This window comes from Budorcas taxicolor, chromosome 18 (assembly GCF_023091745.1).
Source record: "Budorcas taxicolor isolate Tak-1 chromosome 18, Takin1.1, whole genome shotgun sequence".
Classification (NCBI taxonomy): Eukaryota; Metazoa; Chordata; class Mammalia; order Artiodactyla; family Bovidae; genus Budorcas; species Budorcas taxicolor.
In genome coordinates, this window is record NC_068927.1 from 21,609,116 (window position 1) to 21,897,473 (window position 288,358).

The following is a 288,358-nucleotide window of genomic DNA, read 5'->3' on the forward strand; positions in this document are numbered from 1 at the left end:
GTCCTAGAAACCTTCTGCTTTGGCTTTAAATTCATTCTAAATAAAGCATCATTTCTTACATGTCCTTGGACATCTGTAGCTCAGCTACACCTCTTGGACATAATGGCAATTTAAACTGCAAAGCATTTTCCTTCCTAACTTATTTCCATGTCTCCTGAACAACATGTCTCCTGTTTATATTAACTTATAAACAAAATTATGGGAGGTGTAGGAAATAAGGGGGAGAAGGCAATGGCACCCCACTCCAGTACTCTTGCCTAAAAAATTCCATGGATGGAGGAGCCTGGTAAGCTGTAGTCCATGGGGTTGCTAAGAGTCGGACATGACTGAACGACTTCACTTTCACTTTTCCCTTCCCTGCATTGGAGAAGGAAACGGCAACCCACTCCAGTGTTCTTGCCTGGAGAATCCCAGGGATGGGAGAGCCTGGTGGGCTTACGTCTATGGGGTCGCACAGAGTTGGACACGACTGAAGCGACTTAGCAGCAGCAGCAGCAGGAGGAAATAAGGATGAAGAAAAAGAAAAATACCTAAATTCATATTGCCCAGAGATAAAAGCTTTCTCTCTATATATATCTCTACCTCTATTGAGTTTTATACAAATTTCTCATCATTTTTTAATGCATAAAAGTACACGTAAAAATATAAGCGCACATACTCTGAATGTCTCATTTATTGCTGTGCTCTCAGTTCCTAGCATTGTAAGATATACTGTGGGAAGTGATTGGAGCCAACACAGATTTGAAACCTAACTGCCAGGTTTTAGATCTTGGCTGTGTGATCCTGGACAAGTTATTTGACTTCTTCATGCTTCAGTTTCTTCAGCTGATGCATAAGATGTGTGTGCTCAGTCTCTCACTCACGCTTGTCTCTTTGCAGGTCCTTGACATAACCTACCAGGCTCCTCTTGTCCATGGGATTTTCCAGGCAAGAATACTGGAGTGGGTTGCCACTTTCTTCTCCAGGGGATCTTCCCAATCCAGGGATTGAACCCATGTCTCTTGCATCTCCTGCACTGGCAGGTGGATACTTTACCACTAGCTCCACTTGGGAAGCCTGATGGATAAGATGCAGCATAATAATTGTGCCTACCTCTTGGGGATGGTTGTGAGCAATAAATGAGTTGATACAAGTGCATGCTTGTTAAGTCACTTCAGTTGTGCCCAACCCTTTGTGACCCTATGGACTGCGACGTGCCAAACTCCTCTGTCCATGGGAGTCTCCAGGCAAGAATACTGGAGTGAGTGGCCATGCTCTTCTCCAGGGGATCTTCATGACTCAGGGATCGAACCTACGTCTCTTATATCTCCTGCATTACAGGTGGATTCTTCACCACACAAGCCACCGGGGAAGCCCAAGTTAATACATACAGAGTTTTCAAAATAAATATCCCTCAGTCAGTATTTGTTGAATGAAATATCTATCACTGTGCTCTTAATAATAATGCAAAAACAGGTGGACAGAGTGGATAAGTAGGAAGAATTTTGTCTTCAGAATTTTAAAAAATGAGCAAGCTGAAATTCCTTCCTTCAGTAAACTCCTCTGATTACCTGTATACGTTCTATATTTTCTCTCACTGTGGTAGGTGGTCTGGAGAAGATGAGAAGTGTGTGTGTGTGTTTGTGTGTGTGTGTGTGTGTAAACAAGACCTTAAAATTGATTGCTGAAATACTGAAGGAGATCCTTATGGTTTTAGACAAGATTTGACTTGGGTAATGGCAAAAACCTGGTAATAACCAGTAACTAGCCAGGTTAAAATGAAATGTGCACGTCCTAAGCTCCTTATAAGATGGAGTACTGATGCAGGAGATATCGTTCCTCTTGCATTCGTCTCGCAAGCTTACTTCTTCCTCAGGAGAACCTGATGATGGGCGTGTGCGAATGGCACAGAACACGTTGACTAACCAACCGTGGGGAAAATATCAAGATTTATCATCTTTCGGAGTTAAAGTTGACCCCAATTTAACCTCTATTAGTATTTATTTCTCAGGTCAATAAATCTAGAATTTGTCTTAGTAAAAGTCAATACTAGTTGAATTCTGCCTACTCTTCTTAGAAGGCAAAGAAGAAAAGGGAATGTAATTTAAATATGTTAAACATGCAATAATGAAGCCCGCATAAAGTTCCCCAGGGTAGGGTGGGGAACTACATCTGATTTTAAAACAAATGGATATTCAGCCTCAAATGTAAACTGCAGTGATACCCCAGTTAAGATCTCTTGGAATGATGAACATGATGGAAGAGGCACGGGTCTCATGGTCCATGGTCTGAGTGATCTTGAGTCTCTCATTTCAGTTCTATGAGCCTCTATTACTTAACCTGGAAAGAAAAAGATATATTGGGGGGAGGAGGGGTGGGCGTGGATACATGAGAGTTTGGGATTAACAGATACACACTGCTTTATGTTAAATAAATAAACAATGAGGACCTACTGTATAGCACAGGAAATTATATTCATATCTTGTAGCAATCTATAATGGAAAAGAATCTGAAAAAGAAAAAAATACACACAAACACACATATATCAAACTGAATCACTTTGCTGTACATTTGAAGCTAACACATTTTAAATCAACTACAATTAAAAATGATATATTTCTATCTTCATTGCTTTGTTCATTAAACAAGAGTTTCTGGTAAATGAGGTAGTTATCTTTCCTTTGCACACATCTTATGTGCAAAGAAAACAGAATTGTATTACTACAATATTGTTGCAGGAAAGGGGACCCCTTCCAGGGCCAGAAACTGGGCTCTTTTCTAACACTAGGAAATAAATTGTCTGAGGAGACACATGTGCTGACAAAGCAAGATGTTTTATTGGGAAGGGGTGTCCAGGTGGAGAGCAGTAGGGTAAGGGAACCCAGGAGAACAGCTCTGCCACACAGCTTGCAGTCTTGGGTTGTATGGTGATGGGATTAGTTTCTGGGTTGTCTTTAGCCAATCATTCTGGCCTTGTTCAGCCAAGATGGATGCCAGAGAGAAGGATTCTGGGAGGTGGTCGGATATGTGGTGTCTCCTTTTGACCTTTCCTGAACTCTTCCAGTTGGTGGTGGCCTATTAGTTCTGTGTTCCTTACCAGGACCTCCTGTCGTAAAACAACTCATGAAAATGGTTACTATGGTGCCTGGCCAGGGTGGGCGATTTCAGTCACTTTGCTTCCTCTAACAATATGATTTAAGGAAAACATAAAATTTGATATTAAAAGCTGATATATGAAGCCTGCAAATCTTTCTTCCATCCTTTCTACATATGAGCTTGTACTCTCAGAATCCTTTCAGTGGGAGGGGCAGCTAGATGTCCACAACCATGTGTTTGCGGCAGTATTTTTCAGACCTCTTGCCCCATCTGCAAAAATCCCCTCAACCTTTATCCCTTAAGTCATTCTTACAGGCTTCCTTTTCTCCTGGAGCATATATTTCTGTGTCCTTGGGACAACTTTCACTTCAGTGCATCACAGTGTCCTAGATGACCCATGTTTTGCTATCTAATTCTTATGGAACTTATTGCCAAGAATTGTTGTGAGACTCGAATGATGCAATAGCTGGGATAATACATGGTAAAATGTAAGGCATCAAATAATTCTTTTGCTATTTTAATTCTCTTGGAATCATCAGAATATTTCAGGACTGGCATCCAGTAGAGTGGTGTACAGCAGGCATTGAAGGCTGATTTTCTATCACAAGTGTAAATCGAGCAGATAAATGGAGGAGGATGTGCTTCCTTGACTACTCTTTCTAAATTAGCCTCGCTCTCTCTTCCATTATGCCATCATTCCCTATCAGTGTTCTTCATGTCCTTCACAGTATTTATAACAATATTGCATTGTTTTAATCATTTGCTTGTTGTTACTTCTTTAAAAAATATTTTCAAAATTTACTTAATTTATTTACTTGACTGTGACAAGTCTTGAGGCATGTAGGATCTTTTTTTAAAGTTGGGGCATGTGGGATCTAATTCCCCAACCAGGGATCAAATCTGGGCCCCCTGAATTGGGACGGTGGAGTCTTCTTAGCCACTGGATGACCTGGGGAGTCCCTGCTATTTGTCCTTTTAATGAAAATGCAAGCTCTATGAAGACAGGGATATTCTCCGTGTTAGGCTTTTGGATTCTCTGTGTTCAATACGTGATTTGTGTTCAGTAAATATTTATTCCATGAATGAATGAATGAACAACTAAACATATAAATAAATAAATAAAATAGTATATATGTGGTAGATGGAATTAATAACTCTGATTCTTTGCCTTTCCCTCTTCGCACACTCTTTGCTCTGTGACTTTGAAGTTCTTTCAACAAAAGAGACAGTACTTCCCCAACTTTGGCTCTTGGTTTGGTTATGTGACTTCTTTTCTTAGTTTGGACAATAAAACAAGATAGAAAAGATAGTGTGTGAAGTCCTTTAAGAGTACTCATTGTTTCTATTTTCTTCCTTTCGCCTCTGCTAAAGCCATGAGAATAACGTGCCTGGTGATGCTTTGAGGCAGAACAACTTGCAGTCCCATAGCCTCAATCAGCTGACTTCTAAGCATGAGCAATAATTTCTGATTTCAAGCCACTAAACTTTGGGGTAGTTTATTCTATAGCAATGGGCTTCCCAGGTGGCACTAGTAGTAAAAAACCCTCCTGCCAATGCAAGAAACATAAGAAACATAGGTTCTATCCCTAAGTTGGGAAGATTCCCTGTAGGAGAGTATAGCAACCTACTCCAGTATTCTTGCCTGGAAAATCCCATGGACAGAGGAGCCTGGAAGGCTACAGTCCATAGAGTTGCAAAGAGTCAGACATGACTGAAGCCACTTAACATGGCATGGCACAGATTACATAGCAATACTCCTGAAATAAATAAGACAACCAGCAGTGGCAATCATGCTTATGTTGACTTAGATCACCTGTATCTAGGTAATGAGCTTGGTTGCTGGAGATCAAGTGTTCAGCTTTAGAGTGATTTCTGGATATTGGACCTTCAAGTTCAAGTCATGAGGACATGTATTGGGTTGGCCAAAACCCCAAGTTTCTCCATGAAGTTGTATGGAAAGATCAGAATGAACTTTTTGGCCCACTCAATAGTTAGGCAGTGGCACTGCTAAGTGTAGAGAGTCATCACCACTGCCCTCCTTCCTTTTCTTCTCTCACATCTTCACTACATACATCCAGATGCCTTAGGGATGAACACTGTGCTAGCTGGATCCAGAAACTGAGACCATTGATGGGAGACTGCATGACATATAGCTGAAACCAAAACCTTTCCCATCAAGTGACGGAAAGAAAACAAATCATGCTTTGGTATTTGCATTTGTTGCTGCATTTCCTACCACTTATGAGACTGAGCAAAGTTAACTTGACAGACATTTATTTATCTTCTCTAATGAAATTGTAAAGAATGGTGTGACTTTCTTCCCACAGGCCTTCAAGAACATCATTTTCTAAATGTGTGTTTTTTTAATCACCTAAAATGTTTATCTTCCCCAAGGTTTTAGGACTGAAGGACTTGGCATTCCAAAGCATCATGTAGAAATGATAATAAATTCACTATTAATTGGAGAAGCAGGAAAGTAGAGTATAGAAAAATATTCAAACTTTTTATCCACTTTGCAAATTATATTACTCATATTTCTAATTTCACATCCAACATTTTTTGAACACTAATAATATCAGCACTTTGTTTGCTATTGGGACTTCCTTTTTGGTCTTAGTGAATTTTAAAATCTCTCTGGCTTGCATTTAAAATAGTGACATTTAAACATATTAGGATATGGTGATGTTTCTGAAATGATTTTCTGATGCTTTGAGTTCAAGAGGCAAGACTTAATAGTGCAGTCACTCAATGAAACGGAATTAAAGCAAAACCCAGACAGGTGGGGCCAACTGAAATTTCTCCCAGATAGTGACATTAACATAGATAAAGAGATTGGAAACTGGACACAGCATGACAAAAGAAAGGCTCCTTCTAAGATTGTCTATGATAGATATAACTGTCAAACTTTAGCATGCTATGCACATGTATAAAGAGGTTTTTGTTGCCGTTGTTGTTGTTGTTGTTTTTGATAGCTAGTCGGAAAGTCCTAAGCTTGGCTTTTATTGGCTTGTCTTAGGCCACATGACTATCTCTGAACCAGTCAGAGTAGCCAAGAGGATGAGTTACTCTGATTGGCTAATTCTAGGCCTACTACTTTTTCCTACAGGTAGGAACAGTCCGTTCTGAGTATAGAGAGAGAGGGGAGGGGTAGTAGAGAAATCGCTATTATTAACAGACCTGTGCAAGCAAAAATACCTGCTAATAATGTTTTTTTTTTTTTTTTTTCCTAATATCTGAGTCTGCCGAAAAAGGTATAGAACTCTTTGGGTGATTCAGACCCTCTGTGACAGATTTAATTATCTATCCTATTTCCTTCTTCCTTCTGAATGGAATATTATATCTATAGTCTTGATTTATCCTCATAATGGGCAGATTGTATCTTCCCCTGATCATTTGAATTGATTATGGGATCTATTTTAGCCAGTGGGACATTGGTAGATGGGATGCAACCAAGGTTTGAAATGTGCCAATCTGTTTGGGTTTGCTCTTTTTTCATCCTGCCACAACCAGGACAACATGCTTGAAATCTGCTAGTCCCCGGAGAGTAATTAATATGGAGCGCATATTGATTTGCTACTTGGAGCCAAGCCTAGCTAGGTTTAGACAAAATGAGTTGAACTCTGGTAGAACCACAGATGTAATACATGAGTGAGAAATAAAGCTTATTGTTATGTGCCTTTGAGATTTTGTGGCTGTTTGTTACATAGCCATAGCTGCTACTGCTGCTGCTGCTGCTGCTAAGCCGCTTCAGTCGTGTCCGACTCTGTGCGACCCCATAGACGGCAGCCCACCAGGCTCCCCCGTCCTTGGGATTCTCCAGGCAAGAACACTGGAGTGGGTTGTCATTTCCTTCTCCAATCCATGAAAGTGAAAAGTGAAACTGAAGTCGCTCAGTCGTGTCCGACTCTTAGCGACCCCATGTACTGCAGCCCACCAGGTTCCTCCGTCCATGGGATTTTCCAGGCAAGAGTACTGGAGTGGGGTGCCATTGCCTTCTCTGAGTTATACTAGAGAATGAGAAACTGGAACATGTCTGATTATTTATAGCTACTAATCACATTAAAGCTGAAGCTCCAGTACTTTGGCCACCTCATGCGAAGAGTTGACTCATTGGAAAAGACTCTGATGCTGGGAGGGATTGGGGGCAGGAGGAGAAAGGGACGACCCAGGATGAGAAGGCTGGATGGCATCACGGACTCGATGGATGTGAGTCTGAGTGAACTCCAGGAGACGTTGATGGACAGGGAGGCCTGGCGTGCTGCGATTCATGGGGTCGCAAAGAGTCGGACACGACTGAGCGACTGAACTGAACTGAACTGAACTAATCACATTTACTGGAAAATTATTATTCATCTTCTTTCTCAATTGTCAGTCTGGACACCATCAATGAAAAGAGTAAAAATTGCTTCTGAACTATTTGAGTAAATTCTCACCATATTAGAATTTACCTCTGTTAATATTTATTTCTATAAACTTCTCCCAAACTCTAAGAGCTTAGAATTTGTGTTCTGAATGTTTAACATTGAATATGATGGGAGTTGGTGATGGACTGGGAGGCCTGGTGTGCTACAATTCATGGGGTCGCAAAAAGTTGGACACGACTGAGCGACTGAACTGAATTGAACTGATGACTATAAATAATTCACTGCCCTGAACATGTTCAATAGAAATTTCAGTACTATTATTATGACTACACTTAGGCATTTACAAGTTTGCCTTTAAATGGAGATCTATTGGGGATTTCAGCTGCTCAATGATGGAATGGTTTTAATGTCTTCATAAGGATAAATCAGTTCAGGCAGTCTTTCTATATGCTTGGAGACTCGGGCAGTGTCAGCTTGGACAGCTGGCTTTTCACACACAGTAAGTTCTCTGTTATGTGGAAGGATTGGAGAGATGGGTTGTTTTCATGTTATTATTTTTCCAAATTAGTCAAGGCTTGAGGTTGCAGGGAAAGAACCACTTATATAGGCTTCCTATTTAGTCTGAGGTGCAGACATTCAAAGAAGGCATGAAAGAGGCAGAACTGTGGTCCCAAACGGAATGTGATCTGGCCTCACAGTCCTGACCTGACAAAGTGGGATTTTCTCTGATGAATTCATTAAAGAAGGCAGCACAGAGGTTAAGAGAGTAGACTTTGGAGTCAAACTCATGTGGGTTTGAATGCCAGCCCCTAGCTGTAAGGGCTTAGGCACTTAAAATGTTTATTTACACATTCATTTTAATCACTGGTTCATTTATTGTTTAAGTCAAGTTCTACAGAAGCAGAGCCTGACACAGGAATAAAGTTGCCCTTGATCTACTGAGGAAGTCGTCTTAGGTGAAAATTGCAAAGCACAGAGGACAGGATAGGGAGGAGAATGCTAGCCAAGGATGTAGTCCTAGGTAAGGTCTAAAGTTGGCCTGATCTGTGGTAGATTCTAAAGCACACCTCATGCCACAGAGGCATCCTTATACCTTCTCTTTATATGGTAGTAAAATACCTATAACATAAAATGTACCATATTAACTGTTTTAAAGTGGACAGTTGAGTAGCACTAAGTACATTCACAGTGTTATGCAACCTTGGCCATCTTCTAACTCCAGAACTTGCCCTTCACCATAAAAGGAAATCCTGTCCCCATTAGTAATCACTTTCGCTCCTCCCTCCTCACAGTCCCTGGAAACCAGGAATATGATTCCTATCTCTATAGATTTGTTATTCTGGATATTTCATACAAATGGAATCATACCACATGTAACCCTTTGTGTCTGGCTTCTTTCATTTTAATAATTACACTTTTGAGGTTCATCCACACAGTTCAATTCAGTTGCTCAGTCGTGTCCGACTCTTTGCCACCCCATGAATCGCAGCACACCAGGCCTCCCTGTCCATCACCAACTCCCAGAATTTACCAAACCCATGTCCATTGAGTCGGTGATGCCATCCAACCATCTCATCCTCTGTCGTACCCTTCTCCTCCTGCCCTCTATCTTTCCCAGCATCAGGGCTTTTTCAAATGAGTCAGCTGTTTGCATAAAGTGGCCAAAGTATTGGAGTTTCAGCTTCAACATCAGTCCTACCAATGAACACCCAGGACTGATCTCCTTTCGGATAGACTGGTTGGATCTCCTTGCAGTGTTACTCTTTCTGACTTACTAAAAAAAAAGTTGCTGGATACAAGATAAATAGCAATTAAAATGTAGGATACTTCAGTTCAGTTCAGTTCAGTCGCTCAGTCATGTCCGACTCTTTGCGACCCCATGAATTGCAGCATGCCAGGCCTCCCTGTCCATCACTAACTCCCAGAGTTCACTCAGACTCACGTCCATCGAGTCAGTGATGCCATCCAGCCATCTCATCCTCTGTCGTCCCATTCTCCTCCTGCCCCCAATCCCTCCCAGCATCAGAGTCTTTTCCAATGAGTCAATTCCTTGCATGAGGTGGCCGAAGTATTGGAGTTTCAGCTTCAGCATCATTCCTTCCAAAGAAAACCCAGGACTGATCTCCTTTAGAATGGACTGGTTGGATCTCCTTGCAGTCCAAGGAATTCTCAAGAATCTTCTCCAACACCACAGTTCAAAAGCATCAGTTCTTTGGTGCTCGGCTTTCTTCACAGTCCACCTCTCACATCCATACATGACCACTGGAAAAACCATAGCCTTGACTAGATGGACCTTTGTGGGTAAGGTAATGTTTCTGCTTTTTAATATGCTATCTAGGTTGGTCATAAGCTTCCTTCCAAGGAGTAAGCATCTTTTAATTTCATGGCTGCAATCACCATAGGCAGTGATTTTGGAGCCCAGAAAAATAAAGTCAGCCACTGTTTCCCCATCTATTTGCCATGAAGTGATGGGACCAGATGCCATGATCTTCGTTTTCTGAATGTTGAGCTTTAAGCCAAATTTTTCACTCTCCTCTTTCACTTTCCTCAAGAGGCTCTTTAGTTCTTCTTCACTTTTGGCCATAAGGGTGGTGTCATCTGCATATCTGAGGTTATTGATATTTCTCCTGGCAATCTTGATTCCAGCTTGTGCTTCTTCCAGCCCAGCGTTTCTCATGATGTACTCTGCATATAAGTTAAATAAGCAAGGTGACGATATACAGCCTTGACTCACTCCTTTTCCTATTTGGAACCAGTCTGTTGTTCCATGTCCAGTTCTAACTGTTGCTTCCTGACCTGCATACAGATCTCTCAAGAGGTAGGTCAGGTGGTCTGGTATGCTCATCTCTCTCAGAATTTTCCACAGTTTATTGTGATCCATACAGTCAAAGGCTTTGGCATAGTCCATAAAGCAGAAATAGATGTTTTTCTGGAACTCTCTTGCTTTTTTGATGATCCAGCAGATGTTGGCAATTTGATCTCTGGTTTCTCTGCCTTTTCTAAAACCAGCTTGAATATCTGGAAGTTCATGGTTCACATATTGCTGAAGCCTGGCTTGGAGAATTTTAAGCATTACTTTACTAGTGTGTGAGATGAGTGCAGTTGTGCGGTAGTTTGAGCATTCTTTGGCGTTGCCTTTCTTTGGGATTGGAATGAAAACTAACCTTTTCCAGTCCTGTGGCCACTGCTGAGTTTCCCAAATGTGCTGGCATATTGAGTGCAGCATTTTCACAGCATCATCTTTCAGGATTTGAAATAGCTTAACTGGAATTCCATCACCTCCACTAGCTTGGTTCGTAGTGATGCTTTCTAAGGCCTACTTGACTTCACATTCCAGGAGGTCTGGCTCTAGGTAAGTGATCACACCATCGTGATTATCTGGGTCGTGAAGATCTTTTTTCCACACAGTAGCATGGATCAGTATCTCATTCTTTTTTAAGGCTGAATAATATTCCATTGTATGGATATATTGCATTTTATTTATCCATTTATCAATTGATGGACATTTGGGTTTTTCCTACCTTTTGACTTTTGTGAAATGTATATAGACTTTTCTATAAATGTATATATATAAGTTCCTGTTTGAATTGTTTTCTCTTGGGTGTATCATAGGAACGGAATTGGTGAATCATTTGGTATGGCTATGGCTAACTTTTTGAGAAACTGCCAAACTCTTTTCCACAGTGGCTACAACATTTTATAATCCCACCAGCAAAGTATGAGAGTTCCAATTCCTCCCCATCTGTGCCAACACTTGTTACTATTTATCTTTTTCATCATAACCATCCCAGAAGACATGAAGTGGTATTTCATTGTAGGGCACCAGACTTATTCACCCTCAAGTCATTCAGTCATTTTCTGCAGGTTTCCCTTGGGGGGTTAATCTCCTAACTGATGTGGTTTGTATCATTCAAAGGCAATTTTCCAGTGAAGAAAGTCAACTGTGAGCTGTTAACAGACCACACTCACAACAGCCAAAAAAAAATGTGTCCAGTACACTTATTTGCTCAACAGACTATATTGACAACCTACACTATGTCAGGCATTAGATGTGCAAAGGACGTAAAGCAAGGCTCTGACCTAATGGAGTTAACCTTTGCTGGAGAATTCCAACATTAATCAAATTAACACAGCAAAGTAAAACTGACAAATGCAGAGAAGAGGGATATGATGCTACAATCTATAGTAAGATTTTACTTAGGCAGGATGGTCAGAGAAGTCTTCCATGAGGAGTTAATGATCGAGATGCGTTCTAAAGAGTAAGTAGGAAGGAACTTGGTAACTAGAAGGACCAGAACAGCATTCCAGGCTGAAGTAACGGTGGTCAGAGGCCCTGAGGGGGAGGAATATGATGTGTTCTAAAATCTGAAGGGCATGTGGGTGTGGTTGGGAAATGCAGGCGCCAAGTGCACTGAAGAAGTCTGGTGAGGTAGGTAGCAGCTACACCTACAGGATGTCTCAAGGTATGTACTTTTATTCCAAGAGCAGTTGCAAGCAATTACAGGGAATTAAACAGAGGTAGCGCATCTGAAATTTTTTTCTTTTGCTTCTTTTAAAAAAAGATTTGTTTACTTTATTTTTGGCTGGGTGGGTCTTCGTCGCAGCATGTGGCCTTTTTCTAATGAGAGAGCAGGGGCTACTCTCTAGCTGTGGTGCATGGGCTTATCACTGCAGTGACTTTTCCTGTTGCATGGGCTCGAGGCGCGTGGGCTTCAGTAGTTGTGGCGCACAGATTTAGTTGCTGTGTGGCATGTGAGACCCTTTAGGACCACAGATCAAATGGTAGCTCAGTTGGTAAAGAATCTGTCTGCAATGCAGGAGACCCCAGTTCGATTCTTTGGTTAGGAAGATTCACTGGAGAAGGGATAGGCTACCCACTCCAATATTCTTGGGCTTCTCTGGAAATTCAGCTGGTAAAGAATCTGCCTGCAATGTGGGAGACCAGGGTTTGATCCCTGGGTTGGGAAGATCCCCTGGAGAAGGGAATAGCTACCCACTCCAGTATTCTCGCCTGGAGAAATCCATAGACTGTAGAGGCCATGGGGCCTCAAAGAGCTGGACATGACTGAGTGACTTTCACTTTGTTTTTTACATTCCAAAGCAGATTCTTATCCACTGGACCATCAGGGAAACCCCTGATTTGTGTTTTTGATATCAATCTGCTTATGGTTTGGAGAACAGACTGGCATTATAGGAAATGTGAGTCTTCAGATGAAAGGAGTATACATGCCTTGCTGAGATTTTTCCGTTGTCTTTGGTATCAGGGGAATGGATTCTTCCATTTGCAGGCCATGCTGACTTTCCCTCATGGTGGTTTGTTTCCTGATTGGTTTGTAGTTTTTTAAGGTGAAGTGAGCTTCAGCAGAGCTTATTACCTATGAGAGCCCTGACTGCCTTGGACTATGAAAGTATTCCCACCAGATCTGATGTGGGACCTAGGGTCTCTGCATCGTATGGCTTGGAATTTGAGAGGGCACCATAAATAACAACCCTGTGTCCTATCTGGCTCAGAATCAGTTGGCATAAGCAGAGATTTCCCTACAATAGTACTGGTTTATAGATGGGGATATGGTTGAGATCGGACAGCAATGGCTCAGATGCATGGAAACAAGAGGCCACTTAAAACTGCACCTGAAAATTAGGCTTACCCACCTAGTCACAGATAACAATAGAAAACTGCTGACTTCATTTGCAGGTGCTGTCCAGACCATTAACTGATAAATAGACTGCAAGGTCAAAACAAACAGAGTGTGCTCTTAGCAAGAAGAGATGAAGCACATAAGAGCTCCCTCCTACCAAAACTCCTAGTTTATCCCTCCCCACCTTTTCCCCTTTGGTAACCATAGGTTTGTTATCTACATTTGAGAGTCCTTTTCTGTTTCGTGAGTAAGTCACTTGTATCACGTTTTAGATTCCACATATAATTGGTATCATATATTTGTCTTTATCTGTTGGACTTACTTCACTTCGTATGATAATGTCTAGGTCCATTCATGTTGCTGCAAATGGCATTTATTCATTCTTTTTTATGATTGAGTAGTATTCCATTGTGTGTGTGTGTATGTGTGTGTGTGTGTGTGTGTGTGTGTGTGTGTGTACCACATCATCTTTATCCATTCATCTGTTAATGGACATTTAGGTTGCTTTCATGTCTTGGCTATTGTAAATAGTGTTACCATGAACAGTGGGGTGTATGTATCTTTCCAAATTATAGTTTACTCTGGATATATGTCCAGGGGTGGATTGAGAGCTTTAGCTGAAGTGTAAAATGTCCTCAGACCTAGGGGGAGATTAGAGAGTATTTCTTGAATGAAGGGAGTCTTGAACTGGGCCTTGGCTGGTATGTCACTTTTTATTTTAAAAATATTGAGTAGCTACTACATGGTGGGCCACACTAGCGATGATGATAGGAATTGACAGAGGAAGATGATGGCATTCCATTCTGAGGTTATAGATTAAGCAAGAGCCATTTCTGATGTGGATACTAAAAGAAGTAGTAGTGAATTATTTAATACACTTGCTTGTAGCAGATACACTTGGTGCCCTGACATATCACCTTGACACCCACCATTCCTGTTGAAGAGTTTTGCTAGTAGCATCTGAGCATCTTTACCAAAGACTTCTCTGGCTATGAGGGTAGGTGGGGCAGATATTAGTGCCTATAGGAGCAGCCCCAACCAATGATGAATAGGAGTTGATGGATATCCCAGTGTTCTGGCCCCTTAGGTGGGTCAATTCTGAGATGTATTTTCCCATGTTAGGCACCAACTCCAGTTGCCCATAATGGAAATGACTCATTAATGCCCCTGGATTAACTTCTTTGACTGTCTTACTCCCCTATTGTCTACTGGCACTTCTTGAGATCAAACTCTTGAATCAAATACTTAAACTTACTTTCTTGAGACCTTCTTCTAGACAAGTTAAAAACATTTATCCTTCTATAAAGTAAAAGTCCATATTGTTATTATCTAGATAACAATAAGAGGTTATTCCTGATGTAAAAACACAATTAAATATCATGTTAAAAAGATAATTGCAAATTCATATTTGTTATATCATTTATCCATCAAATTTATTGAGCATTTTTGTTGAACAACGTTAAGCAAAAATGAATAGTATCATACTCTGCTCATTGAATATTACTTTCATGTGAATAGGATTCATGCCATTAAGTTGACTAGAATAAGCTTGGGATTTTTGTTTAAATAGGTTTATCTTTCTTCCATTGGAATCATTCTAATAAGTTTGTAACAGCATGATTCAGTGTTGACTCAGCTGCCCTTTATTATTTTTTTTTGTGATAGGATTAGGAATATTTAAAAGTTTATTGTTGTTTTCTACCATTTTGTATCTTTCAAATTTTCCTACAGTGAAAATATTTAATCAAATAAATATTCTCTTTGCAAACATTTTTATTTTATTCTTCTAAAAGTAAAATTATGGCCCAAATTACATCTTATGGACTATATTAATAAATAACCAAAAGTTCATTTCCTTATCATATTTTATGAGAGACAGATTGTGTTTCCCTCATCTTGATATCCACCTCACTCCCAACTTTTCCACAGGATTTATCTAGAGACTTACACATAGCAGATGCTTGATCAATAGATACTGATTTAATTTGTTTTACTGAAAATCATCACTTTAGGTAAGCTTTATAAAATAGTTATTTTTAAAGATCTGGTCAGAGGTCACTCTTTCTAAAATACAATTTCCCAAAATTTAACAATTGTAGGAGGGATGGTTAGTTAACCTTTCACCAAAAAGGTTTTCACTGCCCTTCCATGGGGTACAGTTGTTGGAAAGAGGCCACCCTGGCAGGGGTCACCCCGCCCCCCCCCCCCCCCCAACTTCCTGCATCAGCTACCCTTTAAATGTCAAATACACATGCCATCTAAGGACACTTTGAGCCTAAACTGCTATTCTGAGCCAACTGTGGAACTGTATTGTCTTGGGGTCACCCATCATGCTTATTGTGAAGTTAGGACTTGGGCGATCATCAAGACAATTTAATCAGGGATCAACCTACTTTTGAAAAACAGGCTGGGATTATTTGACAGTGTAGTGCAAAGTTCCCTTTGATGGTGGTACAATCTTTTCATATCCTATTATTCTCAATACGCATACACACAAATAATAATAATGATAACCACTAGTAGGTATTTCATTAGAGTCCAAATTCCAATACTTTAAATAATAAGCCATTTTAATTTTTTCATATTCTATTCTAGACTTTGGCCACAGATAAATATCTTTTTTATGTGATTATAAGTTTCCTATATTTTGTTCATTTCTTTTAATATATTTTGGCAGCATTTTTTCCCCACAAGGGTTTACACAATGCTTTTTAGAAAAATGTTAAAGATGGAATCCTTCTAGCTGGAATGAGTTTGGATCCTCTGTGCTGAAACCATATTTGGGGATTCAAAAGAAGAGCTACTTTTAACTTCTGTTTTCTACTCAAAGTAATGGCCTCTTGGCTCCAACTTCTTTCAGGGATTAATACATTTGGACGATTGTCTCAAGTGGGAGGGTGCCATAGGAAACCAGGTGTAGGGCCTCGGCACTTGGCAATGTTCGTTTATTTGCCATTTATTCACTCATGCATTCATTCAACAAACATTCACTATCTGTTGCCCCCCAGACAGTGGTTGTGATGCTATCTGCAGGTCAGTATTGGAGGCCCGAGATCATGAGGGATCAGGGGCAGGAAGGTGCAAGAGGTGAATGAATACTAGAGCTGAGGATGAGTAATCAACTATTCTCAGAAAGCAGAGGCACCAGGGGAGCAGAAGCGAACAGACGACCCCAAGTACCGGAGACTGGGGCATAAGGAAAGGTTTGTAATCTAATCCAGCAGATAGGCAAGAACTGGAAAGACAAGCCATAAATGCTCAGCAGACAATCCAGGTCAAAGGATCAGGCATGAGGGCCACAGATCTGAAGCAATGTCAGGGACAAATCTTGAAAAGGACAGCAAAGACCTGCCTTGGTACAACTTCTTTGTTTTTCTTGGTTTTGTATTTTTGTTAATTTTATTTTATTTTTTATTTTATTTAAATTTTTATTTTTACTTTATTTTACTTTACAATACTGTATTGGTTTTTGCATACATTGACATGTATCTTTTTAAATTTTATTTTATTTTTAATTGGAGGATAACTACAACTTTGTGATGGTTTCTGCCTTGGTTCATCTTGAATGTCACCCTTATGAAGGCAGGAAGCCCAAGCATGGGACTTCCCTGGTGGTCCAGTGGTTGAGAATTTGCCTTCCAATGTAGGGTATGCAGGTTCAATCCCTGGTCAAGGAACTAAGAGCCCACATGCCTCAGAGCAACTAAGCCTTCATGACACAACTCCTGAGTCTGCACGCTCTTGAGCCTGCATTTTGCAACTGGTGAGAAGTCCACACACCTCAATGAAGAATCTGCGTGATGCAGCTAGAACCAATACAGCCAAATAGTCAATATTTTTTTAAAAAAGAAGCCCAAACATGGTGTATCTATGACCCGCTGCTGGGATCTAGGAGAGTTTTATGGACTTGAGCCAGACCCTCTGGCTTTGAGTCCCATGTGGAAGCTAAGTGACCTCAAGTAAGTTATTTACCCTCCTTAGAGGGCCACGGTTTCTAGATCCATAAAATGATGATGATCTATAAGTGCTTAGCTCATAGGGTTGAAATGAGGCCTAAGTAATTAATCCTTGTCCTTAAAAGAGTGCCTGACACAAAGGCAGTACTTATATAAAAGTTATTAAATAAAAGTAATACATAGTGAAAGAATGCATTTCTTGATAATTCTTGATTCTTTTTGGTGTCCATAACCACCATCATTTTTAGAAGTTTAAACATCTGAACGAACTCACAGTCTTTCTTTCTGCTCATCAGCACGTGGTTCTAACCATGGCTTCCGTCCCTCACCATGGTAACCACCATCTCCTACCTATTTTCCCCAGCACTGGGTGCCTACACTGTTGTGTCCTCCTCGTTAGTGGGCCAGTTTGAAGCATCTTTTCTTTAAATTTTATTTGATTGAAGTCTAGTTGATTTTCAGTGTTGTGTTCATTTCTGTCATACAACAAAATAATACAATTCTACATATATATACACTCCTTTCCATGCTCCTTTCCTTTATGGTTTATCACAGGATACTGAATATAGTTCCCCGTGCTATACAATGGGACCTTGTTTATCCATTCTGTGTAGAATAGTTTGCATCTGCTACTGAAGCATCTTTAGTTGCTGGGCCAGGCACTCAGTTGTCACATATCAGAGCCTTACATTTTTTGCCTGTCTTGTGTCTTTGAGCATTGATACTGAATGATACTCCTTGGTTTCTCTAAAACCTCCAGATCTGCTAGCTGGTTCTGTACCAGCATGGTGCCTCCGGTGATACCTTCCATTCAGAAAGTCCTATCTTACTCCAGTCTGGTCGGGTGTGGAGACTTTGATGCACAGTCTGGGCTCCTCACGGCCAGACTTTACGACTCAGTAAGAGGACCAAAGCCACCCCTGCCTTAAGTTGGTGCATTTTTGAGTCAGGCAGGAGGCATTTCTTTGAAAATTCCATCAGGATGCTCTCGCTCCCGGGCCTTTCCCCAGATCCCAAGCCTGCGAAGCATTGCCAAGGAGGTCCCAGCTGCCTGATGGACGGCCTCGCTCCACAACGGTGTCATCATTACAGTGGGTAACAACTAACAATAGTAAGAGAGACTACAGGTATTGTACACTGCTGCCTGCCGAGGCCCCTGAAGCGAGAATTGTGTGATGGCTAAGGAAGAGGGCACAAAATCCACTTTCTTTCCTCTTCTATTTCTTTTACAGAAAGACTCTTTGTTTTTGTCATTCTATGCACGAGCTAAGCAGATTACAGTAAAGAGAAATGGGGCAGGCCCAGGTATCTAGGAGATGGGAGAGAATTTGCATTCCAATTGTGGAACACATCAAAAGGCTATTCTTCCTGCCTCCACTGCAAGGTACAGTTCAGTTTGGAGACGGTTTAAACAAGACAGTACTCCTTCCTTCAAATTCCAGCTGGGGAAGGCTCTCACGATGACCCAGGGAACCCTGGAAGGAAAAGGCAACAGCCGTGGGCACCCAGCTGGATTTGACAGTTGAAAACTGTTTATGTTATTTCCGTATTTTAGGCTGTCCCTGTTTTCAAAAAAGAAGAAATGCTGTAAGTTGATTAGCTAACTTGGCTATGTCAAATGGTGACTTTTGGTAAAATAATGCACTTAACACACCCAACATGCACACACACATCATACAGTGATTGTCTGACTTCTCTTGTGGAAAATATTGTTAAGTTTACTTTTGAGGAACAGGGTGGAAAATGGGGCTAGATAGTTCCCATGCCCTCCACCTCCACCCCCCAGATAGTTCTGTCCAAGATGTTTTAGGGTGAGAGTGCCTCCTTAAACACCCCAAATCTCATGGAGGGCCTCACCCCTCATCTTCCCACCCCCCAAGAAGCACTCTGAGGACTTCCCTTGTGATCCAGTGGTTGGGACTTTGTGGGTTCGGTCTGTGGTTGGGGAGCTGGGACCCTGCATTCATGGCCTTCAGCCAGGAAATGAAGGCATGGAGCTGAAGCAATATTGCAACAAATTCAATACAGAATTTTTTTTTTTTTAAAGAATCTTTCTGCATGCTTTAATTCCAGCTCTTTCTTTTTTTTTTTTTTTTCTTTTCCTTTTAAAAACCATAGACTTCCGACAGAGACTTCCACTGAGAGCAAAGCATTCTCTGTTGGCTTGGAATAAACCTGAAAACCCTCTCCTGTCTCAGCTCCCCTTCACCGCACACACACATACACACACTGAAACCCAGCTCCAGTGCTCTGCCTGCACTGTCCCATTTCTGCCCCTTCCAGCAGACTTATTTCATAAAAACGTCAGCTATTAAGTTAACATTATTTAAGGGGCTTTGGGTTTTAGTTCCTGAATGCAACCTAAGCTGGAAGGGGAAAGGCCAGCCATGAAGGCCCGGCTGTATAAAACCTGATCCACAGAAGTACTAAATCAATAACCTGGCTGTGGGCTCCCTGCGCTTCTCTATTTATCACTGCAGCACCGATAAGGATCTGATTTAGAGTGAACCCTACTGAGGGTCCAAGTCCGACGCAAGCTGTAATGTGATCTGCGGGGGAGGGCTGATAACCTGAAACAATGTGAAGAAATCCTGTCAGATAAATAAAACAAACTGTTTGTCCATTAAATAGCGCTGTCAGAAAGAGGCCAGGGAAGCGAAAGAGAGCTAAGTTCAATTCTTTTATGGACACACAAAGCCAGGAACACCTGAAGCAAGCTAAGGAAATTATCTCACTCAGAAATAAATGGAGAGTGTTGGGGAATGGAGGCAGTGATCGGATTTAGTGAGGTCGCTATAATCTTTGATCTCGGGCAAATCCTGTACCCTCCCTGGAGCCTGGCCACAGTCATCTGTGAAACGGGACCCATCCGGCCTGATGTTGCCCACCTCACTGGGTGGTGGATGTGATTCTATGGACGAATTACATAAAATGCATTCTGAAGAAGAAGGAAGTGACTCCAGGAAGCTCAGAAATGCAGATGCCTACAGAGGATGAACTGGTTACAGAAATGCTTGAACCAGAGAAGGGAGATGGAAGCCTTCCTTGACTCCAGGGGCAACAGAGACTCAGCGCCATCAACATGGTGGCACCGAAACAGCCCACTGCCACCGAGTCTTCCAGTTTTCTTCCAAAAAAGTTCAAGATATGGATTTTAATGGGAAATAAGAATTTGAAGTGTTCACAGTGACAGTTAAGAACTTTTTAGAATTCTAAGTGCTTAGTTTAAAAGTCCTTTGTATGTAGTTGAAAAGCTATGGGCTAGATGCGGCTGTGGTCTGTGACCTCTGGACTAAGGCAAGGTGGGGTTTTTCATGATTCCCAACATGGCTCCTGTACTTCATGCCAGACGGAACTTGGGGACATGAAGGAAGCAGAAACAGCAGTGTCTGTCTTCAAATCCACTGACAGACCTCACCTGTGTGTCAGTGCCTTCAGCTTTGAGATGTCATTCCGCTGGATCTATATACCACCCCTCATTGAGTACTGCACAGATTCTTCAGATATCAGAGATTCTCTCCTACTGGATATATTACGGTTTAACTATCTCCTGAGCTTTTCATTCCTAGAGAAATTTGGCCCTGTGTCCTGTCAGTATTTTTCAACGGAAGCATTGATGGCATTTTGTGCAGACACTAAATGTCAATGGCTCCCTGGCCACCAACCACAAGGCTTAGGACAACCGAAAAAAAAAATACTCCTTTACTTTAAAAACAAGATGCAAAACAACCCTCTGCTCTTTCGCAGTTGCGGAAACCAGAGTCCCCTTCTGGTTCTGGAAGAAGACCACAGATGGTCAATGTAACCAGGTCTCTGAGGTGGGCTTCTCAAAGAAGCCCAGAGAGTCTTTACTCTGTGAGTCCTAACCTTCTTAGAATAATACAGAGCAAGCCAGCAGACAGGAAACAAGGGTTTTCTGGAGAAAAGTCTGTGGCTTTGATTTCAACTCCAGGTTCTGAGTCACCAGTGTTATTTCTTAAACAAGTAGGATCCCGGGCATCATTCTGGCAGGCCTGAGGCTATAGCCCAGGGACATTTATTTTTATAGACAGCTTCACTGGTGAATCACTGGGCTTCCCTGATGGCTCAGATGGTAAAGAATCCACCTGCAATTTGGGAGACCTTAGTTCAATACCTGGGTTGGGAAGATCCCCTGGAGGAGGGAATGGCAGCCCACTCCAGTATTCTTGCCTGGAGAATTCCATGGACAGAGGACTGGAATTCTCTGTATCCTGGTGGGCTATACAGTCCATGTGGTCGCAAAGAGTCAGACATGACTGAGCGACTTTCACTTCACTCACTCACTGGTGAATCTAGACCATTTTGAGAGCTACTGCTTTAATCAAAGCATTAATACTTCCTTGTCTTTCTCAGACTTACTTGTTTTACAAAATCACCTGAAAAGCTTTACAAAATATGGCTCTTTAGGAACCAGTCTGGGAGACTTATTTGATTTGGCTATTGGATCAAATTTTTACATAACACTTGTGAGTACGGAGCTCTTATATCTTTGCTATGTTTTTGGAGATGTTGATATGTTTATCCCACATTACAGATAGCAAAACTGACACCCAGAAATGGAAAATGACCATTTGTGCCCAAGGTTAGAATAAGATTCAAATGTCTTTGTCTTTCCCCCAGGGTGTTATCATCACCTTTTCCTGCAGAATCTAAGGCCAACTCACTGCATTCAAGCTGTTCTTTGTTGGATAAAATTAATTTTCTGAAACAGTGATCATGGGGTATCTCTTTGTACTGAACTATATTTTCTCTTGAACTTTGTGTTTGTTATTTAGTAATTCTCTTTCCCCATCAGGAAGGAAGTAGTTTCTGTGCTTCCTTGGCTTTGAGGTGATTTCTGGCAGAGCCAAGAAATCCAAAATCTCGGCTCATTGAGTAGCCAACGGTATGAAGATTAAGGGATTCCTCAAATCAGGGAGGTAGTTCTTAGAGACTAAGGAAGGAGGAGATGGAGGTTCAGCATCAAAATTAAAATGATGAAAAATACAGATAATGTGAAATATTTTGCTTACCTAAGTATTTAGACCCAGAGTCAGATAGGCAGTCTTTAATTGTGATATAAATGAGGTATTGGCATCTTCAATTTGAACTATTTCAGAAGAAGTTAGTCTTGTACTAAGGAGATAAAATTCAATACATGGAGAAAGTAATTTTTTATTTTCAGCGATTCCTTAAGTGAAAAAAAAATTATGTTCTATTCAAGTGAATATGCACAAGATCTAAAGAAGGTTAAGAAAAAATAAAAAAGGAATATATTGGTCCATAGGAATGGGAAATCCAGGGATACAAATGATTTTAGGCACAACCTAATCCAGAGCATCAGATAGTGTTATCAGGGGTCTCCTTGTCTCTCTCTGTCTCCATCTCTGCCTTGGCTTCACTCCTCTGGTGTCCCTCTGTCTCCTGGACCTAGCAGGAGCTAGCAATTCTAATGCAACCAGCACTTATTCTCGTTGGTTTCCCTTGAAATGTAGGCCAGGTCCATCATAAGGAACAAGGTACCGAGAGAACATGTTATTTGGCCAGCCTTGGGTCATATGTATATCCTGGATCCAGGAAGGTGGGGGTCTGTCTATTTAATCTACATAGACAGACAATGGAGATACGCTGACTCCCAAAAGAAAAAGAGAGAGAGAGAGGAAAAAAAAAACAACCCAGGACTGTTAAAGAAAAGAGGGGAATTGATCCTGGTCAAGAATGAACAACAGATGTTTCCTACAAAGGGAGACAAGATGGATGTAGGGAAAGGAACCAAGTCCATTTTCTTCTTTTCTGTCTCACATTAGCATTCATTAAATAAAAGCAAGAAGTCAAAACAGTGAAACAAACACCCATTGAGAATAAAACCAAAGAAAGGGCTCTTCTCTAGTAATAAAAAAATGCCAACTTGATATGTTTTTGAGAAGGCTTTTTTTTTTCTCTGTTAAGAAACCACAGTAACTCAGCTTGGCTAATAAAGTGTTTGTCTAGTACATTATGGAAGTCTTTCGGGAGACTATTGAATCAATTAGAATGATTTGTAATTAGCACACAAACGTAATGACAGGGTGTCTCTAAATTGCTTGAAAAGAGTTTGCTCCCTTAAAGGAATTGTATGTCCCCTTTATGAACTTATTTACACTAGTAATATGCTTATTAGCCTCTTAAAATATTTCCAGAAAATAATTTATGTTCAGATTCTGTGTGAAATATCAAAAACTCTGAATTAAGTGATTTTGAACAACTGGAAAGTTACCATATTAATTAGATTGATTCCCCACCCTGCCCTAGAAAATTATTCACAAATGCCTATGGAACAGACAATCACGAACCGGCACTTTTTGAAAATTCTGATCGATATGAAGAAGCCACGTCTGATCCCAAAGCTTAAGAATGTTCACAAACATAAAACAGTGTTAAAAGGGCCGCATACTTTTTTCAAAAGTTTTACAAGTAAGATTGGGAATGAGCCGAACTGTTTTATAAGTTCCCCAGACTTGAATGGGCAAACACTCATTCATGTGGCGCAATTTTAGTTTTTCAAATTTCTAGAACTCAATTTGAGAGCAGGGCCAACCCACAGACATATGGCATTTTGGTCAACTGCAGAGGTTCTGAAATCAGGCAAAATCTGGATTCATATCCCAACTCCTTCCTTACTACAGCTGTGGAATCTTAGGCAATTTATTTCCTCTTTCTCAGCTTCTACTTTGTCAGGAAAATGGAGATGATGGTCACAATAGCTTTGGTGGGGTTAAACAAAATAAATAGATCTTGCATATAGTAACCCCATATTGGTTGCATTAATAGAAAGACACCCAGGTCAATAGTATTTCAATCCTGGGGGAATCAATCTATTTTCATCTTATTCTAGTGAATAACCTGGATGGTATAGAAGGATCTCCATAATAGGCTAGAGCAAAGATTGGACAACATAGAATGTTTAATAGTAGAAGTGCAATTTCAGGCAAATCATGTTTGCAGCACCTCTTCAGAGAAAGCAGTGTTCATGCATTTGCTCATTCATTCTCTTATCCCATAAATATTAATGCCTACAGATATTAATTTGAGCCTATACTGTATGTTGGGCATTGGGCTAAATATTGGCAATACGGTGGAGGATAAAACCCATAAAGTAGCCATAAACTCTCAGAAATTTAACAACTTTGGTTAATTTCAACTTGTCATCACTTTTCTTGAGCCATAAAACCTGTGATATTTTGTCATATCCACCCAGCCCAGAATAGAGTATAAAACGGCTTCCCACCTTGTGATCATTGTTGGAAAACTTGTACATGCAATGTGCTTAATGTAGGCCTTGCTCACAATGCAAGAAATAGCTCAATATGTGTAATGGTTTCAACTGCTACTACAACGATCAGTTTCTGAGTTTTAAACATTTTTTAAGCACTGTGATGTTGCTGGAAACGTTGAACAGAGTTGGGCTCAGATCTAGGTCTATTTTATAACAGCTGATGATCTTATGATGACATACCCTGAGCTTCACTTTCCTCATCTATAAAATGAGTCATTTTCAGGGCCTTCTCATACAGCGAATGAGATATTGCATAGTACAGGGAATGTTGTAAGTGCTCAGTAGTGGCCATAACCGTCAGAGTAAGTAAAACTGATGTTATCATTTTAAGTTGATACAGGATTTTCAGTTAGACATTTTCATTTAATGTTCAGAACAGGCTATGAGGGAAGGTCATTAACATTATTGTCATCAGTATCGTCATCAGGACTATTTATAAAATAAGGAGGGGTTCCATGATTTGCACAAGACCACAGGGCACATAAGTGGGAAGGTCAGTCCTTTGACCTAGAAAACATCACTGGATTTACCAGCAATTTTCAAAGCTGATCTTCTTCACCTGGAGAGTACACTTTTTAGTTGCACCAGGAATTCAACAATGACCAAGACAGGTCTGAACTGGCCCTTCTGGATGTATATTTTGGTGGGGAGAATAAAATTGAAGAACTGGGGACTGTGAAGAACCCATGCCTCTCTCCATGGACTGTGCCTCTTCTCAGCCAGCTGCTTCCTTTGCCATTTGACTGATCCCCTAAGATTCTTTCATTTAAACCATAGCCATGCTAAGATAGGAGCTCCCCAGGTGGTAATAGTGGTAAAGAACCCGCCTAACAATGCAGGGAACATAAGAGATGAGGGTTTGACCCCTGGGTCAGGAAGATCTTACTTGGAGAATTCCATGGACAGAGGAGCCTAGCAGTCCATGGGGTCCATGGGGTCCAGTGATTGAACACACCCTTATTTTAAAATATTGACTCAAAATGAAACCAAAACATGACTATTGACTGGATGAGGTTTGAGGATTTCTATTTGTAATCTCAGCTGTAACCAGGATTTTGATTCATTTTAGAGGTTAGGGAACTGGCTTTTAGAAGAATGGGTTTACCAGAAGAAGGCCAGGGGGACAGTTTCCTACGGCTGGGCTCTAGACTCTAGATAGTAGACTGGGTGTTGGGAAGAGTGCAAAGTGGTGAGGCTGGTGAGGCAGGCAGGGTCTAGATCATGGTTTCTGTGAAGAGCAGTGGGGTGCGGCTGACCCAGTGAGTATGTTAAAAACATGGTGTGGTGATGGGAATTGACTGGAAGGGGCAAAAATGTAGTTGAGAGGCCTCATAAGAAGCTATCGCCGTCATTCCTGCACATGCTTCTCTGATTCTCATCCTGACAGTGCCAACTTTGTACCAAGCCGAGGTAATTTTCTCTTGCATTTCACTGGGTTAAAGATGACTATCCTTCCACTAAGGACATAAAGGAAGTTTCTAGCTGCTTTCCCAGCCTCTGACACCTCTCACCTACTCTGGTCCCCTTTGGGTTCTAATTTACTTTTCTCTCTAATTCTTTTCCCCTTGTCTTTTCTTTTTACACCTAAATGCCAAATTTTCAACTGTCATGGAATAAGAATTAGGAACATGCTACATTAAAAAAAGAGCTTATCCATAAATCAAACCTTCTGGCAAATACGAGGGTGTAGGTACGGAGTGTCATTTTCTTTTATATCTACCTAAGGAAACATTTTTTCCCCCTTTCTTACTGCTGACATATTTTTTGAGAAATGCAGCCCTCGGGTTGTTGTTCTACACTCTTTGAAGTCACTGTGAATTGAATAAATTTGACATTTGATGGCAAACTGCCATGAGAATGTAAATAACTTGTGAGAGAGGATACTATTATTTTTTACCTGTCATTTTGAATTCCTCAAGGCCACCCCATGGGATGGTGGGGACATGTATTGGTTAACAGGGACCGTCCCTCAATGGAGACTCTCACACTTCCGAGTCTCACATAAAATCCATGGGGTCTCAGACAATTCTCATCCTAGAGTCAAAACTTCAAGGTCATCATGTTGACGTGATGTCTTTGAAAGTAAGGGAATTGGGACACATTAAGGAAAGTGTCAAGAATTCACTGGAAACAAATCATTGGAGCAAACACAATGTTAAAGGAAAACTACACAGACGTGACTGAGTTTATCCTCCTGGGACTGACAGATGGCCCTAAGTTGCAGCCTGTCCTTTTTGTGGTCTTCCTAGGTTCGATCCCTGGGTCGGGAAGATACCCTGGAGAAGGAAAAGGCAACCCACTCCAGTACTCTTGCCTGGAAAATCCCGTGGACAGAGGAGCCTGATAGTCCATGGGGTCGCAAAGAGTCAGACACGACTGAGCGACTTCACTCACTCACTCCCTCAAGGAAAGTGATGAAGAAACTGTCTTTAACTGATTCCTGTAAAGCAATGCTTTATTATAATTGCAAAATATGCCCTATTTAGAGGGGTTATTCAGAGGGCAGTTGAGTCTTTGTTGACTATATGGTGAAGTTATTATTTTTTTCTTTTTAAAGTGCCCTCCATTTTCTTTCCCCCTTCTTTGCCCTTACTTCCTGCTTTGGAAAACTGAACAGACCTTGACCTTAAACAAGGCTAAAGGCTAAAACGTGTGTGTACCGTTGTGGGGTGGGGAGACTCAACTTCGGATCAGCCATTTCATGTGGTGCTGGTGATGCCTGTCTGCTTGGGGCATGACACCTTTTTCTGGTGAATCAGGACTTGCAACTGGTCCCTTTGCCACGCACTGACTTTTTTGCGTTTGTTTGTTTGTTTTTTTTCCCTAAGATGGTAAATAAATCATTTCTTTCAGATTGGATAAAATATGGGCCGTGCTTTCACAGCCAAAGTCTTCCAGCTAATTCTGCGTTTGCACTATAAACTATACCAGTCAATTGTACATTCACGTTTAGATCTGGGCCAGATTTATGCCCCTGAGAAAATCCTATTTTTGCATGATTTAGACAAAAAAATGTGTCTGAACAGCGTTATCCAGCCTAATTTATATGAAACTGGGATTCTGCCACCTGGGGTTTCGGGTCTGCTCTGTGAGACATGTCTGGTATGTGACTAAAAGACCAAGCAAGGAGGAGGCGGCAGAGGGGGACGAGAGCCCACTTGAAAGGGAGACGGCCATCCCCGCCAACTGAATGGGGCGTGCCCAACCAGCTGGGGAGAGAGGCCTCTTCATTGTGCTTTTATTATGGGCCCTTGTGTACAACCAGAAAGGCAGCCCCCTCCCCAAGGCATGCTTGGTTGCTACGATCTGTTCCTGGGGGGTTGTGTGCATCCCAAATGGCTGCCCCTTCCTCGCCAGACAGGCATGGGTTGCTCAATTACCAACGCATCCAGCATCCTGATACTCCATCCTTCAGGGTCCCACCTGCATCCAAGTGAGTGTGAGAAAGAGGACAAGGCTGAGGAACTGTCTGTCGCCAAAACTTAGGGACTCTCTGTAGGAGAGATTCACTGCCCACTGGAGGGATATCGCTGGTCTCTTGCTTAGCAGGAGATGCCTGTAGAATTTTGGTTTTGTCTTGTTTCTGTCAAAGTCCTCTTCTAAGGTTCTGGGAGTCTTTAATAGCTGTTCTCAGGAGCCAGGGTTCTGAATCTTTATGACATGGAGGCTGAAACCTTGCTCAACCCACACATCTTATAGCCTTTGGGGGCCCCGCCAAAGCGTCTGCTTTATGCCAAGCACTGTTGTGTGGATACACTGCTGGGGATCAGCTATAGGGTAATCAAAACAGATATGATTCTGATTCCAAAGGGGCTTATAGTCTAGTGGGAAAGGGAAATATGAATCTAATTATGGCAAAAGAAATATGTAACTCAAGGGCAAAGCAAGTCTATAATGGGGATGATTCAATGGGTGGTCACACAGGGGGCCATGGAGGGGATTTTTAAAGAGGGGTATTTTGATCAGGGCACTGAGGGCTGAACAGAAGCCTGGAACACCACTCCTAGGAGGAATCAGGGATGTTTCCTGGCTCAAGAGGGCTACCTTATGATAGACAGAGTCAGTGACTTGCCCAAGGACATTCAGCAAATTAGGAGCAGGGGCACAGCCAGACCCTCTGAGCACTTGAGGACGTGCTTAACCGTGGGGCTCTGCAGGCAAGTCACTGATCCCATTACCCAACTTTTCCCACTTAATAGCTCACAACTTGATCTTTTTGAATCTTCATTTCATCATCTATGGATTGACAGTGATAAGAGCTGCTTCCATAGAAGGATGTTTTTAGACATAATTAAAAGAAGTATGTAATGAGTTTGATCATAATTTTTGTTGTTTAGACACTAAGTTGTGTCCGACTCTTATGCAACCCCGTGGACTGTAGCATGCCAGGCTCCTCTGTCCATGGGATTTCCCAGCAAGAATACTGGAGTGGGTTGAAATTTCCTTCTCCAGGGGATCTTCCTGACCCAGGGATCGAACCCACGTCTCCTGCTTGGCAGGCGGAGTCTTTACCACCTGGATCATAATACATGTTAGCTATTATTGTTCTTTATCCTATTTGGTCTTTCAGAGCAACCTTATTAGATTGAAAGATAAAGTACCTCCTCACACCCATCCCCAAATCTTTTATTTTTAACAAAGAGCCACAAAAGTTGCCCAATCAGGGAGACATACATTCATTCAAAATGTTAACTTATATAGTTCTTTTTAAGGGGAAGGCAAGAAAAGACATGGGGAAATACGGTCCCTGAATTCAAGGATGGATTACCTGATTGAGGTGTCCCCAGGTTTCAGAGAATCAGATGTGAGGGCTGGTAGCATCCTGACATGCCACACTGGATGCCTCCCTATTTCACAGCTGGGGAAGCCAAAGCCTGGGGCGGGTGGCTGACATCAGCACTGTGGTCCTGGGTCAGGTTTCCAGCTTGGCCTCCCAAGGATACCAACCGGAGTCCTTTTGGACTATGAATCTGCTTCATGTCAGTCTCCGCTGAACTGCCCTAGCAGAGCAGCCAAGAGATACTGGCTCTTTCAGGATCAGGTAAAATTGCATTAGTTCATATAAGACAGCAGTATAGGGGAGCTGGCCAGTGGGCTCTGGTTTTCTTTTTGAACATTTCTAAGTGAAGTGAAGTGAAGTTGCTCAGTGGTGTCCAGCTCTTTGCAACCCCATGGACGGTAGCCTACCCGGCTCCTCTCTCCATGGGGTTCTCCAGGCAAGAGTACTGGAGTGGGTTGCCATTTCCTTCTCCAGCCCTTCCCAATCCCCTCGTAATTCCGTGGTGCCCCAGCCTGGGTGCAAGCCTCCCCAGAATATGGTGGGTTTCTGGACTTACCAATCACAAGTTGGACTTCCGTTATATAAGATGATGCCTGCCTTAATCCCCTAATGGGGCATGAGGCAAAGGCAGGCTGCTTAGGGACATCCTAGAAAACTCACTTCTTTAACAAAACAAACAAACATTTAGAGATACCAATTCTGGTTCTCCACAGCCAGGCTGGACTTTTAGCTGATGGCTTAGGGGTATTTCCCGCCTTTCCTTGGGCTAAGGTTGTTCATTTCCTAACGGCATAGTAAACAACAATTTCTTCCTATTTCTTTTACAAATGGATTTTCAGAGATTGGCCTGAGGAGGAGCCACCCTGGACTGAGGTGGTGAGGGGACAGGTTCAGCTGACAAGGGGACAGGGTCCCAGTCTGAAGTTCCTCTCAAGTCCCCATTTGGGTATGGCCCAGAGGCAGGGACAGTGTTTGGGGAACTGGCTCAAATCACAGAAAGCTGACTTCCCAGCCTGGATGCCCAGTTCTGTTCGTAGCCTTGTTTATCGGCAATTACCCTGAAAGTCCTTCCTGTAATTAACCCCAGTTTCGTGGACGTTGCTATTTGCACATCACTTCCCTCCCAAACACCGCCTCTTTGCCATTATTCCCTAGAAAGATGAGTCACTGAAGAAGATGGCTTATCTCTACTCAGTTTTTAACTAGTTTTGTCTCCCAGAGTCATTTGTTGATGATACACTTCCACCCAGGCACTCCCATCTCCCTTTTCCAACTTCTTTTTTAAACTAACATTTTCCTCCTTTCTGCTCTTACATTTCTTCCTCTCCCTCCCATAGCCTTTCATGCATTCAGGATGTAAGAGAGCCAGCATCAAAGCCCAGAGCCCTGCTGAATCCTCCTCCCCTATGGTAAGCATGCCCTTTCCCTGTCTGATCATTGACTCATAACCACAGAACGTCCCAGGCGCAGGATGGAGGGGAGGGAGGGCTGAATAAGCAAGGACCACGGTCTGCAGCCCCAGAGGAGACAAAAGCAGAGGATTTGTTCAACAGGCTTTTTTTTTTTCCTCCTTTGGGGATAATTGTTTAGGACAATCTGAACTGACCTAGTCAAGGAGGGGAGGTGGGGAAAGCCAGCCATCCCCTCATCCCCACCCCTACCCCCACCACCATCAAATGGTAACTCCAACCAAGTGAGACTCATCTGGTCAGCCTCCAAATCCCAAGGCCAGACCAGTCCTGGGCAAGAGTTTTGATCGCATTATTTAATTTTAATTCAATTGAACATACAAGGATCGATCGCTTACCATGTGCTGGGCACTGAGCTGACAGGTGACAGCCACAGGCTTAGACACTATGGAAGTTAAGTCCCCGTCCTTCAAAACAGAATGTGCAGGCCAAAGACTGCCCTGAGCAAGCCCTCCCCACCTCTCCCCCACCACCCGGTTCCTCCCTCCCCTTCTGTCTCCATTAAGCATGAATGGGCATCACATCTGTTTCTTTTCTCGCTGGAAAGCAAGAGGCAAAGACCCTAAAATGGGGACAGACCAGCACACACCTGGGTGGTCTTTAAATTAGAAAAAGTTTTGGCCAGAGTTCTTCATTTGGGTCTGCAATCTCATACTTTTGATGGCTCTCTGCCTCTGTATGTTGGGAGAAATGGGGTCAGGGTTGGGGGAACTCGGGTTGAGTATCACTGGGGTCCTTCCTTCTCCTGTTTTCTCAAGCTCACACATATTCCTCCCCACTCTGTGTTCAGCCCGATTCCTCACTGAGCAGACCCAGCATGGTCTGGGGCCCCAACAATGCCAGGGCAGTGGGGTTTGGGGGGAAGTGAAGAGTAGCCATTTTTAATTTTTGGGTTCGTGTATAGTGGCTGTCTTCTTTAGAATCAAAGTGTTTATGTTAGGGTTTGGTATCATGTTATTTTAAGCAGAAGATCTGGGACCAGACTGTCTGGATTGCAGTCTGTTCCATAACTGTGTGGTCCTGGAAACTGTGCCTCAGTTTCCTCATCTGTAAAATGGGCCTGAGAAGAATCCTGGCTTCTTTGGGTTATTGTGAGGAACAGTGAATTACTGCTCAGCACTGAAGAATCTGCCAGTGGTAAAGAATGCAGGAGCCACAGGAGATGCGGTCTCAATCCCTGGGTCAGGAAGATGCCCTGGAGGAGGAAATGACAACTCATTCAAGTATTCTTGCCTGCAGAATCCCATGGACAGAGAAGACTGGTGGGCTATAGTCCATGGGGTCACAAAGAACTGGACATGATTGAAGCAACTTAGCATGCACACAAGAAGTAAGATTTCCGGGGTCAGTCATTCTCCCAGAGTCACTAGGTTCCAAGATGCTTATAAGGTCTAGATCTTTCATCTCCACAGAAACACATCTGATATCAGGCTTTCTTGGAGTAGTGTTGATGGATGAGTATCTCAAAAGGGGACAGATATATGATGAAATTTTTTAATGGATCATCTAAAATTTAAACTGATTTAACTGGATATCCTGTATTTTTTATTTACTAAATCTGAAAGCCCTACCTGGAGATTTTCCTCATTGATGACCAAGAGGTTAGCTAGCTGTTCTGCATCTTGATCGTGGACAGAGGTCTCCTGGGTTTCTGGAACTGGTTTTTCTCAGGAATAATCCAAAGCTCCAGAGCAGAAAACTTAGAACGCAAGTCTCCTTGTTGTCTCTAACACAGAGAGTGGGAGTCATTTCAAAGTAATTGTCCACAAAGTAATTGTCTTCTTAGATGGCTTCCATCTAAGAGGATTGAAGAATATGCCTTCTGAAAGTTATTTTTTTTCTGTGTGTGTGTGTGTGTGTGTGTGTGTGTGTGTGTGTGTTAGGAAAGCAAGGCCCATGGAATTGACACAATTGCTATAATAGCTCTGTACATCTGGGGTGTGTTGATGTCCTACGAACCATGTGATGTGTAACATATATATGTCTTTCATTTTTGTACAATCATATAGAATGTTGAACTGTTTGGTACAGTTTCCTGAAGCGTTCCCAGTTTTTTTGGCATTGTTAACTTTTTCTGAGTTACTGAAGGTTCTATTTCATTCATATTTGGTGAGATTAAGTAGAGCAAGAATCGTATATGAGCATAGTAGTGTGTTTGCATATTCAGATTTGCTAAGGGAACCATCAAGTGAGACTGGCTAGGCTTTTGTGATTATTATAAGAGGTTTGGCTGATTAAAAACTATTGGGATTGCTTACAATCATGAATAAAAAGTAACAGTACTTTCTTAAAGACAGTTTATTAAGAGTGTCCATTTTATAGCAAATGCTTGTCACTAAGTCAAGTCATTATTCATGTGTAATGTCAAGGAGCGAAGCCTGAGTAAGGAAGCTGTTTAGAAGATGTGTGTGAGGGTGTGTGTGTGTCTTTTTTTCTTTCTTTTTTCCTCCAAAGAGAGTGATAAGAAAAGTTATTTAGTACCAGCATACTAATGTGACAGTGGCGGGGGTGGGGCACGGGGTGGGGGCAGCGATGTTTCTCTAGGTGTTGCTTACTCAAGGAGGGATCCTCAGGACAGAGCAGCCCCTTGGTTACTAATTTGAGGAAGAAATTTCTTTAGGTTCTTAGTGTTCTCTGAAAGTTTTATTTATTTATTTATCTCTTTCATTTGCAAAGCTGTGAAGAAATCTAATTTTCAATTTGCTACATCAGTAAATTCTAATCCAAGTCCCCCCAGTAAATAAGTAAATACATAAATAAACACATGAAGTCATCATTTCTTAATTAGATCCTGAAGCTATTTTACCAAAATTAAAATTCCAATTTCTGTTTAGAGTTGCTAGATGCTCTTCCAGCCATGGAGAGCTGGATTCTTTCTGAAGAAGAATGAGCTGTTGGCCGGTGAATTCTCCAGGCTCTTTGAAGAGAGCAAGTGACTAAGTCACAGGCATAGTTTGTGGAATGGCAGGAAATCAGTGACAAACTCTAGGAGATTAAAGAAGCTGGGGTTTAAGAGTTAAAAAGGAAGCCACTTTTGGGTAGAAACTGTTTCCAACATATGTGCAGCAATCCTGGGCCAACAATAATACAATTTACATTCACCCTTATACCTGCAAGAAAAGTTACTCTGTTTTCCTGCATTAATGGGATTGAGAATGTACCCTATTACAAATTATAAATAGTTTGACTTTAAAATATCATCTTTCCTTCCATCTACCTTTATCTAGTACTTTGGGTCAAACTCTTGGGAGTAAGTCACTCTGGTTCAGCTTCTAGGTGTCGCATGAATCACCTGCTGCACAGGTTGCCTCCATCCCATTTTAAGATGTTTTGCTTAATTACTAGGACGATGAGATGAGATCTCCCTCGGTCCACAAGACGTGGTTACCTGCTAGCTTGTCCTTTTCTCTCCTACCCAGGAGGGCCCATCCTTTTTCTTCTCAAATCCTACTTAATTTTTGCATTTCCTGATTTTTATCTTGGGAAAACAAAAGCCAGCTGCAATCAGTTAAGGCAACAGCTGAAGGATCCTTGGCAGGTAGAAACCTTGCAGGTTTCAGCCTCCGATTGTGAGAAATGAAATGCGGCATGTCGGGTTGCAGTGACTTAGGCACCTCCCGGCTCTTTCTCTTCTGCCTGCACACACACACACACACACACACACACACACACACGCACGCACGCACGCACGTCCCTTTTCTCGCCTCTTGCCCAGCATCCCCCTCACTTCCTACAGCTGTATTTCTAATCAGCAGAAGATACATCTTGCTTGGAGCCAACCCTCCTTTTCTCTGCGCATTCTTAACCTCCTATCTTATGCATGGATCACTGGTTAGCTTAGAAATGCGCAGACACAAAGGAGAAGCTGACATTCGAGGTCTGACGGCCATAATGGCTGTTTATAAGCCTAATCCATCACGTTTAGTGGACACCTCCATTTTTGTCCCTCTGAAAAGGTATAAATAATAAAATGGGATAGCTCCAGCTCGGAGGTGCCTTGGTAAATATTTTAACTATTTACAAGATTGCGCCAATAACAAAAGAGGCATCTGTACCATCCACTGAGGGGGCCCCAGTCATTAAAAGAGACCCAGATGGTTCCTACCATTCAACCAACAATAACATTTCTTGATGGCAGAGCTTTTGTGACATGGTTTACATTTTTTTTTTTTTCCATATCACATTGGGATATTCTGAACCGGTCCCTTTTTCTTCACTGCCCCCAGCAACCCTTCTAAAGAAAATCTCCCTAAATAGGCTTTCCCTCCGAAAAGAATGAGGCTGCGGAGAAACATGGCAAATGGATGGTTCAAAGCCCAATTCAGAGACAAGTCTGAACAATTATAAACCAAGCCTTCTCCACGTCCAAATATTGACATGGGCCCACTCATTCTGTGGGTAAACACCCCCGTGGAGCCCCGGATGCGCTGTGCCATCCTGGTCTCTGTCTTATTTCATCTGAATTTACCCTTTCCTGCCAGGCCTAAGAGAGTGCAAGGTGGGGGAGGACAGGGAAACTTAAGGATAACTTTGAAAGTTAAAGGTATTTCTTCTTTGCAGACCATATGCCTGACTATGAGGGAGGGGTGACAGAGGAACTGTGAGGACAGTGCTAAGCTCTTGAAATCATTCAGCAACTAAGAATCCATTTTTGCTTTGAGCCTGAACAGAGTGGGTTGAATCTGCAGTATAGAGCTGCTTAGTAACTGTTGGAAACTTTGGTTCTAAGTCAACTTTTTAGTTACATAAAGATGGCAAAGAGAGATCAGAAGAGCAGGGTGACTGAGGCTCCAGGTTCTGGAGTCAGAGTAAACCTGCTGATTTTTTTTTTTTTAGTTGAAGTATAGTTGGTTTATAATATCATGTTAGTTTTGGGTATATAACTTAGTGATTCAGTTTTATGTATATATATATGTATATATATATATATATATATATATATATATATATATATATAGTCTTCAGATTCTCTTCCCTTGTAGGTTATTACAAAATACTGAGTAGAATTCCCTGTGCTATACGGTAGGTCCTTGTAGGTTATATATTATATAATGTGTATATGTTAATCCTAACCTCCTAATTCGTGTCTCAGTTCTGAGATGACTGTGTGAATTACAGGAGATAATATATTTGGAGCAGGAGCCCAGCACTCAATAAAGGTGACTATAATTAATACTGATGAACCTATCTCAGAAAGATCAAAGAAACTAGGAGATGAGGCAAACTGCAATTTCTGTTTATGCTCCCTGAAAACAGCATTTGACATTCGAAGTTTCTTTGTTGGGGGTTAGGGAGGGGGACAAAAAAATAAAACCATGTGACCCCTCTCCAGGTCTTTGAGAAGCCTAAATTTTCATTTCTTTTCCGAAGGCTCCATTTAATTTTGGAGCTCCCGCTTTCCAAATTTGGTCAATAAAATTAACAGCCTCCTTTTGAGTGGAACATCACACCTCCAAATGAGCTCAAGCTGGTGCTGGGATTGTCCTGCGGAATGTGAGATTTACATTTCACAGCTCCTGGCCAAGGAATGAATGAATCAGAGCTCGTAAACAAACGATCCTCGCTCCCCTTGTTCTGCGGCCCCCAACGTGGGGTGTGTGCTGCAAAGAAAAATATTTATCCTGTTTGTGTGGCGCTGGGTTCCCCGAATGGCCCACCAATAAAACAACATCATAAAGGGCATTTCACAGCTGAGCTTGAGATTTAATAAACAGATGCAAACAGAAGGCCTAGGAGGTCAACAATTAAAAATAAACCAGCCCAAGGTTCTCCTTGGAATTCCCCTTCTCTATAAAGTCAAGAGGACCAGGCCCCCACAGCTGCACCAGGGGCAACTAAGGGGTGGGAAAGGTTTCCCAACCCCAGGGAGTGCAGGGAGATTATACCTGTTCTCAGTGATCATTCCAACAAGTCCCTTTCTAGCAAGAGAGGATGGCTTTGATAGCTGATGAAACACAACTCATGGACCCAAAGTAGCTGGAAAATGGTACAGTAACCGTGACTGACAACAAATGCTGCATGCCAGTCTCTCTATGTTCTGTGATGAAGACATTAAATATTAGAGCCAATGATTTGAAACAGTAGTGAATCAAAGCAGTTGGTTTTGAAATGGGTTTTATACTTTAATTTGAAAGTGTGTGTGTGTGACGTTTGCAAAAATAAATGAAGTCACTGAATAAAGGCTGGACAGTTGACCAGAATTACCATCCAGTACCGCTTTCCCCCTGGCCCACTGATCATTGCTCTGATCCAGACTACTCACCAGCGCGGGCATCCCTGTCAGGGGTATCTTATTCCACTTTCCCGGTGCCACCTCTAGCTCCTCCACCATCTCTCCTTGCCTCACTTTTCTCTGAAGTTGCAAAGGTGGTAGTACCTGGTTGTTGGCTGAAAGCGTTGATTGAGGATTCAGTTAGGTTATCCACCCAAAGCTCTTAAGACAGTTTTTCTAAACAGCAAGGACTCAAAACTGCTAGTTCTTTTGAATAGTATCTGTATAGTCTTTGAGGCTCACCCTTTCTCCGGGAAGGGAGAATTCCACTGTGGCAGGTCACACTCACCTATTTTGAGAAGGTGCTGAAGGCTGGTAAGCCCCCCCATACTGACACCCTCATCCTCAGAAAATCCCAAATGCCTTCACAGCTAATGCCTCCTTGCTCCTCCCCACATTCCTCTGCTGATAAGAGGGGAAATGAAGGATGGGTTTAAAGATAACCATTTGTTATAGAGGCAGACCTCCCATGAGGACCCATCTACATCTGGCAGGCAGCAGGGAGTCCTGTATCAAGTAGCCAACCACACAGAACTCTTCTCCAGAGCTATTCTGAGCATCCTCCTTGTGAATGGTCACCCTGATGAGTCTGATTTATGCATGTAGAAGCTTCCTGGACTAATTTCCCTCACATCACGGGGATAGGGAAATGAATTTAAGTACTTGGTATTCGGGTGGGTTTCCCAAATGTACCAGGGGCCTCCCATACTGTCTTGTGGCTCATCTTTGGGAATTTGGGTGTTTTCTGGTTATTGGGACTCTCTTCCCTTCAAATTAGTTACCTTGCAATTAAATAGACTTGAGTACAAGTCCCTCCCCTGCTTCTGCCCCTCACCTTTTAAAGAAACAGCATCCTTTCAAAGAAAAAGGATCCCCTCTTAAAGAGATGGGAATACCAGACCACCTCACATGCCTCCTGAGAAATCTGTTTGTGGGTCAAGAAGCAACAGTTAGAACTGGACATGGAACAACAGGCTGGTTCCAAATTGGGAAAGGACTAGGTTAAGGCTGTATATTGTCACCCTGCTTATTTAACTTCTATGCAGAGTACATCATGCAGAATGCAGGGCTGGATGAAGCACAAGCTGGAATCAAGATTGCCGGGAGAAATATCAATAACCTCAGATATGCAGATGACACCACCCTTATGGCAGAAAGTGAAGAGGAACTAAAGAGCCTCTTGATGAAAGTGAAAGAGAAGAGTGAAAAAGTTGGCTTAAAACTCAACATTCAGGAAACTAAGATCATGGCATCTGGTCCCATCACTTCATGGCAAATAGTGGGGAAACAATGGAACAGTAACAGACTTTATTTTCCTGGGCTGCAAAATCACTGCAGCGGGTGACTGCAGCCATGAAATTAAAAGAACCTTGCTCCTTGGAAGAAAAGCTATGACCAACCTAAACAGCATATTAAAAATCAGAGATATTACTTTGCCGACAAAGTTTCATCTAGTCTAAGCTATGGTTTTTCCAGTAGTCATGTATGGATGTGAGAGCTGGACCATAAAGAAAGCTGAGCACCAAATAATTGATGCTTTTGAACTGTAGTGTTGGAGAAGACTCTTGAGAGTCCCTTGGACTGCAAGGAGATCAAACCGGTCCACCCTAAAGGAAATCAGTCCTGAATATTCATTGGAAGGACTGAAGCTGAAGCTGAAGCTCCAATACTTTGACCACCTGATGCAAAGAGCTGACTCATTGGAAAAAACCCTGATGCTGGGAAAGACTGAAGGTTGGAGGTGAAGGGGACAACAGAGGATGAGATGGTTAGATGGCATCACCAACTCAATGGACATGAGTTTGAGCAAGCTCTGGGAGTTGGTGATGGGCAGGGAAGCCTGGAGTGCTGCAGTCCATGGGGTCACAAAGAGGAGGACATTACTGAGCAACTGAACTGAAAGAAATAAGAAAGTATGAGAAATGTTGTTAGTGAACACAATTCAGAATTACTTTCTTTCTTTTCTTGATATCAAAGGCATATTTTCCTCTTCTGCAATTATGTGTTAATCTTTTTAAAGAAGATCCTCTCTTAGGCACTTTCTCATCCACTTCTTAATACAAGCCTGGTGGAGGGCTACTATCAACTTGCTGTCACCAAAAAAAAAAAAAAAAAAGAAAAGTGGGTCTTCAGAGTTGATATAGCCCCCCTCCCAGTCACATCATTTTTAAGTAACAAAACTGGATATTTTTAATGCATATTTTTTATTTTTTCATTTTTATCTAGAACTGAACTTAGGAAAAAAAAACTATAGTGAAATATAGCATTCATACAAGAAAATGTTTAAGCTATCAATGCATAGTTTAACAAGTAATCACAAGATAGCTGCCAGAGTGACTACAATCCAGGTCAGGATTGAGAACTTCCAGCTCTTCTTTTGTCCCTTTCTGATCAGGATACTCAGAACAGATAGAGCCACTATTTCAGCCTTTCTGCTAATCATTTTCTTCCTTTATCTTATGGTTTTATAACCTATATGAGTATTGATAAGCAATATGATTTTCTTGAGGAAGACCCTGATGCTGGGAAAGATTGAAGGCAGGAGGAGAAGCGGACAACAGAAGATGAGATGGTTGGATGGCATCACCAACTTGATGGACATGAGTTTGAGCAAGCTCCAGGAGTTGGTGATGGGCAGGGAAGTCTGATGTGCTGCAGTCCATGGGGTCACAAAGAGTTGGACACGACTGAGCGGCTGAACTGAACTGAGCTGAAGTAATACAAGCTGCTAGAGATAATACTTATAAACTTATGTATGTTCCTGCCAAAAATAATCATTTTAACTCAGATTTCTCAAATACCAAAATCTGAGTTCTTTTGATTGTACTGGGTCTTAAGCTTTTTTTTTATTTTTTAAAGTAACATCAGTGGAAGATGTCATGTAGAGTTAGAAACCAGACTTTTAGATTATGGGTCTAAATGTGAAAATCCACCTATGGTTGCTATGAGCTTTCTCTGTATCATTTTTTTTAATCTTTATTTTACATTTGAAAACTTCAGCTCTTTTTTTCTGTTTACTGAGAATACTTCCAGTGCATGACATTCTCTTTATTTGTTTTACTTTCTGAGTCCTTAGCAAAAATTATGGAATGGCCATACAGGAAAGATATCCAGATATGCAGATCAGTACTTATTCTAGATCAACTTGTTTCCAGGGCTGTCAAACTGATGACCTTTAGGACAAAATTAATCCATAGATATGTTTTATTTAGCCTACAGACTTAAATTTTTTTTTCAGTCAACATGAAAAAGAAAACAGGGATTTCATCCCAACAAATAGATTTGAAAGCTATCTAGAACCATCAGAATATTTGCCCAGGCTGGGCCTGTCCTGCTGCATGTTGAACATTTAATAAAGCAGAGAAGTGGTTGTCCTCTTTTGAGGGACACGCAGCCTGTAACTTGCCAGAGTCCCCACTCTTCCCTGCTGCTCTCCCAAACTGAGACTGAGTATAACAGCCCTTGTGATACTGTTTTCTAGTCATAGAGAAATATTTCTCTGCATCCATGCCTAACAAAGATGGAAAAATAGTTGAGACTGAGAGATCTAATTTATTTTTCGAGCACATTCAATGACAAATGTGCAATAGGATCTTGTTACTCAGTCCTTTCTCCCAAACCTTCAGTGACTCCATGTTATCTATTAAATAAAGCCCAAATGCCTTAGCTCGGTATTCAATTAATTCACAGTCTCAATTCAAACCTCCTTAATAGTGACATCTCCTATGTGTGTGTGTGTGTGTGTGTGTGTGTGTCTTAGTTTCTAGAAACCCTATTTAAACCTAAACTTCTGATTTGATTTCCACTGCTCATTTCCCATGGTCTTATTTTGACCCATGTTGTTCTCTCCTTCTGAATTGTTTTTGTCCATCTTTCTTAAATGCCATTTATCTCCAGTCCCTTCTGTTAAAATCCTGTTCAACTGTTAACTTTAAACTAAATGATTCTTCTTCTGTGATGCTTTCTCCGGGCCCCCCTGTCAGTATTAATCATCTGTGATCTTTTGGATCTTCATCTAGGCATTGTCATTTCAAAACAGCCTTTTTCTGCCTTGACTTGTTTTATATGATCATGCATAAAACAATAGCTAAGTTGATTGGCTACTTACTCCATGTGAGGCCCTATACTGTATGTTTCATACGTGGCTCATGAAATCTCATAGCTGTTCCATGAGATTGCTGTGCTTGCTATCCCCATTTTATGGATGGGCAGACTGAGACCAGAGAATTCTGAGGTCACAGCCTTGTTAGTGATGCAGTTGGGATATTCAGCCTGGCATTGTTTTCCTTTAGACCCCTTGTACCTAACCATAGGCCAAATTGTCTCTCTAAACCTCTACTAACAGATAATCAGATAGGAATTGCATGTCATTTCTTTCTTTTCCCCAGATCATCCTAGCACAATGCTTTAAGCACAATAAGCATACAAAGAATGTTGAATGAATGACAGAATCAGTGGCACAATAAATGATGCCTATTTGCCTACCATCACCCTTTCCTCCTCAGAAACTGCATGACTTTACCCCTCCAATGTTTCTTGGCTGTTTGAAGGTGGGCCTCTGAAACAACAAAGCCAGTCATGGTTCTCTAATCTCCTGGTAACACTGGGAAGCCCCAGGATCGGAAAAGTGGTGAGGGACAAGCCAGTTAGCACCCTTCTCTGGGACTTTTCAGTCCATAACCAAGAAACACCAGCAGTCTGTCATCAGTGGTGAAAGCTGTGGGGGATCTTGTGACCATGCTTCCTTCCATGCCGAAGAAGTCAAGCTCTGACAGTGGAAGAGCAGGCTAAGAAAATCTGGAATGTGAAACCCTGAGAGATTCTGAATAGCATTCAAAACACTATCTGTTATCATCATTATTGTTGTTCCTAAAATAAGGCTCCATCCTTAACTTTCACCAAGTTTGGAAGGTCAACCTTTCCCGGAATCCATGAGCTGTTGTATTTTATTTTGTGACTAACCTAGGTTGAATCGCGTTTCTGTCATTTCCAAAACAGCACTGATGTTTCTAGACCGAGGTAGAATATGGACACAGACATAAAGGGGACACATTGTATGTTTGTACGCCTACAACGGCATAATGCTCATGAGTTGAAACCTGAAACACTTGCTGTCAATGAACTTGCAAATAAGAGTCATTTCTTATTCACTTCTGTTTACTTAGCACATGGCCTTATGACTGGCACAGAGGAAGATTTCGTAAAAGTTTGTTGGACAAATAAATGGAATACTCAGAGTTATGGAATGTTAGCAAAGTGCAATGATGGCATAGAAAGGGAAACTAAAAATTCTGCTAGGATGAGGAACTGTAGACGGTTTGGGAAACCAGGGGTGGGGGTTGGATGGGAGGATGTATTTGAGCTGTCTTGAAGGATGTGTAAGTGTTAAGTGGGTAGAAAGAGAAGGCAGGACGGGAGTGCCGAGGCAAACGCATATGTAAATGTGGGAGGCATAAAAGAGCATGGTGAGTTCTGGAAACCAGAGTAGTTCTATAAGGTTGGATGAGGGTATTAGAGAAGGCTGGGAGACGAGGCTGGTGAGATAGACTGGGCTGAGTAATGCAAATAGAGAAGATTAAATATTTACATAAGCTCATTAGTGATACTGTGCGCATCTGACAAGTATGATTTAGTTTAAACCTCCAAGGTTTAAATACTCTAAGTGCAACTGTGTCTTTTTGAAATTGATTACATGACATTAATAGGCTCTTTCTCAGCTTCAGTGGTGATCATATTCATGATTTACTCCCATCTCTCATCCCTGGGGTCAGGAACAGTCCATCCTGACCTCCATCCTTCCTTTTACACCTTCCTTAGGAACTAAACATTAACTGCTAGAAACCTCCTGGTTTTTGTCCTCTAAAAAGGTAAGCAATTTTGCTTCCAAAGTTTTAACAGGCAAATTCCTCTTATTATGAGGAATAGTAAATAAAAGGATTCTGTGTCACAAAGTTGTATTCTTGATCTTTTGCATCATCCATTAAATACAATTCAACAAGAATTATTTAAGAACCTGTAAGGTACCCTATGGGCTTCCCAGGTGGCTCAGTGATAAAGAATCAGCCTGCCAAGCAGGAGACATGAGGTTGATCCCTGGATCGGGAAGATGCCCTGGAGAAGGAAATGGCAACCCACTCCAGTATTCTTTCCAGAGAAATTCCATGGACATAGGAGCCTGGTGGGCTGTAGTCTATGGGGTTGCAAGCAGTTGTTCGTCTCTCTCCCTTGACCTTGGACAGAATCACCTGACCTGTTTCAGCCAATGAGATCGAATCAGACAGGAGGTAGTAGAAAGAGAATGGGTCTATGTGGTTGAGAATATGCACTTGCACATCCACCATCACTCTAAGTAGGTCATGCCCAGGCAAGCACCTTCGGGCCAGGAGGAGAATGAGGTTGGCCAACCCACAGGCACTTGAGCTGAATAAGTGCTCACTGCTCTATGCCACCAAGAGTCTGTGGTTTGGGTTACACAGATCAACAAGTAGGACAGCTAAGGGATGCGGTGGTGCGTGCCAAGACTATGCCAAGGGTTGGAGAAGCCCACCAGAATCAGGCCAAACGCTCTTTCCTATTTTGTTCCGAGGTAGCCTAGAGATTGGCCATGGGCCATAATGTTCTCTTAAGAATGAAAAAAAAGACCAGAAAAATAAAAACCAAGGGAATGAACACCTCCCTAGAACCATAATCTTGTATTCTGACAATTTCTTGAGCACTGTGCCAGGCTCTATGATACGTGCTTTGGATGGATGATCTGATGGAACCTAAGTTCCTCTCTCAACCAGTCTCGTGTCCCTGGGCTCTGTTTGGAATAATTGTGAGGCTCAGAGGGGGACCAGGATGCAGACTGTGCATTTTTTGGGTTCCTGTCTAGACCATTCAACCCCAAACTGAAATAGCTGAACTGAACAAGGAGCTGGGCTGTAGGGGGTTGAAGTCGGGGAAAGGGAAGACTGGGAGGGGGAAGGGGACAGAAAGCTTAAAAATAGTGGGAAAACTATTGCATAAGGGCTTGGACGTAAACAATGCAATAGTTTCAGTGTCTCTTCCCATGACTCACATCACGGGTCTTAGGAGTGTGTGTTGGTTGTTTCTGAGTCAGGAAAAGGTATTCACTTTCCAGCAAAAGCAAGGGTCCCACGCCATGCAGTCTCTGGCTGTCTTATTCAGAGGCCAAGATGGGGTCAGCGTGGAACTCTATTAGTATTAGGAAAAGAATGTGATGGTGGATGACGTGCTCTGAGCTTTAATGCTGGGCAAGTCAGGGGAATAAGTGCTTTGCATGAATTGCCGCCCTTTACTTCTGAGGCAAGCGCCACAAATGTTCCCACTGCACTAGGAACCTGGAGCTGGGGGAGACTAAATTCAGTCAGATGGCTCAAAGGACTAGAGTGAGGGTTCAGGGTTAGAATCTATGCTTGTCTAAAGACTGAAGAAAGTCAGACACAGAAGGAAAATATCACTTATATGTGGAAGCTAAAAAAAGCGGGGGAGGGTACAAATGAACTTATTTATAAGGCTGGAGTCACGGATGTAGAAAACAGATTTATGGTTAGCAGGGGGTGGGGGCAATAAACTGGTAGATTGGAACTTATATGTGCACTCTGCTGCTGCTGCTGCTGCTGCTGCTAAGTCTCTGCAGTCATGTCCGACTCTGTGCAACCCCATATGTGAAATCAATGGCTAACAAGATCCTACTGTATAGCATAGGGAACTCTACTCAGTTCTCTGTAATGACCTATATGGGAACAGAATTTTTAAAAAGAGTGGATACATGTATATGTGTAACTGATTCACTTAGCTGTGCATCTGAAACAAATACAATGTTGTAAATCAATGATACTCCCATAAATTTTTTTTGAAATAAAAAATAAATTTAAAGCTATCATTAGCAATTACACCTTGAAAATTGTTTCTTTTAATGACAAAGCGAGCACACCACACAGAAACCTGTCAGGAGCTACCACTGTACCAGTTAACACCCAGAGGCCCTGAGTGAGCGTCTCATGTTCACAGGGAAGTCAGTGGAGGTTAAGGACACAAACACTCAGCGTCTCTGAGGACAGGAGGAGGCGAGAGACAGCGATGACTCAGGACGTGCTAGTTATCTAGAATATGGACTCCTCTGTAGGCAGTTTTTTTTTTGTTTGCTTGTTTCTTCCTTCCTCATTGGATGATAGGGGCTGGTGAGTGTTAGTTGCTCAGTTGTGTCGGGATGGTAGCCCACCAGACTCCTCTGTCCATGGGATTCTCCAAGCAAGAATACTGGAGAGGGTTGCCATTTCCTTCTCCAGGGCATCTTCCCAACCCAGGGACCAAACCCAGGTCTCCCACGTTTCAGGAAAATTCTTTACTGTTTGAGCCACCAGGGAAGCCAATAGAGGCTGGGCGTTGGGGAGGAGGTTTGCAAAAGACCAAGTGGAAGCGATGCCTCGTGTATCAGCATCACGGAAAAGCCTATATTATAGCCAGCTGTGGCTAAAGTGCTCCATGGGTCACACCCATGAAAAGGACGTGACATCAGTTCTCTGAACAATGGCTCAGGGCGCTAGTACAACATTGGAAGAGCTGCAACTTTAGACTCTGGGTCTATGCACAAGTTCCCAAAGGCAGGCTAGGAAATCATTTTATCAACAAAACTTTCCATCCCAAAGGGTATGAGTCATTCTCCTAGTTTTTACCGCATGTTATCTAGAGAATCATGATACTTGAAAATCCTGAAAAATTCCATTGCGATTGTCTGTCTCTCAGGAAGAAGGCAGGGGAAATGGTAGAATCTCAGCAGAAACTAAGGCTACTGTCATCCTATTACGCTGCACCCAAAGGATTTTGTCGGATTTTGTCTCACTTCCCCTCCTGTTGCAAATCTCCCAGGCATTGGACCTGAGAGGTGTCTTCTCTGAGCTTCCTGTTCTGGCAAGAAGTTGGAGAAGACTTTAGAAATCAGGTGAGTCTACCAGTTCTACACGCCATTCATTACAACTGATCCCAATGATCCCAGGCGGATTGTAGGCTTTGATGGGGAACTGAGGCACTGGGCACTTGCCAGCTGCTCATTTTAGTGGTGAAGACACGGAGTCAGAGAGAAGTGATTGGCTCCGTATTTATATGGGGAGATAGTGGAGAACACTTCACGGAAGCTAGGTGACCCCTCAGCCAGAGCTGTGCTCTTTCCGCTGGGTCATGTTGTCCCCTCCCTAGTCATTTCTGGGGTGTGACTCATGGTGAGAGCAAATCCTTGGACTCTGCCCTCCCAGGGCTTCTTTCCAGCAAATGTCAGTTTCCGGTTTTGAGGAATGAAGGGAGAATTCCAAGAAATCAAATGTTTGTAAACTAGAGGACTTTGTGTTGTTTCTAGCTTAACCCCTCACTCACCAGTTCCATTTAAACAGATAGCAGAGCGAGACCTAATGGAACATTTTGAAGTGAGTCAGCTAGAGTGAGCGAGAAAAAAATCCTTATAGTCATAATATTGGGGGTGGAAAAAGTTCTCAACAGGTCTAGCACATGGGAGTTTTGCCTTATTCTACCTGTGTGGCTGCCGTAACACCTTAGAGGGATTTAAGAGATGACATTCTATCTTACCCAGCACATTCGTGTGAAAACTGCTATTAGTACATCAAGACTCTCTGCTTACAAGGAATAGCAATTAACTGAGACCAGCTCAAGCAGAATGGAGACAATATTGAACAGATACAAGGGTCTCTTCCAGAACAAGAAATACAAAAGAATCAGGATATTGCAAATCGGAGACAGAAGTGCTTCCATCTTTTCTTCCAGGGTGCCATGATGTCTTACTTTTGTTTCTCTTTATGTCCCTTCTTTATTCTTTCCTGTTTTGATCAGGCGGTACTCTCAGTCACAAAGAAGAGAAATTTTAGCTGTTATCAGGAGGGCAATATGACCTTACCACTTTTTCTTTCCTTTTTTCTTTTATCAAAATATAGTTGATTTACAATGTTGTGCTAGTTTCAGGCATATGGCACTGTGATTCAGTTTTATATGTGTGTGTGTGTATACATATATGTATACACACACACACATACTCAGTCATGTTCGACACATTGCGGCCCTTTGGACTGTAGCCTGCCAGGCTCCTCTGTCCATAGGATTTCCCAGGTGAGAATACTGGAGTGGATTGCCAGTTTCTTCTCCAAGGTATCTTTCTGACCCAGGAATCAAACCCACGTCTCCTGCATCTCCCTCACTGCAGGGGGATTCTTTACCCCCTGAGCCATCAGGGAAGCCTACACATATATATGAATCCCTTTTCAGATTCTTTTCCCTTATAGAATATTGAGTATAGTTTTTGGTGCTACACAAGTTGGTCCTTGTTGTTCACCTGCTTTCTATATAGGAGTGTGTATATGTTAACCCCAAACTCCTAATTTATCTCTCCCCACCTACAAATAAGATCAATTTTAGCTGTACTGGGAGGGCACTCTGGTCTTACCATTTTCATCCAGTCCAGGCTGTGGTTATACTTTGGTCACTCTGGCTTTAAAGCCGTGAGGGTTCGAAACCTGTAGCTCCTACCCTGATGTTCCCCAGGGTTTCATTCTGTACCTCCTCCTCCCATTCTTTCTGGATGCCCAGAGGAGCTGCCCTTGTAGAAGGGGGAAAAACTGGGGTGATTGGAACGATACGTGTTTCATTTCAAAAGAAAAGTTAATTTTATTATGAGCAGATTATTTTGAAAGTGACAACTTTGCAGCTGGGAACTTCTTTTTTACTCCTTTAATCTTAATAGCTAACACTTTTTGGATTGTGTATTATGTAGCAGGCATGGCTCTAAGCATTTCCCATATGTTGGGTCATTTAATCCTCATGAAAATCCAATATGGAAAGGCATCTGTGGGCCTCCCTTTGCAGTTCGGGAAACTGAGGCACAGGGAACTTTTGTCCAAGGTGGAGCTGGGATTTGAACCCTGGTAGCCTAGCTCCAGAGCCTGTGCATTCAACTACTATGCTAAGTAAGCATGCACTTTGCGGATGTCGTCTATTAAATCACACAAAAGCCATGAGTGGTCTTCAGAACCATCCTGCAGATGAGGAGACCGAGAATCGGCAAGGTTAAATGGTTGGTCTCAAGTCACACTGCTAGCAATACAAGAGCTAGCGTTGGCTTTCAAGTCCAGCTGAGCACAGAGTCTGAATTCTTAGACCTTGGACTTCAGCTTCTCATTTAGCACTGATACATAGAAGCTGCAGTCTTGGCAGAAGATGTGTGAGAGAATGAAAAAGAAAAGGGGGAAAAAAGCTGTTTTGAGGGCTTAAAAAAATCAGAGCAAAAATAATAACCTGAAGCAATACTCTGGAAAGAGAGAAGGATTTTTTTTTTTAAACCCTGAAAACCTCCAACTCCGTTTCGACGTATCTGAAACGGATGCATCAGAGAGAGAAAATCTGGTAGATATTGAGCCTGCTACAAGTTCCCAACAGCTGAAAAGAGTTCAGCTTCAAACCAATCATTGCCAGAAAAGCAAATACAAATTTGTCCTGGAGCAAAATAACTTTCAGAAAATCAGGAAGAGGCGAGATGGACAGTCAGTTATGAACATAAAACTCTTTGTACCCGACCCAATTAACCCTCACCCAAGGCAACCCTGTGCCTCTAAGCTATTCATTTAAGGGGTTTACGATTTATAGGCAGTCTTTCTCAGGGGAGGTCCCGCCTGGCTCTGATTTCACGTTTCACAGCAGCACATGTGTAATTCTGCTGCATCCAACTATGCTATTAAGCCAAGAACAGAAAAGGCATGTTTCGTAGGATGGAAAGAGACCGGGGAGTCTGAAGTCAGCTCTGCTTCCCTGCAAGTGGCTGGGGAGAGCGCTGTGAGATCTGCCTGTTTCTAATCCCGGGAGTGGGTCCAGGTGCTGGGGTGCTCCACCTTCTGCTCTCAAATTTTAGTCTTCACATTCAGCAGGTGGTATCTTGTGACCTCCAGGTGCAGAAATAAACTCAGGAATGCTACCTTCGAGGAGTCGGGAAGACAAGAGCATCCAGGACTGTTCTTGGAGCTGTTTAGTCGTTCAGTCGTGTCTGACTCTTTTTGACTCCATAGACTGTAGCCCACTAGGCTCCTCTGTCCATGGAATTCTCCAGGCAAGAATCATGGAGTGGGTTGCCATTTCCTCTTCCAGGGGATCTTCTCGACCCAGGGATTGAACTCGGATCTCCCACATTGCTGGCAGATTCTTTACCACTGAGCCACCAGGGAAGCCCCACCCGAGACTGTTAGGTAGAAACAGAGGGCAGAAGACAGAGGCATTAGCATCTCCTGTTAGTTCTTCAGTCAAAACGTCACTGTGGGTGAAGAGAACTGAGCTAAGTGAAGGAACAGAGGGAAGACATTCCTAAAGGGTTGGTGAGCAAAGGCCTGGAAGTAAAGCAGCCCGAGGAGCTCAGTCTACAGTAGACATACCTTTAGCATGACTGTAAGAAATAAATCTGTGAGGGGCACCCCAGCACCTTGAAGACCTCTGTGGTCATTCTTCTCTGTAAGCCAGTCCTTTACAGTAGAGACTCTGGTCATTGAATTGAGAAGCCTAAGTGTACTGGGAATAACTAGATTGTCCAGGGAAAGGCCCGTGTGGTGACACTCAGTGATGAAAAGCAAGGTGGGGATGGTTTCCATGATGGACAGTGGAGTCAAAGCCACAAGCAGAGTAGTCAAACTCCCACAGGACAATAGTGTTGGTTAGTTGATCATGGCATTTCTAGAAGTGAAATAGGAGGTCTGCTAAATTCTTACTTGATCAGAAGAAGACCAGCAGAAAAGTTCTATGTCAAGTGAACAAATCTAATCTGAATCATAGAAACAGGGAGTCATGGTCCTTCCTCGAGACTTAAGCCAGTTTATAGACCCAGAACCCCTTAAATAAAGGGGAGGCTGAGCTCCTGGAGGGAGGACCCCAGTATACTGAACAAAATTATTCTGTTAATTGTTCTCACACCCTTCTCCAAAGGGAGCTATGGTGTCTTACCAGGCTGAGTGTGTACTGGGGAAAAGAAAATATTCAGGGCTTTTAGAGATTACTGGATACTGGCTCTGAACTAACGCTAATTCCCAGAGACCCCAAACTTCACTGTGGTCCATCACTAGAGTAAGGGCTAATGGAAGTCAGGTGACTGATAAAGTTTCAGCTCAGGTCCATCTCAAAGTGAGCCCACTGGGCTCCTGAATGTATCCTGTGGTCATTTCCCAGCTCTAGAATCCATAATTGAAAAAGATACACTCAGCAGGAAGCAAAATCCCCATACTGGTGCCCTGACCTATGGAGTGAGTTCTATTATGATGAAAAAGGCCAAGTGGAAGGCTAATATGTATACCTATGGCTGATTCATGTTGCTGTTCGACAGAAAACAACAAAATTCTGTAAAGCAATTATCCTTCAATTACAAAATAAATTTTGAAGAAGAACTGCTTCCACCTAGGGAAATAGGAAAGCAAAAGCCATAGCACATTCCTGGAGGGACTGCAGAGATTAGTGACACCATCAGTCTTGCAAGATGGCCCTGTTTTGTGGTGATTCCCCACATCCCCATTCAACCTGTCTGTTTGTCCTGTGCAGAAGACGAATGGATCTTGGAGAAAACCAGGGGGTGACTTCAATTGCCAGGGCTATACTAGATGTAGTTTAATTGCTTGAGCAAGTTAACACATAACTGGGTACCTGATATGTAGCTATTAATCTGGCAAATCCCTTTTTCTCTATCCCTGGCTCGAAGACCTACCCACTGAAGCACTTTGCTTTCAGTTGGCAAGACCAGAAATACACTTTCACTGTCTTATCTTGGGGGTGTATCAACTTTTCAGCCCTGTGTCATAATTCAGTTTGCAGAGATCCTGATGGCCCCTCCCATCACTCTTGTCCATCATATGGATGACATTATGCTGAATGGAGGGAATGCTTCCCTCATAGCTCAGTTGGTAAAGAATCTGCCTGCAATGCAGGAGATTTGAGTTCGATCCCTGGGTCAGTAGGATCCCCTGAAGAAGGAATTGGCAACCTACTCCAGTATTCTTGCCCGGAGTATCCCATGAACAGAGGAGCCTGGCAGGCCACAGTCCATAGGATCACAAGATTTTGACACAGCTTAGGGACTAAACCACAACCACCATGCTGAATGGATCTATGGAGCAAGAGGTAGCAACTACTATTCAAGACTTAGTGATAAGATATTTACATGCTAGTGGATGGAAAATATATCTGAATAAAATTCAGGGGCCTTTTACCCCGGTGTGATGAAATGCCTGCACGTACACATATGGATATGTGTATTTTTTTCTTTTCCATATTCTTTTTCATTATGGTTTATCACAGGATATTGAATACATTTCCCTGTGCTGTATAGTAGGACCTTGTTGTTTATTCATCTGATATATAATAGTTTGCACAGAATGATGCTAGTTTTCAGTGGGGCCCAGAGCAAGACAAGGCTCTGCAAAGGTCCAGGCTGATGTGCAGGCTGCCTTTTGGATCATATGATCCAGTAGACCCAGTGGTACTTGGAGTGGTAGCGGTAGGTGAGGATGCTGTCTGGAGTGGCAAGCCCCATAGGTGAATCACAGAACAACTCTTCAGGATTTTTGGAGCAAAGCCCAGTTACGCTGCATGGATAACTACTCCCCTTCTGAGAAAAGCTCTAGGCCTGTCACTGGGCCTTAGTAGAGAGTAAACCCACAACTCTTGAGTTGCTAGATTGCCACATGACCTGAGCTGCCACCAGGAACTGACCATCTAACCCACCAAGCCATAAAATTGGGTGTGCACAGCAGGCCTCCACTGTCAAATGGAAATGGTTTATAGAGATTGGACCTCAGCAGGTACTGAAGGCACAAGTGAGTTACATGAATGGGCAGCCCAAATACCATGGGCTCTGCTCCTGCTACGTTGCCTCTCTCTTCCAGGCTCCACTGATGTCCTCAAGGGGACCATGAGTGATCAGTTGACAGAGGAAGAGAAACTTAGGTTTGGTTGACAGATGGTTCTGTGAAAGGAAACAGCTAAAGCATCACAGCCTGTTTCTCATACATGCCTGAAGGAAAATCCTCCCAGTGATCAGAACTTTGGGCAGTGTACCTGGTTGTTCACTTTGCTTGGAAGAATAGCCAGAGGTACAATTATATACTGAGGCATGGCCATCGTGTGGCCAATGGTTTGGCTGGATGGTGAGGGACTTAGGAGGAGAATGATTGGAAAATCGATGACAAGGAAATTCAGGGGAGAGGTATGTGAATAAACCTCTCTGAATGGGCAAAACCATGAAGACATTTGGGTCATACGTGAATGTTCACCAAAGGGTGACCTCAGCAGAGGAGGATTTTAATAATTGAATGGATAGGAGGGTGACCTATCCACTGGAGTGGGCAACCCATTCCAGTGTTCTTGCCTGTAGAAACCCAGGGATGGGGCAGCCTGGTGGGCTGCCATCTATGGGGTCGCAGAGTCATACATGACTAAAGTGACTTAGCAGCAGCAGGAGGGTGACCTATCCTGAAGATACCAGTTATCATTTCCCCCAGCCACCCCTGTCATCACCCAGTGGGCTCACAAACAAAGTGGATGTGGTGCTGGGGATGGAGGTTACCCATGGGATCAGCGACATGGGCTTCAGCTCACCAGAGCTGACCTGGCTACAGCCACTGCTGGGTGCAGTGGAGACCAACACTGAGCCCTGATATGAACCCATTCTCCAAGCTGACCAGCAGCTACCTGGTGGCAAGACGGAAATGCAAAAACCCAGCCCAGGTTTCCAGCCTGCTGCCTCATGGCATCCAAACTTATGACACCAATGTCAACTCTTACCTGAGTTTCCAGCCTGCCAGACTGCCACACACATTTCAGACTTGCCAGCCTCACAACTGCAGGAGTCAATCCCTGAAAATCATTCTCTCTCTCTCTCTCTCTCTCTATATATATATATAAAGGCTTAGCATGCATGCATATGTATGTATGTACATATTTATATATACATATATCTGTATATGTATATATGTATTTATATGCTGCATGCTTGCTAAGTTGCTTCAGTTATGTCCGACTCTTTGTGACCCCTATGGACCGTAGCCCACCACCCTTCTCTATCCATGGGATTCTCCAGGCAAGAATACTGGAGTGGGTAGCCGTGCCCTCCTCCAGGGGATCTTCCCAACCCCAGGGATCAAACCTGCATTGCTTATGTTTCCTGCATTGGCAGGGGGGTTCTTTACCACTATTGCCACATATGTATGTGCGTGTGTATGTGTGTGTGTGTGTATCCTTCACATATATGCTTCGATAAATCTATCAGTTCTCTTTCTTTGGGGAACCCTGACTAAAACAGTCTGGAGTTTGGGCACTTGGGGAGAGTGCCTTGTGAAAATTGAAGTTATGCTGCCAAAGTCAGGGAAATACCAAAATCCGGCAGAGGGGCCTGGACCAAACTCTTCTCTAGAAGACTCAGAGGGAGCCTGGTGCTACTGGCTGCCTCTGTGATTCTGGACCGCTGGCTTCTAGAACTGAGAGACGATACACTTCTGTTGTTCTCAGCCACTCAACCTGTGGTGCTTGTTAAGGTAGGACCAGGAAGCCATGTGGATCTTGCTGCATTTCTTAGATGGTAGCTTGAACCAGAGGGTTCACAGAGGATACGAAAAGCCATGGATGGATTTCAGGGTGTGTAACAAGTCAGAGCTGAAGGATTCTGGGAAGGCTTGGATGTGGGTAGAAGGAGGGGCATGAGTCTGGGAGAATTATCAGGATTCTGGCTCCTCCTCATCTGCCACTTCTGAAACTCTGCCCCTTCCAACTCTGTTGTATGCTAAGGATACTGTCTGTCTTCAGCAATATATTTGATCTTTCTCTGCTCAAAGAACTAGAGTCGTATATGGACTGCATGCAGTTATTTTAAAATATAGGATACTTTGTCCTAATGTGGTGATGGCCAGGGGGGACCTGGGTGAGTGCCCTGGAATTTCCACGTGCTGATAGTCAAGTCCCCTTAAAAGCTCTTGGATGTAGCTTCTCCAGCTACCACACTAGGCCTACTGCTCCTATTTGGCTGCTGAGCTGGCCAGAAAATTACTTTTCACATACACTGTTAAGAACTACAACAAAACACTTGGACATTTTTTTGGATGTGATTATGAAATTGAAAGTCATTCAGTTGTGTCCGACTCTTTGCGACCCCATGGACTATACAGTGCATGGAATTCTCCAGGCCAGAATACTGGAGTGGGTAGCCTTTCCCTTCTTCAGGGGATCTTCCCAACCCAGGGATCAAACACAGGTCTCCTGCTTTTCAGGTGGATTCTTTACCAACTGAGCCACAAGGGAAGCCCAGGAATACTGGAGTGGGTAGCCTATCCCTTCTCCAGTGGATCTTCCCAACCCAGGAATGGAACCAGGGTTTCCTGTATTGCAGGCAGATTCTTTACCAATTGAGATATAAGGGAAGCCCTTATGTGATCATATAATAGTTTAAATATAAAATGTAAAACTATACAACTTCTTGAAGACAGCATAGGAGAAATTCGTGCACTCTTGGGTTAAAGAGTTTCTTAATCTATGACCCTGAACACATGAAGAATGAGAGAAATAACCCATTGAGCTTCAACTATTGAATGGATAAGCAAAATGTTTGATAAATCTACTTGATGGAACATTACTGAGCAATGAAAAAGGAACAAACTCTGGATTGACACAAAAACATAGTTGCAGCTTAAATGCATTTTGCTCAGAGAAAGATGCTCAACCCCAAAGGCTACAATACTATTCCATTTAAGGACAGTCTGGCAAGAGCAAAACTTCTATAGAAACTCAAAACTGATCACCGATGGTCAGGAACAAGAAGATGGGTTGAATACAAAGGCACAGCATGAGAGAATTTTAGAGTGATGGAATTATTCTGTAAGTGCTGGACACACAATTCCATGCATTTGTCAAATCTGGAGAACTGTATTCCACAAAGGGAACACTATTTGCTATAAATTTAAGAAGAAAATACAACGTGGTTGTGGAGAGAACCTGAGAGGGAATAGAGCCTGTGACAAATGAATTAAACTTGGTTGCTGATAAATAATAACCACACTGAGGAGAGTGGGAAACAAAGGAACTAACCTAAGTAACTTTGGAAAAAATAGTGTTCTGACTGGATGCCATAAGGCTAGTGGCAAAAAAACTGCATCTTTGGACACTGTTCTCTAATTAGTACATTAGTTTTTCCCAGGGGCAGAGTTAGCAATTCTGAAACTACTTTCTATGTATAACAGGGATGGAGAAATAAGAAAATCCATGGTAGATAGTGAGACACGGGTTTCTCACTGTCAGACGAAGAAGTTACATATGAGGAAGTGAAGAAGGCTAGAATAAACCCCACAGTGTTGGTTTAGAGTCAGCAGTATTAGTATAAAAAAAAAACCCCTGGTTTTTAAAATTTGTATGCAGATAGATATAGAAATTAATGTAGATAAGTGTGTGCACATGGGTTAGTGTACATACACAGATGCCCATATCTTAGCTCTATCTTTTGAGAAGGTATAAAAAATAGTAACATCCCATATCAGTGAGGATTCCTAGTATCTAAAAATCATTCTCCAAGTAAATGAACAAAAGCTCTTTGGAAAAGAGGCTCATGGCAGGGTTTGGGTAAGGAACATGTCAGATGAACCTGGAGCATAACTGTGGTGCCAGAAACAGCGGATTCAGGAAAAAAAGGAAGAGGTGCATGTTAAAAGGTCGCAAGAGCCAACTGGAAAAATTCCCAATGATCAAGGCATTAGGAAAAATGTAAGCTACAAATAACTAATGATTTGATTCTTGTTCTTGTTGTTGTTTAGTTGCTAAGTCATGTCCAACTCTTTGTAAGCCCATGGACTGTAGCCCACCAGGCCCTTTTGTCCATGGGATTTCCCAGACAAGAATACTGGAAGGGGCTGCCATTTCCTGTTCCAGGGCACCTTCCCAACCCAAAGAATCAAACCCAAGTCTCCTGAATTGGCAGGTGGATTCTTTACTGCTGAGATACCAGGGAAGCCCTAATGATATGATTGCGGTAACCTAAACAGTAGTAAAGAACCTCCTGCCAATGCGGGAGGCATAAGAGACACGGGTTTGATACCTAGGTTGGGAAGATCCCCTGGAGGAGAGCACGGCTACCCACTCCAGTATTCTTGCCTGGGGAATTCCCATGGACAGAGGAGCCTGGTTGGCTACAGTCCATGGGCTTGCATAGAGTTGGACACGACTGAGTGACTAACGTGGACATGGAGCAAATAAAGATATGGGGTATAAAGCACAACTCTTCTTTACAGAAGAATTCCAATCAATAAGTAGGAAGAAGAAAGAAAATAGACCATCCCCATCAGCACCACAGTGAAAACTGCTGTAGTTAAGGTATTCTTCCAAATCAAGTATAACTCTAAGCTCATCATGGAAAATCATTACACATTCCCAAACTAGGAAGCATTATAGAAAGTAACTGCCTGGGACTCTTCATAAAGGTTCCAGGTCATAAAAGACAAGGCCAGGCTAAGTAGCTGTCACAAATTGGAGGAGATTAAGAAGATGTAAAAACTAAATGTGATGTGGGATCCTGGACTGAATTGTGGAACAAAAAAGACATTAGCGGGAAAACTTGGAAAACCCAAAAGATGTCTGCAGATGAGTTGAGTACTGTACCAATATTAATTTCTTACATTGACAAATGTATTATGGTTATGTAAGATGTTAATAGAGCATGTTCAGTGAAGGGCATATGGGAACTTTGTACAATCCTTGCAATTCTGCTCTAACTCTAAACTTAGCTCATAAAAGAGTTTTATTTTCTGAAGCAACTGCTAGTCAATGTACGTTGCTCAAAAAATCGTTCTGAATTCGTACAAATATCGAATTGCATGTGGTAGTGGTGACAAATATACCCAAATCACACTGTTGCAAATTAAGGGTACAATTAAGAAAAGGGAACTTTTGGGAAATCCTGTAGGTGCAGTCAGCTAAAACTCCCCATAGTGAGAACTCAAATATTGTATTCAGAGTGAAAGAGTGAAATAGGTCTTTTGTATACTTTTTCCCATCTGCAAGGTTATATGAGTCATTTGTTGTAGTTTCAAGTAGAATTCACTTGTTTTGCAGCCAACACCTACCACTATTTTTTTTTTAATGGATTGAAATCTATTCTAAGGCAGGGGGTAGGGGGGACGGCGAATGGTAAACAGTGCAATATAAAATGCAAACCAATTTATGGTTTCCAAAAGGCCTACAGAGGCTGCCAAAAATAAAGTTGGTGGAAAACAGTTTACTAAATCACTAAAGAATAAAAAAAGAGGTTATATTACAAATCCTATAAATATTCTGAGAGTGGTAGGTAAAGCATGTTTAATACTGATGAACAAAGTTTTAGCATGTATTGGAAAAACAGTTTCTAATATAAAATTACCGACGACTGGAAGTTATCTGCAAAATTTTATACCTAAGTGCTTGCAGATGTAATTTATTTTTCTGACAGCACCGCCTGTGTAATGAAAGTTGCTTTTAATAAAACATGAATGCAGTTAGGTTTTGCCAATTAGGTTCAGAGGAGTTGTAATCAGTCTGATTCAAGTTGATATGTGGCTCCTTAAATTCAGTGCTGACCCATAGAATGGCTTCAGTATTTCTAACGTGTTTGTGAAAGATGAACTCCCAAAGAGCTCTGACTGCTGGGGCAGAAGGGAGGCGGTTCTGGCTAAGTCAGTACAAAACCCTCCCAATGTGACTGTGGAGCTGGTGGCTGTAGCAGATTATGTGCTCTGGGTTGAGTGTTAGCACTTTAATTGACATGAACACAAGCTCATTCTCCATTTCATTTGTTTATGAAAACATGGGCAAACATCTAATGTAAGCAAACCTCTAACATCCATATATTGCTGATCATTTATAAATCAGTCAGTCAAAAAAATTAATCCCAGTTATTATGTTTACCTACTTCTTGATACTGCAGGGGATTCAAAGATACATAAAGAGGTATCGGGAGTTTGGGATTAACAGACGCAGCTATTATAAATAGGATGGATATGCAACAAGGTCCTACTGTATAACATAGGGATCTATATTCAATATCTTGTGGTGAAACATAATGGAAAAGAATATGAAAAAAATACATATATATACCTGTATAACAATCACTTTGCTATACAGCAGAAATTAACACTGTTGAAAACATTGTTGTTGTTGTTGTTTTTAAAAGATATATAAAAACAAATCCTTTCATCTTGAGCAACTTAATAACTTGTCATGAGGAAAAACCTCAACACTGCACTTTTCTGGTGGAGGATGACGGCATCTGTATTTTGGACTTTTCATACAGTTCACCGAAATTGTATAGTCAACAAACATGTATTGTGTTCCTATTATTTGCAGAAGAGAAAGTTCAGAGTGGTAGAAACTAGATTGGAGTAAAAGCCAGAAGACTTGTCTTCTACCAGTTGTTCTAATTTTTCCATTTTAAAATAGAATAATTCTTGCCTTGCCTAACTTCCTATAATGTTTGGAGGACACAATAGAATGGTTTTAAGGGAAAGTGCGTTGGAGTTTCAGATCTACTAGGGAAATGTAAATTAATTGCTAAAAGTCAGAAACAGAGAATCTCTGCCTTTGAAATTTTAGGGTTGGTTGGGAAGTTTGGTTGGGAAGGATGCTTGTTGCCCCCTCTTAGGTTATGAGTTCCATGCTAGGTCACATATTAAAGAATTTAATAGTTGTGATCTCATGTTAGGCCTCTCGGATAGCGCTAGTCATAAAGAACCCACCTGCCAAAGCAGGAGACACAAGAGAGTTCTGGATTTGATCCCTGGATCAGAAAGATCCCTGGAGGAGGAAGTGGCAACCCATTCCAATATTCTTGTCTGGGGAATCCTATAGACAAGGAGCCTGGCAGGCTACAGTCCAGAGGATTGCAAATAGTCAAACACACTGAAACGACTTAGCATGCATAGAACAATCTCATATTAATACTTGTCCTGCAAGGGTGAGGAAGCTAAGGCTTGGGATGGTGCAGACACTCAGATAAGATCACTAGTTAAATGCTAGTGCTAGCTTAGTAACAGCTGGGATACACTCTGGTACCACATCCAAAGCCCATCTGGTTCATCCTGCATCTCACCTACTTACTCATAAAGCCAGCTAACTACGGAAGAACCCAGAAGACACTCTACATGAATGGCGCAGACCCCAATGCCATGGGAAAATTGACCAATTCCCTCCCCAGAGCTGTGGTTCAGGGTGCAATTGGTCAGTTTTTCCTCCCAAGTTCCAGCCTACATAAGCTCTGTAAGAAAAGCTAGTATTGTCTTGCTTTCTGCAGCTTCTACTCCCCAGACAGGAACTGAAACACGCCTAGCGGTCACTCATTCATTCCTACCTCAAGTTTCATCTTTTCTGGACCCCTGGGGCACTTCCAGGTTCTGGCCCTGAAACGGAAATCGACGTGTGAAATAGACACACAAAGGCAGCTTCACAGCTATTTTTGTTTCTGCCAGCTTGCCACAGTCCCATTGCCAGCCTATCTCCTCTTCTCAAGTTACTGGACTTCCAAAGCAGAAGAATAAAACTGTTTTAATCCTTAATAAAGTGGCTTCAGCTCCCAGTTTGGCACTCAGATAATGCGGGCAAGAAATGGAGGCTAGCTGGCTCCTGGCTAAGCCAGAGAAAGTGTTACTTGCTTAGTCGCATCCCACTCTTTGCAACCCCATGGACTGTAGCCCCGCCAGCCTCCTCTCTCCATAGAATTTTCCAGACAAGAATACTGGAGCCAGTATCCATTCCCTTCTCCAGGGCTCTTCCCAACCCAGGGACTGAACCCAAGTCTCCCACATCGTGGGCAGATTCTTCAACTGAGCCACCTGGGAAGCCAGAGGTGATACAGGTAAATACAGCCTGTTAGGCTGAAGCATCTTAGACTCTCTGGGAGTTAGAATGAAGCATTTTTCTAACTGGAACAGCATTTTGTATTAAATTTATTTTTATATAGGTTTTGAAATTGTATGTCTTATTCAGTGCCTTTTAAGAGACAAGTCTGAATAATGGGAAATAATAGGTTATAGAGATATTCAAAATGGCATAAACAGAAGTGGAGCTGGAATTATGTGTAGACAAGATGAAAATTGTGATGCTGTTATTCAATGTGGAGTTTGATATTAATTTTGATTTTAAAAATATTTCATCTATTTTATAAGATTAATAACCAACACAATGCAACAAATGATTCTTTTATTAATAAGTAATTAATATTACAATAATGCACGAAAGGGCTTTTGTATTATTATTTCCATTGCAGAGTGTTCTGGTGTCCCTATTTTGCACCTGAGGCAAGTGTCTCTGGCCTCCACCTAGTTTGTGTGTGAGACACGCAAACCAACCCACAGGGAACATGTGGACTTTGGAAGACATCTCCTGTCCTTCTTCTGGAGTCAGCTCAAAGAGGACCCGGGTGCAGTGGGAGGCTGCCTTGCCTCTCTTGTCTCCAAAAAACAACCCATGCTCTGCTTTGGTAACCAAAACATGTTCTTCCACAAGTCTACTCTGGATGTAGGAGGAGCATTTCTGTAATTTAATCTCTATGCCTGAGACTATGGAAGACAGTGCCTTTTTTTTTTTTTTTTTTTTAAGGTATAGTTGATTTACAATATTGTGTTAATTTGTGCTATACTTTGTGACCCCCATGGACTATAGCCCACCAGGCTCCTCTGTCCATGGATTTTCCAGGTAAGAATACTAGAGTGGGTTGCCATTTCCTTCTCCAGCAGATCTTCCCAACCTAGGAATCGAACCTGCATCTCCTGCTCGCCAGGCAGATCCTTTACCACTGAGCCACCTGGGAAACCAAAGACTTAGTGACTAAATGACAGCAGCAATACAATGAAGTGATTCAGTTATTTGTGTTTATATATATACATGTATATATATATATACCCTTTCTAATATTCTTTTCCATTATGATTTAGTCCCAGGATATTGAATATGGTTCCCTGTGTTATACAGTGCAACTTTTTTTTATCCATCCTATATATAATAGTTTGCATCTGCTAAGCCCAAATTCCTACTCCCTCCCTCCTCCAGCCCTCTTCTTCTCCAAGTCTCTTCTCTACATCTGAGTCTGTTTCATAGATAAGTTCATTTGAGTTATATTTTAGATGGAAGCCAGTCTTCTCATGCTTGAACGTGGATACCAATCATCAACAATTTATTTGTATATGTGACAAAACTATACATGTGTATAGAGCCCAGAACAGAGCTTGAGATTCTGCATTTCTAGCAAGCTCCCAGAAGATGCTGATGTTGCTGGTCCCTGGACCACACTTTGATTAGCAAGAGTCTACAATCTGATGGGTCATGGGCTAAATGTGTGTGTCAGATGTGGTTTGGCTGCAGAGTTTTAAAAGTATTAGCCAAGTTTTTTCCTAGCATTGGAAAAACCCAGAATATCTGGTAACCTGGGACCAGCATTTTCGCAGGATAACGAAAGGGGTGGGAGCTGCCTCCATCACAGATCAACATGCTCATACCTAAGTCTCTCCACTTTGCTATTCACCTGAACCATGCAGTCATTTGAATTCACAACTCTGATCCACTGTTTAGTTTGTCAATATCACTGGCTGATATTTACCCAAATCAGAAACTAGTATATTGTTCCTTTGTTGAGTCGTTTATCCTCAAGCAATTAATCTATGTTTTCTGTGGCATTATTACCAACTTACAGTCCATCAGAAGGCCTTGTTTAAAATTAGCCTTGTGAATCAGAGGAAACAGCAGTAAAATTAACTCTAAAAAGTTGAGACCTTAGCGACTCTTGGATTTTGAAACTATTGGGAAGTTTTATGTGTGATTACGTCAAGAACTTAATCTGATGTGAACACCTGACTCCCTGGAAAAGTCCCTAATGTTGGGAAAGATTGAGGGCAGAAGGAGAAGAGGGCATCAGAAGATGAGCTACCTGGATGGCATCACCGATGTAATGGACATGAACTTGGGCAAGCTCCGGGAGCTGGCGAGGGACAGAGAGGCCTGGCGTGCTGCAGTCCATGGGATCCCAAAGAGGTGGACGCGACTGGGCGACCAAACAACAACGAAGTTGAGAACTAGAAAATTAATAGGAGCACCAACTACTAATTTATGTTTAAATTTGGCCAAGGTATTTTGTAGCATTTGGAGCTAAAATCAAGGGATTATTAGTTGGATTTGCAGTCTAAATATAAAAATGATACTCCAGCTAGAAAGATAATTATCAAGCAAGTGGCTTTTTGGACAGATGTTTCAGCTGCCTAGTTTGTGTTCATCGCTGGCCGTATTCAGCTGCTCCTCAGACCCTGTTGATTCTATTCCCTAAATGTACCTCCCTCTGTCCCCTTATCGTCCCCCTCTGGCCATTACTCTATTTTTCATCTGGATCATTGCAAGAGCCTCTTAAACATTTTCTTGGCTTTCAGTGTTATCCTTCTATAGGCAAACTTACACCTTCTCGTAGAAGTAAAAAACAAAAATAGACTATTTCTCTCTTCTTAAACCTTCTCAGTGACTCCAGCACCCATGAGACAAAATATAAAACCTTCAGGTATCATGCAACACTGTAACCTCCCCATCAGGCCACCAAGCTATCCACCTCCCAACCCACCCAACCCCCATGAGGCAGCTAAACCAAAATCCCTATAGTTCTAGGAATTTCCCACAAGGCCTCAAACCTCTTTGTTTTGTCCTTGCTGGTTCCCATGTATATCTGTCATCCCATGAAGGTGTTTACTCACATTTCTTATTATATATAGTGGGGTTCCGTATTATGTGGACATTAGGTTCTAATATCAGAGTGTAGGGCATCAAGCATTTTTTGAAAGAATTATCCTGAAAAATTCTTCATTTCACCTATAATATAGATGATACATGGTTTGGGGTATGAACAAAGCTGGTAGCTCTCCATGTGGAACAAGGACCTTTTTCTTCTATTGACCATTGGTCAAAGTAGTTGAGTTATATTTAGAAATTCTAGAGACATTTAATTTGTGAGGGGGCTTAGCTTCCTTAGCAATGAAAAGAGAAAAGTAAAAATGAAAGTGTTAGTCACTCAGTCATGTCCAACTCTTTGCAACCCCATGGACTGTAACCCTCAAATCTTCTCATACCCTGGAATTCTCCAGGCAAGAATATTGGAATGGGTAGTAGCCATTCCCTTCTCCAGGGGATCTTCCCAAACTCGAACACAAGTGTTCTGCATTACAGGCAGATTCTTTACTGTCTGAGCCACCCGGGAAAATTTCACTTTCACGAAATGAGAGAATTAAATTAAATCATCACGAGAAATTGCATTCAGTTTAATATTCTACACTAAGAATCAAATACAAATGCCCGGCGGAGAAAATACAGAGATGCTATGTCCAGGGTTCTAGGCACTTTGGAAGGCTTATTAAAAAAGATTTAAGTGTAACAGGATAGAGAGATTTTTACTCACTAGAACTTGAGGGACTTGGGAATTCTAAGTAGGTCAGCTTGTAGAGTCTGTTCCTCCCCAAAAAAGCAGCTGAAGGAGGGGAAGTCAAAGTTATTCTTCTTAGATGTGTGCCAGGGAGAGGCATGGGTTGGTAATGTGGCCTTTTGGAAGGTGCTGAAGCCAGAAAGGAGTGGAGGGGTGGGGTGGGGCAGCAAGATGGCGACAGACGTCATGATACAACATGGAGCCCCTCTATACTTCCTTGGTCTCCAGGAAGGTTACCAAACTCATTAACTATCAGACGACTGGATTTTTAAGGAAAATGACACAGAAGCTACAGTGTGGCGTAGGTCTAAACCAAGCTGGCAAGTGGATTCAAGCAAAAATTCAGGAAAAACCCTCTTAAAACAACTATGCCTAGAAAATTGCAAGAAATTACAGAGGGAGTAGAAGCTTAGCTAAATTCTGGGTGATTCAGATCAGTCTCCAACACCCCCTGCCCTTTCTGAAACACGCCTCTGAAACAAAGTGGGGCCAGGAGAGTGGGAATGAGGTTTCAGAAAGCTGTGACTCTCTCTCACCCTGATGAATTGATTTTCCAGAGTAGTGAGTTTCAATTCCCTCCAGACTACGTCCAAAGGGCGCTTTCTGTTCATGAGAAACTGTAGTGCTGGAGGAAATGCAGTTTTAACTCTTTTTTTCCCCCAGAACTGTTACGACATTTTCCATTTGTGAGCTGTGGTTATGTTTCTTTCCCGCTGTGTGCAGCTCCTGCTACCTGTAATGTTTCTCTGTCTTCTTGCTTTCTTCTTTCTCCTTAGACCAAGTCTGCAGTCTGGAGTAGGTTCTCCTTGTGGACAGGGTCTCACTTGGAGCTCTGGAGTCCATCAGCCCATCAATACGTGTATCGTATTGATTGAAGGGAGTCCTTCAATCCATCAATGTGTGTACCACACTTATCTTCCATTTTACATTGTGAGAGATACAAAGAAATAGCAGACATAATTCATGCCCTCATATGTCTATTACTCAGGCAAACTCAATCATATAAAACAATAAGCAGACAGATCATAGATTTTAGGGTTTTACAACTGACAGAACCTTTGAGATTATCCAACGCATCACTTGTTTTACAAAAGGGTTGGGAAGGTTCTGGGACTTGTCCATAGGACCACATCACAGCAGAAGAAGAATCAGATCCCTCCTCTTCCCTCATCCCCCTCTCCATGCACTCCAGATCTGAGGCTGATTCTGTTAGACTATGGACAACACCTGACTCATAGTGCGATTCCCTGATCTTGTTCATAGGCCAAACTTTTTTTTTTTAATGGAGGTATGTTGATTTACAATGTTGTGTTAATTTCTGCTGTACAGCAAAGTGACGGAGTTATATGTATATGGGTTTCCCAGGTGGCTCAGTGGTAAAAAATCTGCCTGCCAATGCGGGAGATGCGGGTTCGATCTCTAGGTTGGGAAGGTCCCCTGGAGCAGGAAATGGCTACACAGTCCAGTGTAGCATGAAGAATTGCCTAGAGAATCCCATGGACAGAGGAGCCTGGTGGACTACAGTCCATAGGGTCATAAAGAGTCAGGCATGACTGAGGGACTGGGCCACACACGCACACATATGAATATAGATACATATATTCATTCTTTTTTAAATATTCTTTTCCCTTATGGTTTATCATATAATACTGAATATAGTTCTCTGTGCTATACAGTAGGATCCTCTGTTTATCCACTCCATATATAATAGCTTTCATCTGCTAAGCCCACCTTCCCACTCCTTAATGTCCTCCATCCCCCTTCTCCTTGGCAACCAGTCAATGCTCTATGTCCACAATTCTGTTTCTGTTTCATGCATATGCTCATTTGTATCATTTTTTAGATTCTACATATAAGTGATATTATATAGTATTTGTTTTTCTCTTGCTAACTTACTTCACTTACTATGAAGTCAATCCGGGTTGCTGCAAATGGTATTATTCCATTCCTTTTTATGGCTGAGTAGTATTCAGTTGCGTATATATACCATATATGGTACATATCCTTCAGTATCCTTCATCTGTTGCTAGACATTTGGACTGGTTGACTTGGCTATTGTGAAGAGTGCTGCCGTTCGGCAGAGCCGTGGACCAAACTTTAATTTCTATAGATGCCGGGAAGATCGTGCGCTGACCGACATAAGACATATAACTGTGACTCACCCATCCTGCTTACACATCATTGTTGTTGTGCAGTCACCAAGTCGTGTCAGACTTTTTGCGACCCCATGGCCTGTAGTACGCCAGGCTTCGCTGTCTTTCACTATCTCCCAGAGTTTGCTCAGATTCATGTCCATTGAGTTGATGATGAGCTTCCCGCTCATTCCCTTTCCCCTAAAGCTTTTTCCTATTCTTTTCCTTTAAATATATAATCTTCTAGGCCTATCTTTAATTTTCCTATTTTTTGGTTGAGCCACACAGAGAGACCTCTTTCTCCATGAAAAAAAATAAAAATAGACTTAGCAACTCGATTGATGGCATTGTCCCCAAACCCCGTGTCAGGGATTGCTTGGGGTGGTGCAGATAGCAACAAATTACAGTGTCCACAGGGCCACCACGCCACTACGCAGCTGCAGGCACTGTGCTCATGTGACCAAGTAACCACGTAGTACAGCCTGCTACTCTGGTTTTTCACGAGAAGCTGGTAATCTGTATTTTGGGGTCAAATCTTCTAATCAAAAAAATACTGACCCATCATTTTAAAGGACAACACAGGACAAACAAAACACATCTATGTGCTGGGTCTATGTGATTACTCATGCTCCCTGAGGCCACACTTCCCCACTTTCCTCTGGTGAAAGGTAAGCATCTTGGTGCTTGGAGAGAGAGACTGAGAAAAAGTTTCTGCCCCTCTGAGAAGGGAAAGACGGATGGTCTTTCGATGGAAACAGGAACAGCAGAGAGAAAGGAACACAGTCTTTGAAACAGAGTCATGTTGAAATCTCAGATCTTCCTCCTTGCTCGTGATTTTGAGCACAAGCAGTCTTCCTTGTTGAGTTGGATTCCCGAGGAAATTGGCCCTGAAACTGATTTGTGTGCAGGAGGTGTGAGAGGGAGTGCTCTGAGGAGCTCTGGGGGTGGGGGTGGGGGCAGCAGGCAGGCTGGGCAGAGGATGTGGTGACACCAGTGGCCTGAGTTGACCCCACAGGGAGCTCTGGACAGGGGATGGTCCTAGAGAAATGTCCCCAATTAAGTCAAGGGGTCCAGGCCTTTATACTCTTATACTAAGTAGTCATAGGTGGGGGGCTGCCCCCAGAGAAAGGAAAAGTAGTCCCCTTCCAATTGCTGCAAGGGGTAAAAACTCTGTGAGAACCTGCAGAAATGGGATGGGGAGGGAGGTGGGGGGACGTTCAAGAGGGAAGGGACATATGTATATCTAATGCTCGTTCGTGCTGATGAATGGCAAAACCCATCACAATATTGTAAAGTAATTATCCCAGGTGAGCAGTCAGCACCCTGGGCAGCAAGGAGAATGAATTACCTTGATCTTGACAAGAGAGGCAGTAGTACTTGGTGAGACATCTCAGCATCTGCTTTGATCTCCAAGCCTCAGTTTCCTGTTTGATATGACAGGAATAAATATCCACACTTTCTTTGGACATTATACAGGTAAGATAATGTACCATAGGCAAAGTGACCAGCAGAGGACTGGGCACATAGCCAGCACTTTATAAAATATTAGCAATAACTATGAACACAAAGTCATTTAAATTCAAGGATCAGGAACAGTATGAACAAAGGCTTGGAGCAGAGACAAGAATGACAAGTTTAGGATATTAAGAGAAGCAGAGAGTTAGAGGTGGTGGGTCTAACATGATTGACCAGTGGGAATACAGTGTGGATTAAATGGTTTGAGGCAAGGTGAGAGAGATTTCAAATTTAACCGAAAGAATCAGGACTTGTGCAGTAGGCATTGAGTGTCAGATATGACTATACCTGTGTGCTCAATTTGAGACTGTCTTTCTCATGTGGCAGAAGATGACCAATGGACAACCGGCTGTCCTGTCTCTATACTTAATGAGGCAAGTGGCTTGGGGTGGACAGAAAGAAAGACTTATTTCAAACGGAAAATAGAAAGATGGTGCTGCTTCCTAGGATGAGACATTGGTTACCCTAGACCTATGAATTGACTTGGAATCTGCTTTTTTATTCAGCGAGGTGAAAAAGTAACTTGAAACTTTGATGATTTGGTTGGGATATACCTGGCTGCTTGGAGGAGATTGCTCTACTCTGTCATATCTCCAGAAGGGCATGCATGTCCAGGACACAGAGTTGTTGTCTGCAGCAGAATATATGGAGTTCTAGGGAGAAGCTCAGAGCAGCCTGTTCTGTGAAAAGTTCTGGGAGCATCACATATTGGGAGGAAGTCAGCTCAGAGTGAGACTGGGCATCCATATCCATCTTGCAGCCAGCAAATAAAGGTGTGTTTTACTGGTCCCACCCTAGGCTGTTCAGAGCCAACGAGATGGACCATATTCCATTTAACAGTGGCCACAGGTATTTCCTGGCAGAGAGCTCAGGTCCTAGTTACACACGAGCAGGAGATTACACACAGAACTCATTTATATACAGTTGATGAGACCTTGGAATTGCTCAACTGCAGCAATTTCTTCTTTTTCTTTATGTACCTCTTTTAAAATGTCACTTTTGATCTTGGATCGGAAAATGATTGGCGTGGAAGAGCTGATCTGCTTGATTCCCAAAGTACATTTTTAAAATATTAAGGGTATATAACTGTTGAAAATGTTCCTTCTGCAAAACCCAAGTAGCACTCTTTTGCCAATCTCCACTCCCTTAGAGCAGCCCCTTCCTCTCATAATGAAGAAACCATTTTTTACAATGTTCATTATGAAATAAGGAATGGCTTGAATTATCTTACTCTGCAGGGACTTCCATTTCTCTGGAATATTCTACCTAATTAGCTGCCTCTACTGGTCAAGACTCAAGAAGATCGCCAGGGGCAATCTTGATACATTAAAAAAGTGCTTATAGCTCTTCTAACGAAATCCTGAGTGAATATTTGGAATACGTCATATGTTTGCTGTTTAGTTGCTCGGTTGTGTCTGATTCTTTGTCACCCATGGACTGTAGCCCGCCACACTCCTCTGTCCATGAGATTTCCCAGGCAAGAATATTGGAATGGGTTGCCATTTCCTTCTCCAGATCTTCCTGACCCAGGGATCGAACCCGCATCTCCTGCATTGGCAGGCGGATTCTTTACCACTGAGCAACCACTTCATAGGGCTTCCTACATGGCACTTCACAGAACCTGCCTGCCAGTGCAGGAAATGTAAGAGATGTGGGATCGATCCCTGCATGGGGTAGATCCCCTGGAGTAGGAAATGACAACTCACTCCAGTACACTTGCCTGGACGAATCCCATGGACAGAGGAGCGTGGTGGGCTACAGTCCATGGCGTCTCAAAGAGTCGGACACGACTGAAAAGACTTAGTGCACTGCACACCACTTTGTATATTTGCTTCAGCAAATAAAATGTGGATGAATAGATTTACTTGAACAAATAAAGAAAATGTTGAAGAGGAACTTTCCAAACTTACTACCTACAAATTGCTAGGAATTATATTTCAAATTAATACAGATGCACCTGGAAATTTAACCAAGGTGTTTCAGTATGAAATATTTCCTATTAGCTGTCTGATTTGTATGCGTGTGTGTGTGTCTGAAGTGGACACACTGATGTTTGTGCTGTCTTATAGTCCAGTAAACACAAACGTGAGTATTCTCTGGTTATCCCAAGTGTGCAGATTCAAATGTGGGACAGGAAATTGAGCCTCAGGGAACAGAGCTCTTGCTTTGACAAGCATTAGCCAGCTTGCCAGGGACACAGGAGCAAATGTTCCCACCCTCTTCCCCGGATAGCCTGGAAAGATAACGTGTGCGTCAATAGTTACTTAAGTGGAACAGTTGGTGTAGGGTTACTGGCGTCTTTTCCTTTTAGTGCCCAAGGGCAAAGAGCATTGTTAATGATGCTTACACCGGAAAACAGGTTAAGAGGGTTGACACCAAACTCTTGGCGGTATTACAGTTTAACACTCAGTGTCCTCTGACTCAATGCGGAGATGCCACTTCACGCTTTGTAGCTTCTCAGAAAACTGAAATTTAGACGTCTGTAGGCGGGAGGAGTGGAATTGATGAATCATCTTTAGGGGAAAAAAAAAAAGATGAAATACATCTTTGTTTCTTTGAACTCAATAATACCCAGTGCCTGAAATGTGAATGTCTTAATTACAGAGATTTCAAAGCAAAACCATAGCCTGCAGAAAGCAAGTGTGTTTTTACTGAGCGTATTAACAATACCTTGAGAGTAGGTGCTACCATAGTCTGAACACAAAGGATGTTTATGGAATTCAGTGACAGCAATTCTTGAAAACCCGAATTGTAACAGGCTGTAAAAAGTCTCACAGGACGTGACTCCTATGATCACATATAACAGATCATTCTTTGTTTATCCACCCTTTATCTAGAAAATGCTATTTCCCCATGGGAGCTAAAACACAGCCTCCAAAAAATACAAAACACATTTACTGAAATGCATGTTTAATTTTAGACAGAAATAAAGAGAACCTTGAGTCTTGTTTTTTTCTACAATGAAGGTCATGCATGCATGCACCTCCAGGCAAGGACACTGGAGTGTGTTGCCATTTCCTCCTCCGGGGAATCTTCCCGACCCAGGGATTGAACCCATGTCTCTGACATCTTCTGCATTGGCAGGCAGGTTCTTTACCACTAGTGCCATCTGGGAAGCCCAATTGAGCTCATATGTTATTTCAAATGTGGTGTGATGGGTAAGATAATGGGTTTTGGAATAAAAGTTCTCTCCTTTCATTTATGTGATCCTGGTGTAGTCATGATGCCCCTTAAGACCTGTCTCCTTGGCAAAATGGGAGTGATAATGCTTCGTTATCTTAAGGAATAAATAATACACAAAAAGCTGTTCGCAATCTAGTTCCTGGCATATAGTAAATTCTCAGAAAATTTTGACATTTCAAATATTAGTATTTTTCAAGTCTACAGGGCATCTTCTAACAAAAGGAGAGTAAAAAAAATTTTTTTTCCATTTTCCTACATTCTTCTGCAGAAGAATCTGAAAGCAGTCTGGAACCTTTAAGAGCATCTGGGCCAATTCATCGTTTTACACCACACACAAAAGACCCCAAAAAACTAAGGGCCAGAGAATTAGGTTCCAAGTCCTGATATCCAAGGCAATAATCTTTCCCCACATTCCTGACAGGTTTAAGTATGGGATACATAAATGTTGTCAGAAAGTGGGGAAGCTGAGCCTTGGTCATTTCAGCTGATCACAGGGGTAAGTGTCAATACTGACTGTTTTACTAAAATCTTTAGATGGGTCATTGCTTTAAAAGTTGTTTGTTTAGTTTTCTCTGGTGATCCAGTGGTTAAGAATCTGCCGATCCCTGGTCCAGAAAGATCCCACATAGCACAGGGCAGCTAAGCCCGTGCACCATGACTGCTGAGCTGTCGCTCTAGAGGCCTCGAACCTCAGCTACTGAAGCCCCTGCACCGAGATCCTGTGCTCCCCAACAAGAGAAGCCAGCAAATGAGAAGCCCGTACGCCGCAATGAGAAGGCAGCCCTTGAGTGCAGCACCGAAGACCTGGCGCAGCCAAAAGAAAGAAAAGAAAAAGTTGTTTATGCACTGAGTTCAGATTACGTATGAGTTTTTAGGTATGCGTGTCTGTACCTCAATGGGTGTGATTCAAGCAGGGTATAAACACTGACAGAGCGGCAGTCTTTGTCTGGATATCAGACAGTTTTCTTGTTTTAAAAGTAGTAGCAGTAGCGTTAGTTACTCAGTTGTGCCCGACTCTTAGTGACCATACGGACTCTAGCCCGCTAGGCTCCTCTGTCCATCGGATTCTCCAGACAAAAATACTGCAGTGGATTGCCATGTCCTCCTCCAGAGGATCTTCCTGACTCAGGGATCAAACCCAGGTCTCCTGAATTGCAGGGAGATTCTTTTACCATCTGAGCCTGGCCCCAGATTCTTTTAGACTGATGCTTATGGGTGAAGATAGACTCTCACTAAAAGGCTCATGACAAGATAGCAAGAGATATATTTTAAATAAGAATATATTTTCCATGGAGTTTGTTTATCAAATCTGCTAGCTCTGACCATACAAACCAAGGAATTAAAAATATATATATTTGTAAGCAGAATGGGTAGATGTTTCTAAATATGACATTTTTCCCAAAGAGTAGATAGAACAGAACTGAAACATTGGACACCAGACAAGTTAACTAAAGATAGTAAACACTAAGACAAGAGGAATAATGAGGTATGAAGCATTCTTGAATTTGAAAGATTTAACTGAGGCAGGGCTGATCGAACTGTTGGCATGAACTCATTCACCTCTATGTTAGTTTGCAAGAACACAAAGCATGTTTGTTTTTGTTTTAGTCACTAAGTTGTGTCTAATCTTTTGTGACCCCTTTGACTATAGCCCATCAGGATCCTTTGTCCATGGAATTTTCCAAGCAGGTATACAGTGGGTTGCCATTTTCTTCTTCAGGGGATCTTCCCAACCCAAGGATCAAACCCAGATCTCCTCTGTTTCCTGCAGTGGCAGGAGGATTCTTTACCACCGAGTCATTTGGGGAAGCCCCAGACATGTTTAGAGAGCCTCATGAGAGTTGTCACAAATAGCCACATCCCATATTTGGGAATCCAGAAACAACATCATGAGCAAATCAAGGCCACCTCTAAAGTCTCATTATATCTATTTAAGACACATAATCCAAAAGTTCACATGTATCCCAGCGTTTATTGCAGCACTATTTACAACAGCTAGGATATGGAAACAGCTCAAGTGTCCATCGACAGATGAATGGATAATGAAGATGTGGTGCATATATACAATGGAATATTCCTCAGTCATAAAAAGGAATGAAATTGGGTCATTTGTAGCGATGTAGACAGACTTAGAGTCTGTCATACAGAGCGAAGTAAGTCAGAAAGAGAAAAACAAATATTGCACATTAATGCATGTATGTGGAATCTAGAAAAATGGTACAGAAGAAAAATGGTCCAGTTCCAGAACAGGAATAGAGATGCAGACGTAGAGAATGAATGTGAGGACATGGGCCAGGGGGAGTGAGAGGGTGGTGGTGGGATGATTGGAAGATTAGATCTGACATAAATACAGTGTGCGTGTGTGCACTTTCAGTTACTTCCATCATGTCTGACTCTGCGACCCCATGGAGCATAGCCCGCCAGACTCCTCTGTCCATGGGATTCTCCAGGCAAGAATGCTGGAGTGGGTTGCCATGCCTTCTTTCAGGGGATCTTCTTGGCCCAGGGATCTCTTGCATTGCCTGCATTGCAGGCAGAGTCTGCCCACTGAGTCTCCTGGGAAGCCCCATAAATACACTACCATGTGTAAAATAGATAGCTAGTGCCAAGTGGTGGTATAACACAGGGAGCTCAGCTTGGTGCTCTGTGATGCCCTAGATGGGTGGAATGGGGTGCTGGGGATGTCCAAGAGGGAGGTGATATATGTATACATAGACCTGACTCACTTTGTGGTACAGGAGAAACCAATACAATATTGTAAAGTAATTATACTACAAAAAAGAGAAGCAATTAGCTGCAAATAAAAATCCTTAGCCATCAAACACTTAATAGCTCAAGAAATTTGTAGATAGACTCTCCAGAGCTGGTTCAGCAGCCAAACCATGTCAGAGCATTGGGTAGGCCTCTATGGAATTCTCTTGAACTTTCTCTTATGGTCTTAAGATGGCTACCAGTCATCATGGTTGAGTAAGGCAGACTCAAAAGGCTGTTTCCTTATAAGCCCCTGTCTTTTTATCTTAGAAGAAATGTTTTCCTCTGAAAAGCTAGGCTTCTTATGTGAGTCCACTTCCAGCTTCAAGGAAGGCTGGGAAAGAGTTATTTGCCAAGCAGAAATGGGATGGCCATAAGGAGATGGAGCAGTCATGTTTCATTCCATAGAACTGGACTCCAGACAAAATCAGGGTGATGTCAAGACAGTGAAAATGGGCTCTTGGGTAGAAGCTGCTATATCTGTCTTCTTAGTTTTCTCTTGCAGCCTCAGGTCAAGGTGTCAGAGAAGCTTAAAGGCAGAGGCAGGAAAAGATATTCTTGCAAGTTAACTGCCCATGATGATGGGTGATTCCTAAGTAACTAAAATGACAAATTTTCTCCTGTAAGACAAACACTATCCAGCTAGTTTTTCAGTTCTCCTTCACCTATAGAGTTTCAGAGGGTGTGTTGAGTTTCAGGACCTCCTTGCTGTAAATCACACTGGTGAACAGTCCTAGTAATGACCACTTTGGAAGTTAATCTGTGACTTACAATCCAATATGCTTTCTTCTGCACAGCACTGCATAATGGACATGATTTGAGGGAGAGAACTGAGCTACTAATGATTCTATGAGTTTGGCAAAAGCTGAATTTCTCCCAAAGGCTTGAGGATTGGCTTCAGAGTAGGATAACTTCCAGTGACTGTACTTAATTAACTACTTTTCTATTTATTTTACTGACATCAATTTTAATCATTACCTTATTATTTAATATTAATTATTTTAAATTGGATAATGGTGGGAAAGAAAACTAAAATAAAAGTCACTCAGACATAACTACTCTTACTATGTTAACATTTTTATCCATTTTCACATCATTGTTATCTAAGTCACTTCAGTCAAGTTTGATTCTTTGTGATCCTATGAACTGTAACCCACCAAACTCCTCTGTGCATGGAATTCTCCAGGCAAGAATACTGGAGTGGGCTGCCAAGCTCTCCTCCAGGGGATCTTCCTAGCTCAGGGATCGAACATGTGTCTCATGTCTCCTGCATGGGCAGGCAGGCTTTTTATCACTAGCGCCACCTGGGAAGCTTTCACATCGAAGCACTTATATGAATGTATTTAAAATTGAGACCAAGTTGGTAGCTCAGCTGGTAAAGAATCCACCTGCAATGCAAGAGACCCTTGTTTGATTCCTGGGTCAGGAAGATCCCCTAGAGAAGGGATTGCCTACCCACTCCAGTATTCTTGCCTGGAGAATCCTCCTGGACAGAGGAGCCTGGCAAGCTACAGTCCAGGGGATCACAAAGAGTCAGGCAAGACTGAGCACAGCACATACATCTTATATTTTTATTTCTGAATTACTGTTGGATATCCTATTATGATAATTATCTCAGTTTAATAAAATGGCCCTAGACAGCTTGATATTTAATGGGTGCTTAAAATTCTATTTCAAAAATATTACTGAATTAAACATTTTCCTTTCTTATTTTACAGTGTGTTGGTGCTTTTCTAAGTTTCACTTTTATAATAAGTTACACTATAAGAATATCTTTACACACAAATTTTTAATTATAAATTTTATTATTTCTTTAGGATAATCCATTGCAGTAGAATTACTAGGTTAAAAGATATAATATTTTTTATTTGAAGCAGAATATAAATATCACAAATTTCCTTCTTTTCAATTGACATTATGATTTGTATATATGATTATATATATATATGTCAGATATAGAACACTGTCATAAACACTTTAGCATCTCAGTATTGATTACATATTACAAATCACTTTCCAGGAAGTTTGCTCCAATTCACACTTTTTCCATCACAATATGCCATCATCATTCTCATTAAATGCTTGCCAGCACTGACTCCTGAGGTAATAGCTTAAGATTACCTTTCAATTTAGTGAGCAAAATATTATTTTACATTGCTTGCCACTGTCTCTCTTAGCTATTTGTACGTCTAGTGTGAATTGTCTTTTCTTACCCTTTGCCATTAAAACTTGGCATGTTGGTGGCATCACAATTTTGTGAGAGTTCTTTAAATTGAGATTGTTAACTCTTTGCCTCATGTTTATTTAAATAACCATTTTCAGTTTGTCATTTGACTGTTAATTTTGTTTGCATTGCCTACTGACGAAAAGTTTAATATATTCTCAGATGTATTTAGTCTCTTCTTTCATGTCTTTCATTTCTTCTATTGCTTTTATGCTCAGGAAGTCCTTGCTCATCTTGAAATAATTTAAGTAATCACCTACGTTTTTCTTTCAGAGGAGAAAATTATTTAAATGATCTGAAGATCATTTTTTTGAAATAAGTGTTTTGTTTCCCATTCAACCCTTTCATCCATGTGTAAATTATTTTAGTAATGGTGTAAAGAGTGGTACTAATGCCCCATGTGGCTGCCTTTATATAAACCAAAGTCTGTTTCAGGGTTTTCTCTTTTGTTCTTCTGAAACTGGCCTTTGTAATTATTTTAGGTTTGTAATATATTTCAGTATTTGGTAGGGCAAGTTTTTCTCGTTGGTGTTGTTTTCCATATTTTCCTCCACAGGTCTTGCCTGTTTATTCTTCTAGATGGAACGATGAAAACTATTATCATTTTTCTCCCCAAAACCCTGGTTGGCAATGAGCCTATACAAATATTATCTTCTTAGTGAAAAGCAGCATTCATCTAGTTTCATATGCCAAAACACAGTTTGGCCAAGACAGCGCTCACAAAATGCTCCATGGCATCCTCCGATCCAGCCTCTTATGCAATAGGCTGAGCACTAGGTGACTTCTTCTAGCCAAAGGACTGTAAGCAAAAATGACTGAAGGTATTTCTAAGACAAGAAAGTTATATCTTGGAGCCCCTCTCTCTTTCCACTTTGATGAGTCTTGGATGCCATATGTTGACATGGCAGCATGATGCCTTAGAGAAACCCTGAATCCTAGGGTCAGTCTTAACCCACAGCAGGGCTTTCCTGAATAAGAAATACACAAAGTTTGCTGTTGTGTATCAGTTCAGTTCAGTTCAGTTGCTCAGTCGTGTCCAACTCTTTGCGACCCCATGAATCGCAGGATGCCAGGCCTCCCTGTCCATCACCAACTCCCGGAGTTCACTCAGACTCACGTCCATCGAGTCCGTGATGCCATCCAGCCATCTTATCCTCGGTCGTCCCCTTCTCCTCGTGCCCCCAATCCCTCCCAGCATCAGAGTCTTTTCCAATGAGTCAATTCTTCGCGTGAGGTGGCCAAATTACTGGAGTTTCAGCTTTAGCATCATTCCTTCCAAAGAAATCCCAGGGTTGATCTCCCTCAGAATGGACTGGTTGGATCTCCTTGCAGTCCAAGGGACCCTCAAGAGTCTTCTCCAACATCACAGTTCAAAAGCATCAACTCTTCGGCGCTCAGCCTTCTTCCCAGTCCAACTCTCACATCCATACACGACCACAAGAAAAACCAGAGCCTTGACTAGATGGACCTTAGTCAGCAAAGTACTGTCTCTGCTTTTGAATATACTATCTAGGTTGGTCATAACTTTTCTTCCAAGGAGTAAGCGTCTTATAATTTCATGGCTGCAGTCACCATCTGCAGTGATTCTGGAGCCCAAAAAAATAAAGTCTGACACTGTTTCCACTGTTTCCCCATCTATTTCACATAAAGTGATGGGACTAGATGCCATGATCTTAGTTTTCTGAATGTTGAGCTTTAGGCCAACTTTTTCACTTTCCTCTTTCACTTTCATCAAGAAGCTTTTTAGCTCCTCTTCACTTTCTGCCATAAGGGTGGTGTCATCTGCATATCTGAGGTTATTGATATTTCTCCCGGCAATCTTGATTCCAGCTTGTGTTTCTTCCAGTCCAGCGTTTCTCTTGATGCACTCTGCATATGAGTTAAATAAGCAGGGTGACAACATACAGCCTTGACGCACTCCTTTTCCTATTTGGAACCAGTCTGTTGTTCCATGTCCAGTTCTAACTGTTGCTTCCTGACCTGCATACAGATTTCTCAAGAGGCAGGTCAGGTGGTCTGGTATTCGCATCTCCCTCAGAATCTTCCACAATTTATTGTGATCCACACAGTCAAAGGCTTTGGCATAGTCAATAAAGCAGAAATAGATGTTTTTCTGGAACTCTCTTGCTTTTTCCATGATCCAGCAGATGTTGGCAATTTGATCTCTGGTTCCTCTGTCTTTTCTAAAACCAGCGTGAACATCAGGGAGTTCACGGTTCAGGTATTGCTGAAGCCTGGCTTGGAGAATTTTGAGCATTACTTTACTAGCTTGTGAGATGAGTGCAATTGTGTGGTAGTTTGAACATTCTTTGGCATTGCCTTTCTTTGGAATTGGAATGAAAACTGACCTTTTCCAGTCCTGTGGATACATGACCACAGGAAAAACCATAGCCTTGACTAGACGGACCTTAGTCGGTAATGTCTCTGCTTTTGAATATGCTAATCTAGGTTGGTCATAGCTTTTCTTCCAAGGAGTAAGCATCTTTTAATTTCATGGCTGCAATCACCATCTGCAGTTATTTGGGAGCCCCCAAAAATAAAGTCTGACACTACTTCCACTGTTTCCCCATCTATTTCCCATGAAGTGATGGGACCAGATGCCATGATCTTTGTTTTGTGAACCCCCTCATTTCCATCCCTCTTCCAATTACACTGAAGTATCATCTTGGATTCTCTCTCTCATTCAGACCCTGTATCTACTCCATCATCACGTCCTGAGCATCAACCTTTGATATTTACTTTAACTGCAGTAATTCTCACCACTTTCATTGCCAAAACCAAGACGAGTAGGCTTGAAAGCAAAGGATTTTTCACTGTGGGATTACATGAAAGTTTTCCCAGGTATACATAAAAGGAGGAGTCCAAAGCAATTGATTTCCCTGTTCTCTTTCTCCGAATGGATCTGCTTGACAAGGATGCTGAGATTATTTACAGTCTTGCTACCCCTGCTCTCACATCTTTCCATCCATAGTGAAAAGCTTACTCGGCATCCATTTCTGAGCTCCTCACCTCCCCTTGGGAGTGGAAAATCCTTTAGGTTTTTTGGTGAAAGGAACAAAAGGAATGCATCCAAGGACTGGGAACCATCCTTGATGAAATCAGATTGTCTCCAATTCTTCAGTTCAGCTCAGTTCAGTCTCTCAGTTGTGTCCGACTCTTTGAGACCCCATGAGTCGCAGCACGCCAGGCCTTCCTGTTCATCACCATCTCCCGGAGTTCACTCAGACTCACGTCCATCGAGTCCGTGATGCCATCCAGCCATCTCATCCTTGGTCATCCCCTTCTCCTCCTGCCCCCAATCTCTCCCAGCATCAGAGTCTTTTCTAATGAGTCAACTCTTCGTGTGAGGTGGCCAAATTACTGGAGTTTCAGCTTTAGCATCATTCCTTCCAAAGAAATCCCAGGGTTGATCTCCTTCAGAATGGACTGGTTGGATCTCCTTGCAGTCCAATGGACTCTCAAGAGTCTTCTCCAACACCACAGTTCAAAAGCATCAACTCTTCGGCGCTCAGCCTTCTGCACAGTCCAACTCTCACATCCATACATGACCACAAGAAAAACCATAGCCTTGACTAGACGGACCTTAGTCGGCAAAGTACTGTCTCTGCTTTTGAATATGCTATCTAGGTTGGTCATAACTTTTCTTCCAAGGAGTAAGTGTCTTTTAATTTCATGGCTGCAATCACCATCTGCAGTGATTCTGGAGCCCCAAAAAATAAAGTCTGACACTGTTTCCACTGTTTCCCCATTTATTTCCCATGAAGTGATGGGACCGGATGCCATAATCTTCGTTTTCTGAATGTTGAGCTTTAAGCCAACTTTTTCACTTTTCTCTTTCACTTTCATCACGAGGCTTTTTAGCTCCCCTTCACTTTCTGCCATAACAGTGGTGTCATCTGCATATCTGAGGTTATTGATATTTCTCCCGGCAATCTTGATTCCAGCTTGTGTTTCTTCCAGTCCAGCGTTTCTCTTGATGCACTCTGCATATGAGTTAAATAAGCAGGGTGACAACATACAGCCTTGATGCACTCCTTTTCCTATTTGGAACCAGTCTGTTGTTCCATGTCCAGTTCTAACTGTTGCTTCCTGACCTGCATACAGATTTCTCAAGAGGCAGGTCAGGTGGTTTGGTATTCCCATCTGTTTTAGAATTTTCCACAGTTTATTGTGATCCACACAGTCAAAGGCTTTGGCATAGTCAATAAAGCAGAAATAGATGTTTTTCTGGAACTCTCTTGCTTTTTCCATGATCCAGCAGATGTTGGCAATTTGATCTCTGGTTCCTCTGTCTTTTCTAAAACCAGCGTGAACATCAGGGAGTTCACGGTTCAGGTATTGCTGAAGCCTGGCTTGGAGAATTTTGAGCATTACTTTTCTAGCATGTGAGATGAGTGCAATTGTGTGGTAGTTTGAACATTCTTTGGCATTGCCTTTCTTTGGAATTGGAATGAAAACTGACCTTTTCCAGTCCTGTGGCCACTGCTGAGTTTTCCAAATTTGCTGGCATATTGAGTGCAGCACTTTCACAGCATCATCTTTTGGGATCTGAAACAGCTTTATTGGAATTCCATCACCTCCACTAGCTTTGTTTGTAGTGATGCTTTCTAAGGCCCACTTGACTTCACATTCCAAGATGTCTGGTTCTAGATTAGTGATCATATCATCATGACTATCTGGGTCGTGAAGATCTTTTTTGTACAGTTGTTCCGTGTATTCTTGCCACCTCTTCTTAATATCTGCTGCTTCTGTTAGGTCCATACCATTTCTGTCCTTTATCGAGCCCATCTTTGCATGAAATGTTCCCTTGGTATCTCTAATTTTCTTGAAGAGATCTCTAGTCTTTCCCATTCTGCTGTTTTCCTCTATTTCTTTGCATTGATCACTGAAAAAGGCTTTCTTATCTTTTCTTGCTATTCTTTGGAACTCTGCATTTAGATGCCTATATTTTTCCTTTTCTCCTTTGCTTTTTGCCTCTCTTCTCTTCACAGCTATTTGTAAGGCCTCCCCAGACAGCCATTTTGCTTTGTTGCATTTCTTTTCCATGGGGATGGTCGTGATCCCTTTCTCCTGCACAATGTCAGGAACTTCATTCCATAATTCATCAGGCACTCTCTCTATCAGATCTAGGCCCTTAAATCTATTTCTCACTTCCACTGTATAATCATAAGGTATTTGATTTAGGTCATACCTGAATGGTTTACCCTGAGGAGCCACCCTGAGCCAGAGGCTAGGGACTGAAGCTGGAAGGAGCCACCCACGCCCCAAGCAGTAATGCTGAAGAAGCTGAAGTTTTATGAGACCTACAAGACTTTTTAGAACTAACACCCAAAAGAGATGTCCTTTTCATTCTAGGGGACTGGAATGCAAAAGTAGGAAGTCAAGAAACACCTGGAGTAACAGGCAAATTTGGCCTTGGAATGTGGAATGAAGCAGGGCAAAGACTAACAGAGTTTTGCCAAGAAAATGCACTGGTCATAGCAAACACCCTCTTCCAACAACATAAGAGAAAACTCTACACATGGACATCACCAGACGGTCAACACCGAAATCAGATTGATTATATTCTTTGCAGCCAAAGATGGAGAAGCTCTATACAGTCAACAAAAACAAGACCAGGAGCTGACTGTGGCTCAGATCATGAACTCCAATTCTTGGTGCTCAACAAAGTGAAGAAAAAACTAACTGAGCTGATAGATCACTGAAGCATGTTTTGAAGACCGATCAGCTTGTCATATTTTGGTATGTAACTCAGAAGGAGTTCAAACCAGTGACAGATTTGCTACAATAAAACTCTTTTCATTTCTATTTACATATTTTTGTGAATACATTTCTTAGCACTCATATCAATAAAAATAAGAATTGAGATAGAATTGATGTTGAACTCTGTCTCATTCTAGCAGCAAGTAAAAACCATTCAAGGGGGGAAAAAACCCATTAACTACCTGAAGAGATGCATTTTTTTTTTTTTTAAATTTCCAGTATTCTGGGAGCTGGGTCATAGAGGATCCTGCTGTGATTTATGTCAGAGAGTGTTTTGCCTATGTTCTCCTCTAGGAGTTTTATAGTTTCTGGTCTTACATTTAGATCTTTAATCCATTTTGAGTTTATTTTTGTGTATGGTGTTAGAAAGTGATCTAGTTTCATTCTTTTACAAGTGGTTGACCAGTTTTTAATAAAGTTTAGTTTTTTATATCTAATCATTATTCAGTAGCATTTGAAGTGTGTTTATATTGTTCTAATCAATTGTGTGTTAGTAATTAATAGTTGATGATATTATAATCAATTGTGTAATATATTTGTGTTATTGTAATCAGTTGTGTGTTATTATAATTAATTGTGCATTAGAATTTCTAATAATTCAATCAGAAAAACCACTAGTTAGAGGTTTTATGGCCATAGGAATTGAAAAAAAAAAATCCCAATTTTCACATGCATTTTTGATGTAGAGAATATGCTAGAATAATCAATAGAAGAATTTCAAATATTAAAATATATTACATCAGGGTAAAATAAAATATATTACATCAGGATAAAAATTGCAGGGAAATGTAATGGAAATCAGAATAAAAATATGAGTTAAAAGATAAAGATAGAATAAAATATTTGTCAAAGAAAAGCTTGTTAATGTGCTTTTAAAATGAATGCACACAGTAAATGGTGTTTAAGTTTTGGAATTTATTTTCAACTGAATATCTTGAAAAGAGTAATATATTTAAAGCTTTACTTTAAATGGTCAACATTTATAATGAGCAGAAATTACCTTTTTGGTAACTATTTAATAAGGTTGAAAAATTTGAGATGTCAACTTAAAAATGTGGGGCTGTATTCATAATTTTTCAAAATCTTATTAGAGTGAACAAGAGAAAAATGTTTGAAGACTATCGCCCTATAAGAAACAGATGAACCTATTTCTGTGGCAGGAATAGAGACACAGATGTACAGAACAGACTTGTGGACACAGTGGGGGAAGGAGACGGTGGGGCTAATTGAAAAAGTAGCCTTGACATACATCCACCACCATTTGTAAGACAGAGAGCTAGTGGGAAGCTGCTGTACAGCACAGGGAGCCCAGCTCAGTGCTCTGTGATGACCCAGAGGGGTGAGATGGGAGGTGGAGGAGAGCGGGCCTCAAGAGGGAGGAATATATGTACACGTATAGCTGATTCACTTCACTGTGCAGCAGAAACTAGCACTTTATAAAGCAATCATGCCCCAACAGGAAAAAAAAGAAACAACTCTTCTCTGTTACATGTGCTTCTACAATCGCCTCTCATGGTTCCCTCTGCTTATGTGCTCACCCTTCCCATTCCCAGTTTTTCAACTTTCAACTCTCTGCTCAGCTCCCAGAGTGTTTTTTTTTTCCCCTTAAAGCTGAATCAGATGATGTTACTCTTCCACTTGCAAACTCTCCAATGTCTTCCCATCAAATACCAACTTCTCACGGACTACAAAGCCGTTGGTAGGTTGGCATCTCTTATCTTTGAGTCCCTTCTCCTTATTCACTGGGTTCCAGTCATTTTGGACTATCTGGTCCTGGTACAGGCCAAGCTCTTTTTGGTTTCTGCCTATGAACTTGCTCTCCCATCAGTTATAAGGCCTGTTCCTTTCCATCACTTGGCTGACACTCAGAAAGATTGTCTCTAATGATTTTATTACTTCTAATACAGTCATAACTGTAGCAACCTGCTTTTCAGGAGTGAAATCTGACAGCATCTGCCCCAGAGCCCTGGGCCCAGGCCACACTGTGTATCTTTCACTTTCTGCTTCAGGCCTGACAGCAGGAACCCACTTGGCAAGCACATGAGTGCAACACTTATTCCTTGGCATGCTCTTTGACCTGTGGAGGTTAGGGGCACAGATCCCCTCCTCAGTCCCTCACCAGATAAGGCTGAGGAAGATTCTAGAAGCTCCTCAGAGGCTCCTAGGTGATCCAATCCATATCCTCATATCAGCATTCCTTCTTTTTCTGTGTTGTTCTTTCCAATCCCTTGCCGAGTTTCTCTGAACTCAAGTCCCACAATAAATTAGTTGCGCACAAGACCTGTCTCAGGCTCCTCTTTCTTGGATGAGCCTAAGGCACTCAACAAATGTTGACTAATTGATAGATCCGTATATGGAAACGAGGGCTTGCCATTTGCCAGTTGCCCCCTAATTCTGGCGTGTGATGGTGTCATGATTAAACACTTCAGGAAAATGTGTGGATTATAGTTCCAAATTACAGACAGAAAAACAGGCCTTCTGGAATAGTTCCACAGGATGGATTCTCAGCTTTCTCAGCAGAATGGCCTTCTCCTGTCATTTAGCTCCATCAATTCCAGGCATTGATTTCTCACTTTCCTAACCAATTAAATCCTCCCATTCCTCCAAAACATCCCTTACTGGTGGAAAATCCATGAGGCCAGCAATAGAAACTAAGTGTCACCTCTAGCATCAGTTTCAATAGGTTGCTCATGGCAGCCTGAAGACCCGGATGGAGGGACGGGGGCTGTGTGTGGACTCAGGGAAAAGCGGCCTGACTGCTTAGCCATGTCAGCTCAACAAGGACCTGGGCGAGGGGGTGGTGACAGTCCTGCCCCATGATTGCCCTCCATACACAAGGCTGTCTGCTGAAATCCTTAACTGTCTTTCATCCTTCTTATAAACACTCTCCTTGAAAGCAGAGTTTAAGATTATTTTTATCAAATCATATATTTTGAGTTGACTAAGGACAACTTTAGACCTACTCTGTCCTAGCATTTTGCCTGTTACCACTATCATTTCAACATCTCCCTGTCCCCCAGCTCTCTCTTGCCATCTGAACCAGGTTTTTTTTTTTTGGTCATCCTCCAAAACAGCCTTCTGAGCTTAAAGAATTACAGTATTTGGTCCAAATAACCCAGGAAGACGCCACATGCATTTATATGTTATAAAAACAGAGGCTCCTAGAATAGCATGTTTAGAAATTAGAGATGGCAGACATCTACAGGTCATTGGTGGTCCTGTACAGTTTGGTTCAATACCTGGTACTTTTACAGAATTTCTTTTAATATTTCCTATTTTACTATTTCAGTCACACCTATTAGAAAACTCCATTCACATCTTCTGTGCAGACATATTTGGAAGGTCATGGCCTCATTTGAGCTTATGTCAGTTACTTGTCTTGACTTTAGTTCTCAGAACATTTTTAAGAGCATTGCCAAGTTACTCCTTTTGAACAACAATGAAAATAACACTTTAATGTGTTATGTAAAGTATTTAATGTGAATACTTACCCAGAAGGTGGTTCACCGAAGCAGTACACCAAAAGTTGGAAACCATCTGAATGTTTAAAAACAAAGGAGTGATTAAATAAGCTTTTGTACATCCTTGACATTCAATACTAAGCTGCCATTAAGAATGAAGTAGATGCAAATTTATCAATTGTAAGTAATGACAATAAAGACTCAAAAGTGACAAAAGGATATTACGAAATAGTATGTCTTCTCAGCCCTGATTTTTGTAAGAAATGGTTGCTGAATGCTGAGACTATGAATGTCTTTGACTTTTATTTTTCTATTATCTACACTTTCTAATTTGTCTATATTGAACATGTAGTGTCTTGTTATAAACAGAAAAAATATCATTTTAAAAAGAATTAAAAAAAACACCTTAGTCATTCTTTTTTTCTTTAATTTTAATGCCTGGTTAAGAGTGATCAAGCTCCTTGAGTTCATTCAAAGACAGTCACCGAGATAGGAACTTTACAAATCAATATTTACCTTCCTGCTCACCACAGCGTGTGCTAATTGATAACCCCACTGAAAAATGTTTTGGAGTTGAATTGCCAAAGCCCCAGTAGGGATCTTGCCTGCTTCAGTAAAAGTGCCTTCTAGTTTTGTTAATTCTAGTTACATATTCTGTGTTCTGGCTGTTTCAAGCTCTGGCAGGTTTGTGCCCCATTTAAGCAACTAATATCCAGGTGCAGGCCAGGTAAATACCTGTCTCCAAAGCTCTGCAAAGGCAGGGCTGCCGTCCTCTGGCTATTGGCAAACCCAATCCCTTACTTCGTGGACAGAGGAGAAAGCTTCCCCTCTGAGGTTACCCCATGGGATTGAAGGATCTCTCTCTAAGCTTTTGTTTATATCCCTTCAAACAGAGGCTCAGATAGCCACCCTGGCAGAAAGGTGTGTCCAGCCGTGAGCATTTCTCCAGGACTGCTGTGCTGTGTGTAATGTAATTCTTTCCCCTGGCCCTCACACCCTCTTTCTAAAAACCCCACTGATTACAAGTGTTGTTAAAAGTTCCTGAACTAGAAAAACAAACCACACTGTGGCTGTTGTGTCACTAATTACAGATGGTACTGTGTTGGGAACAATTGTTCTGGTACCTCCATGTTTCTCTGACGCGCCATCAAAAAGTGGGCTGTTTCTCTTTGGCCGTTCATAAGAAAGGATTACTGACAATCTAGAAACTTCTTTCAGCTTTCTTTTCTATCCCAAACTAATATGAAACCATTTCTCAAGTATCAGCTTTTCAACAAAAGTCTTCAGTGGATGACCTTGTGTCATGAAAACCAATGCAGAAGATTGGATCCTGAGGTATGTGCTCTCTCCTGATCATATTCCAGGGAAGGATATTGTCTGGGGATGGTTTGAGGGGAGGATGGAAGAGGCCAGTATTGTTCAGAATGTTCCTGTTTGGAGCAGGAGCCCATAAATTAACACCATCGATTCTTCTCTTTGTCATTTTCCTGTGTGTGTTTCATGGTTAAGCAGCTTAGCAGGCTCTACCCTCTGGGTCTGCTGCCATCCTCAGAGAATCAGAATGAATTGGCTGGAGAAAACAAGCTGGATTGACATAATTCATGGTATGACTCTCCTGAGATGAGTCAGAAGGTTTTTTTATTTTGTAGCCACTCGAAAGAACCTGCATTATCAACAGCACAAAAATGCCACTCACGTGCTCCATGTAGACCAACCTTATTTGACATGTTCACCAACCTCCAAGCCTTTCAGATGCCAGGCCACCCTTTTTGTGGCAGTCATCAACCTCAGGTGATCACTAAAAGAAGACAGAGAGAGAGGAAGGAAAAGCCCTGTAATCCTCCCACTAAGGCTGGAAGAGATGTGGAAAATGGGAGAACACCTGGTCTTGCGCTTGCTCTGTGTTTGTTGTGGAAACAATCTGTTCATATTTCATAAGAAATGACATAAAAAAGCATTTGTGGTTATCACTCTAGCCACTTGATCTCAAGAGTTGGACTTTCTCAGGTCTGAATGTAACTTCAGGATTTAAGAAAGAAATGTACTGTATAAAAGAAAATTGAGCTTACTGAGATAAAGATTGCCCACAAAACTGGGCCTGTGACCATCGTACCAGGGACATCTTGTCACTGTGCCAAGCCTCCATCTTTTCAGAACACTCCATTCTTGCCAAAGGGCCAACATCTTATAAAATGCTTTAAAAACATTGTATTTTAACAATGCCGAGCAGCAAAACGGTTTGCTTTTAATGGCCATCTGTACAAAGTCTCTTTTTATTTAGGAAAATCTATTTTAAATTAAATATCATAAGCCCACGAGCCATAGCAAACAATATTTTTGACCATATGCTCCGAATTAATATGCCAAACATTGCAACCTCTATTTTCTTCATAGAAAGGGGCCCCACCCTGATGTGGGGATGGGGAGCCTGGAGGGTAGGAATTTTCAATAAGGGCCCGAGGATAGGATGATGGCAAGCAACCAGCACCAGCCTTCCCAGGTTTATCCTTCTTCTGAATTATCTCAACACAGACCCACTTCCCTTTTAAGAAAGAAATTCCCTTCGGTCCATTTTTCTCCCTTGTCTGGAAACCTCATACCCAGGAATCCTAGCAATGCTGGCCACAGTTTAGATGACTTGGTAAAGTTGCTATAATTCCTTTCATCTGTTGCTTGCTTTATTCCTGGGTGATAGGGTTTGAAAACCAGTTCCTTTCATCAGGTGTTGGGCAGAAATGGAAACTCGGGGCTGAGGTCCTAGTGTGGGCTACTTTGCCCACGGCCCCCCCAGGGGACATCCCTCCTTGCCCTCCTCCAATTCCTTCTATAACTCTTCCATGCATGATGGTCAAAGAGTAACAAGGCTTCCTTGGGAGCCTGAGCCCCATGGCCACCAAGAATGTGATGAGCTGTTTGGTCCTTGACAAGGTAGGGAAATTAAGAGGATTCATGTAGAAGGAGGCTAGCTGCCTTTTGTCTTTGCAAAGGGAGCATCTGATTGTTTGGGAACTGGTTTCCTGGGAGCTATGGTGCCCTAAACCAGAGCATGAAAATCTAATCCTTTATAAGATCCTAGGGCTGGGCTGCACGTGGCTGGTACCTCTTCTGCAGGGGTGGTCACACCAGGAGTTGCTTCAGGCACTGGAATCTTTTTTTGTGTGGAGACTTAAAAATCCTCCAGCATGCCAGCATGAGATTTGACTTTTTTATTCCTGCTGCCCATGTTCCCGCCTTCCAGTAACTCCTTCCTCCTGTTTCCCTTTCTCCCATCTTACCCTGTTTCCTCTGTTTTTTACCTGCTTTTCTTTCCCCTCACTTTTTTGAGTCTCTGTCTATGCAACCTTGGGTGTTACTATAATTATTCTCAATATCAAGGATTATTGGTGACATTTTGATACCCACCAGGCACCGTCCAATTTATAAGCATCATTGTCAAACCTTATCAGGGGAACTTGGGGGTCCTCACCCCCTTGTTAGAGAAAATGGATTCTGAGTGAGGTCAGGTGAAATGCCTGAGATTACACATACCATAGTAGGAAATTCTGTGGAGTTCCAAAGTCCATATTCTTTCTTCCACCCTTGAATGATAGTCACATTCCATGTTTGATCTCTTTCTTTGTAAAATGAGTTTTATGGCTCCATAACATTATTGGGTCTTTCCAAGTGGGCTGTGTATTCATCCATGCATATCCCCCTTAGCTCTCTCCCTGTACTCTCTCTTCTAAGTTATATATCGTCTCCAGGGCCACACAGCAGATGTGTTAGGAGGACAAGCTTTGGAGGAAGACAGAGCTGGGTCGAGTTCCGGGTCAGCAGTAAATAGTGGTTGCTGAGTTTTGATTTCATTTTCCCTTAAATGGGGTATTGTGTGTGTGGAGGTGGGGAGTTGCTTAAAAATAGGACTTCCGTCTTATTGTTGGTATGCAGATGACTGAGACGTTAGGAGCTACATACCTTGCCAAGGCATGGTACACGATTAGTACTAATTTACTCCCTCTCAACCTCATCTTGAGACCTGCACCCCTTCACACTCCAGCCTCACCAACTGTTCTCCTTCCTTTCAAGGTCCCAGGCTCTTCCTTGAACAAGAGTCTTTAGGCCCATTGTTACCTCTCACTTGATGTTTGCCCTTCTATCATTTTCCACGGTTATCTGCAAGTAGTTACAGGCAAAAGGAACAAATTTTGGTTAATTTAGGTAAGAATAAATTCCTCAAAAGGATCTTCCTCAAAAGTCTGCATAATTAAAAAGAACCCAACATCCAGGCCATGGAAAAAAGGAAAATCAGGACAGCTGTTTCAGTCTTTGTTGTTGTTGTTTAATCACTAAGTTGTGTCCAACTCTTTTGTGACCCCATAAAGTATAGCCCACCAGGCTCCTCTTCCATGGGATTCTCCAGGCAAGAATACTGGAGTGGGTTGCCATTTCCTCCTACAGAGGATCGTCACAACCCAAGGATCGAACCTACGGCCCCTGCATTGGCAGGAGGATTCTTTACCACTGAGCCACCAGGGAAGCTTCATTGCCAGGTAATAAAGTGCCCAAAGTCAATGGCATGAAACCAGAACAGTCCTTTATTTCACTTATGAATCTTCAACCTGGACAGGGAAACCCCTCCATCCTGTGGGATATCAGCTGGCATGGCCCAGATGGGAGCCGGAGGTCCCACTTTAAATACGGCTCAGTCACATGACTGGTAGCTGAGAGCGTACCTGAACTGGGGAGCTGGGAGCCTTGGTTCCTTCCCACAGGCTCTTGAGCTTCTTTACAGTATGCCTAGGCTTTAGGTACTAGCTTCATTGCGATGAGCCTGGAACATAGAAGATTCTGGAAGACAAGTAGCTAGGTTTCATGGTAGCTAGGTTCCATGGTAGCTAGGTTCCAAGGATCCCAAGAGTGCCAGCTGAATGTTATATTGCCTTTTGGGATGTAGCCTCAGAAATCACAGAGTATCACTTCCACTCGTCATTAGGCCACTTACTCAGATTAAGGGAGGGAGAACGGCCCTACATCTCAAATGGAGTAGGATCAAAGTCACTGCAGTAGTTTCTGGAAAACAAAATGTGTCTCAGCGTCTCTGGGGAAGTTTCACAGTTCTATGTACTGTCATCAGTGAGCTCAGCATCTATTGCTAGTGTTCTTTTGTGTTTGATTTAAACTCAGCTTGTAAGAGGGAGAGTCTGATTGGCTTGAGTTGTGTCGTGTGACTTCCCATGGTCTCTAGATTGGAAGATGTGATGGGGATGCCCTCTGGGATCACAGGACATGAGCGAGGTCAGTTCTGCAAAGGAAGAAGTACTGAGTAGGTCAAAACAACACCCCCTACCTAATGCTCAGTTTAAAGGTGACTTCTGAAGGAAGCTGCCCCTGAATCTCTTCTTATTCCAGAATGCATCTCTGCTTTGAGCTATCTCATAGTATAAAATCTTCATTAGTTTGCTAGAGCTACTGTAACAAAGTACCACAAACTAGTGGCTTCAACTACAGAAATGTATTATCCCACAGTTCTGGGGACTCGAAGTCTAAGACCAAGGCCATTCAGGTTGGTTTCTATGAGGAAGAATCTGCACCATGCCTCTCCTCCAGCTTCTGGAGGTTGGGTAGCAAACTTTGAAGTTTTATGCTTGTAGGTGCATCATTCTGATCTCCACCTTCATGTTCACCTGGCATTATCCCACCTCTCATGTCTGTGTTAAAATTCCTCTTTTAAAATAAAAATACCCACCATATTGGATAAGAGGGACATTCTACTTCAGTATGATCTCATCCTAACTAATTATAACTTCAGTGCTTCAATGACTTTAAAAGGTCACATTCTTGGGGCTTAAGAATGAAGCTAGGACTTCAACATGTGAATTTTGGAGGGATGTAATCCAACCCATAGCACATTTATATAGAAAGAAACAAAGCAAATAATTTTTCAAACACACATATTATAAACGTATATTTATCCGTACATAACCTGGTCAGGTTTAAACCTTTTCCCATATTTGTTTCCTATTTTTTGTGAGGAAACAAAATGTTATAGAGTTGAAGTCCCTGTGTATCCCTCCCCAGTTCCATCCTCCTCTCTCCCTCCCCAGAAGTCACCATCATGAGGAATTTGCATGCATCATTTCTATGCATGTTTTGACATCTGAAAAGGACCTAATATGCAGTATGAGAGAATCCAATATGCAATATTGTGAAATTTTTAAAAACTTTAAATGATTTCAGTTTCTTTGTGCCCTGTTAAGATTTATTGATGTGAATATATATAGCCTTCATTCATTTTTATCTACTGTATAACATTCTATTCTATGAATGTAAAATAATATATTCATACATAAAGGCCATTTAGGTTGTTTCCACAAATTACACTGAAACAAACCCTCTTGGACCTGTCTCCATGAGCATCCAAGTGGGAGTTTCTCTAGGGTGCCTGTACATCTTCAACTTTTCTAAATTTTGCCAAGTTGCACTTCAAAATGGTGATCCCAATTTATATCCCTACTGGTGATATCTGAGAGTTGCCAGGCTCTATCTCTCCACTGACACTTGATATTGTCAGAGATTAGAACATTTGTCAAATGTATAACGGTTTCAATTTGATTTGTCTTTCCCTGATACTTCTGGAGGTTGAACATCTTTTCATGTATTTTCTGAACGTCTATATTTCAACCTGTTTATCGTTAATTTTATCCAGTCAACATTCTTTGCTCTTTAGACTTTCTGGATAGGAAAGGTGCACTGACAATATCATCGCATTCTCTTTTATGTCCATTCTCTCTTCTAGTGTCCACAATTCTTCCCCTTTTTTCCTCACATCTCACCTCAGAGTCTTACCTAGTATTTCCCAAAGTATATTTCTCAGGATTTAAATCCTTGAAATAGCTCACAACAAAAGGGATCTGTGATCAATTAAGTTTGGGGGGAAATTGCATGCTATACACTGTACATTTGGCATGTTAAAGGCCCTGAAAGGTCCTGCTGAGAGAAACCTGTTAAACTTTCTCACACCCAATGCTTCTCGTTTAAGTACAGAGTCTTCTTTTGAGTAAAACTTACGATCATCTTGTAAAACTAGTATTTTCTTGAATAAATACCCTTGGATTATTGCAAAATTTTGATTAATTTCCAGAGCTCTAAAAAAGCTGATTTAGACAATTTTCTCTATGGTACTTTTTTGCCCCATTGCTTCTATAGAAGAGTAGATTTCTAGATTCCTACCTTTCTGGAAGTCTCGTCTTTGAGAAAAAAATATGTTCAGACACACTTGGACTAATGCTGACTTCTCCTTTCTGTGATACCATCCATCAAAACTACATTTCTTTGCTCTTCTCTTCTCAAATCTCTTTCCATTCAGGGTCTCTCTTCAATCATTTTGGGCCTCCAGGTAGCTTCCTAGTGTCCACACAAAACAACTGTAATTATGCAGAAAAGTAGTACATGGTTTTCTCTTTTCTAATTATATTATAAAGTTCAACACTTTACATTTTTTTAAATTAAGTTTATTTACTTTTTTTAAAGTTCAATACTTTTTAACACACTGGTTGTATATTCCCAGTGTTTGTTAATAAGTGAGCTATTGGACTTTGGGAAACATTTTCTTGTAGAAACAACTTTTTACAACAGAGTTGATCAAACTTTTATGTGCATGTAGAATCACCTGGGGGCCTGGTTAAATAGCAGATTCTGATTCAGTATGCCTGGGAGGGAGGGGGCCTGTGGTTCTGCATTTCTAAGTGGAATACCTCTGGATCACAATTTGGGTAGCCAAATACTATAAGACTGTTCACCATGCAAGTATTTTCTCTATGGGAAAATGCACTAGGTTCTTTTTTTTTTTTTTTTTTTGATTTATATACTTGGCTATGCTAGGTCTTTGTTGCTACAAGAGATTTCTCTAGTTGTGGTGATTAGGGGCTACTTTCTGGTAGTGGTTCATGGGCTTCTCACTGCAGTGGCTTCTCTTCTTGTGACGCACTGGCTCTAGGGCACACGGGCACAGTGAGTGGCACAGGTGCTTAGGGCACTGGCTCTAGGGCAAACGTGCAGCAGGTGGGACCTTCCCAGACCAGGAATCAAACCTATGTTTCCTGCACTGGTAGGTGGATTCTTTACCTCTGAGCCACCAGGGAAGTCCTGCACGAAGTTCTCATGTGGGGACAATGTGTTCCTGAAATACCAGTTATAGGGACAATACATGGAGGAAAAAAGCTTCAGATATCCATCAAAACTACAGGTCATCCGTGACAGAGGTTAAGAAGGCTTGTATGGGTTGCTGTGTGAACCAATATTCAGGTAGTCTTAATGCAAGAATTGCCAGTATTTCTAGCTGATTTTCAAGCTTCCTGGGAGTCATTCCATCCAGCAAGGCCCAGCTCTGTGGTGAAATAAGCAGTACATTGTGCACATCAAGGTTCTCAGAGCCTCTGGCATGGTGCTAAGAGGGGCTGAAAGTGGGCTGAAGGTTTGATTTCCTAGATTGGGATATCTGATGCTCTGGTGGTCCAGTGGTTAAGACCTCACCTGCTAATATAGGACACACAGGTTTGATCCCCGGTCCAGGGGGATCCCACATACCGCAGAGCAACTAAGTCTGTGCGCTGCAACTACCAAGACAGCATGCTTGCAACTACTGAAATTCCGATCCTCTAGAGCCCGTGCTCCACAACAAGAGAAGCCACCACAATGAGAAGCCCTCACACTGCAACTAGAGAGTACCCCCACTCGCAACTACTAGAGAAAAACCCTCACAGCAATTAAGACCCAGCACAGTCAAAAAAATGAAATAGGGTAGTAGGCTCTCCACTGACCTTAGAATAAACCCCAAGCCCTGCTCATGGGCTGCCACATCCTCTCTGACCCCTGCCTGTGTCTTTGACCTTCTCTTCTACCAGCCCCTCATTTGCTCATGGCATTTGGACCCCCTAGGCTTTCTCTGTGCTCCTCAAATATCTTAAACTTTCACCCTTAAAAAGATCCCACTGGTTATTTGTCCTTTCTGTTTCAAGTCCCTAGGGAGATAATGTCCCAGATCTTCACCATGCTGGCTCTCAGCTCAGATGTCCTCTCTCCAGGGATGTATTTCATGACCTGTCCATCTGCCATTGATTGACTATCCTCATTCTATTCATTGCACTACTACTAACATAAAAGATCATACATATGCATAGAGTGGAAGCTATGTCCCCTTACCAGATTCCTGTGCCTGGCTGGGTTGCCTACTCCCTAACTGCTGAGAGTTTTGACTGCTATTGGCCCACTCTGCACCCTTCTCTCAAGGCTCACTCTTGGTCAACAGGAGTCACTCAGCCCAAGGATTCAGAGGACACTATGACAGTGGACATTGGCCATACATGACAGCTTGCAATCAGTGACTGACTCATTGTCTTTTAGTTGCTAAGTCGTGTCTGATTCTTTGCAACCCCGCGGACTGTAGACCTCCAGTCTCCTCTGTCAAAGGGATTTGCCAAGCAAGAATATTGGAGTGGGTTGCCATTTCCATTTCCAAGGGATCGTCTTAACTCAGGGATCAAATCTATGTCTCTTGTGTTAGCAGGTGATTCTTTACCACTGAGCCACCAGGGAAGTCCACATCCAAAAGCCCAGGTCTGGTGCATGCTGCAGAGGTTGGTCCCTCTTGGGGCTATGCAAGCCCTAAGCTTTCCCAAGACCATGTCGAGGCTGGATTCAGCTTTGCTCACCTTCATCTCCTTGCTCTTCTGCCCTCTATACTTCCTTATTAAGTTCCTGTAAGTCTCCTCTCAGTTCAGTTCAGTCACTCAGTCGTGTCCAACTCTTTGTGACACGACTCTAAGTGAAGAGGAACTAAAAAGCCTCTGGATGAAAGTGAAAGAGGAGAGTGAAAAAGTTGGCTTAAAGCTCAACATTCAGAAAACGGAGATCATGGCATTTGTCCCATCAGTTCAGTTCAGTCACTCAGTCTTGTCCGACTCTTTGCGACCCCATGAATCTCAGCACATCAGGCCTCCCTGTCCATCACCAACTCCTGGAGTTCACTCAGACTCACGTCCATCGAGTCCATGATGCCATCCAACCATCTCATCCTCTGTCATCCCCTTTTCCTCCTGCCCCTAATCCCTCCCAGAATCAGAGTCTTTTTCAATGTGTCAACTCTTTGCATGAGGTGGCCAAAGTACTGGGGTTTCAGCTTTAGCATCACTCTTTCCAAAGAACACCCAGGACTGATCTCTTTTTGAATGCACCGGTTGGATCTCCTTGCAGTCCAAGGGACTCTCAAGAGTCTTCTCCAACACCACAGTTCAAAAGCATCAATTCTTCAACGCTCAGCTTTCTTTACAGTCCAACTCTCACATCCATATATGACCACCAGAAAAAAAGCATAGCCTTGACTAGACAGACCTTTGTTGGCAAAGTAACGTCTCTTCTTTTGAATATACTATCTAGGTTGGTCATAACTTTTCTTCCAAGGAATCTTTTAATTTCATGGCTGCAGTCACCATCTGCAGTGAATTTGGAGCACAAAAAAATAAAGTCTGTTTCCACATCTATTTCCCATGAAGTGATGGGACCAGATGCCATGATCTTAGTTTTCTGACTGTTGAGCTTTAAGCCAACTTTTTCACTCTCCTCTTTCACTTTCATCCAGAGGCTTTTTAGTTCCTCTTCACTTTCTGCCACAAGGGTGGTGTCATCTGCATATCTGAGGTTATTGATATTTCCCCCAGCAATCTTGATTCCAGCTTGTGCTTCTTCCAGTCCAGCATTTCTTATGATGTACTCTGCATATAAGTTAAACAAGCAGGGTGACAATATACAGCCTTGACGTACTCCTTTTCCTATTTGGAACCAGTCTGTTAACAGTTCCATGTCCAGTTCTAACTATTGCTTCCTGACCTGCATACCGGTTTCTCAAGAGGCAAGTTAGGTGGTCTGGTATTCCCATCTCTTTCAGAATTTTTCACAGTTTATTGTGATCCACACAGTCAAAGGCTTTGGCATAGTCAATAAAGCAGAAATAGATGATTTTATGGAACTCTCTGGCTTTTTCAATGATCCAGCAGATGTTGGCAATTTGATCTCTGGTTCCTCTGCCTTTTCTAAAACCAGTGTGAACATCGGGAAGTTCACAGTTCACATGTTGCTGAAGCCTGGCTTGGAGAATTTTGAGCATCACTTTACTAGCATGTGAGATGAGTGCAACTGTGCAGTAGTTTGAGCATTCTCTGGCATTGCCTTTCTTTGGGATTGGAATGAAAACTGACCTTTTCCAGTCTTGTGGCCACTGCTGAGCATTCCAAATTTGCTGGCATATTGAGTGCAGCACTTTCACAGCATCATCTTACAGGATTTGAAACAGCTCAACTGGAATTCCATCACCTCCACTACCTTTGTTCGTAGTGATGTTTTCTAAGGTCCACTTGACTTCACATTCCAGGATGGCTGGCTTGAGGTGAGTGATCACACCGTCGTGATTATCTTGGTCATGAAGATCTTTTTTGTATAGTTCTTCTGTGTATTCTTGCCACCTCTTGTTAATATTTTCTGCTTCTGTTAGGTCCATACCATTTCTGTTCTTTATCGAGCCCATCTTTGCATGAAATATTCCCCTGGTATCTCTAATTTTCTTGAAGAGATCTCTAGTCTTTCCCATTCTGTTGTTTTCCTCTATTTCTTTGCACTGATGTCTAAGGAAGGCTTTCTTATCTCTTCTTGCTATTCTTTGGAACTCTGCATTCAGATGCTTATATCTTTCCTTTTCTACTTTGCTTTTCGCTTCTCTTCTTTTCACAGCTATTTGTAAGGCCTCCCCAGACAGCCATTTTGCCTTGTTGCATTTCTTTTCCATGGGGATGGTCTTGATCCCTGTCCCTTGTACAATGTCACGAACCTCTGTGCATAGTTCATCAGGCACTCTATCTATCAGATCTAGTCCCTTAAATCTATTTCTCACTTCCACCATATCATCATAGGGATTTGTTTTAGGTCATACCTGAATGGTCTAGTGGTTTTCCCTACTTTCTTCAATTTAAGTCTGAATGTGGCAATAAGGAGTTCATGATCTGAGCCACAGTCAGGTCCCAGTCTTGTTTTTGCTGACTGTATAGAGCTTCTCCATCTTTGGCTGCAAAGAATATAATCAATCTGATTTCGGTGTTGACCATCTGGTGATGGCCATGTGTAGAGTCCTCTCTTGTGTTGTTAGAAGCAGGTGTTTGCTATGACCAGTGCATTCTCTAGGCAAAATTCTATTAGCCTTTGCCCTGCTTCATTCCATATTCCAAGGCTAAATTTACCTGTTACCTCAGGTGTTTCTTGACTTCCTACTTTTGCATTCCAGTCCCCTATAATGAAAAGGACATCTTTTTTGGGTGTTAGTTCTAAAAGGTCCTGTAGGTCTTCAGAGAACCGTTCAACTTCAGCTTCTTCAGCATTACTGGTTGGGCATAGACTTGGATTACTGTGATATTGGATGGTTTGCCTTGGAAATGAACAGAGATCATTCTGTCATTTTTGAGATTGCATCCAAGTACTGCATTTTGGACTCTTTTGTTGACCGTGATGGCTACTCCATTTCTTCTAAGGAATTCCTGCCCGCAGTAGTAGATACAATGGTCATCTAAGTTAAATTCACCCATTCCAGTCCACTTTAGTTCACTGATTCCTAGAATGCCAATGTTCACTCTTGCCATCCCCTGTTTGACCACTTCCAATTTGCCTTGATTCATGGATGTAACATTCCAGGTTTCTATGCAATATTGCTCTTTACAGCATCAGACATTGCTTCTATCACCGGTCACAACCACAACTGGGTATTGTTTTTGCTTTGGATCCATCCCTTCACTGGTCCCATCACTTCAGGGGAAATAGATGAAGAAACAGTGGAAACACTGTCAGACTTTATTTTTTTGGGCTCCAAAATCACTGCAGATGGTGATTGCAGCCATGAAATTAAGAGCCACTTACTCCTTGGAAGGAAAATTATGACCCACCTAGATAGCATATTTTTAAAAGCGGACATATTACTTTGTCAACAAAGGTCCATCTAGTCAAGGCTTGGTTTTTCCAGTGGTCATGTATGGATGTGAGAGTTGGACTGTGAAGAAAGCTGAGCACTGAAGAATTGATGCCTTTGAACTGTGGTGTTGGAGAAGACTCTTGAGAGTCCGTTGAACTGCAAGGAGATCCAACCAGTCCATTCAAAAGGAGATCAGTCCTGGGTGTTCATTGGAAGGACTGATGCTAAAGCTGAAATTCCAATACTTTGGCCACCTCATGTGAAGAGTTGACTCATTGGTAAAGACTCTGATGCTGGGAGAGATTCGGGGCAGGAGGAGAAGGGGATGACAGAGGATGAGATGGCTGGATGGCATCACTGACTCGATGGACATAAATTTGAGTAAACTCCTAGAGTTGGTGATGGACAGGGAGGCCTGGCATGCTGTGATTCTTGGGGTTGTAAAGAGTCGGACACGACTGAGCAACTGGAGTATACTGAACTGAAGAATCCTTGTCTTAGACCTTATTGTTAGAGAACTCAACTTGGACAATCTGTTTTCCCCACCAGAGTCTAAACTCTAACCCTCCTCCCTCCATGGGAGCAGAAACTCAGTTTATTTTATTCACCCACATTCTCAGCACAATGCCTATTTCATAATAGATGCTCAATAAAGAAGCACTGAATAAATGCTGAATGAATAAATCTGGTTTTCCATAATCAGCTTCAGAGTAACCCTAACATTAGGGTTATATTCCACCCATCCACCCAACTCCACATAAGGATATAGTGGGCCGTATTAGAAACACGTGAATATGCCTTCCCATGAAGTGCACTGCAAATTTGCTTCTCTTATTTTTATCCTTATGAAATATGAACCCATAAAAAGCTGGGGGTGGGGTGGAGATGTCAAATCCCACCCCACAATACACCTCCTTCAAGTATCTGATTACACAAAGTCCTCAAAGAATATGATTAATGTAACTAAGCCATATTCACACTCTGACATTCTTCCCAGCCGAACACATATTTTAACCTCACCCAGTCCCTTTCAACAAATAAGCTGTTTTGAAAATGATTTCCAGGGCGATGTCTGTTGCCATAGGAATGACATTAAATGAAAAGGACAGAAAATATAGAGGGTGATAAACTGCTTGCTTGGATGACACACTTGACTTGGAAGCCTGTGTTCAAATGAGGCATACATGCCAAGATTTTTATGAAAGACAAAATTAAAATGTATCACTATCAAGCTGTAACTGACAAGGTATTGTGTGGTGGGCTGTTAACATACTGCTCCATATATTCATTGTTTGTCATTTTACTGGCCCTGACAAAGGTCTCTCGGTGCTGTAAATCACACCATTAAATCTGCCATGAGCAACAGAGGCTGTTGGAAAGAAGAGAAAGAAAACGTGGTGATGAATCTCAGTTTCTGATACACGCCGGGTGAGCGATCCTGTCTTCCAAGGAGACTTCTCCCTTTGGGCTGACACTTTTATAAGTGTCAGATTGTTGGCTTTTGACCCCTTGAAAAGAGAGAGAGAGAAAAAAAAAAAAAGAACAGTGAAAGCTTGGTCCCTCCCCCTACTCTGTTTCCAATTGCTTCTAATTCTGCTGTTTAAGAAAGATGCTCAGAAATTACTCCCCAACCCAGCCCTATGTATGCTCTTTTGGGGTGCAAGATCTCAGATTCTGGGGTGTCCTGTGGGTGGTGCTCTGCTAGAGCTGGCTTTTGTTGGTTGCCTGGGGGTGTGCTTGGCTTGTTGCTGTTTAGTCGATAAATCATGTCCGACTCTTTTGCGACCCCATGGACTGTAGCCCACCACGTTTCTTTGTCCATGGGATTTCCCAGGCAAGAAAACTGGAATGGATTGCCATTTCCTTCTCCAGGGGAATCTTCCTGAACCAGGGATCGAACCTATATCTCCTGCATTGGCAGGCGGATTCTTTACCACCGAAGACCATGCTTGGGTTACCATGAGACTTTTCTGTACACTGGTTAAGACGTGTTTGCCCTGGAACTGGTAAATTTATAGTTTCTTCACACCTGCAGCTGCAGACCAAATGTGATGTGTGACACCAGTGACTGCAGAACAAGATATCAGCAACTCAGTACTGTCTCTCGGCTTCACTGAGCCTCAGAAGACCTGACTTCTTGACCTGCCCCTTTCTCTTCTTTCCAGATGCTGATGACACAGAAACATTGCCTGGAATCTGGCCAGTCTGAGTGCTACGGTTGGGGGAAAGTTGAAAAGTAAATCAAGATCTAAGTTGGAATCGTAGTTTCAAGGCAATGAGATGTGTGATTTGGGCAAGTTATTAAATCTCTATGGACCATAGTTTTCTTCATCTGTTTAGGAAAAGGGGGTGTTGGATTTCAATTACTTCTAAATTGTGTTCCAGGTCCAGTTTAGAATAAATTAAGGGACCAAGAGAGGCTGTTTGGGCCATTTGACTGCCTCTGGCAAAGGCTTGCCTGTATTATCCAGACTACATCTCAATCAGAGGAGAGTCTAAATGAAGGACAGTCAGGCAGTGTGGTGTTCTCGAAGGGGAAAAAAGGAAAAGAAAAAATACTACCTCCAGCATCTAAACTTGGGAGTGGGAAGATGAGAATTCAATCACTGGTTTGGAGTGGGAACAGTGTTTTCAAGATTCATTAAATATGACTGAGCTCGCTGCCAGTATTTCTCTGTAATATCTGCATTTATTTTTATAACACAAATGGATATTTTAGGCAATAGAGTTTAAAAGATCAGACAGCTTTCATCCACACACTTTGGTGAAGAATATTTTTTCCCAAAATCTTCTCTTAATTTTTGTACAAGGTGATTCTCAAACAGTGTAAAATTAAGAGGGTTTTTAACACTTTTGAGACATATAATTTTTCTTTTGTTCAGAATTCTGTACATGCAGGCTTCAGATTGAGCAACCTATATATTGAGTTTGTAATAATCCTATAATTATAGATTTGAGAGACTGTTAAAATTGCTTATAATTGGGAAAAGTCTGACCGGTGAACCATGCCATTCTTTCATCGACTCCATGTTATAAGCAAGCCCCACCCTGGCCTTCAAACTGCTTGGAGAAGCTCTTTTAAGATGCTCTTGTGATAAGAACAGACAAATAACAAAGTGTAAAGTTTATATTTGGAGTTTATCTCTAGGCCTTAGTTCTGTTTCTGTAGTTAATACTGATTTGCCACTTTTCAATGGGGTTAATCAGTGCTCGCTACATAAGAGACCAGGTTCTAGAATCTGCCATAGTTAAAGTCACAGCTCGATCATTCACTTGCTGTGTGACTTTGGGGGAGTCATTTCACCTCTCTGAGGTTTATTTTTCTCATCTCTAAGACATGGTTATTATGATTCAATGAGATAAAGCATGCTATACTTGATTTGCTACATAACAGGGGCATAATGAATTTAAATACCATTAGTTATTATTATTATTCACTGTAATTCTAGAAAATTCATGCAATGTTTCAAAACTTTGATCTGTTCCACCTATAAAAAAGTAATGATACATATGCTGTCAGTTTTACAAGACTGATATTAAATCAGCTGTAAAAACAGGACTCAAAGCAATTTTACATTTACGAAGTATAGATTAAAATAAAGAAGTGATCATTATTTTGATTTTATCTGGTCTTGTGTTCCAGACCAAGAAATCTTTAAGTGAGATAGAATGACAGCTTTAGCTATCACCAGATTCCTTGAAATTTTTTGAACATCATATAAAAGTACTAACAGAAAAAAAAAATAAGTTACATCTAATATCCACAGCATTGGTCAATTAACAAAAGCTTGAATCTATGATCTTTTTCCTTGTCAGTTGTGGACAACTTTGTACTGAAAAGTTAAAAGAGATCTTGTATGTTAGTAGGAAAAGATCCAGATGTGTGACATTTCTAATCCTTATGCAAATTAAAACTATTAATATTTTCCCAAGCTTAAGAAATCTCCATCAAGAAAGATTATCTAAACCTATTTCACAGCGTTGAAATATTCAAATATATTTAGGAAATTAGAGTATTCAAATTTATTTTCTATTTTAAAAAGTTAAATTCATATCTATTTAGAGCTTTTTAAAAAACCAATAAGAGATGAACATGTCAAAAGAAAAAAAAGTGTGCAAAAGGGTATATATTGGGTTAGCAAAAAAATTTGAATGAACTCTTTAGCCAACTCAATAAAAAGCCAAAGGGAATACACATAACTGATAAACTCACAGATAGTCAAAGAAATAAAAGTGAACATGAGGATGCAATTTTTTTCTCTTGCCATTTTGGCAGAGTAGAGTGAGTGATGAGGCTGTCCAGGTCAGTGAGAGTTGATGGGAATAAGAATGTCATATGGTCTATTACTAGTGCAGTTACCTCTGGGTGGTGACATTAAAGATGATCTTGATATCATTTTTTGAACTTGGGTATTCTCCAAAGATTTTTAAAAGATGAATTTATTTTATGGCAAGAAAAAAAACCATAAAATTATTTTAATTTTTACAAAGCATCCTAAAATGTATTTGATAATATTATGTAAGTAAAATATTGATTCATAATTTTGTTCTCTAGCTTTTCAGTGGCCTACTTCCTGTGCGGAGTTTTAGTTGAGTTAGAGATGTTTGGATGAATGTAGAGTCCTCATTCATCTCATACTGTCCCATTTCTCACTGTGGTTGGTTCTTTAATATCCTAAAATTTATAAGCCCCCATAGAGTTACTTTCATATTAATTTACTTAGAATTTCCTTGGAGATGAAGTTACGTCCATCAACAGAATTATAATTAAGTACCAAGAATAATTTTACCTTATTTACATTTTAAGGAAAAATAGAGTCAAAATGTAAAATGTTCCTATTGGGAAAAGGCTGGGTCACATACTTTATTTCAGGGGCAGAAAAGACTAAAGAAAAATTCAGTTATGAATTGGAGGCTGATTCAGTTACGATAATCTCTCCATTTGGTGGTTTAACTTCATGCACATTAATTTTCTATTTACATATAGTCCAGTTGACATAGATGCAGGAGTAAAATAGAAGGAGGCTGTTCCATGTGGTCATTCAAGGGCCCAGGCTGATGGAGGAAGCCAAGCATGTCCACAACCAGGCATGAGGAAAGGGCAGAGGACCACACAGGCAGTTTCATGGGCCAAGCCTAGCAATGGCGATTCTGCCTGTACTCCCCCAGTTAGCAGAGTATTTGTCTCCTGACCACACCCCACTACAAGAGAGGGGTACTGTTCATTGTAGTCTTTCCATGTGCCAGGAAGAAAGGGAGTTAAGTTTGATGGACAGCAAACCACTCTGCCCCATCTCTAATATCTGGTATGTTTCATCAGGCTATTCAAGGCATTTGTGTCGGTCTGAGGACTCAAATCAGTTTTCCTTCCCACTAAGGGTTCCAGACATTGTCTCCCAAAGTTTTTGATCACTCCCACTCTCCTCCTCCCTAATTGGCCCTGATCTGGTGTCACTGTTCACAGACATTTATTTTGTGAATGCATGCCCTAAACCTTTTCTCCCAGCTTGCCCTGTCATTTTGGATACCTTCTATCCGAATAGCAATGTCACAACAGTAGCTCCTCTTTGTAAAATACTTTCATGTGCTACCTTTGGACACATGATGTGCTGTTCCTTGAGGACATCAGGACAAACCTAAAGAACAAGTAATAATACCTTCATGAATGAGAACCTAGGCATAGAGGTATATGATACATCAGTGACTGATTCCATAAAATTCATCAAGGGCAGAACTGGTAAATGAACTTCAACCTTTCTAATTCCAAAGAATTTCTACTCTGTTACACTGCCTCCCAGACCCTCCTCTCAATTCTAGTTTCTGGAGATTACCTCTTTTCTCCACGATTTTCCTTGTTCTGCTCAGCTGTCTTTACATCTGCCTTGACTCTAATACCTACCTGTAACTTTTCAGGTGAAAAATCTCTAAAGGTCAAATGTCTTAGTGCTTCACAAGATGCCTTGTTCAGTCATTTTTGTAACCTCTGGCTTCTCTCCTGTCAGTCTGCGTGACTCAATTCTACAAAGGTTTATAGTGATCCTGCTATCATAGTTAACAGCGTTGCAGATGGTGATTGCAGCCATGAAATTAAAAGATGCTTGCTCCTTGGAAGGAAAGTTACAACCAACCTAGATGACATGTTCAAAAGCAGAAACATTCCTTTGCCAACAAAGGTCTATCTAGTAAAGGCTATGGTTTTTCCAGTGGTCATGTATGGATGTGAGAGTTGGACTGTGAAGAAAGCTGAGCACTGAAGAATTGATGCCTTTGAACTGTGGTGTTGGAGAAGACTCTTGAGAGTCCCTTGGACTGCAAGGAGATGCAATCAGTCCATTCTAAAGGAGATCAGACCTGGGTGTTCTTTGGAAGGAATGATGTTGCAGCTGAAACTCCAGTACTTTGGCCACCTCATGAGAAGAGTTGACTCATTGGAAAAGACTCTGATGCTGGGAGGGATTCGGGGCAGGAGGAGAAGGGGTTGACAAAGGATGAGATGGCTGGATGGCATCACCGACTCAATGGACATGAGTTTGTGTGAACTCCGGGAGTTGGCGACGGACAGGGAGGCCTGGAGTGCTGCAGTTCATGGGGTCGCAAAGAGTCAGACACGACTGAGTGACTGAACTGAACTGAACTGAACTGAGTGCATACTGTGTGCCAGGACTCTGCTTCATGTTTCACACGAATTGTCTGAAATGATCCTTCAAATCACCTGGTGAGGGTGGGGGATTGAGAACGTGGGTAGGCAGCCACTATTCTCAACTCCATTTTACAGGTGGAAAAACTGAGATTCATGGGAGTTTCTTGCCCAAGTTTGTCCATCACAAGCCAATTTTAGAATCCAGGCCTTTCATCTTCAAAGCCATTGATTCTGGTGGTTTTCCATCTTCTTTGGGGGCATGGCTAATGTTAGGGTAGGAGAATTATCCACCTGGATCAGAAGTGCACACTGGTCTTAGCAATTCATAAAACACATTTATACTTGTACAGAAATACTTGTCCCCTCCCCTCCCCCCCCCCCCCCCCCCCCCCCCCCGACCAGGACATCAAGCAAAGCCTGCTTAGGAGGGATTCAGATGCAGCATCACATGGCTTCTTGTTTTCATATGTAGTCAGATACTCAAATCAGTTCAAACTTCTTTTCATGGAAAACTATTTTCTGTATAGTATAATTTTCCATAGTTCTCAATGCAGTGGTGAAATTGGATCTGTCCATCACCTGCATTTATTTTCTTTTCCCAGGCAATTTTGAAAGAGGTGTAAAAGATCTTTTTTTTTTTTTTTCTTTTAATGTTAATCTTCAAAATTCTTCTGGGGTATATAATCCTGAAGTCAGCTTAACTGCAACCAGTACTGAGTGTTCATTTTTTTCACAAGCAAACAAAAACAACCAGCAGAAAGCTAATTGACCAGTGTAAATTCCTTTCTGCTGATCCCTTTTATATAAAAACATATTTTTTTGATCTTTTGCTTTTAGCATATGAAATATTGAGAGCTACATTTTGAAGAGAAGTATGTTTTCTATACAACATAAGAAAATTATATAGAATGGGGTTTGGGAGTGCCATTCTATTTTTACTCATCTGTAATACATTTGCTGTATTTTTTTGGTATGTGCTTAAAGAAGGCAGCACACAAGGCCATTCTAAGGAAGTACATCTAAATATAAGAGCAAACTTAATTGCTTAATTTCTTTAAAAAAGGAAGCTGTCAAATGAACACATTACTAAAGCAACTTCCGAATTATCACATTTTAAAGGTGTCTTGATAGCTTGGGTAACTTCTGGCATAAATATTACATAGATATTTCTCATTAATTTAAATCAGCCAGTTTGATAGGATGCAAAATCCCATGAGCTTTCATTTTTGTCTTCCTATTGACTGAAAAAATGAAATATAATTAGAAGCTCTGAAATCATGCACCTCTCTTATCTATATTCTTTATAAAATTTCATTTAAAAGCACAAAAGCTTTGAAAGCATCTTCTTACAATTATCAATGGCCATTTGTTGCAAGACAAGCAGAATCTTGACCCAAATGTCAAGATTTTTATCCCTTTATTTTTTAGTGTTCTTATTGAACAAAGATCAGTGGAGAGTTGTTAAGAAACATGCTAAAGGAAATAAATGCTAAGCAGGCATTTTTGCCAGAAAAATTATCTCCTATTAGAAAAGTCCTTCCAGTCAGAGGAACTTCATGTGAAACATCCCTCTGCTCACAGATTCTAACAGAAGCTTTCTTTGTCACAGGTGATTTCTCTCCCAGCTCCAAATGAGAGACCTTCCTGTGTCTGCCAAGAGGGTGCCCTGTCATCTGGGAAGTTTGCTGCCTAGATCTACAAGAAAATCAGAGAGTGTTGATCTGATCAACAAACATGTCGTGTTTCTTACCTGGTAGATAGGCTTTGGGGCTTAAACATTTTGTAGGTAAGGTTTCAAGGAATAGACCAAAACATAGCAGTGAATCCAAAAAGCCAGGAGGATCAAGATGGTACTGAAAATAAAAATGTAAGAAAGTAAACCTCATGAGTGTGTAGTTGTTAATCCTATATGGTTGCTGATAATCACTTGTGACAAGGTCACCTTAACTACCTATGCTTCTTTCCCACTCTAGACACTCCTCAAGGGTCTCTTTTAACAGTGGGACTTGCCAAAGGAAATCTGAATGGGCTGACACTTGCTCTGTAGAAGTCACCAGATAGAAATAAGAATCAGGGAAAAAGGCAAGATGGTTGATGGTCTGCCAACATGTTTCTTGGTGACAGTATATCCTGAAACTAGTAATTTTAGTATGTGAAAGGAATTCAGCCAAGCTCCAACCTGGAAGACAGCCGTGAATGTTCTCAGCAAGCATCTCAGCAGGGCTACAGTTCCTTGTGTTTTAGACCCAGGAATGATCCCCCTGAAATCTTGCCTTCTTTGTCGTCTAATTGGCTGCATCAGTAAATTGCTGGTGGCGAACTTTAAAGGTTATAGAGCAAGAATAGGCTGCAGCTTTACAGGAAGGCAGGTGTGAGGCCATTAAACATGCACTGAATCCCAGTGCTTTTAATCCCACTGACCAATTACTTGAACTTTAACTTGGAGCAAGTAACAGAAAACTGGGTTCCTACTGCGTCCATGTGTATGTTTTAAATACATATGTGTTGCATATACCATAATTGATCATGAAACATTATTCATATATTTTCCTTTCTCTTTTTCACTTTTTCATTTGACTTGCTTAAAATTGTTGATATGATTCTACCTTGACATATTGGAAAATGCTTTTTAAATAACTTCTTAGGGACGGTTAGTCAGAACTCAAGATTGGATGGAGATTTATACCAGATGAGGCATTTTCAATTCTAATAATTCAATGTCTTTATATCAAGGATTCATGTGATCCTTTTACTTGAATTAGTTGCTCTAGAAGTATCTGCTTTTCTTTCTACCTCCCTTTAGTTTTAATGCTTCCATGAAAATATGTAGAATTTATAAAAACATTCACAACAGAAATCCAATAATCAGTATTCATTATCTAGTACATATTTAGCATTGTTTAGAGGATAAGGATTCCCTGTGAATAACAGAAGGAACTTTGCTTTCAGTTTGGAGGATATATATATATATATAATTAGAAATAAGTACAATACAGTGTATTATCAGTTACCAAGATGAATAAAATACATGTTCAGTACTCTGTGATGTGCAGACTAGAGAATTCTGGTAAGTATTTTTGGGGTGAAGAGATTCAAAAGAAACCTAGAATGATGATTTTTGAACAGAAAGCATGAGGTGAGCAGGAATGCCCTTCCTGAAAGGGTAAATAACTCAAGAAATGGAATCTCCTGAAATTTCCTTTTCATCAGCAAAGGGAGAAGTTTTCTTTTTAAAGTCAATTTTAGGAACAAATGAGGCACTGTGACTTTTTCATCATGGAAAGAAAAAATAAAGGCAATTGGTTCATTTCTCTCATCAGTAGGGCTGTCTTGTGTTGTAAATCTTGGTTAAAATTTTAGGGTAGGGAAATATGTGATTTGGAGACCTGTGAATTTCCTGTAAAATAACTATTGAAAAGACAGAGAAGGAAATCTATAGAAACCTGAAGTTGGCTGGAATTCCCTAAAGAATGTCTTGTTTGCCCCTTGGGTCTAAACTGGAGGCCAAAATAAGACTGGATAGTACACCCATTAGAAATGAAGGGGACCCAGCTGAACTCATTCCAGTAGATAAAAATATGTCTTCTACAAGAAGGACTGAGGTGTCTAATTAATGCACCGTTTCTTCCTCAGCAGTTCAGTTAAAAGAAAGGCCAACAAGAGAGAAAATGCTAGTAGAATATTGTAAGCCTTCCTGGCCTTTAAAAGGAAACCACAGAGGTAGCTGGATTGTAACAGCACGCCTGGAAATTGTGGGAAAGCTTTGTTGGTTAGTCACTAAGTTGTACCCAACTCTTGGGACCCATGGATGGAAGCCCACCAGGCTCCTCTGTCCATGGGATTTCCCCAGGCAAGAATACTGGAATGGAACATGAGTCAGTTGGTCCTGAGAGATGGGTGAGCACCATTCCAAAGGGATGGGCAATGTCCTCTGTTGCTCTCAGCCAATTAAAAGGGAGTCGGGTTCAGATTCCTGAATCCAGAATGGCAGAGATTGGTGCCCCAAGGCATCCAGTGCAGTAATGCAACTGATCCCAGAGAAGCTGGTGGGAACCTGGAGTTTTCTTTTCTTTGTGAAGGGCAGGGGACCCTGGAATAAAATACTTAGGAATAGATCTACCTAAAGAAACAAAAGACCTATATATAGAAAACTATAAAATACTGATGAAAGAAATCAAAGATGACAAAAATAGATGGAGAAATATACCATGTTCATGGATTGGAAGAATCAATATAGTGAAAAGGAGTACACTACTCAAAGCAATCTATAGATTCAATGCAATCCCTATCAAGCTACCAACGGTATTTTTCACAGAACTAGAACGAATAATTTCACAATTTGTATGGAAATACAAAAAACTTCGAATAGCCAAAGCAACCTTGAGAAAGAAGAATGTAACTGGAGGAATCAACCTGCCTGACTTCAGATTATACTACAAAGCTACAGTCATCAAGACAGTATGGTACTGGCACAAAGACAGAAATATAGATCAATGGAACAAAATAGAAAGCCCATAGATAAATCCACACACATATGGACAACTTATCTTTGACAAAGGAGGAAAGAATATACAATGGAGAAAAGACAATCTCTTCCACAAGTGGTGCTGGGAAAACTGGTCAGCCACTTGTAAAAGAATGAAACTAGAACACTTTATAACACCATACACAAACATAAACTCAAAATGGATTAAAAATCTAAATGAAAGACCAGAAACTATAAAATTCCTAGAAGAAAACAGGCAAAACACTTTCTGACAAAAAACACAGCAGGATCCTCTGTGACCCACCTCCCAGAGTAACAGAAATAAAAGCAAAAATAAACAAATGGGACCTGATTAAATTTAAAAGCTTTTGCACAATGATGGAAACTATAAACAATGTGAAAAAACAGCCTTCAGAATGGGAGAAAATAATAGCAAATAAAGCAACTGACAAATAATTAATCTCAAAAATATACAAACAACTCATGCAGCTCAATACCAGAAAAATAAAAAACCCAACCAAAAAAAATGGGCCCAAGAACTGAACAAACATTTCTCCAAAGAAGACATACAGATGGCTAACAAACACATGCTCGACATCACTCATTATCAGAGAAATGCAAATCAAAACCTCTATGAGGTACCATCTCATGCTGGTCAGAATGGCTGCTATCAAAGTCTACAAACAATAAATGCTGGAGAGGGTGCGAAGAAAAGGGAAATCTCTTACGCTGTTGGTGGGAATGCAAGCTAGTACAGCCACTATGGAGAACAGTGTGGAGATTCCTTAAAAAACTGGAAATAGAACTGCCACACAACCCAGCAATCCTACTGCTGGGCATACAATCCGAGGAAACCAGAATTGAAAGAGACACGTGTATCCCATTGTTCATCGCAGCACTGTTTACAATGGTTAGGACATGGAAGCAACCTAGACGTCCATCAGCAGATGAATGGATAAGAAAGCTGTGCTACATATACACAATGGAATATTACTCAGCTATTAAAAAGAACACATGTGAATCAGTTTTAATGAGGTGGATGAAACTGGAGCCTATTATACAGAGTGAAGTAATTCAGAAAGAAAAACACCAATACAGTACGTTAATCCGTATATATGGAATTTAGAAAGATGGTAATGATGACCCTATATGCAAGACAGCAAAAGAGACACAGGTACAAAGAACAGAAGTTTGGACTCCGTGGGAGAATGCGAGGGTTGGATGATTTGAGAGGATAGCATTGAAACATGTGTATTATCATATGTGAAATAGATTGCCTGTCCAGGTTCAATGCATGAGACAGGGTGCTCAGGGCCAGTGCACTGGGATGACCCTGAGGGATGGGATAGGAAGGGAGGTGGGAGGGGAGCTCAGGACGGGGCACACATGTGCACCCAGGGTTGATTCATGTCAATGTATGGCAAAAATCACTACATTGTAACTAGCCTCCAATTAAAATGAATTAGTTAATTTAAAAAAATTAAAAAAAATACTGGAATGGGTTGCCATTTCCTTCTCCAGGGAATTTTCCTGACCCAGGGTTTGAATCCACATCTCTGAAAGCTTACAACCAATTTTATGATGACCTTTTCTCTAAAAAAATAAACCTCTATCTACAAATACAGTATTTGGGGATAAGAGTTTCTGTTCTGCCGTGGAATAACATCCAAAGTTTGGGCTTCCGTGCAGCACCACCCCCCCGCCCCAGCCCGACCCCATCTTCTGGAGTTTCTGTGTGGCTGGATCATTAAAGGGCAACAATGAGAATGTTTCATCAATCACTGGGTCAGAAGGCATGGATTTTGGACTTTTTGAACATGACTCTGAATGGAAGAGATTTATTGAATTTTTTGGTTTAATTTGTTTGCGTGGTGGGTTATTGAATCTGATATCAAAAAGACAAGAGTAGGAGGAATCAATCTAAAACAAAAATAACAAACAGGAACTGAGAGTTATCTAGCCAATGCTCACTAAACTTTGAACCAAAATTACTTAGAGCAAATTCAATTAAGATAGAAACTCCCCTACCTGGGAGAGAAGAAACCTCTGTTGTAGAATTCCATCATGAAACAACTGTGGGATAACCAACAAATTATTTTCAGTCAAAAATAAAGATCACCATTTAAACACCACTTTAATTTCATGTACCCTACAAAATCTTGTCATGAGAAGAACCCCAGAGGTGACCTAGAATTTAAGATGAATTTATTTTAAGTTAAAAAAAAAATAGCTGTTTATTTGGCTGTGTCTGGTCTTAGTTGCGGCATGTGGGATCTTAGTTATGTCATGCAGAATCTTTTGTTGCAGTGCACAGACTCACTAGTAGTGGTGCACAGGTTTAGTTGCTCTGTGGCATGTGGGATCTTAGTTCTTCAGCCAGAGATCAAACTTGTGTTCCCTGTATTGCAAGGTGGACACTGAACCTCTGGACCACCAGGGAAGTCCCTTACGGTAAGTTTAGAAGCTAATATTTTAACCAGAGGCTTAGAGCCTGGGCTTTATTTATAACTCAAAGTACAACAACCAAAAAATTTTTAAAATATAATCCCTATACAACTTTGACAAATATATTTTGTTTTTAGTTCAGTAATTATTGTTTTCAATTCTTGAGTGTTTACTGTGTGTCATTATAAGAATTGAAGGCAGCATTATATAATTTCCTACTCATTTCCTCCTACCTTGGGGAAAAAACTATAATCCTTTTTATAGAGGGATGCTGAGAAAGAACAGGTAAACCAGGTAGCCAGATCTCTCAGCAAATAACCCTGGAGAAGGAGGACAACCCACGTCTACTTGAATCTTGATTAAGTACTGTTAATCATAACCATATCCTGCCCAGATTTTTGACTTAGAATTTTTTCTGGTTTAGAATTGAAAAAAATAAAATACTCCTTCTAAAGGAGTAAGGAATAAGGAAGATGCATAAAAATTCCAGAGAATATGTATGTAGTCAGATAAGATATACAGTTTGTGATAAAATGAAACAAAAACAAACACACAAAGAAACTTTCAAGAAATACTTGATTTTTCCAAATGATAGTGAAATGCTGATAACATCTGCACATTTAAATAGTTGGAGTGATCAATTTGTCATCAGTTTCATTGCAAGATTTGTTTGAATGGAAATGTATTCATAATTAAAGGTAATGATTCCCCATGATTGGGAATGAGCTGGTCTAGAAAAATAAATTTTCTACGTGGTTGACACTGACCCATCTAAATATTAAACCTAATCACTTATGAAAGAAATACCTCTAAAACATACTCTATATTATCCTTGACTCCTGAATAATGTTATACTAAGTATTACTTTAGTTTTCTGATGATCTGTGGTCTTAATTAAGAACATCAATTCTTATCCTGGCTATAATTTAACTGAGATGCACTCTGAGGCAACTGAGGTATATTTGCCCCTGTAGAATCTGGCCCTTTATCACTATGATATCTATTTCTCATGTTTGCTTCTTGGTAATTTTCTTGTTTTCCTTTCTACCTTTCCCTTTTGTTCATTTTCCAATTCTACTCTTGCTTTTTCTACTTTTCTTTCTTTCTCCTTCCCGTTCTTTTTTGTGTGTTTGTTTGTTTTAATCTATTAAAAAAAACGTGTACTAGGAATATAAATTGGTGTATCCACTATGGGTGAGTTTCCCTGATAACTCATTGGTAAAGAATCTGCCTGCTAATTCAGGGGATGTGGGTTCAATCCCCACAGGAAGATCCCCTGGAATAGGAAATGGCAACCCACTCCAGTATTCTTGCCTGGGAAATCCCATGAACAGAAGGGCCAGGTGGACTACAGTCCACCGGGTTGCATGCAGTCACAAAATGCTGGGCTGGATGAATCACAACTTAGAATCAAGATTGCCAGGAGAAATAACAACCTTGGGTATGTAGATGATACCATTCTAATGGCAGAAAGTAAACAGGAACTAAAGAACATCTTGATGAGGGTAAAAGAGGAGAGTAAAAAAGCTGGGTTAAAATTCAGCATTCAAAAAATTAAGTTCATGGCACACAGTCCCATCACTTCCTGGCAAATAGAAGGGAGAAAAATGGAAGCAGAAACAGATCTTATTTTCTTGGACTCTGAAATCACTTCAGCCATGAAATTAAGAGTCTTGCTCCTTGGAAGGAAAACTATGACAAACCTAGACAACATATTAAAAAGCAGAGACGTCATGTTGTCGACAAAGGTCCATATAGTCAAAGTTATGGTTTTTCCAGTAGTCACGTACAGTTGTGAGAGTTGGATCATAAAGAAAGCTGAGTGCTGAAGATTTGATGCTTTTGAATTGTGGTGCTGTCGAAGACTCTTGAGAGACCCTTGGATGGACTGCAAGGAGATCAAACCAGTTAATCCTAAAGGAAATCAACTGTGAATACTTCTTGGAAAGATTGATGCTGAAGATGAAGCTCCAATACTTTGGCCACCTGATGTGCAGAGCTGACTCAATGGAAAAGACCCTGATGATTGGAAAGATTGAAGGCAAAAGGAGAAGGGGTGGCAGGGGATGAGATGGTTGGATGGCATCATTGACTCAATGGAAATGAGTCTGAACAAACTCCGAGAGTTAATGAAGGACAAGGAAGCATGGCATGATGTAATCCATGAAGTCACAAAGAGGACACAGCTGAGCAACTAAACAACAAGTCTTAAGCTGTCACTTGTCACTTGTTCTAGGTGCCCATGTGCCTCCAGAGTTAGTGCCTTCGCATTCTGATGTACTGTTTTCACAATGCTTCATGTAATGTTGCCTAAAATGAGAATAAATAGCCTCTGGGTGAAAGCCTGAGAGACCAATGGATCTATGAATTTTATGAGGCTTTATAGGATTTTATGAGACTCAGTAATTTAAGATGACTTTTAGCACTGGGCACAATACTGAAACCAGCACCACAGGGTGAAAAGATGGTAAAATTTTTCTCTCTTGTTTATCACCCATATGACCTTGGCTAAGTCACTTTGTTTTCCCAGGCTTTGATATTATCATCTGCAAACTGGGAATGTGGGGAGGATTCAGTGATAAACATCAATTCCCTAGTCTAATGCCTGGCATTTAAGTATTAAGCAATTTTACTATTTTGAGAGGGAAGAATATTTTGTTTTCTTTTTATACAATTAGATTTTCAAAACTTACCTTGTTTTAATCTTTGGAATGATGAGACAAAACAAGACATGGCTTATTGTGGAAAATTTGAAAACTACAGGCTGGTATAAAGAGAATGTGAGAAATTTTCTTGTGACATTTTTCTACACATATATACTTTTGTCACATACAAAATATATTGTTCATTCAACTTCATTTTATAGATTTTTTTCAAAAGCAAATTTTAAATATAACTGAGGTGAAATGCATAAATATTTCCAATCATTAATGGTGTGCTGGTAAACTAAGTCTCAATAAATAAATAGATAAATAAATAAAAGCTCTGGTTTATAGCATTTGCCAATTAATATGGTTTAACTACTCTTATTATGGATATTAAGATGCCACCAGTTTAATGACTAGGTATTAAATTTCTCAATATTTACCAAATTCTGTATGAGCATAATGCTACTGATTGTCTCTATATATTCAATTTAAAGTAAGGTCTTAGAGTCTTTTCCTTATAGCTATTTATTGTTTTAGTACCTTGCATGGAAAATCCTTTAATAATGACTTTATATGCCTTTGATATGGACTGCCACTTTTAGAGTCTGTTCCATGCTTATGGTGCAGAGGTTAAAGCGTCTGCCTGCAATGTGGGAGACCTGGGTTCAATCCCTGGGTCAGGAAGATCCTCTGGAGAAGGAAATGGCAACCCACTCCAGTATTCTTGCCTGGAGAATCCCATGGATGGAGGAGCTTGGTGGGCTAGAGTCCATGGGTCACAAAGAGTCGGACACGACTGAGTGACTTCACTTTATTGGAGAAGGAAATGGCAACCCACTCCAGTGTTCTTGCCTGGAGAATCCCAGGGACGGGGGAGCCTGGTGGGCTGCCGTCTATGGGGTCGCATAGAGTCGGACGTGACTGAAGCGACTTAGCAGCAGCATGCTTATACTTAACTAGAATCTGTTTCTAGATTTTCTATTCTGATTTTTTCATGTGTCTGTTTCTCTTGCAGTTCTAGACCATTTAAATTATTTTGGCCTTATAATCTACTGAGCTCTTTGAGGATAATGATTATGTGTTTTATCACCATAACCGCTGGCTCAAGAAAGATTTCTTATATATGGTATTTTCTCAGAAAATATGTGTTCCTGTTGGTATATTTTACTTCCTGAAAAGATAAGTCCTTCAAGGAAGCCCTAATTTTCTAAGGTATGAATTAAGAGCTTATTGGATCCAGATACTTAGTAACAGTTCTCTAGAATTTTGTACTAAAAAGAAGTCTTCGGACACATGTATTGTATATATTGCTGTGCAATAAGCTACTGTAAAACATGGAGCCTTGATCTATTAATTCCCATGATTCCATGGATGATTCCTCTACTTGTTTGCCTGGACTCACTCATAAGCTACATGAAGCTGAAAGATCAGTGTGGGGCTGGGCTCACCTAAGAAAGTTATGAGAGTTGAACCACTCTCTCCATGTGGTTTTTTATTTTCAGTAAAGCTGGACCAGACTGTCTCACATGGTGGGAACAACATTTCAAGAGGGCAAGCCTTGATTGCAATACCTGTAATTGCTTATCAATCCTCTGCTTGCAACATTTTTGCTGATGTCCCATGGGCCAGAAGGAGAAGGAAATGGCTACCCACTCCAGTATTCTTGCCTAGAGAATTCCTTGGACAGAGGAGCCTGGTGGGCTGCTGTCCATAGGGTCGCACAGAGTTGGACACAACTCGCATGCTAGTAAAGTAATGCTCAAAATTCTCCAAGCCAGGCTTCAGCAATATGTGAACTGTGATTTTCCAGATGTTCAAGCTGGTTTTAGAAAAGGCAGAGGAACCAGAGATCAAATTGCCAACATCCGCTGGATCATTGAAAAAGCAAGACAGTTTCAGTAAACATCTATTTCTGCTTTATTGACTATGCCAAAGCCTTTGACTGTGTGGATCACAATAAACTGTGGAAAATTCTGGAAGAGATGGGAATACCAGACCACCTGACTGGCCTCTTGAGAAACCTGTATGCAGGTCAGGAAGCAACAGTTAGAACTGGACATGGAACTGTTAACAGACTGGTTCCAAATAGGAAAAGGAGTATGTCAAGGCTGTATATTGTCACCCTGCTTATTTAACTTATATGCAGAGTACATCATGAGAAATGCTGGGCTGGAAGAAGCACAAGCTGGAATCAAGATTGCTGGGAGAAATATCAATAACCTCAGATATGCAGATGACACCACCCTTGTGGCCGAAAGTGAAGAGAAACTAAAAAGCCTCTTGATGAAAGTGAAAGAGGAGAGTGAAAAAGTTGGCTTAAAGCTCAACATTCAGAAAACAAAGATCATGGCATCTGGTCCCATTACTTCTTGGGAAATAGATTGGGAAAAAATGGGGAAACAGGGGAAACAGTGTCAGACTTTATTTTTGGGGGCTCCAAAATCACTGCAGATGGTGATTGCAGCCACGAAATTAAAAGACGCTTACTCCTTGGAAGGAAAGTTATGACCAACCTAAATAGCATATTGAAAAGCAGAGACATTCCTTTGCCAACAAAGGTCCGTCTAGTCAAGGCTATGGTTTTTCCTGGTAGTCATGTATGGATGTGAGAGTTGGACTGTGAAGAAAGCTGAGCGTTGAAGAATTGATGCTTTTGAACTGTGGTGTTGGAGAAGACTCTGGAGAGTCTCTTGGACTGCAGCAAGGAGATCCAACCAGTCCATCCTAAAGGAGATCAGACCTGGGTGTTCATTGGAAGGAATGATGCTAAAGCTGAAACTCCAGTACTTTGGCCACCTCATGTGAAGAGTTGACTCATTGGAAAAGACTCTGATGCTGGGAGGGATTCGGGGCAGGAGGAGAAGGGGATGACAGAGGATGAGATGGTTGGATGGCATCATGGACTTGATGGACGTGAGTTTGAGTGAACTCTGGGTGTTGGTGATGGACAGGGAGGCCTGGTGCAATTTATGCTGCATTTCATGGGGTCGCAAAGAGTTGGACACGACTGAACTGAACTGAACTGAACTGAACTGAAGTGACTTAGCATGTATGCATGTATTAGAGAAGGAAATGGCAATCCTCTCCAGTATTCTTGCCTGGAGAATCCCAGGGACAGAGGAGACTGATGGGTTGCCATCTACGGGGTTACACAGTCAGACACAACTGAAGTGACTTAGCTGCAGCAGCAGCAGCAGCATTGGCCAAAGCAGGTCACTGGCCAAACTCAGTGTTCATGTGAGAGGAAGCTACTCAAGGATGTTGGTGCTGGGAGATGTAAACCATTGATTGCTTCACGCATGGGGGCATTAGACTATCAATCTACAACAACATTTCTCCTTTTCCCATCTGGTCCGGTCATATGGTTGGCCTCCATGTAGTATAAATGGAATAAGTATCCAAAGAGCTGGTTATAGGTATTATTTTTTTAGATGAATCAATATTTATTATATTCTTGGCATATATTATTTTATGTACATGTGCTATTTACATACCATTTCCCAAAGGGATAAAGGATGCTTGCAATAAAAAACAGATACAATTTTAAGCATTAGAGATGTTCAAAATCCTTGAAAGCTAAGTTTGTTGTTTTAAGCGAATATTCAATTTAACATGGAGCTTCCTGGGAATCAAGGCAAAAGTGTAGAAACGCAATAGGTCAATTGCTCTTGATTACTTACCAAAAGAAAGCACATTGTTTTTATGAGTGATCATCTTTTTCTTATCTCTAAATACACAGAGTATCATAGAGCATAGCTGAGATTGAAGAAGCATTATTTTGGTAACAAAAACCAAAAATTATTTTTTAAAAATTCTTTTTAAAAAAGAATTTATATTAGAGTGTAATTGATAACAATGTTGTGTTAGTTTCAAGTGTACAGCAGAGTGATTCACCTATACAAAAAATGCATAAAAGTTTCCAATTATAAAAAGAAGAACAAAACAAAGCAACAAAGGTCTATCATTAAAATGAGCTTCAGTGAAGATGTTTCTGACATGGGATTAACCTTTAGGAGAAAGGAAGGTTTCTGGTATGTTTACATAGGACAAATTTAGAGCTCTGAACACTCAAAGTTATCAATGCAACCTTTGACCATGGGGACACCATCAGAGACACCTGGGCTGTTATGCATCCACTGTGGGACCCCAATCCTTACTGTCCACTCATTCTAGAATGATCTGCCAAAACCTTTCACAGTTTTCTCTTCTTCCTTCATTCAGGTCTCTACTCAAATGCCCCCTCATCAGAATTCTTCCCTGACCACACAATTGACCACTCAGTGTCTCCTCCAGCCCCCTCCCTGCAGATATCACTGGTCATTCATTGACCCTGCTTTGTTTTTCCTCATCTTTGGTTGTTTCCTCGGCAGCCAGCCCTGCAACTGGATACTGCACTATTGCAAACACTATGGCACATCGACCCACAGTGATTTTTCTCTGGATGGAGACTTAACAGGAGTTGTGCTGGACTCTGGTCAATGACTTTTATGAAGACACTGGATACATGAAATTCAAAACAAGAAGAAAGTGAGTCCACATCTCTTTTGCACAGAGTAGCTACTGCCTGTATTGACTGGGTCTGTTTGAGCCTAGGCACAAGGAATAAGTTGGTAAAACAGGGGCTCTGTTTCCAGGAGCCATGGATCCCTTCCAAACTCTGTCACTCATCAACTGTGGGATTTGGGGTTACTTCAGCCCTACGCTTTCTCAGAGGTGAAACAGGGATGATGACCTTATTCTTTCACAACCCAGTTGTGATGATTCAGTAATGTAACTTCGAAAGTGCTTAGCACAAGGACTGGCTCACATTGTGGATTTTCTCTTTCTTGCTGCATATAATATGAAAGAGGCTGGAGCTGACAAAGGAGAGACCTAGCTGTTTTTCTTTCTGAAGGTAATTTATTGGACTATCCCAGGGATGTTTATTTTCTTAATTAGAGGTCACGAGACTCAAAGACCACTAATGAAGGAGTTGGTGGCTGGGGAGCCAAGGGCTTTCCCCACTTCTTCCAAGTTTCTTCTTAGACTTAAAAAAAATGTCCCCTGTAAATTTTATGACTGCAGTGTCAAAAGTCTTCTATCCAAAACGCAGTAAATATTCTAATGAAGTCTGGAAAGAAAGCCATTTGTAATGGCTTGAGGCAGAGTATTAAGATAGCCTGTTTCTCGTTAGTCAGTCATTAGAGAGATCTAACATGCATGGGAAATGGTTTCCTGTTGTAAGTGCTTTAAAACCAAGTTTTAGGAAACCCCGTTTCCTGCCGGCTCATTTGGAGACAGCAATGTGCCAACTGGTCAGACTTTTCAGATGGCCAAATGGTTGTCTCCTTAGCTGCAATTGAGTTCAGCTGAAGCAGCCTCTGAGAGTGGGCTTCTTGTCTTGGGGGTCCTAGCAAGAAGTAGGAAGGTTCGCAGGGGAAAGACATCTGGACCAGGCACCACTGGGAGCATTTTGCCTCCAGTTTTAAGTGCTTTAGAACTGAGTGATTCCCAGCATGAATCAAAAACAGGAAGAGAATCTTCCAGCCTGGAGCCTTGGTGCATGGGTCTAGATCTGACAGATGGAGCTCATAGGAAAATGGTGGATAAACTCCCTTGTTTGGGAGGGGTAGGATGGCTGATGGGAGAGGGAATTCTTTTGACTACCTGATGTGTTGTGCATTAAAATGGGATTTTCTTAAACAAGGAAGTTCCAGAGACTTCAATTAGGATGTAGATGAAAGTATTTGCTAATCAAATCCATTTGCTTCTTTTGTGTGTGAGATGAGGGTCAATACTGTAAGTGGAAGCAGGAAATGGATGGATTGAGGAAGACCACACATTTCCTCACCTCTAGGCGACAACCTCTGTAACAACTGCCCAGATCTCAAATCAAAAAGGGAAATCCTTAGCCTCTAACCATTGCTCCTTTACCCAGGAGAGGACTCCAAATATACATCTAGGCATACCCTGCCATTCTCTGAGAAGGCACAGCCAGACCTAAGCCTAATATATATACTTTCTTAACTAACTGTCAGAACAATGCAGTGAGAAAGTACTTTTAATATCCTCTATGGGCCTCCCTGGTGACTCAGTGTTAAAGAGTCCACCTGCCAATGCAGCACACGTGGGTTCTATCCCTGGGTCAGGAAGACCCTCTGGAGAAGGAAATGGCAACTCACTCCAGTATTCTTGCCTGGGAAATCCCATGAACAGAAGGGCCTGGTGAGCTACAGTATATGGAGGTTGCAAAGAGTCAGACACAACTGAGGAATGTACTCTTATAATTTACTATGTAAATTTACTAATTTACTATGATAATTACGTACTATAATTTACAAAATTTACTATGATAAATTTTGCAGAGGAGTGGATTTTTCACTCCTTGCTTCCTCCATACTCTTGCCATAGCCTCATTTGGGGTAGAATTTATCCCTTGACTTTGGGCTTGGCCACATCCTTCTGCAGTGGTAAAGAATCCACCTGTCAATGCAAGAGATACAAGAGTTGAGAGTTGGATCCTTGGTTCAGAAAGATCTCCTGGAGAAGGAAATGACAACCACTCCAGTATTCTTGATTGGGAAATCCCATAGGCAGAGGAGCCTGGCAGGCTACAGTCCATGGGGTCACAAGGAGTTGGACATGACTGAGATACTGAGAACACACACATCCTTGCTTTGGTCAAGTATAGACAAATGGAAGTACCAGCCTGATCCTAGGTCTTTAGAGGCCACCCAGGTTTCCTCCTGCTTTCTTGCATTTCTGCCATTGCCTTCAGAAGAATCAACTAGTCTGCTGGTTCCAGAAAGATGTTGAAAGACACATACAAAGAGCAGAGCCACCCGTACTAACCCACAGACCACAGTGAGACACAGAGTCACTATAGTGGACCCTCAGACACATGAAAATAAATAACTACTGTTTTAAGTCCTGCATTTGGGGCTGTTTGTTACAACACAAGAGCTAACTGATACTTCTCCATTTTACAAATAAAGTATGACTCAGAGATCTTAGTGGTAATTTTTCCAAGGCACAGATTTTACAGCTGGTTGAGTCAAGAATCAAACCTAGAAATAGTCAATTCTTAACCATTAGGCTAAACTTCCCAAAGACCCCCACACCCCCTCAGCCTATGGATAGGCTAGCAATTTCCAGTGTCTTATGGTTTGTTTTATGACTGGAAAAACTGAGGGCTAGAACTGATTTGCCAACCCGGTTCTTACAGGCAGGGAGAGGCAGAGATACATAGGGAATCCATCTTATCCACTGTCTTGAGACCTAATGACCTAAGGCTCCGCTTATCAGCCTCTTTCTCCTAGACCCTGGCCTCTTTCCCGCCTTTCCATGTAAGCTGATTCTCAAGTGATGAGTACTTTCATTTTAACAAGGGAAACATGATTTTTTATCTGTATGCATAATCCAAAGTAACCAAATGTTAATGGTTGAATCTCAGGTTAGTTGTTTAAGCAGTTGGGATGAAAGGTTCGGTCTGCCTAGAAACACCTTACACCAAAATCTCCAAGTAGCCACTGGGAAGGCAAGCCCTTGGCAGGAAGATGGCTTCAAGAGAGCATCACAGATGGAGGGAGCCTTGGCCAGGGATCAGGAGATGTTCACTGAGGTATGTGCTGCTCATTCACTCTGTGAACTTGAAAAGCTCACTCTCTCTGAACTTGAACTTCCCAATAGTCAGAGGAAAGGTTGTCAGGAAGGCACAAACTTGTCAACCCCATTTAGCTTTCTCGTGTTCCGATACTCCATCACAAACCATGATGCCCTAGAGGATTCAGGCAGAGCGGTACATACAGAGCTCTAATTTCCCTGCTTTTAGAACACCAGATCTGAACCTGTTATTTTCCTGATAGGCTCTGAACAATCCAAGATTTCGTGTCACTAGATAGAGCATAGATATAATTTGGAAAAGAGATTTACAGGAAGTACAATAACAGTCCCCATTATTTATTTTTTAAAAAATCTTATTTAAATAAAGATGGGGCATTTAAAGTTGCATTTGATTGAACAACTGTCCTTTAAAAAAAAATTTTCCCTGACAGAAGCTATGAATTATTAATTTCTGTCATTGTATTCACTGAACAAATGAAATTGCAAGTAAATGTCTGAAGTTAATGAAAAAATTAAGAAAAAAAATTTCTTTATAAGAATTAATGCAACACTTCCACAAACCTCTTTGAAATCATGATTATAAAGCCTTGCGACATCTCCTCGGAGCTGCATATCCAGAACAAAGGGGGCTGAGCTCCTCTTTCTTTGGCAGGAAGGATGAAAACATTTTATTAGTATTGTACTAGCTGTGGAAATTAACACACACAAGGATTCTAATCTTAACCCTCTCAAATATTTCTGCACTCATTTAAGTGTTTTTTTTTTTTGTCCATTCTGCATCATTGCAGGAGGTCACAACAGCTTTCCATCTGCTGTCCTGGCCAATGTCATCACCACTTGTTATATTTTAAAAAAGAAACATATATATATATGTATATATATTTGACTGCACCAGGTCTTAGTTGCAGCATCATGTGAGATCTAGTTCCCTGACCAGGGATCAAATCTCAGGCCTCCTGTGTTGGGAGTATGGAGTCTTAGCCACTGAACCACCAGGGAAGTCCCAGTAGTCATGTTAATATGACACAATGAAAAGTTCTGCTTTAATTTCTTAAAGAGAAAGAAAAGATAGACTAGGGTGAACAGGGACTGGATTTCTGAATTAGGCTGGCATTTACCCTAAAAGCAGAGACTGAAATAATTTCACTCTCTACTCCTCAAATACCTCATAAGTAAGTCATTACCGACACTTAGATGGAATTAGAAATTGTCTCTCAGTTCCATTTAATTTCCAGCTTTCTTGAGATAAACCCCACCTCCTACTCTCTAGTACCATTTATATTTACAATTTCAGTACAGTAGCAACAACTGCGAATACAACACTGGGATATCCGGGTCCTGATTCAAAATCTGTCCTTAATTACTTTTATGACCCGGGACACAGGCAAGTCCCTACCTCACTTAGAGCCATACCTATCTATCCATCTGTCTATCTAGGACTTCTTTGGTGGCTCAGTGGTAAAGAATTCACCTGCCAATGCAGGAGAGGCAGGTTCGATCCCTGGGTCAGGAAGATCTCCTGGAGAAAGAAATGGCAAACCACTCCAGTATTCTTGCCTGGGAAATCCCATGGATAGAGGAGCCTGGTGCACTACAGCCCATGGGGTTGTAAAATAGTTGAATCTATTTATGTATTAAAAAATATTTTCTTTTTATTTATTTATTTTCTTTTTCTTCTGGCTGAGCTGCAAAGCATGTGGAATCTTAGTTCCCCAACCAGGGATCAAACCCGTGCCCCTGCAGTGTGGAAAAGCAGAGTCTTTCTACTGGACCACCAAAGAAGTCCATAGAGCCCCATTTAAGAGTACTTGTCCTGCCTCCCTCCCAGGACTAGTGTGAAAGCTAAGTGAGATTAAGCATGTGGTCAACAGTGAAATACAAATATAAAAAAGCTACTTTTGTTTTTGTTATTTGTTTCATCTTTTTGTCTCTGAGGAAACCCCAGCAGCCATTCACCAGTGCAGTCCTGTGACTTCTGCACCAAAATAGAGGTTGGAAACCAGTTGTCTGCATTTCCCAGCATCCTTTGCAGTTAAGGGAGCTGTGTGACCCAGTCTGCCCAGCAATCCATTAAACTTCCTATGTAGTTCTCCAGACTTCTCTCTCTGTGTCTTTCTTATTTCCTAGATGAATGCAGGGTATCTAGTAGACTCCAAGTGTTTGCAGATGGCAAAGACACATGATGGAAAGACACTACTTGAGTCACCATATAGAAGTCCACTCTGTAAGCACTCCATAGCACTACAGTATAAGCAACAAAGAAACCTTGATGGTGTTAAGCCACTGAGACATGGGGCATTCTGCTGTATCAGTTAGTGTGACTTATTCTTACTCATTCACCAGGGTGAGCAGAGCTATAGGGAAGCTTGGATTAAATCTACAGACAATACATGTCAAAACTGAAGTGAGTCATTTTCACTGGGACTCCTTCAAAATCATTTTTTCTAGGCTAACTGACCACCAATGTATGATATAAAGAGAGGTTTATGTCTGGAAAGTTCAGTCCCTGTGGGGTAACTGCTGGAATTGTGCTGATTAAATAGGCATTGATAAGGGGCTTCCCTGATAGCTCAGTTGGTAAAGAATCTGCCTGCGATGCAGGAGACCCTGGTTCGAACTCTGGGTTGGGAAGATCCACTGGAGAAGGGATAGGTTACCCACCCCAGTATTCTTGGGCTTCCCTTGTGGCTCAGTTGGTGAAGAATCCTCCTGCAATGCAGGAGACCTGGGTTCGATCCCAGGGTTGGGAAGATCCCCTGGAGAAGGGAAAGGCTACCCACTCCAGTATTCTGGCCTAGAGAATTCCATGAACTCTATAGTCCATGGGGTGCAAAGAGTTAGACATGACTGAGTGACTTTTGCTTTCACTTTCAATAGGCATTGATAGGGAATCATGAGGGTGCTGAATCTTCAGTTATACCCTGGAGCCAACACAATCAATTCTGCCACCAAGCCAGGCATGGAAGAGGAGAGGGTCTGTGTATGGTTTATGATTCTGAGATTTGCAATGCAGGATCTTTCCTTTTCTCTCTAGTATTGCCAGAGCAACATCAGTGACCAAATAGGGGCAAAGGAGAACCACATTTTTACTTTCTCTCTCTCCCCCTCTCTCTCTCTTCTCACACACTCATCCCCCAGATCTGAAGACTTTTTAAGCATGAAAAACAGATGAACTGAAAAGGCATATTCCTATAATTTGCCCAAATGTGCATATTTCAATCTCTGGATAACAGAGGCTGCAAATTGCCCCCAGACTAACACACTATACTTATTTAAGAAATCCTCTTACCTCTTTACCCTGAAGTCTCCATAAATCTGCCTGATATATAGATGTCAGGCATTTTCTGGCTGTTGAAACATGAAACATGACATCAGCTGGGGATTAAGTTACAACTCATAAAGACCATGTTTATTTGCTGGTTCTGTTTAAAAATTTTTTCCAACTATCATTTTACTCAAACGGCCTCCTATTTTATGGGAAATAAAGTTAGAACTAATGAAGGAAACCTTTCTGAGCTCAAAGAGATGTGCAGGCTGTGGCCATCTTCATTGTAACCAAATATTTAAATTATTTAGAGCTCAGTGTGAGCTATTATTGTTCATTGTTTTGACAAAATGGTACCATGAGTTGATGCAGACATGGGAGGAGAAATCTAAGAATCAAGGAGAGAGAGATGGTAAGAATTAGAGGAAGAAGGCAAAATGCAGGGAAGGAGCCCAGGGTGACAGCTTCCAATGTGTCTCCCCTGAGCATCATTCACCTTTCAGGGTGCTCTGAGCCCTTGGAGGCCAAGTTATAGGCATGTACGCAGAAAAGGTTGCCTGTACACATCTGTCCATTGCCCAGCAACTGATCAGAGACCTCATTTCCAAACAGCTATAGCTTGTATGAGGGCTTCCCAGGAGACACAGTGGTAAAGAATTCACCTGCGAATGAAGGCGATGCAAGAGATGCAAGTTTGATTCCTGGATGGAGAAGATCCCCTGAGAAAGAAATGGCAAACCGCTCCAGCATTCTTGCCTAGGAAATCCCATGGACAGATAAGCCCGGCAGGCCACAGTCCATGGGGTTGCAAAGAGTCAGACATGCCTGAAGCGACTTAGCATGTACATACACACATATATGGGCTTTCCAGGTGGTGCTAGTGATAAAGAACTTGCCTGCTAATGCAGGAGACATTAGAGACCAGGCGATCCCTGAGTGAGCAAGATCCCCTGGTGGAGGGCATAGCAACCCACTCCAGTATTCTTGTCTAGAGAAACCTGTGGACAGAGGAGCCTGGCAGACTACAGTCCATTAGGTCTTAAAGAGTCGAGTATGACTGAAGCGACTTAGCATGCAAGGATGCACACACATACATGTAGGTATATCATTTTAGTTTAGCAGTGCCGCAAAGCCTCCTGTCCTCTCCCTTTATAAAAAAGCTTTTATAAATTCTACAACTACTGGAGGAGGGGTTGTTTGTTTGCTTATGCTTACTAATTTGCTTGAATCTCTAATATTTCAGTGGAAATGATTTTCCTGCAGGAGCTGTTAAAAAGCATTATTTATATCCTGTAGTGAATCAAATGGATTTTCTCATTGCCTGGATGAACAGGGCACTGGGCTGGCCTTTGAGACCTGACTGGGTAATGGGACAAAATTGCAGAAAGTAGAAATGGGGGCCAACTCTAGGTTTAACTCATTCACGGAATGCCTCATTCTGGCTGAGCCATACACTAACACATTTTTCAAGGGTGGCATTTCCTACCCACCATGGAACACCATCCCTAATGTTTGGAGAGATTCCATATACTATGTTAGTATGGGATTTACTCATTATTGATTTGAGGTTCTAGCTCAGGGGTCAGCAAACTTCCAGCTTAGGGGCCAAGTCTCGCCCTCTGTCTAGTAAGACCCCAAACCTAAGAGTGGTTGGACAAAAGGTCTAAAGAAGAGCAATATTTTATGGTATGTGATAATCATATGACATTTAAAATCAGTCCCATTGATAAAGGTTTGCTGGAAATCAGTCAGGCTCATCTGATTACCTATTGCCTATAGCTACTTTCACAATTCAAGCGCGAAGTTGAATAGTTGCAACAGAGATTTTAGATCTGTAAAGACTAAAATATTTACTATTTGGCTTTTTACAGAGAAAGTTTGCCAACCCCTGTTCTGACTGGGTATTTCATGCCTTAAGAGACAAGATGTCTATGGGGCTTTTGCACTTCTAATCTTTATTTATTACTGTCATCTTTTAAAGCAAACCACATGCATTTTCCAAGCTGGATATTTGTGAGTGTGTGTGTGAAAATAGGCTCAACAGAAAATTTACAATTTTAACCATTTTTTAAGTGTACAATTCAGTGACAATAAGCATATTTACAAAGTTGCATAACCATCACCATTATCCATTTCCAGAACATTTTTATCATCCCAAACAGAAACTCTGTACTCATTAAACAATAACTCTCCATTCCCCTCTCCTATCATCTCCTGGTAACCATGATTCTACTTTCGATCTCTATGAATTTGCTTGTTCTAGATCCTTCATATAAATGGAATCATATCATGCATGACCTTTTCTGCCTGGCCTCTTCCCCTTAGCATAATAGTCTCAGGGTTCATTTGTGTTGATTCAGAGCTGCGTTCCTTTTAGAAGACCGAATGCTGCTCTGTTGTGTAGATATGCCACTGGGCATTGATGTTCAGCCAATGCTACATTTTGTGGGATGTGGTTCTCCAGATTCTTAAATGTATGGCATCAGTGGGCCTTACAGGAGTGGGCCATCATGCTCAGGTCGAGGTTAAGGGCAGGGGAAGTGAAAGTATTTCTCACTCAGTTATGTCCGACTCTTTGCGACCCCATGGGGGTCACTGCCAGTCTCCTCTGTCCACAGGATTCTCCAGGCAAGAATAACTAGAGTGGGTAGTCATTCTCTTCTCCAGGGGATCTTCCCAACCCAGGGATCGAACCCAGGTCTCCCATATTGCAGGCAAACTTTTTAACCATCTGAACCACCAGGGAAGCCCCCCACATTTCTCAGACACCTTGCAAACTGTCAATACTTAGCTTGAGGTCCTTCACAGTTTCAACACGAGATCACGCTGTATTTCTTTCAATGACATACTATCTCTTGGAAGCTGAATTTTCCACAGTTGCTGTGATAAAGAGCAAGACCCGAAGAAACCTCAGTGTGGAACAGGAAATGACAGTGGCAGGGGCCAATTGGATTCCAAGACTTTAGAAGTTGTGCAGAGCCTAACAGGCACAGACATCCCATTAGAAGTAATTGTGGGTGTTAGAAAATAAAATAAACAGATTATGTTTTTCTTTCAATTTTTGTTTTATTTTTCAATTTCTATTTTTTTTAATATGCCTACTAAGTTGTTAGGACATAAATGCTTATTAAGTTGTTTGGACCTGACTAATACATGGAACTATTAAGCATTTCTTTTGAACTAGGAGCACCCTGAAAAAATTACTGAGACGTGAAGAGCATATGAAATACGAAAGTGGATGAACTCCTGATCTTGTGAGTCACGTATGTTACTCGTTATGAATATGAACACTTTTAAAATTACACAAAGACTCTGCAGCACATAAACAATTTGAGCAATGAGCAACGTCACTGCTGTTATAATTTAAGGATAATCAATGTGACACCACTGACATCCATAACACAGCATTGATGTGCACAAACTTCTAATATAAGCCTAATTATGAGTGTCCCTTTGCATGAAACTAAAAATATTGAAAACGCTGACATTGGGGAGGTGCCCTTGGATCAAAACTCCTAAAGCAGTCAATAATCTATTATGATTTTCATTTTGCAGAAGTAGTGCTATTATTTTAAAAGGTCTCAGAAATCAATTTGGCCTTCAGTATATCTGTGTAATAATGACATCCTAATTAAAAATACCAATCTGAGTAGTACAAAGGATGATGTTTAATCTCTAATCAATGAGCACCAAGTCCAGAAGTTATAGATGCAATAACCCTTTCTTTTTTTTTTAATGAACTTTACTACTTTTCTCACACTTGGTCTGCTTTTCTCCCCGCAGTTTTGGGAGTCTTTTCTGTCTAGAAACATAGCTGAGGAGGCTGAAACAATTTGGTACACCAAGCACATAAATTAAAGAAAGAAACATCAAAGAACCATAGCGTCAGGATGGTGTGGGTTTCTTTTTAATTGGAATTTATAATTGCTCCTAATTGTAGGACATGCTGTAAATGTTACTTTGAGAGGCTGAAGGAGGAGGTGGAACCCTGTCCACTCCAGCCACATGAGCTATAACCTTGACATTTTAATTAGATATTATTTTGAAATATGTAAAAGGCATTTACATACTCAGCAAAACATATCCTAGATTGTATAATTTGCCCAAGAAGACAAGATGATACACAATATAAAAAATAATCAACTTCTTGAAGGAACTGCAGAAATTCTTAAGAGGGGTGGAAGCAACAAAAACATGTTACCGTTGTGAACACATTAAGGTTTTCTAATGTTTTCTCTAAGCAGAGTCTAGCCATCAAGTGTCAGTTGGCAGCATCAGACTAGACAGAAAGAGGTGGGTTCTGTTGATTTATTGGCCCCACACACCCATCCTGCAGATAAAAAGAGAGGTCAGAGGAAGGTCAAGAATCTTCGCCTTGGAAGGAATTTCTGGTGCCATATTACTCAGCTTCAGGAAGATGATTAAAACGATCCCTTAAATTGTCTTCTCATGAGATTCCTTGCGCTTTGATGCTTCAATAAATTAACAATTTAGGACAGAAATTACAGGACACCTGGGACAACCCCCCTTCTAAGCTTTGCTGTCATAGATTAGCTGGGGGGCTGGATGCGATGGAATTTACTGCTGATATCCAGGAATTGGTGAAATGTACTTAATGGAACTTTTCTGGGAGGGATGGAGTGCCCCATCATTCTCCCCAGATTTAAACATAGCTGTAATCTTGCTGAATCCAAGATCCTACTTGAGACTGATAATTGAGAGGAGCAATGAGCTCTGTAAAATAAAATCTCCATGAGATTTGAAAAAGAAGACAGGGTGGTGAGAGGGGAACGTTGCCATTTGTGAGGCCCTGGACTCCAGACTCTGTCTCAGCCATTGTGGGCATCATGCCCTGGAGAGCCTGTGAAAGAGGATGTCTGTTTGGAGTGTGGATGCTCCAGCCAGATTTGGAGGCAATCCTCTGGTCTTCAGGCTCCATGGCCCACTGAAGGACTTACTGCCGAAATGTGGATCTGAACTAGAGGATGTGGTCAGCACTGAAGTAAGAGACTGGCTGAGCCCCTTGCTGAGTCCTACAGGCACCAGATGACACATGACTGCACTGGTGGAAGGAAGATTTCTTCCTCCCGCATGAAGTTTGGGGCCCCAGCTTTGCTCTGGGAGGTTGGTTGTCTGCTAGGCAATCCACTTCCAGGGACACCTGTGTCACTGGCTTCCTCCAGCCCCAAGAGGGTGCCCCTGAATGATGTTACTGTACAGGGCACGGCCAGGGCAGGGAATTCTTGGTGTGTTCATGGGCGGGGTGATGGCAAGGAAGAGAAGAATAAGAGAGAAATGTGATACAGATGTTTCAGTGGACTCCTAAGGAGATGTGACCACATTCTCACAGCTCCACATCAGTAAAGTGGGTAAGTCACATTGGTCTAAAATCCCAGACCTGAAGCTTTGAGAAGCTGGGGCACTGGGTGAGTGGAGAAAGGGTGAAGACTCCCTTTTGCATGCCATCTTATTGTCTACACTTGGCTTGCCACTCACAACCCTTGGAGAGGAAGGAGTTCCCTGAGTTAAAGAGGGTGGGTCCCTACTCTCTAGGACTGTTAAGGCCGACCCTTGTGATGACAACAACCAGAACTCTGTTCCCCACTTCTTGCTTTTAACTGATTATCACAGGTAACCCCAGACATTCACTAATAACCACCGTGAGCTAGCTGCCTCTATAGGATGACTGCGTGCCCTCCAGTACTGGGTACCAGATCTTCAGCGCACACTACATCCTGAACTTGCCCTAAAAAGCATGGCAATGTTCCCTGTGGAGGCAAGAGAGCACAAAGTGACTTCTCTCTGGTCCCCTCCCTGTCTCAAACAGAAGTTCTCTCCATTGAGGATAGAGGTATTGGACAAACAGTCCCTGTGAGACTTCAGGGAGGAGGCATATCTTTCTTATGGACAGCTTATAAAAAGACCCCCTTGTGTCTAGGACACAACTATGCTCCTCTGCGCACCTCAATCTAATTTCCTGTGGATTTCAGATCATCTTTTATTTCCAATTATGCTGCTGTTCACATTATCGATTTGGAGGATACAAATGTTGAATGACAAGAGAGAGAGAGGAAGGGGGGTGTGGAGGGAGAAGAATTCCATTTTGCCTGAAGGATAAGATACTCGAAATGCCACCCCGCACGGCATCTCCGAAGCGTTCATCAACGTGGCAGAGGCTGGCTCAATTATCTCTGTGTCAGATGATTATCTGAGAGCTTAATTTAATCTCCATTATCCTCCCCCGTCATATTTCAATTAAATCTGCTATCAGAGTGTTAACACATCTTTGAACCTGCTATTTCTTCAGTTAATTTTCCACTAAGAGGTGCTGGAGAGTAACAGATGTCATAATTATGCAATTATTAAGTGTATTTGACACTCGTTCTCTCAGGATTCTGCGGTTGGGGTAGGAGCGTTGGAAAATTAATCTGATGACAATATGCTTCCGTTGTGATCCGTAACACCACTGCAGGCTGGGGCACTGTCCTCCGGCTGTTTCAGATGCTGCCGCCAAGAAGATGCAGGATTAACTGTGCATCAGATTTGTTTCACTTTCATACATCTGGTAAATCAGATGAGTTCATTAGGCGAGCAGAAGTTCAGAAACAAGTTTTTGGTTTTTTTCCCTCTTCAAGGCCTCAGAAAGCACAGCAAGTACATCTTAGGATAGAGTGTAAAGCTAACAACTGTAGTGTGAAAAGTGGTTAATTTTGGCTTTAAAATCTTGAGATTTAGCTGGGGGTTGGATGTCAACTAACTGTATGACTTTGGTTACTATGTATCTTCTTTCTGAGTGTCAGTTTCATGAGGAATGAACAGACTTGACTCTATGGTTTACTATCACTTCCAGTCCTACCATCCAATGAAAACGGATGAAAACTGTCTATCCTCCTGACAGATAGATAAATAGATAGATAGATATGGATATAGATAGACACATAGATATAAGTAGATAATCTCTCAATTCGGTCAGTTCAGTCACTCAGTCATGCCCGACTCTTTGCAAGCCCATGGACTGTGGCACGCCAGGCTTCCCTGTCCTTCACCAACTCCCGGAGCTTGCTCAAACTCAAGTCCATCAAGTCGGTGATGCCATCCAACCACCTCATTCTCTGTCATCCCCTTTCTCCTCCTGCCTTCAATCTTTTCCAGCATCAGGGTCTTTTCCAACAAGTCAGTTCTTCGCATCAGGTGGCCAAAGTATTGGAGTTTCAGCTTCAGTATCGGTCCTTCCAATGAATATTTAGGACTGATTTCCTTCAGGATGGACTAACTGGATCTCCTTGCAGTCCATGGGACTCTCAAGTGTCTTCTCCAGCATCACATTTCAAAAGCATCAGTTCTTCCGTGCTCAGATTTCTTTATAGTCCAACGTTCACTTCCATATATGACTACTGGAAAAACCAAAGCTTTGACTAGATGGACCTTTGTTGGCAAAGTAATGTCTCTGCTTTGCTGTTTAGGTTGGTCATAACTTTTCTTCCAAGGAACAAGCCAAAAATAAAGTCTCTCACCATTTCCATTGTTTCCCCATCCATTTGCCAAGAAGTGATGGGACCAGATACCATGATCTTCGTTTTCTGAATGTTGAGTTTTAAGCCAACTTTTTCACTCTCCTCTTTCACTTTCATCAAGAGGCTCTTTAGTTCTTCTTCACTTTCTGCCATAAGGGTGTTGTCATCTGCATATCTGAGGTTATTGATATTTCCCCCGGCAATCTTGATTCCAACTTGTGCCTCATTCAACCCAGCATTTTGCATGATGTACTCTGCATATAAGTTAAATAAGCAGGGTGACAATATATAGCCTTGACATACTCCTTTCCCGATTTGGAACCAGTCTGTTGTTCCATGTCCAGTTCTAACTGTTGCTTCTTGACCTGCATACAGATTCCTCAGGAGGCAGGTCAGGTGTCCTGGTATTCCCAGTTCTTTCAGAATTTTCCACAGTTTGTTGTGATCCACACAGTCAAAGACTTTGTCATAGTTAATAAAGCAGAAGTAGATGTTTTTCTGGAACTCTCTTGCTTTTTCAGTGATCCAGCAGATGTTGGCAATTTGATCTCTGGTTCCTCTGCCATTTCTAAAACCAACTTGAACAATAAATCTCTCAAAATCTTTATATATAGATGATATGGAGATAGATACAGATATAGAGAGATACAAACATATATGGAGATTAAACACAATGTTGTATCTGTCAGAAACTATTTCTATCCATATATCTGCTTCATGTGTAGGAAAAGAGCTGAAAATACATGAGGAAAGTTGAAGTTAGAAATGAATATGCAACTGGATGTAATGATACTTGGGGAAATTTCTTTTTGACATCACCTAAGGTTCTGTATGGGCTTCCCTGGTGGCTCAGATGGTAAAGCGTCTGCCTGCAATGCGGGAGACCCGGGTTCGTTTCCTGGGTCAGGAAGATCCCTTGGAGAAGGAAATGTATTAAAGAACATTGGAATGTTCATAAAGACATGAGATCATCCAGCTGGAGCTCTTGACCTTTAAGGATAAGGAAACCGCAGCCCAAAGGGGACCTACTCAAGCATATTACCTCCTGGTGACAGGATGGGACCAGCTCACCCTGCTCCCAGTCTAGGTTCTTTCCTCTCTGCACTTGGTCTCATCATCCACGTGGATCAGTTTTACATGAACTCTGAGTCATCTGAGCTCTGAGTCAGTTTTACATGAACTTCTGTTTTATTGAAGAAGACTCTTGAGAGTCCCTTGGACTACAAGGAGATCTAACAAGTCAATCCTAAAGGAAGTCAGTCCTGAATATTCATTGAAAGGACTGATGTTGAAGCTAAAGCGCCAATACTTTGGCCACCTGATGTGAAGAGCTGACTCACTGGAAAAGACCCTGATGCTGGGAAAGATTGATGGCAGGACGAGAAGGGGACGACTGAGGATGAGATGGTTGGATATTACCAACTCGATGGACATGAGTTTGAGCAAGCTCCGGCAGTTGGTGAGGGACCGGGGAGCCTGGTGTGCCACAGTCCATGGAGTCGCAAAGAGCTGGACACGACTGAGTCACTGAACTGACTGGTTGAGTCATCAGTCTGCCACAGGCATTCTCGGATCTTCTGCTCCTCATCAAACCTGAACTCTTCACCCTATTACTCCCCCAGTGCCAATCCATGTGCATAAAAGGTAAACAATGCATGTTTTCAACCGAATGAGTGTTGCCTGGAACTCTTCATTGGAAGGAAATCCTGTCTGGAGGCCAAATGGATAAATATAGGTCAAAATAAAATTCTCTTGTTAAATCAGTCTTATGATATCCATAGTTTCATGTGTTTACTCACACCCTTTCATCCATGAGGGGTTTTGAGAAAAATCCTGGGATCCTAAGGAGGACATTTAGAAAACCATCATTTATGTCATAATTTTTGCCTAAATAGAATTTCACTGGATGGATGCAGAATATTCATTTGACTCATCCCCTGATTTTGAACATCTAGGCTGGTTCTGAATTTTCATTAAAAAAAAAAAAAAAAAGATCTGCAGGAAACTATGCATTTGATTTTATAAAAAGTTTCTTTTTATATGGACTGGGTCCTAAAAAGTTTCCTGCCTGGAAGGAAAACTTTCTTTCCCTCAGTCGCTGGGGATTCAGTGACTAAGATTCTCAGCTCCCAAAGCAGGGGGCCCAGGTTCAATCCCTAGTCGGGGAACTAGATCTGCCATACCACAACTAAGAGCTTGCATGCTGCAACTAAAGATCTTTCGTGTCACAATAAAGATGGAAGACCCCAAGTGCAGAGCAGCCAAATAAGCACATGTTGTTTTTAAAAAATAGAAGGACTTGATGTGGATGCTTACATTTATCAGACTCATAAGACCATTCTCTCACATCTAGGTCTTTGGAAAGAGTAGATCAGGTCACAAAGGAGAGAGGATCAAGAGCTTAAATTAAGCCATCACACACTGTCTCTCTGTCAATGTCCTGTCCCCTCTGTGTGCTGGCCGCAGGCTCACATATTGCAGGCAGGTTTCTTTCAAGCAGCCAGGGAAGGAGCCAGCAGCAGAGGGTATGGTAGCACTTGCAAAAGGAAACTGTTTTCTGTTTTTTTCTTTTAACCTAGAAGCTTTCTATCAGGTATTTTGATAGCCCCTCTCTGTTATACACTCACTGTTTGTTCCTCCAGACTCATTCTCTATTTTTTCCACCTTCTTATTAAGTGGTTCCTTTGTTCTCTGCCTTCCCTTTGGAGACTATATCCCTTTCTTAGTACCATGAACTGAGTGGCTAAAAACAAGACAAATTTATTGGGGCACAGTTCTGGAGTCTGGAAGTCCAAAATCAAGGTGGCTGCAGGGCTTTTCTTATTGTTTATTTGCTAAGTTGTGTCCGACACCTTTGTGACCCCATGAACTATAGCCCACGAGGCTCCTCTGTCCATGGGATTTTCCAGGCAAGAAAACTGGACTGAGTTGCCATTTCTTTCTCCAGGGGATATTCCCAACCCAGGGACTGAACCTGAGTCTCCTGCATTTCCTGCACGGAGGGTGGATTCTTTACTATTGGACCACATGGCCTCTGAAACCTCCAGCGAAGAATTCTTCCCTGCCTCTTCCAGTGCCTGGTGCTTGCCAGCAACCTTTGGCTTAAAGATACATTATTGCAATCTCTGCCTCTGTCATCACATGGCCATTTCCTTCCTATGTCTGTCTGTCTCCGCATCCCTTCTGTTTTTATATGGACACCAGTCATATTGGATGAAGGGCCTACCTTGCTCCAGTACGCCTTTATCTTAACTAATTACATCTGCTATGATCTTATTTCCAAATAAGGTCAAGGTCACATTCTGGTGTACTGGAAGTTAAGACATCAACATATCTTTCAGGGAACACAATTCAGCCCTTAATAAAAACACTGACAGCAGAGGGAGGCGGAGAGAAGGGAGATATTGGGGTATTTATTTCCCTAGGGTCAAAAGGATGTTTGTCCCCCTCTTCCTCTACTGAAGGCTTCATAACACACCCTAGCCCTGGGACTCCTCAGGTGGTCCAGTAGTTGGGAATCCACCCTGCTGCAATGCAAGGGACACTGGTTTGATCCCTGGTCCCAGAAGATCCCACATAGTGTAGAGTAACCAAGCTCATGTGTCACAGCTACCGAGCCCAAACTCTAGAACTGGAAACCCACAACAAGAGAAGCCCCCTCAATGAGAAGCCTGCACACTGCAACTGGAGAAAACCCACACAGCGATGAAGACCCAGGGCAGCCAGGAAATAAGTAAATTAATTTGGAAAAATAAAAAATAAACCACCCTAGCCCTTGTCAGGGGCTCTCTCCTACAGCTTCTGGGAGGCTGGGGCTTCTTCTCTTTGTCCCTTCCAGTCTAGGGGTGGTAGTAACTTTATGATTTTCACTAGCCCTTCACTTTACCTTATTGGTTTCCTGTCCTCCAGCTCCCTAAAGTTGTCCTGTCTGTACCACCTCCCTCGTGCAGAAAGTGGAGCTGAATGCATGTCACGTGTCACCATCACGGCTTCCGTGAGCAGCATGTGGGTGGAAACTGCTCAAGGATGCTGTTCACGTGTGGAATCAGGTCAGCTGGGGGCATGGCAGGGCCTGAGATTCTGCATTTCTAAACATCTCACAGGCGATGAGGCGGATGCTGCCAGACCATCAAGGAAATGGCATCAGCCTAACACCTGGAATTAACAGCAGGGAAGAGAGAAGTTGTGTATGGAACAGGCTGGACGTGAGCAGGCGTGTGACGAAGTTAGGAAAATTGCATCTTTTATAACGTCTAGAGGCAGAGGCCTCGCCAGACCCTGACTTCAGAACAGTAAATGTTTTGTGAGGTGGGACTGGCACCATTTTTGGGGTGGAGAAGTCAGAACCTTAAAAAATCACCGTTTTTTGCTTCCTCTGACATCTTTTCACTATTGTCTTAACCACATATGGATATCTTTTTAAAAGGTACACATATTACCTTAAAAAATAGTGCTTTGCCCTCTATAACTACCCTGGCCATGTCTGAAGACCAGCTTCCCCCAAGCTCTCAAGTACTGGAGTGAGGTCTGGTGGGAATTGGCACTCTTTTCAGGCTAAGTGGACCCTCTGTAAACTTAGAGGGTTGGGAGGAGGCTCATCTTCTGGGGACCCAGCTGCTCTTTTTGTATATCTGCTCTTAGAAAGATGGGATAGCCTAACCCCAACGTAAATGAGCACCCCTCTTGGAAGAGGCCATTTTAGCTGCATCTCATCTCCCAGCAGTTTAGATTAGAGCTACTCAAGGGGTGGGCCATGGACTGGTCCTTGCTATCTCTTGCTTACTCATCCACAAAGAGACAGGGCTAGAAAGTAAGAGGAAACATTGAGAAAATTTTCCAGCCATTTGACTTTACTGCAACCTCCAAGTGCTGTGATGGAAAAAAAAAAAGTTTCTGTAATGGGCTAGAAACAAAAGAAAAAGTCATGGTCTTTCACAGAGCCTTTGAGAAGCAGCTTCTAGAAGTCTTATGCCAGGGAAGGGAAGCCAGGGCAGTTCTTGCATCAGAGAGCTTTGCAAGGTACCAAGACCTCCCCTTTCTTGGCCTCTCCAGTTGTGTTGTGTGGGTGACAGTCACTCTGCTTTTCCTGTGCTTAATGGGGAAGGCAGGCTTCCCAGGTAGCACTAGTGGTAAAGAACCCACCTGCCCATGCAGGAGACGCAGTGAGACACAGTTTCAATCCCTGGGTCGGGCAGATTTCCTGGAGAAGGGAATGGCAACCCACTCCAGTATTCTTGCCTGGAGAATCCCATGGACAGAGGAGCCTGGAGGGCTACATTCCATTCGGTCACAAAGAGTCAGACACAACTGAGTGACTTAGCATGCAGGCATGTAGGGTTGTATACATATGACCCTTATGTCAGTCCTCCAATTTCACAGCAAACAGTAAAGGCACATGGTAGAGACACAGGGAGTATTGGCAGTGAAGGTATAGGCCAAAGAAAAGGTGTGTCCCTGGAAAGTCCACCAAAGAAAAGTCCCATTCGTGGTATCAGTACTCACGGAACCCAGACAGCCACCTCCAACTCCATGGCAGAAACCCTTTCCCTTTCCTCTTCTAATCCCTCCCTTCTTTCTTTTTCTCCCTTTCCATTTCTTCAGTCCTTTTTGTAAAGCAAGCTCATGAAAGACCGCCCCTTTGGAAGGTTTCATATACGAGAAATTACTATTTTTATGTTCTCCCCCTTAGGGTACACTTCAGCACAATCCATACTATTGTGGGCATTTTTTTCCCTATAATATGTTTGTAGCCAGAATAGGGAACCAGCTTCGAGAAAATTAAACAGAACAAGAGAAGCCATGTGCCCCACAATTAAAGGAAACACTCCAAGTAGCAATAGGAACCCAACAGGACAGTGTGCCGTGCCAAGAGAAAAATGTGCAGCCGGAAAATTTGCCAAGTGTCTCTGATTTGTAAAGATTTTTTTTTTCCATATTTAGGTAAATTAATGTAATTATTTAATGCCTCCTGCAATGGTAATAGGATTGTGCTTGGACCCTTTTAACATATGGTGCTGGCACCAAAATCCTCTTTGAGCAAGGAAAAAAGGTGGGGAGGGGGCGTATCAAGGCTTGGATCCCATTTGCCAGTTTTAATGTTGGAGGTCTGCCTGGCTCTTGGCCACCCTTGGTACGGGTTGGGTGTGGGATGCGGTGAGAAAACTAGGGCAGTCGATTCGGGACCTTCCACAAGTGGGTGGAGACAGTGGGTCTATGTGTCCCCTTCTGCTATTATCAGCGTTCCCTCCCTAACAGGCCTGCATGCTCAGTTGGGAAGCCTACCCTGTGGATCTGAGTCTCACATGCATGTCATCTCTTCTCTGAGACTCAGATGTAGAGAACAGGCTTGTGGTCACAGTGAGAGTAGAGAGAGTGGGATGAATGGAAAAGCAGCATCGACATATGTATACTACAATGCGTAAAATCGATAGCGGATGGGAAGTTGCTAGATAACCCAGGGAGCCCAGACTGCTGCTCTGTGATGACCTAGAGGGGTGGGATGGGGTGGAGGAAGGGAGGCTCAAGAGGGAGAGGAGGCCTGTATTAATTATGGCTAATCTGCATTGCTGTATGGCATAAATGAACACAATGTTATAAAGCACGTTTTCCTCCAATAAAAAAAAATTAAAAAAAAAAAAAGATTTCCAAAAGTTACTGAGAAGAGAAGGAAGCTAAGTTCCTTGACTTTCTCTTAGGTCACCTCATTTTCAAAGATGTCACCACTGCTAATCCCCAGATCTATGAGCAGGAATCCTCAGGAGGTTGTCCCCATCTCCCAAAGTCTTCCCCATGTGGCCGTCTCATCTACTTAAAACTGTTCATAGCAGATGGCAAATCCACTTAGACCCCAAATATGGATTAGCTCTTTAGAATACAGCTTCTATTATGTGAGATCAAAGTCCTCATCCACTGCTTGAGAAACAATAACAGAAAGAACAACATTTAACTTTTTAAAAACGGAGTATTCAGTGTATATACTAAAGAGTACAAGATCAATGCCTCTTCTGCACATGGCTTATAATCTCAGAGGAAGTGTGGTATCACTATAAATAAAGAGAAACCGTGGGGGCCGTGATGAATGGTGTGGCCTGGGTCTCTCTCTCCAGACCACGGAAAGTTGGGGAGAGAAGAAGGGAGTCTACTGCCAAGTGAGTGACAGGACTTGCTGAAACAGGTAGAAAGGAAAGACGCATTTCAGATCGTTAATGTGACACAATGCAGAGATAAAACTAGTGTGTTTGAGGGTTAGGGAGCAATGGAGTGTAGAACACCTTGTGGGAAGGAGGGGAGAGTGAAGAAGAAGCAGTCTCAGAGAACTGTGAAAGTGAGTTTTCCAAGGACTTAAAAAAAATATCCTTATGTGCTCTGAGATTGCTAATACCTATTCCACTATGACAGTTTTCTCCTTATGACATCAGTATGCTCCATTACCTATCCATCATGTATGGATGAGAGAGTTGGACCATAAAGAAGGCTGAGTGCTGAAGAACTGATGCTTTTGAACTGTGGTGTTGGAGAAGACTCTTGAGAGTCCCTTGGACTGCAAGGAGATCCAACCAGTCCATCCTAAAGGAGATCAGCCCTGGGATTTCTTTGGAGGGAATGATGCTGAAGCTGAAGCTCCAGTACTTTGGCGACCTCATGTGAAGAGTTGAGTCATTGGAAGACTCTGATGCTGGGAGGGATTGGGGGCAGGAGGAGAAGGGGGCGACCGAGGATGAGATGGCTGGATGGCATCACCGACTCCATGGACATGAGTTTGAGCAAGCTCTAGGAGATGGTGAAGGACAGGGGAGCCTGATGTGCCGCAGTCCATGGGGTCACAACGATTCAGACATGACTGAGTGACAAGCTGAACTGAACTAATGCCCCTTCAGGGCTTCACAGGTTGGTTTGATATTGGCTATTAGTTGCTCAGTCATTTCCAGTTCTTTGCAACCCTATGGACTGTAGCTTGCCAGGCTCCTCTGTCCATGGAATTCAAGAATACTGGAGCAAGTTGCCACTCCCTTCTCTAGGGGGTCTTCCCCACCTAGGGGCTGAACCTGGGTCTGCCTCATTGCAAGCCGATTCTTTACCTTCTGAGCCACCAGGAAAGCAGCAGGTAGCACTAGTGGTAGAGAACATACGTGTCAATGGAGGAGATTCAAGAGGCATGGGTTCCATTTCTGGGTTGAGAAGATCCCCTGGAGGAGGGCATAGCAACCCACTCCAGTATCCTTGCCTGGAGAATCCCACAGGTAGAGGAGCCTGGTGGGCTACAGTCCATGGGGTCGCAAACAGTCGGACTCAACTGAAGCAATTTAACACATACAAATGCATGCTCCTTCCAGGGGAATTCTTACTTCCCTCCAAAGATAAGCAATGAATTGATATTTATGCAGGTCTATCAACTGTTGAAGGAATCGGTCTCCACTAAACAGCAACCCACTCCAGTACTCTTGCCTGGAGAATTCCGTGGACAGAGGAGCCTGGTGGCTGCTGTCCATGGGGTCGCACAGAGTCAGATATGACTGAAGTGACTTAGCATGCATGCATGCAGTGATCCCTGGCCCCCACTGTAGGCCTTGGGAAGAGCCCCCTTGCTCTGATGGGAGCACCCTGGGCTGGAAGCTGGCATCTGCAACTGAGTGTCCTGGTGTCTGTGGAAGTGACTGAACAGGTTGCTTCCATGCCCATCTCAGACGCTCTGACGGCTGAGAGCCAGCAAAGCTGAACTGTAGTGTTCATGGACCCAGGTTCTGAGCAGAAAGCTACATTTCTTAGGTTGTAGGTCTGAAGCCCCAGCGAAGGCACCAAAGGAATCCTTTCAAGCCCCTGGGAACCATCAGAGACTCTAGACCATTTCTCCATTACTTCCAGGCAAATTCCAGACTCTGCAAGTTTCCAAGAGAGGGGTCCAATGCTCTCTTGCCATACAACACTCCTCCCGCCACTTTGGCTTTAACAGTCTGATAATGTAGAAGAGAAAGGGCTATACTTTAATAAAATACCAAGAATGAGAAGGACACATGAGTGTGTGCTGTGGAAAAAATGATATGAAGATGTGGTCAGCAAGACTCAGGGGCGGCTCGTGCTTGACAAGTATTCAGTACTTAGTGATTGTCAGCTGAATGACTGCTGTACAAATGGATAGATGAGATGTTGAGTCCTGGATTCTGGACCTGAGCTTGTCTTTAATATTTCTTGATGTTGTCGAGTCATATGCCGTCTAGGCTTCTCTCTTTATCTGTGAAATGGGTAGACCCCTCTGTTTTCTTGGCTTTAAACACTGACCAAATGAAATTATGGACACAGGAGTCCTGCTGCTAGAGCTGGTGCTGCTGAGGAAAGGGACGGCCACACTCACTGCTGCTCACGTTGATTATCGACAGATTCTCTAGGTTAACATCTGTCTGGCTATGATATTCAAAACACCATCTAAACAATAGTGTGAATTTTTCCCTTTTACCTCTCCTGACACTGGATCTCCAAGTAGATCTGAACAATTTGAATTGCTTTTTCTATGCTCTTTCTAGGCTCCCATGGACAGAGGAGCCTGGTAGGCTACAGTCCATGGGGTCGCAAAGAGTTGGACACGGCTGAGCGACTTCACTTACTTACTTACCTCTCCTGACACTGGATCTCCAAGTAGATCTGAACAATTTGAATTGCTTTTTCTATGAAAGCAAGGTAAAATACAGAGGTGAGAGATGATCAGTGAATACTGACTTTCCATCCTAGGATGGCTACTCCAAGTCTACCAGGACCCTTAATACCTGAAATTGAATTCTCCTAATAATTGTCTCTATGGCCTCCCCTTTTGTGGTAGCTCTCTGGCCTAAAGCAGGTTGTAAATATAGAAGAATAGATCTTCTTTGTAGAGCATCTACCTCTTTCCATACATTCAGCAAATATTTTTGAGCTGCTGCTATGTGCTGTCCATGTGATAAGTGAGAGATATTAAATCCTTATTTGAAGAAGGTCATCGTCATGCTGGAATCGCAAATAGATGCTTTTTTCTGAGTGCCAACTTCAATAATCTGGTAGTAACTACAAGGTCAAGAAGGTTTCTGAGACCATGTGAAGACAGATAAAAATGTCACAATCAATGAACAAGTTTTTCCAATGGGCATAGTAGGGATAGCAGCAACATATTTCCTTATATTAATAACCCTAAAAAAATATACTAAACCCAATCCTGGGGTTGAATGTCACTCTACTGGGCTTCTCAGGTGGCAGTAGTGGTGAAGAAGAGACTGGGACTTGATCCCTGGTCAGGAAGATTCCCTGGAGTAGGACATGGCAAACCACTCCAGTATTCTTGCCTGGAGAATTCCATGGACAGAGGAATCTGGTGGGCCCATGGGGTCACAAACAGTTGTACATGACAGAGCACACACACACACATGCATGCACACACACACACTAAATTCAATCTCTAGGGCTGAATGTCACTCTACTTGGATAATAGCTGCTATAAACAATTTCCCAGTGTAACAGCTTCAACAAAATAGAAGTTAATTTCTCACTCGCCTAATGTGCAGAATGGATCTTCCTAACTGGTAGTTAGCTCACCTTCGAGTGGTGACTCAAGGACCCAGGCTCCTTCCACACTGTGGCTCTGCCATCCCTGATGTGGTGTCTAGGTGACTGCCCTCTTCTGCAGAAAACTGGTGGAAGGGAAAAGGGGAATGGTGCTGGCACTCCGGCTTCTCCAGTTTGTCAGTCTGAAAGAGTCACTCAGAGCTTCTGGCCCTATTCTTTCTTTTTGGCAATGAAATCATTTTATTAATTTCTAAAATCATATTAACAGTAATTTAAACAGTGCTTGCCTTCTTTGCATGATAACTCTTTGTATAACTTGATGAATACACATACCTTCTAGGTTAAGATTAACATTTTACACTTTGTACTTTCAACGTCCGAAAAATCTCTCCCAAACTTCCTTGAACACAGAAGCTTTGCCCCATGTCACCTCCCAGAGACATCTTCAGCCTGCCTCCCATCATGTTGTTGAGCTCTCTTGCAGTCAGTCCCTCTGGTGGCACGTGTATAGTCCCAGGCATGGTGGCAGTGTTGTCATATGCTTGATTAGCTCTCTTCTAACTACATGGAGAAGACTCTTGAGAGTCCCTTGGACTGCAAGAAGATCCAACCAGTCCATTCTGAAGGAGATCAGCCCTGGGTTTTCTTTGGAAGGAATGATGCTGAAGCTGAAACTCCAGTACTTTGGCCACTTCATGCAAAGAGTTGACTCATTGGAAAAGACTCTGATGCTGGGAGGGATTGGGGGCAGGAGAAGAAGGGGACAACAGAGGATGAGATGGCTGGATGGCATCACCGACTCGGTGGACATGGGTTTGGGTGGGCTCTGGGAGTTGGTGATGGACAGGGAGGCCTGGCGTGCTGCGATTCATGGGGTCGCAAAGAGTCGGACACGACTGAGCGACTGAACTGAAATGAACTGAACTGAACTACATCCAGCATCGTCATTTTCCGTTTCTTTCCTGTGCTTTCCTCTTTCTCAGGCAATTCTTTTTAGTGTCCTTTTATGGGGGAGACAAGGTAAAAATGCAACTACACCTGCTAGTGTTAGAGGGTCTCCCGTGGAGCATGGGTTGGCAGTGGCTCACCGTGGGGATGGGACACTGGCCGCAGTTGTTCTGGAAGGTGCCCCTTCCTCTGGTCCTATTCTGTTGGTGAAATTTCATGATCACATGTGGATGCAAAGGATGTAGGCAAACACAGCCAGCATTGAGAAGCAGGTTTCTCATGACAAGTCCACATCACTTTCGCTGCACAGGGAATCCTCACTTCAAACAATGTCTCACTTTCTTCCAATCAAGCCTGCTTGAGCCCATTTTCTTCTTCCCTGCAGTGAGCTTGACTCTTCTTATTCAGAAACTGGAGAAAGTCCAATCCGTGTCTCTCTATATAGGAACTATCCTCACCTAGTTTTTAAGAAAAGACAGTCATTTCCAATTCCCTTCCACTTTGCTGCCGAGCAAAAATCCAAAGACGGATCATCCCATTTCTCCTTCGGGGTTCTGCCAGATGTTGTCAGGAGGGGCTATTTAAGGAAAAACACCCAACAGGGTGTCCAGCCATAAAGCTAGCTGAGACTTTGCCCCAGGGGAATGCCAGCCCTTGGAGTTTTCCTAACTAAGCCACTCCAGAGACTCGGCCTTTACAACTGAATGTTTCAGCTCTGGGACTGCTTACATAAACACGCTCTCCTAACAGCGCCTGGCAGCCCAATATAAAATTAATTTTACTGTATCTTGCAAGTCATATAGAGCCTTTATTGTAAAGGGCAGCATTAGATCTTTTCATAAAGACTAGCAGATAATTTTATCTAATTTCCTTGACTGTGGTTAAACAGTGGTTTCTTTTTTTTTTTTCTTTTTAATTTAACCCCTTTTGTTGCTACTTACGAGGCCCCTTCCAATCTCTCTGTGCTTTTTTTTTAAATCCTGTGATTTAACTTCAGAGTCCTAACCATAGTCTGAAATGATACATTTGTGGGAATATTTCAATGATACCTCTTTTCTAGACACTAAACTGTAAGATGTATAAAACGACATTCTTCTATCTTGAGCTCCACGCTGTTACTAGCACCAAATACAGTTCCTAGTATGAGAAATATGTGTTGAGGAGCTATTGCTCCTTCTCTTGGGGCCTCATGTTCTCCTCTGACCCTCAGTGAAACAGCACAGAGGAACAAGAGAGGCCCCCCAGTATGGTTGTCACAATGTGATTAGACATTGATAAGTTCATAGATACAGTGAATTAACCCTCATATGGTAAATACCTCCTTTGATCCTGATCCTGGGATATTTGGGAGTCAGATCAGAAAGGATCCCATAGAGACAACATGGGTATATCTCCTTTCTCTGTCTTAGATGGAAGGACATGATTGTGATGAGCGTTTGACTCAGGACATTATATGCTCTTTAGGGATGGTGTGTATGTGTGTGTGCATGTGTAGGAACGAAACTCACAAATTCTATAAATTCAAAATATGAATCTTTGTGTTGGGGAACTGCATTATACCCAAGGTCTTTAAGAGAAGAATCCAAAGACATTCACAGGGTGGTTAGGTTGCTCTGTTGGTCCTTGAACCTCTCATTGTAAGTGAGTCAGCAGTGGTCATCCTTACAGTATAGCTAAGTGGGGGCAAGAAAGGACAAGGGATTTGCAAAGTCCCACAGCCAGGAAGTATTGAAACAGGACAGGAGTGGGCAAGACTCATTCCCAGGCCTGTGTTTTGCCTGTTGTGTCGTTACATGGTTCTGAGACCCAAGACTCCTATGCAGAAAAAATAACCCTGTGGCCATAGTATGGCCCAAGGTTCCGAGCCTTCCAGCGGTTTGCCAAAGCTTCCAACAACTTCTATCAACATTGACTGCCACACCAATTCAGAACACCCATTCTATAAAACTTCCCAGTAGGGCCAGGCCATTTTGTCGACTAGGTGCTTAACAGCCAGCACATACCTAGGACATAGCAGATGATTTTTAAAACAATTATTTTTGCTTGAAAAGTTGTGTTTTATTACAGAGTTTTGTTTGCTAGTATAGGTGACACCTATATTTTGGGATGTTTAGACTCGTTTCCAGTACTGGGGTGTAAAACAGGCTACAAGGAAGTATTGTAAAATACAGGGACTACGGCCAATATTTTGTAAGAACTGTAATTGGAGTGTCACCTTTAAAACTTGTATAAAAAATGTATACAAAGTATTTTTGAATATATGTGAATGACGCTACTATTTTTTTTCTTTCTACTCCCTTTACTCACTTAGGAGACCCTGTATATGTAGACTATCTCCACACATGAGATTAAATACTTAGAGGTATGATTACAACAGTAATAATAATAATGAATCATATTTATTGAGCACAAGCTACATGCCAAACTTCTGCTAGATAAGTATTTATTGGCTTCTCTACTCCTCCCAGTTGCCTTGGAAGGTAGATAAGTGACAGTGATTTCTCAGGGTCATAGTTAATGAATAGACAAGCTGGGATTTGAAACCTGCTTAGGTTGACCTCCAAGCCTGTTCTACTTTTCACTCCATCCTGCTGCCTCCGTTGGGGCTCTTTAGTTACCCAACAGCCATGGGGCTTCCCCGGTGACGCAACAGTAAAGAATCCTCCTGCCATACCGGAGACGTGGGTTCCATCCCTGTGTCAGGAAGATCCCCTGGAGGAGGATATGGCAATCTCGTCCAGTATTCTTGCCTAGCCAATCCCACAGTCAGAGGATCTTGTCACGCTGCAGTCCGCGGGGTCACAAAGACTCGGACATGACAGCGCGCATGGACCACAAGCCATCACTCAAGCCATGGAATCAAGTGAAATGATCAAGAATGGTGGTCGCCAGCCTGCCTGTGTCTGGTGGGCGCCTTACTTTCTCAGGGCTGTGCTAACTTTCCTTCTCTGTACAGATCAGGATGCAGGGTGGACCTCTCTCCTCCCCCTACTCCGAATCAGCCTATTCCTCCTGGGGCCTTTCAGCTGACAGCTGCGGAAAGGACAGTGAGCCTGCTGAAAACGGGTCCCTAATTTCCCTCTGGCAAGAGACTGCGGTCCAACTTTGGAGAGGACAATTAGCGTGCTCTCAGCTGGAACAATGGGAGCAGCAACAGATGCTTCCCATCCCAGGGATGCTCCAAGCTGCAGCCCTTGCTAATGGGAGGCTTTCTTTCTCCCTGTGGAGGAAACCTGGCAGCCATGCCAGCAGCCTGGGTGGATTTGAGGGAGGCATTATTGGACCAAAGCAGGGGAGCCAGGGACCGCAGAGTCCTTTTACCACCCTCCTCACGTGGTGAGGGAAGATAGCCACCCCTTCTTCCTGGACCAGGAGTGGTGGGGACCAGTTCTGCTCCAAACCAGTGGTTCAAGATACTACAAAAATGACTCCCAAGGGTTAAGAGCAAGGAGTCTAGAGTGGACAGATGCAGGTTTTAGTCCTAGCATTGACTCTTATTGGCCTTGGAAAAATTCTTAAAGGTTTCTAAGCCTCAGTTTTCCCATTAGTAAAACAAGGAAATAATAATCTGTGCATCACAGGCTTTGATGGAGGATGAAATAAAACAATATATGAAAACACTTCACAGAGAATGATCTGAAAAATGTTCTATATAAAAGGAACTGTTTGGGTTATAATTACCTCTGTTTCTGGATCCCTGGGTCCAGAACATCCCCTGGAGAATGTCAGGCAAACCACTCCAGTATTCTTGCCTGGAGAATCCTTGTAGGCTGCAGTCCATAAGGTCACAAAGAGTCGGATGCAACTGAGGCAATTTAGCAAACACAAGACTGGCAAATAATATATGCGCAATAAATACATACTCAGACTTAGAGCCTTTCAGAAAAAGAGGGACCTTTTGAGATCCTCCGGCCTAATGATGTTCAAATTGTTTACCTGGAGGTGTTTCAGAGCATCTGAAACCATTTTTTTTTTTTTTAACATATTGTGGAGAATTTAAACATTTAGCTGCTTATGAGTTAATAAAATGTATCTTAGCCTGCTGGTGACCCCATAGATGTTAAACTGTGTTGCCAGGCTAACTCACTTCTCTGAAGACCTTGGAATAACGCTCAACTTGCCATTTCGATGAAACTGAAGATTCTAAGACTGAAAAGCGAGCATTTACCATTTGCAAGTGCTTGTCTGTGAGAATTTACTCGTTTTGCCATGGAAACAAAAATTAAAAACGAATCAGATGATTAGAGTAGATATAAAGCTGTCTCTTTCTTTCATTACCCCAAATTTTAATAGGTGGTTTATACGAAGCCATATTATTATCTGTATAAGTAAGTGTTGTACGTTTAAACATATAATATGTATATACCAATCACGTTCTACTGCTCTGCTTTTACATATTGGGATTCCTTGTAAGATTTCACAGTTTAAAAATAAAGCTTGAGTGCCACTGATTTTCTTCATCCCCTTCATTTTGAAGATGGGACTCCAGGCATGGAGAGAAAGATTTGCTCGAGAGTCACTGGTGCAGAACTGGGGCCCGTAACCAGGATATCTCCCCTTCCATCTTTTTCTCTGTACACCCCTCCCTTTTCGCCATCACAATCAGTGTCACTGGGTTATCTCTGACCCTGGTGATGAAAACCCAAAAGACCACAGTAACCAGATTCACTGTACACTCACCCGTCTAGTTTAATGTTCAGTTCGTTTTGGATGATTCTAGTCATCTTGTAGCCCTGTGGCAACATTTTGACTCAGTAATAGAGGAAAATCTTCCTGGATGCGGGGACTCAGAGACAGTCTAACACTTTGCCTCTCTGACCTCCTCAGAGCCCAGATTTCAGGGTCCCCTAAACTAGTTCTCTAAGGCTAGCTCAGTGAAGAGTAACTGATTCCTCCCTCCTTCCTTCTCTCTCTCCTTTCTTTCCTTGCCTCATTTTATCCTTCTTCAAATGTCAATAGAGTTCCTGCAGTGGTGAAACACCATTCCAGGTATGACAGAATGTTTACCAAAACAGTCCAGATGCTTCTATTCAAGGTGATCGCAATCTATTGGGGAAGATGCATAGCATCTAAATCAGTGATAATAATGCTAGGATAAAGGTATTGCAAATGAAGATGCTCACACCTGCCTCTGCTGGGCACATTCTTCTCTTGGTTTCCCTGACACTGGGGAGAGGGTCTCCCAAACCAACACAGTGGTTCCCCTGCCACTGTGAAGGGTAGAGAGCTCTCTGGTGACAGGGACTTCTCATTACTCAGTAGTTTATCAGGTGCCCTGGTTTGAAGAGCATCTGCTCTCAGCTCCATTTAAGGAACGGCCCTAGATGCTTTCACTCATCCTCCACATGAACCTGGGTTTATAGCCTGATGTCTTTAAAGGCAGCTTTCAGGATTCCATCCTGGCAGGCTTTCTAAGAAATTCTGATTTTTGTCTTAGAAGCACTTCTTGAGTGAGGTTGAGGAGTCCAAAGCTGGGAGGGCTGAAGAGCATCTCTGCTCACTGAGGGTAGATCAGAACTCACATGGCAGCCAGCTAGGACTACCATGGGATGTTCGGAGACCTGGCACCAAATCTCAGCTTCTTCTGAGTTAGGGATCAGTGGGCAGCTGCTCAGGAACCCTCTGGCAGATGCCACCTTGTGACTACCTTGAGATGTTACCTGGGTTTGTCTGGACCATTTGGAGGAAAATGGCTGCCAAGGCACTTAGGGATACAAGATAGATAAGACTTCTCATGGAAGCTGCTTTCCCAAGGGAGCCCCCAGATGTCATGGCAGAGTCCCCAGTTTCATGTATCAACTTGAACAAATAGGTCACTATCGTTGTTTAGTCGCTAAGTTGTATGTGACTCTTTGTGACCCCAAGAACTGCAGCACACCAGTCTTCCCTGTCCTTCACTATCTCTCGGAGTTTGCTCAAACTCATGTCCATTGAGTCAGTGATTCCATCCAACCAGCTCATCCTCTGTTGTCCCCTTCTCCTCCTGCCTTCCATCTTTCTCAGCATTAGGGTCTTTTCCAATGATTCAGCTCTTTGAATGACATTAATCTAGGTGTTTCTGTGAAGTATTTGGTAGATGTGGTTAAACTGCCTATAATCAGTTGACCTTGACAGTCTGGATGGGCCTCACCTGATCAGTTGAAAGTCCATGATAGAAACACTGAGGTCTCCCTGAGGAAGAAGAATGTGAGGGAAAAGAAAGTGTTAGTTCTAGCCTACAAGTTTCCAGCCTGCTGGCCAACTCTACAGATTGTGGACTTGTCAGACCTCAAAATCACATAAGCTAATTCTTTGAAATAAACCCCTTTGTATCTGCATCTATGTCAGTACATGTAACCTGTGGTTATGTTTCTCTGGAAGAACCTTGATAACATACCAATCAATAACAGCAACAACAGCAAGAATAAGATGTGAATTTGGGCAAACTCCAGGAGATAGTGAAAGACAGGGGAGGGTGGCATGCTGCACTCTATGGGGTTGCAAATAGTCGGACAAGATTTAGTGACTGAACAATAAAATAATTAAAAAGTTCATGGGTGTTACTACACTAAAATAAGGTTGGATCTAGAATAGCAAACCAGTGCTAGTAAGAATCTGTTTTCTTCTTTACCATGTCTTACTCTTTATGTCGTTTCTGGATCCATTTTCAAGCATCCTCTTACAGTAGCAACATAGCCACCAATAGTTTAAACAAGTGGAAGGGAAAGGGATATCCCCTTTTCTCAATAACTCCTAACCATCCCATCTTTTACTTGGGCCAGTTGTCAGTGCATCTGTAATCTGCTGGCAAGATTTCCCATGGGAGGGACTGGAAAATTCCTAGTTCAGTTCAAAGACCTCTGGTCTAGCCAACATCCCCTGTCACTGTTTGCCAGTTTGGCCAGTGTGCCATGCCTGTTTCATCTCAATACTTCAAGAATCCATTGTCGACATAGAGGAACTGAGAAGAATGCTGAAGAGTTATGTGATACAACTTGGAGGTGGTTCAAAGCCAAGAGGTACTGAGGAAGCAGAGATCAATGGGACCACCCTAATTTCTGCACTGTAGTTTGATTTTGCCCCTCTAACAGCATGAAAAGAGAGGTGGGAAGAAGCTTTCATGGTAGTATCTGTTTCCTCTTTCTAAGACTCCTCAGTGCTAGAATCATGATATCAACTCAAGAAAGAGAAATCTCAAAAAAATGTTGAACAAATCTTACTTATACATAGAATAGGTTTAAACTTGAAGTCCATAGAGCTTCTTTGCTTTCTGTTTGTTTATTTTAACTTTATAAACCATATGCATAATATATGTAAAAAATGAAGGATATATGTAGTTAAAACCTTACACATAAAGGTACAGTGCCCCTTTAAAACACTTTTATCTTCAATTCTTGTCCCCTCTTACCTCCACAAAAGCAGTCACTGTTGACCAGTTTGGGATGTCAACTTCCAAATCTTCCTTGCTTTGCATATAGAAAAATAATGCACTCCTGGAAAATAAATCCTATTGCTTAATGAATGATGGATTTAACATACAGAGTGTTCAACTGTGTATATTACTCCTAAGGTAATTTTTATTTGTCCATTCAGCCTTATGTCTTAAAGAAGACCCCATCTTGACAAATGCTGATTCACTTCATAACATTTACCTGTTATTTAACCATTCTTGTATTGATGAACGCTTAAGTCATTACCCGTTTTTTTGCTTTGTTTTGTTTTTTATAATGAATCTCTTGTACATACTTTCGTGTAAATGTCTTTTTCAAGGACAGATATTGAAACGTAAATTCCTGTAATACAGAGTGACCCCAATTTGAATTTTAAAATATGTACTCAAATGAATCACACTTTGACAATGACGATGCAATTTGCCACTCCCACCAGATGATCGATTCTCTAAAGAATCACTGTCTCTATATCTTGGCCTGGGTGGGCTTTCAGACTTGATTTTCCTTATTTGCTCTCCTGTCCGGTTGCTTCCAATCTTGGCATCTGCGTTGATAGGGCTGAAGGCACGTGTTGGGTTTGCTGAACAAACAAACCTAATTGATTAGAGTGGTAACTGACAGCTTGGCTTCCATGGCATAGATCTTCAGTAGGATGCTTTGCCTATTGTCAGTTTTTAGAAAGAGCGAAAGCTGCTGAAAATCAAGTGGCTGTTGGTTCCCACTTGGAAATCTCTTCGATTTCCAAAGATACTTGACTAAAATACATTTCTGCCTATATGTTAGATGGACATTTATCCCTTGTGTAACTTCCTGTTTATTTATTTTTTCTACTTTTGTTTTTAAATAATAACCATTTTCTAAATAAAAAAGTATCAAACTATTCTGTAAATAGTGTAGAAAAAATAAAAATTTGTAGACATTTATTTTCACAAGCAACCATATAGAACGGATCAGCTCTGCAGGTATTTCTTCTCCACGTAAACATCTGGGGGTTGGTCCACCTTCAGCTGTAAAGAAACCACTAATTGTCCAGTTGGATAAGCAGGCACACCAGAGTGATCGAACAGAATCTTATGTTTGATTTCTGGTGCACATTTTCCTGTTAACTTATAACATATGTAGCCTGCAGGCATGCTTCACACAAATCTCCAGTGTTCCAGGGAACCAATGATCAGTCAGAGAAATGTGTAAAGATTTGAGAATACGCGCAATTTTCACTTTCTATGTTGTCAGCGAGTAACTATTCCAAAAGGTACTTTTCTCACCACTTGGCTGTAAAAAAAATCCGTAATGCGGTGGCACTCTGACAAAGTTACACATTTAATGAACACACCACCTTAAGGAATATTTCTTCAAATTTGATAACTGCCTCACTTGAATTCAAAGGTATGCTAACTAGAGGCTTGAAGTTTAGTTGGAAAATCTTTTGCAGCTGATTTAATGACATAGAGAAATTTCTCAACACTGCTTTACCTAAGTTTAGCATTTATAGCTATTCAAGTGTGGGCTGGGTTGGGGTTTAACCTTGATTAGTAGAGAATCTGGTAACCAAGCAATCAGTGTAAACAAACATCCTTTGATAATGTTTACAGTACTATGTTTATTCTTTTTTCTGACCCCTTACATAGTTGTTGTATGTCTTCCTCATGGGTTCAGGTCATTCTACTGTTTATTGTTTATTATAAGTCTTGGGCTTCCCTGGTAGTTCAGCGGTAAAGAATCTGCCTGCTGATGTAGGAGACCCAAGGGAAGCAAGTTTGATCCCTTGGTTAGGAAGATCTGCTGGGGTAGGAAATGGCAACCTGCTCAAGTATTCTTGCCTGCAAAATCCCATGGACAGAGGAGCCTGGTGGGCTACAGTCCAAGGGGTTGTGAAGAGTTGGACACAACTGAATGACTGATCAAACACATTCCCTCATTGAATTTGTTAAAGGAAAAGGTGCCAGCATTACCTTCTTTAATAACCCTCATGGCTCCTATTGTAGAGTTTGGTATTTAACAAATGGTAAATAAGTGTTGGCTAGAATGGAAGTTCCTTCAGAAATTTTCATTTGCCAATCAAAATCATTGTACTAACTTGAACATGTTCTCATCAATTCATTAAGTAATCCCCCTAAAGTATTTGTGAATATTTTAAAAGCTTATTGGGAGTTATTTCATATACTTTGGAAATATCACCATGAGTTATCCTGAAAGTTACACACGTCATCATGAGACAGGCTGGAACCTGGGACCCTTTGCTCCTGCAGTGCTCCAGTTCTTGCACCTGGACATACCTCTCCTTGAGCAACAAAATACAAAGAAACTATATGGGACTAAAAATAGCTATATACATGCGTGGTTGGGGCAAATTAGAACAAAAAGATACAAAAGACAAAACAAAAAACCAACTGCCACATCTGAAGAGCTCACAGCAAAATGCTGGGTATTGGGAGCAAAAGCAGGGTGCTGAGTGTGCCTTCTGCACTCAATACCCCAAAAGGATGTGCAAACCACCTACAACACTCCTCCAAACTGATCCCAGACACACCTCAACTCTCACTCCATATAAGGAACAAACTCATCTGTCCCCCTGCTGCAGGAGGGGCTCCAATATAGCCTTGCCTGAATTTCTTGTCTGGCCTCTAGTCAATTTCTATTGATTGGGGAACGCCAAGAACTCCATTGCTTATCAATGAGAATGATTTTAAAACTAACATGGCATATGGGTCACACCATCACCCTGTCCCAGACATACTATAACGACAGATATATGAGTCAGGATGTCTTTGGCTGCAAGGAGTGAAAAATCTCAACTTTAATCAGCTCAGACAATAAGCAAATTTTTATACCTGATCATGGACTTCAGGTTGACTCTCATGTATATAAGATAGTGGCCTCTATACCTCCCATCACATCAACATGCTTAAATAGAAAATAAAACTATTTGTGCTTTTGATTCTCTTTAGGAGAGATGAAACTTTTCTCAAAGACCTTCTCCAGATCTCTGCTCCCATCTCATTAGCTAGAGTGTGTCACATGATCAACCATAAATTAATCACTGCCCCTGCCCAAATCTGGGACAGGAGGTAGACTTCCCTGAAGAAATTATCCCTGAATAGGAGAGTGGATATATAGCTGGGGTTCAGTTATAGAGCAGGAACAAAAATGGCTTTCGAAAGCAACTGTTTCTTATCTGCTACAGCATGCACAATTAAAAAGGAAAAAATATAACTGTTCCTCTGAACACCATCTCGTGTCCACAGACAGAACCAAAACAGAAGCACAGAGAATGAGCAGGGATAAATGGCCCAGTCTGTGGGTATGAAGTTTGACTTCTATGAAGTTTCTCAAGTGAGGATGAGAACTAAATCAGTTTCACTTTTTAAAATTAAGAACTCAGATAATATGTCTCTTCCTATAAAAGGAGGCTGAAAAAGAAATGCCATGTCTGCTCTGGGGGCTGTGGTTTCCAAACGCTGATTACCAAGAAAAGTAGATGGAAGTACATGCACTCTCCTAGACCATGACATCAGCCAGGTCTGTGATTGGATCTGTGAAATCCTCAAGGTCATTTGGCCAAAAGCCACAAGCCAAAGTGTGGCATGGGACCCTAGTTGATACCCAGTCACTGGTACATGACTTGATAATGATGGTGATGGTCTTTCCAGTAATTTATTTTTTACTAAATTTTACAACACCTTTAGACTTTGAAGGACTGGGGAAATAAATGCTTCATCATCACAGGTCATGTGAGGAACACTGTTCCAAGTCATTTGGGTAAGACCTAGACTGGGAACCTAAGAGCTCTGAAAGGTGATAAGACAAAATATCTGGACAAACAGAGAGAGACTCATAGGCTGAGGTAAACATGAAAAATTAAAATAAGAGATTGTCATTTACAATGAGTCCGCAGACTAAAATCTCAAACGCTTGTGGAAAATCAGTAGAGACAAAAATCAGTATTTGGAAAATGAATTTATTCAAGGTGGAATGAAAAATAGAAATGCCTGAAAATGGCTTAAGTCAGCATAGTTAGAATCATTCACAAGGTAAGTTATTCATATAAAAAATAAAATATAATGATGAAATAAAATAGGCAGAAAGAAATAGAATAAGGATATGTGAAGGAAATACTATAAAATTGGGAAATAACCCAAATCTTTAAAGATAGGAAAATGTTTGACTGGAAATAATCATAAAAACTGATGGCATAGAATGGAAGAATTCAAGCACACAGAAAAAGTAGCAGTTAAACAACGTGACATTGAGAAGCTCCAGAGTTCCAAAAGAAAAAAAATGGAATATAGAGTGAAGTAGCAATTTTAGAAAACATAATGACTGAGGATTTTCTAAATTTGAAGCCCTTAGTTCTCAGAGAGTAATTTACCTAAAGGGCTGAGAGGATTGATAAAAACCAAACTACTGCACTCCTGGGCATTTATCCCAGAGAAATGAAAATTTCTTCACACAAAAACATGAATTCTCTCAGCAGTTTCTACTAGCCTCAAACTCAAAACAGATATCTTTCAATAGGTGAATGGTTAAACCAACTGGGGTTGCGATACCAAGGAAAACTACTCAGCAATAGAAAGGAACTATTGACTCACAAAATAATTTGCCTGAAACTCTGGAAAATTATTGAATGAAAAAGGTCAATCTCAAAAGACTACCTACCATATGACTTTATTTCTATAAGACTCTTATGTGACAAAAGTATAGCAATGGAAAACAGTGGATACAAGGGATTATTGAGGAGGTATAGCAGGAAAGACATCGCTGTTGATATAATGAAACTTGAGGGATACTTAAGGTGATGGAAGTGTTCTGCTTCTTGATGTATATACGTCATTATGCTGGATGTGAAACTGTACTCCAGTTTGTACAAGTTACCACTGGGAGAGCCTGGATAAAGGGTACATGGAATCTCTCTCTATCATTATACTAACTATACATCAATCTCACAATGATTTCACAGTAAAATGTTTAATAAAACCTAGCAAACCAAAACATTATTTCTCATAGAGAAATAATGGAATGATATCTTCAAAGTGCTAGGGAAAATAATGGTCAACCCACAATTCTTACATCTCCCTAAATTGTCTTTAAATGGGAGGGGGGTCATTAAAAAAATTAAAAGTAGTTGATAAATTCCAGAGTCATCTGAGAACATTTTTAAGAAATGAACAAAGATAACAAAATACAACAGAAAATGGTAAAGTAGAAGGGAAAACCAAAGAAACTGTATATATGCTTCTTTATCACTGAACATTTTTCTATGTCACATCACCTACTTTATAATCATGATTAATGTTTATGATTATAACTACTACTTAATTGATATATCATAATCCATTTAACCAGTTTTCTATCATATCAGACACTCAGACATCTTCAAAGTTTTTTCTATTACAAACAATGCAATGAATATCCACGTGCAAATTCTTTCATTTCTCCTACTATAAATACCAAAATAGGCACACATATTACAAAGTCTCTGAGATGTATTACTATGTCGTTAATATAAACTTCTCCTAGAGCTGTACAAGGTGCTAATTTTATTATCCACATATTAATCCTGGGCATTATCTTTCTTCCTTTTTAATGAACATGAAAATAATTTTATTTTCCTGACCTTATTAACAAAATAATCTATTAACTCTAAAAAGAATTTATACAATTTTGAAAGGTCATAAAAGAAAGTAAAGAACACCCATTAACTATCACCATATATAAGAACAGTTAAAATTCTGTGTATATGATTTTTCTAAAATATTTTCCATTCTATAGAACTGAAATTATACTGGTTTTTCCATTTTAAGATTGAAGCAAAATTTACAGCAGAAAAATTCACTGCTTCTCGTGTCAAGTTCCCTAAATTCTGACAGATGTATGTAGTCAGGAAATCACCACCACCATCAGGATACAGAACATTCCCTCCTATTCCTGCGTAGCCACCTCTTCTCCCCACCCTTACCTCCTATATTGTCCCTTTGATTTTGCTTTTTCCAGATTGTCACATAAATAAAATCATGCCGCATGTAACCTTTTGAGCATCTCACACTTAGCATCATCTATTTGAGGTTCATATTTGTTATTGCATGTATCAAGAGTTAGTTTCTTTTTATTGCTGTGCAATATATATTTCTCTTAAATCTTCACTGGTTTTATTGTTAAAAATGCTATTTTTACCATTCTTCTTTTAAAATTTTACATTTGTTTTACTACTAATGAAATAAAACACGTTTTATATATGCTGGTTATTAGAATTATTTCTAGAGAGTCACATTGTCTTCCTTTAAAATATACCATGAGAGAAATAAATACTCTATGATTTCATTTATATGTGGAATCTATTAAAAGGTCAGATTTATAGAGCCAGTGTAGATCAGTGGTTGCCTGGGGTAGAGGATTAGGGGCAATGGGAAGATGTTGGCCAAGGCACAAATGCTCAGGTAGAAGATTAACATTTTGTTGTTCAGTCACTCTGTCATGTCCGACTCTTTCTGATCCCATGGACTGCAGCACACCAGGCTTCCCTGTCCTTCACTATCTCCTGGAGCTTGCTCAAACTCATGTCCATTGGGTCGATGATGCCATCCAACCATCTCATCCTCTGTTGTCCCCTTCTCCTCCTGCCTTCTGTTTTTCCTAGCATCAGGGTCTTTTCTAATGAGTCGGCTCTCATAACTGAACATGTTAAGGAGATCTGATGTACAGCATGATTATTATAGTTAAAAATACTGCAACATATACTTGAAATTTGCTAAGAAAGTAAACCTTAATTGTTTCACCACAACAAAAAAAAGATAACTACATGAGGTGATGGATGTGTTAATTAACTTGATTGTAGCCATCATCTCACAATGTATATGGGTATTAGATCACCACATTGCATGCCTTAAAAAACCACATTGTGCAACCTAAATATATACAGTTTAAAATTTGTCAATCATATCTCAGTGAGACTGGAAACAATATACCAAGACTCATATTTTTCTCACCGTCCTCATTGCTTCCCATTCAGTGATGTGGTTTGACTATTAATATCTAGTATTCGGAGGCTTACTTGACCAAGACATCTCATCTCTACTCTAGTTTATATTGGCACTCCCATTGTCTGTGTGATGTAGGGTCTGCCTCTAGTAGGTAGGCATTAAGCCAGAGTGTTCAACCTCATGTTCACAAAGGTGGAAAGAAGATGGTTCTAGTTCTTTCTGCCTGAACACTAAGATAGGAGGGGTGGGGGCCTGGAAAACTGTAGACTCCATTTCTAAGGCATTCTTGTCCTTTCTGCCTTATTCTCACTGTGAAAACTGCTTCTCCCTAGCCATCTCAGAACCAATACAATGAAAATTAATGAGCTTGTTTCAATAAACGTTTATGAGGCTAGTTTCAGTTTAACAAACCAGGCCCCTCAGGCAAAATCCATCCACCTGTCTAGGCTGGAATAAAAGGGTCATTCCTCCAGAAGTTTCATCCATATTGCTCTAAACCACAGAGCTCTGTGGTTACGGGCAAAATCTTCAAAACCAACTGGTCCTGGGTTTAAATTCTGGTTCTGACAGTAGTCTATGAAACTTCTTTCAAGTTGTTTGAGTTTCTGGAACCTTGATTTCTCAGCTGTCAAAAGCGAGTATTAATAATAGTAGGTACTTCCTGAAGAAGCCAATGAGATTCCATCTATAAAATATCAAGCATGGTATCTGGTACTTGTTGAGGATGATCAACCCAACTAATGGTTGTCATTATTATCGTCACTTATCATTAAGTGACGATAATAATGATAAGAATGGCTATCCCATTAAGTGGATCCAGAGCTCAGGAGTTTTATTTATGCCCTTTCCTCCCGACCAGACCCAAACAGGTAGAGAGCAAGAGAAACCGAACAAGCTCTCATCAGAATTAGACAGTTCAGTGCTGTCTTTGGAATCAGGTCTTGTCTCCATACTTCCTTCCACTAGATTCTGAGTGACGCTGCATAATCACCTAGCCTTGATCCTGTTTGTCCATCAAGTCCCTACTGAAGTGTTAGTCTGAAATGGTTTAACTACTGTTGCCCTTTCCAATAAGGAGCTCTTTTTATAAACCCAGAAACTGGAGCAGAGGATTCAAAGAATGTATTGAATCCAAGGCACAATGGGTCTCCTTGACAGGCATCCATGCTGTGATCTTGTGAGAGGGAGCATGTGCTAGAATTGAAAGAGGGTAGGATTTGGGGTCTAAAGTCTACATACTCTCCCCTGAGCCTCAATTTCTTCACTTCTACTCTTAGAGGATTGTAAAAAGATTCAAACAGGAAAAAAATCAGCCACAGAAAAATCACAGTCCCTTCCATCTCTCTTCTCTAATTCTTTTTCTTTTCAGTTCTGATTCACATCATTGATCTTAGAATCTGGCATCTCTTTTGTGTGTCTCCTCTTATTTCTGTTTCCTATTCTATGGTTGTGGAAAGACTGGGCCATATACACCATCAACATTTCATAATCATTTACTTGTACAATACAACTAAGTGCAGCCTTGCTGCTGGCTTGTGCTTTCCTCCTAGAGATATGGCTCTAGGAGAAAATTCTAGAGAATTTTCTCAAAAATGTAACCCACTTCTAAGTGCTCTTCTACCATGGGTTCCTCTGACACTTATTGGGAGCAGGGTTTCTACACAGAACCAATCAAGTAAATTCCCAAGAACCCACCTAGACAAATAAACTTCCATCAACCCACCTAGCTCAAGGGCTTCCCATGCGGTGCTAGTGTTAAATAACCCACCTGCCAGTACAGGAGACATAAGAAACCAGGGTTTGGTCCCGGCTCAGAAAGATCCCATGGAGGAGGGCATGGCAACCCAATCCAGTATTCTTTCCTGGAGAATCCCACAGACAGAGGACCCTGGTGGGCTACAGTCCATGGTGTCACAAAGGGTCGGACATGACCGAAGCGACTTAGCACCGCACACAGCAGCACTTAGCTCAAATGCTAGAGGCCCCTTTTATTCCTACCAAGACATTGCTCTTTCTTTAGGGGAGAGCAGGCCTTGGTGGTGCAGACTATTTCTCCTGGCTCTCTTGTTGACACTCCAGGCGCCATCTTCAAAAGCAGAATGTTTCTTTGTGTAGTAGAGAACCGGGAGGGGTCCAATTTTGCCATCAATCATATTTAATAGCATATGCTATTAATGTAATTTTGTTACTGAAGATTCTTAAACCTATTCAGTGGCTTGTGCAAGACAATTATGGTTTTTAAAAAGTATATGCATGCAATCAGATATCACTTTTAATTAGAGCTGTAGCAATTAAACATGGTCATTATAAATGGAATATAAAGTTTTCACTCAGTAACAGTTGACATGGCATTTCTTTCACTGAAAGGAAAATGACATCGGAATCAAACAATGAGAATTCTTATCAATTATTTGGTGTCTTAGTAGAGATTGTTTGGACGATGATGTGAAAGAGTGTGTAGAATGAAGCTTCTGGCATTTTGAACAGCTTTCCTTTGCCTCAGAGGCAAGCTCAGTGCTGCACTCACAGGGCTCATAGTTTTAAGATCCATTCATTGCCCGAAGACAGGCTGTTTGAGTTCAGGTTTTGGATTTGATTAACAGCAAGGCCCCCACAGGCCCCTTCTGCAGTGGGGGCTGGAGTCTGAGACACGTTTGGAGCTAATTCTCATTGTGAAATCCATATCTCTTTCATGAAGTGTTTTGGTTTGGGATCATGACAAAATTAATGTGCGCTCAATGCTAAAAAAAACCCTTCCTTGGAGGAAGTATGTGGGAGGTGAGAACGGGTAACGGGAGAAACACCCCAAGTTCAACAGCAGCCTAATCACATTTTAGATGTCAAGAGGCAAACTTACTGAGTATTAATCAAGAATCAGGATGGCTTGATTATTTTTTTCTAGTAATAAAAAATTAAGACAGAAATACATAAAATAGACCAAATAAGTAAAATAGTAATTCTTCTTCTTCCAATCTGCCTTCCTGCTGTTTTGTGTTTTGATGTAATTAAAAAGTGGAGAGATTTTTTCCTTCCTTGGAAAAACTAATGGTCTCAGTTTATGTTCCTTTATTGTATGTTCTCTGGTCATTTTGTGACTTGTCATTTAAGAGCCGGGGAAAAGAGGCTGCTTTGTATCAGGAGAAGGTTTCAACTGGTCCCCCAGCCTCGTTGCTACAAACATATTGGCCAGGGAAGGATATAGAAAGGAACTACAGAAGGTGAATAACGACTCCTCCAACAATTTAGAATGTTTGAAGTTAATTATCCTACTCTGATGACTGGTTGTCTAGACATTTTAAGTATTTATTTTGTGGTGTCCCCTACAGTTCATAATTAAAGACCTAAAGGAAGGCTCCCGGAGGTTTTTACTGGCCAGACCAGAAATTACCCACACAACATACTGTGCTTGGGCAAAACACAGGAAGAAGTTGCATTCCTTTTTTTCATGTAGTCTGATCGGAGGCAGTGGCTAGAGTATTGACTGTCTTTGAACCACAATGGCATTAATGAACCCAACCAAGATCCATTAGGCTCAGCTAGGAAGAGTCTCTGCCTGGGACTCAGTGTGTCAATGGCTCCTAAGAGACAGAATGGAAGTGGGACAATCTGCTAGAGTCATGAGCTTCTTAGTTTTTAGTCCCCGACATTATCTATGCATCAGAGTCAGGAACACGACGGGAGACACTGAACTGATATGTACTCCACAATGTGGAATTGCTCATTCATTCATTCATTCTTTCATTTTGACAAATCTTTTCTCAGTGCCCTGGGTCAAAAGTATTGAGTTAATACTTTTGATAAGAGCACAGTGATTGGGCCTGAATCTTGGCTTTGCTACTGAGATGTGTGACCTTGGGCAAACTGTTTAACCTCTTTCACACTTTGTCAAGTGAGGATAATAATATTCATTCTCATATAATTTTTAGATGCATTAAACAGGAGAAGATATATACCATTCACTCAGCAAAGTGCCTAGTGCATAGTGAAATGTTTAATCGTGGTGGATTTCCAATGTGTGAAAATATTTGCTGATGATACAATGGATACAAAGGCAGTGTAGAAGTTGTGGAGTTCTACACAGTTGTAATGGTGTTTTCAGTTCTGTGAATCTTTCCTAAGTTGGGGGTCCCAAGGATATGCAAAGAAAGAGGTTCACTGAGTGTCTTCTGTGTTAGACCTTTCCTTTTATCAGGAAACTAAATAAATCCCACAAATGGAGTAAAATAACACTCAAGAGAGGACAAGGCATCAGGGATGGTGTAAATCTAGAGGGCTGGCAGGACCCAGCTAGGCTTCAGGGGTGAGGCAGCATTTATAGATGAGGCCTCCTGCTGGCACCCAAGAGGCTCCACTTTGCCCTCTGCCTGGGCCTCTTGGCTTCTTCCCCCACTCTCCCAACTTTGAGAAGAATATGCAAGTTAAATACAGGCACACATACACTCAAACACAGGCAGAACTTAAGTGAGATCACAGTGTACTTAAACCCCAGTGTGTGTGTATGTATGTGCCTGTTTATGTGTGTGTGTGTTTGCATGAAGCTAGAAGTCTTTTTATCTGGTCTCTGAACATTTCATCCCCAACTCTTCTTCGTGAAATTTCTGCCTTCACTTCATCCCGCTTCAGTGCCATACTCAACACTCCAGGGCTGCCCTCTCCTCAGCTGCTTCTCTGTGCTCCAAAAAAATCCCAAATATCATCATGTCAGTGAGCGGTAAAGTTAATTGCAAAGCTCATTCTTCAAAGTCTTCATCACTTCTCGGATCCAATGTCTGCCTTCTAGACCTTTCTGCATTTGGTTGGAAAACTAAGCTGCTTTGAGGAGTGTCTAGAGAGGTAAACAATGGGCATGTCACCCTTAACCACATTCATCTGCCCCGAGGATGGATGCTCACAACAGGTAAACTTGCGGGCTGTGTTCTTCGAATATCAGAAATGAAGAACTAGCTTCAAAAGAAAGATTGGTTGAAGGTGAGAGCTCTGTCTGAGCCCCCCAGCTTTGCATGTGATAGAGAGTGGGATAGAGACTGGTGGAAGGACATGGAGACAGCTGAATGTAGATTCACAGTTCACTTCCAAGACAAAGGACTTAATTCAAGGACTTTGGTCCAAGCTCTGGAATAGAGGAGCCATTTTCCACAGGTGGTGTTGGTTAAAATGAGGATGTAGACCCAGAGGTAATGGAGAGATCCTTGAGTGAAGAGAGGGATTAAGAATGGGAGGGAGAGAGAGAGAAAGAGTAGGAACCAAGTCATGGTGACAATTGTTCAACTACCTCCAGCCAGCCCTGCCTGAGCCCATTATACTACTAGACTTTTCTGCCATATGAAGCAAAAACCCCACGCTGCCTCTTTTCCCCTTAAGTTTTTTTGATCATTTGCAAATGATTGATTTAAGTCTTGATGAATATAATGATTGGGGGAGTTTAATATTATTCTTTTTTTTCTTTTGAAAATACAGGAGAACATGACTAAGAGAAAGATAGAGAAACATGTTTTATGGTATGTTCCACAGTGACTTACATTCTCTGATAACTTTTGAGAGACTGAAGAGAGAATCAGACCAACAATAATCCTGCCTCACAGTAGGATTAGCTTCCTTAAATGAAGTAGCTACCCTTAGCCTGAGCAAAGGTCGTCATCTGGGAGAGAGTGACATTGTTTGGAGAGGGGCAGCACTGGGGTGCAGATAAATTGGATTCTGGTTTTCTTTTATGAGGGGAGGAGGGAGGATGTGTTATAATCTCTGTGATGATGTGTTAAGTCACTTCAGTCATGTCTGCCTCTTTACGACTCTATGGACTATAACCTGCCAGGCCCCTCTGTCCATCGGATTCTCCAGGCAAGAATATTGGAGTGGGTTGCCATGCACTCCTCCAGGGGATCTTCTTGACCCAGTGATCAAACTCAGGTTTCTTATGTCTCCTGCATTAGCAGGCAGGGTCTTTAGACCTAGCACCACATTGGAAACCTGTTATAATCTCTGTTTTGAGCAATAGGCCACTTGGTAATTTTCTTTTTTCAGAAATTAATTATCCACCGTTCCCTCTGATTTAGGTATTGGAAAAATCCTTCTCTGGAAAAAAGTTGACTGAGGTCAACTATTAGGATATCCTCCTGAAATTATGTTCAACATGTTCCTTCAGGTAAGAAAAAAGTGGATTTTAAATAGCTCTGATATTTCCCCTTTGTTTTATCAATACTGCCTCATTTCAGTGTGGGCAGGCCAAATGGTTCTGGCTTCATCCCATGAATTAATGATTCTTCAAATCAATTTAATCTGGAGCCTAATAAATTTTCTTAATGACAAATCAATGTCAAAAATAATGAAAGAAGGAGTGATTCAATGTATTTGCCCCCCCTCACCCCAATCTCTACCTCCCTAAACAGAGATGTATTATCTGAAGGGCAGATTTTTGCATTTTCTCTTTCTACAATGCATGACACTTTTTCCTATGCAGAGTGAATTGTCAGAGGCAAGAATACAGATTCTTTCACCTCCTACAGTCAGACACTAGTATCTACATGTTACCCTTTCTCATGCTTTTTAAAGCTTGACCAGAGTCAGCCTCAGAGAATTAAAGTATCTAGTGTTCCCTGTGTAGACAAAGAAACAAAAATTTTTTAAAAGGTGATGATTGTGTGTGTGTGTGTGTGCATGTGTGTGTAATACATGTGTTTCTGGAAAAAATTTAAACAACAGTGTTGATAGGTGAAGGTAGGTAATGTATTATGTAATGGGGAAAAACGGACAAGAAATGAGTAAGTTTCTTCCTCCTGACTTGACTTCTGTAAATTGAAACAGATATATAGTGACACTATTAAGCTAGCATTGCTTCCATCTCCAGACGCTTGCTTGATAGCCCCAAAGAAGAGTCTACTCTGTGTCCATCATTGTCAGGTACTACAAGTAGTCGACGAGATGAAGTCTTAGCCTTCATGAAGTTTGCAAGGATGCAAATCTAACACACACTCACACAAAACAATTAGAAGAAAAGGTGGCTGCTAACAACGCTGTCAGGGGCTTCTCAACTCTTTTTTAAATTCAGAGTTGGGTGGGAGGCCAGTTGTGAAGGAACATAGAAGAAAAAGTTATGATTAAGAGGTTGAACAGCAGGGTTTAGGCAAAAGGCCAGGGTCGGGGTATCACCCGAGAGTGAGGATAAAACCTGATGGACAAGAAGGTAATAGACTCATCGGTTCTTCCGCATTCTAATGGGCAGGAGATTCCACCTGTACACTCATCTGCTTTTCTAGGAGCCCTCTTTTGTGCTGCCTCCTGAAGGAGTGCTGGGCTGGTGAAGGTATTTTGACTATGTAAGTCATGCTCATGGTAATCCATTTGTAAAGGGCAGTGGGCATATATTCTCCATGCATTTATCTTAGTTCTCTAGACTACCTTTAAGTTGAGCCGAAAGATATGGGAGTAGAAGTGACCAGAGCAGATGACCCCAGGAAGATTTCCAGAGAGAAGTCTCCTAGACGTCTCAGAGGCATTCTCTTCCAGGACCATAAACCTCACCCCTCATATGTCTGCCTTAATGGATGTGTTTAATAATACCCATTGCCCTTTTGGGAACAAGGTTCAAAAAAAGCTCAACCTTTCCCCCACTCAGAACTAAACATCATCAAATATTTAAGACTAAAACTCTCCCTAAACCTTGGCCATTGTTCAAGGGAAGGAGGGCGGAGAAATCCCAGTCTCAATCTTGGTCACCTTGAAATGCTGATTTTTCTCTTAGACATTTAAGTGGAAACCAGGTGGGCTAATGACAAATTAGAACAAGCTCCCAGACCTTGGAAGCTAGACTTGGCAACAAAACCCTCTTTTATTCAGCCAAAGTTTTTGGAAAAGGGAAACTGGTCTGTGTAATACCATCGATGGTTAACTTGCCCTTGGATCAAGATAGTCTGAATATGTTGACAACCCTTGATTTTTCCAAGTGAGAGTGATGGGTTTGTATAGGTTGGAGGCAGGGTTAGGATATAAATGGAAGATGAAAATTAGGAAATATTCACTCAGAAGCTTTACCCTGCATCATCAAGTCTCAGAGTGTCATTTTAAGCATTTTTTTTATTGCTTATTAAATAAAAGCTCAAAATCATGGTTTGAAAAAAGTAGTATCATGTGACTTTCTCATTTATAAATTATATTGAACTAAATATTTTATTAGAGATACTTGGATGTCCCTTGAGAAAAATGTTGCTGGGGTGAAATGAATTGGAAAGAGAGCTTCCTTTGCTGTTCCTCTGGGCGAGGTCAGTGACTCTAACTTAGAAACATCCCCTTGCCCAGGACAACAAGTGAGTAACCCCCTTTTTCACTTGACGATTGCTCTGCTTTGTGGGCTCCATGAGTGGAATGAGAAACGCTTTAGGTTCTTTCAACATCTCCAGTGACATTAGCATATTGTGTGTTTTGAGAAACATGCAATGAGGAATTCTGGTTATCCTGCACATCATGCTTTATATGACAGTGGGACAGATGTGTTCAGGTAACGTCCCTTTACTTGGTTCTCTGTAGAGTATGGTTTGAGAAATGTGCCATCAGCCATACTTTAATTCTTTGACCTTACCCACACACATCCCTGGCAAATTGCACAGTGCACATTGCACAGCATATACTGAGTGCATGTCATATATTTTTCTAAGTGAGAGTGATGGGTTTGCATAGATTGGAGGCAGGGTTAGGATATAAGTGGGAGATGAAAATTAGGAAAGATTCACTCAAAAGTTTTTCCCTACACCATCAAGCCATGAAGTGAAGTTGCTCAGTCGTGTCCAGGCTCCTCTGTGCATGGGATTTTCCAGGCAATAGTACTGGATTGGATTGCCATTTCCTTCTACAGGGGATCTTCCCAACCCAGGGCTTGAACCCGGGTCTCCTGCATTGTAGACAGACGCTTTACCATCTGAACCACCAGGGAAGTCCCTAGACTTCCATAGAGTGTCATTTTCATCATCTTTATTGCTTTCAGGGTGCTTTAACATTTATGACTTTATTTGACCCTTGAAACAAAAACTCTTCATCTCACAGACAAGAAAAATGAGAGGCAGAGGAAGTCCAGTGACCTGACCAGTGGTAGCATAAGAATCTTCATTCTTATGCTCCCTCTGAAGCACGTGTGTCTTCTACCCCACCACTCTAGAAAGCATCTGGGTGAGAAGTGTTAAGTCATCCCAAAGCAGGAAGAATGAGAGCCCCCCACCAAACACATGAAGAGTCTCGATTTATCTCCACATCTCTACTCGCTCTGAAATGTCCAACATGAATGTCTCTGTGCCAGGCTCAGTAGCCTTGTCTTCCTGCCATAATTTTATGATCTAAACAATGGAATGTCAATGGGTCAGCTGAACAGGGTATCTGGTTCCCAGTCTGGTTTTTCTTGCTTTACATTCTTATCGTTCTGAAAATCTTGGCTAACGAATACATCAGAGCCCTAAGAGTAGTCTCGGGCTGTTGTTGAAGCTAGATTATACCTGGCCTAGATGCTATGATGCCAGGATAAATACATGGCAGTGTACCCCAACCAAGGCCAGTGGGGTGTGCAGGAAACGCAGGAAAATGGAGCGTGGTTCCAGGCTCACCAAGGAGCGAAGTCCCTGACTCAAAGCTTCATAGGTTGAGAAAGATGGTCTGAGTCTTGGTGAGGCAGGAATCCCAGAAGATCAGACCCAAGGGCATCATAGTGTTTAGTCTATCTTCATCCTATCCATGTGGTCAGTGCATGGGAGCTTTCTCAAGTACTCGAGTCATCATCTTCTTTGGCACAGTAGCCAATAGCTACAGCCTGTTGTCCTGGGAGGCACACACCTTTACTTGACTTTCAAGACCTCCCAGAATATAGCACACTGTCCTCCATGCCCCATCTGTCCACCATCTCTCTATCCAGGCTACTCAGCTCACTGCTCCTCCACCATCACTGGCCCAGTTCACCCAAGTCATCTGTGTTCTGGAATAGTCCACTGAGGTCCCTCTGCCTCTCCAACTCTTAGCTATCTTTCAAAAACCCCGATCTCGTCCCACTTCTGCTCTGAAGGGTTTCCTAGCAATCGTAGCCCTGACTGATTCTGAGTCTGACTTGAGTAGCCTTCATTTTGGCTGTAGTGGGTACTCAGCCCTGAATTATCACTGCTTAGTTCTATGTGAGCACTTCTGGTCTCACTAGACAGATTTGGAGTTTCTTGGTTATTATCATATATCTTCAAGTTCTTGTGTCTCCACCCTTCCTCGACTCCCCAGTGGCTTGCATGACAGGAGGCCCAAACAAGCCTTCTGATACCTATCCAGTCCTTGTTCTTTGTATGACATTCTCTAGGTAGCCCTGAAGGTATGCTCACTTCTTTAAATGGTCACAGAATAAAGTGTGGCATCTGGAACAGTTTTTTTTTAGATTGGTTATTACTACCTTTTTAAAAATGTTTATCAAGCATCAGCTATTTCTCCTAGGTTCTTTGCATAAATTATCTCATTTAATCTTCCCAAGAATCCCGGGAATGGAGGCTCAGAGAAGTTAAAACAACTCGCCCAAGGTCATACTGGAACTGGCAAAGATGGGATTCAAATCCAGTAAAGAACATTCTCGAAGCCCTTGGGAGGCAACTTCCGCTCAGGTGGGATTTATTCTTTTTCCACTCTGGCCTCTTGATGTGACTGTTGAAATCTGCTTCTTCCTTGTCACTCTCCAACTTGGAAAACGGACGCTGCCTGCCCTTTACCAGTCACAGGGGGTCAGAGGAGCCAGCCTTTGACAAAGGACCCCCCGGAAGAGCCGCTTCCGTCCCTGCCACGCCCCCATCCCTTGCCTGTGGTCTGGAACCTCTGTGGTTGCTGCCCCTACCTCCTGCCTCTTCCATCTCCCTAGTCCCCCTCCTCTGCCCTCAACCCCTATCCCCACCATTAATGAGAATCAGAAGGAGGGAGAGGTGGGGACTTGAAAGAGTAATTCCTTTCTTATTTATAGGTCTCCACCAGAGGACCAGGGGCAAGGAGTGTGGTCTCTACCCTGAAGCGAGGAGCAAAGCTCTCATAGGGGCCAGGGTCCTGGCTGGGCTCGGCCTGTGACCCCTAGTGCCTTAATCTCCCCAGCTGTACAATTAGGTAAAAGTTGGGCTACAATGAAAACCAGATGTTACATCAGGAGCGAAGTCTCCTGGGCAAACAAATTAAATAATAAATAAATGCTTTCGGTTTTACTAGCGACTGGCCATTCTGTCTTTCCTCCCAGGCTCCAATTAGAGTACTCCCATTGTCTTGTGGAGTTTTAAAACCCAAGTGTAAATAAGAATGGGTCCTGCAATGGCAGAAATGCCTGCTAGTTTTGATTTTTATTTTTGCTGATGGTTTGGCTTTGGTTTGGTTTTCTGCAATGTTGTGAACCTGTTTTTGCATATCCTCCTGAGTATGACTTTACATTCAGGTTTAAGTTGGGGGTGGGGGGCAGCAATTAACCAGGTTGTACTTTTTTTGGTCATTTGGGGATCACGGATTTTGGGACAGTCTTATGCATGAAGTGCTCTGAGGATCACAGAGACATAGCATGCATTTCTCTTTTCTGCCAAAAACCCACACCAAAACCCACACCAAACCCAAATCCGCAGAACTCCAGCTCTAGGAAAAGCAATGCAGAGCTTGCTGTTTTAACTACAGCCAGCCGTTCACTTGAGAATCTCTCTACAATGTTTGTATCTGCTTCTCTGCCTTGGTGTTTAGAGAATCATACTTGGCTGAATATAGAACTTAAGAGATCTCAGACGCATTACTCTCATTCATTCTTTGACTTGGGAACTCATTCATTCATTTAGGAAATATTTATTGAGCACCTGTTATGTGCTCAACACTTTTCCTGGAGCTGAGTGTGCAGCTGCAAACCAGCAGACAGGGTCCCTGCCAACAGAAGGACTAAAAGGAAAAGATGCTGATTGTATGACCGACTTCAGCATTAGGGCTCTGGTCATTCCTATTGAACCCTTGGGGAAAACTCAGGAAAATGTGTATTGACAGACAAAAGGTAGTGTAGTTGTCATGGTTATTACGTGTCATGTTTGGCCAAAAGTGATCTGAGCTTCCACTGACACTGTGACGACCAGGATTCTCACTACGTGAGCACCTACATGTGTTGGGCATGGGGTAAGCATTTCACACACATCACCTCATCTTATCCTCATCATTTTAGAGTCGAGGAAACAGAGCCTCCAAGAATCCTGCCCTACCTTATGCAAGTTCTCCCATTCCCGTTGGTTGTTAGGAAGCCTGGTAGGAGAAATTATAACAGCATTTAGATATTAATTCAGAACCTACTCGGTGCCAGCCCCTGAGCTGGCAACTTTTTGCATGTTATCTCATTTCATCCTCAGTCTTTCTGGATGGTCACTATCGTGATCAGTAATTTTACAGCACAAGAAAGGGAGACTCATCAGGGTGAAGTTCCTTGCCCCGTGTCACACAGCTCATAAGTGTCAGAGCATGATTCATATTCAGGTCTTTCTGCTGCCTAAGCCTGCATTTAGTCACCTCCCTTTAAGCTTTGTATTTTATAAGCAAACAAGCAAAGGCTGAAACAAAGGAAACTAGCCTCAATGGGCTTTGCTTAGCTCCCTTGACCTTGTCAGAGCCTGAATTCTCAAGACATGTTCTAAGGAGTCCCCTAGAACATTTACCCCTAGAGGGTGATGACTTTCTCAATGGTCATATGAGGACTCTGAAGCCAAGATTGGTTGTACCTCTTTCTCAAGTCCTTAGGGCGAAGTAAAGGACAGGGATCCCTTGGCTTTGCCCTTGGTTGAGTTTCATTTGAGACACTGAGTAGAAATATACTGTCTCAGAGTATATTTCTCTTGAGTGATGTGGGTTGGAAAGACAGGGAAGCTACACTGGGGCAACCCTTGTCTCTTTCTCTCTGTGTCCTTCAATCCAGCTCCAAACTTGGACACAAGTCTGGGTCCAAGAAAGATTTGCCTGATCAAGATATGGGGTTTTTTTTGTTACTTATATCTTGCCTTATTTTTGTATCAGGAGGAACGTCTTCTAACAAACAGCAATGATTTTTTAAATGGATACACTCATATACCCACTATCTCAATCAAAATAAAGATGGGATATGCCCATCTCCCCAGAAAAGTTCCCCGTTTCCCTCTGCAGCCAAACTACAAACCCCACCCAGGCCAGGTAACTGCCAATATAATTTTGATATTTTCTTCTCTCTCCCCCCTTTATTGTCTCCTTTTCTAGTGACAGTAGCGTTTTCCCCTTGTAGGAATGCTGGTAATTGCAAATCACACACATTCTTGGATCATCATCTTGTCAGTTGGTTTTTCTCCAGTGTTCTTATCTGGCAAAATAAAAAGTTCGCAACCTTAGGTCTGTACCTTTTACTGATCTATGAAAGCTAAAAATCTATCTTTATAAGAGTGAAATGATTTGCTTGACTGGGGACGTAAGAGAAAGAATTATGCAAAGAAAGTGTTGGGAGTAAGGATTCAACATTCTGTGTATAAGAGTCTGTACTTAGCATGTTGATCAGTAAGCTCTGCCCAAGGATGATGCTGGCAGCTGGTTCCGAAATTCACTTTTGAGTGAATTTGACTTAAAAGGTCCATCTTTGAGTTCCCAAGAGGCCTCAGACAGTGGCTGCTCTTTTCTTGTATTTTTTAAATTAATTTTAATTGGAGGATATTTGCTTTACAATATTGTGTTATCATCTACTGTACAGCAAAATGGATCAGCTATATGTAAATCAGTCCTCTTTTTTTGAATTTTCTTCCCATATAGGTCACTGCAGAGCACTAAGAAGAGTTCCCTGAGCCATACAGTAGGTTCTCATTGTTGCTACTCAGTCACTGAGTTGTGTCCGATTCTTTGTGACTCCATGGGCTGTATGTTTGTGACTCCATGGACTGTATGCAACACACCAGGCTTCCCTGTCTTTCACCATCTGGCAGAGTTTGCTCAAACTTATCCTCATAGAGGCGGTTCTCATCAGTTATCTATTTTATACATAGTGTCAATAGTGTTTACAAGTCAATCCCAATCTCCCAGTTCATCCCACCCTTCTTTCCCTCCTTGGTGTCCACACACTTTTCTCTACGTCCGTGTCTCTATTTCTGTTTCACAAATAAGATCATCTATACCATTTTTCTAGATCCGGAGCTCATTCTGCTCCTCTGTAAAGTAGATTGGTTAGATTATTTTGCTTTCTTCTCTGGCCAGGTTTGGATTCACCAGCACTGATTTCCCCAGAGTCACTTGGGGTCTGAACTCCAGGCTAGCATTTCCACCCCAAAGCAAACATGGCTCTAAACATCAGGCTTCAAATGAGTTCTGTCTAAAGTTTCCTTCCACCTCTTTCTGGGAAGCAATCAAGGGGTCCCTTTTCTAGGAGACTGTAATTTGTTGAAAAGCATTTGATTGTTGTATTGAAAGGTGCACTGTATGTGTAAAAAGGTGTTTATGAGGCTTTGTACAGTATAGTTAATAACCAGCCACAACCAGGATCTTTATAACAGGGACCCTGGCTGCAAACATCTACACTGTGCCGTTCTGAGGCCCACTAATGTATAATTACAGTGGCTGGTGGTCTGGAATATAAACCCAGGGTGCTTGCTGCAGGTTTGCAGGTCAGCCTTCTCTTCTATCCATGGCAGCACTCCGTACATTTCTCAGACTCAGCAGAAATACTCCTACTGACCCTCTCAACCCAACTTATTGGACACCTGCAGATTCTAAGGTAGGCTGCATCCGTGCATGCTAAGTCGCTTCAGTTGTGTCTGACTCTTTGTGACTCTATGGACTTTAGCCTGCTAGGCTCCTCTGTCCATGGGGATTCCTCAGGCAAGAATTCTGGAATGGGTTGCCATGCCCTCCTCCAGGGAATCTTCCTGACCCAGGGATCAAATCTACTTCTCCTACATTGGCAGGAGGGTTCTTTACCACTAGTGCCATGTGGGAAGCCCAAAGTAGCTGAGCAAGGTGCATTTTTAAATGCATTGGCAGCAAAGAGCTGGGCAATGACTGGTAATAATATGAGTTCTGGTGTTTGTTTACACAGGCTTCCTCAATGGCTCAGCAGGTAAAGAATCTGCCTGCAAAGCAGATGACACAAGAGATGCAGCTTTGATCCCTGGGTGGGAAAGATTCCCTAGAGGAGGAAAGTGGCAACCCACTTCTGTATTCTTGCCTGGAGAATTCCATGGACAGAAGAGCCTGGTGGGCCATAGTTCAAAGGGTCACAAAGAACAGGACACAACTGAGCGACTAAGTATACAGCAAGATGTGTTTACTTATGAAGGGGAAATTCATGACTGAAGAACCAACTGGCTCAAGCTACAGCCATTTCTTGCCAGGAGAAGGATGACTTCTTGGAAGGCTTCTCATTCCTACTCTGCCCACTCGTCACTCCCACCCCTGCTCCCCACTCCCCCTCTGAGCCATGCCCCACAAGGCAGGTAGCATACTCTTCTAAACACACAAATATGACCAGGTTCCTCTTCTTAAATCCTTCTGATGATCCCCCATTGTTCTCTAGGATCAAGCTCCACCTCTCCATGAGGGCTCTGGGGCCCTGCACCATCTGCCCTGCTGATTCCCTGCGACCTCTGTGGGTCACAGAACCCTTTGCTCCCTGATTCTCTTTCTCACTGACCTCTTTTTGGGTTCCTTCTACCTCTGAATCCCCCTGTGACTTTGGGTCTGTCATCTGGCCTGATCACTCCCCTCTGCCTTCCCTTCTTCAGTGCCAGTGACCCTGCGCCCCAGAAGGATGTTGCAGCTGTTTCTGAAATTCATTCTCTACCTCCAAGTTCCCAGTGATATTTCAGAGTACAGATGAACCATACTCTATCTAACCTGTTTCTCACTGATGGTAAATTTCTGCTCTGTCTTCAGATACCAGCATCAAATGCCACTTCTTCTGGGAAGCCCTCCCTGGTCTCCTAGACCAGACCAAGTTCCCCTACTTGGTTCCTTTATTGTTTTCTTCCCAGAATTACTCTTTTCAGAGTGTGTATTATCTGCATGAAATTGAGGTGAACAAGTTTCCAGGATATAATTCACTTAGGAAACATGTACTGAGAATATCCTCATGTTACAAATGCAGAACCTGAAGCTTAGATGGAATCAGAATGTTGCCCAGCATGTTGGAGAGCTGGTAAGTGACTGAACCAGAATTCAGAAACTCTGAACACAAGCCTTTCACCAAAAACACAGGCTCATCAACATTTTATTGCAGAGTGGGGAGAATGGCACATAGAACACTCACATATGTTAAATATCTATCTCCAAAATATAAGGAAAAAATGTAATAGCAAGACTTCAGTGAAAGACACAACATTTTAATAACAAGTATTGTTTAGTAATGGTTCTGGGAATGAAGTTCTTTTCCCCTACAGTTTTTCTAAAATTTCCTAATTTTCTTCAATGAGTACCTATTCTTTTTCTAAATCCACTTAAGTAAGTGAAGTGTGGATTGCCTGAAACATTATAACAGTCTTAGAATTAAAAAGAAAATTTACCCACAATATCACCACACTAAACAAACCAACTGTTTCCAATTTAGTGTTTGCCTCCCAGGACTGATCTCTAGAAATATTTCATTTCCTTATAGTTGTAGTCATAGAGCACATTCTAGGTTGGCATTCTGTTCTTTTCAGTTAATATTTCACCCTGATGATCTGGTAAATAATGGGGAAATACTCCATCACGGTGAACTTCATCTATGGTTCTGGAGTCATTCATGTGTGATTCTGGCCTCCAAGACCAGCACTATCTTTTGGTTTAACCCAGTTCACCCTGACATTCCTACTTCCATTCAATGGTTTAGTCATTCATTCCACAACTACTATTTTTTTTCTTTTTTTTATTATTTTATTTTATTTTTTTTTCCACAACTACTTTTTAAATGCCTGCTATGCACCGAGCACTTTGCTAGGTATGCTCCAATCTACTTACACTAAGTGACAGTCAGCTACTGCTGAAAGCAAAACAATTTATTTCTTAAGATGTCTTTAATAAACTATCAAAGACTTTGGGGATTAAAAGACATCCTACAGTAAAATGAGGATTCATGCCCTTGAGTGATATTCCCTTTTTAGTCGATAAATTTCAATCGGTGAATTACATAGAACTTTACAGTTTATAGGATTCTTCTATATCCATTGTCCCTTTTAATTTGCTAACATCTGGGAAATGGAAAGATTCTCTCCAGATGAGGAGACTGAGGTCCCAAGAGGTTATTTCATTTGTCCAATTTTTCAGTCCGTGAGAAATATGCCCATACCACACGCATGGTGTTTTGACCTGATTTCCTCACATTTTAATATGTCCTGGGAATACTTCTATGACAGAACAATTATTAAAAAACAAATAGTTGCAGATGATTTTATAGTATGAATGAATCATAATTTATTTAACATGTTTCCCATTTATGGGCTTTTATGTTCCCTCAACTTTTTCATTGGGGCTTCCCTAGTAGCTCAGACAGTAAAGAATCTGCCTGCAATTCAGGAGACCTGGGTTCAATCCCTGGGTTGGGAAGATTCCCTGCAGAAGGGAATGGCAACCCACTGCAGCATTCTTGCCTGGAGAATACTATGGACAGACTAGCCTGGCTGGTTACAGTTCACGGGGTCCCAAAGAGTCAGACATACTAAGTGACTAATACTTTCACTTTCTGGTTTTTCGTTATTTTATTTTTTATTTTTTTTTCTTTTATTTATTTGTTATTATTATTTTACTTTACAATATTGTATTGGTTTTGCCACACATCAACATGAATCCGCCACAGATGTACACGTATTCCCAATCCCGAACCCCCCTCCCACCTCCCCCCCCCCCCTCCCCCCGCCCCCGACACCATCCCTGCAGGTCATCCCAGTGCACCAGCCCCAAGCATCCTGCACCCTGCATCGAACCTAGACTGGCGATTCGTTTCTTATATGATATTACACGTTTCAATGCCATTCTCCCAAATCATCTCACCCTCTCCCTCTCCCACAGAGTCTAAAAGACTGTTCTATACATCTGTGTCTCTTTTGCTGTCTCACATACAGGGTTATTGTTACCATCTTTCTAAATTCCATATACGCCCGTTAATATACTATATTGGTGTTTTTCTTTCTGGCTTACGTCACTCTGCATACCGGCTCCAGTTTCATCGGTTTTTCATTATTTTAATGTTGCAATTAAGAAAACTGTCACGCAAATGTATGTTCCTCGGTTCTCTGTCTCGTCACAACAGACATTGGGAGTGACGGACATTACAGCCCCTCGGCGTGTCACAGCTCTCAGGTCTTGGATAGACCGTGTTATAGCTCTCAGGTCTCGAATGGACCATGTTATAGCTCTTAGACAAATCAGTGTTACAGCTCAGTGTTACAGCTCTATTTTATTTAGAAGATAGCAGGAAAATCCATCTTCGAGACGTGAGGGCACATCGATCTAAAGACACGAGGAGAAGAGCGCCCCAGCGCGCGGGAGAGAGAGAGCGAGCTAGCTTTGGCTCTTCTATTTATATGTTTCTCTCTCCCTGGGCCTGTCCTATGTAAATTGGGCCAGCTAGGAGTGTTGTTTGTTTTACCTGAGGTCCTCACTCCGGTCCTCGGACCTTCTTTTGTTTCATTTTTGTGGGCTTTTCCTTTCCTTGTCTTGCAGCCACCGCCATTTTGGACTCCTTTTCCCTGTTCTACCTACCTAACAAAAACCTTATAATACATCTATTCACACAGTATCAATATATAAAATAGATAACAAAAACCTACTGTATAGCACAGGGAACAAAAAAATAGTCCCTGTAATATGTCTTTGAGCAAATGAGATTATTTCTGTAAAACAGAGTCTTTGAAACATACATAGGTGTGTAGGTAGGCACATTATAAATTTTGACAGCCCAATAAGGGCCTCCGTGGCTCAGACAGTAAAGCATCTGCCTGCAATGCGGGAGACCCGGGTTTGATCCCTAGGTTGGGAAGACCCCTGAAGGAAATAGCAACCCACTCCTGTACTCTTGCCTGGAATATTCCATGGACTGAGGAGCCTGGTAGGCTACACTCCATGGGGTTACAAAGAGTTGGACACGACTGAGCGACTTCACTTTCACTTTCACAACTATGTTGCATGGTGATGCCTATTTGCCAGCAACTGTGTGGATTGTTGAAATGATTGAATTTAGGGTTTTGCCAGTATTATAAGACCAAGATAGTGTCTCACTGTTACTTCAATCTGCATTTTCTTATTTTTAATTTTTTTTTTTTGGCCAAGCTGCGTGGCATGGGGGATCTCATTTCTCCAACCAGGGAATGAACCCACACCCCTGCATTGGAAGGGCAGAGTCTTAACCATTAGACTGCTAGAGAATTCCTTTACTGTGATTTTCAGTCTACATTTTCCTCATTAGCAATGAGTTTGGGTATTTTTTCATATTCTTATAAGCCTTATTAGCATCTTATCTAGAAAGAACTTCCTGAAGTCCCTGGGAGAGGGCTTTACAGGAAGGGCCCCTGGGGCTGGGGCAGGCTTTCTCTAGGAAGCCTGTGGTTTATGCAGTCAAGTCAGGAAGGCAAGGGGAAGCCAAAAGGAAGAATCAGTAATAAGGTCAGAGGCTAGAAGAGGAAAGAAAGAGAAACAGAGAGAGGATGGGACCAGGCTATGTCAGATTCTTGTTGATACAAACTATAAAGGGAAAGAAAACTACAGACCCTCCCTTGTCACAGTTCCCAGGACCTATTACAGAAGTAGCTCCTTCAAGGAGACATGCCCCCTGGCATGAAACTCTGAGGATGGAGTCTGTGCTGGGGGAGCTCAAGGAGGTTTGGGTTTACCATGAAGTTCATGAAGCTTGATTCTTAGCACTGCTCACTAGCACAAGCCCCTTCCACAGCCCAGAGAGGGGCTTAACACTGGGTTTACGTGATCACGTGTTGTATAGCGATTGTGTCCCCTCCAAATCCATACGTGGAAATCCTAACCCCCAAGAGATGGTGTTAGTACATGAGACCTTTGGGAGGTGATTAGGTCATGATGGGATTCGTGTCTTTATAACGGAGGTACGAGAAATCTCCCATCATGTTCACTTCAGTTCAGTCGCTCATTTGTGTCTGACTTCTTGCGACCCCATGAATTACAGCACTTCAGGGCTCCCTGTCCATCACCAACTCCCGGAGTTCACCCAAACTCATGTCCATTGAGTCGGTGATGCCATGCAGCCATCTCATCCTCTGTCAACCCCTTCTTCTCCTGTCCCTAATCCCTCCCAGCATCAGAGTCTTTTCCAATGAGTCAACTCTGCATGAGGTGGCCAAAGTATTGGAGTTTCAGCTTTAGCATCAGTCCTTCCAATGAACACCCAGGACTGATCTCCCTTAGGATGGACTGGTTGGATCTTCTTGCAGTCCAAGGGATTCTCAAGAGTCTTCTCCAACACCACAGTTCAAAAGCATCAATTCTTCGGTGCTCAGCTTTCTTCACAGTCCAACTCTCACATCCATACATGACCACTGAAAAAACCATAGCCTTGACTAGACGGACCTTTGTTGCAGAGTAATATCTCTGCTTTTTAATATGCTGTCTAGGTTGGTCATAACTTTCCTTCCAAGGAGTAAGGGTCTTTTAATTTCATGGCTGCAGTCACCATCTGCAGTGATTTTGGAGCCCCCCAAAACAGAGTCTGACACTGTTTCCACTGTTTCCCCATCTATTTCCTATGAAGTGATGGGACCAGATGCCATGATCTTCATTTTCTGAATGTTGAGCTTTAAGCCAACTTTTTCACTCTCCACTTTCACTTTCATCAAGAGGCTTTTTGGTTCCTCTTCACTTTCTGCCATAAGGGTGGTGTCATCTGCATATCTTAGGTTATTGATATTTCTCCCGGCAATCTTGATTCCAGCTTGTGCTTCTTCCAGCCCAGTGTTTCTCGTGATGTACTCTGCATATAAGTTAAATAAGCAGGGTGACAATATACAGCCTTGATGTACTCCTTTTCCTATTTGGAACCAGTCTGTTGTTCCATGTCCAGTTCTAACTGTTGCTTCTTCACCTGCATATATGTTTCTCAAGAGGCAAGTCAGGTGGTCTGGTATTCCCATCTCTTTCAGAATTTTCCACGGTTTATTGTGATCCACACAGTCAAAGGCTTTGGCATAGTCAATAAAGCAGAAATAGATGTTTTTCTGGAACTCTCTTACTTTTTTGATGATCCAGTGGATGTTGGCAATTTGATCTCTGGTTCCTCTGCCTTTTCTAAAACCAGCTTGAACATCTGGAAGTTCACAGTTCACATATTGCTGAAGCCTGACTTGGAGAATTTCGAGCATTACTTTACTAGTATGTGAGATGAGTGCAATTGTGTGGTAGCTTGAGCATTCTTTGGCATTGTCTTTCTTTGGGATCGGAATGAAAGATGGCTAGAAGATGACTAGATAGAAGACGGCTTTCATGAACTAGGAAGTGGCCCTCACCAGACATCAATCTGCTGGCATCTTGATCTTGAACTTCCCAAACTCCAGAACTCTGAGAAAGAAATATTTGCTGTTTCCAGGCTACCCAGTATATGGCATTTTGTTTCAGTAGCCTGAATAGACTAAGGCAGCATGTTTTTATGAAATTTGCAAAATTATGTATTTTAATTGCCCTTGGGTTGCAATGGCAACCCACTCCAGTACTCTTGCCTGGAAAATCCCATGGATGGAGAAGCCTGGTAGACTGCAGTCCATGGGGTAGCTAAGAGTTGGGCACGACTGAGGGACTTCACTTTCACTTTTCACTTTCATGCATTGGAGAAGGAAATGGCAACCCACTCCAGTGTTCTTGCCTGGAGAATCCCAGGGACAGAGGAGCCTAGTGGGCTGCCATCTATGGGGTCATACAGAGTTGGACACGACTGAAGCAGCTTACCAGCAGCAGGGCTGCTATTTCTTTCTGTTTCAACTTTCCTCGCATTACACTTGTCCATGTGTTGGTTGGTGACATTTTTCAGGAGCTGGTCAAGAGGACACTGAGTTGAGGACACTTTCGCCTGTATTTAGTGAGATAAATTTTTGTGGTACAGAGGGCCCATGGAGAGTAAGCTATTGATGGCTGTCCTAGGGTAAGTGTGGGTTCAGCTCCTGCTCGTGGACCAGCTCACTGCATCATGACAAGATAGTGCAAAGACAGACACTGTATTGAGATAGGAGCATGTCTGTGGTCCCCAGTCCCAGAATTAGGAGGAGAGAAGAGGAGAGAAGAAACATGTTTGAAAACCAGTGAGTCAGAGCAAGGCTATGAAAAATTCTATACTAGTCAAATGTGCAAAATTATAAGCAGAAATTTCTGTTCACATTAATTCCTAGTCAAAATAGAAGCTCTTTCCTGTCAGAATATGCCAAATAGAGCAGCATTTTATTGACAATATAATTATAAACCCCCCCTCATTTATATGAACATCTCATGAAATGTAGTTTATCAGAAATATTGTGTTTGAAGAGTTCAAACCTATATCTTTCAGTGAGGACTTCTCTTGGTGGATTTGCATGTTTCACACAGCCCAAATATCATGTTTTACTATTTTAATCAACCACAGAGGGGAAAGACTGACCTGTCTTTCTAGTCTCTCCATTGAATATATGACAAAGTTATTATCATAAGAGGCAATCCAAGAGTGTGAAGCCAAAATTGTAAGAAAAAGTACTATAGAGGTGTTCCAGGCAGCTAATTAATTTAAAAGTTCTTTCTCTGTCTGGAAGTTTTTATTAAAAAATTGGTCAATCAGCTTCTTAAAATTAGTATCTTGTCATGATTTCTTTTCTTGTTTTAAATAAACATAACTCTCATGCCTAAGTTTATGTTCACGCTTTTGCATTCTTTTACTTGATGTTGTTATTTTAGTCCCTAAGTAATTCACATTTGACTTTTTGTGACCACATGGACTGTAGTCCAGGCTCCTCTACTCATGGGATTCTCCAGGCAGGAACACTGGAGTGGGTTGCCATTTCCATCTCCAGGGGATCTTCCTGACCCAGGGCTCGAAACTGAGTTTCCTGTATTGCAGGTGGATTCTTTACCACTGAGCCATCAAGGGCTCCCAAACTGCACAGGTTTCAAGCTCCAACATTTGTAGGAGACTGGAGAGTTTGAGGTCAGCCTCAGTGACCTGATTAGTCTAGACCTTAAGCACAGGAAAGGTGAGTTCATGGTATCTTCTGTCTAAACCCTTAAATCACTGTTGTACCTGCAGTAACCAGTGTCGAGTAGTCACTCAAAAACCTTTCCCATGACTGAGTATGAATGGACAACACTTCAAGCTCTGTTTTTTGTACTTATGGGAGATTGTTGTTCGAAAATATTCACTTTCTTCCCACCCTCACTGCCAAAGGAGCAATATACTTCCCCACTGACTGCTATTGAACTTGGCCATAAGGCTTGCTTCCCCCTCATCGTGGGAGGAATACACCTGCTGTCCCTTGGTATTGGATGCTGGAAGACATGATGCAGGCAGAAGCTAGATATGAGCTTCATGGTTCACCCCATCCTCTTGTACTTCTGCACTTATCTCACCATGAAAAAGGGCAGGTCATGGTTACTCTGCTGATCCAAAGAGGATGAGATGTCCATTGACAGAGGAATGGATAAAGAAGATGTGGTGCATATATAAAATGGAATACTACTCAGCCATTAAAGAGAATGAAATAATGCCATTTGCAGAAATGTGGATGGAACTAGAGATTGCCATACTGAGTGAAGCAAGTCAGAGAAGGAGGAACATCATATGACATCCTTTATATGTGAAATCTAAAAAGAAATGATACAGATGAAGGTATTTGCAAAACAGAAAGGGACTCACAGACTTAGAGAATGAACTTATGATAGCTGAGGGGAAGTATGTGGGAAGGGCTAGTTAGGGAGTTCAGGATCAGTATGTACACACTTTATATTTAAAATGGATAACCAACATGCATATCTCAGGCAATTCTGCTCAATATCAGCATAAACGGGAGAAAGTCTGGGAGAGAAGGGATACATACACATGTATGGTTGAGTCCTTTTGCTGTTCACCCAAAATTATCACTACATTGTTGATTGGCTATACTCCCTTTAAAAGAAAAAAAAAAAGTGGATGAGAGACACTTGATTTGAACCTGACACACCCAGGAGTCTTTAGCGTCTCTGGGGGCAACCAGGCCCTGACTTTTGGCATGTTTCTTGATTTTTGCCTTCCAGCTAGAAACTAGCCAAGAAGCTATATCCCCATGTAGACAGATACATGAGCAGGGGTAAGATGAACCAGCCAAAGTGAGAGGCAAGAAAAACAGCCTTGCGATGCAACCACTTAGACAAAGTCAAATATAGATTTAACAACTAATTATAGGAGAAAGCTGCAAAGTGCGTTATAAAATCAAGTGTTTGCACAGAAACATTTTTGCTAGAAAGCAAAGTGGTAGCTCATTTGCATGTTTGGTATTGTTAGCATACAAAGGAGCTGAACTGCTAAAATTAAGATAGTGAGTTGTTTGAAAACCTCATTTTAAAATAGAATAAATCACGCCACAGACAGATGTTTAAGAGTGTGCCTGATGTGGGGAGAGCTGGCCTCCAGTGCGAGGCTTGACAGGGTTGAGCCTTCACTTTGGAAAGGCCAACCAAATTTCTCTCTGAACTGCAGGGATAGGGGATATGGGAAACTCAGTATTTGAGGTTTCCTGGGAGAGGGCCTTGGTTGGAGGGGGTTCCAGTCTGGGGCTGGATTGAAAGCGAGTATCCATTCTAGCAGCTGCTAGTGGCAAGTACATGCCAAGTGCTCATGGGCAGTAGAATGTGAAATGTCAGGGGCAAACTCTGTATTTACACACCCTGAGAGCTCACTGTCGTCCCAGCTCTCACATGCAGCATCAATTTTAGCCCTCATCCAATATCATGAGTTAAAGTATTAGTATCATGGTTGCCATCCCATTTCACAGATTGAACATGTGGAGGATGGGAGAGGTTGTAAAACATCTCCTGAATCCAATAGGAGGCAAGTGGGGGTTGCTCTAAATCGACCCAAGTGTAACACTATAGAGATTTCTGATCATCAGACCTTTTTATTGTACATCCCATTATAAAGAAACTGCATGAAGAGACACTTCCATCACCATCTACTTATTAATTTATAAATGATATACAAGCATGACTATATTATTTACTGTATATAACAAAACTCCAGGTAGAAATATGAAAATAATGAGATAGAGAAAAATATGGAAATATTCCTATTTTCTTCACACTAAAATGGACTCTCTCCATTTTTCAGGGTGTGAATTTTTCCCACATTGGTGACAAGCACTTAACCAGTATGCATTTCATTCTGACATGTCCTAGGTTTGGGAGGTATATTAGTCTGAGTTCTTGAGAGAAACAGAATATTGGTATGTGTGTGTGTGTGGATGCTTGTGTGTATAATATATCTCCAATGGGAGATATCTCTGCATCTATCTATCATCCACCTATTTATTGATGGAGAGAGACTGATTTATGATGCATTGACTCACAAGATCATGGAGCCTGAGAAGTTCCACAATTCACCATGTGCAAACTGAAGCCTGGGGAAGAGAATGGGGGACCCAGTGACGCTGGTCCTGTAATTCCATTCAGGTCTTAAAGCCAGAGAATCAGGGGAGCTGATGATGGTGTAAATCCCAGCCCAAAGGCAGAAGACCTATATATTGCTCAGTCAGGCAGGCAAGAAGGAAATGGGTGCTCTCCCTCACACACGGGGGAGGGTAATCTACTTTCCCTAGTCCGCCAATTCAAATGCTAGTTCATAAGGAAACACTCCCAAAGATGACCCCAGAGACAAAGTTTAATCTGGGCAGCCCATGGCTGGTCAAACTGACACATAAAATTAACTTTTGCAGGCATGTGTGTGTGCGAAGTTACTTCAGTCATGTCTGACTTTTTGCAACCCTATTTACTATAGCCTGCCAGGCTCCTCTGTCCATGGGATTCTCCAAGCAACAATACTGGAATGGGTTGCCATGCCCTCCTGAAGGGGATCTTCCTGACCCAAGGATGAAACCCAGTCTCTTAGGTCTCCTGCATTGGCAGGCAAATTCTTTGCCACTGAACCACCTGCTTTTGACATATAAGGTACTATTTGTAGGTTACAGGGGTGAGGTGGAGATATGTGGGGACCATTGTTCAGTTTTCCACAACATCTCTCACAAGGTTTGCCCAACTGTGACTTTTCACAGACTCAAAGCACCACAAGTACAGAGGTCACCACATAGGGAGGCCAGCCATCCAGGGGCTTTCCTGGTGTTTGCATTGAAAATTCCCTATCCCAGGAAACTCTCAGACACAGACACACCAGGACAGTGTGTCCCTTGACTGCTTCCTGTAGGCCCATGGTACCTTATTTACAGTAGCACACAATGAGTGCTAAATTGACCCTTCTTCAAGAGCTGAAATGACCTCTCTTTAAAGTCTCTCTAGACTTTTCTAATCTCTGTAATTTCCCTTTATGATCCAGATTGGCAAGAAGATCCAGCCAGTCCATGCTAAAGGAATCAGCCCTGAATATTCATTGGAAGGACTGAAGCTGAAGTTCCAATACTTTGGCCACCTGATGTGAAGAGCTGACTCATTTGAACAGACCCTGATGCTGGGAAAGATTGAAGGCAGGAGGAGAAGGGGACAACTAAGGATGAGATGGTTGGATGGTATCCCTGACTCGACAGACATGAGTTTGAGCAAGCTCTGGGACTTGGTAATCGACAGGGAAGCCTGGTGTGCTGCAGTTCATGGGGCTTCAAAGAATCAAGTATGACTGAGAGAGCGACTGAAATGAACTGAATTTATAACCCAGATCTCCCCCAAATCTTGAACATTTATCCAACCCCCATGTTCACTGCACAATCTCTTATTCCTATGTGCATATAAATTGTTTCATGAAAATAAATTCTGATGCTTCACTACAACATTACACCCATCAACCTAGACATGAAATCATCTTGTATCTTTCTCCTTCAGGTCCTAAAATAGACCTCAAAACAACAAAATGCTGAGTGGATACTTGCCATCCCGCCTTGCCATCATAAGGCAACTACATAAAATTGTGGCGTAATGAAGTGATAGCGATGGAGAAGAGAGCAGGGGTGGGGGTCTTAAATCATGACAGATTATTGATGGTGATGAATTCAAAGCCATTGCCTAAAACAGTCATTTCCATAATTTTTGAAATATGTGTCACATTTGAATGTTTTCATCTGTAGTAGTTTCTTTTCTTCCTTTTTTTCACTTAAATACATTTGAAAAGAAGATTAAATATTTAGTGGTAGCTCAGTGGTAAAGAATCCACCTGCCAAAGCAGGAGAGGCAGGTTCAATCCCTGGCTCAGGAAGATCCCTGGAGAAGGAAATGGAAGCCCATTCCAGTATTCTTGCCTGGGAAATCCATGGACAGAGGAGCCTAGTGGGCTACAGTCCAGGGGGTCACAAAGATTGGACCTAGCTGAGTACATACAAATACAAATGTTTACTATGCGCAAGTTTTCTCCTACTACACATTATAATAAATTTGAGGTTACTGGAATTATCTATTGCTGTGTAACAAAATAGCCCCAAAACTTACTGACTTAAAACAACATTTACTATCTCATGGTTTCCATGGCTCAGGAATCCAGGTGTAGCTTGGCTGAGTTCTAAGCCTGTGGTCTCTTAGGAGGCTGCAGTTGAGGTGTCTGTTGGGGTTACTGTGGTCTCGAAGCTGGACTAAGGAAGAATTTGCTTCCAAGTTCTCTCCGTGGTTTTTGGCAGGATTCAGTTTCACACAGGGGTTGCACTGAGGACCTCAGCTCCTTGATGTCAGTGGGCCAGAGGCCACCCTCAGTTCCAGGCCATCTGGGCCTCTTCATAGGGCAACTCACAACTTGACAACTGTCTTCACTGAACTGAACAAGTCAGAAAGCAAGAGAAGGCATGCTAATGAGACAGTCACAGATTTTTGTAATCAACCACATCTTGAATGTGACAGCTCAGTACTTTAGAAGCAAGTCACTAGTTCTAGCCCAGACTCCATAGGGAGTGGATTATTCAAGGGCGTGAGTACCTAAAGGTGGAAATTGTGTGAGGCCACGTCCCATGTCTGTTCACATCACTGCATTCTCTGAAATCAATGTTCTTCCTCTTAGGGTTCAGGTTTTGCACGTTGGCAATTTCTCACATTAAGGATGCAGATAAACTTAACTTGGCACAGGTGGCAGTGAACAGAGGGCATGTGGAGATGGGGGAGGTATGAGCCAGCCACAGAGAGACCACAGTAAATGTGTGGATGTCAGGGCAAAAAGGTTGAGTGGGAAGATGCGTGTGAACTGATTAACTGGAGTGGAAAGATCACTGGAGAAAAATGAGGCTGTAGAATTTTCTAATGTAGGAGAAAACTTTACAACCAGTCAGCAACCAGTCACTACCTTCCCCTTGTACATATCAGGCCCAGCTCAGTGAGAAATTAAATAATAGCTTTTTCATTTGCAGAGAAAATTATTTCAGATGGATTTTAACAGATAGCATTTGATAGAGATAGATTTGATGTGAATTCATTCTGTATTTGAACGTAAATTTTCCCAACTATTCTGTCCTCCTCTCTATAGTTGAGCACACCCCCAATTCCATGAGAACTTAGATCTTATCCAGTTCTCTAGAGCAAAGTTCAGCAAAACTATGGGAGCCAAAGCTGGCCAGCTGCCTGTTGGTTTATGATCCAAGAGGTAAGAATTTTTTTTACATTCTGAAATAGTTACATTTTAAATGGTTATACAAGTACCTACATAATAACCTTGATTTTTAACTCCTGACTGGCAAAGCCTAAAATATTTATTCTAAGAAAATGTGTACCAATTCTTGCTCTGCTGCTGCTGCTGCTGCTAAGTCACTTCAGTCGTGTCCGACTCTGTGTGACCCCATAGACGGCAGTCCACTAGGCTCCCCCATCCCTGGGATTCTCCAGGCAAGAATACTGGAGTGGGTTGCCATTTCCTTCTCCAATGCATGAAAGTGAAGTTGCTCAGTAGTGCTGAACTCTTAGCGATCCCATGGACTGCAGCCTACCAGGCTCCTCCGTCCATGGGAGAGTTCCACAAAGCTTCAAACCCAGCACAAAGACGGGTCAAAAAGAGATGCGTTATATTGTTATTTTATAAAGAACAGGAGGAAAGTTCTTGTTTTCAAGAGAAGGGAGGGAAGGAGAAAAGGAAGACTCTTATAGCTCACAGCATCTATAGCCTTCATGCCACCCCAGCTCACCTCCACCTGTGCTGACGCCATTAAGTACCCATGCTGACAAGGGAAACACCATCCAAGACTGACTGGCTTTCAGCCAGCAAAATCTCTTACATCAAAATGTACTGAAATATCCTTAGGTTAAAAAAGAACGATAATTTTAGGGCCTAACCAAAAAGGAAAAACAGAAACATCACTTCAAAAACACTAATGCGAAAAGATACATGTATCCCAGTGTTCATAGCAGAATGATTTACAGCAGCCAAGACATGGAAGCAATCTAAATGTCCATCAACACACGAATGGATAAAGCAGATGTGGCATGTATATAATGGAATACTACTCGATAGAAAAGAATGGAATTTTGCCATTTGCATCAACATGGATGGAACTGGAGGGCATTATGCTAAGTGAAATGAATCAGACAGATAAATACTATATGATGTTGTTTATATGTGGAATCTAAAAAGTACAACAGATTAATGAATATAGCATAAAATAAGCAAACTCAACAGATATAGAGAGCAAACAAAGTGTTATTGGAGGTGGGGAAGGGGCAATATACCAGGGATGAGGGAGTGAGGGGTACAAACTTTTGGATGGATGGTGCCGCTCAAGACAGGATGTATTGAACGGCATGGTGAATGTAGCCAATATTTTGTAATAACTCCAAATGTAGTGTAACTTTAAAAACATATCAAGTAATTTTTAAAAATGTGTCCCCATTATCCGGAAACTGTTGTGGTAGTGGCTTAAAGGGAAAAGAAGAAGTTCTCAATATAAACCCTTACTTAGTCCAAGAAATGTAGAAGAGAGGGATGGGAAAGAAACAGCTTAAAAAAGAAGAACCAAGGGGCCTAGAACTTTATAGAAGGAGATGTAAAAAAGAAGGCTGCAAATATATACATTTTTTTTTTTTTTTTTGGAAAGAGAACCTAACTTATATCTTCAGGAAGCAAGAACAATAAGTAAAAGTTTTCCCAAAAGTGTTGTCTAGAGAGACACTTTAAGTAACATGCTATTGAAACTAGAAAAGAATCAATCTAAACCCCCTTGAGATTTAAAACCTATGGCAAAATTATGAAGCCATTGTCATGAAGGGAGTGAACAGAATCACAAAAACCATATGTTTTTGTCCATAATAATAAATGTCTAACAAGAGTAGAGAAAACTGCAGTGGAAGAAGTGTCTGACTTGGACTGAACTTTCTCAACCTTTGAGGCCAGTGCTTCTAATTGCTGTCATACCACTTCCTCCTTCTGTCAGAGGACAGCTTGAAGATGTCTATTTTTAACATCTCACAATGTTCTCTGGAATTGAGTTGCAACAAATGAATGTATTGATGAGCATGGGATGGCAGTTGCTTAAGAAGGTAAAATTATTCTTATCAGTTGATCCAGTCATTCTACTCCCAGGTATTTACCCAAGAAATATGGAAGCATATGTCCATATGAAGACTTATATACAAGTGTTTACAGCTGCTATTTGGAATAGCTGAAAGCTGGAAACAATCCAATGTTCTTCAACAGATGGATGAATAAACAAATTGTGGTATATCTATACAACTGGATATTACCTAAGGATTAAAAGAAATACTCTATGGACATGTACTATGACATTTATGAATCTCATAATAATTATACTGAGTGAAAGTGATAAATCAGACCAAAAAATATATATGCTGTATTACTCCATTTATATGAAAGTATAGGAAATGTGAAATGAATAATATTGGTTATTTGGAGAGGTAAGAAGGAAGAAATTAAAATGAGACATGAAGAAACTTTGGGGACTGATGAATTTGTTTATTATATTGTGTGCAGTGATGGCTGCAGGAATGCATATATACATCAAAATTTATCAAATTGTGCACATTAAATGAGTAGCTTAGTTTATGTCAATTATGCCCTAGTAAAGCTGGTTAAAAAAAAAAAGAAAACTTGTTCAAAAATCCAATTCTTCCCAACTTTATCTATCAGTTCAGTTCAGTTCAGTTGCTCAGTCATGTCAAACTTTTTTCAGTCTCATGGACTGCAGCATGCCTCCCTGTCCATCACCATTTCCCAGAGTCTACTCAAACTCATGTCCATTGAGTTGGTGATGCCATCAACCATCTCATCCTGTCGTCTCCTTCTCCTCCCACCTTCAATCTTTCCCAGCATCAGGGTCTTTTTCAATGAGTCAGTTCTTTGCATCAGGTGGCCAAAGTATTGGAGTTTCAGCTTCAATATCAGTCCTTCCAATGAATATTCAGGACTGATTTCCTTTAGGATGGAATGGTTGGATCTCTTTGCAGTCCAAGGGACTCTCAAGAGTCCTCCAATACCACAGTTTAAACTCATCAATTTTTTGGCACTCAGCTTTCTTTATAGTCCAACTCTCACATCCACACATGACTACTGGAAAAACCATAGCTTTGACTAGATAGACCTTTGTTGGCAAAGTAGCGTCGCTGTTTTTTAATAAGCTTCTAGTTTGGTCATAGCTTTTCTTCTAAGGAGTAAGTGTCTTTTAATTTCATGGCTGCAGTCACAATTTGCAGTGATTGTGGAGCCCCCTAAAATAAAATCTGTCACTGTGTCCCCATCTATTTACCATGAAGTGATGGGACCAGATGGTAGTATCTTTGTTTTCTGAATGTTGAGTTTTAAGCCAACTTTTTCACTCTCCTCTTTCACTTTCATCAAGAGGCTGTTTAGTTCCTCCTCTTCATTTCCTGCCATAAGTGTGGTATCATCTGCGTATCTGAGGTTATTGATATTTCTCCCAGCAATCTTGATTCCAGCTTGTGCTTCATCCAGTCCAGCATTTCTCTTGATGTACTCTGCATATAAGTTTAATAAGCAGGGTGACAATATATATCCTTGACATACTCCTTTCTCGGTTTGAAACCAGTCTGTTGTTCCATGTCCAGTTCTAACTGTTGCTTCTTGAACTGCATACAGATTTCTCAGGAGGCAGGTCAGTTGGCCTGGCATTCCCATCTCTTGAAGAATTTTCCAAAGTTTGTTGTGATCCACATAGTCAAAGGCTTTGGCATAGTCAATAAAGCAGAAATAGATGTTTTTGATTTTTTGATGATCCAGCAGATGTTGGCAATTTGACCTCTGCCTCTGCCTTTTCTAAATCCAGCTTGAGCATCTGGAAGTTCATGGTTCATGTACTGTTGAAGCCTGTCTTGGAGAATTTTGAGCAATACTTTGCTAATGTGTGAGATGAGTGCATTTTGTGGTAGTTTGAGCATTCTTTGGCATTGCCTTTCTTTGAGATTGGAACGAAAACTGACCTTTTCCAGTCCTGTGGCCACTGCTGAGTTTTCCAAATTTGCTGGCATATTGAGTGCAGCACTTTCAAAGCATCATCTTTTAGGATTTGAAAGAGCTCAACTGGAGCTCCATCACCTTCATGAGCTTTGTTGGTAGTGACACTTCCTGAGGCCCACTTCACTTTGCATTCCAAGACGTCTGCCTCTAGCTGAGTGATCACACCATCGTGGTTATCTGGGTCATGAAGATCTTTTTCGTACAGTTCTTCTGTGTATTCTTGCCACCTCTTCTTAATATCTTCTGCTTCTGTTAGGTCCATACCACTTCTGTACTTTATTGTGCCCATCTTTGCATGAAAATTTCCCTTGGTATCTCTAATTTTCTTAAAGAGATCTCTAGTCTTTCCCATTCTATTGTTTTCCTCAATTTGTTTACATTGATCACTGAGGAAGGCTTTCTTATCTCTCCTTGCTATTCTTTGGAACTCTTCATTCCCATGGGTATAGCTTTCCTTTTTTCCTTTGCCTTTCGCTTCTCTTTTCATAGCTGTTTGTAAGGCCTCCTCAGACAACCATTTTGCCTTTTTGCCTTTCTTTTTCTTGAGAATGGTCTTGGTCACTGCCTTCTGTACAATGTTGTGAACTTTTGTCCATAGTTCTTCAGGCACTCTGTCTATCAGATCTAATCCCTTGAATCTATTTGTCACCTCCACTGCATGGTTGTAAGGGATTTGTTTTAGGTCATGCTTGAATGGTCTAGTGGTTTTCCCTGCTTTCTTCAATTTAAGCCTGAATTTGGCAATAAGGAGTTCATGATCTGAGCCACAGTCAGCTCCCGGTCTTGTTTTTGCTGACTGCATAGAGCTTCTCCATCTTTGGCTGCAAAGAATATAATCAATCTGATTTCAGTACTGACCATCTGCTCAAGTCCATGTGTAGAGTCTTCTCTTGTGTTGTTGAAAGAGGGTGTTTGCTAGATTTAACATAATCCTAGCACATCATTTTATAAATACAGACAAATGGATTCTAAAGTTTATATATAAAAAAAAGCAAAACCATTTTTTTCTAGAATCTGTGTATGTGTGCTAGTTGCTTAGTCGTGTCCAACTCTTTGTGACCCCTTGGACTGTAGTTCACCAGGCTCCTCTGTCCATGGAATTCTCCAGGCATGTATATTGGAGTGGGTTGCCATTCCCTTCTCCAGGGGATCTTCTCAACTCAGGGACTGAATCCAGGTCTCCCACCTTGCAGGCAGAGCCTTTACCATCTGAGACACCAGGAAGCCCAATGTCAGTTCTTCCCAACTTGATATATAGTTTTAACATAATGCCAGCACACTATTTTGTAGATACAGACAAACTGATTCTGGGGTTTATATATGTTAAAAATTTTTTTCCTAGAGTTCATATATATGTGTTAATATACGATATTTGTTTTTCTCTTTCTGACTTACTTCACTCTGTATAACAGGCTCTAGGTTCATCCGCCTCACTAGAACTTACTCAGTTCTGATGAAGCTACTTGCAGGGAAAGAATGGAAGCTCAGCTGTAGAGAACGCACTTGTGGACACAGTGGGGGAAGGAGAGAGTGGGATGAATGGAGAAAGTAGTATCAACATATATATATATATAACCATGTGTAAAATACATAGCTGGTGAGAAGTTGCTATGTAACCAAGGGAGCACATACTGGTACTCTGGGGGGATCTAGAGGGGTGGGCTAGAGGGAGGGGAAAGAGGCTCGAGAGGAAGGGGATATATGTATAATTATGACTGATTCGTGTCATTGTATGGCAGAAATGAATACAACATTGTAAAGCAATTTTCCTCCAACTAAAAAAATAAATAGAAAAAAATTAAAAGTATGTACCCAGAGGAAAAAAAAAAGAAAGCAAAAGACTCAGAATAGCCAACATAATGCTGAAAATAAAAAACAAATTTGGAGGACTGACAGCAGTGAGCTTCAAAACTTACTATAAACCTACAGTAATCAAGGCAGCATGGTATTAGAAAAAGAATAGAGACATAGTTCAGTAGGACAGAAGAGAAAGCCCAGAAATAGACCCACACAACTATAGTCAACTGATCCTTGACAAATGAGCAAAGGCGATTTAATCAGGAGAAGATAGTCTTTTAAACAAATGTGCTTGGAAACATTTTGATTTGCATAAGCAAAAAATGTATTTAAACACAGACTTTACAGTTATCAAAAAACTAACTCAGAATGAATCAGAGATCTAAAAGAAAACTTTGGGAGTATAACATAGGAGAAAATCTTAACTTTGGTTTTAGATACAGCACCAAAAGCACAATTCATAAAAGAAATGATTGATTAGTTGGTCTTTATTAAAGTTAAAACCTTCTGCTTTGAAAAAGAGACTGTTTTGCAAATGAAAAGACAAATCACAGATTGGGAGAAAATCTTTGTAAAACACAGATCTGACAAAAGAACTGGTATCCAAAATATACAAAGAACTCTTAAAACTCAACAACAAAAGAAACACACAGCCCAAGTAAAAATGGGGAAGAGATATGAACAGACACTTTACTAGAAAAGATGTACAGATGGATAATAAGCATATGAAAGATGTGCAACATCATTTGTCATTAGGAAACTGCAAATTAAAACAACAGGATACCATTATACTATCAGAATGGCTAAGATTCAAAACCGAAAACACCAAATGCTAGTGAGGATGTGGGGTAACAGGAACACTCACTCATTGCTGGCTGGAATGCAAAATGACATAGCTATTTTAGAAGACAATTTGGCAGTTTCTTACACAGCTAAGCATATTTTACCATATGACAGAGTAATTGCTCTCCTAGGTATTTACTCAATTGAGTTGAAAATGTTTGTTCATCAAAATATGCACATGAATGCTTATAACAGCTCTATGTTGATTATTCACCCCAAACTGCAAGAAACTGCGTTGTCCTTTCATGGGTGAATAAATAAATTGTGAAGGTGACAGCTGTTCTGTCGTGTCAGACTCTTTGCAACCCGCCAGGCTCCTCTGTCCAGGGGATTTCCCAGGCAAGGATAATGGAGTGGGCAGCCATTCCTTTCTTCAGGGGATCTTCCTCACCCAGGAATCAAACCTGAGCCTCCTGCATTGCAGGCAGATTCCTTACCATCTGAGCCATCAGAGAAGCCAAATAAATCATGGTACATCCAAACAATGGAATATTTTCAGTGATAAAAAGAACTGAGCTTCCAAGCCACATAAAGCTATGGAGGAAACTTAAATGTATATTCTTTGGTGAAAAAAGCCATTCTGAAAAGGCTACCTTCTGTATGATTCCAGTTATATGTCATTCTGGGAAAGGTAAAATAATGAAGATACTAGAAAGGTCAGTGATTGCCAGGAGTTTGGTGGGGAGGTGAGAGGAATGAACAGATGTAGCACAGGGGATCGGTGGTAAAAACATTCAGTATGATTGTGTGATCGTGGATACATGACATTACATCTTTGGAAAAACCCATAGGACTTGATGGCACAAGGAGTCAACCTGAATGTATAAAAATTTGAAGCAGTAATTTAGAATATCAGAGGGTCCCAGGAATGAATACAGACTGCAGTGAGATTCTCACTATATTATGAAACAAGCTTCTGGAAGGGAATAGGGGAAAAGGTGCTGAACTAAGTCATTTTGGAAATGGAATCTGTAAGACTAAAACCAAAGGAGCTTCACATCAGCTCTGTACTCACTGATAAAGTTGTTTCTGACAGGGGTGTGTGCGTGGTAAGTCGTTTCAGTCGTGTCTGACTCTCTGCGACCTCATGGACTGTAGCCCACCAGGCTCCTTGGTCCAGGGGATTCTCCAGGCAAGAATATGGCGTGGGTTGCTGTGCCCTCCTCCAGGGACTCTTCCAGACCCAGGGCGTGAACTCACACCTCCTACATCTCCTGCACTGGCGTGCAGATCCTTTACCGGTAGTGCCCACTGGGAAGCCCTTCTGATGGGGGTCTAGGTTAACAATTCTGACAACGGTATACCTGTACATTGGAACTGGACAATTCATTAAGTGGATGGGGAATTTTGGGAGGCAGGTTTCTTGACACTGTTGTGGGAACTTACATAAACAAGGGGAGAAGAATAGAATGATCCATATGGTAATGGGTCAGAGTCAGAGATACCAGTAAGAGGTCATGTTTATCTTAAAATAGATAGAGATGGTTACATAGAGAAATATTTATAGATATGTGTATATACACAGGTTAATATAAAATACAGATACTCCTTTGCCCTGTCAACTTAGGGGGTTCAGATCCAATGATACCCTCAGTTCAGTTCAGTTCAGTCACTCAGTCATGTCCGACTCTTTGCGCCCCCATGAATCGCAGCATGCCAGGCCTCCCTGTCCATCACCAACTCCCAGAGTTCACTCAGACTCACATCCATCGAGTCAATGATGCCATCCAGCCATCTCATCCTCTGTCGTCCCCTTCTCCTCCTGCCCCGAATCCCTCCCAGCATCAGAGTCTTTTCCAATGAGTCAACTCTTCGCATGAGGTAGCCAAAGTACTGGAGTTTCAGCTTTAGCATCAGTCCTTCCAATGAACACCCAGGACTGATCTCATTTAGGTTGGACTGGTTGGATCTCCTTGCAGTCCAAGGGACTCTCAAGAGTCTTCTCCAACACCACAGTTCAAAAGCATCAATTCTTCAGTGCTCAGCTTTCTTCACAGTCCAACTCTCACATCCATACATGACCACAGGAAAAACCATAGCCTTGACTAGACGGACCTTAGTCGGCAAAGTGAGAATTGGACTATAAAGAAAGCTGAGGTCCGAAGAATTGATGCTTAGGAACTATGGTGTTGGAGAAAACTCTTGAGAGTCCCTTGGACTGCAAGGCGATCAGACCAGTCAATTCTAAAGGAAATCAGTCCTGAATATTCAGTGGAAGGACTGATGCTGAAGCTGAAACTCCAATACTTTGGCCACCTGATGTGAAGAACTGACTCATTAGAAAAGACCCTGATGCTGGGAAAGACTGAAGGTGGGAGGAGAAGGGGACAACAGCGGATGAGATAGTTGGATGGCATCACCGACTGGATGGACATGAGTTTGAGCCAGTTCCTAGAGTTGGTGATGGACAGAGAAACCTGGCCTGCTGTAGTCCATGGGGTCGCAAAGAGTCAGACAAGACTGAGCAACTGAACTAAAACTGAACATGAGATTTTACCTCTGTGATCTTCTTTCTCCAAGTCTATGACCCCAGTCTTACCAGGAGAAAAACATCAGACAAGTTCCAGTCAAGGGACATCCAACAATATACTTTACCAGTATTCCTCAAAAGTGTTAAGGGTTTTAACACTTTAACAAAAACAAGGAAAAGTCTAAAAAAACTGTCAAAGCCAAGAGAAGTCTAAGGAAACATGACAATCACATGTAACATGGAATCCTGAATGGGATTCTGCAATAGAAAAAAGATTGCCAGGTAAAATCAAGGGAAATCTGAGTAAACTGTGGACTTTAGTTAATAATAATAATGTATCACTATTGGCTCATTAATTGTCCAAGTACTCCCAGTGGCTCAGCAGTAAAGAATCTGCCTGCAATGCGGGAGACACAGGTTCCATCCCTTGCTTGGGAGGATCCCCTGGAGAAGAAAATGGCAACCCACACCAGTATTCTTGTCGAGAAAATCCCATGGACAGAGAAGCCTGGTAGACTAGAGTTCATGGCGTCACAAAAGAGTCAGACATGACTTAGGGACTAAATAACAATGGACTTTAGCTAACAATAGTAATGTATCACTATTGGTTCATTAATTGTGGAGACACCCAACACATAATGTGAGATATTACTAATAGGGAAAATTGTGTGTTAATATGGGAAAACCTATACTACATGCTAATTTTTTCCCGTAAATCTAAAACTGTACTAAAAACAAGGCCTATTGATTAAAAAACAGAGTGACATGACTTGTGAAATTCAGGAGATGGCCCAGCCCCCAGGTCCCTCACACTCCTGAGACCAAGGTCCTTCTGTCACATGCCCTTGCCTTTTGCCATTAGTGACTGATATAAACTATTTAAGTTACGGCCGGTGCTATCTAGGATGAGCTGGAAAGCTCATCACATAAGTCACTCTGTATCTTCTTATGAGTTGGGCCAATTCTGTACCTCCTGTCCACATCTCTAAATGGTTAACAACTGCTCATGGGCAGAAGGGGGACAGGGGAGGGGAAGAGATAGTCTTACCCCCAACAGAGTTTATGGAAGCTCAGGAACATATACCATATACAACTTAAGCCTCATGTTTATGTCTGGGAATATATTAAATCCCATCTGCCTAACCATTTGCCATGTTATAAATTAAGGCGACATCAACAATGCTACAATGCCAAGGAGCAGTCTGCTGTCTTCCAGTTTGATATTAAATGGGTTTTGTTACCAAACTCTCCTTACAAACAAGAAAAGAACAGTTGTAAGCCTTCTGGAGGAGCAGATGGTCTCGGAGGCTTCCCAACACTGGCTTGCTGTGAAAGTTACAGGGTTTACATTTTCTTTGCTCTAAACAGTTGACTGAGTTATGGCTGCTATGCGAGAGAGCAAACATTGGGTGGGGTTGTTTAAACCCTGGCCCTGCCACTTTCTTGCTGTGTGAACTTTGGTAGGTTACTTAAAGTCTTGGAGTCTTAGTTTTGTCACCTGTAAAATGGGGGTAACAACATCAACTTCAAGATATAAATGAGAAAACTCAGGGTTCCTCTAACTGCCCTTGAGTTCCAGGGAGGAATATATTTTCCCCTTGACCTAATGCACATACTCACTCACACGCATAATGGAAACAAAGCTTTCATTAGCAAAGCTAATCCTTGCAATGCATGATATACTTTGATATTTTCTATCCTAATACAATCTATTCTAATCTATTCTGTTTTCTCCTCTCTGTTTCACAGGCAACCCAGGAACTCATTTTAGATCCACTAAAGGCTTACAATCTGCAGATGTACACACTGCTATATTCAAAATGGATAACTAACAAGGACCTATTGTATAGCACATGGAACTCTCCTCAATTTATGTGGCAGCCTGGATGGGAGGTGGGTCTGAGGGAGAATGGATACATGTTCACCTGAAATTACTACAACATTGTTAATCAGCTATACACCAATGCAAAATAAAAAGTTTAAAATTTGAAAAAAAAGAAAAAAACACAGATTGTGTATTCATTTATTTGTTTATTTATTTATTTTTGAAACACAAAAACACATACTGCATATGCATTGAAAATAAAGTTAGTAGGGAGAAAAGAAGCCAGACTTTTCTTGCAAAGTCAGTTTGACTTACGTGGTTGCTTTGACCAAGAGGACTGACTTGACTAATTAGATTGCACCATGTACACAGAAGTTAAATGTATCCATAAATTAAATGAGTAAAATCAAGATAGTGTATTTAAATACAGAAAAAAGTGCTGACAGGTGAAAGTTATGCAGTAAATGCTAGCAGACAATATGGTGATCAGTGGCATTATTATTGATTGTGGCAAAGTGATGTGAAGAGGTAGAATATAAAGCCACATCAATCCGTTCCCACAAACCCAGTCAGTAAGCTAGTTCTTTCCTAAACTCGAATTCTGTCTACTAACAAAAGCAGTAGCATTTCAGTCTTTCCCGTGTCCAGCCCAGTGTAGTGATAGAAACTTCAGGGCTTACTCCAGGAGGAGACTCTCCCCTCTTTCAGCTCCCACAAGGAGCTGCCTCCCGCAAGGTCAGCTTCTCTCTCTTCCTCACTTTCCTGCTATTTCAGAGTCCCCAGCAGGACTAACCTCCCGTGTCCATGACAATGACCTGCTCTGCTCATGAATGCACCCTGTATTAGATTGTTTGCTTCCCCATTTCTCTTCCCTTCTCCCCTACCAGTGCTTCTTGGGATCACCTTCAAAAAAAAAACACAAACAAACTACTTACTTCTACTCACACTCTTGTCTCAGGGTCTACTTCTGGGAGAACGCATCTTCAGAGAGTGCCCTGCACATAATCTATCCTTGAAGTTCCTGTGAAGTCAGCCTCAGGACAGGTGGCTCAGTGATAAAGAATCCTTCTGCCAACGCAAGAGACACAGGAGATGCAGGTTTGATCCCTGGGTCACCAAGATCCCCTGGAGGAGGAAATGGCAACCCACTCCAGTATTCTTGCCTGGAGAATCCCATGGACAGAGGAGCCTAGCAGGCTGCAGTTCTTGGGGTCACAAAAAGTTGGACATGACTTAGCACACATCCATGATAATGGCTATGAACATCACTCAATGTGTGGCAAATTATAAATTATTAAAGTAAAAACTAGGAATGTTCAGGCCTGCTCACTGTTCTGTTTGGGACCTATAGACTTATCGAAGCTACTTTCACTCACTCTGGTTCTGGTTCTTGCTGGGAACAAGTAAAGATGGTGCACCAGTCCTCGCCTTGAGCAGAGGCCAACCTTGAGGACTTAGCTGCTTTTCCCGTTTGTCATTTCCTCTTTTCATGGATGAAGCCTCTGACCCTACACAGGTCTGAGTGGTGAAGGGCTTCTTCCAATAATGCATGACGTCTATCTCTCCATCTTTTTTTGTTGTTTCTTTGCCAACTAAATAAAGTGCTCTGATCTCAAACATGGTGAAAAAATTATTTGCCTATTTTTTTTTTAAAACATATCTAATACCCTCCAGGTTTAGAAGTGCTAAACCACCCCTTGTATAACTCACTGGAGTGCCCACAAAACTACATTTTCTTCAGACAAAACATATCTTTTATTGGGCTTGTGTCTGTGATAATGATGCAGGTGAATTTTATCATTCCTTTCACCCTACTGGTAATGAACAAATTCACTGTGTATTACTTTGGACTTGATCTCTGGCAAAACACTACTGGAACAAACAATTTGATTTGTCAACACCTTTACAAGGGCTCCTCAATCAATGTCACAAATCCAAATTTAAACAGCAAAGTACATTTGACTGCAGGACCCTGGACTGATTAGAGCTCCGAGTTCAGAGAATTGCTCCAGACAGGGCAGCAATCAGATTATTAACTCCACTTGAAAATACTCTCTGCTGCCCGGGATTAGCATGCATATTTTGATATAGATCGATAAGCAATCTCCTTTCTATAAGAAATGCCTGCAACATTCATTTGGCTGATCAAAGGCAGATATCAGCTGGCTGTGACAGCTAGCTATTGTTTCCCCGCTTTCTTTACAGAAGAGCCTCTATTAAAAAAATTCTCTGGCTCTTTTTCGGCTAATAGTGGAAGCCAACAGAGAGTCACAAAATCCCATCTCCTTCTCGATACTGAAACACAATTATTGCAGCAGGGACTTGAGTCTTTTCTGTGCTAACTTAACCCATTTCCACTGTGTTCACTGACAAGAAATGGCAAGTTTCTTTTCCCTCCCCTCCGTCCCTCATTCCCTTCCACTCTGACATTGTTCACAGGTGTAGTGGTCCCAATCTGGGACTGTTAGAAGGATGGGCCCCATCCTTTGGTATCTAGTTGCTTCCATGATGAGGTCAAAGTTCATATGTGAAAACTCTGATACCGTTTTAAATAAGTTAGCTCAGCTTTAGATTCTGGTTGTGGACACAGAATTGATTCATTGCTTTAAAAGCTGTTATTCAGTCCCTTAACCTTTATCTCTCTCCCCACTTCTTTTCTAAAGTATCATTTTTGTGTTGGAAATAATTTTATTTGTATTCTCTGCCTGTTTTCTCCACCTCAAACTCTTTTCCCTTCACCTACAGCTTTCTTGTACTACTAGCTCACTAACGAAAACCTAACTTACACATCAGTTGTTCCCTTCTGTCTGAAGATCCCAATAAATAAAAGCAAGATACAGTCTCTCTCAAGACAGATGGCTAAGGGACAAATGTGGATTACAGAATAGTTTGCACCGTATTATTTAGTTTTTATTTAAAAAACAAAAGTATGCTTGTGTTTATATGTGCCTATATACATACATTCACTACACGTATATGTTTGCTATGTATATGCATACACACACAAACACACCTATATAAACACACACGCATGCAAACACATATATACGAGAAATCCTACAGTCGTTGGTTATAGAAGGTTGATTAATGGAGAACTTATGTTCTGCTTCCCTGTTTCTCTTCTCTTAGGATTTTGAAGCTTTTGTGTTATAATTCAGGAAATGAATGACCTTAAGAATGTGAATCAGAAATGTCTCGCATATTCTTACTATGTATATGCTCTGATTTCTTTCTAAGCTTTTTGTCATGAGATGTCAAAATGTTTCTCTTAGATCGTGAAGTCCCTGAAAGTACTTTTTAATGGCTCGCTCTCAGCAACCACATCTCCGGGCTTGTGTCAATAATACGGCAGCTGCTAGGTGTATTTGGAGAAGGGAATGGCAGACCACTTCAGTAATCTTGCCTTGAGAACTCCATGAACAGCATGAAAGGGCAAAAAGATATGACACTGAAAGATGAACTCCCCAGGTCGGTAGTTCCCCAATATGCTCCTGGAGAAGAGTAGAGAATTAACTCCAGAAAGAATGAAGAGATGGAGCCAAAGCAAAAACAATGCCCAATTGTAATGTGAGTGGTAATGGAAGTAAAATCCAGTGCTGTAAAGAACAAAATTGCATAGGAATCTGGAATGTTAGGTCCATGAATCAAGGTAAATTAGAAGTGGTCAAATAGGAGATGGCAAGAGTGAACAACGACATTTTAGGAATCAGTGAACTACAACGGATGAGAATGGGCAAATTTAATTCAGATCACCATTATGTCTACTATCGTGGGCAAGAATTCCTTAGAAGAAATGGAGTAGCCCTCATAGTCAACAAAAGAGACCGAAATGCATTATTTGAGTGCAATCTCAAAAATGACAGAATGATCTCTGTTCATCTCCAAGGCAAACCAATCAATATCACAGTAATCCAAGATTATGCCTCAACCACTAATGCTGAAGAAGCTTAAGTCAAATGGTTCTATGATGACCTACAAGACCTTGTAGAACTAACACCAAAAAAGATATCCTTTTCATCACAGGGGACTGGAATGCAAAAGTAGGAAGTCAAGAGATACTTGGAGCAACAGGTAAGTTTGGCCTTAGAGTACAAAATGAAACAGGGCAAAGGCTAACAGAGTTTTGCCAAGAGAATGCACTGGTCATAGCAATCACCCTTGTCCAACAACACAAGAGATGACTCTACACATGGACATCACCAGATGGTCAATATTGAAATCAGATTAATTATATTCTTCACAGCCAAATATGGAGACGCTCTATACAATCAGCAAAAATAAGACCAAGTGCTGACTATGGCTCAGATCATGAACTCCTTATTGCAAAATTCAGATGTAAATTGAAGAAAGTAGGGAAAACCATTCACGTATGACCTAAATCAAATTCTTATGATTATACAGTGGAAGTGACAAATAGATTCAAGGGATTTGATCTGATAGACAGAGTGCCTGAAGAACTATGGATGGAGGTTCATGACATTGTTCAGGAGGTGGTGATCTAGACCATCCCCAAGAAAGAGAAATGCAAAAAGGCAAAATGGTTGTCTGAGGAGGCCTTACAAACAGCTATGAAAAGAAGAGAAGCAAAAGGCAAAGGAGAAAAGGAAAGATATACCCATCTGAATGCAGAGTTCCAAAGACTAGCAAGGAGAGATTTAAGAAAAAAAAAAAGAAAAAGCCTTCCTCAATGATCAATGCAAAGAAAATAGAATGGGAAAGACTAGAGATCTCTTTAAGAAAACTAGAGATACCAAGGGAACATTTCATGTAAAGATGAGCACAATAAAGAACAGAAATGGTGTGGATCTAATAGAAGAGAAGATATTAAGAAGAGGTGCCCAGAATACACAGAAGAACTATACAAAAAATATCTTAATGACCCAGATAACCACCTAGAGCCAGACATCCCAGAATGAGAAGTCAAGTGGGCGTTAGGAAGCATCACTGTAAGCAAAGCTAGTGGAGCTGATGGAATTCCAGTTCAGCTATTTCAAATCCTAAAAGATGATGCTGTGAAAGTGCTGCACTCAATATGCCAGCAAATTTGGAAAACTCAGCAGTGGCCACAGGACTGAAAAACGTTAGTTTTCATTTCAATCCTAAAGAAAGGCAATGACAAAGAATGTCCAACTAGTGAACAATTGCACTCATCTCACACACTAGCAAAGTAATGCTCAAAATTCTCCAAGCCAGGCTTCAGTACTGAGTAATTCCCAATGTTCAAGTTGAATTTAGAAAAGGCAAAGGAACCCGAGATCAAATTGCCAACATCTGTTGGATCATCGAAAATGCAAGAGAGTTCCAGAAAAATATCTACTTCTGCTTTATTGACTATGCCAAAGCCTTTGACTGTAGATCACAACAAACTGTGGAAAAGTCTTCAAGAGATGGAAATACCAGACCACCTGACCTGTCTCCTGAGAAATCTGTATGCAGATCAAGAAGCAACAGTTAGAACTGGACATGGAACAACAGACTATTTCCAAATTGGGAAAGGATTACGTTAAGGCTGTATATTGCCACCTTGCTTGTTCAACTTATACGCAAAATACATCATGCGAAATACCAGGCTGGATGAAGCACAAGCTAGAATCAAGATTGCTGGGAGAAATATCAATAACCTCAGATATGCAGATGACACCACCCTTATGGCAGAAAACGAAGAGGAACCAAAGAGCCTCTTGATGAAAGCGAAAGAGGAGAGTGAAAAAGCTAGCTTAAAATTCAACATTCAAATAAAGAAGATCATGGCATCCAGTCCCATCACTTCATGGGAAATAGATGGCGATGGAAACAGTGATAGGCTTAATTTTGGGGGCTCCAAAATCATTGCAAATGGTGACTGCAGCCATGAAATTAAAAGACACTTGCTCCTTGGAAGAAAAGTTATGACCAACCTAGAAAGCATATTGAAAAGCAGAGACATTACTTTGCCAACCAAATCCATCTAGTCAAAGCTATGGTTTTGACAGTAGTCATGCATGGATGTGAGAGTTGGACCATGAACTAAGGTGAATGCTGAAGGATTGATGCTGTTGAACTGTGGTTTTGGAGAAGACTCTTGAGAGTCCCTTGGAGTGTAAGGAGATCAAATCAATCAATCCTAAAGGAAATCAGTCCTGAATATTCACTGGAAGGACTGATGCTGAAGCTGAAACTCCAATACTTTGGCCATCTGATGTGAAGAACTGACTCACTGGAGAAGACCCTGATGCTGGGAAAGACTGAAGACAGGAGGAGAAGGGGACAACAGAGGATGAGATGGTTGGGTAGCATCAGCAACTCAATGGACATGATCTTGAGCAATCTCCAGGAACTGGTGATGGACGGGGAAGTATGGCTTGCTGTAGTCCATGGGATTGCAATAAGTCGAATACGACTGAGTGACTTAACTGAACTGAACTGAGGTGTGTGATAAGAGGGTGGTGACGTACTCTGAAGGATTATTTGATTTGTTTTAAAATCTCACAGGATCTGAATGGACAAGGGGGAAGTAGAGCTTCGAGGAGTGAAAATCTACATTTTAGTATGGCTTAAAATAAATGCACTTGAATAGAGTCATCTGAGGTATACCTGAAACCACACAAATAGATAACATCCAGGAGATTGGAAACTGTAATAAAGAAGTAAAAGTATGCAGTAATATATAATTTTAGAAGACTTAAAACTTTGAAGTACTTAAAACACTGAGTATTTCCTGGAAATCTTAAAGTTTTCTCTCTGTCAATATAATAGTTGATATATTAAATATATTAAATACTTAAAATATCTCTGAAAGGTGATGTAATAAGCCTAAACTTTGTCCAAGTAACTTCAAGTGTGCTGAAAGTGGAATTTAGGGACATCCTTTGAGTTTCTTTAAATAGATATCCTTTACAGGTTTACATTATCCTGGGCTTCCCAGGTGGCGTTTGTGGTAAAGAATCTGCCTGCCCATGCAGGAGACACAAGACATGCAGGTTTGATCCCTGGGTCGAGAAGATGCCCTGGAGGAAGGCACAGCAACCCACTCCAGTATTCTTACCTGAATAACCCCAAGGACAGAGGAGCCTGGCAGGCTACAGTCCATGGGATTGCAAAGAGTCAGACGTGACTGAGCACAGCACAGGAACTGCAATCTCCACAGTAATATGCTGGGCTAATTCCCACCTTGCAGATGTTTATTCCCCTCTTATAGAGAAGGAAACTGCGGTTCAAATGGTGGAATCAATTACCCATGACTTTCGATTCAGCTCTGACTATAAGCTGGGAAGAAGAGAGACTTAAACTTCAATGGCATCTGGAAACACCTTATTGTCATATGATGTAACTAATTTTTAGTGCCAAAAAACCAAGTTGTAAAAGTGGCATTCATGAAAATATCTCTTTCTCAGGAAAACAACAGAATTGATTCTTATGATTGATGTAGAATCTTGCTTGGAGAGTCATAATTCTAACATACTCATAGGAACTAGAGGACTCTGCCATTTCTGATGAACTTTAGTTATATTGATTTAGAAAATCTTGGACTTCCCTGGAAGCTCAGATGGTAAAGCATCTGCCTTCAATGCAGGATACCTGGGTTCGATCCCTGGGTCAGGAAGATCCCCTGGAGAAAGAAATGGCAACTCACTCCAGTGTTCTTGCCTGGAAAATTCCATGGATGGAGGATCCTGGTAGGCTACAGTCCATGGGGTCGCAAAGAGTCAGATTTAGGCCCAATAAATGATTATATTTGATAGAAATGTCTTAGTAGGGGCATGCTTCCGTCTCTTTCTGATTAAAACATGCATCTTGGCTGAACCTCTTACTAGTTGGGCAACTTTGGTCAAATTCCCTAACTTCTCTGTGATTTCTTTGCTAAACAGGATGGTAATAATGGTGTCTACCTTGTGTGGTTGCTGTGAGGTTTATGCAAGATGACATGTGTGAAGTACTTGAAATAGCATTGGAACACGCTATTTTTAAAATTGTATTGATAACATTCATTTTGTACTCATTTTTAAACTTATTTCAGTTGCATTTCCAGCTTATATATAATTTAACAGACACATTACAGCTTTATGAGTTATTTGCAAAAACTGAGCTGATGTACATACCTTTTCTTCGAGATAAAAAAGCACATAAGGAATGAACACGAGACGCAGGGCCACCTCTGGTAATTACACAACAATTTAGCTCTGTGGCAGCCACTATAATAGAAGGTTGTTGTTGTTTAGTCACTAAGTCATGTCCAACTCTTTTGTGACCCCATGGACTTTAACTACCAGGCTCCACTGTCCATGGGATTTCTCAGGCAAGAATGCTCGCATCGGTTGCCATTTCTTTTTCCAGGGGATCTTCCCAACCCAGGAATCGAACCCTCATCTCCTGCATTGCAGGCAGATTCTTTACCACTGAGCCACCTGGGAAGCCCATAATAGAAGGGCTTTATTTACTTTACTTATTTATTCAGTAAATACTAGGAGTTATTAGGAACGGCAACAATACATTTCCTCAAGCGTTGGTTTTCTTATCTATCCAGATAATCAGGAGCTAGAAAAAAAAATGGAGTGTTTTCTTTTTTAAATGGATCTTTCTACTTATAACATTTTCTGATTGATTAGGTCGTTTTCCCCTCTTTTGCTGTAAAGACACAGATCTTTAGCTGCAGTTATTGAAAATGGCTATATTTGTTCCCAACATTCTTAAATTTTCAAAATAATTTCATATACTTTATCTCTTATGAAACATCCTGAGATGAGGTGAATGCAGAATCATTTAAGAAACATTTATTAAGCATCTACTGTGTGCCAAGGCATCATGTTAGGTGCTAACATGCCAAAATGCTAATGTGTTTGCCCTCTGGAACCTCATAGTCTAATGAAAAATTATTAGTCTAGTTTGAAATAAACGCATGTAGAAATGAAGTAAATTTCTCTTTAAGCATCAAAACGTGGGGCTTCTTCATTCCCAGTTTTGTTCCATGAAGATAGTGGGCTTGTGGCCTACAAGCCACAAAGGTCTCAGGAAGGAAGGAAAGGAAGGAGGGACGGAAGGACAGTTTTACTCAGGATCAGTTGACAATGGTTAACTGTAGCACAGGGCTGGAGTTCTAGCTGGAATTATAAACGGGAAAACAGTCTAATCATCATCTAATAAACACAGTTTAACTAGCATGGGGGACCTGTCCAAATAGTCTGTCCAAGAAGGAAACTACTAGCTTGACCTTTGTCATTATGGACCTTGATTTGTATGTATTATGCTTGTTTTCATTATACTCCTACCCCTATAACTTTAGGTTTGAAAATTCAGCTTTCCGTGTGCCTGAGCTTGTTCCTGAAACCATCAGATCTAGCCACCTCAAAGGCCATGAACTTACAAAGGAAAGCATTTTTCATAAGGTCTTGCCACATGAGAACCTAACTGAAGTAGGAACTCATTTCCAGCAGCAGGTATTAAGGTTCTCTGGACTTCCATGATGCCAATTTACATGTCAGTCATTTTCTTGGCACTTTAAGTGGCAAACCCTCAAAAGTGTCATCATCAGAAAAGACAACAAATTCCCCTTGCCAGGCCAATTAGGTTTTGCTGTCTTGGTGTTGTGTGGTAACTGCCTGCCTTGGGCATTTTCCTAAGCACCTTCCTGCTATAATCTGTTATATATAATGACTTGGCAAATGTATTTCTTCTTCCCTGACTGAGGAAGAAAAATGGTTTTCATTTCTAGTCCAATAATATAGGACTTCTGCAGCAAGAAAAGTGAATCTAACTTTTTGATCCACCTAGTCAAGCCAAAAAGGACATTAGGATCATGTTACTAACCATCTAGGCCTGTGTCCTATATCAAATCATGGCTTTTTCCTTGTGAGAATGATGCTGTTGACAAGGATTCAGACAATTTAAGGGCATGCCTGATGAAAAATCTAGTTTTTCTCCTTGGCCTGCCACAGATAAATCAAATGCAAAGTTTGTGAGAATCACAATGGGTGTCCCTTTGTGGGGACAATTTCTCCTTCTGAAGTGAAAGATTAAGTGCAAGAGGCAATCCAGATTATTGGATAACTGTAAGAATCAATGAATGAAAAATATTCTTCTCTGTTGAATGGGGTAATTTATTCTCATCAATGGCACAAGAGGTCAGGGAATGGTTCTTGCTTCATTAGCTCCCTCACTGCAAGACAGTTCTGTCTGGGGCCACCCAAGGGACTGTCTATACTAGGACATAGTCAACATCCCTAACTTGTAGTGTATTGGAAGTACAAGTTGCTGAAAGACAGTAAATTTCTATGTTTCCTAATACTCAGATGATTTACTTAGCGTGTGGGGACAAATGCCATCCTTACACTGCCTGGTTTGATTTGGAAAATTATAGTGATTTGTGAGTCTACAAAATAAAGGTCATTTAGCAGAGTCACATCATCTTGCCCATAAGACCTCCTTCCAAATGTATTTTGGAGGACATTTTCTATAAGTATTCCAGGGTCCAACACATAAAAGTTATTTACTAAATGTTTCTTAATATTGCCTTTACATTTAAAAAAATGTATATTTGTGTTTGGCACATAATAGGTATTCATTAAAAAACAGCTATTTTTAATAAGGAAATTATATCATATGCTATTAATTATAATAATGTGGTGTTTGTCCTAAATCTAATCATTATAATCCAGTGGGAGAAGCATTAGAACTATACATATGATTTCACATACTATGATACAAGCAAAGATAAATGTATGCACAAAGTATTACAATCATGCAGAAGAAAAGGGGGTAGTTGAGGAAGGCCTTATAATGGAGGTAATGGCTGAGCAGATTTGAAAGATGAAGAGGAGTTAGGGAGGTGAGGATGGGTAAGCAGGGAAAAGTATTTCATGCCAAAGGAAACTGTGAAAAGACACAAAGGCACAAATACTCAGAGTTTGTGTGCCAAACTGTAACTAAATCAGTTTTGGAAGATTATGGTTTATCTTGCTAAACATTCCATATGCACAATGTGGAAAACAATGTGAATTCTGCTTTTGTTGCATAGTTTTCTATAAATTCAAAATTAGATCTAGTTGGCTAAAGGTACTCTTAAAGTCTTTTATGTTCTTACTGATTTTCTCCCTACTTGCTATATTGATTATTAAGAATTATTGAAATCTCCACATGTTACTGTGGATCTTTTTTTTTTTTTTTTTTTACAGTTTTATCTGTTTTACTTCATCTATTTTGAACATCTACTACTAAATGTATAAACTCTTAACATCACTTAAGTATTCCTGATGAAATTAACCTCTTTATCATTACAAAGTTACTTTCTTGTGTTTAGTAATGCTGTTTGCTCTGAAATCTACTTTGCCTGGCATTCCTATTCTTTTGCTTTTAGCCTGCTTATATCTATTCCGTGGCTCAGCTGGTTAAGACTCTGCCTGCAATGTGGGAGACTTGTGTTTGATCCCTGGGTTGGGAAGATCCTTTGAAGAAGGGAAAGGCTATCCACTCCAGTATTCTAGCCTGGAGAATTCCATGGACTATATAGTCCATGGGGTTGCAAAGAGTTGGATAGGACTGAGAGACTTTCACTTTCACTTTAAAGTACAACTATTGTAGGCAGCATATAGTTGGGTTCTTGTTTGTTCATCCAGCTTGACAACCTCTGCTTTTTAATTAGAGTGTTTAGACCATTTATGTTTATTAAAATTATTTGCATAATTAATATAAATATATTATTTTACTAGTTGCTTTTTACTGATTTCATTTATGCATATTCATTTTTCTAAGAGTTTGGTATTAAGTACTTTTTATTAATCCTTTTTTATCTCCTTTGCTGATTTTTTAACCATAACTATTTTGTTATTTTACTGGCTGCTTTAGAATTTCTGTGTATTTTAAACTTACCACTATCTACCTTCAAGTAATATTATACCAACTCATGTAGCTTAAAAAAACTTTTGAATAATTACCTTCACTTCTCCTTTCTCAGTCATTGTGTTATTGTTACCATATGTTTTATTTCTATATATGCTATAAACTTTATATCACATTATTAACTTTATATCACATTAGTATCAATGCTTATATAAAGAGTTAGTTATACTTTAAAGATACTTATATAACAAAAAAAACTTATTTATTTATCCATGTGGTTACCATTTCTGTAACTCTGAATTTGTGTGTGTGTATAGATCCATATCCCTATCTTGTACCACTTCTATCTGCCGGAAGGACTTACTTTAATGTTTTTTACACTGTGGGTCTCCTCCAAGATTTTGCGTTTCTGAAAAAAAAAAATCTTTTTTTACTTTACATATTAAACTTTATATTTTATATAACAGGTTCAGGTTTACAGAAAAATTGTGAAGATATGTGGGAGGTGAGATAGAAAGAGAGAGAAGCTAGCACTTAGAGGATGCCATTTGAGTTGCACTAGCTATAGTCCAGAAAATACATTTCAGACTCAGTACATGGGAATGATAGTGGAGAGGAAAGGTAGACCTCGAAAATGATTAGGAAGTGCATGTGATAGGAATTGTGGGTTGGCAGCCAAACGACTGTGGTGGTGATGAGCTTATCGGTCTATGTCCTGCCAGGAAAACATGAACCACTTTAGATTTTTAAGCTGAGAGGAGTTTAGCTTAGGGTATTAGTTATAACATTTTGGGGCAAGCTGGGACATTGAAACAGGAAATAGATATTGTCTGGAAACTGCAAACCTACTACTGCCTCTGGAATGGAGCCCCAAAACTCCGATTCAGTGTTCTGTTACTGGAAGCGTAAACTTACGGTGCTTACCAGTGATCTATGCAGTTGACCCCGATACGAGTGGAGCTGCTCCTGAGATGCTGCTGGAAGCCGGATGTTGAAGCTATGTGGGAGTCACCTCTGCTACTGTTTGCAGAAGTGTCACCAGAAGTAGACAAGCTTCTAGATTGTCTCTGCCTCCTACCCTGTTGAGAATGCTGCCTCCTGGAACCAAGTAGGCAAGGGGATTTAAGTAAAAAGAGCTTTCAGACTTTCAGATTAAGAGGCACAGAACAAACAGAAGAATGGATAGGAGATGAGAGGCCACAATATATAATATATATTTGGCACAGAAAGTAAGAGATGGGGGTATGGTTTCTATTTGTGCTGAAGAAGGAGATACTGGAAAGTTATCTCAGGGATCTATCAGTTATATCATGTTCCTTGTTCCATAGGGAGACTAAAGTAATCTCTCGGCTCAAAGAGAGAAAATTTGGTGCCTGGATTCAAGAAGTGCACAGTTCCAAATGGGTCAGGCCACCATCACATGCTTTCCTGTCATAATAGCTATGGTAATTGCAATTAAGGCTTCCCTGGTGGCTCAATGGTAAAGAATCTGCCTGCCAATGCAGGAGACACAGGTTCAGTCTCTGGGTTGGGAAGATCCCCTGAAGAAGGAAATGGCAACCCACTCCAGTATGCTTGCCTGGGAAATCCCATGGACACAGGAACCTGGAAAGCTACAGTCAACAGAGCTGCAAAAGAGTCGGATATGAACTAGGGACTCAACAACAACAATTGTAGTTAATTAATTGAGACTATAAACTCTGTGAGGGTAGAGTGTGTTTGCCTTGCATGCATACATGCTAAGTAGCTTAGCCGTATTTGACTCTTTGTGACCCTATGGATCATAGCCATCCAGGCTCTTCTGTCCATGGAATTCTTTAGGAAAGAATACTGGAGTGGGTTACCATGCCCTCCTCCAGGAGAATCTTCCCAAGCCAGGGATTAGACCCGTGTCACGTTTCCTGCATTGGCAGGTGGGTTCTTTACCCCTAGCGCTATTTTGGGATCTGTGTTTGCCTTGGTTACACCTATACCTCAGCATCTTTAATGGTCTATAGTATAGTATAGAGTTAGTTGCTCAGTCGTGTCTATCTCTTTGCCACCCCATGGACTGTAGCCCACCAGGCTCCTCTGTCCATGGAATTCTCCAGGCAAGAATACTGGAGTAGGTAGCCATTCCTTTCTCCAGGGGGTCTTCCCAATCCAGGGATCAAACCCAGGTCTCCTGCATTAAAGGCAGATTCTTTACCATCTGAGCCACCAGGGTAGCCCCTTTAATGGTCTGCTGCTGCTGCTAAGTCGCTTCAGTTGTGTCCGACTCTTAGTTACCCCATGGACTACAGCCCACCAGGTTCCTCCGTCCACGGGATTTTCCAGGCAAGAGTACTGGAGTGGGTTGCCATTGCCTTCTCTGCTTTAATGGTCTAATATATAGTAAATACTCAACAAATATTTGTTAACCAAATGCATGAGTGATTGTTGAATGAATCCTGTTAGGGAGACTGGACACATAGGTAAAACAAGAAAACATGTAACCCAATAGTTGCAATAGGACAGAAGAGATTACAAAACTTTGGATGGTCAGATGGATCTGAAGGCGAGGGAATGTGGTGAGTGAAGGGGAGCTGGAGAAGCCTTGTATAGAGTGTATCTGTGTGTCTGGAGCTGAACTGAGCAGGAGGGAGAGGCAGGTCTTGGCCTTTCTCTGGAAACTCCTATTAAGGAGAAACTTAGTGAAAAGAGTACCAGGCCGCTTTGTGTACAGGGCATTTTATATTTTTTCTCTTACCATCTAGAAACAGACTCCCTGTTTTCATTGGGAAATATGAAGACTTTTCCTGTGATGAGAGCAGAGGTTTGTGGTGATTAATATTAGCTTGGATTATGGATATGTAATAATAAAGGCCATTTAAAAACTGATTATAGATGTTTATTTTTAAAGCACTAAAATGCTGAAACCCCATGCTCAACTAGAGTAAAAAGCTTAATTAAAAGCAGAACCTTTCTAAAGGGCAATCGGACCTAGTATCCATATAAAACCCCCACACTGGGCATAGGAGACACCAACAACCCAAAGGCCAACAATAAATGCACCCCATAAAACCAGAAATAAAATGAGTTCTGTCTGAGGCATGCAGAAAGGGGAGGGGCAGCCCCACGGCTGTGTAATTGTCCAGCCCTCACCTCATTGAGGCCAATTACCTAGGGGAGGATTAGAAACTGACCTAGAGGTGACCACTTGTGCTTTAAAGTGGAAATCCAAAGTGGAAAGAGCTCACCCAAGGGAAGAGGGCTGGAGGTGTGACAAAACCTGGGGGCATGGGCACCGAGGAGCATTCTGGCTCCTTCTGCCCTCACCTTCCCAGGAGAGGCACCCTGGATTTTCTGACTCACCCGGTGATGAGGTCAGCCATCCCTGTCCACACTGTAGGACCTGCTGGAGTCAAGAGCTGGATTTAAGGAAAATGCCAGGGAACCCTGTGAGCACACAGAAGGCAGTGCCACGAGGTGGGGTAAAGGGGAATGAATGGACATACTCATTCCCCAGTGTGTGGTCCCAGAACGGCAGCCTCGACACTACCTGGGAGCTGGTTGGACACACTCAGGCCCCTCTCCAGAACCACTGAAGCAGAATCTGCATTTGAAGGAGATTCCAAGGTGGACCGAGACTAAATAAAAATGCTCTCTGAATCTGTATCATGGCCATGCTTACCCCAGCATCCCCAGCTCTGAAGAGGGAATATAGAGGAGGAAGAATGAGCTGTGCAGATCAGAAAGTGCCTTCAAAAGGCAGGTATGTCAGACTAATGTTAGGGGAAATGACAAAGATGTTCCTGCTGTGCAGATTAAAAGAGTTGCTTCAAAAGGAAACCCAAGATCCACACACCCCCACCTCCCACAAACTCCAGAAAATAAACAACCGACGCACATAGGTGGAGCTTACAAGGTGTGGCTCAGAGTCAGACTTCCCTGGGATTTACCAGCATGCCACTGCTTGGCTGGTAGTCTAGCAAATTATATCACCTTTTTGTGCCCTAGTTTCCCCATCTGAAACATGGGGATGTTATAGGATATTACTTGAGTCAAGACATAACGTGTAGAGAACAGGGCTTACTCCCAACCAAGGGCTCTGTAAATGATAACCACTCTGCTATTATCTTCTGTAGTGTCCTGGAGATTCACTGAAATAATGCAGCTAAAGGAACGAAAGCATCACTTACCTTGTTGAGTTGCCAAGTAAGTAAGACAAGAGACCTGAAATGGGTCCACAGAGGAGTAAAGGTTTCAGGGCGATTTATGGATGTCATCGTTGCTGCTGCCATTATTGTCATTGTTAGAGGACCATGTCCACAAATCATCCCCCCCCCCCCCCCATTGAATGTCCTTGAGCATCCACAAGGCCCACCTAAAGTTCTGCAGATGGAATTCTCAGCAGAGCTAATATATAAAAGCAAACCCATACCCCTCCACACACGCACACACATGCATACATGCTCTCGCACACACGAACACACCACACAAACACAAACACATCATATTTAACTCCCTGGCAGCTAAGTGCCAGGTGAGAAATGACCTTCGTGGGAAGAGATGGGATGATAAGGAGACAGGTAGAGCATCTGATCACACAGTCAAGGAAAGCTAACTTGGAGCAGCAATTCTACAGCAGGTCCTACAGGAGAATAAGAAACAGCATCCGTTTCTTCCCAGAAGGGGCTCTCCGGACATCCAAGCCTACTTGCTCTCTGAAGGGACACTTGGTTGGAAACTCTGCTTGAAAAATATCCTACAGGAAAGGGCTATGTTCAGAGGGGTCTTCTGAACCCCTGGCCTTCCCAGGATTCTCTTTCCTTCCAAAGCCCTTCCTAGAGACGGAAGCATTCACGCAATCCTGAAAAGCTCAATCAGAGCAAAGAAGGTTGAGGATGACCTTATATAAGAGGAGCTCAGGCTCAGAGGAATGGAGTGACTGGCAAGGGCCACATGGCACCCTGGAGCTCTGGTCACATGTTTTGACCCCTCACTTAGGACGACCCTACCCCGGATAATGTTTATTCAGCCATCTATCCAGTGACTCTCCCCACTGTATGCTCTGGTGAATAAGGATTCTGTTTCCTTCCATTGCTATTGTCCCCAGAATCTAGTGGGCTTCACTGGTGGCTCAGACAGCAAAGAATCCACCTGCAATGAAGGAAACCTGGGTTTAGTCCCTGGGTTGGGAAGATCCCCTGGAGAGAGGAATGGCAACCCACTCCAGTATTCTTTACTGGAGAACTCCATGGACAGAAGAGCCTGGCGGGTTACAGTCCATGGGCGGCAAAGAGTTGGATACCACTGAGTGACTAACACTTTCACTTTCCAGCATCTAGTACAATGTTCTATATACACATACTTCTTCATGTATATTCATTCAATAAATCTTGGATAAACTTTTAAACTGGACTCCATCACCCAGCAGCGTAGAGAATCCTGGCACTGCCCTTAGAAAAAAGCACAAGAGTGAAGGGACACTCAGGGGACTGACAGCTGTCTGTGTCTGCCAAAGTTACTTTGAGTAGATACCTGCCAGTGTGTCCCACCGCAGGATAATATTTACAGTAATAATAATATTAACTGCTCATGACTGAGTCTAAAGCCCTGTGCCATGAAATAGACATGCTTTGTCTCACAGCAGCCATGAATTGGAGATATGGTCCCCATTTTACTTGTGTGACCGCTGGGCTTCTGAGAAGCGAATAACTAGAGGTCATGGAGTTAATGGTAGAGGTGCTAGACCAGGAGGGGTCTACCTTATTCTGAGCTTGTTTTCTCTCCACGCATGAGACTGTCTGGTGAGAGGTGCTATTAAACTTGCTGGGCTTCTAGTAAAGTTCCATCACATCTCCATTAACCATAGGCCATTGCTATGGTTAACGTACAAGAGCAAATTGCTGTTGGAAAATTTTCCTATCAGAGGCTGGCCTCTCTCAGAAACTATCTCCTGATGGATGTAATTGTCAGGGCACAGGGGACCAACCCTCCCACCACCATCCACCCAGCTATCTCTCCATTACACAAAAATTTGTTGACACTTCCTAATGGCTGGTAGTGTGCTTGTGAATGTGTGTGTGTGTTTGGGAATGGGCTGTGGATTAGGGTGGGGAAGCAAGAAAGCTAGTAAAGGCAACATGTTTCCTGCCTCCCAGGATCCTGTAGTCCAGAGTAGAAAGAGATAAACATAATTGTGATAATACCAACAATAACTGTGCTAAGTTGCTTCAGTCATGTCTGACTCTTTATGACTCCATGGACTGTGGGCTGCCAGGCTCCTCTGTTCATGGCATTTTCCAGGCTCTGCTTTGGAAGGTGATGGAGTTTGAAAGCTGCCTCCACCTCCAAAGACCTTAATCTTTATTCAATACTTGGAATCTTTCAAGTAAGCCCCATAGATAGTACAAGAATTTGAGGTTTGATGAGTTCATGGAGAGGAACGGATTTATAAACATTTAAGAAGGAAATGTACAGAGGCTGGTTATGACAATAATGGTCAAAAGACAGGGCAGGCCAGTTTTACCCACTAGAGAAGCAGCCTGAGTTCAGATGGTCCCCAAAGCTCAGATGTACAGAAGGAAGAGTGAGGGAGCCTCAGAAGCAGAAACCCTGCATCCCTGAGGAGTCAGTGGGGTTGGGATAGGGGTGGGCTGGGAGAGGGTGAGCAGAATAATTATAATGGCACAGCAGTAAATGAGCATACTTTTAAGTATCAGCCTGATTTACAGGTTCCACCCACTTAATTGCTTCTTTCATAAACTGCACATTCCATACATCACGGGAAAACATTAAAGAAAGAATCCTCAAGTAAAATATTAAAGGCGAACGGGCTCTTCAAGGGACAGCCACCCACTACTTCCCAGTGTGGCCAGGTGTGGGGTCTGAAGGGGGCAGAGACCTTACGTGGGAGTGACTTCTCTCCCCCACCTCTCTGAAGCTGGCCAAGCCTGTGCCTGAGTCTGAAGGAACAGGGAGGGGACCCGTGGCCCTCAGCTGCAGTCCTGGCTTCTGGCCTTGTTCCCATTTGCCAAGATTAATAAAGCCTCCAAAAGCAGGCAAAGCTTTGCACAGGAGCTTTGCTTCAAGCTCAGCCCTGCAATTATGAGAAAGGACCTCATCATAAATCCCCCAAGGTGATCATAGCTTAGCATAGAGGAAACCTTGTTGGGCTGTTCAAAGACTTGAAAGATGCTGCCTAAAGAGGATTTTGGTTTACTTTTAAAAGCTGTAAAACTGCCCCTCACATCTTTAGGTCTGAGTATCTGTGCATTGTCAACCATAAAAACAAGAGAAGTGGATTTTCTGCCTCACACCGGAGGATGTTATTAAACTGCTTTCTATAATCGATCGATAATGTTTTTCCTGACCACCTACTGTGTGCACTGCTCTCTTAGGCAGTATGGAGAATGAGACATGGTTTCTACTTTTAAGGTGTTTTAAACTTGGGAGGGGGCTTCCCAAGTGTAAAGAACCAGCCTGTCAATGCATGAGACATAAGAGACGCACGTTCGATCCCTCAGTTGGGAAGATCCCCTGAAGCAGGACATGGCAACCCACTCCAGTATTCTTGCCTGGAGAATCCCAGGGACAGAGGAGCCTGGCGGGCTGCAGTCCATAGGGTCTCACGGAGTCAGACACGACTGAGGCAACTTAGTACGCATGTCCGCCAACTTGGGAGAAGAAGTAAAAACTACAGGTAGCATTCAGCAATCATTCATGCAATTACTGGAGACTTCGATGGGTCACTCAGTGTGAGGCACAGGGTAGATAGGCAGATGGAGAGAGGGGACATATTCAGGCTTCTATCATACATTATCATAGACCAGGTGGTTTGTGCACAACATCATTTATGTTTCACACTTTAAAGGCTGGAAGTCAGCATGGGCAGCTTCTGGTGAGAGCATGTTTCTGACATGCAGACTGTTTACTGCTCACTGTGTCCTCATGTGGCAGAGAAGGCACTACACAACACTTTGGGGTCTCTTCATAAGGGCACTAGTCTTGTTCATGAAGGCCCCACTTTCAAGATCTAATCACCTTTAAAACCTGACCTCTTAACACTATCACATTGGGGGTTGGAATTTCAGCATATAAATTATTTTTTGGAGGGGACACAAACATTCAGTCCATTGCAGATAGCTGTGGGGACATATAACTACTCTTATGATGGCAGATGTTTAAAAACCTGCTCACAGGGAAGGAAGAAGCTCACTGGCTTGTAGTCTTGGCTGTGGTATAAATACTCCCCATGCTTTGGCCACCTGATACAAACAGCCAACTCGTTGGTAAAGCCCCTGATGCTGGGGAAGATTGAAGGCAGAAGAAGAGGGTGACAGAGGACCAAATGGTTGGATGGCATCACCAATGCAATGGACACGAACTTGGGCAAACTCCAGGAGATGGTGACGGGCAGGGAAGCCTGGCATGTTGCAGTTCATGGGGTCGTGAAGAGTCGGATACAACTTGGCAACTGAACAATGAAAAACAATTACTTTCAACATGGATACAGCCAATGTCAAGCTACCAAAGTGATGTCACAGAAAGGAGGGGTGGGAAGATATTGCACAGTAGGATCTCTTTTGAGCTCAACATAATGAAAAACTAGATTGCATGGTAAGTGCAGTCAGTATCTTGCAGTTTGGAGGAGGAGGAGAAGGTCAGAGTAGACGTTCATTCAGGAAAGGGTTCTTTGGCCAACACGGATAGGACCTAGACATTCAGGATGACCAAGCTTGGCAGAGGAGGAAGAAAGACTTTCTAGACCAGTAGTTGTTCATTCGCTCAGTTGTGTCCAACTCTTTGAGACCCCATGGACTGCAGCATGCCAGGCTTCCCTGCCCTTCACCATCTCCCGGAATTTGCTCAAACTCATGTCCATTGAGTCAGTGATGCCATCCAGCCATCTCATCCTCTGTTGTCCCCTTCTCCTCCTGCCTTCCATCTTTCCCAGCATCAGGGTCTTTTCCAATGAGTCGGCTCTTCACATCAGGAGGCCAGAGTATTAGAGCTTCAGCATCAATCCCTCCAATGAATATCCAGGGTTGATTCCTTTAGGATTGACGGATTTGATCTCTTTGCTGTCCAAGGGACTCTCAAGAGTCTTCTTCAACACTATGGTTTGAAGGCATCATCAGTTCTTCAGTGCTCAGCCTTTTTTATTGTCCAGTTCTCACATCCATACATGACTACTGGAAAAACCATAGCTTTGATTATTAGATGGACCATTATAGGCAAAGTATCATCTCTCTTTTTTAATATGCTGTCTACGTTTGTCATTGCTTTTCTTCCAAGGAGCAAGGGTCTTTTAATTTCATGGCTGCAGTCACCATCCACAGTTATTTTGGAGCCTAAGAAAATAAAGTTTGTCACTGTTTCCACTGCTTCCCCATCTATTTGCCATGAAGTGATGGGACCAGATGCCATGATCTTAGTTTTTTGAATATTGAGTTTTAAGCCGGCTTTTTCACTCTCCTCTTTCACCTTCATCAAGAGGCTCATTAATTCCTCTTTGCTTTCTGCCATAAGGGTGGTGTCATCTGCATACCAAAGATTATTGATATTTCTCCCTGCAATCTTGATTCCAATCTGTGCTTCACCGAGCCAGGCATTTCACATGATGTACTATGCATATAAGTTAAATAAGCAAGGTGACAGCCTTGAGGTACTCCTTTCCCAATTTGGAACTAGTCCATTGTTCCATGTCTGGTTCTAACTGTTACTTCTTGACGTGCATACAGATTTCTCAGGAGGCACGTCAGGTGGTCTAGTATTCTCATCTCTTTAAGAATTTTCCACAGTTTGCTGTGATCTACACAGTCAAAGGTTTTAGCATAGTCAATGAAGTAGATTTTTTTTTCTGGAATTCTCTAGCTTTTTCTATGATATAATGGGTGTTGACTGTATGAAGACACACAAGCTGGAATCAAGATTGCCAAGGAGAAATATCAATAACCTCAGATATGCAGATGACACCACCATTATGGCAGAAAGTGAAGAGGAGCTAAAAAGCCTCTTGATGAAAGTGAAAGAGGAGAGCGAAAAAGTTGGCTTAAAGCTCAACATTCAGAAAATGAAGATCATGGCATCTGGTCCCGTCACTTCATGGGAAATAGATGGAGAAACAGTGGAAACAGTGTCAGACTTTAATTTTGGGGGCTCCAAAATCACTGCAGATGGTGATTGCAGCCATAAAATTAAAAGACGCTTACTCCTTGGAAGGAAAGTTATGACCAACCTAGACAGCATATTCAAAAGCAGAGACATTACTTTGCCGACTAAGTTCTGTCTAGTCAAGGCTATGGTTTTTCCTGTGGTCATGGATGGATGTGAAAGTTGGACTGTGAAGAAGGCTGAGCACTGAAGAATTGATGCTTTTGAACTGTGGTGTTGGAGAAGACTCTTGAGAGTCCCTTGGACTGCAAGGAGATCCAACCAGTCCATTCTGAAGGAGATCAGCCCTGGGATTTCTTTGGAAGGAATGATGCTAAAGCTGAAACTCCAATACTTTGGCCACCTCATGCGAAGAGCTGACTCATTGGAAAAGACTCTGATGCTGGGAGGGATTGGGGGCAGGAGGAGAAGGGGATGACAGAGGATGAGATGGCTGGATGGCATTACTGACTCGATGGACCTGAGTCTTAGTGAACTCTGGGAGATGGTGATGAACAGGGAGGCCTGGTGTGCTGCAATTCATGGGGTCGCAAGAAGTCGGACACAACTGAGCGACTGAACTGAACTGAATGGATGTTGGCAATTTGATCTCTGGTTCCTCTTCCTTTTCTAAATCCAGCCTGAACATCTGGAAGTTCTCGATTCACATATTGTTGAAGCCTAGCTTGAAGGATTTTGAGCATTACTTTGTTAGCGTGTGAAATGAATGCAATTGTGCAGTAGTTTGAACATTCTTTGGCCTTGCCTTTCTTTGGGATTGGAATGAAAATTGACCTTTTCCAGTTCTGTTGCCACTGCCAAGTTTACCAAATTTGCTAGCATATTGTGTGCAGCACTTTCACAGCATCATCTTTTAGGATTTGAAATAGCTCAGCTGGAATTCCATCACCTCAACTAGCTTTGTTCACTGTGATGCTTCCTAAGGCCCACTTGACTTCATACTCCAGGATGTCTGGCTCTAGGTGATTGAATATACCATCGTGGTTATCCAGGTCATTAAGATCTTTCTTATATAGTTCTGCATATTCTTGCCACCTCTTCTTAATATTTTATGCTTCTGTTAACTTCATGCCATTTATATCCTTTATTGTGTCTATCTTTGCATGAAATGTTCCCTTGGTATCTCTAATTTTCTTGAAGAGATGAGATATCAACAAAAGCAAAGAAACAAAGACAAGAATGGATGAAGGGTTAATGTGTTACTGGAAACGGATTGAATTGGGAAGCCAGAACACCAAAAGCCCAGAGAGCAGGTTTCGAAATTATAGCCTAAATTCTGTGTGCCATCTTGGCTAACGAAGAAGATTTGGTTACCTTGGAGGCCCACAGGGGTCCATTCTGGTTCAGGTAACCAAAGCCTGCCCTGGTACCATGGATGTGCTCCCCATGACGCGATCAGTTCCAGGGTAAATGGCATGTCTAAAGCCATGCCTAATGATGGTGTGTCTAATGATAATTATAATAATAGCAAATACTTACAAACATCTGTTTCATGTCAGAAATGTACAAACTGCTTCCCAGCTTATTTCTTACCTAATGAGTGGGTTTCCCTAGTGGTCCAGTGGTTAAGAATCCACCTTGCAATGCAAGGGCCGCCAGTTTGATCCCTGGTCCAGGAAAATCCCACATGCTGTGGAGCAACTAAGCCCAGGTACCACAGCTGCTGAGCCTTGCACTTAGAGATGGTGCTCTGCACCAAGAGAAGCTGCCGCAGTGAGAATCCCTCACACCACAGCCAGAGAGTGGCCCCCGCCATCTGGAACTAGAGAAAGTCTGCACAGCAATGAAGACTCACCACAGATTTAGATAAATTAAAAAACAACAGCAACCTAAAGAAACGAGTGTTATGATTAAATCCATTTTACAGGTCAGGAATCCAAGGTAGCAGAAGCTTAGGTAATTGTCAGGACCCCCTTGCCTGGGAACACACAACTCATAATGACAAAAATAAGGTTTGACCCCAGGCAGCTTGGCTTTGAGCCTTCCCTCTTAACCACTCTTGTTTTTTTCTTTTATTCTCATTTCTTTTTTCTTTTCTTTCTCTCTAAACTTCTAAAATTTTAAACATTTATTCAACAAGGAGCCCTCATACCAATTACCTATCTTTAGCAATTATTACTTCATGGTCAATCTCATTTTACCCTCATCTTTCTCACTCCTCAGTTATTTTGAAGCAAATCCCAGGCATATGTAATTTGAGCCATAAATATTTTAGCATGTATCTCTAAAATATAAAGACTCATAAAACACACACATAATACCACTTTTGCAGTCAGAATTAACAATCATTTTTAATTACATTCAATAGCCAATCAGTAGTCACATTTCTCCAATTCTCTCATAAATTCTGCATAAAAGTAAATATGTTTTTATTTAAATTTGGATCCATGCAACATTCATGCATTGTATTTGATTGCTCTTTACAACTAGTTTAAGCTATATTTTTGCAATTCATTTGTAGAAGAAACCATATTATTTGTCCTATGTGTTTCCCACAATTTGGATTTTACTGTTTATATTTCCACGGTGTTTTTGAAGATTTCCTCTGCTCCCTACATTTCTAGTATGTTGGTAGCTATTTCTAGAGACCTGATCATATTAAATTTTTTCAGTAGGAATTTATATGCAATAAAATCTAAATTAAGCATAAAACTTGAGCTTCCTGACCACCAAGGCAAAGAAATCTAAAGAAGCTACACAGTGCACGTTACACAATAACAGGAAGCATAGCAAATCACTAGGAAAAGGGGTTTTTCAGAGCTTTGATCTCATAAGCAACTTCGAATACAGAAATTTTAAAGGACATTGAAAGATAAATAGAGTATATTTTTAAAGCCTTTTACTAAAATTTCAGAGACTCTTGCTATTTTTTTTTTTTTTTTTTACCTTCGCTCATTTCCCTCAGTGCTTACCCCTGCCTGTGGAAACCACCATTCTGTTCTCTGTATTTAAGAGGAGTCAATTAAAAAACAAAACAAAACATCCTCAAGGTTACTTCTTCAGAAATGTATTCTTCCAATGGGAGGCACCTAAAATCTGGTGTCTTTCTTTCTAGGGTCTTAGCAGTCATTGATAATTAGTACCTAAACCCATTACTCGATGTTGCTTAGGTGCTAAGTTGTATCCGACTCTTTGGTGACCCTATGAACTATAGCCCACTAGGCCCTTCTGTCCATGGGATTTCCCAGGTAAGAATACTGGAGTGGGTTTGCCATTTCCTTCTCCAATTATCTCATTAGGGACCACAAAACAGTGCTGTTCTAATTCTATCATTCATTTGTTCCAGAAGCTGTGATACTTCTATAAAGAGAAATTGCCATTTACTATTAATAATTAAATGGCAACCCACTCCAGTGTTCTTGCCTGGAGAGTCCCAGGGACGGCGGAGGCTGGTGGGCTGCCGTCTATAGGGTCGCACAGAGTTGGACACGACTGAAGCAACTTAGCAGCATTAATAATTAACTACTTGATTACCTTAGTGAACAATTCATAGATGAAATGCAGGACCAATGCTTAATTATTTTCTTTATTATTTTTCAAAATAATGTGCTTCCTATCAACATCCAAAGATGAACACTAAGACTTGGGTTGTTAGCTATTTATGTGTTTGGGTGGTGGTTTTCATAACAATATGATCTCATGGATTTCAGCATTTATAATATATTCAATCTATTGTACTTGTTATGCATTTAATGCTCCAGTTATCCCATTTTTTGGCTATTCGGAATCTTCTGAGTTCTCTGACTTCTGAGTCCTTTTGACATAAACTCAGTAATCTTTTACATCTTTTTTGCTTTCTTGAATAAAAATATTAGTCTAGGCATACCTTGCTAAGGAAATAGACCTTATTTGCCCATAAGACTTGGAATAAACCATTTCTTCAGTGGAAATGATAGTTAGAGACCATACTCTCAGAGCTAAGGATGTCCTACACAGCTTTCATCAGAAGACAAACAGTGGTATGAAAACATCAAATTGAAGATGAGTCAGAAAAATTTCTATTTGGTCTTAGTTTCTGCCAGTTAAAGCAAAGAAGGAATGCCCAATAGATAAATTTTCAGGTTGACCAAGTTTTCACAATTTGTCTTTCCTTCATTTTATTCTTAAGACTTCACGGAAAAGCAAGACAAACTAACAAAGATAAAATAAAATTTTCCTGGGAAGCACGATCAATATCAAAAGTCAAATGTATGAAATTTTGTTTTGCTATCTCTTGCCTCCTACAAAGGAAGCAGAAACTGACCAAAGCTCTGACTGCATTAGTAGTGACCCTAGAGCTATATCTGTTAATTTGGGATGTATGGAAAGGACTCTGAAAAAATATTCTGTTTTCTCTAAGTTTTTAAAAAATTCTCTAATATTCTCTATAAAGATTTATTCCCTAGAGTTTTAGAGTGTTGATCTTTCAGTGCATACTGCTGGTACTAAAGTGTTTTCCAAAGATACCTCTCAGCACAATTTCTAAAATACAGTATGCCTACAAATTTTCAAAGACTCTGAGAGAATTGGTTGTATAATGTTGGTGTTTCTTAAACATATAGTCTAGGCAAATCTTCCTTACATAAATATCTTCCACTTCAGGAATGATAAGAGATGATGGTGAACTGTCCACTGAAGTCCTTGTTTTCTGTTCTTCCTGGCAAACAGCAAACCTACATTTCTCAGTGTTCATTTAAAGTTGCTGCTGCTGCTAAGTTGCTTCAGTCGTGTCCGACTTCAGTCGTGTCCGAGCCACCAGGCTCTCCAGTCCCTGGGATTCTCCAGGCAAGAACACTGGAGTGGGTTGCCATTTCCTTCCGCAATGCATGAAAGTGAAAAATGAAAGTGAAGTTGTTCAGTCGTGTCCGACTCCTAGCGACCCCATGGACTGCAGCCTACCAGGCTCCTCCGTCCATGGGACTTCATTTAAAGTTGCTGCTGCTGCTGTTAAGTCGCTTCAGTTGTGTCTGACTCTGTGCGACCTGATAGATGGCAGCCCACCAGGCTCCCCCATCCCTGGGATTCTCCGGGCAAGAACACTGGAGTGGGTTGCCATTTGCTTCTCCAATGCATGAAAGTGAAAAGTGAAAATGAGGTCTCTCAGTCGTGTCCGACTCTTCACGACCCCATGGACTGTAGCCTGCGAGGCTTTTCTGTCCATGGGATTTTCCAAGCAAGAGTACTGGAGTGGGATGCCATAGCCTTCTCCGTCATTTAAAGTTAGGCGTGGTCAAATAATAAAATTCACATTATTTTTGTGATATGAGTCACTTCCAGGATTGGTCCATAAAACCTTCATCTGTGGGTTCCTCTATACTCTCTGCTTCTGCTCAGATGAAAGGGCAGTATTCTCACAACATCTTACATAATGGGTTGAAAATGAAAGAGGCTTCATCAGTCTGAATCCCTGAATATTTGTATGGAAGAGAACTGCCCCCTTCACCCAGAATGCCTACCTAAGTCTACATAAGGGAAAACTATACTTCTACGTTTGCGCCATTATATATATAGACTGGGTCTATTACTGACAGCAGTTAGCATCGTCTAACAATACCAAGAGCCTCTATATCAAAAGGAGCAATTCTGTAAAGGCCAGATACTCTGGGCTCATGTGATTCCTGTTCCTACTGCCCACTGGTTCTTTAAAATCCTCTTAAAATTAAAGTTTCAGTCATACTAGTTACGTTTACATTTTTTACTCGTAAGATTAAACTGCTTGAGACAATGAAGTCAGGCTTAAGGAAGTATACCCTCCCCTACAGAGATGCATAGCCAGTATATGATTGCAGTTCAAAAAATAATACCTTATTTATAAAGCCAAAATCAGAAATGAACAAATAAAAACCAAAGCCTAAGTAACTGGTTCATAGGCCAGTTCCAAATTTTACTAGACTCAGGTAAAAAAAAAAATCTTTCTGTTGTGGTTTTCTCGTGTGTAAAATGGTACTAAAGTTTTGAGTTAATTCATAGAAAGTACTTAGATCAGTGCCTGGTATATCATTCATGTTCAGTAGAAGTTAGCTACCCTTTTTGAAACTTCATTAACTATTAATAATTAATTTGTCTAAGAAGGATTACATGCCTCGTGTTTTTGGCACTGGGGTTTCAGAGGAATGAGTATAGGTTAAAGGAGAGATTCAGCAGTCATCATTAGAGCAAGAGGTAGAGGAAGTCTTCAGGTAATATATTTTCATATACGTATCAGATGTAAATTCTGTTAGCCTCTAACAAGAGTCTCATTCACTCACTCACTCCTTCATTCATCAAATCATAGAATACACATAGTGCATGGTATTAGACCTCATGTCTGGGGCTGAGGGAGGGAAAGATGAATAAGTCTGTTTTTGCTTTTTTAATACTTTTTGATGTGAACCATTTTTAAAAAGTCTTTATTGAATTTGTTACAATACAGCTTCTGTTTTATGTTCTGATTTTTTTTGCCATAAGGCATGTGGCATCTTAGCTCCAGGGATTGAACCCACACCCCTGACATTGGAAGCTGAAGTCTTAGCCACTGGACCATCACATAAGTCCTCAAATAAGTTATTTTTAAAGATTACAACTACAAAATATCTCTTAGAAGAGTTAGGCATGCCTGGAAAAGGAGTTCTAAGAAACTTTAAAGGCAACATGAAACAAATTGAAATTCACATGTCTATTGCTTAATCTCAACAACAAACAAACTTCCTTATCTCTAGAACTGGTTATCTCAGATATAGACACCAAATCCAGTGCCTATAAAAGGGCCAGGTGGGTACTTCAATGATTAAAATCAACTATCCTAAATAACGGGGCTGCATTTAAATACCCTTCACCATGCAGGATGAGGTTGGCTGCCATGCAGGAAGGTGGGCCCAGCTTGCTAGTTCTTCTAATTTTTCAAGAGGAAAATTTGGTACAGTGTTTTCCATGGCTTGGGGGGATAAAATCTAACAACTACTCTATAAATCCAGCATTAGACGTGAAAACTTATCATTTTTAAGCATTTACACATTCTTTTAGCAGTATTTTTTAACTGTGCACAACCAGCAAAACCCAGCTGTGAGCCAAACCTGGCACATGGGCCCTCAGCTTCAAACCTCTGGTTTGTGTACCAGAGAGGAGTGAAAGGGATTTTGGCAGATGGAGAGTGAGAATCACTAGTGGCAAATCTTTCATTGAAAAGAAAACCAAACAAAACAACAATGGGGAGGAGCACTGGGCTCTGGGAAAGAGGCCATCCTACACCCTCCTCATGCAAGAAGCAGCCAGTATGCCAGAGGAGCCCAGCTATACAAGAACACCCTTAATCACTGGCATGCCCTGTCAATCAGCAATTTTCTCAGAGGCAAGAACCCTTCAAAGTCATTTTACCAGTATGAATATTGTTCAAGTGATTACTGGGGAGAATACACAAACAGACTGCAATAAAATCCAGAAGAATTTTTGAAGGAAATAGTATTCCTTCTGAAGGATTCATTACAGAAGTCCAAACAAGGTCCCATACGTTTCCCTCTTCTTTATGTTGGATTATGTCGAGCGCCTGTAATAAAATGAGAGCGGTGACTTGCTTGCTGAGGCAAAGGATAAGATCCAAGCAGCTGATAAATAACCAAGATATCTTTATGATTATATAGGTACATGCTTTCTAAACTGGCAGAAGTTTCCTTGCGGATATACATGTGCAATGATGTTGTAATTAACATTGGCTCCTGTGATAAGAGATGACTAGTTTGTCTTTGTGTTCTGTTCATTTCCCACTCCCACCCCCATTTTGTCTTTAAGTAAACTTATGAATTTTGTCCCTGTGGCTATAAGACTCTCTCGAACTTTACTGTTTAGAATCAAAAGTCCCTTGTGATTTCTAGGTTGACTGAAGGTTACATGGCAGTGATACAAGAACTTACCCAGAAATTATGTTTCCTTATAATTTAGGAGAATTACGTTTATTCTCAGAGCCTGTCCTAGGCTGTATACAATGTAAAATTTTATTTTATCTTTAAGATAATAAATTTTCCTATAAATCCCAGAACACATTAACTGCTTTAGACAAAGTTTTGGGGGTCTAAAAGGATGAAGAGAAAAAAAGGAACTTTTTCATACACATACAATTGCCCTCTGATTTAAATTACATCACAGCATATATATTAATGCCTTTTTAATTCATGTTTTGTCCTAAAAGACTTGGTCCATGGGAGATGATGCCAAAGCTTAGAATATACAGTTCAGGCTTTCTGAAGGATAAGGAGAGGCTAAAGTGAGTTGCGTCCTGAAATATTAGAGGATTAATACACTATTATAAAGGAAGAAACCATCCTTCCTTCTTAAGTATACCTTCCAAGAAGTCCTGGATGAATTTAATATGAGATGCTGTTATCATGAAAGGTTTAAGAACTTACATATAATGGAGTGTCCACACTTATAGAGAAGGAAAGAAAGAAACTGTCCACTGCCATCTTAGCTGGCTAAGGAGAAACTTGATGTTGCCGTGATCTTTCTTGAACCACCTTTAAGGTTTTCGTCTCTTTTCTTCCCTTCTCTTTCTGGTTAACCTTAAGTTTAAGCCCTAATAAAATACAAATTTATGGGGATCAAGCTTGTCACCAGCTTTTCATTACTGTCGGTTTCTCTTCAGTTTCATCTAACTCAGTTTGGGGCATTTAAAAATGTTTTATCACACTTGCTAGAGACTTTCTGTGCAGTCACCACCAAGCCCAATAATGACCATTTTGAAATAAACCAAGACTCAAGACTAAGATCAAGGACTAAGATACAGACAGTCCTTTAGAGTAAGAATCTTTGCTGGGCCCCAGTGCCTCATGTTTTAATCAGGAAAAGCGGGTGGCAGGTCACAAAGATTAGGTTTAACCTTTCTGATATACATCAGATCTCTTGCCCTTTCAACCTCCCAGCAGTGTGAGGAGGCATTCTTTCTGAAACCCATAAATTAGAGGCCAAGGTTTCTTTGCAAAGTGTAATGACAAGATGACAGAATCCCCATGAAGCCTAACTCTTTTCCCTAGACATGAGATTTTTATTTATTTTCTTTGGAACATTAAGCCATGATCGGTGGGTCAATGGGAGTCCTACACATATTTTTTTTTTTTTGATGATGAAAAAAAAAAATGCTCTGGTCATGAGTGCATTCTGCTAAGATTTAAGACTCCCAAAATCCCAAATGACTCTTCCTCGTTTACATGCTTGTTTCAAAACCACTAAGTAACTTATTTAGGTTCTGAAAGTTATATACAATATAAATCCATCCAGGCTGATGTAAAAAAACCCAGGAGCTGTAAAGCTGGTTTCTATATTGTTTGGACATAATACTGTTCTCAAGCAAAATCATAAGGGAATAGGGCACTTAAAATAGGGTGTCACATTTCAAGGTAATAAATAGCAGATTGATTCTACCTCCCAATTGATCCTGCAGTTTACTTATACACAAGATGGAAAATAAAGTACCAAAGCCACTGTGATTTACTTTGTAGAAATGAGACACTTGGTATTAGCTTAAGTGAATGCAAAGGCTGGCTCTGACAATTTATTACAGGCTCAGTCCAAATGCAGTTTGGATCAAGTTGCACTATTGGCACACACATTTTGCCTTGCTTTTAGCATCTCTACAATTAAACACATTTTAGATCTCTTGATTTCTTAATATACATTTCGTTGTCCTTTTCAAACTAGCCTTGTCATCCAACAACAGATAAAAAAGAAATTCACTCCTTGCTTTGCTGAACATTGACTATGTTAAATAATGGGGCATCATTTTGTCCCTCTCTATGCAAGAGTGGTCTCTACTATTTAGAAACTGGGATGCAGTCTAGCTGTTTGTTTTTTCAGTTCTCTTCAATAATTTTCTTCCCTTCAACATGATGTCTTATAATGCAGTTATCTTGTGTTATGGACTGGAAACATGTTCATTTCAAGGATAACTGGGGAATTTTCCAACATCTTTTGGAGCACCCCTAATCACTATTCTGGAAATATAAGAGTTAACCTTAGCCCCTGTCCAGTGAGTTCATCGTTGAAGGGGTGGATAGTATCACTCCATCCTGGAAAACAGTCCTGAATCATAATTATCATGAAACACAATTTTTTGAGCTTTCATAATATCATAAACTATGATAAGTGCTTGTCAATTCCTATCAAATACAGTGTTGTCAGTTCTTACAACAGTCACATATATAATTTCTATTAGCATCCCTATTTTCCAAACAGGAAAGGAAGGCTTAGAGAGGTCAAGCAACAGATTAAGGAATTCAAACTGAGGCCTCTATGATTTCCAAGTCCATGATCTTGATCAGGTTGGTATAATTCCCTCAAGCAGGGCACATCAATATTGTCCCTATCCCTAGATTACTAAAGACTACAAATTCCTTGTGGAACCACTGTTCCTAATTCTCTACTAATATGTTTGATTGAATCAAATTACTTGCTTCAAACATCAAACTGGTATGAGGGCTCAAGATACCAGTATAAAATTTCTATTTTCCTGTACCGCCTCCTCTTTTGTTTATTTGCTGCCATAATAGGATACTGAAATTTTATTTCTAATCAACAAAATTTTTAAACTTTGAGAGCTCTTTGGGGCTGCTAATAGACAACAAGTTCTGTTTCAGAACCTAAAAGTTTGCCTGTATCACAACATAGGTTCGTCTTCCCCTAGGCATTAAAGAGTTAAGTTATAGAATGTAAGCATGCTGCTGCTGCTACTGCTGCTAAGTTGCTTCAGTCGTGTCCAACTCTGTGCGACCCCATAGACGACAGTCCACCAGGCTTCCCCATCCCTGGGATTCTCAAGGCGAGAACACTGGAGTGGGTTGCCATTTCCTTCTCCAATGCATGAAAATGAAAAGTGAAAGTGAAGTCACTTAGTCGTGTCCGACTCTTAGCGACCCCATGGACTGCAGCCTACCATGCTCCTCCGTCCATGGGATTTTCCAGGCAAGAGTACTGGAGTGGGATGCCATTGCTAAGCACAGTGTACTTGAAATCTGAAAGTAAAAACTATACATATTATCCAGGAAGTCTGAGAGTTGAATTTTTCTCATTTGTTTGGCAAATGAGAATTCATGAACATGCATCAATGACATAGATACTAGCAGACAATTTAATCTCACACACAGATTATTTTACACTGTAGAGCAAGGGATAATTTCAGAAGACATAGAAAAATCATAGTCTAAAAGACTTCCTGCTCCCAGAAGTATGGTGGAATATCTAATTCACTGTATGCATGTGTGCAGGAATGTGCGTGCGTGCGTGTGCATGCGTGCATACACATCCCTATAATTACACACAAAAGGATGCTCACACTGAAATTTTTAAAAACTATGCTGAAATATATGAGGAGAAAATGCTCATAGTTTTAGTTGAATTACTGAGTTTCCTTCTTTTAAAAGTAAAAGATTCCCAGAGAAAAGGAAACACAAAGGAAAGAGGGATCTAGAAAGGTAGGTAATACTGAATCTGGCTTTTTCCTCATAAATGGCTACGGAAGACACAAGGCATGAAAGAAAAAGGAACTTCAAAACACCTTATCCTTACTGGAAGGATAAAATAGAAGTGTTCTTTGCATACATGTGCTACATCTGGAAACATCAAGGAAACTGAACTGGGTTGCTCTACTTTGAGAACGGATAAAGAGGATTTTTAATCATGAAACTTGTCTCATTGTTGTCCAAAAGTCCCTCAGGGTAAGAACTTGTTTTAAATCGATCCCAATTTTATTGAGCCTCCAGACAACAGGCAGAAGCAAACAGAATATTCTCTGGAAGGGAAGAATTCTAAGAAATATGTGCTCACAGTGGAACATCACAGCAACAAGTGGAATTTGAGCTAGTTAAAATAAAAGCCGTAGAATGACGACAACAAAGCTTTGGTAATAAAATCATAAAATGCAGAACATAAACAAACCATGTGTAGTATAATTAGAAAAATGTAACAGGGAATTAAAATATAAGTTAGGAGCAACAGACAATACAAATAATAAAGGAGATTTGGAAAAGTACCAAACTGAATTTCTAAAACTGAAAAAAGAATTAATATACAGTATTTGAATTTAAAAGCTCAATGGATGTTTTTCATTGAAAATTCTAAATAACTAAAGATATTATGAATTAGATGCTCACTCTGAAGGAATTTTCCAGAATGCATCATGGGGAGTGAAGAAAATAAGAGAAAAAGGAAGAGGTTCAGAGGATAGAAATAGAAGACACAACACATGTTTAATCAAGTTTCCTGAAACACAAGATGAGAAACTGAGGGAGAGGCAATATTGAAGGCTAAGAGTTATCCAAAATTTATGAAAAACACAAATCTTCAATATGAAAGGCATGTGTCCACTGAAAAACTAAACATTCAACTTAGTTTGACAATAACAAATCTAAAAATTGGAGGATGAGAATAATAAAAATAGCATCAGATTTTAATGAGGTGGAAAACAAATTTATATTACATAGTCTCCGTTTCTTTAATGATTAAAAGGTTATTCTAATTTTCTATTTCTTCTGAGTCAAATTATTAGTTATACTTTTTCTAAGAATTTGTCTATAATATCTATTTTCAAATATCTTAGACTAAATCATTACTAATTTTATTATCTTTCTAATCTTGACAGCCCTGTGGTTATTCTCATTGTTATTTCTGATGTATTTATTGGCTTCTTTCCTGCTTTTATTCATTATAAGTCTTGTCAAAAGTTTGTTAATTTTATTAGTCCTTTAAGAAAACCAGTATTTGGTTTTATTGAGACTCTATAGTGTAGAGTTACTTTCCATCTCTTTAAAATCTGCCGTTACTTTTTTCATCCTTCTATCTTGGGGTTTGTTATTGTCAAACCAAGTTGAGTGTTTAGCTTATTCAATATCAGCCAGCCTCTTATTTTTTTATACAACCACTTGTAAAATGTCTGCAACTTTTCATCTAAGGAAGCTTTATCTAATCTCACAAGTTTTTATATAGTATTTTTACTACTTAGGTCTAAATATATTTTAATTTCTATTAAGATTTCATCCTTGATTCATGATTATGCAGAGTATGGTTTCTAACATCCAATCATATGACATTTGTCTAGTTTCTACTTATATAAAAAGCTTTATTGAGATATAACTCTTATGTTGTACAATTTACCTATTAAAGTATACAATGATTTTGACTATATCACAGAGTTTTGCAGCCATCACCAAATCAATTTTATGACATTTCCAATCTTCCAAAAGAAACCTCATACCTACTAGTAGCATTCCCCATTTCCCTGCAACCCTCTTCCCCAGCCCTAGGCAAACAAGAATCTACTATAGATTTGCCTGTTTTGGACATTTCATATAATATGCAGTCTTTTTATCTACAAAAAAGTTACAAAAATTAAAAAGAGTTTTAAAAGTTTCCTGTTACAAAATATAGAGGTGAATAGCCTTTCTAAACACCATTAGCAGCTAGAAAGTATAAAAAATATGATGTTGGTAGCAACGTAAAACATAAAACAAATAGGAGTAAACCAAACAGAATATCTGCCAGATCTTTAAGGAAAAAAGTGGGAAACCATTTTGATAGGTGTTCTTCAACTACATGGCAGGATAAAAACATTAATATCATAAAAATATAATTTATCCCAAGATTTCTCTATAGATCAGTGTAATTCCATTCAAAAATCCCAATGGTAGTTGAATTTGACAGTTAGTTAAAGATGAATGCTCAAGATTGTGAAAAAATAATGGGAGAGAAAACAGATTTCCCTACCAGATATCAGCTTCTTAAAAACTCTAGCAATTATGATAGTGTGATATCAGAACAGGGGTAGGCAAGTAGTTCAGTGGAGCAGAAGAGGAAATTCAGAAACAGACCCACACCTAAATGGAAAGTTTTATGAGAAAAGTGGACTCCAGATTAGTGAGGTTATGCACTTGTAAAAATATGAAATTGGGCCCCTCCTGTACTCTCTACATAAAAATCAACTCCAGGTATGTTAAGGCCTTATGTGAAAGGCACCATCAAAAAAATTTAGATAAGAATTTACCCTTTGTAATACGGTAAGATTTTCTAAAATAAATTTTAGAGCAAAGCATAACTTACAAAGGAAAAGATGAATAAATTCTGCTTATCAAATGACTCTCTAAAGAGAGCTCTTAAACTGGAAGATACTCTCACTACATATAACCATTAAAAATGGGGAACCCAAAATGTTTAATAAACTCTTAGAAACCAATGAGAAAAAAGACAAGAAACTCTAAAGAAAAATAGGCAGAATTCTAGACAAAACTTTTCAAAACAGAAATCGTGAATTGCCAATAAACACAGGAAAAGATACTGATGGTCATTAGAAACCAAGAAATTTCAAAGCCAAGTGATATTATTTTATACCTAATGGATTGACAAAAATTTTAAATGTCTGATTGTATTAAATGTGTTGATTATATTACATTACATATTTCTGATGGACATGTAAATTAGTTCAACCACTTTAGAAAATGGTTTTGCATTTATTATTAAGTTAAAAAACAAGTACCTAAAAATCAAATTTTTCTCCTAGAAGCACAATCTAGAAAACCGCTCACAGTTGATATCAACAAGGTGATTGATAACAGCAAAGTTTATCTTAGCAAAAGCAAAGGAAAACGAGAATCTGAAGAAACACCAATATCTACAGATAGGAGAATGGAGATGGGAGAATGGACTATGACCACAACAAAAGTCAAAATTAAATTTTCAATAGCTGCGTGTCAACACTGACGAAGTTCAAGACAATGCTGAGGGAACAGAGCAACAGATAAATATCTAATGTAGGAATCCCTTTGCTTAAAAACATACAAGACTCAACAGGTTAGAGATATGTATGGAAATCAGAGAATGGTAAAATAACAAGTACATTATGAGAGTGTCAAATGTACTTCCAACCTACTTTTCAAGTTGGATTGAGGAATACACGGATGTATTATATATTTTATTCTTTTTCCTTAATCTAGAGGGCTTCCCTGATAGCTCAGTTGGTAAAGAATCCCCCTGCAATGCAGGAGAACCTGGTTCAATTCCTCAGTGGGAGGATCCCCTGGAGAAGGGATAGGCTACCCACTCCAGTATTCTTGGGCTTCCCTTGTGGCTCAGCTGGTAAAGAGTCCGCCTGCAGTGTGGGAGACCATTGCAGTCACATGTACTTCACCATTTGACCAACTGAGCACACCAGTTGACCATTTTGACCAATTGACCACACCAGTCAAATGCACTCCTGACCTTTCTTTTCAAGTTGGGTTGAGGAATACATGGATGTATTATATATTTTATCGTTTTTCCTTAATCTAAAAAAATTCAATGGAACTACTTTGAATTTTTTAATATAAACCATTTTTAAATGTTAAAAAGATGTAGTTAGAAATAAAAGAGAACCTCAAAGATAATCAGGTAGAGTGATTCTCAGATCATGTGATAACAGTTGAAATGATAATGATGATGATGGTGACAGTAATACTGGCTTACCCTATGACACACTATACTAGGAAGTTAATTATTTCTGATACTGATATACCAAGGTTGTCGAACGGCTTATCTTCAAAAACTGTCAACTAAAGCAGAATCAAATGTCTTTATACTATCACATCACATTCACAGGGTGACTTCAACATCTGCTCTGTTTTTTAGGGAGGGCGGGCTTGCAGAGGTAACCACAGCAGGAATCTCCCACAACACAGAGCCAATTTAGGCATACCTTGCTTCATCTGCTATTTCTGGTAAAACCTGAATAAGTGAGGTGTTTCTATGCACAATTAGATATCTTTTCCTGGAATTCTTTCTGGACTTTTTTTCAGAATCTGGTTGTATCCATGGAAGTATGTGTGTGTGCTAAGTTGCTCTGTGTCCAACAAGCCTGCTCAGTCCGACTCTGCACAGCCTATGGCCTGGAGCCCACCAGGCTCCTCTGTCCATTGGATTTTCCAAGAATACTGGAGTGGGTTGCCATGTCCGTCTCCAGGGGATCTTCCCGACCCAGGGATTAAACCCTAGTCTTTATCCCTTCTGCATAGGCATGTGCTTTCTTAACCACTAGCAGCACCGTGGGAAGCTCATCTTATTCACCGTGACATAACTTTCATTTAGAAAGTGGTTAACATTTGCTGAATTCTCTGTGTTAGGCAGTCACACATTATCTCATTTAATTCTTAAGATAACCTAATAAGGTGGCCATTATTATTCATTTTATTAAGTTAATAAAGAAGCACATGACTTGAAAGGTTAATAGACTTACCAAAGGTTTCAGTGCCCACAGGTGATTGGTCTGGGTCTGAACCAGGTCTGGCTGATTCTAGACTCTGAGGTGCTGGTCCACTATATAGTCCTTTTTTTCCCCTCAAGAATTGAAAATCTCCGATCAAAGACAACCTCATTTTCTTAGAGGCAAGAAAATCAAGGCCTCTCAACAGAGGTAATGATGCAATATGGGTCAATTTAAGACAACAAAATAGATAATATGCATAACATTATGTTAAAAACTGGGAAAAATGGTTTCAGTTGATTTCCACCTGTTTCCGTATTTATAAAAGAGAGGGGGACCATCAGTGATTCTTAAGTTTTTTTAGACCATAGAATCTCTCCCGAGAAGAGTACATGAGAACACATTGATGTAGTGTTTGCATATGATGCCAAGGGTTCCTTCGCCCCTTGAACCTCATTCCCAAGTCTTGTCAAGATGAGTAGGCTTCAGGTCAAGAATCTCTGGACCCCAAAGATCTGTGAAGTCCCTTCCAGCTGAATCATTCAGCTTTTCTAAAATATTTCTTTAAATAGTTACAAAGGGAGCCTTCCTAGCCAGCCGCAGGGAAAAGAAGGCGCCTTTCCTCCGCAAACCTCTACTATCTGCAAACTGAGAAGCTCAGTGGGGCCTCGCCAATATTTTAGTGTCTGCCAAGGAGGGCTTTGTGTCAGGCTTATTGGCAGTAAACCAGGAAATGAGGACGGGGGCATTAATAGCCTTTGTAAACAGCACCTTCAAGGTCTTCAATCACCAATTTGAGGGTGTTCACCACCAGGGTGGAAAAAATAAAAAGGAGGAGGAAAAAGCTAAACAGGAAATGCAATGAAAGGAGATGAAAGTAGATCAATAAAGAGAGAAACATTTGGTTTGAAGTCTTTCCTTTAAAATAATGGGAAACCACCCCCAGCCCCCGGCCACTCCCTCCAGAAAGTAATTTGGGGCATTACCGCAGGTCTGGCCCTTAGGTGTAATTGCCCCAGATTCCAGCCACACAGAGGTTTAGAATTCCAGGGCTTGTGCAAGGAATTCAGTTTGAGGAGATAGATTTATAAAAACCTTTTAAATAGATGGTGTTTTTTTTAAAGGATTTATTTAATGTTAGAAGACAATACTATGGAGTTTATTTTATTTTTCTTCTTCCCAAATTAAGAGGAGGCAAAAGGAGTTATTCTCAGGGTGCATAGTATACTGCACTGGGTGAGGATAGTGCAATGCCACAGTATGGAACTGCGTCTTGAGCTGAATTTCTGGAGTGAACAAGCAATAGGATTTTCCCTTAGAGCCTTGAGGCTTTCCTGATAGCTCTGATGGTAAAGAAGCCATCTGCAATGCCGGAGACATAGGAGACACAGGTTCAATCCCTGGATCAGGAAAATTCCCTGAAGCAGGAAATGGCAACCTGCTCCAGTATTCCTGCCTGGAGAATTCCATGGACAGAGGAACCTGGTAGGCTGTAGTCCATGGGGTCGCAAAGAGTGAGACATGACTGAAAAACTAACACTTAGAGCCTTGCGGGTGAGATACTGGTCCCCATGGTCCCCTAGGTCATTCAGAATCCAACAGCCTCTGCCTTTGGAAACAGGAAGCACTGTCCTTAGAGACGAAGGACAAAAAACCAAGAATTGTGGAGGCTTGAAGGAAAACTGGTCCTCGCAGCAGGCCAGGAGTGAGAAAGAAATGGGAACACATTGCATTTCAAGTCTTTTATTTTTTAGGCATTCATTTTGTTTCTAAGACCTTGAACAGAATGCCAATCTCAGGATCACACTTTTTTCCTTTCTGTTTTGCAGAGATGAGACTGGAGAATTGAAGGGATTCTAGAAGGAAGGTGAGTGGATTGGAGGTTTAGGAGAAGATAAGGAGACAGAAACACGATTCAATTACATGATGGAAGGGGCCATTATTTTGTGGCTTGAAAAGATGGACATTTCCAATCCCATCCCTAAATGGCTTTCGAACTCCCACCATCTAGAGAGCTCATCGTATTTCTTTGACTGGGTGAGTCTCCAGCAAGAGAGTGGTTTTTGATGAAAATCCCCAATGCCTTTCCAAATCCTATTTTGCAAACTGAAAAGGGCAAAAATCATCGTTTCCATTCATTTTATAATGCTAGCTATGTTTAAAAATAAGCATCTATCTTTTCTTACTACTGTCATTCAGTAAAAGGAAGACCATCCATTATTTTAGTTTAAGATTCATTCACTCATTAAATAATATTTTTAAAACATTTGCTTTCATTTAGCCATTCTATGAAGCACTCAACAGATGGACAGCACAGAATAATTTTTTCCCTCGAACCTCTCTTCTTTCCCTTTCTTTTAGGCTTCAGACTTCTAGCACACAGACAGAGAGGCAGAGGGATGGTGGAAGTCTGAACTGCAAACATCTTTATTTTTATTCTCTGGTTTCCTTTGTTGTTGTTCAGGGGTCATTTTACGATGGATGCTTTATGATACCTAAATTACTCACTGATCTCTCCCTTGAAAATCCCAGTGATTTACAGATCTTAATTTTATAGATATTCCCTGCAAGACCCCCTGTCTCCTGGAACCTCATACTTTCTTCACATTCTTTTCCTGGAGTCCCAGTTTCTGTGGTCACCGGGTCACAGAGCACCAACTGTCACCATAAACCATCAAGTTTGTTCCTTCTTTCTGGGGTCTCCTTGGGGGAAACCCACTTGTCTGTGAGCTGTGTGTCACCCCTGAGTGCCTCTCAGACAGTCACTTTAGGAAGCACCCATGACAAACCCACTGAGTACTGTAGGTTCTCATTCTTGGTGGCACACTGAGCTTAGCTGGAGAATTCTGAAAAATAAATTCTATTTATTTATTCAAGTTGCAAAATAAGATTTGGAAAGGCATTGAGGATTTTCATCAAATCCACCCTCTTGCTGGAGACTCTCCTAATTGCAGAGATAAGGTGAGTTCCCTAGATGGTGGGAGTTCGAAGTCCCCTACCCAGAGATTCTGAGATCAATCAGCTGGCATCAGATTGTTTAAAACTTCCTTGTTTGTTTGTTGAGTTGCTAAGTCGTGTCTGACTCTTTGTGATTTGCAACCGAGTGTAAGAACTACTGCTTTTTAGGGTCTGTCCATTCCTTGTTGTTTTTTCCACCCACATTGGGCTTCCCTGATGGCTCAGGCAGTAAAGAATCTGCCTGCAAGGCAGGAGACCCAGGTTCAATCAGTCAGGAAGATCTTCTGAAGAAGGGAATAGCCACCCCCCCCCCCCCCAACCTAGTATTCTTTCCTGGAGAATTCCATGAACAGATGAGCCTGGAGAACTACAGTCCATGGGGTTGCAAAGTTGGACACAAATGAGTGACTAACATTGGCAATGAGAATTCATGATATATCCAGACATGTGAAGGCTTCAGTGTACTTTCTTTTTGAGGTTTCTGAGATTGTGGATGTTAATATCCATCAAAGACCTCCCCTCTCTCCCATTCCCCAAGCCCAGGGAAGCTGTGTGGGGGGATTAATTATGAAAATAGCATAGGTGCTGAGATGGAAATGGCGACCTTACCCTGAAGATCCAGCTCTTCTAACAGAATGTACTCTCTTCTCAGATTCCCTGAAGCCTGGATCAAAACCCAACTCCTCAAACACTGTGATGCGATTTTGAATCAACAGAAGAATCCCTTCCCACCATGGTTCGATGCCTCAGCTCTGTGGTATCTAGTGGCACCGTTGTAAGAAGTCCCAGTCTTTGTCAGCCTGCAATTAAATCAGTGCCGAGGAGTCTTCACATTCAGAACCTAAGCTCTACAGTGTTTTGAGAAATGACTGTTCAAGCTTGATGGGAGTGGGAGAATTCTGAGGTTTAATTGCAGGAAATTTCACAGGAAAGGCATTCAGTGAATTCATCAAGCCCTGCCTTCCTGAAAGTCTCTTCTTAATGCCAGGTGCAAAGTGGCTTTAACACTCAGAGGCTAAGTATCTCTTACACCGTAAAACACCATTCTGGGTAAACATGAAGAGGTTTACTAGAGAGAGTGTAAACTTCCCAGAAAAGATTAGATAATAGTCCTCGGCAGGTGCAATGCAGACATGTATGGCCATGGATGGAACTCTCTGAGCATGTCTTGATTTAAACAGCAATCCCAGAGCCCCCTCCTTGAATCGGGAAGATATGGAAGGAACAAGGGGATTGGATCAAAATGTGGGAGTTCATTTGATCCTAGGATACGCTGCAGATCCTAAGACCCATTTAAACCCTGACAAATCTAAAAGCATGATGGCAGATGAATTTGCAAGTGGAGAGCGCAACTGATACATTTAATAACCATGGAAGAAAATGGTCTCTGTAGGACACTCTTAGGACTTGCAAGTTCTCAAATTCTTGAAGGTTGTAGAATGTGGGGGAAATGGTATTGCTCACTTGCAAATGGTTTGGCCCAACACCAATAAATTACTCACTGAAACTCTGGCAGGTTAAAATGGTGGCTTTTGCTTTGCTTGAGTTTCCATGACCTTTAAGTAAACTTCCTCCAGGACAAATAATGTTACCCTTATCCAATTCCCCACCTCTTTGCCACATACAGAATCTCAACCAGAATCTGTGTATAGATGAGAATGACATCATTATTACAATGAGGGTTTAATCTAATAAAATAGTCCTTCAAATTTGTTGCACTTGGCTTTGATTAGTTCCTTCCAATTTCCTTTGAAATTTCAGGTGGGATAAGTAGCAAGAGTGACTTTTATCCATGTGAAAGATGTAGTTAAGAGTCAGAAGAGGAAAGCAGAGAATGCAAAGATATACAAGAGTCTTCCCTTCCTGGATTCACAGGAAAACACCTGCTCCAACCTAGAAATGGCTGCAGTATGAATTCTTTTATGAACCATGGTGTACACTGAAGCCCCTTCAGGGATTACAGCCTTGTTGTGGTGAAGAGACTTGTATGTGGTTCAAGAAGCAACATTTAGAACTAGACACGGAACAATGGACTGATTCAAAATTGGGAAAGGAGTGCAAGGCTGTATATTGCCACCCTGCATATTTAATTTATAGGCAGAGTGCATCATGTGAAATGCCAGGCTGGATGAATCACAAGCTGGAACCAAGACTGCCAGGAGAAATATTAACAACCTCAGATATGCAGATGATATCACTATAATGGCATTAAGTGAACAGGAACTAAAGAGCCTCTTGATGAAGGTTAAAGAGGAGAGTGAAAAAGCTGGCTTGAAAGTCAGCCTTCAAAAAACTAAGATCATAGCATCTGGTGCCATCATTTCATGGCAATTAGAGGGGGAAAAGAGGAAACAGTGACAGATTTTATTTTCTTGGGCTCCAAAATCATGTGGACGATGACTGCAGCTATGAAATTAAAAGGCGATTGCTCCTTGGAAGAAAAGCTATGACCAACTTGCTGCTGCTGCTGCTAAGTCACTTCAGTCATGTCCGACTCTGTGCGACCCCAGAGACGGCAGCCCACCAGGCTCCCCCATCCCTGGGATTCTCCAGGCAAGAACACTGGAGTGGGTTGCCATTTCCTTCTCCAATGCATGAAAGTGAAAAGTGAAAATGAAGTCGCTCAGTCATGTCCAACTTCTAGCGACCCCATGGATTGCAGCCTACCAGGCTCCTCTGTCCACGGGATTTTCCAGGCAAGAGTACTGAAGTAGGGTGCCATTGCCTTCTCCAGATGACAAACCTAGACAGCATACTGAAAAAACAGAGATATTACTTGGCCTACAATGGTCCCTATAGTCAAAGCTATTGCTTTTCCAGTAGTCGTGTATGGATCTGAAAGTTGGATCATAAAGAAAGCTAAGCACCAAAGAACTGATGCTTTTGAATTGTGGTGCTGGAGAAGACTCTTGAGAGTCCCTTGGACAGCAAGGAGATCCAACCAATCAACCCTAAAGGAAACCAACCCTGACTATTCATTGGAAAGACTGTTGCTGAAGCTGAAGCTGCAATACTTTGGCCACTGATGCAGAGAGCCAATTCTTTGGAAATGACACCTGATGCTGGGAAAAGCCGAAGGCAAAGGGTGAAGGGGGCAGCAGAGTATGAGTTGGTTAGATATTATCACTGACTCAATGGACATGAATTTGAGCAGACTCCAGGAGATAGTAGAGGACAGAGGACCCTAGTGTGCTACAGTCCATGGATTAGCAAAGAGCTGGATACGATTTAGCAACTTTACAACAATATAAACTGACGGCGAGTGATGCTAAACTAATGTACAGAAACACTGTGCGGAAGCTGAAGGTCTTTTTGACACTGAGAAATCAAGGTTCTACAAGATGATGATTTATCCATCTGAGAATTCTGATTAGAATTCTTAATCCTATAGTCTTTGTTTTTTTCTTTTAAATTAAAAAAAAAATGAAGAGCTAATACTTGTGTAGGGAACATTCTAAGTGAAATAAAAGGATGTATGATTGCAAGTAGGCTGCTTTCTATGAGTATTCTCCAGACACCTTCTGAAGGAAGCTGCACCTTCATTTTGCAATCCAACCTTTAGACGTGGGGTTAGCAGCAAAGACCATGCTGGCTGCCTGATGTTATTCTGACAGCTGATGACACGGACAGTTCATGGGTCCACCTTGCAGCCTAAAAACAAGAGGACTACTATTGACTGAGTGCTATGGGTCTGATATCTGTGATCACAATGAACTCCATCAACACCATGTCAGGACCAACTAATTTGTGCAGCTCAGTACAAAGTAAAAATATGGAACCCCTTGTGTCAAAATTAAGAATTTTAAGATGGCACTAGCAGAGCACCAAGCTAAGTATGAGGCCCTTCCTAATTACATAGGCCACACCTCCATGGAGGGGGCCTGTACCACTTACTAGGGGAGTACTATTATCCCCAGTGAACAAATGAGAGGAGGAGGCCCACCGAAGCAGTATGATTTGACAAAGGTTGGACCAGTGAGGGTCACAAACCATATTCAAGCCAGGTGTACTGGACCAAAGACTGCAGTCTGTCTGCAATCTTGGGTGGGTTGGTCCCTGAACCTCAAGGACATCTTCCTGGGCCAGTGGGTCAAATTTCTATGCAGTAATGTTCATATAGTTCACTTAGAAAGGAGTCTGCCTGCCTGGGAAATGTTTAGGGTGATAAACACATTATGATAATTCAAACCGAATTACAATTCTTGTCTTGGATTGTAAAATGCCATTCAGGGTGCAAGTCTGTAGATGAATCAAATTTATTTATTGTAAGTATGTCTAGTCAAAACAGGAGAACTGCTTAACATTATAATTAAAACCGATACATATCTAGTTGAAAAACTATCCAGAACCCAAAACACCTCCACAGGAGATGTCTACATACTTTGGCACAAAATCTCCCTGCCCCTTCCAAAACATTTAATTTTTTATTCTGAATGGGAGATTGTAACTTTTCTCACAATATCATATCAAACAAAAGTGCAGTATTATGCATTCAATAAACCTCAGTACCAGGCAACCCAGGAATCAGTTGCTCTTGTGTTGTAAGCTGAGACTCAAGGAAACATTTATTTATTTAAAATATTTTTGCCCATACGTTAGACAGCAATATTTCATTTCACTGTGTTTTAAGACAGCCCTGTAGACAGAAATCCTGCAGACCAAGGCGATGATCATGCTTACATTTGTAGACAGATTTAATTATTTTTTCTTTGATGTCAGATATTCACTGAGAATTTTACATATGAACCTAGTTCATTTGAACGTGCGCTGTATATTGACTATGTAAAACTATACACCTCTTTTAAAATTGTACTCATTATTTTCTCTATACATTTCACCACAAGCATGGCAACTTTCTGATAGCATATGCAGGAGTGGGGTTGGGGTTAGGGTTAGAAATAGGGTTAGTGAGTAGCAGACAAAGCCTTGCGAGTTGTTTCAAGGAGACACAAGCAGAGAAGACGCAGGAAGATGGACAATGATGTCATTAGACAGGTAGAACTTAGTGTCCTCTCTTAGAGGTGACAAAACTTCAGAGGTGAAGTTTTTACAGTGTCACTGCTGATTGCTTATGTTGATATTTTAGTATCAAAAATTCTTTAGGACCAAGCTAAATCTTTCAGTGTTTTTATCTGACTCTTTTAATTTTGTAAATAAGTGACATCTCCCTTATTGCTATTATCAGTGAGCATGAACGAGACCACTGTTCTTCAAGGTATGGACTCTCCAACCCAGCAGCATCAGCGTTACCTGGGCACCCAGTGAACCAGCAGTTCTGGGGTTGGGACCCGGTCATCAGTGTTTAAAAAGGTCTCCAGTTGATATGGGTCTCTCTGATATGGGGTAAGGTTTGGGAACCACTGAGCTAGAAGTTGAGAACATGTCACAAGGAGAGATCCTGCGTGGTCCCAAAGTGAGAGGCTTTGTCTTGGATAATGAGTAAGGATGCAGATTCACACACATTCTGTAGGTTTTCCATGTACCTTAAAAGCAGGGATATTCTGAAAGTAGTGTGACCTCTTTTTTTTTTTTTTTTTCTTTGATGCAAGCAGTGACTATGTTTTCAAATTTTTAATCTTTTGTATTTTATTTTTTATAACTGGAGGATAACTGCTTTACAATATTATGTTGGTTTCTGCCATACATCAACATGAATCAACCATAGGTATACTTATGTTCCTTCCCTCTTGAACCTCCTTCCCACCCACCCCTTCCCACCCCTCTAGGTTGTCACAGAGCACCAGTTTGAGCTCCCTGCATCAAACAGCAAATTTCCACTGGCCATCCCTTTTACACATGGTAATATATGTAATGGATGTAACATAATGAGTATGTTTCAATGTTACTCTTTCAATTCATCCCTCCCTCTCTTTCCCCTACTGTGTCCTTGAGTCTGTTTTCCATGTCTGCATCTCCATTGCAGCTCTACAGATAGGTTCATCAGTACCATCTTTCTAAATCAAAGGTCTTGTGTTCTAGGACAGGTTGCTGTTGTTGTCATGTCCAATTCTTTTGCGACCACATGGACACTGTAGCCTTCCAGGTTCCTCTGTCCATGGCATCTCCCAGGTAAGAATACTGGAGAGGGCTGCCCTTTCCTTCCTCCAGGGGATGATCCTCCCAACCCCGGGATCAAACCTGCATCTCCTGCACTGGCGGGTGCCTTCTTTACCACTGAGCCACCAGGAAAGCCCTCAAGGATAGGCCCGCATCACAGATCTCAGGTGTACACCCCCACTGCATCAGCATAGCCCGAGGAACATCTGAAAATAGCCCGACATCCTTGACGCCCATAATATTCAGATTTAATTGGTCTGGGGTGATACCACATCTTTTTAAAGTTTTTCAAGATGATCCTATGTGCATTTAGGATTGAGGGCAATCACTATAAACGTATGGTATTCCTGTTACTACTATTAGTCAGTATTTATTAATGTGTTTTAAAGCAGATATCTGAGATTTAAGTCATTCCTTTACTATAAAGGAGATCTGAGTTTAACTATTTGAACATCCAGGGGAAAGTTCTCTTCCCCACCCTGGGTCTCAGTTTCCCCATCTGTCCACTTAGGATCCTGCTAACGATGCTCTCTGGTTTTATATTCTATACGTGTCTCCCCATTGACCCAGAGTATTCACAAATGGCAGCCACACTGGGAAGAGGTGCTGGCCTCCCTGTGGAAGGAGAACCAAGGAGGAGAGATGGCTTAGTCCTTACCTGTCACTGGCTCCAGCTGAGTCCACATGACACCAAACTTGTGGATGAATAGGGAGCAATTTAAACATCGCCAGCCCCCCTCCTTCACCTGGATGTTTGGCAACAAGAATGCTCTAATATTGATGAATTGTTTGCTGAGACCCAGATTGTCTCCGAGATCCCAGAAAAGCAGTTTGGGGGCTCTCAGGCATTAGCATCTCCACTCTGGTCTCTGATCTTTAAAATGACCCCTTGCCTAGACACACCCTACAATCCACTCACTCAAGAACTCGCTGTGAAGCACCCCTCACTCCCAGGGAGGAACCACACCTTGTGTTTTGCCCAAGCCTCTATTAGGCTGAGTTCAATTCCTTGCTTGTAGCACATGTTCAATATATCGTTAATGAGTCAGCAACCAAATGCATGGTAAGTTGTATTTTTAAGAAAAGAGTGGATGAAAATAGCTGATAAATTTGATGATGATGATAGAGAAAACACGTTTGCTAAGGACTCTCGGTGACAATCAGTGTGATATAAATTTACATACCTCATTCACTCATCACGCTTATGAGGTTAGCACTATACACAGACACGTTGTATACAAGGTGGGAGATTGGTGCTCAGGAGATTCTGGAACCTGCCCAAGTTCACCAAATAGTGGTATCAGTGGGGATTCTGAACCATCCTCTCTCTGACTTGAGACATTCACAGATCCGCAGCATGATAGCACGATGCATGTGTGCCCAGTAATGTCCGACTCTTTGCAACCTATGGACTATTGCCTGCCAGGCTCCTCTGTCCATGGGGTTTCTCAGGCAAGAATACTGGAGTGGGTTGCCATTTCCTTCTCCAGGGGATTTCCTGACCCAGGGGTAGAACTTGCATCTCCTACATTCCTACACTGTTAGGCGAATTCTTTACTCTGAGCCATCAGGGACCAGGGAAGTTCAATGATTAAACCCTCTTTAATGGTGTTCAAGAACCTTCCACTTCTCTTGGTACCTTCCAAATGACATTTTAGTAGAATTATATGTCTATAAATGGTTGGGCTTAGACTCTGTGCCAACTCTCCTTTAAATCCTGAAGTCAAAAAGATAGATGACATGCTTCTACCATCAAAAATGTCATAATCTTATGTGGGAGACAGACATGTCAGTCATCAGTATACAACGTATTTACAGTCAGAAGTATTGCAAGGAGGAAGAAGCCTTTAATTTACCTACATTGTGGTCTTCACAAAAAGCTGGTGAGGTAGGGTAACCAATCTTAGACAGATATCCTGTCTTGCAGGGGAGCATGAACATTATGCAAAGAAAGCTAAGAATGTATACATACACAGGCATGTCCAAACATTAACACATTTACTATATTTACATATATGATATTGTATAGGTAGGCACATTTGCAATGTCTCCTAAACTTTCCTAATTGTAAAAGCGTGTTCAGGTCAGTTCACTTCAGTCACTCAGTCGTGTCCGACTCTTTGCAACCCCATGAATCTTAGCATGCCAGGCCTCCCTGTCTATCACCAACTCCCGGAGTTCACTCAGACTCACGTCCATTGAGTCAGTAATGCCATCCAGCCATCTCATCCTCTGTCGTCCACTTCTCCTCCTGTCCCCAATCCCTCCCAGCATCAGAGTCTTTTCCAATGAGTCAGCTCTTCGCATGAGGTGGCCAAAGTACTGGAGTTTCAGCTTTAGCATCATTCCTTCCAAAGAAATCCCAGGGCTGATCTCCTTCAGAATGGACCGGTTGGATCTCCTTGCAGTCCAAGGGACTCTCAAGAGTCTTCTCCAGCACCACAGTTCAGAAGCATAAATTCTTTGGTGCTCTGCCTTCTTCACAGTCCAACTCTCACATCCATACATGACCACAGGAAAAACCATAGCCTTGACTAGACAGACCTTAGTCAGCAAAGTAATGTCTCTGCTTTTGAATATGCTATCTAGGTTGGTCATAACTTTTCTTCCAAGGAGTAAGTGTCTTTTAATTTCATGGCTGCAGTCACCATCTGCAATGATTTGGGAGCCCAAAAATATAAAGTCTGACACTGTTTCCACTGTTTGCACATCTATTTCCCATGAAGTGATGGGACTGGATGCCATGATCTTCGTCTTCTGAATGCTGAGCTTTAAGCCAACTTTTTCACTCTCCTCTTTCACTTTTATCAAGAGGCTTTTTAGTTCCTCTTCACTTTCTGCCATAAGGGTGGTGTCATCTGCATATCTGAGGTTACTGATACTTCTCCCGGCAATCTTGATTCCAGCTTGTGTTTCTTCCAGTCCAGCATTTCTCATGATGTACTCTGCATATAAGTTAAATAAGCAGGGTGACAATATACAGCCTTTACATACTCCTTTTCCTATTTGGAACCAGTCTGTTGTTCCATGTCCAGTTCTAACTGCTGCTTCCTGACCTGCATGCACATTTCTCAAGAGGCAGGTCAGGTGGTCTGGTATTCCCATCTGTTTTAGAATTTTCTACAGTTTATTGTGATCCACACAGTCAAAGGCTTTGGCATAGTCAATAAAGCAGAAGTAGATGTTTTCTGGAACTCTCTTGCTTTTTCCATGATCCAGCAGATGTTGGCAATTTGATCTCTGGTTCCTCTGCCTTTTCTAAAAACCAGCTTGAACATCAGGAAGTTCACAGTTCATGTATTGCTGAAGCCTGGCTTGGAGAATTCTGAGCATTACTTTACTAGCATGTGAGATGAGTGCAATTGTGCGGTAGTTTGAGCATTCTTTGGCATTGCCTTTCTTTGGGATTGGAATGAAAACTGACCTTTTCCAGTCCTGTGGCCACTGCTGAGTTTTCCAAATTTGCTGGCATATTGAGTGTAGCACTTTCACAGCATCATCTTTCAGGATTTGAAATAGCTCAATAAGAATTCCATCACCTCCACTAGCTTTGTTCATAGTGATATTTTCTAAGGCCCACTTGACTTCACATTCCAGGATGTCTGGCTCTAGATTAGTGATCACACCATCATGATTATCTGGGTTGTGAAGATCTTTTTTGTACAGTTCTGTGTATTCTTGCCACCTCTTCTTAATATCTTCTGCTTCTGTTAGGTCCATACCATTTCTGTCCTTTATTGAGCCCATCTTTGCATGAAATAGATATCCCAAAATGCATTTATATTTTATCAAGAATCCTAGGAGATTCTTTCAGCTCTAGCAGGATTGGGGAACATGCATGGATGTATAAGAATTTTCATCTCTCATCTTAAATGTGCTTTATAATTTTCAGGATGTAATTTTTAATTACAATAGAATCCCTTTACTGAATTTGGTATTACTTGGAATTCTACATACCACAGGTCAAAATGTGCTCCTTGAAATATAACTTATATGTAAAATACTGACATAACAATCTTACAAGAGCATCTTTTTTGTTCCTCTACCCCAAGACACACACATGGAATTACACACATGTGTCCCTAAGCTCAAAAGGTCTAAACTTATTTGTCAAATGACTCAATGAATACTGTTATCCCTAAGCTGATCAACAATTCCTTTAGAAGCAAACAATATACAAACTGTTATGCCTTATATTAATATCAGCTGTGCGTATAAAATTATGGGAGACGCTGTCAAATATCATTTCCTTTCTTTTTGCAAATTCACCTAAGTGGGACTCATTTTTCAAAACTCAACGGTCATATTTACTGGTCATAATGTATTTCTGGTAATCCAGACTTCCAAATATACTTTAATATACTGTTGTCCTCCCATGCACCCTGTTTACAATTTCTAAACATTTTTACATGCAACTAAAGAAGGCCTGCATTAATATCGAGTATTTATGACTCCATGATTCTGATTTAGAACTTAGCTTTGGAGTAAAACCCAGGTTAAAACTGCCTTTGTTGAGCAGCTCTCTAAAGGGGCTTGGTCCATGGAGCCAACATGTAACAGACCAAGTTGATATGTGTCCTGTGGCTAGAATGATAGCCATGGGATCTCATGGTTTGACTCAAGAGCCTTCCTTCCATGGCCGGGACTTTGATGAAGTGAGTGTAGTGGAGTGTGGGTGGGATGTTGGCCAGGAAAGCATCTCTGAGTGCATCTCCAAGGGTTGCGGTATGCAGTTACACTCCACTCAACACTCGACTGCAGCTACAAAGAGCTGGCCAGTAGCTGTCAGCCAGGCACGTCAGAATCAGGAGGAGTCAGTTCTGGAATTTTGGTTTGAAGGAGCATAATATTTACTGAAAGAGTAATAATAATATAATAATAGTCTTCTTATTACAATGTCAATTTGAAAACGGACTGACTCCCTTTGGTTCTAAGTAGGCAAACCTTAAATCCCAGAGTAACTTCATAAAAATGCATTCATCAGGACTTTTCCTTTTGCAAATGACAGAAACAAGTTTATCAGTTCAAACACAGTGGTTAGGACTTGGCTGCTTTCTGTCTCTCTCTCTTGTCCCCTCCCTCCTTCCCCGCCCCACCTCGCCCCACACCTCTCTTTTTAATAATAGTCTCCATTTCTCTCCCTGGGTGGCTGTATTTCAGGCAGGGCTTTTCCATGTAGCAACCTGAGAGTCACCAACATTTATAGGCTTATAGACCATTCTTTCAGTAAATCCTGCAAAATAAGTTTATCTTCTCAGCCAAAATTCTAGAAATGAGTTTCACTGTCTCCGATTTGTCTGGCTTGGGTCAAATGATCAACCTTTAGCTAACTGGGGTAGACAGGGTGAATGAGACACTCAGACTGGCCAGGTTTTGGTCTCTGTACACACCTACAAGTGAGAATTTGCCTAGCCCCACGGGAAACACAGGAACGAAACCCTGGGGAGAAGTAGCTTTGCTCTTCTCAGAAGACGGGAAAATGGATCCTGTGTAGATAAAGTTGATCAAAAGAGAAGGGATTTGTCCTCACATAACCTTCGTGGTAGAAATACTCATCCCAGTGTAGACTTCAAACAGAATGATTATAGCTTACTATTTATTGTTAAAAGATGGCTTTTTTTCAAAGATGGGAAAATCATGACTTTCATACAGATATTCAATGAATACATGTCAAAATTTTCGCAGAAGTCAGTAACCAAAATGAGAGAACAATGCAGATGTCCCAACGAGTTCCAAGGAGCATCCAAAGAACAGCCACACTGGCAGGTTGGGGATATTGAAATGAACTTGCAAACTGGATGCAAAATCACTTTTTCCATGGCAAGGAAGAACTGCTCCTCTACCCGCAGAATGGAGTAGCATCACCATTAATTCTCTAGACCTTATAATTCAGTCAGTGAAAGCTAAAATCAAAAAACCTGGACTCTGAACCCTAAATAAGGCATAGTTTTCACCGGATAGTCTCCATCTTTTTTTTGCTGATTTCACATTTCCTGACAGTCTCCCCTCAGAGAAAGACAATTGCTGGTCACAAAATAAGGCTGGTCTTCTTGCTCTGGCCTCATTATTTACATGGTGCAGCAAAAGTGTTAATTTAGCACATCAGTCCGTTTAGTTCAGTTCAGTCGCTCAGTCGTGTCCGACTCTTTGCGACCCCATGAATCACAGCACGCCAGGCCTCCCTGTCCATCACCAACTCCCAGAGTTCACTCAAACTCTTGTCCATCGAGTCGGTGATGTCATCCAGCCATCTCATCCTCTGTCATCCCCTTCTCCTCCTGCCCCCAATCCCTCTCAGCATCAGGGTCTTTTCCAATGAGTCAACTTTGCACATAGGTTTTCTTAAATTTGCTTTGCTGAAAGTTTCCCTATGAAATGTTAGATTGGGAGTTAAAAGCCTCTGTTATTTGCTATCCTGAGGCAAGGAAGACAAGCTCAAAAACTCTACCAGATTTTACCTCCAGTACTTTTAAATTTTTATGAATTCTTCTTTCCAAAATATCTCAAAGTTCCTGGCCTCTAGGAAGTGTCCTTCCTTAGAACTGGGACCCTGTAAGTCCTACCAGGCCAACATTTTTTTCCAGGAGAGTTCTGTAAGCATTGGTTCCAGAGAGTCAATCTTATTTCCTAAAAAGTGATTGGCCATATCAGATTATATGAGCAACATTTCAAATGACATTCCAGGCAAGGGCTTGATTATGTAACTAATGTTTCTAATCATATCCTGATAAAACAATGACAGTCTTATTCACAGTCTATGCAAATTGCTAAATTGCCATGAAAAGTAAGGATACTCAATAAGAATTGATGAATTAGTGTTTCTACAGAAATGGTAAAAACTTTTATTCTAGTTCTGTGGAAAATACAATTGATAATTTGATAGGGATTGCACATAGAAGGGGTATTAGTAAGCAAAATATTATTTAAATGTCTCATTTTCATTTCCAAAAACAGAGCGTCCTAAATTGTCATGGGCTACAGCTTGGGAAAGAAAGGAAAAGGGTTTCCTCTTTTATAGAGAAAAGTAAAACCACAAAATAGAATCTGTAGTATTACAACAAATCACTCCAGTAAAATTTCTTCATTGATTTATCTGGTCCTTTCTTGTTCCATAGGGTCTTGGGTTAGCAATCTCATGAAACCATGTGCTTTTCAAATAAAAAGAGTTCTGGAAATCCTGACTCAGCCCACTGGAATGGTCTGAATGTTGTCTAAGCAATGACAGCAGAACACTCACCAGTTTTTTGTTTTTTTTTTTCTAGTTTCAATAGTAAGTGGTATAGTCCTTTTCCAAGAAGCACTCAGATGGTCCTTGTTTATTTAAGTCCTTTAGTGAACATGAACTCTAGCCTGGGGCTAGTGACAGAGACTTCCGGCAAGTATTAAAGACACACTATGTGTAGATGCTGGTAACTTAAAATGCCTGTAGTTAATTTATCACCAATAATTTCCAAAAATGAAAGATCCAGTTAGAGTTCATGACAAGAATAAGGCAACTGACAAGGAAATTTGCTTGTTTCTGTGCCAAGCAAAACAAGGTGATAAAGTCACTGCAAAATAGAGTCTGCCATGAAAGTGATTCAGCCTATTCTCAAAGAAGTCAGTGACTTACATAATGGCTAAGTATGATTTTTCATAAGGGGAAAAATCTTGAGCTACAACATATATTAATAGACATATGTAACTGTGCCTGAGTAAAAATTAGCAAGAATACACCAGGCATAAAGTAAGAACATACTAAGAGGTTTTTTGTTTTTGTTTTTTTTTCCCATTTTAACAGTTTTTTAAGCTCTATACCAGACTACTTTATTCCTGAATCTTCTCAATTGTTTCTTCCTTAGATGTGCCCTTTTCCTTTCCCACTGAATGAGATTTGTGCTTATGTTCAAGGATCTTTTTGTGATCTTTGTCCAGTTTCAGTCTGTTGATAACCACCTTGCTGGAGTAAAGTCTACTTGAACAGTCCTGCCATTAATCTTCTCCCCCTGTGCTCACTCAATGTAGGCAACATATTTCCTCCCATAAACAACTTCAACAATTTGCTGACTTCTGTTGTGCCTTTTAAAGCTACCTGTAGCAAGAATATCAGTAAGTCTGGAATATGGGCAAGAAAAGTATTTTTATAAAACTTCACAGTGCATCTGCTAGGTTTCAGTTAAAGTGAGGTGATATTTGTTTTTCTCTTTCTGAGTTACTTAAATCTGTATGTGGAATCTAGAAAAAATAGTACAGATGAGCCTATCTGCAAAGCAGAAATAGAGACACAGAAGTAAAAAACAAACATATAGACAGCAAGAATGGTAAAAAGGATGTGAAGAATTGGGGGGCTGGGATTGAATATATATGCACCACTGATAGTTGTGCTATAGTGCTCAGAGGCTCAATAGTGTCTGACTCTTTTCAACCCTATGGACTGTAGCCTGCCAGGCTCCTCTGTCCATGGGATTCTCCCAGCAAGAATGGCATCCTCCAGGGGATCTTCCTGACCCAGGGGTTGAACCCGAGTCTCATGTCTCCTGCATTGGCAGGCAGATTCTTTACCCCTAGTGCCACCTGGGAAGTCCCACACTGCTGATACTATGTATAAAAGAGAATCTACTGTATAGCTCAGGGAACTCTGCTCAGTGCTCCGTGGTGACCTAAATGAGGGTAGGGGATCCAAGGAAGAGGGGATGTATATGTACTTCTAGCTGATTCATTTTGCTATGCAGCAGAAACTAACAGAACATTGTAAAGCAAATATACAATAATTTTTTTTTTAAAGTGAGGTGATAACAAAGCAAAGATTTTAAATAGTAACCCAAATCATGACTGAAATACTGTTGTTGTTGTCTGACATCTTCATGGCTATGATAAATAGAAACATGTCATGGAGAACGAGGGCCCTGACAAATCTCTAGGAAATTCCCAGCATACAGCTTCTGAAATTTGCGTATTTGTAACACTTGATTTACACAAATTGAATGCGGCAGAGGAAAAGCATCTCCTCTGATATGGTGATTCTTCCCAAACAATTTATCAACAATAATGTTTTAAATAAACCTAATCATTTCTAGCATTTTCCTTCTATAACGAGAAACAACAAATCTTTGTGATTTTCCAAGGAGTTTCTGAGAAACTTCAAAAGAGTTTTAGCTTGCAAAAGGTAACTTAAATTTTTTTTTTTTAGTTTGATTTAATGTTTGGGGTATGCTTTTGAGCAGATGATGATTAAAAACAAAACCTGCCAAAGAAGATTTGGACATTTGATTAAGTTAGCATCACTGATGCTTGACACACAATGTTTGGTTGCTCATTTAATCAGAGATGATCAAACATTAAAAAGTAAATGTAGAAGATGATATGATTGTAGATAACCTGTAACTTTTTAATGTGAAGAATCTTTGTTTTCATAACTGAGTAAGAACTTAATAGTTAAAATAAAGCGAAGAAAATAATTTGGTAGGATACAGAACCTTTGTTATCTAGGTAGATTACACATGAAAGAATAAGCCCTAATATAGATAAAGACAGTAAACCAAGGAAACACGCCCATCAAATTGTGCAAACGTTTGCTAAGATTTTAATATATTTCATGCTATTCAGACTCAGGTATTATCTATAAATCAAGATAAGTAAAATTTACTTTGCAAGTTTTGTTTTACATTATGCTTCCCTGATAGTTCAGTTGGTAAAGAATCCGTCAGCAGTGCAGGAGACCCCACTTCAATTCCTGGGTCAGGAAGATCCACTGGAGAAGGGATAGGCTACCCACTCCAGTATTCTTGGGCTTCCCTTGTGGCTCAGCTGGTAAAGAATCCGCCTGCCATGCAGGAGACCTGGGTTCGATCCCTGGGTTGGGAAGATCCCCTGGAGAAGGGAAAGGCTACCCACTCCAGTATTCTGGCCTGGACTATACAGTCCATGGGGTCACAAAGAGTCGGACACAACTGAGTGACTTTCACTTTCACTTTCTTTACTTTAGGTCTGTAAGGTCAGATCTAATTTCATAGTAATATTAAGATGTTATTCACATGCAATACATTCATGATTGCTAATGTCAAATGAATCAGGAAATATCTTAGCATCAGTTTTAATTTTTAATATGGTAAGTATCAGTTGTTATAACTTAAAAATCAAAGCTCTTTGGGAGCCTAAGTTCTAAGAATATAAACAGATCTGAAGGCAAAAACAATTAAAACTGAAAACCACTACTTGACTACAAAACTTTTTTTCTTTGAGAAATAGAAACATGTTCACAGTTATATTTCTTTTTTGCTATTCTTTTTAATATAGGCCCTCCTTTTTTAAAAAAACAAATACTGTCTCTTCCTTGGTCGATCAGATGGTAAAGGATCTCACTGCAATGTGGAAGACCCAGGGATTGAACCTGGGTCAAGAAGATCCCCTGGAAAAGGGCACAGCTACCCACTCCAGTATTCTTGCATGGAGAATTCCATGGACAGAGTAGCCTGGCAGGCTACAGTCCATGGGGTTGCAAAGAGACAGGACTCACTAACACTTTCATTACACTTCCAAATATTTATATTAATTAAAACTTAACTCAAAGTAACTACCTTCATTTCACAGGGAAAACTGTAGGGTGATTAACTGAAAAATGTTACACTAATATTCAGCTGGCACTCGCATCCCCTACACAACTACCCCAAGTAGCAAAAACACATTTATTAACCTAGGCCAAGTTTGCAGCATGTGTGTGCAAATAAAAACAAAATGGAAAATACATAATCTTAAAATTATGCTTAATAACCAATGCTTTATTGGAGAAGGAAATGGCAACCCACTCCAGTGTTCTTCCCTGGAGAATTCCAGGGACGGGGGAGCCTGGTGGGCTGCCGTCTGTGGGGTCACAGAGAGTCGGACACGACTGAAGCGACTTAGCAGCAGCAGCAACCAACGCTTTAGTAATGTGTTAATGAGAAATGATCATATGCCAAATGTTTATTTATTAATTAACTCAGCATCATGCCCAGGTTTTTAGTTACCTTAAGACCTTGGAAATTATGATCAAGCTGATGTACTACAAATAATTACATAATTACTGCTGACATAAATAGTAGATGAGAATGATTCCATTTGTTAAACACCAATGTACATTTATATTTTTTATAGCTTTAAACATTATATAGGGGGCTTCTCAGGTGATTCAGTAATGAAGAATCCACTTGCCAATGCTGGATACAAGAGTTCGATCCCTGGGGCGAGAAGATCTCCTGGAGGAGGAAATGGCAACTCACTCTAGTATTCTTGCCTGGAGTATCCCTATGGACAGAGGAGCCTGGCGGGCTATAGTCCATGAGGTCACACAGGGTCAGACATGACTGAGCACTCACACATGAGACATTATATAGGAGTAACAATATGTTATTTGATCGCTAAAGCTGTATAAGTTTAGGAAAACATACTGCAGCATAATAAAAATGTTTTTATCATAACTGACAGTAGTGAATAAGCACATATAGTGGTTTTCATTAAACAGAAATTATTAAACTAGTTTTGTCTATCAAAGATTTAGCTCAATTATGTGAATTTCAATTATCATAGTGTTTCTGAGTTGGTTTCTGTAACAATATAAATAGGGTGCTTAAAGTGTTGGAATTAAATTTTCTTATATTCTGGGAATATTAAGGATATCTAATTCATACCAAGGCATAATTATCTCCACCAACCAATCAGAACAGAAGTCCTTTAAAACACTTTATAATCTAGTTTATTAATATCTCCTGGAGATGTGAAAATTTTGCATACTCAAACACTGAGAGGTAAAGTCCTTTCTAAACTATAGACATATAGACACATAGAGATCTTGAAGTTTCAATTGTGTATTTTCACCCACAGATTAGGAGAAAATACAGAACACAAAAGCTCAGCAGTCTGGCTATTGAGGAGCTGTTCTCCTTCCCAGTACAAACTTTTTATTTGATTTGATCTCATAATAGATGAACAAACAACAAAGACTGGCAAGCAAGATTCTGTCACCTCTCACCCAGCAAAAACTGAATCTCTATAAACCATTAGTCCATACCCAGAAGTCACCAAATGGTCCAACCACAAAACCAAATTTCCAATCACTGTTATCATTAATGGGAAATAACTTATTGGCCATAGACGAATCAAACACAAACAAACAAACAAAAAACAAAATCAGCAGAGAAGAATAAAATTGGAAAAGCAGAGAATCAGGTACTACTGCTGATTTAGATTCATATTGGGAACTAAGAAAAGATACACATGAGCTTAAGTAGCCCTTGAGTTTCTCTACTTCGGGAATGAAATTTAATCTGTTCTGTCACATGAATCGATTGAGCATCTGAAAGGATCTCTCAAACTGTTAAAAATTTCAAGTGAAAGTAAAACCATGACTCTCTGAATATTGTGATTTATAAGAAACATGTATTTGCTAATTCAGATGACCAAAATATATTTTCCACATATTTTTGGTTTTTATCCAGGGATCTTTGCTCACAGATCCCAAAACCTTTGAAATTTCTTGAGTCAGAAGAGCAGTGGGAGACAGGATTTGGTCTCCTGTCCTCAGTTCCTGAAATTGCTTCAGAGCCATAAAAGTGAAATGTTATTTTTAGCAAGTCCCTTTCCACCACAACTGGATTTATGTAAATAAGGTGACTTTTTAAAACACTACAACAGAGGGTTGGAATTTGTAATCCCTGATTTCCAGGGAGGGGAGGAGGCTTGGAGGTTGAATAAATCACCAAGAGTCAATTATTTAATCAGTCATGGTTATGTCATGAAATGTTCATAAAATTCATAATGAAGGGATTTGAGAGTCTCTTGGTTAACGAACACATGGAGATCTGGGGAGACTGAAACACCTAGAGGTGGGTATAGAAACCCCACGCCCTTTGCTCTGTGCACATCACTTCCATCCGGCTGTTCCTGAGTTATGTACCGGGTTCAGAGTGCATTCTGGTTGGGGAATTAGAACACTTCAGTCAGCCACAGTGTGTGGCCCCAAACTCCAAAATGACAGAAACTTTAAAAGAAAAATTATTTGGCTGTGCTAGGTCTTAGTTGAGGCACATAAAATCTTTGAACTTTTTTGGGACATGTGAAATCTTTACTTGCAGCATTCGAACTCTTGGTTGCAACGTGTAGGATCTAATTCCCTGATCAGGGATCGTATCTGGGCCCCCTGTATTGAGAGCATGGACTCTTAGCCACTGGACCACCAGGGAAGTCCCAAAGATAGAAGTTCTTGTGTTTGGAAACTCGTTCTGTGTATCTTGTTGTTGATTTGTATCCTTGAATATCCTTTGTAATAAACCAATAATCTAGTAAGTAAAATGTTCTCTTAGTGCTGTGAGTCACTCTAGTAAATTAATCCAGTCCAAGGAGGGGATCATTGGAACCTCCAATCTATAACCAGTGGGCCAGAAGCACAGGTAATAACCTGAGCTTGTGATTGGTATCTGAAGTGGGGGTGCAGGGCCAGTTTTGTAGGACTGAGCCCTTAACTTGTGGGATCTGACACTATCTCCAGGTAGACATCAGAATTGAGTTAAATTGTAGGACATCCTGCTGGTGCCCAAGCATTGCTTGTTATTGTAGGGAGGCCCTCTCCCCATATTGAAGGTGGGTGTACAGAACCATTATTCTCATATAAACATCAAATGAACAGTGTCAAAGATTTCATTTAACTCCTTATTGAAAAAGAATTCAAAGAACAATTATATTTGTAGATCAGAAATATTGAAATGAACTTGCAACTTATGTACAATGTAACATGCTAGGCTATATTTCAAGCATTCTAAAATGAGGAAGACATGGGAATTATGCATGGGAATTAAGACCAGGCTTACTTTGCTGCAGCAAGGCTTGTTATCAGTCATCTTTTCTATGTAACAAGCCACCCAAATGGTTTAAACAATAAAAATTTACTTGGCTCATTAGTCTCTGGAGTGATTGGGGACTTCTTCTGGCCTAGTTTGGACTTAGCAGGCTGCAGCTGGAATTGCTCATATATCTGAGCCTTATGGCTCAGTTGGTAAAGAACCTGTCTGCAATGCGGGAGACTTGGGTTCGATCCCTGTGTTGGGAAGATCCCCTGGAGAAGGGAAAGGCTACACACTCCAGTATTCTGGCCTGGAAAATTCTATGGACTATACAGTCCACGGGGTTGCAAAGAATCAGACACCACTGAGTGACTTTCACTTCACTTCTGCAATCACTGTAGATTAGATGAAGACTCAATCCTATGGCTTGTCTGAAATGTCCTCCCCTGGGACAATTTTCCATGTGGCTTCCCATCCTTCAACAAGCAAATCGCTAGCAAAATTCACTCAATGGAGGTAATTAGAGCTGATTCTAATAATCATGTGTGGTGCATGCATGCTAAGTCGCCTCAGTCATGTTCAACTCTTTGCTAGCCTATGGACCATAGCCTGCCAGGCTCCTCTGTCCATGGGATTCTCCCCGGTAAAAATACTGGAGTTGGTTGCCATGCCCTCCTCCAGGGGCTCTTCCCGACTCAGGGATTGAACCCAAGTCCCTTAAGTCTCCTGCATTGGTAGGCGGGTTCTTTACCACTAGTGAAACCCGGGAAGTCCCCTAAGTTTGTTCACATGGTGTCAATGATAGGATACCAAGAGTGTGAACAGAACCACACAAGTCCTCTTAAGACAAGTGGCAAAGTGATTCTAGATTCACGGGTTGGAGGAATAGGCCTCACCCCTTCATGTGAAGAGCGCATCGCCAGGACATGGATACAGGAGAGAGGAAGAGCACTTAACTAATGCAATTAATCTACCAGAGGTCCTTAACTTATGAAATTTCACTCTCTAGGGCAGGAGGGAGCTATGACATCAACATTTGCCTTACAAGGCAGACACAGACACTGCCCTAGAAGCCCATACTGCCAACGGATAACGACAGAAAAGACAAAGGTTGAGCTGAGGGCATCTGGTAAAGCTTCACAGGTCTGTGATTGGAGCTGTTTTGAAGGAGAGGCGGGAAACTTCCTTCGAGCGCAGGTGAAGATGGCTGAGGGGAGTCTGACAGAGAGGTAATTGAAATTCAAAAGCTGCGCTTCATGCCTGCTCTCTAGGTGCCTGTTCACAGACCCAGCATCATGGCAGCATCCACAGGGAAGGAGGACAGGGTGGTTAACAAATGGGGGCTCTGACCTTGGCTTTCCCACTTAGAGACAGAATAAACAGGTGCAAGTCACTCCCCTCTCTCTGAATTTCCTTTCTTCACTCATCTAGCCCTAGTCCTGATCTGACTACCTAGCAAGGAAAAAACACCACACAGAGAGCTTGAGCAGGGCCTTGTAAACAAAATGGAACTTCAGATGAGAGACTGAGGTGACTGAGATGCATAGTAGGCAATCAGTTGGAGTGAATATTAGCGTAATGTTTTTTAAATAATTATGAAGATGAAGAACAGCAGAAAAGAAACATTTGTACATAATGTGAACAGGCAATGGTTTGAAGAAGAAATATGAGTGACTAATAAATATATAAAAAGATGCTTCACTCCTCACTACTGACTGGGAAAACACAAACTAAATAATGATGTGATACCTTTTTTTTTTTTTCTTTAAAGTTGGTAAAAATTTAAAGATTGATATTATCTAAGGTTGGAAGAAGTGGGAAAATGAAACCTATAGATATTTTGTATAGTGTGTATAGACTGTATGAAAAATTTAACTGATTTATATCCTGATACAAAACACTCTATGCTTAAATGCTTATAGGAGCCCATACACAAACACACATGCACACGGGCACACATGCACACAAATACATGCATGAATGTGTATATGTATTTATGTATATATACACAGAAGTATACATATCCTTCCAACAGAATATTGATTCAGCATTGTTTATAATAAGAGAAATCTGAATGCATCCTGAAAGTGAAAGTCGCTCAGTTGTGTCTGACTCTTTGCAACCCCATGGACTATACAGTCCATGGAATTCTGCTGGCCAGAATACTGGAATGGGTAGCCATTCCCTTCTCCAGGGGATCTTCCCAACCCAGGGATCGAATCCAGGTCTACCACATTGCAGGTAGATTCTTTACAGTCTGAGCCACCACAGAAGACCTAGAAGTCTCCAATTAAACCAAATTTTTACATAAAAGCCTCAGCATATTACTGAAGGGAAAAAACAAGTTGCAGAAAAACATATGAACTATACATATATCCTATATATATATTAATAAAAGAATTTCATATCATATTTCCTTCAAAGGTTGAGATGCTAAAATGAGATAATAAAGTGTTTTGAAACTGTGGTTGTTGTTGAGTCACTAAGTCGTGTCTGACTCTTTTATTATCCAATGGACTATAGCCCACCAAGCTCCGCTGTCCATAGGACTTTCCGGGAAAGAACACTGGGGTGGGTTGCCATTTCCTTCTCGAGGGATCTTCCTGACCCAAGGATCGAATGCACATCTCCTGCACTGGCAGGAGGGCTTTTTTTTTTTTAACTACTGAGGCGCCAGGGAAGCCCAGTTTTGAAACTGTAAATTGCTTTAAATGTTAAGGCATATGTGAATTCAGCTTTAAAAACTTTTAGAAATGTGTTATTTCAAAGCTCTATGGCTTCCATTTAGGACCTACATCTGATTTTTCCCAAGGAAATGAGGAAACTATGTAATGGGAGCCTTGGCAAAGTAATTTTGGGTGCACCAGAAATGAAAACAAATAATGGCCCCGACTGCACCTCTTCTAATTTTTCCTTAGAGAAGACAATCAACCAGCAATGACAATATTTTGCTCTCCCCTCTCAGCCTTTCTCTTCCCTGAGCAAACAGTTAAACTGGATAACAAACTAATAAAAAATAATTTGGAATCTGGGGCACGATTATGGCCAGGAAAGATGCTGATGATCATTTCATGTGATCAGAGGAAAACCTAAAATAGAACACTCTTCAATTACCATAATTTCTACTGTCATCGCAATTTCTGTACATAAAAGCCTTTGGTCTGAGTCACAACAAATTTATCTGTAAATTACACAATAAAGGATGGGGAATGGACTTTCCTTTAAAAGAACAAACAGAATCAGTCATTTATGAGGACATCTTCATCTTAATCGGCATGTAAGTGCAACCAAATGCAGACTCCATTATTGTATAAAGTTCTGAAGACTGTCACCCAAACCCACTCCCACCCTCTCCCAAGTTTAATTAAACCAGTATCACACTGAGACTGGAAGGAAAACACAATGATACAACAATAAACAAACATTAATCATGATCATTACATACATTTTATTACATGAAATAAATAATACTTTGGAGCTTTCACCAGCCGATACAGTGCTTCCTCTTGGATAACATCCTAAGGCAATTGAGGGGTAAAATAATACTAATAATGATAATAATAATTAGTATGAAAAGGAAAAAAGGGGCTTATCACCACATAAAGCAGAAACCGTATCCTCCTTCACTTATATTAATCTCATATTTGCTCATTTCTGGTTTCTTCTCACAGAGATAAACGAAAAGTAATTTTTTATTTGTAGCCTAGCTTGGGTGTATATAATTCAACTCTAATTGCCCCAGGGCAAGGAGATTCAGGGAAGATTCAGTCAATATTCAATACACACTTATGGGACTCCATCAGGAAATAGGGGAGGGAGTTCTGAAGACTCGGGCTGCATAGGAGCAGGAATAAAAAGAAGAAAAGGCCCTTGGCAGGACTCAGGGCAATGGCTTTTGTCTTTGCTTGAGAACAGACCAGGTCTCCAGTGTCACTCTGTTCAAGTCCTTTTCTAAGCTGACCTAAGGATCTCCCTGGTTTATTTCTGAATCAGGAATGAGCCCCCTTGGAGGAATGTTCTTTCGTTTTTATTTGAAGAGGTCTTCTTGACATTCTTTTCTTATAAAGACCACACTGGGAAGGCCCACTAAATGTATAACATGGCTGTCCAGTCCTACCTCTACGTGGAAATGACAAAAAATAGGTCCTTTCCTGCAGAGATGTCCATGCAAAACCACTTCAACAGGCAAGACGTGAATCCCACTCTGGCCTTACTAACTGTACAGTCCTGTAGTGTTTGGTTGGGGGCTGCCCATGACACCATCTTAGAAAGTCTGACACCAACACAAAGTCTGTTACAACGAACAAAAAGATCAAACCTGTGGGCTTCATGATATGAAAACAGAGTATCAGGCTGAAAGTGAAAGTTGCTCAGTCGTGTCCAACTCTTTGTGACACCATGGACTGTGGTCCACCAGCCTTCTCTGTCCATGGAATTCTCCAGGCAAGAATGCTGAAGTGGGCTGCTATTTCTTTCTCCAGGGATCTTCCTGACCCAGGGATTGAACCCAGGTCTCTTGCATTGCAGGCAGACTCTTTACCATCTGAGCCACCAGGGAGAATATTAGGCTAGGAAATGTTAATAGCTTTTGTCCTTTCTCAACTTCTGGACATGCAATCACTCACAGGGGTGATGGAAAATTCCACCTCTGTCTTCTAGTGGGAATTCTGGAGGAAGAATCCCCTGTCACCTTTTGTGAAGGAAGGAGGAAGGTATTGCTATGTGAGGATTTACTTTTGACTCCCTCTTGAAAGTTTCCTCTGACTGTTCTAATCCTAGTCCTGCTTGGATGAGCCAGAGTTTTAGTGGCTTTATGATTCAGGGGCAGGCTCTGCTTCCAGGTTTGAAATAGGAGCTGTTGAGCTATGAGCATGAGTCGATGTGCCTTTGGATCCACGGCTGTGGTCTCTTGCATGGTCTCCTTGGAGCTGCTTGGCTTGGCTTTCAACCCAGTTGGGAAACATGAGAAGCAGGCTCAACTCAGGTGTTGCCCTTCCTCTGGCTAAGGCACCGCTCCCTCCTACTGGGAGCCCTTGGTGCGGAAGCTTGGGAGCCACTGTTGCTGCCGGTGGGGCTGGCATTTGACAGCCGGGGACAGAAGACAGGCAAGCGTGACTGGGGTTCCCCTCTCCTGGCCTGTGGCCCTTTCTGCAGGATATTAACAGGGAACGTGACTAGTGTTGAAGAGGCCACTGATGTTCCCGCCACTCCCCCGCCACAGACCCTTTCGGACAAATGACAAGAGACGGAATATGTGAGTAGACACACTCCAAAGCCCACTCCTGTTGCAGTCCCTCAGGAAATGTCGCCTCTGCCTCTGCCAATGAATTTCTAGGGCTGCCTCCATCATAAATACTCTGATTAAAATGTAAATTTAGCCAACCTATCAGCTTCCCATTAAGGGGACTCTTTAAAAACGCCGTTAATCAGCTGAAAGATATGTAGTGAAATACCACTCATCAATTATAACTGCTTATGACAGTTAACAAAGCTTTATATTTGCCCCAAACATGTGCTGATCTATCCATTATGCCAAGGTTCACTCTCACGCTAATTGTACATTTTCTTCTCTAATGCATTTTTGCTGTTATCTCATAGGCTAATGAAAGCCAGGAAATCAATAAATATAAATTATACATGCAAAGAAGGACTGCTGCGAACATAAAGTTTCTAATTAATTGCACTTGATTAATTTATATCCTTTAATTATCTTGCTAAGCCACAAACAACATAAATATCTCTGCAATCTGGTTATTGCTATGTCAGTCATAAAAAAGCAGACACAGTAAATCTATGAAATCTAGCAAACTGCATTGCCAGAAAACATGGAATGGCATAACCCATAAATATTATCGGACTTACTCAAGACACCGATGAATAATTTCAGCGTGACAAATTAACACTAAATATGTTGTATGGTTATTTGACGAAGGTTATAGTGATGTGATAGGTTTAAATGGTGCATATGGAGTAAGCAAAAACGTGGATCTTACCAATAGGCTTATAAAAAAATCTGCCCAAACCGCGGAGGAGTACTGTGGCTAATGACCCACACACACAAATCCAGTGTCGTTGTGCAAATGGAATACTTTCTGCTGGTCAAGGTGAAAGGCAAATTGTGAATTACTTGGTTTCTTCGTTTCCCTTTGATAAACTTGATCAACAAAGAATAATCCCACCTCTTCTGCAAAGGCAAAAAGTAAAATGTAGGAATTTAAATCCCAGGAACTTGACACCAGGTTGGAAAGAGAACTGAATGGTGCATGCTGCCATTGTCTTAAGAGACACAACTTTTACATGGAAAGTGGTTTCTTTTTATCCACACCCCCCACCCCTTTTAATTTTATCTGACTCTGCTAAGCCAGCCATCTGTCACTGATCTGAAATCTAATCCTCTCTGTCCACCGGGCGTGCCCTTTGTCCTAGGCCACCGCATATTACCAACCATCTATAGCTACAACTTTCATAAATGTGTAAAAAGAAACTGTATCTGTCCTCAGCTACACTCAGACAAAGACCATCTGTCAGCCACTGCAGCTATTCTTTAAAAAAGAAAGCATCCAAAGGGATTTGCCCTTTCCCAAGTAAACCCACTTAACCCTTCCAATAAGATTAACTGTTATTTGTTTCCATTAAATAAAAATGACCATGCTAATATACATTTAATAGTTCTGTAACAGTTGTAGGAAGATCAGCTCTCCTGTGGATATCTTTTGTAGATAAAACATACATGCATATAAATACCAGAATTATGACGGCAAGGAGATAACCTGTAAAGCAGAAGGATGTTTTTGCTTCCTTCTTCCAGGCTGGAGCTATGAAAGAAAAGCCAACATAAAATATAGAAGCCAGAAAGTGCCTACTCTCCTGGCCTTCAATTTTACAGTAAATAGCACTTCTGGATATAACATATGGCTGAACACATACAATTATTAAGATTCAGAGGCCATCCTCTGACTTCTGCCCTCTTATCACTGTACATTCTTGGAGACGGTTTTATGGCTGTTACACGGCACATTTCGAAAGTCTATATATGTGTGCTTTATAGATACACGCTCACTAGGTATTATTGTAATTATGGGAAATTTGTTGGCCGAGGGAAATAACTGCCGTTTCGTGACACTAAAGCTGAACTACGGTAACCTTTGGGGATTTCTGTCTCCTGTTTTCATACTGAAGACTGCCAGAGTTGTCTGACTTGGCATGTGAAAAGCGAAACAAATAATGCATTTGCTTCTATGGAAAAACCCAGGTGAAACATTTTTCAAATGTCTATTCTGTAGGTGATTGTGGACAGATTCCTCCAGGATAACCGTGCTTTTAAGGGTGCATCGTCAAAGTACGTAGGCCAAATTCTGCCTATAGGGCAGCTGAGATATATATAAGATCTTACAGAAAAGCCCAAATGGACTTTTTGGCCAAGACTATATATATATCTATATAGGTGTGTGTGTGTGTGTGTGTGTGTGTGTATGTGTGTGTGTGTGTTTATATGTGTGTATGTGCTTTCTTTTTAAACATAAGCTTAATTTACCACCAGCTTCTGTGGCCTTCACAGGCCCTTTGTGTGCCCAGAACTCCCTGTTTTTCCACTCAGGAGCTCCACGGATTCAGAGAACCAGGGTTTTTGCAGGTAACTGGGGCTGGGTGAGCAGATGAGCCCCTGGATGGCAGGCAGGCCACTGAGAAGACTCTCCAGGCCTTGGCCTGGCTTCCCTGCCGTGTTGGCTGTGGAGGTGGCAGGGGGTGGGCCTGGAAGGGCAAACTACCAGGCAGATGATGGCTTTGTTTTTCCCTCCCGCTGAGCTTCTAGGTTTTCACCCTTACAACATTTTACACAGTGGAGCATTTACTCAGTTTCACGGGAAAATCCAATCTAAAGGTTCCCAGATCCAAACAGATACACCTGGTATTTGGCAATCCGCGTCTCCTTTCCCCCTCTCCTTGAGCTGTGTTCTGGTCTCCCCCGGATGCTCAGCGGTGAGCTGCAGACCCCCCGCCTACTCTCGGCGTGACCCAGACCTCTGCCGCGGAGTGTGCCCTCCGGCTTCTCTTCTCCAGGAGGCCCCAGTCCTGGCACCCGATGTCCAGCTTCACAGCCCGCTGGGAGCTAAGCCCAGGGGCCATCTCCGTGGGAGGGGAGGAGACCTGTGCTGCGTTCAACGCGAACGCCGCAGTCTCTAAGGAGACAGGTAAATCTCCGGATGCTGCGATCGGATTGCTGAGGGAGATCCGCTTCCGATGCCTGCCTCCTGGCTCCTCCGAGGTAATGAAAAGGCAGGCCCGTGACAAGTATGGCCCCCGCGTGTTCCCCTGGCTGATGGTTGGAAAAATACCAATGCGTCCAGCAGGCAGGAAGTATGGATCTCCCAGTGGAGTTCACTAGATTTGTCATTTTCGATTTAACCGCACCTAGGTAGCGAGCCGACTCACTAGGTTTGACTGCAATTACCTTATCTTTCCTATTTTTAGTGACAGGACCAGATTATTTTAAGTGCATTTTATAGAAAACCCTTCTTTACTGAAGTATAAAGACTGTAATAAAGACAATACAATGTTTTGAAACTGTTTTAAATCCTTCACTCAGCGTTGCTTCTACAGATTTAACATGTAGGGGTTCTAATCTTACTGCTACTAATTAGAGCTTTAGTGTAATTGTGCCAACAGGGTGCTTGGCATAATAATTACTATTGAGAGATTCTGGTGGCGCAGTAACATGCCTACATAATGCAGATATGTCTAGTATTACAGTGCAGTCACCTTTGTATGTTGACTCAAGTTGGATTTTAACCAAGTAAGGGGTTATTTTGCCTTTATAATAAAGCTTAAAAGGCATATACATATGTATGATTTAGGTATCCATTTTTCCTCTTTGAGTCTTTTGAATATTAATTAGCAGGAATCTCAGAAGGCAACAGGAACACATTTCAAGTATCTCACAATTTGGGGCAATTCACTCTGGGAAGAGAATTGTCCATGCTTGTGTGGTAGAGAGTCTAATTTTGATGCAATGGTGCACAGCGCCTAGATTGCTCCCAGGATGAGGGTCTCTCTCTAGAGAAGTCCTGCCTTGCTGTGACAAGCAGAGAAAGGAAATGGGGGCTCGGGGCCCACGAGGATCTGCATTTGGATGGAACTGGTGTCTGGTTTATAAGAGGAATCTCTGAAAACATTGTCTCAGTAATTTTCAAGCCCTTGCATCTTTTGAGAATGTAAGCTTAAGTCGGAGAAGTCTATTTCTATTCCAGCCTAGGTAGTTTTGAATATAATTATCTCATGTTCCCTATTGTTTACTGTAAAGGGGATATCTGAAAAAACTGTCAGGGTGTCAAATGTAGGAGGTGGGTATCTGGGGGTATCTGGGGGTATATGGAGGAGGGGAAGGGACATGAGTATACGTATGATTCCTTCTTACTTAGGAGAGACGCCGGAACTGGGCAGGCGGCCTCCACGGCTCCACTAGATGTATCAGGCGAGAGCAAAGGGCCACACTGGTTGGTTTCACTTTCTGTGGTGTCTGAGCAAAGTGAGCTCTAGGTGATGCTGGGTGGCCAGAGCGGGGACTTCCTGCTGCTGAAATGCTGGTCACAGAGACTCAGTGGACTGGGACCAGCACACTCTTATGCACAAACACAGGCACACTGGGAGTGGGGTTTTACTTTCTCTCTTTTTTTTTGTATATATATATATATATATATATATATGTATGTATTTTTTTTTTTTTCGTTTTGGCACATGTGAAGGAGTTTCTACAAAACTGATTTCACAGAGCCATAAGTCACCTAAGAGGATGTCACTGGCCATTTAAAGTGCACTACAAAGGTTTTTTTAATGTAATAAATACACGGGGAAGGTAGTGTGTAATGGCCCCCGGGGTCTGAACTATAGCTCCATTTAGCTCCCGACAGCCTTGTTTTTACTGCCCCTTAGTGCCTCACTTTTAAAGTGACAGGAAACCAATTTCTGATTACAAATCAATGGGTTAGGATGTCACCTCTGGACAGCGAAGTTAGCTGTAAATCCAAGGAGTCACCCAGGCTGCCAGGAAATTGGGGGTCAGAGTATGAAGGTGACTGCTTTACACGATGCAAAGGGAAAGACATTTGTTAATACAGAGCTTTGTAACTGCCTCTCTGGGGCAATGCCCAGGTAGTTCCAGCCCCCTTCTCATCTCCCCTGACTGGTCCAGGGGCGAGAGGGTAGTTTTGCCACGTGCACCAAATATGGCAGTAAAATGCTCATTTCACTGCTCAATGCAGCCCTCCCCCAGGCTGATGAACTAGCAGAATTCCTCTCCTCCCAGCCTGTACAGGGCCTTCATGTTAACCAAGGCTATATACACTTCTGTCATGCAAGATACCTTTTGATGAGGCCTCTTTTTTCTTTAAGCTTTTAAGATAATCTTAGAGAAATCATCAAGCTATAAAAAGAAATCAATAAAAACAGAAAAGGTTCCCATCACCCCGAAAAAAATCCATAACTTTTGCATTTTAATAGAGACGCTACAAGACCAGACCCGTCATTTTCTTTCTGATGTGTTCCTTTGATTTCCCTCGTATCTCACAGGGCTCTTGACTTTCTTGAGAAAGGGATTATTGAATTGTGTGTCTCCCTCAGATGTACTTGATCACTCAAGTATCTGTACTTAAGAATGTTAGAGTCTGTTCAGCTGTTGCCTCTTTGGAGCTCATTGGGGCTTGTCATCTTAATATTAATTGGGTTTTGTGCAGGAATCTGAAGTTCCACATTGAGTGGCTTTCAAGAGAGAAGATTACGCCCAAAGCCAGATACAAAGACAAACATATTTAGCACAACAATTATGATAATTGCAGAAACATTCTGTCATGAAATAACCAATCTGATTAAGGGCTCTTCTACATTATCAAATATTAATCTGATGTCTTCAGTCCAACCTGGTTTGAACATAAGAGGCTTCTTATGGTTTTATGTATTAACAGATTTGTAAAAGCTGGACATATAGAGCCTAATAGTATAAGACAGGCAAGCCAGTCTAGTAAAAGGATTTTTTGCTGAATGTAATCCATTTAAATTTAAAATAGACACAGATAGGATCATAAACCTGAAATCAAAATTAAAACACAGCCTGCCAATGAGACCTTTTGTATAATTCCAACCACATGGCAATTCAGAAACATATTGTAAGAAGTATTAGTGTTCATTTCTACTAAAAAAAAAATGAGGTCAATATCTTGACGGTAAATCATCACAATAAATGTACAATCACTTGAAAGTTTCCAGACTTTCTTGAGACCCACACAAACTGGTTGGTAATAGAAGTAGTGATAGTCTTGCTAAACTAGAGAGTTAATTTTATTTGTAGTTTTCAGCTGCTTTCAGCTTAATTGCACAATTTCCTCAATTATTAAAGTTCATTCTGCATACTTAAGTTCATTAGCCATTGTCAAATGGGCAAATTGCTTTGCAATTTTAATATTTGTTGGACAAAGCTGCATTAATAGGTTCACTCTGCAAACATAGTTTCTCAGCTTTTACTATAGTATCCACTGATCACTGTATTCATCCAAATCAGGAGTCAGGAGCTGTATTTTTTTCTCTTTTTATGAATATCTCTTAAATGTTAGCTACACAGGTAGGCTCTTTTGTTTGTTTACTTGGGAGGGAGGGAATTGGGGAGGATGGCAGTCTTGATAAAAAGTGTTGCAGTCTTGCACGTTAAATGTGAAAAAGTACTCGGGATGGTGAAATTTCTCAGCATGCCTATGCAATCTGCATGAATATGGTATAGTCATATACACATGTTTAAGCCTATAAAAACATATGTGCTTCTGAATCATCAATAACTTAGATTTTCAATCAGGTTCTATGCTATAAAAGTTGTTGAGTCATATAGTATGATTCTGCCTGTACATTATACTATATATATATCTCCATGTATTTAAATCTTTCCATACAGAAATACATTCCATGGTGTAACTTCTGGCATTAGAGAGGCATTCTCAATCTCTCTCTCTCTCTCTGTCTCCCCTGACCCTCCATCCCCACACACTACCACCACCACGTCAGAGCTATTTAACACATGTGTATGTAGACTTATTTAAACATTCATACATGCCCTTTTAGCAACAATGCCACTTTCTATTTGCTCTCCCCTTTCAGTTATAAAGCACCTTTGCGCTCCCCCCCATTATCTCATTTGATTAATGAATACGCACTTGCTCCCCCCTCCCAGTGTAGCTGCAGTTTACCACACCGTCTTCCAGGGAAGACAATTCCTGAAATTTATCAGTATCTTTCTGTGAAAACAAACACACCCCACCTGCTTGGTCTCTGTCTGTCCTTTCGCACACACTCCCTACAAAATGTCTGGGTGCAAATAGCTCCAGATCTCGAGGAAGGTAACTCCTGCCAGCATGGTTTATCTCCCCAGTAATTAGGCTTGTGTTTCTGCTTTATTAACTCGGCTACAACAACGCCCTGCCCTCTGTCACCAGGGGGACTAATAGATGATCGTCACTCTGATTTGGAAATCGTACAAATTAAATGACAAAGTGAGAGGAAGTGAAGTTAAGGCAAATTGTGTAAAGATAAGGCAGTCGGTCATTTATATACTAGTTTTTCAAATGCTTAAGCAGGGGTCTTTTGATTTTACATCTGCACATGCAAAACTGCTAAAATAAATAAGCCGTGTGTTCTTCCTGTGTTTGCTAAACCTCAATGATATGTGAATTCTTAAGCGATGTTAAGAAATAATTGATTGTGTATGTTTAAAACCAGGATCGCTTTTTCTTCTCCTGAAGTCCCATGTTTCAGTTCCTTTCCTGAGAAGGATTTTCTTCTATGAAATTGTGCCTGTGAATCCCTGAGTTTATTATTTTCCTAGGAGCACTTCAACAGGTCTCTGTCTTCATCTATAAGGCAGATTTGCTTTTATGTCTTTTAAACTCGTGTCCTGACTTTCTAGGAAACATATTTGCATACCTTATATAAGATTAAAATTACAGAAGGAAAGAAAATAAAATTGAATGATGGAAAGAGAAAAAAAAAAAAAAAAAAAACAGACCGTCCAGCAAAGCTGATTCCCATCAGTCTGCTGCAGGAGCTGTAATGTTTTGTTTAGCAATATGATTTAACAAGAAGCATTAGCTCTGAGTATGGAGCTGCCGGTTTAAGAAGGCTGATGAGATGTGATTATCTCCATGCAGAAATATCAGGGTGGTTAAAAGATAATTTGAAACGAGGTTAAAAATGAAGCAACATTAAGCTTCTCTCACTGGTGTCAAAACAATCACATCTTTTCTTTCCTTTTTTTTTTCCCCCTTTCACTTTGATGACATTTGCTCATATTGGAGGTGGAGACATTCTTCATAGCAAACTGTAATCCTTGACTAATTTTAAATTTAATGTGGTGCTGTGTGAAAGACGGGTCTAAATTTGATCCAAAATCAGCTTCTGGATATTATGGATAGAATTTGCAGTGTTTATAATATTTGGTAAGCCTTAAATATTGCTATTAGTGGCAGAACTAAAGTTTCATTTCGCTATGTTAACAATATATTCATGGTATAAACAGCTTACGGTGACATAATAAATGACATTTGGTTAGAAAAATGTCTTTGAACTTTAGCTGAAAAAATGAAAACAGGTAAAAAAACAGCATCAACTATGAAAAGCCATATGTTAGTAAATGAATATATTTCATCATATTATGTAATCACTTTAAATATAATTACTGTTTCAAATGATTAAGTTTCAAAGTCAGAATATTCTTTACTTTAAAAGGATGTATTTCAGAACTAGAAAAATTTATTCATTATCTTTAAAAAAAAATCCATGTAGCCATAGCTCCTGGTTTAAAAACAAAACAGTAAAACAAGTTAAGAAAGTTAAACATTATCTCTGTGTATGTAAGGAGAACTAATTGGGTCACTTGCTGAAAACTTTAGACAAGTCTGAAACAAGATTTCAAAACCTGTTCTTTTGTGTAAAAGATAAATTGGGACGTTCAGCCAGTTTCAAAAGTTTAATCAACATTTAAGAAAGAGAAGCCCAAAGTTACTCTGCGCAAGGCAGGCAGCTGTGTGCTTGCTCCGGAGGGCTGCAACACACAATCCAATTTAAGCAAGGAAATGCTCAGCAATTCTAAAATGCTCTGTTCACATCCATACATCCTTCATGCTCCATTCCATCCCTACGTTATCAGTCAGTTAGGATCAATTCTGCAGCTTAGTCCCGCCCAAACCCCCTGGCTTCCCCATCTTCTCATGACTAGTCTGCAGGGCTGGCCATGTTCATGCTGATACCAGGAGATGACAATTAGTCATATCTATCCGTGCTGGTCCATCTAATCCCTGTTGTTTCTAGTCATGTCAAATCCATTATCCCAAACAAAGCTGTGTACATCTCTTTGGAGATGCACACAGACTTGCCTTGCTTACTTTGAGAAGGCAGATTTTATGACAACATTAAAGACATACTGAGCCCTAACTAATGGGGCCACTTGGCGACGTGGAGCAACAGCACTGATAATTCCTATCGCCCTAATCCACGGCTGCTTAACTTGCTTGTGAAAATTCATGGCCTCCTGGATGTGCCCTCAAGATCATCATATCTCCTGTTTTCTCCACAATTATATATATATGGTCACTGCACCCAAGTGTTTCCAGCCATCATAGAATGCAACTCCCGTCCTCCCGAGCCCGGCAGCCGGCAACCCGACCGACCCCTTTCCCACCCAAGCCTTTAGTTTCATTCTGTTTGCTTTCTTGCTTTATTTTTGAGCCTGGTAAAAAGGTCCCCCCTCCCCCAGCTGTTTACTTAGAAAGAAGAATCTCAGGTGCTCTGTTTACTTACATTTTTCAGCATTTCTTTGTCTTCCAAACCATTCTAGCTCTTAATATGGAAGTTTTATGGGTTATTTTTATCAGAAAATGCAGACCTTGACTAGTTGACGTGAGCAGTTAGGATGGGTTAAGTGTGCTTTGAAACCCTCGATTTCTCCCCGAGAAAGCAATATATGGCATATGGTAACATCTAGAGCCTGGAAACACAGCCAGTAAGAGTCGCACAGACTAAAGGAAATCACTACTTAATTCCACAAACATTTGCTTCGGTCCAGGAATGGCACTAGAAACTTTGAGCAGGCTGCCCGCTCCAGCGCCGGCCGGCACGCGGGGTCCATACAGTGCGCCACAGCGCCATCTGCTGGCCGGCTCCGCAGCCAGGGGGGTGACTCGGAAATCCACCCGAGTCTATTCCCCCGACCTCGGTTCCCGGGGGCTTCCTGCGGCTGGGGAGTTCTGAGTGTACTAAAAAGGCGCGAGAGAGTGAGATGGTGCTGGAGAGAAAAAGCAGGGCTAGAGAAAGTTTCCAAAGACTTATTTAACTTGTAAACGGAGGAAGATTAATACTTCTGGAACGGTCCCCAGACGTCTTGCCAAGGGCGCAGGTTTTCAGCTTTAAAGGTGAAGCTGAGTTTATTTGCATCCAAGGCAAAGAGTTGTTTCCCTTCTTCCTCTCTGTCCATAAAGCAGTGTAGCCTAACCATATTGTCTTCACAGCCGGGCTCTGCGTGCTTCTTTATGGAAGTGAGACAGAATTCAAGCCAATTGTCTGAGTGTCGGGTTCATTCATGTCCTGACAGTGTGTGTGTGTGTGTGTGTGTGTGTGTGTGTGTGTGTGTGTGTGTGTAGCAGGGGGTGATATTCAGAAGCGCTTTTGGAAACACAGGTTGTTTGCCCATCCATTCCAGAAATCAGTGGAGGGCCCCCTCCCAGGGGCAGAACGTAAGGACTGTGGGAATGCAATCAACACACTTCTGCATGTTTCCACACTGCCTTGAATGGGATCCCAGACTCCAGGAAACTCATCTCTGATAGACTGTAAAAGACCCAAACTAAATGGACCGAAGAGGTGGTCATTATTCTTCAGGGAGGGCCCTCTCTGTAACACAGGGTAAAGCGCTATCTGCAATTATTTTTTAAGGCTACTTTGGACATCTTATTATTCTCACTCCACTTCCAGCTACCAAGCCTTGTGCTGACTGCGATTTCCATCCTGCAGCACTGACTTTCAGCGTCTCCCTCCCTTCCCTCTCCTTTGCTCTGTCTGTCTCCATCCCCGGAAACTTGTTCCAGACAAAAGCAGGTTGGGAAGGGTGCCATGTCCACATCACCTAGAGAGAAAGAGGAGGCCCGTGACCATTCCTGAATACCTCTAAGGGATGGTTTGCTAAGGCCCCTGTTGTGGGGATTCTCTGGTCCTCGGTGTATGATGGCATGGAGCAAGGATGAACCATAACTGCTTCTGTGTACAGAAAGGACTAGAAATGATCTCTTTTCGCCTGCTCTCTCTGGGGTGTTAGGCACAACACTGCCGACGAATGAGACAGTTTGGGGGACAGAGTGCCCTACACCCTCTATAGCCATAGGAGGGGCCTATGCCATTAGGAAAGGCGGCTGTTTTCTCAGGGGCTACCTCTCAAAGTGAAGCAATGTTTTAAAAACACTGTTCCTCCAGATGCTGTGACCCATTCCTTGGCAGACTGGACATAGGCTGGTGTTTTCAGGGAGCTGTTTCCCTCCCTCTTTCCCTGCCCTCCACGTCTTAGCAAGCCCACTCTCTCTTAGAAACAAATACAAAATCAGATGTGTTCACTACAGACTTCAAATTTAAGGTCTAAAGGATTTTAGAGACTAGCTCTGCCAGATAGCATACAGGATACACAGCTAAATTTCAGAAAGGTAATGAAGTTGTTTAGTATGTGAACATCCTAAATATTGTCTGGGTCCTACTCAGACATGAAAAAGTTCACCATTCGTGTAACACTCAGATTTAACTAGATGCCTGTGTTTTTATGTTTTGGTGTTTACTGAGTCTGGCAGCTCATTAGATTCTCTAGTACAAGTCTTTAGACGGAAGACAAGAATCAACAGAGATAGAGAGCTATGCCCAGTTACACAGCTGTTTAGAGGCAGCTGCTAGGCCAGAAATCAGGTCTAGAAATTCAGCTGGGGTCCTCTTGATCAAAGGCACTCCCTTGTCTTTCCCCAGGATAGCCGACTGGAGGCAGAGGTACCAAGTGAGATGATGTGATAAAACCAGTCTCTTATAGAATCATTTCAGAGTGACCGTGCATGCCACAGAGGGCCATAAAGTAAAATGCCACTCATTTGGAAATGCCGCTAGTTTATAATTTGTGAAGTTTCCTGCCCAAGTGAAATTTTACATAGCAAGCCCTTCTTGCAGGAGATTCCAGCACTTTCCTTTTCTGTGACCGTTGTTCAGGACGGTTTCAAGGGCTTTGTTCTATCAAGTGATTTCAAACACGAAAGCTCCCACTTACATACAAGCAAATACTATGCTAATTATTCCTCTCTCCCCAGTAAAGCCACAGTTCTAAAGCCATTATTGTAGACAGGGTACTGTTTATCTGGATTAAAAGACTAAACAGATCATTCCAAAATGGTCTAATATTTTTCACGGACTTAAATTAGTTATGTATCTTGAGACTGCTCTGGATTCATGGCCAAATAGTTCTTTAGCATCATGGGAAATCTGAAGGAGCCATTATTTGGGAGATAGATATTGAAGAACTCAGCTCAGCCATGCCCCATGTGACATTTCCTTATTTTGACACTGAGGGCTTGATGCCTTATGGGCTTCCCTAGTGTTTTCAGACACTAAAGAATCTGCCTGCAATGCAGACCTGGGTTCAATCTCTAGATTGGGAAGATCCCCTGCAGGAGGAAATGGCAACCCACTCCAGTATTCTTGCCTGAGAAGTCCCAGGGACAGAGGAGCCTGACAGGCTACAGTCTCGTGGGGTCCCAGACTAGGACATGACTTAGTTACTGAGCATGCCATGCTGTGGTCAGTATCCTTGCAGTGCCTACTATAATGCCACAGTTGGCTGTACCCCTCCCTTCTTCCAAGCAATCTGGCCACCAAAAGCTCAAACCAAGGAAGGAAAGAAAAGGATGTTAATGAAACCAGTTGTAATGCAAAGAAAGGTCAGCTTTGGCTGCAAGCCCTGAAACTTAACTGCCAGTGGCATAAAGGGCTCCAGGTAAGGCAAGGACTGTATTTACACAAGGTCTTTCCTGCTAAGCCAACTCCAGTCTGACCTGAGCACCTACTCCAGGCAGCAGAGCTCTTATTGGAAGGCAGAAACCAAAAGTTAAGTGTGAAGGATTTGGACCTTGTACAATTAGATCACCCCAGAGCCCCAGCATAGCAGTGGATCTCCATGAGCATTTGGCGGAGTTGTGAAGGTGGGTGAGGAAAGGCCAAAGCAACCTATTTGGAAGAAGAAGAAATAGTCCGGCAGAGGATGGCAAGACCCTGTTCTGTCTGGGAACGCTCTCATGCCATGCTTGGAGTTCACGTTTCACCAAGGAACGTAATGGAGGAGTAAATGGGGCTGGGTGGAGAGAGAAGGATGAGGTTTTCCCTCCCTTGCTCTCCCCTCTTTCTTCCTCTTAGGACTTTTTTAAACCTTCATATCCCTCCCATAGGAAGGCCATTCAGCAAGGATGAATATAGACCCAAAGCCCGGATGCATGTTCAACTTGTCACCTTGAGTCTTCCCCGCTTGCTGGGTCTCATTCTCCCCTGAGGGAGGCTTGGCTCCTGTGCACAGTCACTGATGGAGCTCTGACTCCCAAGGATGGATGGCTAAGTTCTTTTCAAAATATAGATCTCTGTAGCATTTTGTCCATGTCTTGAACAGGGCCAATTCAAGGACCTGGCTCTGAAATGTGCATGGATTATTTCCGCTGAAATGTTTTCCTCTGGCTTTGCGTCCTCCTTGGAACCTTCAACACTTTGGCCACCTGATGTGAACTGACTCATTGGAAAAGACCCTGATGCTGGGAAAGACTGAAGGCAGGAGGAGAAGGGGGCGACAGAGGATGAGATGGTTAGATGGCATCACTGACTCAATGGACATGAGTTTAAGTAAACTCCAGGAGTGGGTGATGGACAGGGAGGCCTGGCATGCTGCAGTCCATGGGATCACAAAGAGCCACAACTGAGCGACTGAACTGAACTGGAACCTTCCTGCGGCTTTCTTCTCAAGTACACGCTACGGTTTTGCAAGCTTGTTTTTTTTTTTTTTTTCCCAAGGCTGGAGACTGTGCTCCATGACTCCATCAGCCACGTCAGGTCTAGACCTAACCAAGAGCCCAAGAACTGTGGGTTTGTTTTTCTTTTATGTTTTGGTATTTACTGAATCTGGCAGCCCATTAGATTGTCTAGTACAAGTCTTTAGACTGAAAACTAAAATCAACAGGGACAGAGACTTAAGTAACACGTTGAGAAGAGAGAAACTACTTCCACAACTTGATCAGCCACTTAGGAACTGTTTCCGAAAGATTAGAAAACATCCCAATGTGTGGCTGATCGCTAGTATTTACGAGGGTTCACTGTGTGCACAGTCTTTTGCACTTAGCTCTCATTAAGTACTATAGTCCCACATTATGGATGAGTAAACTAAGGCCAAGAAAGGTTTAGTAACTTGGATAACATCACTACAATTGACTAGGAGAGACAGGACTAGAATGTGTTTCACTGCCCCCTAAAAGCCCAACTTCACAACTTCTGATAATAATAACCAACTTCAACTGGGCGCCTACTGTGTGCCAGATACTGTTATGTGTGCTTTATGTGTATTACCCCAATAACCCCCCTCAGTGACCTTGTGAGGCAGGTACTGCTGGGAATCCCATTTTGTAGATGAGGAATGTGATGGATGGAGACTAAGCGAAGAGTTGGAGTCATTAGCCACCTACCTAAATGGTCCCTCTGCATCACTGGAGGCTATTGGCCTCCCTTCTAATCAGCTTTACCATAAAGACTTGCGTAAACATCACAAAACAAAATAAAATAGAAAAATCAACAGCAGCAACACCTAGCCCTCTGCCTCCCAAGCCCCAAGTAGAAGGCCGTGTGTACCTTCTTCAGCTCCCTTAGAGCGTCTGTCCTCTTCCTCTCTGTACAAAAATAAGACAGAAGGGACAAGGTGTGCCCTTCTCTGACCTGGGTTCCTCTTGTCCCCGTGAAAGACAACGGAAAGTTAGCTCTTTAAACAGTTGCGCAATCCCTTTCATTCTGTCTTTCTCTCTCGCTACACACACACACACACACACACACACACACACACACACACTTGCCCTCTCTGATCTGAAAATACTGAAAACCCAACTTCTGGAACTCTCCTCTGATTCTTTGGTTCAACACAGGACTCCAGCTTAGGATGGAGACACTCTGGGACCATCGGCTGCTGTGAGGTGGCTTCTGGGCTCCAAACCCCTAACCCAGAGGCCCGCCAGCCCCCTTGCTGCCTGATAAGAGTGCAACCCTAAGGAAGCCGGCAGTTTTATTTCCCTCAGTAAATCTATTCTGATTAATGTAAACACTGTATAATACTCTACCTGTAGGTACTGTAATTAAGGTGCATCGGACCCACAATCAACACAGTGATAGGCAGAGGGAAAATTATTGACCTCCCACAGATTTTTTAAGTCAGCACATTTACTACTGTGAAAATCACCAAGTCATTAGCAGAGGGGTTTAAAAAAATTTTTTTTAAATGAAAGAAGTCCGCTCACATTACAGCTCTTTGTCTGTTAACCTCTGTGTCCCCTCTCTTTCTGATTTAAGATGAAATTCCTCCACACCCATCGGAGCCTCTGCAGACAGGGGGGCACCAGTCTTGGTAGGAGGTGAAAGTTTTCTCTTTCAGACTTAGAAGAGCTTCAGGAGTTGTCCACCCAGCACGGGGGGTCCTAGGATGTGGCCACCAAGCACCCCTCCCTCCTGTTTATAGAATCATCAGTTGACTGGCCCTGCTGGTCTCCCACATTGCCTGAGAGCTCATACCTTGACAAAATGAATCTCCATGGATGCCCACTTGGGAGATGATTAGCTGTAGTCAGGGCGATACCAGGCTGTCAACTGAGGGTTTGGGAGGTACCCAGGCCCCTTCCCAGCCTTTCCAACAGTGGTTTCAATCATTCCCAGCCATGCCTCTCCCACCAGGGAACTGGAGGCCCTGCCCGTGATGAGTGTGAGAAGTAGAGACACTCCCTGATGTCCATCTTCAATTATTAACTGCATGCTACCCATCACCAAAAGGCAAGGATAGGTATTTTCTCACTGGGTGAGAGGCAGGCAGGGCAGTGGTGAGATGCATGAACTTTGGCATCACTCCTAACTGTGTTCTGCTTCTTGCTCTACTACTCCCTACTGAGCCTCTTTGTGCCTCAGTTTCCTCATCTGTGAAATGGGGATAACTGCTATATATCTCACTTAACAATGGCTGTGAAAATTAAAAGGGAAAACCAAAACATGCCTGTACAGTGCAGAGCACATTATGAATCAGGAGTTGGTGAATTCTTTCTGGAAAATGCTGGATAGAAAATATTTTAGGCTTTGCAGATCATATCGTCTCCATCATAAAAACTTAACTCTGCTATTGTTACCTAGAAGTAGCTACAAAGCAAATGAACAAATGGATGTGATTGTGTTCCAATAAAACTTTATTTAAAAGAACAGGTAGTGGGGCCAGAGGTTGGCCGGAGGTTGGCCAGAGGTCATTGTTTGCTAATCATTGTTAAATTTAAAAAATGAATAAATGTCAGCAGCTATTATTACATATGATAGTTTCTTGTTGATCAGCTATATAGAAGGAATTGGTGGTGAAATAAGATGTGGTCTGTCTTGAAACATGTTTGGTAGTCTAGAGAGGGGAGGCACTAATTTATAAATATCACTGTGTCCAAGAAAGATGATGCATGAACTAAAAGCTATTATACAAAACTTAAAGCAATATGTGCCTTAGACTATTTCATATTTATTTTGTACAACACCATGTGAACCCCATAGAAATTAATCAGGAATATGTTACATTTACCTCAAAATTACGTTTAGAGACTAAGTTTTGTTTTGTTTTTTCAAAACAATAAAGATTGAAAGTGCATGAATATCATTGCACCATGCCCCAAATGTGCCCATGTGCTGTTTTAGGTACAACTTACAGGAAGGCACTGGTGACTCACTCCAGTACGCTTGCCTGGAAAATCCCATGGACAGAGGAGCCTGGTAGGCTGCAGCGCATGGGGTCGCTAGGAGTTGGACAAGACTGAGCGACTTCACTTTCACTTTTCACTTTCATGCATTGGAGAAGGAAATGGCAACCCACTCCAGTGTTCCTGCCTGGAGAATCCCAGGGACAGGGGAGCCTGGCGGGCTGCCGTCTGTGGGGTCACATAGAGTCGGACATGACTGAGGCAACTTAGCAGCAGCAGCAGGAGGGAAGGGGCCTTCTGATAGCTCAGTTGGCAAAGAATCCACCTGCAGTGCAGGAGACCCCACTTCGATTCCTGGGTCAGGAAGATTCACTGGAAAGGGATAGGCTCCCCACTGCAGTATCCTTGGGCTTCCCCTGTGACTCAGCTGGTGAAGAATCTGCCTGCAATGAGGGAGACCTGTGTTTGATCCCTGGGTTAGGAAGATCCCCTGGAGAAGGGAAAGGCTACCCACTTCAGTATTCTGGCCTGGAGAATTCCAGGGACTGTATAGTTCTTGGGGTCACAAAGAGTCGGACACAACTGAGCAACTTTCACTTTCACTTTTCAGCAGGAAAGAAAGCCATCAAGGTTTTGTTTAAACTCATAGCTTGTTTGTCCAAGTCAATACTCAGTCAAAACAGCCTGCTTGATCATTTTTTATTGAACACTCCAATTAATTTATTCAAGGGCCTCCATGTGGAGAAGCTGGAGATCTCTGCTGCCCAAAGTGTGAGGAAAGGAATGGAGAAGAATATCTCTACCTTCAGGAGGCAACTCCAAAGACATCATTTAAAAGCATCTTGAGTTTAAGAGTGATGTCAAAGAACGCTCACTACATATATGGTCTTCAAGGTCAATTATACACAGACAGGGGCTTCCCAGGTGGCACTAGTGGTACTCACCTGCCAATGCAGGAGATGGAAGAGACCTGGGTTCGATCCCTGGGTCAGGAAGAGTCCCTGGAGGAAGGGAGCATGGCAACACACTCCAGTATTCTTGCCTGCAGAATCTCATGGACAGAAGAGTCTGGCGGGCTATGGTCTATAGGGTCATAAAGGGTCAGACATGACTGAGTGACTAGCACTTGTACTTTCACGCATGCATAAACAGGTTGTCGGTTACTTAATATAGCTGTTCCTGATCTGACAGGAACAAGAGTCCCATTTGGATTTTAGGTCAAATTGATATTTTCTATTAATGCAACATAGGCCATCCCCTTTGTCATTCATTCACTCTACAAATGTTGTTGAGATTACGCTCTATGCATTGCTTGAAACTTGACACTAAGAGATATAAAACTGAGTAAATTGTGGAACTTAAGCTCCTACAAGATACTAAGAAAAATGTGATGGAGAAGTGGATCAGGAGGAGGTCCGTAAAGGGATCTGCATGCCAGTTCCTAACTCTAGAAGGTGATGATCAAACTTAGTTTTTAGAAAGATGAAGCTCCTCTTCCAAAAAAGGATAGCATTAGGATGGAAAGGAAGATCCTGTGTTATCTACCTGTGTGCTACTGGCACTCTCTCGAATAGCAACATCAACTACTTTTAGATTCTGTAAAGGCGTGGGACTCACCTGTTCCTACCCTCTCTCCTCTACAGGTCATCTCCATTTCTACACACAGTGGGCTGGCTATTCCTTTACGGATGTTGTTGGCATAGATACCTTCCTGCCATACCTACTAGTTTCTTTGTCCTACATTATTTTGCCTTTAAGTGATCTGTGTCTTTCCTTTTCCTCTTCTAGCACAGTCCTCCACTTCTGTTTGCCCCCAACCCCCTGTAACAGTAACCTGCTTCACAAACATAACTTAGGTTTCCTGCCTCTCGAACCTCCTTCCTCTTCTGCCGTTTGACTCTGTCCCAGATCTGAGGATCATGTGGTGATACTGTAAAGTTCTACAGATATGCTGGGGTGTGAAGTGCTTGGGGCTCCCGAGTTCTAAGCCCCAGCCCAAAGTTGGCCCCGGTGCTCATTTTCAAAGGCAATCACAAGATGCATATCAAAGAATTTACAGAATCCACATTGGGAAACCTGTCAGAAAATTGTTGGGAAAATAAAGTGAATCAATAGAATGTCAAGAGGCTCAAATAGAAAAAAATATTGAATATTCATTTTCTCCGTTTCACTGGGGTAGGGATTTACTAGGACCAAGGCAGCTGGTGGGATTTTCGGCTTTTCTTGGAATGGTTCGAATAATTTCTGTGCTGTGCCTTGGATTAGTATTCAATTAACTCCTTTAAAATTATAATGTGCAACTTCAACAAACTTGTTAACGAGTCTACAGCACAATTAGAGAAGTTAATAGCCACCAGGTACAACAACAAATGAATGCTGTATTTCTCTAAACAGAGAACTTCTAAGACAAGCTCAGCGATTGTGTTTCCTATTTGCATAGCTGTTTCACTTAATGTGATACCTGTAAACACTAGAGAAAAATTATGGAGGGGCCCTTTTCTCCCATAGATTGATCCAAAAAATCTGATGTAGAATCCATGTAGAAATTGTTTTTTTGTTTTTTGTTTTCTAATGTGGTCACATTTCAAGAAATCCAACATGCTAACACAACCAGCTCTTAGTGGGGAAATCTAACTTGCCAAGTCTGTCCCATCACTATGGTGGCCCAAATGTTTTAAACACAGTCCCTCCATTGCTCCTACACAGAGGAGAACCATGGAGCCATCTGTCTTCATGTTGCTATGTAAAAAGTGCACTAGATTTTAATTATTATGGTATGATCAAGACTGCAACTTTCTGTACAATTCTTAGCTTTCTTAAACTAGAAAAAGAACATCTAGCATTTGATTTAATGCAAAAATCAGAGACTAACTCTCCTGGCTGAGGGTTTTTGCATCTCAAGTTGATCTATTCAACTCTACAAAATGAATGCTAAATCAGAAGTTTATAATCTTAACATTTTTGTTTGCTATACAATAATGTCCAACGCTATTTGTGATTTTTTAAAACAGATTTTGACTGCAGGATATAACAATATCACATGGGCCAGATCTTTATCCATGTCTTAAAAGGTTTCCTACTGCTTTTTCTGCTTAAAGTTACCTTACCCACTCTCCTCTCCACCCATATCCATGTAATTATGAAAGTATCATGTAACGATTTAAATAGATTAACTACTTTTATAGTTTGTGGAAGAAATGCTACATCTTTTTTTTCCATGAGACTATGAAACTTTCTCACCATTCTTAAGTAACAGTAGAAATAATAAAATCTAAAAAAAAAAAAAAAAAAGTGCAATTTAATTTGGCTTTTTAGAACTATTTCTTCTCTAGCCTCAGAAGATTAGTTTCAAAGCAATGGTAAAATCATTGATGTACGTCTTTTCAAGTCAAAAGAAAAAAAGACTCCTAAATACCAAACATTTGCTCTTTGGAGCATAGCAAGAAGAAAGGAAGAGGGCCAGACGCCACATCCTAAGAACAAAGTATTGTCCAGGTAGTTGTTGGCTAAAATGGGATCTTTTCCCAGGTCTTTTTATTAAAGTTTTTCTTTCCCAAATAAAACCTCATTTTCTTTCACTAATCTTTCTAGTGGGTATCTGCCAGTTCTTCTGCATGACTTGCTACATGAAAACTTGTAAAAAAGAAGAAATCTAAAACCAGTGCAATTTTATATCCACACTCTCTGTGCCATTAAGAAGTATTCAACTTTTACAAAACATTGCTTATTTTCCAGAAGCCCAAAAAAATGACTTGATTACACTAATAATTACATTTTCCCCTAATTAGACCATTAATGAATCTCAATTAAAATTTTCACTATTTTTTTAACCTCATAAACTATAATGCTTACGGGGAGGAATAGATACATAAGAGTAACCAAGAATGTTTGGAAAAGAAGAGTAATAAGGGAAAATTTCTTCTACGACCAATTCAAACATCTTATAAAGTTATAGCATCAGCCTTTGCTGGTATAGGGTTAATGAAACAGAATAAAATCCTGGAAACAGTCCCAAGTAAATATAAAAATTTAGTATATGATAAAAGTGGCATTTAAACCAGAAGATGTGCCATGTTATTCAATAATTTCTGTCTTGTGGCAGTGGGCTTTTCATTTGGCAGAGCAAAGAAAAGGTAGTCTCCCTTTCACACGATTGAAATAATGCATTTTAGACAAAAGACATTTATAAGGGTTAAAAAAAGGAGACAATATTCTGCAAGAATATGGAAGTGGTTGTTTATATAGAACTGGATTGGGAAGCCTCAGTCCTAAAGCCATAATCACATAAAAACTAATGTTTACTTCATAAATGCAAAAAATATTTGAATATGAAAAATTATGACTAAGAGGAAGGATGAGAGAGATGACATTTTTAAATACATTAAACATATATAAAGGTGTATCATATATATTAAACAGTTATCATGCTCAATACATAAATAGTTTTAACAACTCAATAAGAAAGTTAACAACATAGAAAATTCACAAAAGAAAAAAATGTAATGACCATTTACCTATCTAAAAGCAAACAAAAATTATATTAGTCAGTGTTAAAGAGGATGTGAGAAAATGGAAATTCTCACATACTGCTAGTTGGAATATACATTGATGAAACATTTTATAGATAATAGCTTAGATATTAGCATGCTTATAAGTCCAGCCATGCCACTTCTGGAATTATATACACACATAAATAGAGGATTGAGTAATTATTTATTGGGGTGGCCAGAGTTTGTTCAGGTTTTTCCATAAGATGTTATGGAATGAATTTTTGGCTAACCCAATAAAATGCAGGAAGTAATGTTTAATAACGATTCTTATGATACTTTGCCAACTGGATTAAGAAGTTTCAAAAAAGTATATGTGGTACAATGTCATTTTGTTAAACATTTAAAGTAAAATGTATGAATACATCAAATAGGAAAGAGAGATTAAAAATGTTACTATTATTTAAGGATGGTAATTTAATGAATGGTTTTTAATTTGCTGTTTGCTTTCTCTTTTCAACCTTTTCTTTAACCCCCGTGTATATGTGTGTGCGCGCGCGTGCGTGCGTGTGTGTTTGTCCTGTGTTCTGGCAAGCCCTGGATTCTCTTGATTCCATACAAGGTCTATTAAAGGTTCGTCACTCCTCCTTCTCCTTCGAGAACATGTGGACCCTCTTCTGAGTTGCACGTTCATAGAAACGAAGACCTTTTTTCTATTTCTGTTTCCTTTTGTTCTTTGTTAATTTCCGAGATGACACACGGGCCAGGTGTTTCTCTTCTTCTCTTTATAACAGGAAATCTTTTTAAACATATTCATAACTATTAAGAAATTGCTGAATCTTTGGAACAAATTCAGATGACACAGAATTTCATCAAGCAGAACCTCTTCCCCCCATCCTTCTCTGTATCCAGTACCATCTTCTAGGGATGACCTAAGTAAAGACAAAAGTGTGTATTTTCTGGTCTTTCCTCTGTGCCTTTATAAATATTTTAATTATTCAATCCATCACAATTTATTTTAGTATATATCTTGTAAAGTGAAATATAATTGCTTACTTTTAACTTTATGAGTGTTAAGAGCAGAATTTATACTGAGTCTCTTTTTACTCTCTTCCAGGCTAAATGAAAGAGAAAAAATTTCAGGGAAGGAATTGTATAAAAGCTTTTTTTCCTGTATGTAACTAAGTTTTTCAGGATGTCCCTTCTTCCTGATGAACTAATTTGAAATGCTTCTTTTCTTTTTAAAATGATATAGCTGAGAGTCAGACATTATAAATTAAAATTCTTATAATTTCCAATGGATAATGTGAGAAGTGTGGACTGAATCTAAGAGATGGTAGGGAGTAATGGAGACTGCAAAAAACCATGTGTTGGTAATGGAATTTAAAATTTGAACAAATATCATTCTTATAATAAGGGAAAATTATTTTTTAAATACATGTTGAACAAATTAAGGTGTAGTTCTTGAAAAAATGGAAATTCTCTGAACTTCTTCTAAACTGCTGCAGATGATATTACAACAGATTAGCTGGGAAAAACTTCTGAGTTTAATTTACATGGCCAGTGGACCTCAGATGTGCCCGGAGCAGAGCTCACAAAGATCAACATTTCGACACTTCTTTGACTTCAAGACTACAGTGCATCCTGATGGATCTTCAGGATACAGGCATCCTGATCTTTAGCAGTGGAAGCTTCTACATGGAACAGGAACACAGATAATCAATATTTTAATTCTTAGTATGGAACAGGCATGGTGCTAAGCACATTGTTTCCTATAATACATTATTTTATTTAATCCCTTTGAAAATCCTACACCTTGGTACTGCAATGATCTCCATTTTATAGATGACGAAACTGAGGCTTATAAGTGGTAAATAATTTAAATGTTAGTAAGAGCTCCTTTTTTGTTTGTTTGTTTTTGTTGGTTTTGAAGCTTGTGTTCTGACCCCCATACATTTTGAGAAGAGATTCTTAATCCAGCAACTCTGTCCACCTGAAAGGGAGTCTGTTCAGGGAAGCCTGCCTTCCGCCAAGGAAGCACACTTCTATCCTGGTATCTTGTCATGTGAAGGAGGTGTGGTGTAATCACACACAAGAATGAAACCCAGACAGATCTTGATTAAAATCCCACATTTTGCACATGTGAGTCAGGTGAGTGGGATGAGTTACTTCGGTTCTCAGAAGTGCAGTTTCTTTAAAGTCAGAACAATGCATTCTACTTTGTATGTTTTGGTGGGAATGAAATGTGATGCATGCCTGTCATGAGGTATGGGTTCAGTAAATGCTGGTTCCTTTCATTTTCTCTTGATGAAAGGCTGTTACGCATTGTTTATGTCACTCTCCCAGCCACTGTCCTAAGAGATCTTAGAAATGATGCAGCTCAATTAATCACACTTTGTCTCTGCAATTTGCCTACAGGAGAGAAAATTAAGTTGTGGCAGGAGTGGCTGGACATGGTGAGAGAGACTGATAAAAAGATTTTGTTCTCACAGCTCCTGTAAGACTTATCTACCTGGCTCAGTTCATCTACAGCCCAATTTTGTATACCTATACAATTTTGTATACATCCATCTACTGTTCTTTAGAAGGTTGGAAATAATGCTTTGATTGATGTTGCTAGCGATACCTTAAGAGTCTGAACCCATCATCTAAGTAAAAACCATTGTGTTAAAATAGGAATGTAGTCTTGGAACAAGGTGAAAGCAACTCACAAGAAAATAAAATTGCTCCATAACCTCGTGGGTCCAAGAACTACCTATCTTCATGGTGTAATTTTCTTTAAGACAATGACTCTCTACTTGAAGTTCCTGAATGAATTTCAGGAGGTCCATAAACCTTATGAAATCACCAACTTCCACATGACTATGCGCAGGTGCATGTTTCAGGAAGATGATCGATTTTGTGAAATTCTGAGGAGTGTCTATGACCTCAAACACCTAAGAACCATTGGTTTACAAGCTTACACTCCAATTCAGACATGTTGACAGCAAGAAAGACAACAGTGATGTGTTGATATGAAGTGGATCAGGAAGATCCCCTGGAGTAGGAAATGGCAACCCACTCCAGTATTCTTGCCATGAAAATCCCATGGACAGAGGAGCCAGGCGAGTTAAAGTCCATAGGGTCTCAAAGAGTTGGACACAACTGAGCAACTAAGCGTGAATGCACAGGAGGGAGGGAGAGGTCAGCGGATGATTTGGGGGCAGAAATGGGATTTAAACATACAAACACATAAACAGATCTTTTCTGAGGAAGGTTCATTTTTGAGGTCTTAAAAAAAAAAATAAGGAAGAGAATTCTTTGAAGACTTTCCTTCTCTACTTAGAAGACTTTTTCCCACTTTCTTTGCCACCCCAAACCAACAAACCTTTACATTTAAATGGAGGGAGTAACCTACCAGCTAATTGAAACTGTTTCAGTGATGCATCTGTTTTTCTATTTAGTATCTTTTCTCTCCCTCTCACTTTTCATTTCTTGCCTGAGTTCACATGGCCTGTTCTTTGTCTTTTTTAATAACTGGACAAATTATTACTATTAGTAATTTGAAGAGGGGAAAGAGAAATATAGATAAGAGAAATGGGTTTCCATGGCAACCACAGCCAAGTGATAGCAT